Below are 225,932 nucleotides of genomic sequence, written 5' to 3'. Positions count from 1 at the left end.
ATATTTTTGGTAGTTGCTATTATTATAAATAATGCTTGGTTTAGTTCTTATTAAAAATAAAAAATAAAAACTCAGTCACTGATGAACACAAAAAATGAAGGGCATATTATATTTTATAATCTTAGTTTATCTTACCCAGTTTTATAGATACAACATACAGTTTCAGTCAGCTTTGTATTTAGTTCAAGTAACTAAAGTTTGTTTCAATTAACTCAAGTTTTCTCTATTTCAGTCCAGTCCAGTAATTCTGTTACGGTTCATTTAATCTTATGTTAAGTTTGAGTCTAATTCAATCATTTTGAACCTGACTGGAAAAAGTCTAAACGTCTGTTAAAATCTTTTTGTTTTACCATAGAGAACTGACTTAATATTATTATGGTAATGTTGAGGACTCTAATTTTTACATAACATGAAACAGACATTTATTTCACAAAAACAGAAAGTCAAATACAGACATTTGGCCACATGAAAGTTTAAATAACCTGTTTGTAAAAGAATTAGGAAAAATTGAAGACGGATCTATGAACTTTCTTATGGTTATCAGTATTTTCAATACAGGTAGAACCTTTGATATCTTTATATGATTTTTCGAAAAAGATTCTGGAAACCTTATTAAGATATAAATTTGGCAAAGATCATCAGAACATCAGACCTTTATTAGCGCTTTTAAGGTCCCTCAAAGATGCATTACAATGAAATCAGTCATTCCCATTCACACACATTCACACACTACTTACTTATTTCTCTGTCAGAGTCATTTTATTTGCAAAAATTTGAACATAATTTGACTTCTATTATTCTTAAAATGCACATTGTTTCCTCATAACCCCTTTTGTTTCCACTAGGTCTGTTTTGAACGCTTCAATTCTTTTTTTTTTATTCACCAAGAATCAATAAGGTGGTCTTAGTGGGTCCACCTTAAAGGTGTTATCTGTTGGGTGTCATGTTATCATTGTCAGGTCAGTGAGGTTCATAAGTCAGTCAGAACCTTGGTCATTTGTTCTGTGCTCATAATGTTTCATAGATCCAGCCTATGATTAGTCAGCAAAACTTTCACCTATAGGAGAAAAATTGATTGTTAATGAATGAGCTGCATTTCCTAGGAACACTGTCTTCCTCCTGGATGAGCATCACCTGTTGAAAAACTTTCATCATTGTTTGTTTCACATATTCAATCAGATCTTTATATTATATCAGTAGGTGAAGTTGTTAGTATCTCATGTAGACTGACATATACTGTTGCATTTGGAGAGGATCTCAGATTAAATAAACTTAGTTAGAGCTTCAATCCAGGTTCATTTTGTGTCTGCAGACTTTAGCCAATTTTTCTTTTTCTTTTTTTTTTTTATACATAAAGAGCAAGATTCAAAACATTTTCAAAAGGCAGATTGTGGCAGAATGTAAACAAAACTGCTTATTGATTGACAAAATAACATTCAAGCACACAATCACCATATTAAAAGGCTCAACTTCTAAAGAATCACTAAACTTCTGGGGTCCGGTTTTGGCCCGCGGACCTTGAGTTTGACACATGCAGGGTAGAGTTACAATTTTATTTTCAGACCTTTCAGCAGAGACAGACTTCTGCTGTTTGCTGAAGTTTTATCTTTGTTTTCAGGCAGCTGCATCTCTTTGTCAAGGTCGTTTCACAGAGCTGAAATTTAACTTCTCTCAAAGAGGAAAAATCAAGAATGCACACAATCTGAGCCAAATATGGAATTATTTCCCTGTAAAATGAATCTTTTGCATTTTATCATGATATTGTTGGTAGTATAACACCATAGAATGATTTTTAAAGCACTTGTTTCTCACTAATGCTTGCCTACAAAATCTTTTACTTTCAGATTACTTCTTTAACAACTCTAGTCATTGTTCACTGGGTTGTCCAGTTGGACAGTTTCCATGTTGTCCACATTGTCACCTCCTCTTTTAACTTATTTTACCACGTCCTCTAAAACCATCTCTTAGTCTTTATAATTTGGGGCTACCTTGGTATTCTAACCTGGGATGGGTGGCAGTCCGCCCCCCTTTATTTGTTTTCAGTTAAGCTGAAAGTTTTTTTCTGTGCTTTTCTTAAGGCATCAGTATTATGTCTATGTCAGTTAAAAGCTGCTCTTATTGTTTTTTTTTTTTAATTCATCTTTTTGTTTTAATCTGTTTATCAACTGTGTACTTTCAGGGACTGAAAGGTCCGCTTTGAAATTATAATCTGGCAAGGTTTTTTATTGTCTCTTGAATCTTTTGAATGCATAATCTCCAGTTTAAGATCCCCGTGTAGTTTTAGGATTTCAGTGATAATTAAGTTACCTGAAAATCCGTATTTTTATGCCATCGTGTACATATTTCTGTTAAATCAGAGATTTTTCTCTGTTCTTTCCCCATTGTTCTTTGTTATTTTTCTCTTTTTAGTTTTCATTATTTCTAATTTTAGATCCCCTTGTAATTTTAAGACATCCTTTGTATCTAATTTGCCCAAAAACCCATGTTTTTTATTTTTTATTCCATCTATGACAGATCATACCTGCTCCTTTTACATAGTTCTCCATAAACTTTACCTCCCCTTCTAAGTCAATTAGTTTACTTAGTTTCTTCCCCATTATGATTTATGTTAGTTTAATTATAGTATAAATGTCCCAGATAAAAGGTCACTGGCATGAGACTTTAAGGAGAGGACATTAACACGGCCTTCTACTGCGACTAATTCGCAGCGGTGTTAATTTTCTGGAATGAAATCCGACCTGAATGTCCAAAGTCACCAGTACGTAGTTTTAATCTGGGCAAAAGAAAACACAGGACTAGCAGAATCCTGCTATGATTCTATTAAAATGCTTAGTCCTCCATACACACACAACACAGTCACACAGTTAGTTTCAGGTACCTTGTAATTTTTCTAAGTTAACTTGGTGTTATTTTATGAGCTCAATTTACTCCGTTCTTTTTACTTTTATAGTGCTTATTCTATTCCCTCACAGGGGAATAACCCTTAGTCGTTTTATTTGGCCCCCTTCTTGGCGGGGCCCTACCTTAATTTGTCACTATTCCTTTCATGGTGGAATAAAACCATCCCAATGCAGCGTCCTTACCGGCGACGCACTACCAACGACTTTTAAGTACTTTTCTTCTTTTATTTATATAGCGCTTACTCTATTCCCTCTCAGGAGAATAATCCTTAGTCGTTTTATTTGGCCCCCTTCTTGGCGGGGCCCTACCTTAATTTGTCACTATTCCTTTCATGGTGGAATAAAACCATCCCAATGCAGCGTCCTTACCGGCGACGCACTACCAACGACTTTTAAGTACTTTTCTTCTTTTATTTATATAGCGCTTACTCTATTCCCTCTCAGGAGAATAACCCTTAGTCGTTTTATTTGGCCCCCTTCTTGGCGGGGCCCTACCTTAATTTGTCACTATTCCTTTCATGGTGGAATAAAACCATCCCAATGCAGCGTCCTTACCGGCGACGCACTACCAACGACTTTTAAGTACTTTTCTTCTTTTATTTATATAGCGCTTACTCTATTCCCTCGCAGGGGAATAATCCTCAGTCGTTTTCTTTAATCCCCTTCACGGCGGGATTGTACCAAATTTGTCACTATTCCTTTCATGGTGGAATAAAACCATCCTAATGCAGCGTCCTTACCGGCGACGCACTACCAATGACTGTTAAGTACTTTTCCTATGAACTGTATTTTAAAACTGTCTCACCTCGGAGTTGACTTCTTGGTGACTCTCTGGACCCTGTGAGAGTCACCCCGCGCCGAGGAAGGCGATAACCCACTGGCCAGGTGTGAATTCACACACACCGGGACTTTCAGCCACTCCGGCTAATGGAGGCTGTGCAGCGGTGCTTCGCTCGACGTCAGGCTTCCCCCACGGATCCCAGAGTCACTGTTAAAGCAAAGAGAAATAAGGTTATTGAATTAATCCGGCTTCGAAGGACCAATAAATGTTAGGTATTATTTAGTCAACTCAGAGGTAAGAACGATACAGTCAGAGTTACTTGCAGCAAGGGTAGCCCACTTTGCAGTGAAACTAAAAAGTTTTTGGGCTGGAAAATAGGTTCCAAGTGGGTTTGTCCGTGGGTTTCATGGAGGCCCCCACATGTATTGCCCATGTGGGCCTCATGTGGGATCTACCTGGGCTTAACATGGGACCTTTCTGGGCAATTCATTTGGGACCCATGTTGGCCTCAGCTCTGCCTGCAGAAATGGACCCACTGGATCTTGTATGGGGCCCAAGTGGGATCTACCCAGGCTTTACATGGTGCCTATCTGGGCAATTTGTCTAAGACCCACATAGACCCCATATTACTGCCTGGGAAAAATAAATCTCACTGAGCCTTAATAGGGCACCAACAGGACCTTAAAACAGCTTCCAAGTTGATTTGACAACAATTTCCCATATGGCTCTACATGTGGGTCTCTATGAAAGTCAAGTCTTAAAATGAAACACTGGCAAAAATATAAAATACTGCATTTTAAAATGTTGCTTAATTTACAACATAAAAAATACAAAACACAGCTGTAAATGAGACAAACAAGTTTAATATCCAATGTTTCCTCTATAAAAACTAACCATACCATGTTACTGTTTGAATATTGAACTGTGAATGTGTTATGGGCTGAATCCTCTGAGTTATGAAACTTTTACTTGCAGAATCAGTATTCGATTTGTGTTTGATCTTGGGACTGAAGGGCCAGTGTTTCACCCCGTTTAGTGAGCTCCCGCTGTGTTCGCAACGCCCATTTCCCTCCTCTGTCACGAGTACCAGTGAACCATTTTGAAAGAGCCTTCTCTGCATCCTTCTTGTTGATGTCCTTTGTTAGGATGTTCGTCTTCAGTGCTCCTGGAAATAAATGGAAGGGTCAACTTAGAATTTCTAAGTTGTTTTGTGGAATAAATTTCAAAAATAAATGTTGCATTGGTGCATTTTTTGACTGAAGCAATTTATACTCTGGAGTGACTTCATAGTCTGGAAAATATTGTACTTGACCAATAAATTATCTCTTCTCCTAAATAAACGGAGCAATAAACAAAATGCAACTGCACGGAATTCATTACATGAAAAGTTCCATGTAGGTTTTAATGAAAAAAGATACTTTTGACATGCATCATAAGATTGAATACCATAACTACCATTTGAAGTCACAGTAACAGTTTATGGTACCCTATCCAACTATTTTTGAACTTTCTAGGTTTAAGTAATTCAATACAAGTATTTTAATCCATGAAGAAAATACATTCAGATAAGATAAAAAAAAAAAAAATCTTTGGATAAAAACAAATATTCCACAACATTTAAAAGTAAATATTTAAATTTAAGGAATTTTCTTGGTAAAACTGTGGTATAATATATTTTTAGTTATACTGCAACTAGATAATGGTTAACAAGACTAGGTCAAAAGTATGGCTGACCCCATCTATCTGGGATTCTATTGAAATGTCTGAATTGTGTGATCTGGCAGAGTGAGTTTTTGTTTGGTAGTGTGATTGTGCTGTCCCAATGTCTGTGAAATTACCATAAATGAGGTCAAAAAGACGAAGCTCCCTGAAGGGCCTCTTCCCATGACGCCCGCAGAGGTTGTATTCCAGTGCCAGGTCAGGTGACATTATATATGACATCATTCTTCGGGTGGCATCGTCTACCGAAGCACCTCCTATTTCTTCAACCATGATGACCTAAGAATATATGGTGAAAAACAGAGAGGTCCATTGTCACTTAGATGATTACTACTATTACCATTTTGTATTTTAGAATTCGTCATTATGAAACATTTTTTGCTATGATTTAATTCTAGATTAAACTCTAAAATAGCCTCATTTAATTTCCTCCAAAGTAAACACTGAAAGATGTTTTTAATAGTTTACTGGTAAACGAGATCACTGGTATTGCTCGCAAAAATTTACCATCTCGAAATTTTAGAATGAGGACCATCAACACATTACAATTATAAATCCCAATTAATCTCAAAACTTTCATAGATTACTTGTGAATCTTGTCAGCACAATGTAAGAAGTGTTTAACGCTTTTTGGATCATTTTCAATCAATCATATTGAGTCTTCATTCATTATTTTTCCATGTGAAAAAATTTTACAAATTCTAAATACATTTTACTCATTGTAAAATTTATTTAGAATTTCTGCGTCGAACAACTTACTAAGGTTTTTCAAAGTAAATGTCTTTTGGTGGAATGACAGCATAGTGGGCCTTGACAGCAACTTTTTCCCAATGAAATAAACCGTCGAGAACACTGGCATGCTATGCTTTATCAACAGTTGTGTTCACATCTTTCATCTGATCATGGTGACATGTTTATTTCCATTAACATAAAATGTATCTTCAGTTGAAGCAGATTTAATTGCACACCACTGCTGTTTGTTACACTAACAGTGAACTGATAACTGGTGTTTTGTACAATGATAAATATGTAAATACTCTGTATTTCAGTGGCAAACTGGGAAAATTTCATTTTATTTGTTCACCAGTTTTGTACACTTGGGATAAAAAGATAAACTGTTAAATTTGGACTTGTTCCCTGAGTGTCTCTTCACCCCCCACCCTTTCAAGACTAGTTGACGAGTCTTAATTAAAAACTTGGTCTAGCTGGCAGGGAAATTAGTTGCCAGAAACATCATTATCAATGGCAACATTAAGCAATGTTTTTTGGCAACATTTACCGCTGCAATATATATGGGTCTGTTATGCTACATATGTGACGCTTCTGACTGATGATCCTTGCAGCCAGCAGCTGTTAAATAAGTGACTGACAGAGATCCTAAAAGCAAGTGCAAATGCAGAAAAAAAGCTAATAAGATTTGAACTTACAACTCCTGACATGAACTCTGAGTCTGACAGCTTCTCATTCATGGTCTGGACATCATCAACTGTTGTTAATGGAAACACTGCTCCCTGAGGCAGTTCGATCAACACTGAAGCTTCTCTTTGCTTAAGCAAAGTATTGAGCATTTTGCCATGCACTTTCTGTGTTTCCTTCACTCCCTCAATTAAAGTTATCAGTTTAATAAACATGGCTTCTCCAACGCTCCTGGCAGTGTTTGAGCATGATGAGGCTTGATGAGACGGGGTGGCACTCGGGCTTCTTAGAGTCGCCGTGGCACTCGGGCTCTTCACAGTCGCCGTGGCATTATAGTCATTAGATGGATTACTGGTGCTTCTTGGGTAAGCATGAAGGTTGGTTACTCTTACAGCTGGCTTATATGGTTTTAAATTGCTGCTAAAATCAAGGGGTGGAGAAGGTGGCAGCTCATCATCGCAACATGTGTCAGAGTCCTCTTCACTCGTTTCAAGGGCCTGGACTTGCCTATTTTCAGATAAAAAGCATGTTAGAAAAAAGTTGCTCAAATGTTATAAAGACAGCACTAGGTCTACAGACAATAATATATTGCTAATTAAACAACTTGAACAAGATTGTGCATTACCCAGCATTCCATCCTTCTGTTTTTGTTTCCATTTGTTGAAACAATAATACTAATTGCCTATGGGGCCATTATTGGTGCAAAATTATTTGTGTGTGCGTGTGAAGACCTGTGCATGTGTGTTTTGATCTGTGTGCGTCATAATATTTTAAAGTCATAGTGTCTCAATAACCTCCGTGATTTTCTAAGCATAATAGTTAAATGATTGTGTCAAAGAAACTTAAATTAGCAGTTATACGCCAGTAGCCTATGATGCAAAGATTTGCAAGCTTTTTATTTTTAAGCATTTACTGACTCATTAATGTTCACTAAAGTTCAAGTGTAATGCCACCCTGCGTGTATGTATATATGTAACATTCTTAAAAACTCGAAATGGACCTATTAGGTAACAGGATCAGTCTTGAAGCTGAAAAAGCTGGAGCTTCCTACTCCCAAAAATAAACAGGGCTAATGAACCTACAGTGGGTTGTAAAAGTATTCATATCCCTTGAACTTTTCCACATATTGCCACATTAAAACCACAAACATAATTAACTTTTATTGGAATTTTATTTGAAAGACCAACACAAAGTGGTATAGAGTTGAGAAGTGGAAAGAAAATTATACATGATTTTGTTTTTTACAAATAAAAAACTGAAACGTGCGGTGTGCAAAAGTATTCAGCCCCCTTTACTCTGAGTGCAAACAATTACCTTCAGAAGTTGCCTGATGATTGCTAATGACTAAATAGAACCCACCTGTATGTCATCTAATCTCAGTCCAAATACAGCTACTCCGTGACGGCCTCAGAAGTTGGTTAAGAGAATATTGGGGAGCAAACAGCATCATAAAGTCCAAGGAACACACCACAGGTCAGGGATAAAGTTATGGAGAAGTTTAAAGCAGGTTTAGGCTATGAAAAGATTTCCCAAGCTTTGAACATCTCACGGAGCACTGTTCAATCCATCATCTGGAAATGGAAAGAGTATGGAATAACTGGAAACCTACCAAGACAAGAAGGAGAGCACGGACCAGAGATGCAGTCAAGAGGCCCATGGTGACTTTGGACGAACTGCAGAGATCTACTGCTAAGGTGGGGGAATCTGTCCACAGGACAACTATTAGACGTGCACTGCACAAATGTGGTGGAAAGAAGAAAGACATTGTTAAAAGAAAACCATAAGAAGTCCCGTTTGCCAGAAGCCATGAGGGGGACACAGCAAACATGTGGAAGAAGGTGCTTTGGTCAGACGAGAGCAAAATTTAGCTTTTTGGCCAAAATGTAAAACACTGCTTCTCTTCAGGAGGGACAGGGAAGGTGGTCAGAGTTGATGGGAAGATGGTTGGAGCCACATACAGGGCAATCTTGGAAGAAACCCTGTTGGAGTCAGCAAAAGACTTGAGAGTGGGGCGGAGGTTCACTTTCCAGCAGGACAACGAGCCTAAACATAAAGCCAGGACTACAATGGAATGGTGTAAAACAAAACATATTCATGTGATAGAATGGCCCAGTCAAAGTCCAGACATAAACCCAATAGAGGATATTTGGCAAGATCTGAAAACTGCTGTTCACCAACACTCTCCATCTAATCTGACTGAGCTTGAGCTGTTTTGCAAAGAAGAATGGGCAAAAATTTCAGTCACTAGATTTGGAAAGCAGGGAGAGATATAACCTTAAAGACTTGCAACTGTAATGGCAGCAAAAGGTGGCTCCACAAAGTATTGACTCAGGGGGCCTGAATACTTTTGCACACCGCCATTTTAAGTTTTTTGTAAAAAAAAAAAATCCATGAACCATGTATAATTGTCTTTCCACTTCACAATTGTATACCACTTTGTATTGGTCTTTCACATTAAATTCCAATAAAATAAATTTATGTTTGAGGCCTACTGGCCAAAAACACTCAGTCTTGTCCTCATCAGTAAACCAACACGATAGGATGATATCCATTAGAGCCCTTCCTTCATTTGTCACTTCCTCTCTGAACTCCACAATGTTGAAGAGAGGCATGCTGCAAAGTTCATATGAGGTAAATCAGCAGCCATGTAACAGAGGAAAAGCCACATTTTTATCATGTCCAGGAAGCAGCACAACTTTTTTTGTCAAGTCAGTCACAGGCACACTATGAAGTCTTTCAGATAGTTTTGTCACTTTTCTGACCCCCAGGCAAGAAAAATCTATAGGATAATTGTAAAAGCATCCTTGTCTCTCATAAAACTGACACACAGCATACATTTCTCCTGATGCAAACTCCACAATGTTTCTCACAACAGCAACTTTTCCCCCCCAACATCAAAACAGTTGTCGCCTTGAGAGCAAGAAATTATGTTTCCCTCATATATATACTTTTTGTAATGTACACAAGGAGGATAGTTTGAGAGAGTTGGACCACAGACATGTGGTGGCTGAGGCTTGTTTCTCATTTTCTTGATCTGAGGAGGACAGCTAGTTTTTTCACCTAAGCGCCGTACAACTTGTTGGACAGGGTACTGTGGTCTTCTTACCAGCTGTTTTAATGTGCCCAGATAATTTTCGAAAGGGAAACATGAAATATTGTCCAGGGGACCAAACCTTCTTGCATCATCAGCCAGATGTATAAGACAGTGTGTGTTGTACACAAGGTGCTCTGTCCCATAAATCTTTTCAAAGTTAGTCACACAACATTTCAACAGTTTGTCTGCATAATCACAGTATTCAATGCACAAAGCTGGGCTGAGTAGAATTCTTATTGCTACAGACAGCAACATGAAGTTCTTATACAGTCTTGTAGGTAAACATCCTTTAAGAACCACAGGGCCAGTGTATAACAAAAATTGTCTGAATTCAGTGGCCTTCCACTGACTGTATTCCATAAGTGACCGTGGCTTTCGAGCAAAATTCCTTGGGAGATGTCCTCTAATTAGCTTCAAATGGCCGGAGATAACTGTGATGGTGGTTGCAGAAATCCGACATCATAAAGGTCCTTTGATACACAGACTCACAAGTTTTTGAACGTTTCCTAAGAAAACTAAATGCATGTAGTCAAGAACAAAGCTTGACACCATTCCTATGCCTAGCTCTTGTAGGGGGAAACACCACGATGGTGCTCTTCATCTGCCATATTTTGAAAATCTAAATCTGTTCTAAGTGGTGCGGCCAGATTAGGAAATACAACCCTGTTGTCCATGTGAACCCCATGCTCTGTACAGTGTTCACAGGAACTGTAACCCGAATGACCCTTGATACATTTTAGGAAGGCACGGGCTGGGGCATCACATATGAAGGCATCTGGAAGTGCAATATTGTAATGCATTCCATTGTACTGTAAAACCTCCTGGGTTATATGCTTCAGGTCCTGGATGAAGTCCTTAAGATATTCCTCTACAGAATTGGGCTTTGTAGGACCTGCATACAGACCAATAATAATAACATTACATCCGGGAATTTCTTTGACTTTGGTCAAAATAGGCCATAACTGCATTTTAGAGCTTCGGAACAGGGGCAATCCATCAATGTTAACACCAAGAGTCAGAGTCTCAGCTGAAGGTTGATGTTGTGATAGCAGCAAAATCAGAGCATTTGATACCCCAAAATGATGATAACACCCATCTCCAATGTCTTTGAGGTCACATGTTTTTAAAGTTGATAATAGAGTCCTTGGATCTTTTGGTAAATCCAAGCCGCACTGCACCAACATTTGTAATAGTTCTGAAAGGGCACTGTGTGAAATGTTGCAACTTGCTGCCCAATCAGCCAACTTCTTTTTGACATCAGTGCAAGGCACAGTGTCGTCAGAATCAACTTCTTCATTGCTGTGACTGGAATGGATGTCACAATCAGATTCTTGGTCATCTTCATATTGGGTTGCCTGCAAATTCAACTCTTCCACATGAACCTGGCTTTCTGTTTCAGGGACATGGGCTGGATTTGAAGTCACACTATTTTTGAGACCATAATTTTCTAAAATGAGCAAGTGCTTTGCAACTCTCGCTTTAATTCGTCTCCGTTTGGTTCGCGGGCTACAACAGTAATCCATGTTTGGATCTGAAACAAAGATTTTAATAGTTTGACATTATTCGTGATCATAGTATACAAGTGCTGAACATGTTTGGAGTGAGTCTGAGTCCTAAACAGAACGGCACAAGCATAAAACTCTGAGCAGCAGCCACTCCCTGTTCTGCAAGTGTTTTTAATTATGTCTGTGCAATAAATGTGTATCTTTGGAGCCGGGTCTCAACACAATTTCATTATGGTCATACAATGACAATAAAGAATCGTGAATCTTTAGGCAAAAATCAACCAGAAACTCAGTGCGATACAGAGGGTTAATACTGACATGAAACAATTACTTTTTCAAGGTGTTCCGGAATCCTGCCATTTGTGTAAAATATTGGGATAGTTGCTGAAACTGGCTTAGGGGGGCTCAGCCCCACTTTGAATATTTTTCACCAGGGAAGTTACTGTAGAAGCCCATAGCGTGAGCCTGCAGATCAACTGGTGAGACCAGACCCGAAAGTACAGCCCAGAGGCGCTAAACGTGAAGCCTCTGGCTCTGCAGACACTATTTAGTGCCTGAAGGTACATGTCTACTGGACGCATATGTTCCATATCCATAGCAGCGCTTTCTGAATTCTGCACACTTGGTGAGCGAGCACTTGGAGTCTAGCAATCTATATAACGAGGCTGTCCTTTAATGGCAATTTAATACAAGACACCTATCCTCTACCTGGACCTGATCTGACAAAAGCGTAGACGACATGGCGGGCTGCTTTGGGCGCCAAAATGGCAGCAGAGTCAAACTTTCTTCTTCCTTACTAAAACAAATCAGTTTTATTGCTACACATTTCACACAGACAATGATAAGAAGCGGGCATTTCTCAGATTCTCTACGCTTCCAGTGGCCGCATACCTTCACTTGATTTTGCTTTGAAGACCAGGAGCAAAAGCCTCAGAACTAAAAAAAGACGGTACTGTTACTCTTTAGGAGGTGGATAACATGACAGTGTTTAAACAACGAACCACGCAAATATTCCGAAGATTGGAGAGAAATTCACATATTTTAACACAAGATGTTGTATATTAGCCACAGTGTAGGAAGTAAAAAAAAAAGTGGCGGCAGGATGTCAGGAAGAATGCTGATCCAGAAGGCATTGGAAACAGCACAAAGCTAAAAGGCAAAGCTATAAATTATTTATTTTTTTAAATCAGACTCCAGCCTCACCTCGACTTTCATGGATGTATCTCCTGCCTGCCCTATTTTAGGTGGTTTCAAATGTGAGCCTTCTACCGGGCTAACTACCGCTATCCGGCAAGGTCAAGTATGCTCAGTCAGCTAGCTAACTTTAAACTTTAAACCGCATAATCCTCCTAAACATTATAAGTCAATTTTACACGTAAAATTAACAACGACATTATGGACTCTAACACGGGGAAAGCTTCTGAACATAGTTTTAACAGTTAGTCTGACCTTAGCAAGGACATCTCAGTTCACCGTGGAAGATGGAAAGTGAAAAATTCGAGCTGAAGCTGCTTCTGTTAAAAATATCCATCCGCCAGGGTTGTCCGTGTGAGCATCCAGCACAATTTACCCAGGCACAAACCATTTTAAGCAGGTTTAATGTGCGAACTTTCCCCCCTTTTTTGCTTTCTCTCTCTACCTCTCTCATATCCTGAAGATACAGAATTATGACGCTGATTTTATCAAAAAAGATTTTGATCTGGAACTATTTTATGAAGCGGATGAATACTTTATAGTGCTTTTGTACAATTTTGGATATGGGTTAGATACGAGTTTATTGCTATTATTGTTTTTTTGTTGGTTTATTTTGTTTTTTTACCAATACTGATATCTTATATTGGAATGTCAATTCTTTAAAAGGAAGATATTTTAGGCAAATTATGTTTTAGGTATTTTAGAAATGTGTTTTCTTCCATTAAATAGGCCTAATCATAATTAGAAATTAAATACCTCAATTGAAAAACTTAATTACATTTATATGTCTGTGCAAGCAGATGTAAAATACCATCAATTGAATTTATGATTATGGTACAAAATCAAAATTAGAATATCTACAATGTATAAAATGCCCCTGCATTATTTTATTTTTTAAAAGAAAATCATATAGCGTAGATGAAAGAATTGAAGAACATTAAAGATTTTCAAATCAATATTTCTATTTTGATATTTCAATAATTTGGTCTTCATGTTCTTTGTGGTATTTGCACATGGCTTCAGAATATTTTTTTTTATTTTTCCAACAATTTCAGTGGATCAATGGAGTTCAATGGAACTGCCCCCATGTCCAGGTGGGTCCCATATGGGTTATGCACGGGCTGCACATATGGATCCTGTGGGAGTGGTGGCCTAGTGGTTAGAGAGAAGGGCGTTTGCATCCTGGAGAGGCCGCAAGTTCCCCAGTTCGAAACACAGCCTGCCACTCTGGGTCCCTGAGCAAGACCCTTAGACCCAACTACTCCCTGGGTGCCGCACAATGGCAGTCCACTGCTCCCTAAGGGATGGATTAAATGCAGAGGACAATTTTTGCTGTAATGTACAATTAACAAAATCAAGGTTATCATAATTATTATTATTTTGGCAGTTTATCACCTGCGTTTGGATAAATCGACCATTGTATTCTCAGCAACTGCCATCATCATAGGTTTTAAGGAGGTTATGGTAACCATTTCTTTTTTTTTTTTGCCTTCGCCTTTTGCCTACTTCTATTGAAGTAGTGACTATACCTTTACACTACTTTCTCAATCAGACTCTCAGACAGCACAAGATAGAACATCCAACAAGCTGTGTCTAATGGTTAAAGTCCAAAAGTGGGAGTTAAACAAATGCTAGAATCAACAAGTTCATTTAAGCCTGACTGGCTGTTGACTGGATGTTATTTTTCAGAATGATGTTGCTTTGTGAGCAAATTAGCTATAATGTAAAGCAGAGTTGTTGTTTTTTTTCATTAGTATAGATAAGTCCAGTGAGCTCTTACCACTGGTTGCCACATCGTTGTAGATCCCGAAAATTTGAAAGGCCTGTTCCTGTTGTCTGGCAAATGTCAACCAGCACATGTCCGCACATAGGCTCAACAGCAATCAGTATCTACAACGGCTCTTTGAAGAAACCTACATAATATGAGCTACAACAACATTTAATTTCCCTTTGGGATTAATAAAGTATTTTTGAATTTTCATTGAGTTTGAATTAAGCATGGAAAACAGAAAGAGAAGAAGAGAACTGAGAACTTGAGAACCCAAATTGTGGTAAAACATCAACAGCATCAAGGTTAGTCTATTTCCAGAGATCTCAGTGTTCCTTTGTCCACATTATGCAACATAATTAAGAAATTTACAACCCAAGGCACCACAGCTGACCTCCCTGGACGTGGACGGAAGAGAAAAACTGAAAGGTTGTAACGCAGGATAGTCTGAATGGTGGATATGCTGCCTACAACAACTTCTAAAGAAATTCAACCTCACAAAATGTCTTGTGGACAGATGAGACTAAGATAGTTTTTTGGTAAAGCACATCATTCTACTGTTTACTGAAAACAGATGAGGCCTACAAAGAAAAGAACACATTACAGTCAAATATGGTGGAGGTTCAAAGATATTTTGGGGTTGTTTTGCTGCCTCTGGCACTGGGTGCCTTGACTGTGTGCAAGGCAAAATGAAATCTGAAGATTACCCAAAGATTTTGGACTGCATTAGGACCCAGTGTCAGAAAGCTGGATTTTGCGTTACAGGTCATCGATCTTCCAGCAGGACAATGACCCCAAACATATCTCCAAAGCACCCATGGATGAAAAGAAAGTGCTGGCGAGTTTTGAAGTGTCCAGCAATGAGTCCAGATCTAAATCCCACTGAACATCTGTGGAGAGATCTTACAATTGCTGCTGGGAGAAAGCATCCCTCATATATGATATAGCTGGAGCAGTTAAGGAGTAGTCCAAAATTCCAGAGGAGAGGTGCAAGAAGATGGTTATAGAAAGCAACTGATTTCAATTATTTCCAAAGCAACCAAATATTAAAAGTTGAGGGTGCCAATCATTTTGCCCAGCTCTTTTTTATGAGTTTTGTAATGTCAAATTTGCCTGTTTTTTCTTTACATTTTGCCATAGGCTCCATTCCATGTAGGTCCTGTATGGGCTGCCCATGTGGGCTCCCCATGTGGAGACCATATAACAAAATCTATATGGGCCCCATATAATGATACCCAGTTCTGGCCCATGCCTATTGAACCCCCATAGGCTCCATGTAGGTCCTGTATGGGCTGCCCATGTGGGCTCCCCATGTGGGGACCATATAACTAAATCTATATGGGCCCCATATAATGATACCCAGTTCTGGCCCATGCCTTTTGAAGCCCCATAGGCTCCATGTAGGTCCTGTATGGGCTGCCCATGTGGGCTCCCCATGTGGGGACCATATAACTAAATCTATATGGGCCCCATATAGTGATACCCAGTTCTGGCCCATGCCTATTGAACCCCCATAGGCTCCATGTAGGTCCTGTATGGGCTGCCCATGTGGGTTCTCCATGTGGGGCTCATATAACCAAACATATATGGGTCCTATGTAATTCTGCCCACTTGTAACCTGTGCCCATACAACCTAAATGGGCTCCATATGGGTCCCACATGGACAGCCCTCATGGGCTTCCCACATGGGCCCTGTATTAAAAATTTTATGTGGTGCCCACACTGTTTGTCCAGTTGAAGCCCATGCCCACCCCTTACCCATGTAGCCCATCTGTAACCCACATGGGGCCCGCCACAACATGCTGGCTGGGACAGAACTTAATCAGTAGCTGTACATTTATACAGTATGTGTCTGTGTTCTTAGAATACCTTAAGTTGGTGACTGAGGTGTCTTGCCAGTCCCCAGCTGCCAGAGAGCGCTTTGCCACTACTCCCAATTCCTTAGCTTGATGCAAAGAAAGAGAAACATGAGGAACAGCTTCATCTGACATTAAATACCATTCTGCTTGGTCAGGTGTTAAATCAACTGTTGCAGCCACACCCCCAGGAGCCACATAAATATTTTTGAATGAAATAAACCATGTCTTACCTTCTACTGTTTCATTAAACAAATCTGGTACCATTCAGTGTGACAACGGTTGTAGAACAGAGTGACATGGGGCGGGTCAGGCGGAGAGGTGTAGGGGCAGAGACTTTGAATCCAGGGTTTCCACAGCTGACACACAGAGAAGATGCTGCTTGGAGAAGAAGGTGCGGTCAACAGTCCCCAGTAGATGTCAACATATTCCTCTGCAACTGGCTGTAAAAAATATTGTCCATGCTGAAGCATTTGTCCACATGCCAAAGAGGAACCATCTGGAAAAGTTACTGTTAACCCATCAGTACCACACAGCACTGATGCTCCCAGCTTCACTAATAAGTCTCTGCCCAGCAAATTAAAAGGTGTGCTGGGTGAACACACAAAAGGGTGAGTTACTCTCTGAGTCCCAATCTGAACAGGAAGTGGTACAGTCACAGGCAGAATTTATGCAACCCCTGAGAAGCCCATCACAGAAACAGTCTTAGTAGAGAGCAGTGGTTTAGGAAGTTGCTGTATTATGGTGGAATAAGTAGATCCAGTGTCCACTAAAAAATTCAGACAGTTCTCTCCCACCTTTGCAAGCAACATGGGGTCTGCTGTGCCCACGCTGCCTTGGTCCTCCTCAGGGGTGTCAGTATGGGCTGTAAGACGGGTGTCCACCCATCTGTGGATCAAATAGGTCTTAAGAGATGTTCAAAGCTTGAGTTGTTTTTTTGTATATCCTAACCTTTCTTTTAACCTTCTTACAACTTTCTCTGGTTTGTTTCTTGATCTTCCTGATGGCGCATGTTCCCTGATGTTCTCTAACATCTGAGGCATTTTGCTAATTGGGAACGTCTGAGGGCAATTGGTTGCATTGGATTTTATTAAAAAAATTAAATTAAATTAAATAATTACATTTTGGAACAATGCTTACTATCAGGTATGGTTTGTATTAGCAAAGGGGACTGTCACATAAAGTCACAGTAAAATACATTGAATTTTGTGGTTTCAAAGTGACAAAATATGGAAAGGTTCTAGGGGTGGGTGTACTTTTTCAAGCCACTGTAAACAATTGCTGATAAAGTTGCCTGCTGATTTGGAGAATCAGCCCACGAATGTTTTCATATGTATTCAGATGTATAAGCAGTATGTAACTTGCATCATTTTGTAGTTCTGGAATGAAAGTTTGATGTCACTTCACTTCTGTACCTGATCGTTTCTACATTTCCATATATATCCACTTGTTCAACATATGAGATTAGTTCTGTCGCTAAATATTAAATGCGCAGCAAATGTAATTTGGAAAATGACTTTTAGAAAATAATAGAACCTGAGGCAGATCATGTAAAACTTGGGTGTCATGAATAATGTTATGTATTAAAAGATAATGTCATACCATCTGTCTGAGATAATAACAGATTTTAACTTCAGTGCATTATGTCCAAATATCATGTCTACCTCACCACTGATTTTTGGATATTAATATACTATTGCATATGTTTTCTTACACTTATGAAGCAAATTAATAAAACTTTAACATATACAACAGGGTTTTTCATGGCTGTTTATAAACTATGCTCTCATTTTTCCTTATGAATCCAATCTTTTTAATTGCTTTTGTTCTAGTGACCAATGACACGCAGTTTAACAGTGAGTCAAAGCAAGTAGTTAATATATTGATAACCAGTGCAGTTCAGATGTATTTGCTCAGGCACTGAACTGTCCTAATAAAAAAGATCAAGATTCCTGCGGTGCTTATTTGGGTTGTCCGCTGGGTATACTTAACCTAAATGGAACCTTGGTGGGAATCCAATTGTGCTAATGGCTTGACAGCAGCATGGTATCTGAGGAAAGACTCTCTGGCTGCTTGGGTTGATGTGGCCTTTTTATCTTGTACTCACTGGGGAATTCACATTCATGAATTGGACTTCTTTGCAAATCATCTGTACAGAAAGTTTTCCTTGGAACCTGTATTTATTAAGAGTTTGTTTTTTAACAGCCTTTTCTTCTCTCATTACAGCTTTGCTTGTGCAGATTTTGCTAATAAATTATATCAACATGGCACTTAGAGATTGTCATGACTCATGACTTCCTTCAGTGCCCCTGTTGGTGTGCTTTAGGTCACCTTCTTAAGTAACAGATCTTGAAACACAAGCTGGATAAAATGATGAGAAACAACTCAAGAATCACCAAAACCCAAGCTTATTGTATACCTGATGCTGCTGGAACACCAGGGACATCAATCAATGTGAAGCTAAATTCACATCAGCATGTTCTGAGAGGGTGCTGGCCAAGTGTGAACCCTTTGCTCCAAAATCGACACATTTAAGCTTGAGGGGAGATTTGCAGCTGCCACAGCAAACAATTCTGGAGAAAGATTTGGCCTCATTGACAAGACTCAAACAGAAGATTGCTGTAACAACTGATTAGCCTGGTGGTGGCAGCATCATGCTGTGGGGCTGTTTTGCCTCTAGTGGTACTGGTGTACTGCACACAGCATATTCTATCTGCTTTGTGCAGTACACCAGTACCACTGGTGTACTACATTAACCTACAATTCTTTCAACTTTATCTCAACATAGCAGGTGGAGAGTTGAATCTTGGAGACGATTGGTTGTTCCAACAGGACAATGATACCAAACACACATCCAAACTAGTTTGGGAATGGATAAAAACTAAAATTAAACTTCTATAATAGCAGAAAATGAATGGGCTGTGCTTAAATACCAGGTAAACCACCCAACTGAAATTAACTTCAGTTTTGTCTGCAACTCGCTAAGGTCCAGTTATCCAAATATTAGTGAGGGTGTATGAACATATTAGAGGTTGTATGCATAATTTTGAACTTGTGTGAATTAGAATCTTTTTCACCCAAAAGTTGCTTTTAAAAATCTTTAAAGTTGCTTGTTCTGTCATTACTCCATTGTTGTGGAATTTTCTTATCAAAGTTGGTAGAGGTTGACTCATAACAAGAGAAAATCCGGACTTTGTCTTTATAAGTTTTATTCAAAGGCATTCAGCGTTTGAATGACTCTGTCACCGAGCAAGTCAGTTAAACAGAGCCACGAACAGAAATCACAAACAGTATTTATACCAAAAATGAGGGTGTTATCTCAACTTCAAAGAGTTTTAGAAATATGGCCCCTAGACCCTCCCCGGGTCAGAGTTAACAAAGTTATTTATGAGGGCACCCATCTACCTTCCCTTGAAATATACACTTCAGGAAGTGTTAACCATAAAACTCTCCAGCATTTGAATTTAGAGTCCATCTGCTCTAAATAACAGAACACTAATAAAACACAGAGGTCAGAGGAGAGAGGTGAAGGGAATATCAGAGCACTTTAAAATAATTTTCCATTACACTCCTTTCTTCTAATTACAAGATAATCACATAACTAAAAGAAAATTCTACAAAACCATCACCCAAGGAAAAACGACCTCCACCAACCGGTTATCTGGAAAGAAAGTAGCTAGAGCATAAGTAGTATCAATAGGAACTGGTACCAAAAATGGTTGATCATTAATAGCACGTGAAATCAAACAACAAACATAACAACAATCATTTCTTATCTTCCTCACAGTTTGATGCATCAGTTGCCACCAGACATTATCAGCATGTTCATAGTAGTCAGAAAAGTGATGAATCTCTCTTCGAATCTGCTGATGAATATTATTAGTCAGATTAACCACACATTGTCTTTGCTGTACCTTTCCCAAAATGAACACAAGAGTTATAAAAAATATTTGCAATACCAATCATTAGCATCAGAACAGACTATCTTCCATTTAACTGCATCGTGACCTTGAAGTGGAATGTCCTTTCTTCTGGTACTGAAAGCAAACAGTTTCTTTTTTTAAAGAAAACAAATTATAAACACAACTTAAAAAACAAAGAATCCTGCTGTCTCTCCTGAATGTCTTCAAGCTGCCCTGTTACCAGTCTGGTACAGGTGGGCGGTCGTAGGAAGCTCCTCTAGAAATATATTTAGAAACAGGAACTCTAACCTGCTGGAAGTTAGGCTTCCATAGTCCAACTAAACAACGGTGGAAATGAACACATTCAAATTTGTAATAATACCATAATGATAAATATCAAGCAATAAACATAAAAGTTAGATAAAAGCATCCGAGATATCCTCCTCAGAGTCAGTCTTGCTGTCAAAGTGGGAGGAAAGAATCTCTCACTGTGGTGTGTGTGCAGTGAGGCAAATGACCTTATGATTTCTAACTTTCAGGCAATGCGATGGCCTTAAGTAGATTCTGAAATAACGTTGCACTGCCCAAGGGATTATTGTGCCCTTGTAAGAACAGTGTTCTTCAACCACCTCTTCAATCACTCGCCAGTGATCAGCTTACAGTTCTTTGTCTTGTGGTGGTCCGCTGTCCTCACACCTTTCAGGCCGTGGATGATCCAGTTGGAAGATGACTTGTGTCCTGGAAGCCAGATGAAGCTGGAGGAGCTGGAGCTTTCCTGCAGCTTTCCTGCAGCTTTCCTGGGTGTCTAGTGGGATCTGATATGGGCCATTCCAGCCCTGGACTTCCAGTGTTTTCTCCTAAATTCTCTGACCAGAATCCAGTCGCCAGGAATAAAGGACTGGAGGGTGGAAGTGGCTGTTTCTGGTAATGCAGCCTTCACCGTCTGTGAAACTTGAGAAAACACAGTGGACAGGTTTTGACAGTAAAACAACATCCTATCTTCACACAAAGATGTGGAAGAAAATTATCTTGGCAATATCCCCATGTCCAAATTAGGAGACCTGCCACACAGCACTTCAAAAGGACTGAGATTTGCCTGTGTCCTTTGTCTCAATCTCATATAAGTGAGAACAATAGGTAGAGCCTTCACAACACTTGGCTAATTTTCAATTCAAAGTCCCATTCTCAAACCTAAGTGCTTAACTACATGAACTTCATCAAAACATCCAACAAAATCCAAATAATTGATCTTCTGACTTCACCTGATATACTAGCAGTGACCATCAGCTAAATATTCTGAATATCAAAAATGTGACATGATGTTTGAAGGTCTGATTACAGGTCAATATTTCATAGTTTCAGAAAACCCACAAAGAATTTCAAAAATGGTCTAATCTGTGGAGATATAAAATTTCACAAAACAATCAACACCATAATTTCAGAGAGGTTTTCAGAATGTGGTCTTAGGGAGCTATGCACCATTTATATAAACAAAGTACAACGTCTCTCTCGCATTGTCACTAAGTCCTCACTGGAGGTCTGAGCTACCCTTTTTCCCATGAGTGCTAAAACTTTTGGAACCCCATGTTACTTTATTCTGACATTCCCCTCTTCTGGCGCAGGGTCCAACCCATGCGACAATCCAGCAAAAAGTTTGTACAAAAATGTTCTAGTAACCAAGATCACATTACATAGAACCAAAGAGATGAATTCTGACATAACTATGTGTCTCTATGAATTTAACGAAAGCAACATAAAGAAAATCCAGATGTTTTTAACTGCAATTCAGTTCCATTAACAACAAAACACAAACTTTAATTATTCAGTTCATCAATGTCTCACTTAGAAATTAGTCACATATCATTCTGATTTGTCTTGTATGAAGATGAGTATTAGATTAATGGACATCTAATGTAATTTTGATGCATACACTCTACAAATTGAATCTCATAAATAATTCCCACCAAATATGAAATCATAACTCTGATTCTTTATCAAAAATATATTCCTTACTTTTGGCATATCTTGAACTGTCAGCTAGTTTAAGGGTACCAGGGAAACTTTCAATCTAATAAATCACCAATGATTCTGTATGCAAAACTAATTCTTCAAACTAGTTTAAACTATTTCATTAACCTTTTAGTAATAAAACACATAAATCTAAAAGTCATGCTACATCCTTAATCATTATACAAAAAAACATGTTTTTAAGGCAACAATCACTACAAGCATTTTGATTCTATTGACTCTTAAACAGTGTTAAAACTCAGGAAGGGAGGTGCTGAGCGTTACCATGACAACAAAGGCATGAACCAACCTGGTAGGTGGGCGGAGTCAGGCAGAACTAACCTCTGATTGACAGCCTATGGGCGGAACCACAGTTTCTTCATCCCATCCCACATTAGTGTAACTTAAACTGCTTAGCTATTAACATGCACCTACCTCAGAAACAAGCTGCTTCTTAACTCTCCTGAAAACTCAAAGTTTTAATCAATCTGGGATTTAGAAACATTATTCTAAACATGGATTATTGTTTCATGCAACAAATAAACAAACATTCATTCCAACAAAACAAAGACAAAACATCAAAGACAGACAAATGGCCAAATTTGAAGCTTCAAGAATTAAATTAAATTAATAATAGATTGTTAATAAATTATTAACAATCTCTTTTCAGAATATGTTTTCTCAACCATATCTTTTAATGCTATAATTGATAAATTTTGTTATGACAATTGCTTCAGGATCCTTTTAAAAAATGAGTGCACATAGTCCAAAGAGATCTCAAAGTATTTAGAAGCACAGCAACAGTTTTCTCTTATATGAATCCAAATTTACTGATGCTGAAACCTTTTGCTAATTCTTTGTACTGTAACTCTATAATAATAACTACAATCCTGAGAGTTATTGTTATAATTCTCTTTTTGTTTGGCTCAATTTGATTGCAGCTGCATTGCAAAATTTCAAGTTAAATGCAAAGAAGTATTTTTTATTTAATTCAATTCAAATTCAAAGATACTTTATTGATCCCCGAGGGGAAATTAGAAAAGTCAGCATTGACATTTTTATGGTATACCCAAACTAAACAAAACTGCAGTGTTTGACTTAATCAGAAATTAAGATAAGGAGCTTGTCTCCAAACTGGACTTTTTCCCACATAGTGTTTCAAAAAGAACAAACATCATTTTCTTTAATTTGGCTATTTAAATTTTGAGAGTTGGGGAGAACTTATTACTAGAACCCCTCTTTTACAATCCAAATGCTGATAAATGTTTCAATATTTTATCTCTTAGTAATCTGAAATCACCTTGTGTATCTTTGTACTCATATGTATTCTTTTAATCTTTAAACCTTAAGAAATTAAACAAGGAGACTTGAGTTTAAGCCGACCATCCTCTTACTGTTAAGAGAGCCTTTATTTCTTTTCTTTTCCTAAAATGAAGGATTTTACTTGTCTTGATTCTGTTATAAAAATCCTAACCTTGGTTCCAAAACTAAACTCTTCAACCCCAATCTGTGTCCCCAGAGTAAGAAAGTTTGAGTATTATTGCATTTCAAAGTCACCAAAATGACTGGAACTCATCATTGACTTAGATCTATTTTAATAAGTAATCAGCCTACCTTTAATTAAGTATTATAATTTTATGGACCCCAAAATCTATGGCTTACGGGCTTCAGGAGTCCAGGAACCACAAGTTGAGTACTACTGCATTGAACAATGGTGTTAACTTTCTGCAGAGATTGAAGGATTGGCTAAATATATTATTTCTGCTTGGACAATAATCAGATTTAAAATTATTAGTTCACAACTCCTAATTTACCTCAGATCATATTTGCTTCTAACCCAGTTCATAAGAAGCTTCAGACAAACATTATGCTAAAAAACCAAAAACAAAACAAACAAAAACACAGATCTGTTTTAAAATAAAGAAAAAGCATCCTTAAAAAACTTGTTACTGTGGTGGAAAATAACTCCACGGTTCTGAAGGCCTTTTCATGCAGAGTCTTTTAGGAAACATGAGATTAGTTTAATTTTTGTGTGGTACCACTGTCCAATCAGATTCTTACTAAATAACCCAATTTTTTCATACTCATTTTAAAGGTTTGTTTTACCAAGGAAAATGTGCTTAACAAAACCAATTACTCTCAAAGTTTTAAAAGTTTTTAGCTGGTGATATCTTAGAAAACAACAAGTGTTTTAATATTTCTATGCAACACAGAACTGATTAGGTGTCCTTTCCTTCTCCAAAGGGAGAAAAAAGAACCTGCAGAACCAAACCTTTCATAGCTTTTGTCAGGACCTGATATAAGGTACAGTATAAATCAACACGCTGCATGAATCAGAAGAGGGAAGAAAAAACCTAATATAACCTCATCCCAGCACCTGCTGTGAAAAACAATGAATTTGTACTTTCCATAAGCGTCAGTTAGCACTTGCGGACAAAAACTGCACCAAACTTTAAGTACTGTGTCAGAAACTGTATGAAGACCATCTGCAGTAAAACTAAGCCTGTTTTAATGAGGTCTCTACCCATTAGATTTATGGAATACAAACTCTGACAACAGAAAATAATATCTGAAGGAGAAACCCATCAAGTTTTACGCATGCGCTGAGTTTTAAAAATACTCCTTCATGAGATCTGTCCTGAGAATAACATAGAAACACATGGTTACTGCTGAGTTTTGGAGATGTTGTAACTTCCTCTGCATTTTCATAACTTTTAATAACTATAATAATTGACCATGAATATTCCACGACGAAAGAGAACTTGTTTCTCTGGAAGAATTAACTGGAAAGTATCAAATGAGCTAAGTTATCACCCTTTTAAAGATACTTTTCTAACCCTAAAATAATATTTTAACCTGCTATATCTGTCAACGTCAAGCAAGCGTGTCACATGAGCAGCGGTTAATAAGCGTTCTTCATTGCAGAAAATAGGAAAAGATTTATGCAAATGTGTGTGTGTTTGTACGTTACCCCCATCAGTTTCTAAATCGCTCCAGAGTCAAACTGTTATGGCACACAGTCCTCTATCAGTCCAAAAAACAACCAGGCCCTTCCCAGGTCTGTTGGTGAGACATTCAATCATTCTTTGTCCACTTTAACTTCTCCAGGAAGGAGAAAGAAGAAACTTTGCTCCGGCCTGTTTCTCTTCTACCCGCATAAGATGCTTTCAATATAAATCCAGTGTATCACTCTTCTGGCTCTTGCAAACAGCATGGATCTTTGTCCATCTCAGTGGGTCCAGATTTCTTCTGAGTTTCATTTTTTTTTTTTGTCCTTGTAGAAAGTCACACTGCGATTTTCAACATGCAGGAAGGCAGATCTCTCTCTTTCAGGCCGTGCTGGAGAAACGTCTCTGGTGTAGTAGCCATGGAGAAGGGCAGGTTTCTAAAATCCAGACTCAAAAACGCAGATGTTGAACTCAAATCCCATATGTGTGTGTATTTGTGTGTGAGAGAGGCAGAAGAAAAAGTTTAGTATACGTTCAGATTTTGTACAAATACATATTATCAGTCAGTCAGTCAGTTGTCCCCCTGCCTGTCACTTCCTTCCACAACATAAACTATACTCCTTTCTAAAACAACTTTCTTTTCGACTCTTTAATGTCCCTTTTCACTTTTACCTTCTTTACCGACTGATCGCAATATTTAAGACAAACAAAACTTCCTTCAGGAAAGTTTTAACTCTTTAACCCCTTAATTGATGCACTCTGTGCTTTTTAATCTTTTCTTATGTTTTTTTATTTATTTTTCCATCAACTGTTTTACTTGAAACTTTTTAAACTATTTAACTTATTTACACTCAAACTTCCACGCTGTGAAAAACCAAACTTATCTTCCAAATTAAACCACATTTAACACAATCATCCCCACTTTTTTCCTTTCATTATTTTATAAATCAGAGTATGAAGAAGGAGACACCCCCGATGCCTCAAGGTTCCGGAACCATTTTTTTTTTACCTGTTCAGCGGCACGTCTGCCGTCTGGCTTTTCTCCTTTATGAGGTGTAGAAAATTGCTAAAAACCACCCGCAAAACCCTGTGTTTTGCTTTATCCTATTGTTACCAATAAGAACCTCCCTGCCATTCCTTTTGCAGGGTAACCGGGCCCTCAGCTGATGTCCTCCCTCTCGCAACTCTGGAACCTAATTAATTAGTTAGGAGATGATGGTTAATGTGTAATAAAAATAATAATATACATTATATCATACAGAGCAACTTCTCACCCAGATATATTTGACGACAAATTGTTCGGATCTAATCAGCCAGAAGCCGCAGGCGGGCACCCGGACTCCACTACCGTAATATGGAGGTGGACTGAGGACAACGTCTCCAGGCTGGCCAGGCGTCCGTGTCCCATCCTGCGGTCTCCTCTGGCACGTTAGATCCTGTTCGTGACGCTAAAATTGTTGTGGACTTTTCTTATCAAAGTGGGTAGAAGTTGACTCATAACAAGAGAAAATCCGGACTTTGTCTTATAAGTTTTATTCAAAGGCATTCAGCGTTTGAATGACTCGGTCACCGAGCAAGTCAGTGAAACAGAGCCACGAACAGAAATCACAAACAGTATTTATACCAAAAATGAGGGTGTTATCTCAACTTCAAAGAGTTTTAGAAATATGGCCCCTAGACCCTCCCCGGGTCAGAGTTAACAAAGTTATTTATGAGGGCACCCATCTACCTTCCCTTGAAATATACACTTCAGGAAGTGTTAACCATAAAACTCTCCAGCATTTGAATTTAGAGTCCATCTGCTCTAAATAACAGAACACTAATAAAACACAGAGGTCAGAGGAGAGAGGTGAAGGGAATATCAGAGTACTTTAAAAGAATTTTCCATTACACCATGCTTAGAAAACAACCCTCCCAACTGATCAAATCTAATATAATGTTCTTGCCCATCATGAGTAAATGTTAAGATTGATGATTGAAAGTAAACAAAATAAATAAACAGAAGAATAATAAAATAATCAGAAGACTCGTCCAGGCTTTGTAATTTATTGTTTTATTTCAATCTTTCACAGCTTGGCTGCTGTCATTGTTGTTTTTTACAATAGCTCATTATCAGAGGATAAAGTGATAGATAGATAGATAGCAGATGGGTGGATGGGATGATGGTGTAAGAAAGGGCAAAGGGGAAAAGGTACAGGAAGGTTCACTGAGCCAGAAGTGACGTCGACAAACAGAAGAGAAGACAAAATAGGAAAGAAAAGTCAGAGGAAGACCAGGCTGAGAATAACGAAGAGGTTAGAGAGACGGAAAGGTCAGAAAAGGTCAGGAAATGTTCTCAGTAAATATCTACATGTTCTTTAAAATGCAAAGTTTATTCCTGCAGGAGTGTTTTATATCTATACATAAACATAAACATGAACAGTTTGTATAAAAAGGCTAAATTAAACTAGCTGCATACTGCTATAGGGATGGACGGGGGCTGCGTCAGCCTACTTCACTGCAGTGTTGCTCATTGTAAAGACAGCAGTGAGGCTGAGGTTAAAGGGAAGGAGCACTTAAAGCAGAATTTGGCCTCAGTCAGGGGGAGGTGGTGAGGTGCACGTCGCAGTGAGGTGTAGGGAAGGGTGTGAGCGTGGAGTCAGGATGGTGAGGGCTGGGAGGCGATTCTTCATGGTGATGGGTAGCTGTTTATTCTTTCACAAGGGCAGCAAATTCTGAAAAAGGAGAAGAAGACCAGAAAGCAGTCAGGACCATTGAGGTATATACCCACATCCCACAACATTTGTCAATCCAGAACAGGAAGTACATGTTTACTATTTTAGGGTTCCGCTAAAAATTTCTGATAAGCTGCCCAAGAGGCATTTAAGCTATGACCTTGTGATGGATTAGCTGACTGACGGGATGCAGAAATGTTCACATGTCGGCTTTTCTTTGTTCAAGACACATTTCAGGTCTCTAATGACTGAAGTGAATGCTTTTTCATCAAACACATGTTACATAACATGGCATTGCTTTGGGTTAGAAGTTTGAATCTTGTACAAATCCTGTTTAAATCATTGGTTGTCATTTAAAAGGGGGTTGGGGGGGGGGGGGGGGAATTTCAAACTTCTGAATGAACACAATAAGTGCTTTTATATTTATAAGCAGAAACTATCTTTTTGGTGACGGGAGAAGCTTAACAGGTATTTTTTAAGGTAAGTTAAGTTAAATTTGTTACAAAAAGATCCAAAGTCATTTTGTCAAATGGAGAGACTCTCTTATGGTCATTATTATAGAGCTACGGCTAAACATGAATCAAATCTAATGAACCATTAACAGCCCTCGGTCCGTGAACGCACTGGCTAATAATGTGTTGCACTCTTTCACTCCAAAATATGCATGGCAGCACAGCAACTGTGAGAGCAGTTGGTCTGTTGCCTATAAAAAGACTTTCCTTGACTACTGATTAAGAGAGATAAAGATTGTTTATAGGACTTGAGTCTTTAGAGCATGTATCTCAGTCAAATATCGAGTCTTTGTTTTTGTGACTTAAGTGTGACTAATTTCTGCACTCGATTTTCCATATCTGCCAGGATTCACCCAATGTGTACTCTTTACAAGCCACTAGCTATGTACATCCCTTAATTTTGACCTATCACCTCCACTTCGGCAGCTGAATTTTATTATATAGCCAAAATGAACCCTTAGTCTAGCCTCTTTCAAATTGTTGTAATGTTTTCCTTATTTAAAAACCATTATTGTGACTTTGATTCTAATTTATACATATTTGGTAATATATAATTTTTCCCAAAATCCCACTTCTGATTGGCCGATCAGTTCCGTGTGGCAACTCCTCTTCCATAAAATTAGGTGGCCAAAAGGCTGTGCTATGTTTGAAGACACAACAACAGAAGAAAAAACTTTTGGCCATCAAGAGAGTCAGACTCAACAGATTAGGAACCAAGACTCCCTGTTTGGTTTGTTACAATTCAAACAGGGAGATCTTGATTCAGATAAGGGGTTGCATGTCACAGTTTTTTAAAATAAATTTAATTAATTCTGAGACTATACAACAAATATATTTTCTTCTTTTTAAATGAAACTATTAACTCAGTGGAGAAGTAGAAAAATTCATTGAAATATTATTGCCTCCTAGATGCAGAAAGGAGCGTTATCGCAAACCCTTTCTCCCAGCAGATGTTGGTCCTTATAACCATCACTGCTCCTAACAAGCTCAATAAATGTTTACATCCCTGCTGTTATTTGCGGTTTTTTATTTTTATTTTCAAGTCACCCTACTGCGTTGAACATTTATTTAATCTGAGTATGCCATGTTTAAAAACGGCAGTTTTTCTTTTTCCTATGTTGTAATTTTGTTTCCTCTATTGTACGGTCTACTCCTAATTTTTGACTTTTTAGTTTTTTAGGTTTGTGAGTACCTGTATGCTTCCATTTGCATTTTATATTACTGCTGCTGATACACATGAATTTCCCAACTGTGGGACAATTTCTTATTATTTCCATTCTATTCTATTAAATACTATTCTACTCTATTTAAGCTTCAGATAAAATACTTCCTTGACAGCCGATCAGACAGATTTAGTTATAAACACTAATATATTTTGAAAGTAGTTGATATTCACAACATTACAATTCTATATTTGATGTTTTTTAAAGTGTTTGGTGGGTTCCCTCCAAGGAGCTTTAGTGGAGCAATGGATTCATTACGTATTCAAGTTATATGAGAAAAGCTTATCTTGAATATTTGTTATTTGGTAAAAATCTCACAAACTATACTTACGTTGTTTTCCAAAGTCAGAAGCTACTACAGCCAATTACGTATTCAGTGGTCTTTATGTATTTGATATTGCAAATGTGTCAAACAACAAAATGTGTTAGGGCCATTTTCTCAAATGGGTTTAGGACTAAACACATTAATTTTGATTGCTTATGGTATCTAAGAATTGGAAAAAAGCCAAAGGCAAAGAGAGATTGGTGATTTTTTCAAACTGTGTTGTGTGTGTTCAAATCACATGCTAGCATCAAAGAGTGAGCTGGTTTACAACAGCGCTGTTCAGCATGCTACTTGTACTACCTCTGTACTTTTACTTTTGACACTCATAGACAACAAAGGCAAGTGAAGCTTGGCATAAGAAAGTAAGTAAGAGAAAGGGTATTAAAAATATTTTCTCTGGAATATTTATGAAGATCTTTTCCAAGCCAAAAGACAGCAGTTTCCAAAGGGGCTGCTGTATGTTCTTTTGACTCAAGGTACCTCTTAGTGGTTCTGTGGTGTTTGAACATGTGTTTCTCTAGAGTGGCACTTGGACATTCACAGCTGGATTTAGATGTTTATATATACCATCAATTCCAATCTTCCCATCTCCATCCTTGTCAGCTGCTTTTAAAAACGCTTTGGTTTCTTTGTCTGTCAGGTCTCTGCCATCCTTGGCAAAACCCTTCAGGACAAATCTGGGCAAAAAGAAAAAAGATTCAGTCAGAAAACATGTTTCCGACATCAGCAGGCTTGAGCTTTTCTCTGAGTTTGTGTTTGTCTCACTTCAGCTCTTCTTCCTCTATAAAGCCACTGTTGTCAGCATCCAGCACTGTGAAGACCTTCTTCACATCATCAGAGGACTTGGACTTCAGGCCAACAATCTCGAAAAACCTCTTATAGTCAAAAGAGTCAGCCACTTCATATTGACAGAAAGACAGACAGAAAATGCTACAACATCAGAACTGTGGAAATGCTTTCGAACTCCAAATGTTATCTCAACATCATACTGTATATCTTCTGCTGCACCAAACTTTTCTGGAAATAAAGATGAAAACAAAAATGGAACATGTGGTCCACAGAGATAAGGTGATTTATTCAGAAATAAGGAAAATAAAAATAAAAAACCTGAACATAATGCCATGATAGTAGAGAACCTGCAACCAGAGCAGGTTAAATATATATATAAAAATATTTAAAATCTAAAAAAAGAAGATAAAGCAGATAAAAAAATTACCAAAGTATTAAACTTTTCAGTATGTAATTTAAAAAGCAATGTCAGCAAATGCAAATTAATGTGATTTCACCTTTGATACATCCTTACTGTGAGTAGGCAAGCATACAATGTTAATTTGTTCTGCATAAATTTTATATAATTCTTCTAGACCACTGCAAAGACTAAACTTTGCAAACCCTACATTTATGCAGGAAGCCTGTGCTACAAATTAAATTGATAAAAAGAATCAATATTTAAATTAAACATGTAAAAAATATACAGTTAATACTAAAATTGTTCTTATCCTGAGAAGATTTAGGTTTAAACTAATGCTTTAATTTTACCAACATGTTTCTTCTGACTGGAGGTAATATGAATGTTTTCGAGTAGCTCAGCCACAGTACTAACATGAATTTGATAGAGAATCTGTGGAGTGAAAGATTAGGGCGATGGCAATGAGGCCTTCCAACCTCAAAAACTTCTCACCAAAGATAAATAATTAAAACAGCAGTGGAAATATGCAAAAAGCTGGTCAGCAGTTATGAGAAGGTTTTGATTTCTGTAATGCTAAAGATTTGTTCATTGATTATTGAGGAGGATATAAACAACTCTTGATGTGTCAATTTTATTTAAGTAAAATGATGATAATAAAAATGAACAGCTGAGTCTGGGTGCTTCACGAGATATTGCTATGAACATGTCAAGTGTTTTACCTGCAAACGCATCAAGAGCTTTCTTGATGTCATCGGCGTTGAGGATGCTGCTCATTGCCATCTTGGCTAATGGAGATAACAGATGAAGGGGGGAAAAGCAAAGACAAGAAAGAAAAGAAAACAGAGCGGACAAGGTTAAAAACAAGGTTGCAGGGGAGCAGAGAGAGAACTCTGAGACATTCCCGTATTACATAGGTGACGGTCCGGAAATAGAGCAGGAAATCAGGACATGTGAGAAGGAAGTGATGTGTGAAAAATGAATTAGAAACAGTCTAGAAAAAAATATGAAAAAAGCAGAGTAGTTATAGGAGAAATTATACTGTGAATAGTTTGCAAACTAAGGATTCTTACTCTTTGAACTTTCCCACATTTTATTACTTCACAACCACTAAAATCAATGACACATTAATTTTCTAATGTTTTCCAAAACACAGAACAACTGTATACATAATAGGATTAAACTAAACACAGATACTCTGTCTACCTATGTGTTTTCGTCTTGAACCAATTGGTTGCATTTTATTTTGGGGTAAAAGCATGTACCTTTTTCCTTTCACTTCACAAGTAGACACAACTTTGTGTTTGTCCATCACATAAAATCCCAATAAAACTCTTTGAGGTTGTAATCTGACAAAATGTAGGAAAAAATGAAGAGATTTAAAGATTTATGCAATGCTTTATATTAAACAAAAGAGATGAGGGTGAGGTGTTTCCTGTTTTAATTGTGTAATGTGATTGAGTTGACACACATGCTCAAGATAAACATATGCACCCCTCACACCACCTTCACCGTTCCCAGCATGATGTTGTTTTGTAAACTTGTTGCTTCTTTGTGCTGAGGTTTTTTACAATCTCAAACTGTATCCTGCTAAGGATAAAGTGTGAAATATGATTTTTTTCCCTCTACTTACCTAATGTGGCCTCTTTTCTCATCTAGCAAGGGCAGCGCCTGTGAGTGGGCAGCAAAGCCTCGGTGACCCGTCCCCCCTTGTCTTGTGTCATGATGTATGTTTGGATGGGTTGTACTGGAATTCTAATTTCCCCTCGGGGATAAATAAAGTATCTTTGAATTGAATTGAATTAAAAAACAAGACACAAGACCAGATACAAAGCCAGTGGGGGTTTAACAGGCCATCTGAGACTTCTGCTGTCTCTAAAATACTGCAGCAGAGTTTAATTTGTCAGCCCAGTCCATATGCAGAGTCTCTGTGTGAAAGGTGAGCTTAGCACCTAACAGCACTTTGGCTCTTTACTCTGTGTGTAATTAAACCTGAACCTGATGCTTATGAAGTTGTCGCCCCTTCTTGATGCCCTTTTTACCTGTTCATATGCTTTATTTAGAGTGTGGATATACGAGAAGGTGGACACAAAAGCAAGCTGGGGTGGAAGTCAGGACTGTAGAGAGGAGCTGAGAGAAGGAGCAACGTATCCATAAATTGTTCAGAAGAAACAATTTCACATGACCCATTCAAATTTGACATGTCCAAATTGACTTTTAATGAAATTATTTAAGTTAATATTTCAGCCAATTTTAAAAATGTGTCCAAATCACTGTAAGTCCAGATCAATCAACCAAACTGTCGTCAAATGGGTGATAACACTGACTTAACTAAACTAACATGCACTATATTGCCAAAAGTATTTGTCTATTTTTGCATGTACGTGAGCTATGGTGGCATCCTATTCTTAAGCTATAATGTCCAATTTATTGATAAAAGCTTCCACTCTTATTCACCCCAAAGGTGTTCAAAAAGGTTGAGTTCAGGTCCTTACCAGAATTCTTTGATTTGGTGGTGTGATACAGTAATTTTGACAATATAGCTTATTTATTGAGAAAACTGTTCAAGCAAGGTCATGAAACAGCATATTAATTATATACCAGGTCATTTCCGACACCATCATTTGTGAAGACACTGTGTCCTGTAAAGTAATGACACCTTATCTTGTACTATCATGCTGATTGCGGCCAGCTAGATCAATCTGATCTAGTAGTGTAAAAAGACATGCAAAAGCTCAAATATGTAGTGAGATGCTATATTTGCTACATTAATTTATGTGCAATGCCATGGGAATATGTAATATACATAAATTGTACAAAATAAATAATTGTTTTCTGCAGATACGTAGACTGGTAACTTTGTTCCGACTATGCGCTGCTAAATCCTATAAATCCACGAACTCCAGTATGATTAACGATTAGTTCAGATACTTGACTGACTTTTTTTTTAATGCAAAGCCAACTGAGTTAAGGAAAGCGGGGATTTCAAGTCTACACTGAGTGTGACACTTTTACACTCTCATCAGACATCCATTTGGTCAAGCAGTGAAAAACCCATTAACAACAGATTCTGGGGAGGCATAAAAATGTTGACTGATGCAGGCAGGTGGGGCAGAGCAGCACTGAGCAGAAAGAGTAGGGTCTGCAGACTAGTTAGAAGGAAAGTGAAAATTATTCATCTGTTAATGCCTGGCTTTACATACACACAATGGACAGCTTTTTGCACTTGAAAAACATGTTACACAGAAAAAAAAAATATATATATTTTTTTTTAGTTGCTTAAGCATACAAACAGAGGACTGGCAAATGCAGCCTTAACATTTAACACAATAAAGACTACCCTAGTACAACCATAACACCATACTGTGATGCATAATGCACAATGTTACTTCTGTGTCCATTTGACCTGAAACAAAAAAATGCTTAGTGAAAAGTGTAAATTAGTAATAGGACAAAAATGTATAACTGTAGCACAGTTAAGTGCAATGGCGTTACACGATCCGAATGCTAGCTTCCAAGAAAATCTTTATATAAAATACTATTTTAATGACTCGCTGTCATGGGACTCAGCTGTCAAGTTTAAAGCAACCTTCTTGACAATATCAATAGTAAATACATTCCCTGCAATAATTTTCTGCCTAAATAACTCCCACATGATAAAAAAGTAATGGAAGTAATGGAAGTTTTAAACCGCTACTTTTCTACATTTCTGTTGTAACTAGCTGTGCTACTCCTGTAGACAAATTCTTCAGCCGTTTATCTGTTTCTACTCTGTTTTAAGTAAATGCGCCAAACAAACACAACAGAAATAGTAAATTACATTTTTATGCCCATGTTTTAAAAAAAAGTAGATTACAAACAATCCATGTGGATGGTCCAGTGTGTCAGACTACAAAGAACTAAGTTAGCTGTTAACTACTACATGGAGTAGTTTATAGATTTCATCCTCCGGTGTCAAACTGAGCTCAAGTGATGTATGTGCTTCTGGAGAGGCATGGTGTTTTCTACTTCAGTAACACCCTGCTGCACACACAGATCAATATTGAACAGTGCTTTACTTGTGTGGCCACAAATTCAATCCTGTGTCACTGTAAAAGCTCAGTCTTCTTCTCTGACCTTAAGCACAAAGTTATTCCAGAAGAAAACAAACAATTCAAGATGAAATGAGAAGGATAAGGTAAATTTACTGGAATATCACATTCAGTGTTCTGTGAGTTGAACCATACAAAGTAAGTACAATAATCCAATTTGAGGCAAAATATTATAGGTGTGGTTTTGCTAATGTTCGCTGCATGTGAATAATTAGTGAACATGTAAAAACAAATTTACATTTGATGGTTTGGGTCCCCCTTCACACCGGAAGATCACCCTACGGTATCTTTGACCTTCAAGATCATCCAAACATCAATAGATCACAACAAATGTGGAAAACTTCAATACAGTGAGAAGACAGTCAAGAAGCTACTCTACTCATGGTACTTGCCAAACAGCTTTTCTCCTGTCTTTTTCCTAGTCATCCTACCCCAATGCTACTGCATCTGCACAAGGAGGTTTCCTCACAAACTGCAGAATTTACGAATTGATTAGCTGCTGCTACGAATTGAGGTTTGAGGATTCTGCATCCCCATCATCAGTTTAAGCCTTACTGTGCAGGAAGAAAAAAACATCAGTGTTTTCTTTATCTTATCAAACCTTGGCAGGATTCAAGTGTGCAGGTTTTCAGCACAGAACATTGCAAATCTTGTGCCCTTTTTCTCCTCCTCTTAATTACTAAACACAACCAAGAATGATAATAAATTATTTGGAGTGCTCCCGGTGCTGTTTGGAGATGATTGGGCTGCAGCCTTGGCACAAGGTTATCCTGGATTATTTGTGCTTTAAATTGCCTGATGACCAATGCACATTGACGTGCATGGCTGCTGCTAATGTAGGCAGCTCCATGCCACACCCTACATCTATATATGCTACCATGACCACAAAAAACGTTTTGTGCATACTTGAAGCAACCAGCGAACTTGCACATTCAATTATCTGCAATGTGAAGTGCACAGGGTCCTTGATGCATTTCTGCTCACCTGATGTTACTGTAACGGTGAGGTTTTGGAGTGGACCGAAGCGCAGACAAGAGCTTGGAAGCAGCATTTCAAAAAGCAGTCTGTCAGCTTTAATCAAAAAAAGTCAAAACATAACAAAACACTGCAGGTACTGAACAGGGTCGAGATCCAAACACTTACATTACAGACACTGCAGGAACATGGAGACTCAAGGCAAGGACGAGGATAAAGGGTTGAGTTGTAACACAAGGAACCCACAAAAACATAATGAAACAAACCAACTAATATACAGAGAGAAAACAAAGGCAGGTAATCAAAGGAACTAAGGACAGGTGAGGCAAGGAGGCAGGAAGGCAGAGGGAACAGGTGAACCTAATACAAGTAATTAACAAGACATGGAGCAGACCTAAAACAAAACTATAAACAAAGATAAAAATAAAGCATAAGAATCAGGGATAAACATGAACTGAAGGAAACTGAGAAACTGAAGGGAACATAAGAAACACCAAACCTAAGAACGAACAAGGAACCCATAAAGCAAACCAGATTACAGAGTAATGAAACCTAACCACACAGACTGAACTGACAGGAAGGGAAGCAGAGAACACAAGGACTAGGATGTAAACAAACAAAATGTAAACAAGTAAACACAACCTAACCAGAGGGGCTGGAGAAATATGATAAATCAGTAAACAAAACAAAACACAAAGTCCAAAATGTCACATTCTGACAGTTACAAGCCATTCAAACCACTAAAACCAAGAAACTAACTTGTGGCGTAATTTAAGCTGCCATTTTATATTCACTCAACCAGCAGCAATGGAAGACCAGAAGTATAACTCCCATTTCAAAAACATAATTATTAACTTGATTATTAAAAAAAAGAGTTTGTTATCTCTGAGAAAAAGTCAGATTGGGGCATGTTATTTCAAGCACAAACTTCACAAAACCAATTGGGACTTAAGATATTTTAAAGGGGAAGGTGCCTATCTTCAGTGTTAATTTGGCAAGAGGCCAGGTACATCCTGGACAGGTCCCCATCCTTCACAAGGCAACACAGAGACACAAAGGACAAACAACCATGCACGCACACATTCATACCAAAGGGTGGTTTAAAACCAGTTAACCTAACGCTCATGGACTGTGGGAGGAAGCCAGGGTACCCAGAGAAACCCCATGCATACACAGGGAGAGCATGCAAACTCTATTCAGGAACACACCAGGCCGGGACTTGAACCCAGCACCTTCTTGCTGCAAGGCAACGGGTCTACAAACTGCTCCACCATGCAGCCTTCCTTTAAATACATTGAGTAGATATTTTCCAACAAGTCCCTCAGGTTAGAAGTATTTGTCCTGGATGCCTTTGTTTTCTTTTTCTTTTAAGTCTACAGCATCAACTTATCCTTTTGGTTAGAAATCTAATTCTACTTTAAGAATCAGTAATTTGCATGCTGAAGCAAAATTCAGCAAAATCATGCATCATACACGAGATATTTTTTTTTAAACGTTTGATAATAGCAGTAATATTTTTCCCCAAAGAAAGTCAAGATGTGCACTTTTAAATGTGGAAGTCTATCGGATAAACACTATTTGACATACGTGTCATGATTTAATAGGATTTTCAACTGTTTTGCCAATGAAAACACCAAATGTCTGCTTCAGATAGGAAAAATAAGCTGATGATAAACCTTAATTGTGAATAAAATGTCATCCATGCCTTTCTCCCCAACAGTACTGGAGTTTGACCTTTATGCTCTTTGAAGCAAAAAACATTTTCCCTCTTGGGGATCTAAATGACCCTAATGCTCTCAGAAGGTGTGGGAAACCCAACCGTCCTGCACAACCACCAGCTCCCCAGTCCACTATAACAGCTGCAAGAGTGTGTGTGTGTGTGTGTGTGTGTGTGTGTGTGTGCGCGCATGTGTGTGTGTGTGCACCTGTTTTCTTTCTCCATTTCACCAGCAAAGTGGGGACCGTTTGTTGTAAAGTGAGGACATTTTCATGGTCCTTACTTGCCATTTTGCTAGGGGTTAGGTTTAGGACTAAGGTGTGAATTGAGTTAAGGTTAGGCTTAAGGTTAGGTATGTACTGGTAATGGTTAGATTTGGTGGTAGGGTCAGGGATAGGCCATAGGGCTAAAAATGAATGGAAATCAAAGAAAGTCCATGAGAGTCACTACAAGGTCCTAACAAAATATAGTAAGACAAGTGTGAGTGTGTGAGAGAGTATTTATATTGAAGCCCCAAGATTTACAGGAGGCTTAGAGAGTAACTTGCCTGCATTTAAGAAATCCAAGCTCTTTTATGTTTGTTTCAGTGTATATTTGCTAAGGAGGCTGCAAAACACAGAGAGAGTATGTGGATGTACATAACACAAGATGAGTTAGGAGGGAAAGGATGTAGACAGTGCATAGTGGAGCGGAGAAACATGCCTCTGCAGTGATGTTGCTGTTCAGGCAGAAAAAGACCTACAGGAATTAGATTTCATTTTAGAGTATTTTAGGTTTTCTTTTTGTAACTGTGACCAAATATAGGACAACTTTAAGCATTGTTTTGTAGGATTATGCGACTCAGTAACACATCTTTGTCCCATTTAAAGATTTTTCTAAGGTCATGAGATTGTGTGCCTTGCAAGGTCAACTGTGCCTTGCAGAGGCATTTACCTGCTCCTTGAACTTTTTACATTTTGTCATGTAACAGCCACACATTTCAAGTATCTTATCGGTATTAACACCATCAATGTGAATAATTGTGAAGTGAAGGGAATTTATACTTTTTACAATAAAAATAAGAAAATTGTGGCATGCATTTCTGTTCAGTTCCATTTAATTTGATATCTCTAAATTAATTCCAGTGCATCCAGCTGCCCTCAAAAGTCACTTAATTAGTAGGTTTAGTCCCACTCTGTGTAATTTACTCACAGTATAAATCAATCTGTTTTGTGAAGGCCTTAGAGGTTAGTCAGAGAACATTAGGGAATAAACATCATCATCAAGAGCAAGGAACACAGCAGACAGGACCAGGAGACAGCTGTAAACTTTAAGGCAAAGCTAGGTTATAAAGCATCATAAACCTTTTGCATCACACAAAGCAGTGTTCAAACCATCAAGAGAAAAGGAAAAAATATGGCCAAATTGCCAACCTACCAAGACATTTCCTTGCACCTAAACTAAAAAGGAGAGCATTAATCAGAGGAGCAGGCGAGGGGATCGTTGTAACTGTGGAGCAGCTTCAGAAACCACAGCTCAGGTGGGGGTATTGATCAAAAGAGCAACTATTAGCCATGCATACCAGAAATTTCACTTCCATGAGACAGAGACAAGTGGGAAGCCACTTTTATGAATGAGAAGAAGTCAAACAGTCAGTCAGTCAGTCATTTTCTACCGCTTATTCCATAGTGGGTCGCGGGAGAGCTGGTGCCGATCTCCAGCAGTGTATGGGCGAGAGGCAGGGTTCACCCTGGACAGGTCGCCAGTCCATCGCAGGGCAACACACAAACAACCATGCACACACTCATTCATACACCTAAGGGCAATTTAGAGTTACCAATTAACCTAACAGGCATGTCTTTGGACTGTGTGAGGAAGCCGGAGTACCCGGTGAAAACCCACGCATGCACGGGGAGAACATGCAAACTCCATGCAGAAAGACCCCCGGCCGGGAATCGAACCCAGGACCTTCTTGCTGCAAGGCAACAGTGCTACCAACTGCACCACCGTCAAACAATTAGACCAAAATGTTACAGTTTGATCTACAATCCAAATACCATGCATGTCAGGAAACTAACACCTTGAACATGCTATGTGCGATTTTTTTTCATCATCATCAGCTCCTTCGTCCCTAATGATGATGAGAGTTGATGGGAGAATGAATAAAGCTAAATACAGGATAATCTTGAAAAAACTGCTAGAAGCTGCAAAAGACATATTCATGTTTTAGAATGGCTCAGTCAAAGTCCAGACTTAAATCCAACTGAGAATTGCATTTGAATTATTAATGTGGACCACACAAACTGCTTCAACAGGCCATTTACTAAATGAAAAGGAAGCCCCATTAATTTTTTGTGAAGGACATTTATCTGAACTGAGTTTTATTTTCAAAATCAGGTCAGTTGGTTAATTGGAACAAACTATCTGTCAGCGCCTTTTTATTGATTTTTAAACTGTATGGCTAGGAAGAGAAAGATCTGTACAGAAACAAATTCCTATGTGCAAGCATGCAGCTATGCACCACTGCACAAGGAGACAGTGGATGTAAGAGCCGCTCTCTCCTTGTGCAAACCTGGGGATCATCTGGGTGTTATCACCGCCGCCCACTGCTTAATCCTCTGGCAGGTACAGGGCAGGAATGCAGCTTTGCCAACAAAAGCAGTCAAGCATATGAGGATGAGTAGCAAGAGGAAACTACAGACAGATGTAAGATACAAACATGCTTTCAGATTATTCTACCAGTTACCTTTATAGTACTAAATAAAGAAATTAAAAGTTCCTTCCTTCACTGTATATGGAGGATATCGGCTAATTCAATACTTTTCAAACCAACAAAGCAGAGTTACAAAAAGCTAATGCTCCAGAGCAAAAAACCTCCAGAACAAAAAAGGAAGGAGCCTTTTTTTTTTTTTTTTACATCAAACTCACATGTATTTTACATAAAGCAAGTCCTAAAGCAAGTTTAAAAAGCTTTACAAACAATTTCACAAATAACTTGGCTTTGTAGCCAATAAATTAAATCATCAAGCTCTCTAAATATGGGTGAACGCTCCCCTGAATGCATACAGAATCACATTTGCATAAAATAAACACCAAATATCCCCTCCTTGAACCGCCACCTTAATGTGGTGGAGAGGTTTGAGTGCTTGAATGATCCTAGAGGCTATGGTGTCTGGGGCTTAAATGCCCCTGGTAGGGTCTCTCATGGCAAACAGGCTCTAGGTGACGGGTCAGACAAAGAGTGGTTCAAGAACCCCTCAAGATGACTACTAAATCGAGGCAGGTGACGTCGCCCCGTACGGCGGAGCCGGGGTCCCACTCTGGAGCCAGGCCTGGGGTCAGGACTCATCAGAGAGTGCCTGGTGGCTGGGTTGCGCCTCGTGGGACCCGGCCGGGCCAAGCCCAAATGAGAGACCCGAGGCCATCCCCCAGAACCGTGAGAGACCCGGTGCAAAGAGGATTGGGCGGCGGACGAAGGTGGAGACCTCGGCGGCCCGATCCCCGGATGCTTAGGCTGGCTCTAGGGACGTGGAATGTCACCTCACTGGGGGGGAAGGAGCCTGAGCTTGTGCGGGAGGTCGAGAGATATCGACTAGAAATAGTCGGGCTCGCCTCCACGCACAGCGATGGCTCTGGAACCCATCTCCTTGAGAGGGGCTGTACTCTCTTCAACTCTGGAGTGGCCCATGGGGAGAAGCGGTGGGCTGGGGTGGATTTGCCTGTTGCCCCCCAGCTCAGCCGTCTCGTGTTGGGGTTTACCCCAGTGGATGAGTCGTATCCCTGCGCTTTCGGGTTGGCGACAGGTCTCTGACTGTCATTTCGGCCTACGGGCCGAGTGGTAGTGCGGAGTAACCGGCCTTCTTGGCATCCCTGTTGGGGGTGCTGGATAGTGTCCCTCCCGGGGACTCCATTATTCTGCTGGGGGACTTCAACGCCCACGTGGGAAACGACAGTGACACCTGGAGAGGCGTGATTAGAAGGAATGGCCTCCCCAATCTGAATCCGAGTGGTGTTTTGTCACGGATTGTCCATAATGAACACCATGTTCAAACATAAGGGTGTCCATCAGTGCACTTGGCAGCAGGACACCCTAGGCAGGAGGTCGATGATCGACTTTGTTGTTGTATCATCAGACTTTCGGCCACATGTTTTGGACATCGGGTGAAGAGAGGGGTTGAGCTGTCCATTGATCACCACGTGGTGGTGAGTTGGATCTGCTGGAGGAGGAAAAAGCCGGACAGTGCATAGTGAGGGTCTGCTGGGAACATCTGGTGGACCCCTTGGCCAGGGATGTATTCAACTCTCACCTCCGGGAGAGCTTTGACCAGATTCCGAGGGATGTTGGAGACATAGAGTCCGAGTGGACCATGTTCTCCGCATCTATTGTCGATGCTGCTGCCCGTAGCTGTGGCCGTAAGGTCTGCTGTGCCTGTCGCGGCGGCAATCCCAGAACCCGGTGGTGGACACCGGCAGTAAGGGATGCTGTTAAGCTGAAGAAGGAGTCCTATCGGCTGTGGTTGGCTTGTGGGACTCCTGAGGCGGCTGACGGGTACCGTGGGGCCAAACATGCCGCGGCCCGGGCTGTGGCAGAGGCAAAAACTGGCAGGAGTTCGGTGAGGCCATGGAGAAGGACTACCAGTTGGCCTCGAAGCGATTCTGGCAAACTGTCCGGCACCTCAGGAGGGGGAAGCAGTGCTTCGCCAACACTACAGTGGGGGTGGGGAGCTGCTGACCTCGACTGGTGACATTATCGGGCGGTGGACGGAGTACTTCGAGGATCTCCTCAATCCTGCCATTACGCATTCTCTGGTGGAAACAGAGGAGTGGTTTACATCCCAGCAGTGGAACACTGGACCAGCTCTATACCCTCTACAGGGTACTCGAGGGTTCATGGGAGTTTGCCCAACCGGTCCACATATGTTTTGTGGACCTGGAGAAAGCATTCGACTGTGTCCCTTGTGATGCCCTGTGGGGGGTGCTCCAGGAGTATGGAATTGGGGGCCCTTTAATAGGGGCCCTCCGGTCTCTGTACAAGCGGAGCAGGAGTTTGGTTCGCATTGCTGGCATTAAGTCGGACCTGTTCCCGGTGCATGTTGGACTCCGACAGGGCTGCCCTTTGTCACCTGTCCCGTTCATAACTTTTATGGACAGGATTTCTAGGCGCACCCAAGGATCGGAGGGGGTCTGGTTTGGGAACCAGTGGATTTTGTCTCTTCTTTTTGCAGATGACGTGGTCCTGCTGGCCCCCTCTGGCCAAGACCTACAGCATGCGCTGGGGCAGTTCTCAGCCGAGTGTGAAGCGGCTGGGGATGAGGATCAGCTTCTCCAAGTCCGAGGCCATGGTTCTCGACCTGAAAAGGGTGGCTTGTCCTCTTCAGGTTGGAGGGGAGTTCCTGCCTCAAGTGCAGGATTTAAGTATCTTGGGGTCTTGTTCACGAGTGAGAGAAGAATGGAGCAGGAGATCGACAGATGAATCGGTGCGGCTGCTGCAGTAATGGGGGCGCTGTGCCGGTCCGTTGTGGTGAAGAGAGAGCTGAGCTGAAAAGCGAAGCTCTCGATTTACTGGTCGATCACGAGATCCCGGATACAAGCGGCTGAAATGAGCTTCCTCTGCAGAGTGGCTGAGCACTCCCTTAGAGATAGAATGGGAGCTTGGCCATCTGGGAGGGGCTCGGAGTAGAGTCACTGCTCCTCCACATCGAGAGGAGCCAGTTGAGGTGGCTCGGGCATCTATACCGGATGCCTCCTGGACGAATTCCTCGGTAGGTGTTCCAGGCACGTCCCACCGGGAGGAGGCCCAGGGGATGACCCAGGACACACTGGAAGGACTATGTCTCTCGGCTGACCTGGGAACGCCTTGGGCTCCCCCCCCAAGTGTCTGGGGAGAGGGACGTCTGGGCGTCTCTGCTGAGTCTGCTGCCCCCGCAATCCGGTCCTGGTTAAAGCGGAAGATGACGTGTACGAGTACGACGAGTAAACACCAAATAATAAATACAATATTACTAAACAAATTAAAGATTCTGTTAAGTTCATACACAAACAAGTGGAACAAACGTAGCATTCAAACACTAATGATGCTCCTCTATGCATCAAGTGAGACTGCGTGTTATTCTGACCATGAATGTTCAAGGTTTACTCTACTGTGTGAATTAAATGCATTAAATCATTGAAACAACCATGGTTATTTATTGTTTTATCTCTATCAGCATTTAAACACAGGAGATGTGATGTGAGACTCTTTTTCAATCAAAAAAGGTGTGATTAAATTATGTCCTTGAAAATAATACCACACAAACTTTTACTATCAGACTGCTGTTATCACAAAGTAATTATTTTGTTGATATACTGTCGCTGTATCTTAATCTGATCTGCTTTAATGAAGGAGCGTGTAAAAGAGGCTAAATTGCATTTTTAGACATCTCTCTAAAGACTTTTATGTTAATCACTTGCTACACTCTCTTAAAACCTCTTTAATATGTAAATATAAGCCTTCTATATGAGCACCTGGATTTTCCTATACTTCTTTATAGTTAAAAATATTACCTGCTTTAGTTTAATATTATAAAACTTAAAACAAATTCTTCTATCCAGGACATTACATTTTAACACAAATATCATGCTCTTTGATTCTTACCTTGCTACTGGTTGGTGATGGTTTTTGGATGTGGGACAGGGGTTGGGTCAGTGCAGCTGGGGCATCCAGTGAAAGATCAGAGGCTCTGCCTTTTGTGTTTTATACATGTTCCGTCAAACTATTTTGGGATGAAAAATGGGCTCCCTGTCGTGATGTTACAATGCCAGGCCTAGCCGTGTCACATTCTATCCTGACTCATGCTAATCAAATATTACTATTAATAATCGTCTAACCCAACCCCTCATTCCAGACAGATTTATTTTGCCCCTCCTCCTCTGCTTGTAGCTACTTGATTTCTCTTTTTATTTTCTCACGCCACCCACCCATGGGACCTTGCTTTGTCCTCTGTTCTTCCTCGGTTCTGATCTCCCCTATTTTCTTCTCCATTCTCTCACACCATGTTCTCCTTAACTTTTAATTTTCACTTTTAATTTCCATCAAACATTTTTCCTTTAAGGCACTTTGTAATATGAGTAAAAAATGATGAGACCTTGCTATCTATCTTCTTTTTTATGTCCCCTCAAATTCAAAGTAAAAAAAAGGAATGTTAAGATGAGCTGAATGTTTGAACTAAAACTGCTGATGGTCTCTGGAATAAAATTTTTAAATCAATTGTTGTGAAAGGTGTTTGCATATAACAAGAGGACAAAGCAAAATTTCTTCAGTCAGCCATTTAGCAGTGAAATATTGTGAGATTCCCACATTATGACAACCTTATGTTATTGGGTATTATGGTGTTAACACAAAAATGTAAAAGAGATATAAATAATATTATCTAATTGCTTTTATTTAGAGAAATAACCAAATACAGGGGTTGGACAATGAAACTGAAACACCTGGTTTTAGACCACAATAATTTATTAGTATGGTGTAGGGCCTCCTTTTGCGGCCAATACAGCGTCAATTCGTCTTGGGAATGACATATACAAGTCCTGCACAGTGGTCAGAGGGATTTTAAGCCATTCTTCTTGCAGGATAGTGGCCAGGTCACTACATGATACTGGTGGAGGAAAACGTTTCCTGACTCGCTCCTCCAAAACACCCCAAAGTGGCTCAGTAATATTTAGATCTGGTGACTGTGCAGGCCATGGGAGATGTTCAACTTCACTTTCATGTTCATCAAACCAATCTTTCACCAGTCTTGCTGTGTGTATTGGTGCATTGTCATCCTGATACACGGCACCGCCTTCAGGATGCAATGTTTGAACCATTGGATGCACATGGTCCTCAAGAATGGTTCAGTAGTCCTTGGCAATGACGTGCCCATCTAGCACAAGTATTGGGCCAAGGAAATGCCATGATATGGCAGCCCAAACCATCACTGATCCACCCCCATGCTTCACTCTGGGCATGCAACAGTCTGGGTAGTACGCTTCTTTGGGGCTTCTCCACACTGTAAGTCTCTCGGATTTGGGGAAAACAATAAAGGTGGACTCATCAGAGAACAATACATGTTTCACATTGTCCACAGCCCAAGATTTGCGTTCCTTGCACCATTGAAACCGACGTTTGGCATTGGCATGAGTGACCAAATGTTTGGCCATAGCAGCCCGGCCGTGTATATTGACCCTGTGGAGCTCCCGACGGACAGTTCTGGTGGAAACAGGAGAGTTGAGGTGCACATTTAATTCTGCCATGATTTGGGCAGCCGTGGTTTTATGTTTTTTGGATACAATCCGGGTTAGCACCCGAACATCCATTTCAGACAGCTTCCTCTTGCGTCCACAGTTAATCCTGTTGGATGTGGTTCGTTCTTCTTGGTGGTATGCTGACATTACCCTGAATATTGTGGCTCTTGATACATCAAGACTTGCTGTCTTGGTCACAGATGCGCCAGAAAGACGTGCACCAACAATTTGTCCTCTTTTGAACTCTGTTATGTCACCCATAATGTTGCGTGCATTACAATATTTTGAGCAAAACTGTGCTCTTACCCTGCTAATTGAACCTTCACACTCTGTTCTTACTGGTGCAATGTGCAATCAATGAAGACTGGCTACCAGGCTGGTCCAATTTAGCCATGAAACCTCCCACACTAAAATGACAGGTGTTTCAGTTTCATTGTCCAACCCCAGTATATTATTTACTACAATAATATTAATGTTTTCAATATCATACACTTTGTTGCCAACAGTATTGGGTCACACCACCAAATCAATGAATTCAAGTATCACTTCCATGGCTGTGGGTGTATAACGTTTGGTGTGGAGAAGCTTGACTGGCCAGCTCAGAGTTCTGACCTTCAACCTTCTTGAGGACCTTTGGGATGAATTAGAGTGGAGGCTGCTATTCTACTTTTCTCATTTAACCATGAACACACTCCTAAACCTAGTGGAAGTTGTTTATAGAATAGTTAAAGTTGGTTTTGCTGGCAATGGTGTGTCCATCAACTTGAACCTTATTCCTCAGGAATAGGATGTCATCAAAATTTATGTATATGTGAAAATAGACAGAAAAACACTTTTGCCAATATAGTGTATACTACTTGTTATTTTGATACATAGAATTAAGCACAAATTTGGTATAAATATCCAACAAATTATTTAATAGTTGCAAGTAAGTCATATTTTTCTGTAAAATGAAAAGTGTAATAACTTATTTGAGCCAGCTGACCGGCAGTGCTCAGCAACAGATGGAGGAGGGACAACACTATTTTACTACAAGCGTCATACATCTAAAAAAAACACACCAGACATTCTAACTCCTTCTCTAACATCCAATTACAAGATATTAGATGCTAGGAAGGAAGAGACTACAGAGTCTTTGGGCCAGGACCAGGACCAGCAGACTGAGGGACACATTCATTCACCAGGCTGTCAGGATGCTCAACACTATCCTTGCCTAACCTCAGGAACCAAATGGACATTATCACTTTAACACATCAATGGACTATATGGTTTTTCATTTTGTAATAATAGACATCAGATTGCATAATTGTTGCAGAATTGTACTGAGGTAGCCTGCATGTGCCTTCAAACACACTTGATTACACAGTTTTATGTTCTTTTTACTTAATGTAACATGTTTTTTAACAAAGGTTGATTTGTATAATGTTTTGCTTTTAGTTACTATCTGTTTTCACTATATCTTGAGTACTATTATGCTGCATGCTCTATGTCACCATGGTGAGAGAGAAACTACATTTCAGTTCCTCTGTATGTACTGCACACATATATGGCAAAATGACAATAAAAAGTCTTTAATCTTAAGAAGGTGAAATACATTTAAAATTTTTTGGGCTGTATCAAGCGCAGCCTGCTAGCTATTAAAATGTTGCGCACAATGCACCTTATGTTTTGCTTGATGCCTTAATGCCTGCTTTATGCTGCATCAAAGAATTGTATACACAGTTTTATTTTAGAAAAGAAGACTTTAAAATTCCAACCCTGTAGTACATTCAAAAGTATTTGTTCTCATTGAGATCATACACCAAAACTGTGCCAGATTTTGTCTGTAAAAGGATGTTTTTTTTTAATTATTTCATTTATCATTGAAAAAGAAAGCTATCCAAACTATCTATCCATTTTCTATACCCACTTCTTTTGTACAGTATGGGGGACAGCTGGTGTATCTCCAGCAGTCTACACCCTGGACAGGTCACCAGTCCATCGCAAGGCAACACACAGGAGAAACAACCATGCACACAGCTAAGTGCATTTTAGAGAAACCAATTAACCTAACAGTCATGTTTTTGGACTGTGGGAGGAAGCCAGAGTACCCGGAGGAAACCCACGCACTGCCCTGCAGAACCAGATGATGAATGCCACTCAACTCCAGGTACATTTAAGGGTGGCGAGAGGCACCCAAGTGTCACCTCAAACTATTTCAAACCTTTTGCATCAGTGTGGTCTGTAATGTAGATGACCTGCAAGGGTACCTGACCACACCACCAGGAATAGACATCAGCGTCTTGCATGGGCCAGGGAGCAATTACGCTGGACGAGGGACCAGTGGGCCTCAGTACTATTCTCTGATGAAAGAAGATTCATGTTGGGCTTAAATGATGGCCGCCAACAATGTTAGAGACATATAAAAGAGTGTGAGCAGGTGTGTCTAGTCTATAAAGAACTTCTCTGCACTTTGTGAATGGTACAGTGACAAGCCCATACCACCTAAATAACATCATTAAGCTAATCGACGTTGCTTCATCAGGGAATGGTTGCTGGAGACTGGGGTAGTTCGAATGGAGTGGCTTGCACTTTCTTCAGATCTGAATCCCATAGAGAACCTCTGGGATCAACTGGTTCACGGTCTAGAGGCTCATTACTCTGTACCCAGAACCTCAATGACCTCAGGGCCACCCTTCAAGAACAGTGGGATGGCATGACATGTTAGACGTTTACATTTTATGTTGAGGTATACCCACCTCTGTTGGGATTTGTTTTAATAAAGAGCAACGATATTTTGGATATTTTCCAGTCTGATTTTCATGAAATGCATTAAACGGAAACCACTTTAAGAGTCACGTGACATTCTGATGGCAGTTGACCCAGGAGAGTTCACAGTTTTGGTTTTGTTGGATCTTATCTCTGCTTTCAACAGAGTTGGTCATGTTATCCTGATTACCAAACGCAAAGATTTTAGATTTACTAGTGTTGCTCTACAATGGTTTACCTCCTTACCTTCAGAGAGATCCTTTAGTGATTCTTTACAATCAAGTGTCTGATTCGTCAGATCTACCATGTGATATACCCAGGGACCTGTTCTTGGCCCAACCCGGTTTTAACTGTATATCACTCCCTTAGGCCAAATCATACACCAATTTAATTATGTTTCTTATAATCTCTATGCTGATGACATACAGTTTTATTGTCCTTTTAAACCCTCTGAGTTTTTTAAGTTGTCAAGTGACAACTCTACCTAGAGATTAAGAAATGGTTAAATGAAAACTGCTTACAACTGAGAACTAACAAAACAGAAACATTACTTAATGTGTGTGAAGCAGCGCAGAAATCTGGATGTGATCTTTGACAGTTCCATGTCTCTTGATCATCACTCCAAGCAATTGGCTCACTGATGCTTTAACCATTTAACAAATATTTCTAAACTCTCTCATGTGGACAATTGTACTGGCCTCTTTAGTTGTTTTAACAAATCTGCTGTGCATCACCTTCAGACCATACAGAATGCTGTTGAAAGACCTTTAACAGGCAAAAACAGGAGAGCACATATCACTCATGTCTTATTGCTTCACTGTTTACCAGTTAATTTTAGATATCATTTTAAAATACTTGTTATAACTTGTAGGGCACTGCATGGCCAGGCACCCAATACTTTATTGACATGTCCTAGTCTGCTGCCAGAGCTCTAAGGTCTGCAGATTGGAGACTAACATTAGCACAATGTACATGGTTTAAAACCCATGGGGATTCGTCATTTTATCTGTGAAAGGTGCAATACAAATAACATTGTACTTACTTTTTTTGTTTGCGTCTTGTGACAATTGTCTCCACACACACCAGCACCCTGACACATTGCCCTCTACTCAGTCTCTATCTAGCTGCATCTCAGTCTTTATTCTACTCCTTTATGAATGTAACCCCAGGACTCTTCTTGCACACCTGACAGATACACACTAGACTGAAACTAAAAGCCTGAATAAGTTGCAACTTCCTTTGGTCAAGCAATAATCCCCTTATATAGACAAACCATTCTCCAGCAGTGAGTGCAGTGCATTCCTCTATGTTCAAAGGGAATGAGGCACATGAAGACTGGGCTTGTTAGAACAGCATGATGATTACTTTGGTTGTCTTGAGATTGGAGGCAGTGTGCAATTAACGTCGCAGTCTTGCTGCAAACTATGCTAAAGCTCAGCAATTGTTTCTTTGAACATTAGAAACTTGATAGAACTTCTTTGTTTTTTTATAATGGCCTTGGAATGTTTTAGCTGGTATAGTTCATCTCTCTAGTTCCTGATGGGAATGCTTGTTTGATCTAGAGTCAACTGGCCAGTATTGCAAACGGAATGGGAGAAAGAAGGGGACTGAATATTCAAATGACAAGTTTTTAGGAAGACAAACAAACAATAAAGGTTAAAGAGAGAAGATAAAAGAACAAAAGGTGGGGGAAAAAAATGGACCAGGTACCTGTGAGTTATCTCAGTGGTGGATCTAGGGATTGATAAGGCACGTAGAAGCAGAAGGGAAAGAAAAGGCAACAAAGACTACAGTGAAGAAGAGGTGCCAGTAATCTTTACTTCATGTCTCCCCAAAGTGCGAAGTCTTGACATGATTTAAATTCAGATTTCAGTTGTCCCATCGCCAGAAGTTACTGGCCTGTCTTCACATTGCCGTCATTTGGTTTATAAGACCTCATTCATCAACATATTTTGGAGATCGGAGAGTTTAGATTTATATGTTGTTCTAAACAGTGCCTTGAATGTGACAAAGAAGACACTTCAAACATAATTCATTTGTAGACATTTGCTCTTGGACAGCTTTCTACAGTTATGCAAACCATCAACAGACCAGTGGTTAATTATGTCCTCTAGCTTTGAATATTTATTTAAGAGTGTTTGCATCTATTATTATTATTATTATTATTATTATTATTATTATTATTATTATTATTATTATAGGTATTACATGCATTTAATCATATTACATTATAACTAGCTAAATATTTCTTAAATTTAGAGAGGTTAACAAATACACATATCCATACTTTCCAGTCATAACTTCTCTTCTTTGTCCTATTTTGGATCAGCACACACATTTCTACCTTCTAACCTTTTTTAGCCTAGGATTTAAGTGAAACTTTCGGTTGCATGTCACATAATTTGGAAAAAAGGAAAATTATTCTTTGGATCAACCAGAAAGATAAAGTGGAGTTTGAGCTTGAATTTCCTGGAGGAAATGAAAGAGCAATGCTGACAAGACAAGGCATGGAAGCAGATGAGATAGAGTCTTTTGAACTGGAGTCCAGGTAAGCCAGCATACTGCAGACAAATTGCAAAGCTCTTTGAGGACCAAGAGGGACAGATAAAAACAGCAAGTTTTTTTCTTATCTCTCTGGTTTCCTGCTTAAGAAGATTATTTTATTCATTAGTCTACCATCTTAAGTCTACAGTAAAAAATAAATCTTTATAAAGATGGCTATACATAGAGGATTTAGATGTGATGTCATCACCCCCTTAGCAGGGTTTGCTTTGCCATAGAAGTTGTCACCAGGGGTGTTAATAGATCTACTCAGGTCCATTTTATTTTCCTGAAAAACGTTTAGTTTACCAATATTCCTCATCTGTATAAAATCTGTCTTGCAAAACAAAAACTCCATTACAGTCAGTGTGATTTAAACTTTCTGGATGTCTACGGAGGAAGCTTCTACAACTTTTGAATTTGCAGTATTTTAGTTATCTGATAAAAAAAAAAAAAAAAAAAAATGAAGTCACCACAGAGTAACAAAGCAAGTGTTTTTAAGCAATGTAGGAAATAATTTCCCTACACCACAGCTGCCTAACAATGCTGAAGCTGTCCTTTTAACTGGTTTTTCCTTATTAAAGATCACAATTTCTTCTCTGACAAAAAGGTACAGAATCTCTAAGTATTTTTTACAGTGTAGATTAAAAGAAATATCTAAAATGCAACATTTTTAGAAACCTTTAAGTTTCTACATACATAGGAAAGGGTAAGATGAGAAGTATGAGTTGCAATCTACATTTTTTTTTGTTAACCTTTATTTAACCAGGAATAGTCCCACTGCGATTAAAAACCTCTTTTTCAAAAGGAGTCCTGGCCAAGAGGCAGCAACAAATAAAACACAAAGTTATGTAGTTAAATGAAAAACAAATTATGAAAAACAGATACTTGTTATTGAATCAGCCTCTAGAACTTTTCGTTTTGAAGTAAAAGGTCTTAGTGAAATAAGTTCAGTTAATTTAAAAGTTTTCTGAGACAAGTTCCAGGAGGAGGGAGATGAGTGAACAAAGGCTTTCTTGCCCAAATCAGTCTGAGCAAAAGGGACAGAAAGAAGCAGAAAATTGTGTGAATGAATGGTATACAAATCGACAATTCTCAATGTAAGTGCAGGACAGATATAGGCCGGAAGCAGTCCAAGTAATGCCTTGTAAACAATAATTAACCAATGAGAATTCTTTCAAGCAGCCAAACCAGACCATCCCACCTGTGAATATAAATCACAATGGTGTGTTAACAGAGACAAGATATAGACTGAGTCTGAGACATTGTGAAGAAGTAGTCATGTACAAAAGATCTCCATAGTCCAAGACAGACATGAAAGTGGCACCAACCAGCCGCTTTCAAGCTGCATATGACAAATACAACTTGTTTCAAAAATTAAAAGCCAGCTTTTTTCAAGAATTTCCACATGGTGTTTAAAAGTGAGGGTGTCATCAATCAGAATGCCCAGAAAATGTATATGTATGAACCAGCTCCATTTCCTTTCCTCCACAAGACAATGGTGACGGGATCTTTTGAGGCCCCTTGGATCTGGAATAATACATCAATTTGGTTTTATCAGTATTAAGAACATGTTTCAAGTTTAATAAAGAGCAATGGATAGCAACAAAGGCTTTCTGCAAAAGTCAAATTGCCTCAGTAGGAGTCGCTCCAGTGCAATTGTGTCATTGTTTCCCTAAATCCTTAACACCTTTAGCTAATTGAGTAGGCCCTGTGTAAGTTTCAGGTACAATCTGCCACTGCTTTTCTATCCCAAACAACTGACATTTTATAATTTATACAGAAAATTGCATATTTTCCATTCACATCTTAGATCACAAAATGTCTTAAAAAATGCAGGGGAAGGAATGGGCAAAAATGTAAAACTGTGTGGTGAGGAAAAAAGACCAACTCAAATGTTCACCTGTTTGTGAATGGCAGTAATAGAGAAAAGAGCTCTAATGTTGAGTTTTCTTTGTCCTTGATGCCACTCTTGCATTACTTGAGTCAGTACATTTACAGGGTATGAAGTGGAAGAAGGACATTTGTTAAGAATAGCGAGAGAAAAGTCAATGTGATGTAGAAATAACTAGAGAAAATGAGAGAATGGAAATGTTATAGAAACTATACATGAAAGTGTATATCACAGAGATCAGACAGGGGTTAGTAACAGAGGAAGGACATCACACTAGACAGAAAAACAAATTCAACTAAAGAGAGAAATTACTTCCTCATTGACATAAATTCTAGTCTGGTCAATATTTCTCATCTGTTTTTGTTTGTGAATACATGTGCCTTTTCACCAAACTCTTGATATACATCACACACCTTCTTAATAACTGTTCATTGAGCCAAAATAAACATATTTGAACATTTGCTTCCACATCCTGAGAAGATATCAGGCCTCCTACATCTGGTGCATTTTGATGCAAGGCAACACATCTTAGGGCTGACTCTGCAGAAAATGGAACCAACAGGCTACTCCCTGAGAGTTCAATTGTACCAGGAGACGTAGAGGAGATAAAGAATGATTTACATGTCTTTGCAGCACATAGAGAATGATTGTTCTGATACAGGGAACAAGAAGAAGAAGGGACAGAAAAAAAACAACTAGATGTGATCAGGGAGGAAGATGTATGCATGTGGTCTCAGAGGGTGTAAGATATTGATTACTGTGTCTGTTCAATGATCTGAACAGTCTAGAAGACATGATCTCCCCTGCCATGAGTTGTCAAGGTTTTTCCACTCAACTGCATCTTTATCTCAGTTATCTGTTCAGAACCTTCAGAGTGGACACTGAAGGTGAGGAAGAAAAGTTTTTGGCGATGGAATTTCTTTTTGACTTATTTGTTTGCCTTATAAATCACCTTTTTGTACATTCATCCATCTGTAATAATAAATATCCAGTAACTATTTTCCGATTGGTTTAATTCTTTCCTGCCTTGAGATGTAATTACAGTTAAATTTTATATGGTCCAGATGGTGTGTGTGTGTGTGTGTGTGTGTGTGTGTGTGTGTGTGTGTGTGTGTGTGTGTGTGTGCATGTGCATGTGTACATGTGTTTGTGGGAATGTTGCAGATTTGTTAGTTTTACCATCTTGGTTTGTGTAAGAAACAAATGTGCGTTTTTGAATTTGCACTTTTTTTCATTGAAAGCACATCGTGTTGCTTTGTGTACGTCATGTGTTATACAAATAAACATTGACTTGACGGTTCTATAAAACAGCATAAATACAATCAAAGTTATATAAAATACATTACTGATGACGTGGTAACAACCTGGAAACCAGACAGGGGACCAAAACAGATCTCGAACTCCCGAACAGAGCTTGGCAATATGTATACCAGAAAGCAATCAACCATGGAGCACTGAGAAGAACGACAGCGTGTAAAGTTCAGCTTCAAGAGGTGAGACATGGGGTGATTGATTCACACAGTATCTATTGCTAGCCTTGGCTGGGAGAATGGTGTGAATTCAGGCAACAGGTGTCTGGGCATATTTGAGAGAGACTTAAGGAGCAATATGAGATCCAGCACCCAGAAATTATTGTGAACATCATAAGGCAGTACACCAACAACAGCCAGTAACTTTTGAAGGAAGTCCAATATTGACAAAAGCACCCTGGGGGTAAGTGTGGTCACTGGCATCTCTAGACATGGTATATGGTTTCTGTAAAACATCCTTTGAATGTAACACCAAGTAACTCAATCTCTGGCAAAAACCATGTTTGCTAATTTTACCTTTAGCATTTGATCTATGTCTTAGGAATAGACTTAATTTAGCTGGTTTATTTTTACATTGGCAACAAGGCAAGAAAACATAAGTTGTTATTTGGGTCAAACCCAGAAGTGAAAGCTTTGAGACTTCAACCAAGTCAAAACCTTAAATGTTATTGGTCATTTTAGCTTACTCCCAATAACACTAGAGGGAGGGCATCACTGTGTTTATAGTAAATGTATTTTCTTTCAAATTCTTTTCTTTTTTAACCATCTATTTAAAATACTTATACTGGAGCATACAGGCAACTACACCAGAAACAGAACATTCCACGTCTTTGTCATGAGATCAGAACATAAAATTGTTTACATAAGTGAACTACAGGTCCTTCTCAAAATATTAGCATATTGTGATAAAGTTCATTATTTTCCATAATGTAATGATGAAAATGTAACATTCATATATTTTAGATTCATTGCACACTAACTGAAATATTTCAGGTATTTTATTGTCTTAATACGGATGATTTTTGCATACAGCTCATGAAAACCCAAAATTCCTATCTCACAAAATTTGCATATTTCATCCGACCAATAAAAGAAAAGTGTTTTTAATACAAAAAACGTCAACCTTCAAATAATCATGTACAGTTATGCACTCAATACTTGGTCGGGAATCCTTTTGCAGAAATGACTGCTTCAATGCGGCGTGGCATGGAGGCAATCAGCCTGTGGCACTGCTGAGGTCTTATGGAGGCCCAGGATGCTTCGATAGCGGCCTTTAGCTCATCCAGAGTGTTGGGTCTTGAGTCTCTCAACGTTCTCTTCACAATATCCCACAGATTCTCTATGGGGTTCAGGTCAGGAGAGTTGGCAGGGCAATTGAGCACAGTGATACCATGGTCAGTAAACCATTTACCAGTGGTTTTGGCACTGTGAGCAGGTGCCAGGTCATGCTGAAAAATGAAATCTTCATCTCCATAAAGCTTTTCAGCAGATGGAAGCATGAAGTGCTCCAAAATCTCCTGATAGCTAGCTGCATTGACCCTGCCCTTGATAAAACACAGTGGACCAACACAAGCAGCTGACACGGCACCCCAGACCATCACTGACTGTGGGTACTTGACACTGGACTTCTGGCATTTTGGCATTTCCTTCTCCCCAGTCTTCCTCCAGACTCTGGCACCTTGATTTCCGAATGACATGCAGAATTTGCTTTCATCTGAAAAAAGTACTTTGGACGACTGAGCAACAGTCCAGTGCTGCTTCTCTGTAGCCCAGGTCAGGTGCTTCTGCCGCTGTTTCTGGTTCAAAAGTGGCTTGACCTGGGGAATGCGGCACCTGTAGCCCATTTCCTGCACACGCCTGTACACGGTGGCTCTGGATGTTTCTACTCCAGACTCAGTCCACTGCTTCCGCAGGTCCCCCAAGGTCTGGAATCGGCCCTTCTCCACAATCTTCCTCAGGGTCCGGTCACCTCTTCTTGTTGTGCAGCGTTTTCTGCCACACTTTTTCCTTCCCACAGACTTCCCACTGAGGTGCCTTGATACAGCACTCTGGGAACAGCCTATTCGTTCAGAAATGTCTTTCTGTGTCTTACCCTCTTGCTTGAGGGTGTCAATAGTGGCCTTCTGGACAGCAGTCAGGTCGGCAGTCTTACCCATGATTGGGGTTTTGAGTGATGAACCAGGCTGGGAGTTTTAAAGGCCTCAGGAATCTTTTGCAGGTGTTTAGAGTTAACTCGTTGATTCAGATGATTAGGTTCATAGCTCGTTTAGAGACCCTTTTAATTATATGCTAATTTTGTGAGATAGAAATTTTGGGTTTTCATGAGCTGTATGCCAAAATCATCCGTATTAAGACAATAAAAGACCTGAAATATTTCAGTTAGTGTGCAATGAATCTAAAATATATGAATGTTAAATTTTCATCATTACATTATGGAAAATAATGAACTTTATCACAATATGCTAATATTTTGAGAAGGACCTGTATACACATAAAAATACATTGGCAAATCTGTGAAGTGCCTTGCAATGGTATTCACACCCCTGTTTTCACATTTTGTCATGTTATAACCACACACTTCAGTGTATTTTCTTCGGATTTTATCTGATAGAGCAACACAGAATTTCTCAGAGTACATTAGTGAACAAAACACATTATGAAGATCAGGGAACACAGTCGGTAGGTCAAGGAGAAAGCTGTGTAGAAGTTTAAAGCTGGGTTAAGTTACAAAACAATATACTAAGATTTGAACATCTCACAGGGTGCTTAAATCTCCATGTAAAACTGAACTGCTAACCTTCTAACCTACATTGACAGACCAGACAAGAACAGCATAATCCATGGAAATGGCCAAATAACCTTTGGGAACTCTGGAGGAGCTGCAGAGATTCACAGCTTTGCTCAGGTCCAAAGGACAACTATTGCTTGTGCAACAAGCCACAAAGGGGACACAGCAAGCATGTGGAAGATGGTGCAGCATGCCATTGGTGAAACATGGTTCTGACCCATCATTCTGTGGGGAGGCTGTCTTTAAGCATTGACATGAAACTGGTCAGAATTTATGAAAGGACTGATGAAACTAAATACAGGACTGTGTTGGTTAAAATCTGTCGGAGTCTGCAAAGGCCTTAGGACCAGGGCAGAGGTTTACCTACCAGCAGGACAACAGCCTCAAAGACCCAACCAGATCTACAATGGAATGATTTAGATCAAAGCCATTTTGCAAGGAGAAAATGGCACAAAACAAATCAGTCTCTGACAGTGCAAATCCGTTGGAGACATACCCCCAGGACTTTCAACTGTGACTTCTTCAAAGTTTTGACTCAGTGAGCTGTATACAAATAAACAGCACACATTTCTGATTTCTACTTGGAAAAACTTTGAACATTATGCTTTAAGACTTTTGAAAGGCAGTGTAACTTTTCTGCTGACTACGAGAGAGGTAAACTCCTAGACTACTGGTTCTCCTCCCTGGTCCTCAGGGCCCACTGTCATGCACGTTTAAGTGTTTCCCTCCTGTCACACACCTGACTAAAATTAATGGGGGATTATCAGGCTTCTGCAGCACTTGATGGCAAAGAGAGGTAATGCAGTCATTGGAACTGGGTGTGCTGGAGCAGAAACACATGTGAAAGATGAAGGACAGTGGGCCCTGAGAACCAGTGCTGGGAACCACTAAGACAATAGTGTATGTGTGAATGAAACAATGTTTACATGATCTAAACTCATACTGCCCCTTTTCTGTTTCATGAAAGAAAGAAGATTATATTAGAACATTAGGTTGTTGTGGATTATATTGTGCTCTTCGACATATGTGTGGCATTTGTTCAAACTTTGATACCTCTAAAGCATAACCTGTATTTCAATTGCAATAAAAACCTTTATTGCATTTAGACTAAACTTGATGCTTACATCTTGATTTGTGTCTTAGTCTATATTGGTATCACAATGTTGCTAGAGTCTGCACATTATAAAAACATTACCTGTATCTAAAATAAAGATATTATTCTTATAAATAACACTGCACCACCTGCTTTGCTCTCTCATTCTGTTCATTTCTGTCTTCGTTTGTATAACCAGTCAATTTTCTAAAGAGTCACTCCTAAGTTATTAGTCCACAAACTCACAAACAGACATTATGTGGATCATAAATCGTTATGTACACAAAGCCACCCACAACACAATGAAAATGTTGTTGGAATTAGGAGTTCACTCATTTCAGTTTTTTAGAAAGAAATTAGCAAAAGCAAAACAAAGAAACCTTCAAACATTTGAAGGCATTAGTATGCATTAAGTGTGTAAGTTAATTAATGCTGTGTTAAATTTGAATTTCTTAAATCACAGGAAAAAATTACCTGGAATGCTGCAGGAAGTCTGAATTCATACTTTGAAACTTGAAAATTTCTCAATATCCCAAATTTCAAACTTCTGTGTGACTGCATAACAGGCAATATTATATGAACGAGCACTCCTGCAGCAGCGTATTTTGTGATTACCATATGCTTTTGGGGGATTTTCAATGGAGATACAATATGTATTTTGTTTTCAACATCTTCAAAGTAATATGTCTGAACCTAACAGGACTACCACCCATCTACCAGTACAATAGTTATTTACTAAAGAGAAACTGAACATGGACTGGTAGATGGAGATTAATGCCTACCATGTGAGTTTCCGAAGGAAATACACACATATGTTGTTTGACCCACTTCAAAATATGCGGCTCAATACATTCTGGTAAAAATGTCACACCAGTAGATTCTGTCCAGCAATATTTTTCAAACCTGATCTATTCAGGAGTGTCAATGTTCTTGATAAAACTATCCTCGGAGGAAGACCAGTAATATGTTCACTTTCAGTGAGAGAGAGAGTGAGAGAGTGAGTGAGTGAGTGAGTGAGTAAGTGAGTGAGTGAGTGAGTGAGTGAGTGAGTGAGTGAGTGAGTGAGTGAGTGAGTGAGTGAGTGAGTGAGTGAGTGAGTGAGTGAGTGAGAGAGAGTTGTTTCTATTATGCAGGTCGCACGGTGAAAAAATATCATCTTCTAAAAGCAAGCAGGAATTGGCTAAGGAGAAGAAAACAGGAAACTAGCAATGTACAGATGCAGTTAGGGAAGTGGCAAAAGTTTAACATGATTCTCTCTTCCGATGCGTGAATGATATTTTTGTAAACAACTTCATCACTCGTAGAAACAGAAATGTGTGTTTGAAGTGTTTACCATCTGAAATAATGCAATAAATACATTTTTACCAGCCTTTATTTCCAATTTTAGCTAGTTAGCCTCATCATTAAATACAAAGATTAGCGAAATCTTTGTATTTAACCCTATATATATATATATATATATATATATAAAAAAAAAATTATTTTTATTTTTTATTTTTTTTATACTGCATGTTCTGTAATAATAACAAATTCCCTTTTCTAATCAGCTAGCTGAAGTAAAAAAAATCTTTTTAAACTCTATGGACTGACAACATTAGCAGGTATTTATGCATTCATGTGTTGCACAGTAAAAAAAAAAAAAGGGTACCTGGGAACACATAGATATCGTAATTAAATCAAGTTCATACACTGGCATCTCATGTGCATTGATCCACTTCCTGCTAATGACCTATGGCGGCATGACTCATTAGACCTATGAAAAGAGCACCAACAACCACAATGCAATCTGATTAGATAGAAGAGGATGCATTCAGCCTACACACCGAGTCACTGACCCTGTCAGGAAACGCACCAGCAGTGACCAAAAGGAGGGTTTAATGAAGTCAAAAGAAGGATGGTGTCATGAGCGCATCTATATGCAGTAATACAGCAGCGTTCTTTCATTCCCATCTAAACAGCATTAGATTCCAAAGTCCTTATGAATTACACTTCATACTACACAACAAACACACATGTTTCATGGCTGGTTTATCACTGGATACAAATGCAGAGTGAACCAGAGTTTAAGAGGTGAAAAGTATCTTAAAACTTAAAACTTACAGAATAGCACGAGAGGAGCAGGACATGGCATATGATGGGGAACAACTGGCATGATATGGAACAGAACATCAGGTCGAACAACGGAAGAATCCAGCAGTGAGAACTCAAGGGCTTAAATACTGAGGTAGGAGTGGAAGTAGGCAAGGAAACCAGATGAGCTTGTCAGAGGGAATGAGGAACAGCTGAGGCCAAGAGGAAGCAGAGAAGCCAAAGGCAAGAGGTTAATTAATATGAGTGGAGCAGAACACAAGGAAATAAACTTGAAACCTGAAAATAAATAAATGAATAAGATAAAATAATAATGAACACTGAAAATGGCAAGGAGAGGAAATGCATAAATAAAAAACTAGGAAATAAGAACAAAACCATAACCTAACACCCCTGGTAATGTTGTAATATCACTTTGAGAGTTAAAAAAAAGCAACATATGTGGGATTATTAGAACCATTATGAGTAACAAATACTGCACGTTTTTATGTGACCTGTTTCACCTTCTCTCTTTTATACCATTAAACAAGTAGGAAATTGTTTTACATAAAAATGAGAGTGGCAACTCCAACTGTAATAAAATTTATTGATGTCAGATAATGTATGTATAATCTGTGGCTCTGGATGAGGTGCTGACCTTTGAACTGGGTGGGAAAGTAATGGCATAGAAATTTGTAACAATAGCTTTCTATCGCAATTACATGTGCAAAAATATAATAAAAGACCTGAAAAACAGACTCACCCCTATCATTTTGGAGTTTAGAATTGGATGTACCTAGTTATAGGTAAACGATAAGTAGTCAATATAGGTCATATTGTGCAGTCATTAAAAGGTTTAAAAGTTTATCTTCGAAAACAGATACATGTACAAATTGAGATTTTTAAAATGGACGCTTTTTGTTCATTTTTCTAAATTATACAAATCACTTGAAAAATGTGGATAAATACCATGGCTAGCTTCCTCCAAATGTGACTTTGCAGCTAATTTCTTGCTTTAAACCAATATTAATTCTACGAAGAGGCTTGTATTTCTAATAAAACATCTGTACCTGGATGGCTTTTCCAAAACCCCTGTGGGACTACATGATATAGTCTGGTGGACGAAAATATAAACAGTTACAAATATCATTTAGTATTGACCAAAACCTTTAGGTGTGCACTACAAAGCTTATTTTGCAGCAACCTTGCTAGACAGACCTATGCTGACAGAAAATATGTTGGGGTTTTCTCCTCAGATTTACAATACTTTTCAGTTGAATTGCACAGGATCCTTTGAAAAAAAGGCTTTCAGATTTATTGTATAGGCTTGATAATTATTTATATGAAGAAAATAGCATTTTAACTGTGGTGTGTAGACCTTTGAGGCCACCTTAAGGTACACAGAAGTACAAGAATATAAAGAAATCAGTACAGTTCAGAGAGAGCACCATGTGCTTTTCTTACATACTGTATTTGTTTACATGCCATAATTAACAATTAATATATCTTTATTTATATCATATAAACAAAACATCTGAACCAGCTTGAATTACTGGTATTATCCTCTAAAAGAATAGAGACAAAACAGAGAAGACACCCCATTTTCCCAAGCTTTTTTTACCTATTTAGCTAACAGTGCTGATGAATTAGAGGTTGAGAAGAAGATGGAATGAAGTGTTCATCACATTTGTTTAGGTGTTGTAAGGCAAACACACAATAAAATAATCTGATCAACACAGGCAGACAGGTCTTCATGAGTTATAACTACCATTCTTTTCTTTTTTTTCAATTCTTTGTGCTTTAGATAGTATCTCCATCTCTTCCATTTCTGTCATTCACAAACTGTGTTTTAAACATGACTTGTGGGGTGGTGATTGCCTTTGTCTAATGTGTCTGTACTGTAAAGGTTTAGTCCAAATACATACGTTTTTTGTTAAAGTTGGTTGATCATGTGTTGGACATGGCTTATGTTTTTTGTCTTGTAGAAAAAAATGGCTGCACAGTGGCGCAGTTGGTAGCACTGTTGCCTTGCAGCAAGAAGGTCCTGGGTTCGATTCCTGACCGGGGGTCTTTCTGCATGGAGTTTGCATGTTCTCCCTGTGCATGCGTGGGTTCTCACCGGGTACTCCGGCTTCCTCCCACAGTCCAAAGACATGCCTGTTAGGTTAATTGGTCACTCTAAATTGCCCTTAGGTGTATGAATGAGTGTGTGCATGGTTGTTTGTGTGTTGCCCTGTGATGGACTGGCGACTTGTCCAGGGTGTACCCTGCCTCTCGCCCATAGAATGCTGGAGATAGGCACCAGCTCCCCCGCAACCCATTATGGAATAAGCGGTAGAAAATGACTGACTGACCGAAAAAAATGGTTCAATAACTCATGGGGCTTCAACAGATGAACAACAATCAATACGTTGAACTTTTGTTGTTACTCTGTGATGGGAAACCAGGGGAGTCCATGCTCAGCACCCAAACCTAAACACTTTATTATTCAGTGAAACTGTGTGTGTGTGTGTGTGTGTGTGTATGTGTGTGCAGTGATTTTTAGGCTCTCATGACTGAAGAGAATACAAGGCAAATGAAAGGATAAATAGAAGAGTAAGGGAGGAGAACGCAAAATATCTGTCTTCCAGAAATAAAGAGAACTGTAGCATGAGTATGAAAAATAACCAGTGGAGAATAATGTTCCATTTATGCAAATTGAGCATACATATCAGGTTAAGCACTCACGTTTTTCATCTTTTTGTTTCTTTTCTAAATCACTGAGACACAAACACAGAGGAATTGGGTAAAAGTTGTGGTTTTCGCCTCTAGGTTTGCCAAGAAGAGCTCCTGATACGGAATGAAAGACAACAGATTAGGCAGGTGAGGAGAGGAGGAAGGAGATGAGGTGACAAGGAAACAGACAAGGGTGATAATAAGGAGAGGCATGTGATCTAGTAGAGAAGGATGCAGGGACGAGGTGTTTGAATGAAACAGAGCAAAGGGTTGAAAGCTTCAGATTAAAGTAAAAACATCAGTGAACACTAATGAAGTACTCAGTACTGACAGTTCAATGAAATTAACAATGACCCTCTTAAATTATCTTTTGTCCTTTGTCTGTCATGTTCAGACTTTGATGTGGCTTTGGTAATAGCTTTGTAAGTCACTCTGTTCATCAGTACAAAACAGGCCTGACCCACTGAAGCATGGACGCCACTAGACCACTGAAGTTGTGCTGTGGTTACTGGCAACAAGATGTTAGCAGCAAGTCCTGTAGATCACGAGATTGGACCTCCATGGATTGGACAGATACTCGAGTGAATTGATATCTGGGGAATTTGGATGCTGAGTGAACACATCAAATTCGTTGTTTTACTCCTCAAAATGTTTCAGAATAAGCTTGACTTTGTGGCTGGGTGCATTATCCGTCTAAAAGAGAACACAGCCCTCAGAGAACACTTGTTCCATGAAACGTGTCAAAGTAACATCCACATGGATGGCAGGAGCCAAGATTTTCCAGCAGAAACTGTCTCCACTGGGATCCTGGTGTCACATATTCCCAAGGTAAGCAATAAACAGGAACCCTACTGGACACATCGAGAAAAAAGATGTAATTCATCAGACCAGCTAACCTTCTTCCATTGTTCAATGGTCCAGTCATGATGCTCACATGCCTGTTGTTGGTGCTTTAAGCAGTGGACAGGGGTAACCATGGGTACACTGACCGGTCCTGTGGCTGAGTATTCCCACAAGCAGCAAACTCTGATGTGTTTTGTATTCTAACACCTTTCTATCCAAACCATAGTTCACTTCCTAGAAGCATAATTCAATTTAATCTACAGTAGCTCGACTGTTAGATCAGACCAACTGGGCAAGCCTTCACTCCCCATGTGCCTACAAGCAGTGTTGGCCACCCATGACCTCTTTCCTCTGAGTACTTTTAAAAAATACTGACCAATTCAGAGCAGGAAGATGCTCTGTCTCTGGGGTGAAGCCATTCCGATTTGGCCCGAGTCAAATTTGCTCAAATCCTTATGCTTGGCAATTTTCCTGCTTCCAACAAATCAGCTTTGTGAATTAATTGTTCACTTTCTGCCTAATACTTCCTTTGCACTTTTCTGTCTCTGGCTTATGTTTCAATTGCTTATTAGGTAATGATGCTATAGGGAAATCATGCTCAGGCATCACCTGTCATAATGCAGGTTTTAAGTAGGACCAGACAACTGAAAGTAAGTTGAGATTAATTCGCTCTCTCTCAGAACCCAGGCAGGGCAGCCAGGACCAGGGGAACAGAACCAGGCCAGGATACAATGTAGCAGACAAGACCAGACATATCCAAATGGTAGCTACAACACTGTATAACAAGACATAGAACATGATGAACCAGCCGGGGAACTATGGCAACAAAGGAACTTAAATACAAACAGGAAATGCAGGGAACGTTTTTTGAGCTCCACCACTCTCACATATATCGCACGTGTGCAAATGGTAAAGCGAAACACAACTGTGACAAAAGAATCACAGCAATAACACCATAATAACAATAACTATATCAACAATAACCTATTTTCACTCTAGGCTATGCTTTCTGCACTGATGAAGATTATGTGATCTCAGCAGGCCAGATACTTGAAACTAAAGGTGAAACTGATGGCCTGACACACTTTTATAAATATGCTATAAATATGTATCTGATTGCATTAGAGACACTCATAAAGCATTAAAATGTCATTACTCAGATGGTCACTTTATCCTTAGATATGAGAAAAAAAATAAAACAAAATGTGACATCATGATAAAAGTAATACCACTTCCTGACAGAGCACACCGCTCTAAATTCAACACCCTTAATCACTCACATTTAAACACATTTACTATTCAGAATCACGCACACCATAAGAAAAAAAACACATACCTCAAAGAAGTGACACAACTTGACAGGATAACACCTGCATAGTTTGCAAGAAATGAAACGGTGTGACAGCAGCTCACTATATCTTACCCACTAACCAGTGTCACCAAAGAAATATTCAGTATAATCCACACGTCAGTGGTCATAATGTGTGTGATCACTGATCACTTTCCATATTTTCCTGTCCTTTATGTCTTTACTCCAGTGTTTTCTGGTTTTTATCATTTTTTGCTAACCATCTTTACTTTTTCCATCAGTTGTCATTTCTTCTCCACATATACCATCTCATCTTGTCGTGTTTGCTTACATCCGTTGCCAAGTCATACTTTGCATCCTTTCGTCTTTGACAAATCTCGTTCAGATGGAAGCTGGCAGCTGTCATTCATGTCAGAGGCTATGATGATTTTCTAATTTTCCTCATTTCATCATAATGCCATTCTCTGCTCAGGCAAGACGGGATAAAATCAAAAGCTACGCCTCAGTGGGCAGGTGTTTCCTTGCATATCAAGTAGTTCCCAGTTTCTTTATGGCAACCAGAGCATATGACCTGGCAGAGCACTCTGCCAACTGTGTGAACAAAATTTAAAATGTGATGTTGGTGCTCTAACATAGTGGTTCCTGACCACCTATAATGAAAACTCCAGATCAATTTTCATTCCCTAAAAACTAATCAACACACGGAGCTTGGACATGCCAGGCCAGTGATTACAAGTCAGGGGTGATGCTTGTGTCAACCTGATACGGACTTATATTCTCATTTTTACAAGCGGGCTGAAGGCTATCAACAACACATACATGGTGCTGAAATAGAAATTGAGTTGAAATTGTGTGATTGATCAGCGTGTGCAACAGAGTGTTCTTTGACAGATATTTACATTCATCTTTTGGAAATATTTAATTTACTGTGAATCTACCTTTTCTTGGATACAGTATGACATAATTTGTTTCAGGTGCCTTTTTATATGTAGCAGAACAATTCCCACATAGAGTATCTCAACTGTTTCATTGGGTAGAGGAAACTGCTGTAGCTTCCAATAGCATGTTTGGTTTTTGTTTTTTTCAAATTCTGATTTATAGATAAAGAGGGCATTGGCATCATAACACAATCGAACAAAAAAATATACTGGCAAATTAATATTTTTACATGATTGTTTAAATAAAACTACATTAAATTTATATAAACAACATAAAAGTATTATTATTAATATATTGTTTGATTTATTAATAATACTTAAATTCAGTTCAATTCAATTCAATTCAGTTTTATTTATATAGCACCAATTCACAACACATGTTGTCTCAAGGCACTTCACAACAGTCAGCTACATACATTCCAATTAATCCTAACCATTGAACAGTGCAGTCAGAGTTAGTTATTTATTCAAATTGGATAAAATGTTTTTCTGTCTAAGGAAACCCAGCAGATTGCATCCAGTCAGTGACTTGCAGCATTCCCTCCTCCTGGATGAGCATGTAGAGACAGTGGAGAGGAAAAACTCCCTTTTAACAGGAAGAAACCTCCAGCAGAACCAGGCTCAGTGTGAGCGGCCATCTGCAACGACCGACTGGGGGTTTGAGAGAACAGAGCAGAGACACAAAAAGAACAAAGAAGCACTGATCCAGGAGTACTTTCTATGGGAAGGAAAAGTAAATGTTAATGGATGTAGCTCCTTTAGTCGTTTCACCTAGAAAGAAAGAACAGATAAACTCTGAGCCAGTTTTCAAGGTTAGAGTCTGAAAGAGAGCACATATAATTAGTTACAGTAAAGCTCAGTCAATCGCCATATCTAGGAGAGAGAAAGGGTTAAACATTAAAAGACGGGGCCATGTGGATCATCGGTAGAGGGTGAACATTAAGTTGTTGCCAGCAGAAGCTTGGACGATGCCCCTCTCCAGAAAGATGTCACAAGTAGAAAGAGAGTCAGGCCAGGTGTAGCTTCTAGGAAGAGAATAGAGAGAACAAGGTTAAAAACTGAAATAACAGCAAATAATGCAAAATTGGAGAGTAGTGTGAGAATGTAGCGAAGAGGGTGAAAGTGGTCATTATGTCCTCCAGCAGCCTAAGCCTATAGCAGCATATCTAGAGAGATAGTTTCAATTCAGATTATTTAGTTAAACGGCGCTTATTTACAACAATGTCGTCTCAAGACAAAGGGTCCCACTGATGGTCATTGTTATATTAAAAACCACAAGGATTGGGATACCTCTCTCTGTCAGACTGATTATAACCATTGGAAAAGAGAAGGGGTCATACTGGTAGCAGAAATGGAGGGTGTGTTTGCACCTCAACATAACTGAGCCGGTTGTAATGGAAAATTATTTTAAAGTGCTCTGATATTCCCTTCACCTCTCTCCTCTGACCTCTGTGTTTTAATAGCGTTCTGTTATTTAGAGCAGATGGACTCTAAATTCAAATGCTGGAGAGTTTTATGGTTAACACTTCCTGAAGTGTATATTTCAAGGGAAGGTAGATGGGTGCCCTCATAAATAACTTTGTTAACTCTAACCCGGGGAGGGTCTAGGGGCCATATTTCTAAAACTCTTTGCAGTTGAGATAACACTGTCATGTTCTGGTATAAATACTGTGTGTAAATGTTGATCGGGGCTCTGTTTCACTGACTAACCTCAGTGTCAGGGTCTTCAAACGCTGAATGCCTTTGAATAAAACTTATAAGACAAAGTCCGGATTTTCTCTTGTTATGAGTCAACTTCTACCCACTTTGATAAGAAAATTCCACAACACGGTTTAGGCTAAACCTGACTCCCCCTTACTCCACCCAACAGGGAGGGAGGAAGGCTCCCTCCCTGATAAACTAAGCCACTCTAACTATAAGCTTTATCAAAAAAGAAAGTTTTAAGCCTAGCCTTAAAAGTAGACAGGGTGTCTGCCTCACGGACTAAAACTGGGAGCTGGTTCCACAGGAGAGGAGCCTGATAACTAAAGGATCTGCCTCCCATTCTACTTCTAGAGACTCTAGGAACCACCAGTAAACCTGCAGTCTGAGAACAAAGTGCTCTGTTAGGAACATATGGAACAATCATATCTCTGATGTATGATGGACCTAGATCATTAAGGGCTTTATATGTGAGGAGGAGAATTTTTATTTCTATTCTGGATTTAACAGAGAGCCAATGAAGGGAAGCTAAAATAGGAGAAATATGATCTATTTTTTAAATTTTCATCAGAACTCTTGCTGCAGCATTTTGAATCAGCTGAAGGCTTTTAACTGCATTTTGTGGACATCCTGATAGTAAAGAATTACAATAGTCCAGCCTTGAAGTAACAAATGCATGGACTAGTTTTTCAGCGTCACTCCTGGACAGGATATTTCTAATTTTGGCAATGTTCCGGAGGTGAAAGAAGGAAATCCTAGAAACCTGTTTAATATGGGATTTAAATGACATGTCCTGGTCAAAAGTAACACCAAGGTTTTTTACTTTATTATCAGAGGTCAATTTAATGCCATCCAGGTTAAGTGATTGACTAAGCAGTTTCTTTTTTAAAGACTCCGGTCCAAAGACGACAACTTCTGTCTTGTCTGAATTTAGAAGCAGTAAATTTAAAGTCATCCAAGTTTTTATGTCTTCAAGACATGCTTGTAGTCTATCTAACTGGTTGGGCTCATCAGGATTTATGGATAAGTAAAGCGGAGTATCATCAGCGTAACAGTGAAAATTTATCCTATGCTGCCTGATAATTTGACCTATTGGAAGCATATATATAGTAAAGAGAATTGGCCCAAGTACTGAACCCTGTGGTACTCCACAATTAATCCTGGAGTTTAAAGATGATTTATCATTTACATGAACAAACTGGAATCTGTCAGACAGATAAGATTTAAACCAGCCTAGCGCTGTTCCCCTGATCCCTACAGCATATTCCAGGCTTTTTAAGAGAATATTATGGTCGACTGTATCAAATGCAGCACTGAGATCTAACAGAACCAGAACAGACACAAGTCCATTATCTGAGGCCATAAGAATATCATTAGTGACTTTCAGCAGAGCTTCTTTCAGTGCTATGATGAGCTCTGAAACCTGACTCTTTCCTATATGATAGATTGGTTGACATGCACTGCAGTTTAACTGCAGACCAATCACCTAGTCTTTGACATTATTAGCCGCCCACTGAATTTGACAGGTAAGGCTAACAGATCAACTATTTATTGGCTGTGGTCATTGTAGAAAGTGGGTATATCCACAATGCAGCTGTTAGTATAGATGTAATCGTCATCGGTGGTCACTTGATGTCAAGTATGGATGTCCTCCGTCTTCATCCTTGTGTGTCTTCAGGTGTGCGAAAAAGCCAATATATGTTTATGTTGTGTTGACATGGGTGACTGGTGGTAGGTTCAACTCTTGGCTTTTTGATGGTGGCTCTCTCCTTCCTGCACTTGTCAGCTGCAGCACATTGGAGGTCTTCGTTATACAGTGCAGTGCCTTCACAGACCAGTCTTCTCCAGGTCTCCCTGTTGGTGGCCATTTCTTCTCAGTTCTTAAGCTCAATATGGCACTTTTTAATGTTTGTCTTGATGTTGTCCTTATACCTTTTCTTTTGATCTCCCTGTCTTAATATGCGTCTTCTAGGTTTTGCCTGACTTCAATATATACCAAACAATTGAACAAGTGGAGAAACCACTGGAGTTTTAAAAGTGCTCCCCCATTTTTGGACCTCTGAAAATCTTATCTCTCACTGCAAAGAGACACATTTAGAAAACTCTTGGGTAATTATCCTTTTACCTAGCAAACTAAAAATGAATTATTGCTCAATTTAGTTCCATCCTCCTGAACCTCTGAGTTGGTTTGATTCAAATACCCTCTGAGCATCAATAAATGTATTATTTTAAAATGAAAATGGCAATGCAATAAACTTAGGCCACCAAAGCCTGTGTGAACCAGAGAAGAAAGGAGTTAATCAGAGGGGTTATATCTGCAACATTATACAGCAGGGATCAAAGTTTCTTTCAGAAACCTCTTTTAGACCTAAAGAACACCAGCCTACACAGTATAACATGGAAGTGACAGTATTGCTACAGAGAGATAAACCATTCACGTGATTTAGAAGAAAGTGTTGACCTTAAGAAGAATGAATTTGGAATAGGTTTATTGTCATAAATCCACATGCTTACCAGATATTTGTTTATGAAGGTGTTTTCATTTTATTTGATCAATATTACACAGTCTACATTGGTATTGTAATTGTACCTTTCTCATCTGGTTTACCAATGACATTACATGCACTCCAATCTGTTCTTTTAACTCCCATCCCATCCAGTCTTTCTGCAGGACAGCTTTGCATTTCTAAACAAGCATCTTTTTCCTGCTGACAAAGATCGGATGTGGATTTGCTGAGGTGCTATACTAAAGTTGACTTGTTAACTATTTCTAAAATGTTTCATTCCAGTTCCAGTTAATTAGAAAAATAACAGAAAAGGTTGTTGCCCTACTGCATTGAATTTTGTGAAGCTTATTTTACAACATTCAACACTCGGGGCACAGTGTGCAAAGCAGGTCACATGACACAACAGTACATTTACTAACTCACAGTTGGCAGGATTGTGAGTGTTGAAAAACTCTTAGGTTGTTCTGGAAAGTCCAAAGTTGTTAGACTAAGAAAATAATGTACAGTTTTACAAACCTTGCACAGGGTTAGGGTTAGGCCCAGATTGTTGAGAAATTGATTCTCACTTTCTCTGTTGGGGCTGTGGGTGACATAAAATCCCTGACGGTTCAACAACAGGTATTGGGATTTACACTTAGAAAGATTACAGGTACATAAAAAAAAATTAGAATATTGTGAAAAAGTTCAATATTTTTTGTCTCTCATTTGAGAAAGTTAAACGTATATAAATTCATTATAAATAGAGTGAAATATTTCAAGCCCTATTTTAATTATATTTAATTACAGATAATCAAAAACCAAAAATCTGTGGAAATTAGAATACTTTTAAACGTTAAATATTATAAACTCATGGTGCCACACCCTAAGCATCTAATTAACTCAAAATAATGCTTTCTTGTTCTCTTAGTCTGGGTCAGTGGGCTACACAATCATGGGCCATCTACCCATTTTACTGTGTAAATGATCTGCTCTGTATCAGATTCAAAAATTGTTTAAATTGAACCTCACTTGTAAAAAGCCATTCACCACATATGTTGTTGTTTAACAAACAAAGCAGAAGACAAAATAGAGATGTTTGTGAAAACCTAATAGGGCCAAAAAACTTTAGATCTGTGCAAAATGCACAAGACCATGGAATCTAAAGGAAAATGTTAGAGTTTATATGAGAGCTGTATTATGTTTCAGACTGCTGGTAAAAACCTGAAGAAAGGTTTTTGCAAACCCTTGTAATTTTCTTACTGTAGAATTATTCCACTTTGACACAGTGTCTCTTGCAGCTTAACTGGTTCAAAGATGACGTTTTGGTAGGATATTGTGATAAAGGAAGGTAGGGAGGGGTGTCTTTGAGATAAATTTTAAATTTTAGACAATTGGGATGTTTGAGAACCTTTAAGGTTTCTGCTGAAACAAAGTAGAAAAGCATTCAACAGCAACCCAATGAGGCTTGTTGTCAATCTTTCTTTTGTGATTGTTATATTTTACTTAAAATATGTCCTCGCTTTCATTCTTTGATTCTTTCTGCTGATTCACCTTTGTAGCCCCACTTCATCCTCTTGAAGATAAAGGAGCACTGTGTCCCAGCAACCTAAATGAATGCTCTCATCTATCTGTGTATCCCTCCATCCATTTCCTCCCTCTCATTTAGCCATCCTTCTCTCAGTCTCCTTCACTTGCTCTCTCTCTGCTTCCCATCAACCTCCATTAATTTTATGCTTTCATTTTATCTCAGCGGCACACATCTACAAGCCTGGGATCATCAGGCTGTCTTGGCAGATTTCGCCACCCCCACCCCTAAATCCCCCCTGTCTTTTTCTATTTCTCTCTTTCAGTTGTTCCAATCCCCCTCTCTAGATCATTTGGCCACAGCAGACAGGCTCTTAAACTCCAGGTGTGCTGCACTGAATGATGACCACTGGAGGACCAACATGTGGCTTACACACACACCTGTGAACACACACGGTGAGCAGCCAATGCCCCCTTTATTGCAGCAATCTTTCTATGCCAAGTGGTTTTTCCTTTTTCTTTTCTTGGCTCTCTTTCCATGAAGACAATCTTTTATGGTTAAAGCCTGAGTAATAATATCAGATTCAGATAGAAGCTACTGTCTGTAAGACCATATAATGATTTAAAAACTCCATTCTATGCATTTAAACAAAACAAGATTTAACTTGAGTCTATGTATGACAAATGTGCATTCGGTGCCATTTCCCCTTCCTCTGGGTTCTCTGCCAAGTGATTACTCTCCCAACCTCTTGTCTTTTTTATTCTAATTCTAATGGATAAATTCATCCAGCTGATTAAAAAGACAACATCATCAATACTGCGCTATCACAGTTTTGCCTCTTCAATGAGGTGTAAAACTGGCTATTATGCTTTGTAGGGGGATGCAGAAAAATTATGGTGTCTATAGAGGAGTTTATGAGAGGAATTATTTATTCATGGTTGAAAGCAATAAGATGTTTCACCTAGTGAAGATAATTTATAAATAAATCACTTTTTTTAGATGTATATCTAAAAAAAAGATTCAAATGTTGTTAAGGTTTATCATCGGCCTTTCTGGCAGAGATTGCGACTTGAGTTTCAGGCTCAGACTCCTGTTAAAGTTGCATAAAGAAGGACTCCAGACTCAACTTAGACTTGTGCTCTGAAGAAGGAAGACTTCACTTTGACTTGAGGTCCTGGACTTGCGTCACAGAAACGATCTTTATCTTATATAATCACAAGTGAAAATAGGTCAGTATGGAAGCTTCAGACTGCATTTCTAACAGATGATGTATGTCATGCACATCATTTCCTGTTAAAGGGTTTTCCTGTTTTATCACATGGTGTTTAAGGACTGTGGAGTGTTAATACTTGTCAAAGTATTGTCCTGTTCTGTTCATTCAGAAAGAAATTGTTTACATTTTCTGAGTCCACATTTATTTTTTGGAGGTTGACAAAAGGGTTTTAGATGTAGATTTGGAGCATGATTTCATAATAATCTTAAAAACAATCTGATTCCGAGCGAGAGGAACTAAAGGGTTAGGTATCTCAATAAAAGGCCCAAACAATGCATTTCCTTGGTTCCTTCAGAAGTTTGACAATAACAAGTGTTTTAACTCAAACAGAGTTTGAGGTTGGAAGCATTCTTCTCAAATACTTGGGAAGAATGAGTTGTGAATATCAATTATTGGAAGAAGGTTTGATTGATCTATAGACCTTGACTTTAAATATCGTTTCCTTGAGGCTGACTACAATCAATGAATCAAAAGAAACAATGTGATGGACTATTGTTGTAGATAAGACACTTTGTATTAACAAGGTTAGGAAAACCAACAATGTGTCATGACAATGGACATGGTTCATATTTCATGCAATATGCAGTTCACAAACAGCGCTGGTCTTTGAGGGTTTGACACTATTTGCTCTGGCAGTTATAATTTGAATATGCACAAAAATGGCCAGATTTTTACCTTAGACATTCGAATAATGCACTATTTAGGAGCATGTCTTCCTTTTGCTAAAATCTTAGAATCCCTTGTTTTGAACAGGGCTGATGTAACAGTTGCTATCACTGTTGCCTTCTAGCAAAAAGCCCTGCATGGAGTTTGCACATTCTCCCCTCCAAGTGCTCCACTTTCCTCCCACTATCCAAACACATGAATGCTAGGTTAAGTGGCAACTCTAAATATCACTTAGGTGTGTGTGTGTGTGTGTGTTCCTGTCTTGGCATCACAGTGAGAACCATTTTCCCAATTTCACCATCACATTGAGGACCGTTTGTACCAAAGTGAGGACATTTTGCTGGTCCTCAACCTATTTTGCTAATGGTTAGGTTTAGGACTAAGGTGTGAATTGACTTTATGTTAAGGTGAGGGTTAGGCATGCACTGGTAATAGTTAGGTTTAGGGTTATTGTCAGGGTTAGGTCATAGAAAGGGTTGAAAATGACAGAAAATCAATGGAAGTCAATGGGAGTCAACACATGGTCCTCACTACATATAGCAAAACAAGAGTGTGTGTGTGTGTGTATGCATGATTGGTTATCTGTCTTTGTATTGGCCTGTGATGGACTGGTGAGCTGATGAAAGTTGAAAGTTGTGATAGACAATGGATGGATGAGTTTCCACAAATTTAGCAGACAGAGATTTTTATAAATCTGTGCTCATGTATGAGTTGTGGAATTGTGTATTTGAGCTTTGAGCACAGATGACATATTAAGTGATGTTATGTTTACTGTTGTCAGTCATGAACTCATGCCTCTGTCATGTCCTGCAGACGCAGTCTCTACAATGCAAATCCATCCTTATAATGAACTTTGCCCATTAGGCACAGCAATTTGAGCCTAACAGTAGAAGTTCTATTTCTATGGAAATATATACAATATCTGGAAAAGGAAACTGTTCTAGTCTATTCTTCACCAATGTTTTGGTCGTGAAATTTCCATTTTACTTGTTTTGTGTGATTGGTGTCACCATGCTGAAGGCTGCATGTCTGACAGAGTGATTCCCTCCCTGCTATGTCCTGCTATGCCACTTTATTGTGATACCTCTTCCTTTTTGTTGTCTTGTTCACTTGTTTTAAATGTCAGCTTTAAAGGAAGGAATGCCCACAGGCCGCTAAACACACATTAATGCGAGAAACCAAGCATGCCTTCTTTCCCAGAGAGCAGGTATAACGCATGCATCCTTACATGGAACAAGGTCAATGAATAATATTACAACGAAGCATAAGATGTGCATACACACTGTTACACCACAAAGCTGACAGGCAAGGATTATCAACACCACAGTTGCTCTAAAGCAATTTTTCAAAGCTCAGGATTTATTTCTTTGGTCCCAGTGTTTTAGACACCCTCAATCAAATAAAGTCTGCTTTTTTGTTACACTCCTTTCACTGTAGTATTTATGCCTTTGTGCAAATTGAAACATTTCTGAAGTTAAAGCTGGCAGAGGAGCATGGAGTATGACCTTCATCTTAAAATTCAGTCTAAGAATTGATCTCTGCTTTAAGAGCTGCTAAATCCAGTTTATGGTCCCTTTAGAGAGGTTTGATTAGTTTACTTCTGAACCTTTTTTGTGTAGTTGTCTGCATACGTTTGTGTCTCCTCAGCTGAAAATACTGAAGTCTTCGTCATGCCTGACTGGCTCACAGCAGTGTGATGTAAGGGTCTCTTTTTTCTGTGGCTGCTGTAAAGGGATGCAGCTCAGATTCACTTTGTTTCAGGAGGGGAAAGCAATTAATCGAATAGGACAGATGTTGATTGTGTTGCAGAGTATGCATGTGTATTAACTTACTGGTGTAGCACTTGGGGCAATGGGACACAAATATGGTTTGGGCCCAGAGTAAATGGGGTCAGAGAGAGTAATGGATGTTTCTTTTATAGACACAAACATCCTGGGGGCAATTGGTCTACATGGACCAATATACAAAATACTTCATATCATATATGTTCGTATATGATTGCATAATGTATAAAAGATAATCTGTATCAAAACAGTTCAATTATCTATTCTCTAATCCAGCACACAGAGAGCTCCTGGGGGTTGAATTTTAATAAGACCTATTTTTGATGATTTTAATGAGGGTTGTTGGATTTCGGAGACACACAGTATGCTGCCTATGAGCAAAATAAAACAGCTTTGGCTTGTTAATACCTGTGACGTAATTAATTGTAACTTTCTTAATCAGTATCATGCTCAGAATATCACAGATATTGTCTTTTCTACAAAAGTACTACAAAATACTGAACCCCTGCATTTAAAAGTTGATGTACTACATGTGTATATGTAATGGTTGTTCGTCCTCTGGTCAAACACAGGACAATTTTACATTTTTGAGAATGAGATGAGATGAGGTTTTAGTAGGTACTTTTTGGGGAAATTTCATTATCTCTATTTTTTCACAAAGTCCAGTTTAAAAAATCCCAAACTTTGTTTTAAAGAATTTAATATCAGTGTAGAATAATTTGGTCTGGATTTCACCTGACCATATATCCTTTCAAATGTTAATTTTATGATGACCCTAATGCCAAAAAGGATTAAAAATGTTCCCTTTGTGTGTTACATAAAATAAACATTTCTTTAAATAATGAATCTCATCTATATGCAGTCCCAGTTTGATCTACCTAAGTAATTTATATTTTGAACATGATTAAAATGCTGTCCAGAATCATTTAAAAAAGCCCTAGACAGCTCTTTGATTTAGTGCTAACTGGAAGTTATGAAGTAAATGACATCTTAAATGTTTATGGTTTCTACCAGTTAGCTAGTCATGGTATTCTAACAATGTTTACAAAGCTCAATAAGGCCAGATCCTACCCAAGCATAAGAAGCTAAAACTCAAAGAGAATCTTGTTGGTTAATATGGGCTAGTTCTGGCGACTCTGGGCCACACAATATTGCGTGTTAACTTAACCTAAAACTTACGTTGTGTGTGGGATTCATGTGGCCAGTTTTAATTTAGTCATGTTTGGAACAGAGGCAGAAATGCCATGGTACCACTTGGGTCATACAAGACCTAAATCTCTCTGCTGTCTTGGAGCATAACCAAAATGCTACCAGACCAACAGTTAAGATGTGATGGAGATTGGAAATCAAATAGTGCAGATGACAGGTGCAAACACACAATATACTCAATTGAATTTAGAGCTGCCGTCACACTGTCTTCTGTCTTACCACGTGTGTTTGCAAAATGAGTTCTACAAGATTCTATATGCAAAGAGACCAAGAACATTTTATGAAATAAATCCTGTTACATGTATGAATTAAGGGAGTAAGTAAAGTTCAGTGTTTTCATCTGCAGTTTAATGCTTTAGACACAGTATGAGACCAAATAATTACTAGGTAAGCTAATCAGTGAGTAGATGGTATGCCAGGCGGTGTCTCTTCGAGCATTAAGCATACAGATGTGAATGAATCTTTATCAGCACAAAGAGCCTTTGTGTAACGTAGCATGGGATTACCTAAACTCATTATTAGATAATTCGTTGGACATTTAAGTTGGTTAATTCTGCACCAGTGGCATCTGGATGTGGCATATGCATTCCTGAGTTGTGACTCTCAGGTCTAGACATTTTTTAACATGAAGTGATAAAATGGCCTCACTTTTGAATGTCTGAGAACTAATTATCTTTAGCTTCAAAAAACCGAGAAAACAACCGAGCTTAAATCAGAATGAATTTCTCAACAAAAAGGTGAAAACTGAATTTGAAGCAAATAGATTTATTCTGTCATTGTGGAAATGATAAAACCAAACTAATCCCTTTCTCATGAAAAAAAAAACTGAATTTTTCCACTGACAAAGTTTATTTGTAATTGAGGTTAGTGCTGTCAATAGATTAAAAAAATTGAGAGATTAATTAACTATGATCTGTAATTAATTGATCTAATTAATCTCCTTTTTAATCTCACCTAAAAATTGCTGAGAAAGGCCCTTAAGTTGGTTGAGATATTTCAATTTCAATTTGTTACATTATTGTGGTAGATCAAAAGATTGATATATAACAAAAAAGTGGTTTTATGAAGTAATTTATTGTTTTGAACAGATGCAGTTCTAGCCATTTACATTCCGCTGTATTTGAGACTAGTCCCAAGTGCTGCTTTCAACTTGTAGTTTCTGTCACTAGGGCAGAAATATTGCTGAGCTCTTTTTTTTTTTATTTCCAAATAATTTTAAAATGAAAACATCAGGTCTGTATAAAATGCTGTAAGTTGAACATATAAAATGGCAAGAACACTTTTATGAACAATAAAATTATTGAACACCGAACTTGTTGCTTTTCGTCGGTTTTAAATAACAAAATTAATAAAACAGACCTATCAATCACAATGCTGTAAGCAAGCACACCAAAAATAATTGTTCATCATAACAAAAATAAAGTGCTGAAACAATCCCTTCTAGTAGGCAGAGGACATAGCAGCTTTGCTGACCTCATGCCTCTTATTTCTTCTTCTTCAGCCAGTCGCTGAGACAGACCAACTTGGTCACATTTTCTGGGAGCAAGGCTGCCCTTTTCTTTTGTACTATGTGGCCTGCAAGGCTAAACAGTCTTTCACAAGGTATGGAGGTTGCCGGGGAGGCCAGGTACTTGCGTGCTATGGCTGACAGCTTTCCATAGGCTCCTGAGTGAGCATACCACCACTGCAGGGGACAGTCATCAATACTGATCCTGGGCTCTCCTCTGTAGCGCTGCAGCTCTCCAGACATCATTCCATCTTCTTCTGAGTCAGAGTCAGACCCCAGCAGGAGAACGCTCCTCTTCTTCTTCTGAGCTGGTTCATCATACTCTGTGGAGGGCTGGAGAGTAGCTTCTCTTCTGGGCTCTGCTGCTTGGAGCATGTTCTCCAGACTGGTCCACACCTAAATGAATGAATGAATTAATAGATGGTTGAGTGAGTGATTATCATTAACACTAAGTGCAGTAGATGTTTTTTTATTTTATGAAGCACTTTGTGTTGCATTTCTTATGTGTGAAAAGTGCTATATAAATAAAAAATTTTTTGATAAATTGGACTCTTTCATCCAGCTTATCCTTATAGTCTTTACCTGTTCCCTATTTTCTCTTGGAAGACATTTCAAATCCTTAAAACGTGGATCCAGTGCTGTGGCCAACTTGAACCATGTCTCATTGGCATCAACTCGCCGTGCTGCCAGGTCCCTCTGGAACGCGTTCTTGAACTTTACCACATAGGCTGGATCATCATCAGTGATGTCCACGACACGGTCCAGATGGCAAAAAGCAGGCAACACTACAGAGCAAGAGATGTAGGCCTCACCACCAGCTCAATCAAATACCTGCAGAGGTGGATAAGTTTGCAAAAATAAACTTAGCTGGATATTTAAACTAAAGTGTCACTGATTTCCAATTTAATTGTTCTGAAATGTAACTACCTAACATGTGACAATAGTTTTTGATTATAATGGACGTGTTTATTTGGGCTTACCTGCATGGTTCAAGCAGGACCTCCAGCCTCTGCAGTTTCCCCCACTCAGCTTCGTTTGGCATGACCAATCTGTGGTTCTGTTGGTCCAATGTAGCCTGGACCGCCTCTCGGTTGCATAGGAGGTGTGAGACCATTTCTAGTGTCGAATTCCACCTGGTCGGTACATCTTGTACAAGTTGCTCGCTCATTTTTCCAAGTGCTACTTGTTGCTGGTTAAGTTCTGTGGTACTCGCAGGGCTTTGTTTAAAATGGCCAACAATCTTGCGGCACTTTGCCAGTACAGCGGCAAACCCAGTACTATCGAGGCAGACCGTGATGGTCCTCTGGAGAAGGTGAGCATTGCAGGCGATGTGCTCGTATGGAAGGGCTCTCATAGCAGCCAGCATGTTTGCTGCATTGTCTGTACCAATGGTGGATATCTTCTTTTCAATTCCCCAGTCATGTACCACCTTGAGGAACTGTTCGGCACATTTATCAGCAAAGTGCCTGGTTTCTGTTTTCATGACGGTCAGTGCAAATGAGTTGAGGTTCCACTCACCATCAATAAAGTGTCCGGTCACTCCCAAATAGCTGTGATTGCCAGCTGAGGTCCAATGATCTCCGGTTATAGCAACATAGTTGGGCGAGTCCTTCACCAAAATCTCAAGTTTGTTTTTCTTTTCGCCATCGTACATCTTGCCGATTTTGGTCGCCAGTGTCGACCTGGACGGTGGCTTGTATGATGGGTCATTGGATGCATTTTGCAACACCTGTTAATCCCTCGTCTTCCACTATATTAATCGGCCTGCAGTTCAACGCTAAACACTTGGCAAGAACATTTGTCAGCCTGTCGGTTGCAGACTTGCTCATACGTGGGGTGTTCTCTTCAAGTTTATATTGGCGAAGAGCTTTGCTGTGGCTTGCTAAATTGCTAATGTCTTCGCTGCTAACATTAACTGTGGCGGCGGAACTCGCGACTGGGTGCTTTGCGTTGATGTGGTAGGCAAACTCCTTCTTACAAAGAAGGCATATCACTCTGCCTTTATCAATGGTGCCGTCGGGGTGTTTTTGGAATGTAAATTTCCCATTCATTGGACCGACAACTCTCATATGCTCCTCCATTTTCGCGTCTCTTCTCCGCTACTGATTTGAGCCTATCAGCTCATACAAACCCATGACAGCCAATCAATGTCCACTTCAGGGTGTGACTGACCATTGTTTTCCACCCTCAATAACTCAAGTGCAAGAAGAAGCCCAATGCATAAAAAAACAGATTTCATAAAAAGGGGACTCTCATAAAGAAATAGTAGAGTTGGAGATTAAAAATTAGATTAACACGATTAAAAAACATAACGCGCTAAGCATGACTGTAATTAATTAATCGCAATTAACGCGGTAATTTGACACTCCTAATTGAGGTAAGACAAAAACAGACCTTCCCAACATGTGTACTTAAAATGTGCAAAGTCTTTACTATTTATGATTTAGGGTTAACCTCTTTTATTTATTTTATTTTATTTTATTTATTCATGTGTCATTTAGAAACTATGCTTCTGAGAGCTGTATTACTGAAACAAATTCCTACTTCATCCTGTTAATGGTGACATTAATTAGTACTTTATCAATTGCTCATTCAACACCTATAAAATCCATGGTAGTCTGTCAAAGCTTGTCATACACTATCATCAAGACAATGCTGGTGCATTTTTTTACCTAAAGAGCCAGATATTCTTACACAACTGATATGCAAGGCTGAAAAACAATGGATTTATAAAAAGGACTGAGGCATGTTTACAGCTGCGTTAGTTCTTTTTTATATGTTCAAGAATATTTATTCTCAATTGAAAATTGCTTTCGCTAATACTTAGGCTCCCAAACAAGAATGTGGCAGTATTTACCAGTACTGTATATATACAGGGGTTGGATAATGAAACTGAAACACCTGGTTTTAGATCACAATAATTTATTAGTATGGTGTAGGGCCTCCTTTTGCGGCCAATACAGCGTCAATTCGTCTTGGGAATGACTTATACAAGTCCTGCATAGTGGTCAGAGGGATTGCAAGCCATTCTTCTTGCAGGATAGTGGCCAGGTCACTACGTGATCATCCTGATACACAGCACCGCCTTCAGGATACAATGTTTGAACCAATGGATGCACATGGTCCTCAAGAATGGTTCGGTAGTCCTTGGCAGTGACGCGCCCATCTAGCACAAGTATTGGGCCAAGGGAATGCCATGATATGGCAGCCCAAACCATCACTGATCCACCCCCATGCTTCACTCTGGGCATGCAACAATCTGGGTGGTACGCTTCTTTGGGGGTTCTCCACACCGTAACTCTCCTGGATGTGGGGAAAACACTAAAGGTGGACTCATCAGAGAACAATACATGTTTCACATTGTCCAAAGCCCAAGATTTGCGCTCCTTGCTCCATTAAAACCGACATTTGTCATTGGCATGAGTGACAAAGGTTTGGCTATAGCAGCCCGGCCGTGTATATTGACCCTGTGGAGCTCCAGACGGACAGTTCTGGTGGAAACAGGAGAGTTGAGGTGCACATTTAATTCTGCCGTGATCTGGGCAGCCGTGGTTTTATGTTTTTTGGATACAATCCGGGTTAGCACCCGAACATCCCTTTCAGACAGCTTCCTCTTGCGTCCACAGTTAATCCTGTTGGATGTGGTTCGTCCTTCTTGGTGGTATGCTGACATTACCCTGGATACCGTGGCTCTTGATACATCACAAAGTCTTGCTGTCTTGGTCACAGATGCGCCAGCAAGATGTGCACCAACAATTTGTCCTCTTTTGAACTCTGGTATGTCACCCATAATGTTGTGTGCATTTCAATATTTTGAGCAAAACTGTGCTCTTACCCTGCTAATTGAACCTTCACACTCTGCTCTTACTGGTGCAATGTGCAATCAATGAAGACTGGCTTTAACTGGCTCTCCATCAATCCCTATTTATCATCTTTCTATCTCTATCACATCTTGTATCTGTTTCTGTCTCTTCTCATCTTTTAATCTTTATAAATTGTCTTTCTTTATCGATCGATCAATCGGTCTGTCTGTCTGTATGATTGATTGACTGATTGATTACCACTTTTATAGATCCAGGGGGATTATTTCACCTCCAACAGCCAAGCCAGGTCAGAATCTTTATTCTGCGTTGACTGGACTTCAGCTGCAAGTCAGAGGCAGGGAATTAAACACTTTGGCTATTTTGTGTACTTCTACCTTCGTACCAGAAGTAGGAGAGTTAGCCCTGCTGCCACTCGCAGGAGAGGAAGTGCTGCCATCTAAATGAAATTTGCCACTTCTCAAAACCACTGATATCCTTGCCTGCCTGTTTTGCAGGTTTTTAGGTTGATAAAAGGTACATTTCCACAAACCCCCTGCAATGTGCTTACATACCACTAGGAGTACGAGTACCCCCAGTTGGGAATTACTGCTGAACATTATTAGAATGTGTGCAGTTATGGAGCAGCGGTTTTGCTGTTGACGTACAGTCAGGCAAGACTTCTGCCAGATGTTACAGATGTTTAAAATGCATGAAAACAGATATACAATCATGCAATTTTGGGGGACTTATGTTTCTTTCCAAAATTATAAGTAAGAAATCTGAAGCCTTTTTTAGGCTGCTATAGTCCCTAAGGTTCGCTTGATTGGACCTTGTACAGGATGTACTTGTCAGAACCATGATTACGATGGGAGATGGAACCATGTATTATCTTTCTGAATGAAAACTAAAGCACTATTCAACTCTTTTAGAACAAAATAACTTGACTCAACGCCCTCTTTGCAATCCTGTGGAACTGTAAGACACTTTCATTAACTGAGTAACTCCGGATTATTGTTAGAGAAAACAATAAACCTTGTAGAAGTCCATTCTGTTTTCCGTGGAGGTACTTTATGCTTGGCTTCTTTTTATCTTTATTCGTCACTTCTTCCCCCTTGTCTTTCCCTTTTCGTGGATCCCTCCTTTATCTCCATTTTCCATCAATCACTGCGGCTGTCTGTATTTCTTCTTTGTCTTCCTCTCTTTTGTTTGTTGAGGAGCCTTACTTTGCTGTTGTGGTATGGATTATCTTTCAGTGGGACACATTAACTCCCATGTCCTACTGTCCTCGGTCCTACAGCATTATAGGCAACAGAAAAAAGAATGCAAAGCACAATTTGTATTCCAGACCATGTCTGCAATGCAAGTGGAAAAGGGGGGAGGCTAGGTAGTCAGTGAGGAGGTGAGGAGATGTTAAAGTCACAGTTAGAAGACTGGTTAAATTCAGTGGACAAAAGGGCAAGTGTTATAGGGTTTCATCACACTGTCAACAAATTTGCTTCTTCAGAGAGTTGACCTTCAGCATGCTCAATGTACTGCTAACAATCTCTTGATGCTATCATGAGGATATGTGCAGGAACCTGAAACTATGAATTAATCTTGTATTTTGCATCTTGACTATCATCCATCCGAATTTCTGCGTGACTACCAAAGTAGTTCCATGTTGACACATGACTTGTCTTCGTCTTGCACTGCACTTGAGGTTGTTCTTGTTTTTTAGGATCGCCTAAAAATACACTTGCAGTGTATTCCCAAACATAATGTCTGCAGGATGAGAGAGTGAGTGGGATCTACCAATGGAATTGAGAATGCTCATCATTTTGAATTGTGCATGAGTGAGCAGTGCTCATCGCAACCACAGATGTGCACACAGATGCCAATTTGACCTGACATTTAATTTATGTTGTGAATACAAATCGGCCCTGCTAGACCCAACGACAGAAAAAATATGTCTCTTTGGAATTAACAAGCCACCATAGCCGGTAGCTAAGGTGTACTTTGTGCTGAAATCATACATGATCAGCTGTATGTTGCTTAGCAACGCTTTTACTAGCATGTTGTGGGACAGGGCACGCAGAGCACACAAAATCTGTGTTCAATGAGCTGCTTTTCACCCTCACGATGATATTGCAGCTGTAATAACGACACAAATATGCAGGAGAGAGGTGCTGCACGCCACAGTTGCTTTCATCCATTTCTGGGTCTGTCCTCTGCCACGCCCCCATCATTTCTGATCATCACCTGTGTGGCTTTGTTTACAAGTAATAGTTCACTTGCAAAGAGTATAGTATCCGGACCAAATAAGCAGACCAAAGGACTTTCCTGGTGTTAATACACCCTAAAACTCTAGCCTTTTTCACAAAACAGAGTTGTCATGGAAACACAAAGGAAAGCCCCTCTTTAAGATGGCTCTGGTCAATCATAAATCATCATTCAAACCGGCCATGTCCCACACAGATGTAAACTTTCATAAAAGAAGCCAACTTTGAGGAAGTAGAGTGTGGTTCAACTGGATTGATGTTCAGTGTTAACTGGAAGCGTTATCACAGACTCGAGCTGAACTGTGCTGAAACAACAACTAACTAGACTTCAACTGTATATTGTCTAATTAAGACTATTATTGTGTCCTAACTGAACAGGCACAGTAAAGTTAGCTTGGTGCAGTTCCTTAGAGCGTTAGCAATTGACCTGAAGCTGCTGGTGTCGGTAGTTTAACAGAAAACTGATGGGCTAGATTTAATAACACACACCATGTGCCATGGGCATGTATAGTTCTTCAGACATTTCCCATTCTAAATGGTGAAACATACTGAAGATGTAAAATGGGCATCATATATTACCCAACGCTGAAAATTTAAAACCACCTACAGCAGAGGCATCTGACAGCTGATCACTTGTATTGGCTGAATTTAAGTGATCTGTTTCTGGACACTTTAGTCCAACCCATCCAATATGTGGCAATGGCAAGAACTGACAAAAACCACCAGGAAATCCTGTGTCATGTTCATCTTATTGAAGACCTGTTCTCACTACATCCTACTTTGAAAAGTCTGCTTGCCCATACTCACTTAAACCTTAATCTGCACTGTCCCATCCTCAAGTGAAGGTCAGATTAAAGTGGACTACCGAAAAAGGAAAATATCCTCACCATTAGAATCAATGCCTCTCATCCCGAGGCGCTAGATGTGGCCTTGAATATGACAGTCTTGGGAGCATTGATGAAGAATTCTCAATAAATGCTTCTTTGCAAGGCTGCACCAAAGGCCTTGTCATTCATTTCATGGACAACACATTGAGCACAGCTGAATGGTGGTACACTTAAATTGTAAAACAATGTCTGCTTTGTAGCTAGAATGCTTTTCAGCATACTGCTCACTGCAGAGCTCCATGCACTCTTAGGAAACCTATCTTGAAAACAATAAATGCAAAATAAAAGAAGCAACTCAAATAAATAACTTTTTTCAACGCTGCATAAACCAGCTATAAGTTTTATGCTTTTTTATGTAGGTACATTAAAGCCTTGATTTTTCATCTGACCCAAAGTCACCAAAAGAAGTTTAAAAGAAATAACGGTTCAATGCAAGGTCTTCTTGTCACATTATGTTCACACAGTGAACAGCAATGACATTGTTGGATGGGTGCAAAAACTTGTTATCACTCATGTAAAAACCTTGGGTTGCAAGGCACCTGCACTATGCCTTCCTCCCTGTGTGTGTGAGATCATTGTTATCTTTGTGAGAACCAGCCTCCTTTCCGTCTCACACACACACACCCTGTCTGAACTGTATAAATAAAGAGATAGGGTGTCAAAACTTTGTAGTTTCACTGCAAAGTGGGCTACCCTTGTCACAAGTAACTCTGACTGTATCGTTCTTACCTCTGAGTTGACTAAATAATACCTAACATTTATTGGTCCTTCGAAGCCGGATTAATTCAATAACCTTATTTCTCTTTGCTTTAACAGTGACTCTGGGATCCGTGGGGGAAGCCTGACGTCGAGCGAAGCACCGCTGCACAGCCTCCTTTAGCCGGAGTGGCTGAAAGTCCCGGTGTGTGTGAATTCACACCTGGCCAGTGGGTTATTGCCTTCCTCTGCGCGGGGTGACTCTCACAGGGTCCAAAGAGTCACCAAGAAGTCAACTCCGAGGTGAGACAGTTTTAAAATACAGTTCATAGGAAAAGTACTTAACAGTCGTTGGTAGTGCGTCGCCGGTAAGGACGCTGCATTCGAATGGTTTTATTCCACCGTGAAAGGAATAGTGACAAATTTGGTACAATCCCGCCGTGAAGGGGATTAAAGAAAACGACTGAGGATTATTCCCCTGTGAGGGAATAGAGTAAGCGCTATATAAATAAAAGAAGAAAAGTACTTAAAAGTCGTTGGTAGTGCGTCGCCGGTAAGGACGCTGCATTGGGATGGTTTTATTCCACCGTGAAAGGAATAGTGACAAATTAAGGTAGGGCCCCGCCAAGAAGGGGGCCAAATAAAACGACTAAGGGTTATTCCCCTGCGAGGGAATAGAATAAGCGCTATAAAAGTAAAAAAAACGGAGTAAATTGAGCTCATAAAATAACACCAAGTTAACTTAGAAAAATTACAAGGTACCTGAAACTAACTGTGTGACTGTGTTGTGTGTGTATGGAGGACTAAGCATTTTAATAGAATCATAGCAGGATTCTGCTAGTCCTGTGTTTTCTTTTGCCCAGATTAAAACTACGTACTGGTGACTTTGGAGATTCAGGTCGGATTTCATTCCAGAAAATTAACACCGCTGCGAATTAGTCGCAGTAGAAGGCCGTGTTAATGTCCTCTCCATAAGTCTCATGCCAGTGACCTTTTATCTGGGACATTTATACTATAATTAAACTAACATAAAACATAATGGAGAAGAAACAAAGTAAACTAATTGACTTAGAAGGGGAGGTAAAGTTTATGGAGAACTATGTAAAAGGAGCAGGTATGATCTGTCATAGATGGAATAAAAAATAAAAAACATGGGTTTTTGGGCAAATTAGATACAAAGGATGTCTTAAAATTACAAGGGGATCTAAAATTAGCAATAATGAAAACTAAAAAGAGAAAAATAACAAAGAACAATGGGGGAAGAACAGAGAAAAAGCTCTGATTTAACAGAAATATGTGCACGATGGCATAAAAATACGGATTTTCAGGTAACTTAATTATCACTGAAATCCTAAAACTACACGGGGATCTTAAACTGGAGATTAGGCATTCAAAAGATTCAAGAGACAATAAAAAACCTTGCCAGATTATAATTTCAAAGGGGACTTTTCAGTCCCTGAGTGCAGACAGTTGATAAACAGATTAAAACAAAAAGATGAATTAAAAAAACAACAATAAGAGCAGCTTTTAACTGACATAGCCATAATACTGAGGCCTTAAGAAAAGCACAGAAAAAAACTTTCAGCTTAACTGAAAACAAATAAAGGGGGGGGCGGACTGCCACCCATCCCAGTTTAGAATACCAAGGTAGCCCCAAATTATAAAGACTAAGAGGTGGTTTTAGAGGACGTGGTAAAATAAGTTAAAAGAGGAGGTGACAATGTAGACAACATGGAAACTGTCCAACTGGACAACCCAGTGAACAATGACTAGAGAAGAGAGAACAGAATGTTGTTAAAGAAGTAATCTGAGAGTAAAAGATTTTGTAGGCAAGCATTAGTGAGAAACAGGTGCTTTAAAAATCATTCTATGGTGTTATACTACTAACAATATCATGATAAAATGCAAAAGATTCATTTTACAGGGAAATAATTCCATATTTGGCTCAGATTGTGTGCATTCTTGATTTTTCCTCTTTGAGAGAAGTTAAATTTCAGCTCTGTGAAACGACCTTGACAAAGAGATGCAGCTGCCTGAAAACAAAGATAAAACTTCTGCAAACAGCAGAAGTCTGTCTCTGCTGAAAGGTCTAAAAAAAAAATTGTAACTACCTCTGCATGTGTCAAACTCAAGGTCCGCGGGCCAAAACCGGACCTCAGAAGTTTAGTGATTCTCTAGAAGTAGAGCCTTTTAATATGGTGATTGTGTGCTTGAATGTTATTTTGTCAATCAATAAGCAGTTTTGTCTACATTCTGCCACAATCTGCCTTTTGAAAATGTTTTGAATCTTGCTCTTTATGTATAAAAAAAAAAGAAAGAAAAGAAAAATTGGCTAAAGTCTGCAGACACAAAATGAACCTGGATTGACGCTCTAACTAAGTTTATTTAATCTGAGATCTTCTCCAAATGCAACAGTATATGTCAGTCTACATGAGATACTAACAACTTCACCTACTGGTATAATATAAAGATCTGAGTGAATATGTGAAACAAACAATGATGAAAGTTTTTCAACAGGTGATGCTCATCCAGGAGGAAGACAGTGTTCCTAGGAAATGCAGCTCATTCATTAACAATCAATTTTTCTCCTATAGGTGGAAGTTTTGCTGACTAATCATAGGCTGAATCTATGAAACATTATGTGCACAGAACAAATGACCAAGGTTCTGACTGACTTATGAACCTCACTGACCTGACAATAACATGACACCCAACAGATAACACCTTTAAGGTGGACCCACTAAGAACACCTTATTGATTCTTGGTGAATAAAAAAAAGAATTGAAGCGTTCAAAACAGACCTTGTGGAAACAAAAGGGGTTATGAGGAAACAATGTGCATTTTAAGAATAATAGAAGTCAAATTATGTTCAAATTTTTGCAAATAAAATTACTCTGACAGAGAAGTAAGTAAGTAGTGTGTGAATGTGTGTGAATGGGAATGACTGATTTCATTGTAATGCATCTTTGAGGGACATTAAAAGCGCTAATAAAGGTCTGATGTTCTGATGATCTTTGCCAAATTTATATCTTAATAAGGTTTCCAGAATCTTTTTCAAAAAATCATTTAAAGATGGCAAAGGTTCTACCTCTACTGAAAATACTGATAACCATAAGAAAGTTCATAGACCCGTCTTGAATTTTTCCTAATTATTTTACAAACAGGTTATTTAAACTTTCATGTGGCCAAATGTCTGTGTTTGACTTTCTGTTTTTGTGAAATAAATGTCTGTTTCATGTTATGTAAAAATTAGAGTCCTCAACATTACCATAATAATATTAGGTCAGTTCTCTATGGTAAAACAAAAAGATTTTAACAGATGTTTAGACTTTTTCCAGTCAGGTTCAAAATGATTGAATTAGACTCAAACTTAACATAAGATGAAATAAACCTTAACAGAATTACTGGACTGGACTGAAATAGAGAAAACTTGAGTTAATTGAAACAAACTTTAGTTACTTGAACTAAATACAAAGCTGACTGAAACTGTATGTTGTATCTATAAAACTGGGTAAAACAAACTAAGATTATAAGATATAATATGCCCTTCATTTTTTGTGTTCATCAGTGAGTGAGTTTTTATTTTTATTTTTAATAAGAACTAAACCAAGCATTATTTATAATAATAGCAATTACCAAAAATAGTGATCTCATTTTTAAATGTAATAAGGACTTACTTTATAATATATGATAAAAAAGAATAATAAGAATTTGGAAAAACAGAGGCTTTAAACCTCTGCAGGAACAGCACTGACACTGTCAAAAGTGGATCCTAATACAGGAATCTGGAAGCTCATTCTGGCGTGGACAGTCAAAGTCCATCCAAGGACACATTTAGATGAGGCAGAGGGACAAATACAGGGCTTAGCTGAGAGCAAAGAGAGCAACATGCATCCTGCCCTAGCTGCTGTCCCACCTGAACTATGGTCCCAATCATCAACTGATGTAGGGCTTATAAAGGGGTTCCCACCATACAAGGTTAAACTAATATCTGAAAAAAGGCCATTAGTCCGTCAATACCCCTTAAAGCCAGAAGCTGAAGAAGGTACTAAGCCAGTAATACAAGATATGTTGAAGTCAGGAATATTAAGAGAAGCACCTGACGCTACATGCAAGGCATATCACACTGACATCACTATTATTATCACAGCCAAACATAACTCTAAAAAGATGTGCCCTTTAAATCCAAGTACTCTAATACCTACTGCAGAAGATGGAAAACCACATTCTTATAAAGCAAAAGTTGAAGAAGACACCAAACCCAGACAAGACATTTCTCAAACCCTTATACCAGATTCATGTGTTGTGTTTGTAGATGGCTCAGCATCTAAAGATGAATATGGAAAGAATAGAGTTGGTTATGCAGTAACAACCATCGATAGGATAATATAAGCTAAATCTCTACCCAATACATGCTCAGCCCAAACAGCAGAATTATATGCTGTAGTAAGAGCATGTGAATTACATGAGGGACAAATACTTACTATATACACAGACAGCCAATACGTTTTCGGATCAGTACATCACCATGCTAAGATTTGGCAAAATAGAGGTTTTAAAACATCATCAGGGACAGAACTAACTCATTTCAACCTATTAAAGAGAAAATGTCAGATCTGCTATTTATAGACACAGATGTGCTGAAAGACGCCCAACAGTCAGCAACCAAGACAGAAATAAAGGCCTGGCTAAAGAGAGGAGCACAGAAAAAAGATGACATCTATCAGATAGAAGATAAACCAATCCTCCCAAAAAAGTTATACAACACAGCGGCTACAGTGACACATTGGGAAGACCCACGTGTCAAGGGGGGAATATGTCACATCTGGTAAAGCATTAATGCTACACTATAAATTTTTCTGACTATGCAAATCATTTTTGCAGATCATGCATAATTTGTTGCAAACACGGGGGAAGAAATTTTGCCTAGTTGTAATAGATGAACCTAGTGACACATTTCTTCCCCACATATGGTATCCCACAGATTATAAGGTCAGATAATGGAACTCATTTTGTAAATAAATTAATAGATCTAAGTTCTAATGCATTAGGGTTTCAGTTAAAGATTAAGGAAAACAATGGAAGAAACAGGGAGGCCATGGCCCGAATGCCTATCCCTGGTTAATTATGGATGAGAATAACTCCAAATCAAACTGGTCTTACTCCATTTGCCACCTACTGTACATCATTGTATGGCTCCACCCACTATATTCTGAGTCTGAGATCACGTGACACCAAGTTGCTGATGTGAATTTGTATTCTCAAAGAAATAGTACATGGCAGACCGTTTTCTCTGCCCTCTGACATGAATGAAATAGAGAAAGCACAACAGGAACCTTCATTAGCTGAGTGGATGAATAAAATGTTGCAGACAAAAGAAGAACAAATGTCCAGTGGTCTGCCGATAATCTCTGCTCCTATCCCACAGAATGAGGCCTGGAGACCTGGTCCTGATTAAGACACTCCACCGGAAGGATTGGAGCACTCCTTGGTGGAAAGGGCCGTTTCAAATACTCCTAACAACGCCCACAGCTCTGAAAATAGCAGAGAGGCCTTCCTGGATCCATAAAAGCCACTGTAAGCCAGTTTTGCCGTTACAGGAGTCAAACCAACCGACGGGGTAGCAGAGGAAGTCCGGGTTCAAAGATGGCCCAGCGTCTCAAACCGGTGAAGAAAACAGCTGATCTGCGCCCAATTATAAAATGGCTCTCTGTAACTTGTGGACAGGACTGATAAGCCTGAGCTTAATTCTGGTAGCAGGACTCTTTCTCTATCTAAAGCAGGATCCACAGGAGGTGATACCGAACCAGAAGAGATGGACATCAGACGGGACCCATCTCAGAACACTGACGGAAGAACATGACGCACATCCATTCCTACAGAATTTCTGGTATTGTTCATGGTGGCATATGCAACACTGAACCAGGTAGAAATGCACGAAAATGAAGGGGACGATTATGATGACATGTTGTAAATAAATCACATCAAAAGCCTGAGTGTACTCATACATTGTATTTCATAAAATGACCTTACAGCAGAAAATCGGAAGAAGTTGTTGCTTAAGTGAAATGAGAAAAAGTACAATGATGACATAAACAGGGCAGATTTTTTAATTCTTTTATTTTTATGATTTCAAGTATTATTCTTTTATTTTTATGATTTCAAGTATTATTCTTTTATTTTTATGATTTCAAGTATCATTCTTTTATTTTTATGATTTCAAGTATCATTATTTTATTTTTATGATTTCAAGTATCATTATTTTATTTTTATGATTTCAAGTATTAATCAACATTTAACTTTTAATGGTCGCCGAGGGCGGCGGGGCCGTATGAGTATTTCCCACAAAATATAATCTGTTTACCGTCCGTGGGTTTTCGCTCATACAAAGTATTTTTCTTACTCGTTTTTATATTAAATGTTTTTACTTGTGATAAAAGGAGGGACTGTTGGATGGGTGCAAAAACTTGTTATCACTCATGTAAAAACCTTGGGTTGCAAGGCACCTGCACTATGCCTTCCTCCCTGTGTGTGTGAGATCATTGTTATCTTTGTGAGAACCAGCCTCCTTTCCGTCTCACACACACACACCCTGTCTGAACTGTATAAATAAAGAGATAGGGTGTCAAAACTTTGTAGTTTCACTGCAAAGTGGGCTACCCTTGTCACAAGTAACTCTGACTGTATCGTTCTTACCTCTGAGTTGACTAAATAATACCTAACAGACATATTTCAAGATCATACTGCCTTGCGAAAGTATTCGCCCCCCTTGAACTTTTCAACCTTTTGCCACATTCCAGGCTTCAAACATAAAGATATAAAATTCTAATTTTTTGTGAAGAATCAACAACAAATGGGACACAATCGTGAAGTGGAATGAAATTTATTGGATGTGTCAAACGTTTTTAACTGAAAAGTGGGGCGTGCAATATTATTCGGCCCCTTTACTTTCAGTGCAGCAAACTCACTCCAGAAGTTCAATGAGGATCTCTGAATGATCCAATGTTGTCCCAAATGACTGATGATGATAAATAGAATCCACCTGTGTGTAATCAAGTCTCCGTATAAAAGCACCTGCTCTGTGATAGTCTCAGGGTTCTGTTCAAAGCACAGAGAGCATCATGAAGACCAAGGAACACAACAGGCAGGTCCGAGATACTGTTGTGGAGAAGTTTAAAGCCAGATTTGGATACAAAAAGATTTCCCAAGCTTTAAACATCCCAAGGAGCACTGTGCAAGTAATCATATTGAAATGGAAGGAGTATCAGACCACTGCAAATCTACCAAGACCCGGCCGTCCCTCTAAACTTTCATCTCGAACAAGGAGAAGACTGATCAGAGATGCAGCCAAGAGGCCCATGATCACTCTGGATGAACTGCAGAGATCTACAGCTGAGGTGGGAGAGTCTGTCCATAGGACAACAATCAGTCGTACACTGCACAAATCTGGCCTTTACGGAAGACTGGCAAGAAGAAAGCCATTTCTCAAAGATATCCATAAAAAGTCTCGTTTAAAGTTTGCCACAAGCCACCTGGGAGACACACCAAATATGTGGAAGAAGGTGCTCTGGTCAGATGAAACCAAAATCAAACTGTTTGGCCACAATGCAAAATGATATGTTTGGTGTAAAAGCAACACAGCTCAACACCCTGAACACACCATCCCCACTGTCAAACATGGTGGTGGCAGCATCATGGTTTGGGCCTGCTTTTCGTCAGCAGGGACCGGGAAGATGGAAGAAAACCTGCTGAAGTCTGCGAGAGACCTGAGATGGAGACAGAGATTTATCTTCCAACAAGACAATGATCCAAAACATAAAGCCAAATCTACAATGGAATGGTTCACAAATAAACGTATCCAGGTGTTGGAATGGCCAAGTCAAAGTCCAGACCTGAATCCAATCGAGAATCTGTGGAAAGAGCTGAAGACTGCTGTTCATGAATGCTCTCCATCCAACCTCACTGAGCTTGAACTGTTTTGCAAGGAAGAATGGGCAAGAATTTCAGTCTCTTGATGTGCAAAACTGATAGAGACAAACCCCAAGAGACTTGCAGCTGTAATTACAGCAAAGGGTGGCGCTACAAAGTATTAATGCAAGGGGGCCGAATAATATTGCACGCCCAACCTTTCAGTTTTTTTATTTGTTAAACAAGTTTGACACATCCAATAAATTTCATCCCACTTCATGATTGTGTCCCACTTGTTGTTGATTCTTCACAAAAAATGAGAATTTTATATCTTTATGTTTGAAGCCTGAAATGTGACAAGAGGTTGAAAAGTTCAAGGGGGCCGAATACTTTCACAAGGCATTGTATATATATATATGTGTGTGTGTATGTGTGTGTGTGTGTGTGTGTGTGTGTGTGTGTGTGTGTGTGTTTGTGTGTGTGTGTGTGTTTAATGGAGTGTGACATATCACCAATTTCAATGTGTGTTCTGTCCTCAGGTTATCAATAAAGTTGACATATTATCCTCTTAAGTACAAAAACAGTCAACAGACATGTAAGGATTCTAAGTTGCAATCTATGTTTTTTCTTCTTTAAATGTGAGTCAAGAATGCAGATATGTAACAACAAATGCAGAATATTTCATATGGGTAAAAATAAAAAGTAACAGATTGTTTGAGAGCATTAGTGCAGGAAGTGCAGGCCTGGCTGGACTGCAGAAGATTTTTTTATTTATATAGAGAATTCCAGGTATCTATACATCCTTTGCCCGCTTATCTGAGATCTAGGCAGAAAATTCTGGAATTCCTCTCTCCAGCAATACTTTCAAACCTTTTCTGTTGTCCTACTACTCCTGGGTCTGCCCCATGGTCTCCACCCAGTGCCCAAAAAACCTCCAAAAGGAGGAATCTAGGGGGAATCTTGACAAAATGCAAACACTACCCCTACACCAATCCCTTGCACCTAACACTGTTCTCCAAAAAATGTTCTCCAGGACCCTTCCCCTCAGCAAGACTATGAGGAAACAGATCTGGTCCACTGTTATCCAGGATAAAAGTTTTACAACTCCTTATGAATCTGAGGTTTGGCAACTCTGTCAAAACTTTCTCAGGAAGGCTAAACCTCAACAGTTGGAACATGCCAAATAGTCTCCATTTTTCAAAGTTGAGACTGCCACTTTGGATAATCAACATGTGACATTAAAGAGGGTTGGGTTAGGTCAACAAAAGAAGCCCCACGATGTCTGGAGCAAAATCTCCAGGCAAATCTCATCCTCCCATTCCACTGGAAAGCTCCTAACTACCTAGCCATGTTTTGAAACAGTGAGAAAATCATCTTTCCCCAAGTCTTCAGATTCTGCCTCCTCCCCAGTGGACAAGGTGACCATATTAAGGAAATCTTTCAAATACGTCACCCACCTCTTAAGAATATCCTACAGAACTCCCCCTAAACTAAACAGCCTGGGTTAGGGTAAGGGTCTGATTGCCCTTTCTGAGTTGTTAGACAGTTTTTCACAACTTCCTTGAGGCCAAAAGAATGTTCTCCTCCATAAACTTCACAGATTCCTTCCATCCCCAAGTTTTTGCATTTGTAACCACAAAAGCAATCCACCTGTCTGCTGTCTCAGGAGTAGCCAAAGACAACCAAGCCTCCTTTTTCAGCTTAAAGCCTTTAGATTCAAGGAAACATTATTTTAGTTCAATTTGGTCTGATGTAAGTTGTTTTACTTGAAGGACCATACATATATATATATATATATATATATATATATATATATATATATATATATATATATATATATATATATATGTATACTGAGATGTTGCTCCCCAAAGATGGCTACTTTAAGTGGCTTTGACAAAATAGGTCACATCATCATCCAATTAATTTTCTTTTCCTAAAAAAAGGGAAAAGAAAAAGAGACCAGGCTGAAATAACAAGAGACCTCACTATCCGTTTTTCTCGCTCTCTGTCCCATCTGACCACAGGTTTGTTAATGATCTCATTTAAGGGGTCATGGGTTTTTTAATTGGAAATGGGCGGACTCCTGTTGCTCTGGAGTGACCCCAGTGACAGTCTAAAGTTAGCAGCGACTTTTTGTCCTCATTGAATATACTCAAACTCCTGTCACACTCTGTGCCCACAAACACGGACAGTCATTTAAATTAATCAAATAACCTTTGGACCTCCCCTGATAGTAAGTGCTTTCCATTCAGAACATTATGGACAGATATACTCACAAGAGTAACCTGCATGTTGGTCTTATACAGGAATAGTTTTGTAGAGAGACACATACACATAAATGACATAGAGAAGATATAACACGATGTAGTGGTAAAACTAAGAATGTGACCTTATATCCAAAGGTATTTGATGTCCATTGCAAGTCAGCACAACACCAAAGTCCCTTCTGCTTATTTCAGGACTGTTCAGCACCTTCATATGACCTGACAAAGTCCAGCTGAGCGCTGGCCAGCAAAATACTAAGCACTGCTGCAGTCAGCATTTAAACAGATTCTGTGCACTTCACACTCATGATTCCTTATTAAATGCTCAACTCAAGCTCTGTTGCCATGTGGTGTTTCTCTAATGTCTACAGATGCATAATGCCAATATTAAGCCCCGAACAGGCAGCCCAGATCACGTTTTACACTGATCAACCTGTTTATCAGCCAGCTCATCAAGCTCTCTGAAGCTGGCCGCATCGCGCAACATCTGTCCTTGACCTTGGCAGTGATGACGGGCAGAGAAAACTCTGGGGAGTGAGTATGGTTATCACAGCCTTCTGTCAGGGACCATTAAGATAACAGGGGCCTTTATTAATGTGTGTGCGTGCTGTGTAATTGTGATAGGTAGAAGACTGCACGTCATCTGCAACCTGGCTTGCCTCAATGAACATAGCATATTCTTTTTCATATCAGTTTGCTGAGTTTTTTGTGCATTGTACAAAAGCTTGTTGCATGCTAACTAATGTGGTTTTCTTTTCTTACTCACGTCGGCCCATAACAACCATGCAACTCTCTCCTCTCTTTTTTTTTTTTTTTAATCAAAATCTGCTTTAATTAATGCCATTAAAATAAGGCCTCTGAACAGGGGGTTAATTGTGCTTTTCCTGAAATCAGCGCAAATGCAAATTCTCTGTGAGCAACCTCCGTTTTACAGAGAGGAGTGATGGAGTTTTAATTATCCAGGCAGCTTCTTAAGTTGCTGAGGCACCCTGGTGACAAGGCAGCCATATTTTTAAAAGAGGTGAAATAAGAGAAATATTGGAAGAAACTTTAAGAAGATTGTAAACAGAAAAAAGTAGAGACTGAAAGAAAAGAAACCAAGATAATACCAAATGCTGGATTTTAGTAAATAAAGGTCAAGAAATTGAAAAACAAGCTGAATCCCTGTGCTCCTCCCTCACTGTTCAAGACTGACTGACCTCTTCCTGGCATCTCTCACTTTCAATCACATTCCCACGCAAACAGCTCCTCCTATATGTTCCTCTATTGCGTCCTTCTACCTGCACACATTCTCAACCACCTCTCCATACACATTCCACAAGTCCGTACAAAAGAGAAAGGGAACCAGAGGGAACCAGAGGGCAATTGGCAAAGTAGGACAAAGGATAGCCGCGTCAGAGAATTTAAGTGCACCCTTTCATCAAACATTTTGACAGGTGGGCGGGACTTCCGGTGAGGGCGGGACTTCCGGTGGGGGCCATGTGGGCGCCATGTGGTTGCCATGTGGGCAGGAGGTCACGTGGTCAAGCTGGGGGGGTGTCCAAGGGGGGCGTAACAGTGGATGTTGATTGGTTGTCGTCATTAGGAGCGATACCTTAAATGAGTCAATTAAAACACAGGGGTGTGTTTAAGGGTGTTACGGGGAAGGCCTTAAATGAGCCAATTAAAACACACAGGGGTGTGTTTAAGGGTGTTATTAATAATCTGTATGTTTTTTCAGGCGTTAATACATCTAAAAAACAAAAAAAAATAAAAGACATGCATCCTTTTATATTTTAAAGGTATAATCAACTTAATGTTGACCTATCACATGAAATCCTAATAAAGGAACTGTGTAACCTGACAGAATTGTAAGTTAATTTTGCTTTACAGCAGGACCTATTTGTTGAATATATGAGCCAGTCTAAATCCGTTCAAAATAGAAAAGACCTAAAAAAGTAAATAAAAAAATTGTGCTTCACTACATCGATGGAACGAGGAAAAACCTTCAGCTTCTGCGTCAACATACTGGAAAAGCAGCTGAAAGAGGTAAGACGAATATGAGATTAACAGAAAAAAAAAAAGAACATCAGTATACTGTTTCCAAGTTACAAATTGACTAGCAATGATGTGTTTGTTTTTGAATCATGAGAGACTCCATTTTAGGAAAAAGGAATGATAATTTTAGTTACCTGTAGCTTTTCTAAAACATTTACTTTTTCATCTTAGAGTTACAGGGTTACAACTGTTAGGGGCGATGTCAGGAAGGGGCAGTTACGTCTGTTTCTTAGATAACATATCACCTTTGAACTCAAGAAGGGTTTTGGTCTTAAAAACATAGTCTTTGCAGTTGAGATAACACTGTCATGTTCTGGTATAAATACTGTGTGTAAATGTTGGGGCTCTGTTTCATTGGTTAACCTCAGTGTCAGGGTCTTCAAATGCTGAATGTCTTTGAACCATAACACTTGTTACATTGAAAAATACCAGTACTGACAAGAAAAAATGTCGGTAAATATTTCAGGAAACCCGGAAATTGTGGCTTCTTCTTCTGATAATTCACAAAAGCACAATGACATCTTTAAACGTAAGTAAGTAAGTAAGTATTCATTTTTAAGAAATCATTAAATGCATGTGAATGTTCTCAAATTTTGTTTATATATATTGTTTATATATATATATATATATATGGGGCTGCACGGTGGCGCAGTTGGTAGCACTGTTGCCTTGCAGCAAGAAGGTCCTGGGTTCAATTCCTGGCCTGGGGTCTTTCTGCATGGAGTTTGCATGTTCTCCCCGTGCATGCGTGGGTTCTCACCGGGTACTCCGGCTTCCTCCCACAGTCCAAAGACATGCCTGTTAGGTTAATTGGTCTCTAAATTGACCTTAGGTGTATGAATGAGTGTGTGCTTGGTTGTTTGTGTGTTGCCCTGCGATGGACTGGCGATCTGTCCAGGGTGTACCCTGCCTCTCGCCCATAGACTGCTGGAGATAGGCACCAGCTCCCCCATGACCCACTATGGAATAAGCGGTAGAAAATGACTGACTGACTGACTATATATATGTATATATATATATATTTGTTTCTTTGTCATAGAACCCACCGCTGATGACCTTGATGATTTCATCTTGACACAATCAGATTATGGTAAGTAAATGTTAAATGCAATAAAATATATATATATATATATATATATATATATATATATATATATATATATATATATATATATTATAGTTAACCCTTGACAATGTTTCAATTTATAGATTTGATGAGAGAGGTAAACCCGAATGATCAAGTTGGAGGGTTCAGCGGCTGGAATCGACAGTCAAAATTAAGAAGGCGAATTATCTCCAAACAAGAAAAAACCGCAACAACTGAACTTTCTTTTAACACAGAAATTAAAACTGTTTCTTTGAATACCCCCCCGTCAATTATCATCATTTCCCCTGAAGACACACCGGACAAGTTACCGGCACCACCAGAAAGTAAGTCCTAAGAACTATCTATTTTTTCTTTGAGAGTGAATGTATTTTAAACCTCAGATAAAAAACTGTTTACAGATTCGACTGAGAGCTCTGTGGAAGACATAGTTGTCGAGCAGGAGCAAGGTAAGGAAATAAAAATTTAATAAAAACAATATATAAATATATATATATATATATATATGTATTTTAAGCATAGTTCAATAAAATGTCATATAAACCTGTTTACAGATACATCCAAAGATGCCACATTGAATCCGCCCACCAGAAGGTCGCTTTTCAAAGATCAAGACAGCTTTCAGCAGAAAGGCACCGTTTCAGTTCAACAAGAAGTGAAATCTGGAGGTTTTACTGCAAAGAATCGGAGTAAGATAAAAAAAAAAAAAAACTTGTGTATTTTAAAAACTATTTTTCGTTTTATTTATGAACGCTGTGCTGCGCAGCGTAAGATAACTTTTATTGTCTTCTGTTTTTACAGAATATTTAACCCCGGCCAAAAGACAGCGACTCTCTGCGCTACAAAGCAGAGCAACGCTAGTGAGTGGATTGATGAACGGTACGTTTTAATTCATACATACATACTGAATTAATTTGAATTCCTTTATTTTTTTTTCCAGCTTTAATGTGATTATTTCAATATATATATATATATATTTATTATGTATTTATTTATTTTTTGTTCATTCTCCTTACAGAGGTAACGTTGATGGTAGGACAGATTGGTCACAGAAACGGACAACGCAGGAAGACAGTCTCTACAGCCTCACGGGATCTTCGTAATAAGGCCTCATCGTTAACGCTTCTGGCTGCATGTCAGATTCTGTTAAAGAAGCATTTTGGTGACATCAAGGTGATTTTAAACTGAACTGATCACTGTGTTTTGTTTTTTGTTTTTTTTTTTGTTTTTTCTGTAGGTTAGTTTTATTTTTATTTTGTTTCTTATGTTCATAGAAATGGATAACCGAATCAGACTTGCCCTGGATGAAATAAGAAATTTAGTTAATGAACTTAACGAAATTCCCGTTAATGCAGAAGTAAATAGCGCACCGTCTCCACACAGCATTGAGCAAAATTATCATAATCCTTCTACGTCACACTCCGCAGATCGGCACGGGGGTCATTTTAATACGGATGTAGCAGTTAGTTCTGATCAAGTAATCAGACTTGCCCTGGATGAAATAAGAAATTTAGTTAATGAACTTAACGAAATCCTTGTTAATGCAGAAGTAGCAGATAACATCGTTTTAAATGCATCTCCTGCTAACAGTGAAAATGTAATAAATGAACATCAGCACGGTGACGTTTTAAACGTAATCAATCAGGCTCTTTCCGATTTAAACAGCGCACCGTCTCCACACAGCAGCATTGAGGAAAATGATTCACCTGACACTCATCAGAATCTTTCTACGTCACACGCCGCAGATCAGCACGGGGGTCATTTCAATACGGACGTAGCGGTTAGTTCTGATCAAATAGAGCGACATCCTCCAGCTGTGGTTGAACGTGAACATTTTAATAACCATGAAATAAGGAGACCTTTTACCATACCGCCGCCCTGTCCAAGTAACGTTCCAGATTTAGCAGCATTCTATACAGACATCATGCGTATTATAATTGAATTAGCCGATGCTGCGAGATCGTTAACCAGACGTAACGACGTTGTGCAGCTGGAATTAGTGGATGAAAATCTCAATCGTCACATCACATTTACTGTTACAGATGATGGAAATATGATCCTGCCTGCTTTCGAAAACTTCCTCGACGATTTAGTACAATCGAATGCAAATATACCTGTAGATAATAACATGGAATTTGTTCTTCAGGTTGTTAATGACCCAGCAGGAGGTTCTAAGCGTAAAGCTGCAGGAACGTTAGACTGTGATCTGTTTAATAAGAAAATGCGTCATTTGTATATTATAAACAATACCGGTAATCAGTTATGTTTTGCAATCAGCCTCGCACACGTCTCTGATCCTGAGCTCACGGATCACCGTGCTGTAGAACTGGGGAGGAGATGGCAGCATCAGGCAGGCCTCGACGAGCAAACAGCAGTTACTTTTAGTGATATTGGTAAATTTGAAACCATTCTGAAGAGAAAAATTGTAGTGTTTCACAGAACCACGGGCTCTACTGCTCTGTGTAAATTTGAGACCAGTTTCCCTGATCGTTCAAACCCTCTGTTTTTGCTGTTATTTCAAGGTCATTACTATGGGATAAAAAATCTCAAAGGTTTTATGGGGTGCAGATATATTTATCATTACTGTTACGCCAGCTATCAGAATGCCAATACACACCATTGTGAAGGTTATTGTCCAGTGTGTCGAACATATAAATGTATGCAAGAGATTAGCAATCCTGTAAGCTGTGCAGGCTGTCAAAGAATCTGTCGTAATTCTTCATGTTTCAGCAGACACAGGGAACCGCGCATCAGAAATAGTGCTGAAAGGCCTATCAGTGACTGTGAGTTGGTAAAACTGTGTAAAGTATGCAAACGGATATACGTTATTCCAATCAGTAAACCGAATAAACCACACGTGTGTAATGTAAAATGCAGTATTTGCGGTGAAAATGTACCTCCCAGCCTAGACATTACATGCGATGATCATAAGTGTTACATTCAGCCTTGCAGTGCAATTAATCAGCTTGATGATAAACTGATTTTTTATGATTTCGAATGCCTCGTCAATGAGAGCGGCATGCATACCCCCTTTCTGGTCTGTGCTAAAACGTTGAAAGGTGATGAATGGTACGCTTATGGACTGAATTGCACCCAAAAATTTCTCCTGCATTTCAGGAGGCCAATGTACAAAGGTTACACCTTAATAGCGCACAATGCGCGGGGGTACGATGGTTACCTGATTCTCACAGCAATGCTGCAGTTAGGCATTAAACCACATATCGTCATGGTAGGGAGTAAAGTTCTCTGTTTAACCGACCCTGATTACAGGTTAAAATACATTGATAGCCTGTCCTTCATGTGCATGAAGCTTAGTGCCATGCCGAAAGCGTTAGGCTTTACCGATCAAAGCAAGGGTTTTTTTCCCCACCTATTTTCCTCTGAACAACATCTCCAGTATGTAGGGGCTTTTCCTCCTCCATCCTGCTACGCTGTAGAACGCATGAGTCTTCAAGAACAACAGGTGTTTAGCAGCTGGTACAGAGAAGCAAGCAAAGAGGTCTTTGACTTTAAGAAAGAAGCTATTCGTTATTGTAAAAATGACGTTGAAATTCTTTTTCAAGAATGCTTAAAATTCAGAGACGAGTTCTTTAAGGAGACAAGTGTGGATCCGTTTAAAAGTATCACAATAGCATCAGCCTGCATGAAGGTTTTTGTAACCAATTTCCTTCCTCCTCAAACCTTAGCCATTCCATCACCTCTGGACTACAGACGTAGCAGTAAAACGTTCTCTAGCGCGTCCATTCAATGGCTCGGCTGGATTGCAGACAGCAGAGCCATATTTATCGAGCATGCATTAAATAGGGGTGAAAAGAAAATCGACCCATATTCAGTGGATGGGTATGCAGAGATTAACGGTGTCAAAGTTGCGTTTGAATTTTATGGCTGTTTTTTCCACGGCTGTAAAAAGTGTTACATGCCTCATGACAAGTGTCCGTTGAGAGGGGTCGCATTTGAACAGTTTTACGCAGCCACTGTTGAGAGAAGCAAGGTGTTACAAACTATGTACGGCCTTCGTCTCGAGGTCATATGGGAGCATGAGTGGATTGAAATGAAAAAATCAGACCCAGGGGTGATCAGCTTTCTTGAGAAAGTTAATGCACCCGAACCGCTATCCCCCCGGGATGCGCTGTATGGTGGATGCACCTGTCCTATGAAGTTGAGGTACACAGCGGAACCGGATGAAACTGTACACTATGTGGATTACACATCTCTGTACCCTTATGTAAACGCCAACTGCGTTTTTCCCCTTGGACACCCCACCATCATTTACAAAGATTTTGATGACCCCAGCAGCTACTTCGGTATAATCAAAGCTGTGGTCTACCCACCACGTAACCTGTTGTTCCCTGTTTTACCTTACAGAACATCCCAAGGTAAACTTGTGTTCACTCTCTGCCGCTCATGCGCTGAATTAAATAACCAGTCAGGTCCTTGCACGCATAATGATCAAGAAAGAGCTTTGATGGGAGTCCGTATTGAAATGACCCCCGTGCTGATCTGCGGCGTGTGACGTAGAAAGATTCTGATGACTGTCAGGTGAATCATTTTCCTCAATGCTGCTGTGTGGAGACGGTGCGCTGTTCAAATCGGAAAGAGCCTGATTGATTACGTTTAAAACGTCACCGTGCTGATGTTCATTTATTACATTTTCACTGTTAGCAGGAGATGCATTTAAAACGATGTTATCTGCTACTTCTGCATTAACAAGGATTTCGTTAAGTTCATTAACTAAATTTCTTATTTCATCCAGGGCAAGTCTGATTACTTGATCAGAACTAACTGCTACGTCTGTATTAAAATGACCCCCGTGCCGATCTGCGGAGTGTGACGTAGAAGGATTATGATAATTTTGCTCAATGCTGTGTGGAGACGGTGCGCTATTTACTTCTGCATTAACGGGAATTTCGTTAAGTTCATTAACTAAATTTCTTATTTCATCCAGGGCAAGTCTGATTCGGTTATCCATTTCTATGAACATAAGAAACAAAATAAAAATAAAACTAACCTACAGAAAAAACAAAAAAAAACAAAAAACAAAACACAGTGATCAGTTCAGTTTAAAATCACCTTGATGTCACCAAAATGCTTCTTTAACAGAATCTGACATGCTGCCAGAAGCGTTAACGATGAGGCCTTATTACGAAGATCCCGTGAGGCTGTAGAGACTGTCTTCCTGCGCTGTCCGTTTCTGTAGCCAATCTGTCCTACCATCAACGTTACCTCTGTAAGGAGAATGAACAAAAAATAAATAAATACATAATAAATATATATATATATATTGAAATAATCACATTAAAGCTGAAAAAATAAAGCAATTCAAATTAATTCAGTATGTATGTATGAATTAAAACGTACCGTTCATTAATCCACTCACTAGTGTTGCTCAGCTTTGTAGCGCAGAGAGTCGCTGTCTTTTGGCCGGGGTTAAATATTCTGTAAAAACAGAAGACAATAAAAGTTATCTTACGCTGTGCAGCACAGCGTTCATAAATAAAACGAAAAATAGTTTTTAAAATACACAAGTTTTTTTTTTTTTTTTATCTTACTCCGATTCTTTGCGGTAAAACCTCCAGATTTCACTTCTTGTTGAACTGAAACGGTGCCTCTCTGCTGAAAGCTGTCTTGATCTTTGAAAAGCGACCTTCTGGTGGGCGGATTCAATGTGGCATCTTTGGATGTATCTGTAAACAGGTTTATATGACATTTTATTGAACTATGCTTAAAATACATATATATATATATATATATATTTATATATTGTTTTTATTAAATTTTTATTTCCTTACCTTGCTCCTGCTCGACAACTATGTCTTCCACAGAGCTCTCAGTCGAATCTGTAAACAGTTTTTTATCTGAGGTTTAAAATACATTCACTCTCAAAGAAAAAATAGATAGTTCTTAGGACTTACTTTCTGGTGGTGCCGGTAACTTATCCGGTGTGTCTTCAGGGGAAATGATGATAATTGACGGGGGGGGTATTCAAAGAATCAGTTTTAATTTCTGTGTTAAAAGAAAGTTCAGTTGTTGCGAGTTTTTCTTGTTTGGAAATAATTCGCCTTCTTAATTTAGAGTGTCGATTCCAGCCGCTGAACCCTCCAACTTGATCATTCGGGTTTACCTCTCTCATCAAATCTATAAATTGAAACATTGTCAAGGGTTAACTATAATATATATATATATATATATATATTTTTTTTTTTTTTATTGCATTTAACATTTACTTACCATAATCTGATTGTGTCAAGATGAAATCATCAAGGTCATCAGCGGTGGGTTCTATGACAAAGAAACAAATATATATATATATATATATATATATATATATATATAAACAATATATATAAACAAAATTTGAGAACATTCACATGCATTTAATGATTTCTTAAAAATGAATACTTACTTACTTACTTACGTTTAAAGATGTCATTGTGCTTTTGTGAATTATCAGAAGAAGAAGCCACAATTTCCGGGTTTCCTGAAATATTTACCGACATTTTTTCTTGTCAGTACTGGTATTTTTCAATGTAACAAGTGTTATGGTTCAAAGACATTCAGCATTTGAAGACCCTGACACTGAGGTTAGCCAATGAAACAGAGCCCCAACATTTACACACAGTATTTATACCAGAACATGACAGTGTTATCTCAACTGCAAAGACTATGTTTTTAAGACCAAAACCCTTCTTGAGTTCAAAGGTGATATGTTATCTAAGAAACAGACGTAACTGCCCCTTCCTGACATCGCCCCTAACAGTTGGATATAGAATAACTGTAACCCTGTAACTCTAAGATGAAAAAGTAAATGTTTTAGAAAAGCTACAGGTAACTAAAATTATCATTCCTTTTTCCTAAAATGGAGTCTCTCATGATTCAAAAACAAACACATCATTGCTAGAGTCAATTTGTAACTTGGAAACAGTATACTGATGTTCTTTTTTTTTCTGTTAATCTCATATTCGTCTTACCTATTTCAGCTGCTTTTCCAGTATGTTGACGCAGAAGCTGAAGGTTTTTCTCGTTCCATCGATGTAGTGAAGCACAATTTTTTTATTTACTTTTTAGGTCTTTTCTATTTTGAACGGATTTAGACTGGCTCATATATTCAACAAATAGGTCCTGCTGTAAAGCAAAATTAACTTACAATTCTGTCAGGTTACACAGTTCCTTTATTAGGATTTCATGTGATAGGTCAACATTAAGTTGATTATACCTTTAAAATATAAAAGGATGCATGTCTTTTATTTATTTTTGTTTTTTAGATGTATTAACGCCTGAAAAAACATACAGATTATTAATAACACCCTTAAACACACCCCTGTGTGTTTTAATTGGCTCATTTAAGGCCTTCCCCGTAACACCCTTAAACACACCCCTGTGTTTTAATTGACTCATTTAAGGTATCGCCCCTAATGACGACAACCAATCAACATCCACTGTTACGCCCCCCTTGGACACCCCCCCAGCTTGACCACGTGACCTCCTGCCCACATGGCAACCACATGGCGCCCACATGGCCCCCACCGGAAGTCCCGCCCTCACCGGAAGTCCCGCCCACCTGTCAAAATGTTTGATGAAAGGGTGCACAAATTCTCTCGCGTCCAGGAATAAACATACATATGTATGACACCATCAGTAGTGTTCCTTTCATTGCATATTATTTAATCTGCAGTACAAATACATACATAGACCATAAACTTTTTCCAATGTATCACGTTACAACCACATACTTTTATGCAAAGTGAAACATGGAGGTCCACGAAAGTGGATTTCGTCTCTTCTTTTTGCGGATGACGTGGTCCTGCTGGCCCCCTCTAGCCAAGACCTACAGCATGCGCTGTGGCGGTTCGCAGCCGAGTGTGAAGCGGCTGGGATGAGGATCAGCTCCTCCAAGTCCGAGGCCATGGTACTCGACCGGAAAAGGGTGGCTTGTCCTCTTCAGGTTGGAGGGGAGTTCCTGCCTCAAGTGGAGGAGTTTAAGTATCTCGGGGTCTTGTTCACGAGTGAGGGAAGAATGGAGCGGGAGATCGACAGACGGATCGGTGCAGCTGCCACAGTAATGGGGGCGCTGTGCCGGTCCATTGTGGTGAAGAGAGAGCTGAGCCGAAAAGCAAAGCTCTCAATTTACTGGTCGGTCTACGTTCCTACCCTCACCTATGGCCATGAACTTTGGGTCATGACCGAAAGAACGAGATCCCGGATACAAGCGGCTGAAATGAGCTTCCTCCGTAGGGTGGCCGGGCACTCCCTTAGAGATAGGGTGAGGAGCTCGGCCATCCGGGAGGGGCTCGGAGTAGAGCCGCTGCTCCTCCACATCGAGAGGAGCCAGTTGAGGTGGCTCGGGCATCTATACCGGATGCCTCCTGGACGCCTTCCTCGGGAGGTGTTCCAGGCACGTCCCACCGGGAGGAGGCCCAGGGGACGGCCCAGGACACGCTGGAGGGACTATGTCTCTCGGCTGGCCTGGGAACGCCTTGGGCTCCCCCTGGAGGAACTGGAGGAGGTGTCTGGAGAGAGGGACGTCTGGGCGTCTCTGCTGAGTCTGCTGCCCCCGCGACCCGGTCCTGGATAAGCGGAAGACGACGAACGAACGAAACATGGAGGTAGTAGCATGATGCTGTGGGGATGTATTTTTCACCAGTGTCAAGAAAGATGATCTAAATTTGATGAGAAGATGAATACAGCTAAATCATGGCATCAAGCTTCAATTCCTAAGCTAAACAAATAAAAGTTACACATATATGGTACCATATAAAATGTTGTTTCAGGTAGCAAATGACATGCACTGCATTTGTATAGCTCTTTGCCAAGTCCAAGGACTCCAATGTACTTTACACTACAATCAGTCAACCACCCATTCACACATTCATAGTAGGGTACATTGTAGCAACAGCTGCCCTGGAGCACACTGACAGATGTAAGGCTGCTATATATTCGGTGCCACCGGGCCCTCTGACCACCATCAGCAAGTACAACAAAATCATGGAAAGGAATCTCTTACAGTGAATAAATATTTATACATGGAAACTGTTTGTAGTTGTCGGGTTCTGAAGTTTAGAGTGACCAAAGCACAGACAAGAGCTCAGCAGCTGCATGTTTAAAGGAGTCTTCTTCTTTTATTCAAAGATAAGTTCAAAAAGGTTTTCCAAATGTAGCAGGAATGTAGCAAAATCACTGCAGATACAAGAAATCCAAAAACTTGCAAAGTTGATACTGCAGGAACATAGTAGGCAAAGTACATAGACGAAGGTAGGTGAACAGAGATATGAACGGGGATTCGAACGGAAGGAACCAGCGAGGAACAAACAAGAACAGAGAGCTTATGAACAGAAGGAAGTGGAGTATGGACCAATGAGAATGAGAGATAGGAAATCAGGGGAGATGGAATTTGGGTGTGGACCAGGCTGTAGAGAACTGAGGGAATGTGAATAGTTGCCAAGGTGACAAGGCTAGAAACAAAACGAAACACGAGAGCTAAACCATAACATAAATCCAGAGGGGAAAACATGAGGGAAGCTAGACAATAACATAACCAAAGGAATGTGACTACAAAAACAAAACTATAAATAACAAGACTCAGGGAAACAGAACTAAGAAAAACTATAGATGGAGATAATAAACCAAAAGAGACATAAGAACCTAGAATAATCATTAACTAAAGTAAACTGAGAAACTAGAGGGAATACAAGAAACACCAAAACCTAATAATTAACAAAGAACACATAAAGAAACCCTGACTGTAAAAAAACAAAACCTAAACCACAGAAAGGGAACCAGGACGAGGAGCAACAGAGAAAATAAACTAGTAAACAAAGAGCGCAGGGAACAAATACCAAAACATAAATAAACACAGATATAATACATGGGAAACTAAACTAGAAACTACAAGGAAAACAAGGAAACTAGAAAAACAAACATAAAAATAGTCCTAATCATAAGAAAACCATAACAAGTAATAGAAAAGAAACCACTAAAGGAACTAGGAGATAAAACAACAAACACTAGGAGGCAGGAAATAAACAAACAACCATGACTACAAAACCAAACTAAAGTCAAAACATAAAACCACAAAAAAGTCCAAAGATGTCACCTCACGACAGTAGTGTTACAACCACAAACTTAAATGCATTTTATAGGGATTTTGTGCAGTAGACCAACACGAAAAGGTGCATAATAGTGAATTGGAAGAAAAATTACACACTATTGTCAAAATTTCTTAAAAGTGAAAATTGGAAAAGTGTAATAGATGATTAAATGAGTCATAGCAAGAACCACATCATAAGGAATTTTTCTTCAGGACTTCTCCACTTTTAATCTTCACTTAGGCCCTGGATTGACACCATATCTTTCTTTTGACTTTTTCTTACCTTTGTCCTAAAATGAGCATTTAACTTCGCTGCACTAGCAAAAACACTCTTTTTTGCAGAAAACTCTACAGATTTTCTGTAGTCACAAGTGGAGTTTTGTCTTTAGTCTTTTGGAGCATTAACTGTAAAATAAATTCAGGTCGAATTGCCCCGACATTCTCCAAGCATTCTCAGGTGTTAAAGGGGAAAAACATCTTCACAAACACCAGTCCACACTCTTTTACTTTGACCTTTTAGTAGCTCCCATTAGCACAGCTCACACCTGGCACTGGCTGGAGTTCCATGTGATCTTTTTACAAGTAGGACAGTTCTTTGGATGCAATAATGACACATTTTACTCTTTTACGACCAACACTGACCCTCTGTTAATTTAAAAGCCAACATCTATCTTAAAATTGCTTTAAAGGTTAATGTTTCCCTGATTCATGAGAGAACAAATAAAAACTTTGGTTAAACCTAGATAGGTAATTAGAGCTGCACTAGCTTTAGATTTGGTTGTATCTCTCAGTTTGTCTACAGCCTTGTAGTGATGCATGGATTTAAAACCAGAGTGATTCAGACCACTGTGGATCTCCCTTGTATTTCGTGGCACATGAAGACACGTAGCCTTAAGTAAATAATGCCCAAACATCACCTCTGTACACTTTAGAAATTGGGTTTATTATTTATTTGGTAGGGACAGATACAATAAACATAGATCATTATATGCAAAATAATCTGATGCCTGTATCATAGTGCTTATAGCCATAGCTAATTTGCAGCACCTGTCCCTTGAAGGGCTTTTAACAGTTAAAATAAATAAAAAGTAAAAACAGTGGCAATGAATGCAATCAGAAATGTCCAGAAACCAGTTAGTACTATTAAAATCACTGTAATAAAATTAACACATCCACTCAAGATCAAATAAATGTACGCCTCATATATACAGTTATGCATTTCATATGACATGGCCACACTGCTGCTGCTGTGTGAGACAGGATTTTGCTTGTTTTTTGAAAGTGGACAGGCTAGTCAAAGTCTTAATATTAACAGGAAGACCATTCCATAGGTTGGTTCCTTTAACAGAAAAGAAATGTTTCGCAAAAGATGTTTTACAAAATGGAACTTTACAGTTTCCACTTGTAGCAGCTTTCATTGACCTGGAGGTGTCCAGTCTGTTAACAAATTTACAAAGTGGCTCAGGTGCAAGTCTAATCAAACATTTAAAAATCAACTTTATATAGCTAAGATTAACAAAATTCACAAAATTTAAGATTTTATATTTACGTAAGATGTGACCGTGATGAAATCGAATGGGCTTTTTATCAAAAGTCTTTAAAGTCTGATTATATAGCCTTTCGATTCACTTTAAGGTTGTTTGACTGGTCTGAGACCAAACAGCAGTGCAGTAGGACAGATGTGACAGGATCATTGTATTCAAAAAGACATGAGCACATTCTAATGTCAGACAGCTCCTGATCATTTTGAAACAGTTCATACTCGCCTTCATTGTTCTTACAATGCTTTTAATGTGACTTTTGAAATTTAATTGAGGATCTAATATTACTACTAAATATTTTTCTTGTTCTACCTATTCAATTAGTTCTCCATTTATTTTGAAGTTTAGATCGTTGGTTGTCCGAGTTCTTTGTACATTGTTTTAAAAACTTATCTAAAACATTACTCATTATAGAAGTAAATATATTGCAACAGTCATACGTTTGACTATGTTTTACTACTTCATCCCACTTAATGTTTGTTAACTTGTTCTCAAAAATGATGAGGTCCTTGTGGGGAATTGTTAACTTTGTTACCTGTTGATCATTTTTATATCCAGTTACCTGCTTTTTTGAGAGTTTTCTGGAAATCAATATCATGTTATGATCTGATAGGCCACACACCAGATTGTATATTTTTGAAATTCTTTCAGTTTTATTGGAAAAAACTAAATCTATTGCTGTCTTTGATGTTTTTGTTAGACGAGTGGGTCCCTTTATAAAATGATGAAAATCATATTTTGATGTTAATTCTTTAAGGTGTTTCCTATTGGATTTATCCAACCAGTTAACATTGAAATTCCCGTAACAGATCACTTCACTATTGTATTTAAAAGTTTTGATTTGTTTTTCTAAATTTTGAAAAAAGGTTTGTGGGCAACTAGATGGTGGCTTATACAATACAAGGATGTTAAACATCATGCGTGGAGATAAAGTCACATTTACACATATATTTTCAAGTGATAAAGTTTTATCTAGTTGGGTCTCCTTGGTCTTAAAAGAGTCTTTAATATAAATGTTTAGTTAATCATAAGTTAATCTCCAGCCAAGCCCCAAGTTTTTCTGTAAATTCTGTGGCATGAGCACGACAATCCATGATGCTATATATACTGCCGCACAATAAGCAATTGCTACACAATTATATATATTGTATATACTATACACTGTAATGTCAACCAAACGTAATAGCATTGACCAGATTACAGTCTTATGCTAAGTTAAGCAGATGCTTTTTCTGCACTGATAAAGAATTCATTCACCTAAGCATTGAACCTGATCTGAATGCTTGCAGTGGTTGCTACAGTGAGGTAGCTGGACTTATCTTCTAAATAATTCAGCTACCTGACCACCTGGTGGCAATCTTAGATTAACATTTAGCCCACGATAGTCAGGCGATCGGGAAGTGTTTGTTAGTATTTTTCTGCAATTCAGTGTTAGTTTTACATCAAATGTAACAGGACACACACCTTCCAAAAAGTTTTGTTTTTATGTCTTTAGTCCACAGAATATTTTCCCAAAAGTCTTGAGAATCAAGATGACTTTTGGGTCATGTCGGATCAGTAGTTATTCTGCCCTTAGAAGTCTTAAATGGATACCATTTTCCCAATCTCTTTGTTATTGTTGAATATTGAACACAGACGTTTTGGCAGTCTTATAGTAATATTTGTTGGCTGGCCATTTCTGGAAAATTTCACCAGTGTTTGATGCTTTCTTCATTTGTGAATAAGGACTGCCTCAATGCTTCGCTGGAGTCCCAAAGCCCTGGAAATTGCTTTGTAAGACTTTCCAGACTAGATGTCGGTGAGTTTCATTTTCATTGATTCTCAAACTAAATCAGGGAATGACATGCTTTTTGCGATCTTTTGGCCTGCTTCATGTCAGACAAGTAATTTTTTGATTTTCCAGCTCTGGCAGCAATCAGGCCTGAGTGTGTCTTCTGAAACTGAACCATACAAATTTGGTTAATCACAATTAATTGATGATAGGGCCATGATTGTGATTATGATTGTAATTATAATTGGATAGATTTTTCCTTTTCAAAAGAATTTATTTAAAAACTGCATTTTGTATTTTCATGTTATCTTTGATGATAAAAAATTTTTAATTATCTGAAACATTTATGAGTAAAGTGTGGCAGCAGCATTAGTCTTTAAAACGTTATTCATGACCATTTATGTTTTAACAAATCTAAGTCTAAAACAACTCCCCTCTTTCTTGCCTGTCAAGAAACATCTCCTTCTCCGTGATTTCTATAACAACCATGGTACTATGAGCTTAAACCTGACCCAACCAAGTTACCACTCAGAACCATCAAGGAATCTAGAGTCAAGTTTGCATGTAGGTGTAAAGTGGGAGACAGATGTGCTCCATTATAAACATCAGTGCTTCTGACACTGCAGTTTCTGATGATCATACTTCACTTATATAACCACACACTGATGTAGTACTTGGCCAGGTACTGGTTAATTTGTGATGGGCTTTAGGAGATCCCAAAGAAAAAACACTTAACATATAGATGCCTTGTGGACCAGCACAGCGTTTGCAAGTGATAAAACTTGTTTATAAAGGTTAGTTAAGATTAACATTTAAATCACAATATTCACCTGGGTCACACTGGAGGATCATCTACCTAATCGATTTGCCATCCATCTGCACAACAAACCCCCAAAACCTTGGCACATTTCTGTGTCTAATGTGGTTATGAAAGCTAATGCAAGCTAACTAGATTGTTTGCAGACGTTGTCTGTGTGCACACCTAAAAATAAAAGTGCTCCAAGGTAAGAGAGTATTAGTGTGTGTGTTAAATCATGGCCTGGGGGGGGGGACTGGAATCAGTGGGTTATATACAACCTGGTTTTAACTTCAGGATATTTACAGATTTTTCAAGGTGCAGCGTTTGGATTTGAAATATAAAGCAAGGCAAGATTTTGTGATTTAAAAAGATAAAATAAAAACTAAATTGGATGTTGGTTACATTTATTTATATTTGGACACAGAGAGGGGAAGGTAATATTTTATTATAAGAGGTCATAGACAGATTACCTTCAATGTATGTTAATACCAGGTTTAACCAAAACCTTTTAAACACATAGACATGCATAACTATTGAGTCTGCCTCCTTGACCTTGATTTTCTCAGTCACACCCAGCAGCTAAATTGCAAGGTCTCCTCCCACAGGAGAGTTGTTTCACACCTGGGTATTTCACACTTCACCGAGCTTCATCCTCGTGAAATCAACAAATTCCCAAGAAATAGGGTGGAAACATTTAACCATGTATCAAGCTCAACGTTTTTGGTTAATAGAAAAGTGGTGATTGAGTTTATAAATATGTGTGATGGGATGAGAGGAGAGGAGAAACCATAAGAGGTAGAAGAAAAATGGAATAGACTGTAAAATATACTGAGTGTCCCCTTGTTTAAGAAAAATGTATTGCATTAGTTCAAGGGGATTAAGGAATCTGGAAAATAGATTTTTTAGGTGCCGTACCTGCAGAAATTAACTTCTGGTTATGAGTTGACTGCTTCATTGAACCTTCCCATTTTTGTCATACTGAACAGTCAAACATCACCATATTTTACCTAACAGTGCATGTTTTTAGCCCAATGAGAAAATATTTTGTAGAACCACCTTTTGCTCCAAGTACAGCTCCATGTCTTTTGGGCTATGTCTCTATCCTTTGCATATCTAGAGACTAAAGTGTTTGTCCCATTCATTGCAGAGGCTCACTCAGTGGTACTCATTCAGTACCACAGGTTCATTCAGATTGAATTGATGATTCACTGTTCAAGTCTTACCACAGATTCTCACTTGGATTTAAGCCTGGATTTTGTCTGGTCCAGTTTAACAAATGAATTTGCTTCAATCTGAGCCATTTGACTGTAGCTCTGGCTGGATATTTAGGGCTGTTGTCATTTTAGCCTCAAATAGGTTTACTTCCAGCATTGCTCTGTATTTAGTACCATTTATCTTGACACCAGGTCTAACCAGCGTACATCCCCATTAGATAGTGCTGCCACCACCATTTTTCACCATAGGGATGGTATGTTGGTGAAGCGCACTGTAGGTTTACCACCACAAAGAGTGTGTAGCATGTAGGCCAAAAGGTTCAATTTTCCATCTGAACTGAGCACCTTCTTTCAGATGTTTTTTGGTGACCTCTACATTCAATTCAATTCAATTCAATTCAAAGATACTTTACTGATCCCCGAGGGGAAATGGTTTCTGGTAAACACCACACAGGACGTCCAATAGATTTATTTCAACAATGACTTTCTACTTCTCACTCTTCCATAAAGGCCAACTAAAATATGTCTTTTTAACAAATGTTGCTCCCTTAGCTGTGAATCTTTGCAGCTCCTCCAGAGCTATTGTGTGCCTCTTGGCTGCTCCTCTGAATAATCTTCCCTGATCAGTTTCGGTGGACAGCCATAACTGGGAAAGTTTGAAGTTGTGCCATGCTCTTTTCATGTTTGGATGATGGATTGAACAGTGTGTTCAATCTCTGTCAGGTTTTCAAAGCTCGGGATATTATTTCTGTTCCTTGGTCTTCAGGATGCCGTTTGTTCACTTATGTTTGGATTCATAGAGCTGTTGTATTTTTACTGAAATGAAATTACTTCTGACGACTGAAGGCCATTGTTCAAACAGGATTTTATTGAGGAGCACAGGAGTAAAGGGGTCTATATGTAAACACTTCACACCCTTCAAATTTGTATTCCTTCTACTCAACCTTCACCTCCTTTTCAGTTTCTTCATCACCCACCAGCACATTAAGTCTAACACATCCACAGCAGCCTCTGGTTCTACTACTAAAACCAATATTACTTTTAGGTGGCCAGCTAAATGAGCAGACTGGTGAGCCTCGCTGAGTGGAATGAATGATGCAAAAAGAAATATTTTTTCTAAGAGTTTAAATCTTTGAAGTTTTTAAAGCACCAGTTATATGTGTTTATATCTCTCTGTCAGTGTGCTGTAATAGTCTGCCACGCGTCGACCCCACAAATCCATAAAGGACATCCCTCGCCATCACTGCAGCACTGTGCCATATGGACAGCAGTGTTATAGATAATGTTAATGTACCAGAGCGCCAGCTGCAGCTTCATTCAGCCGTTCTCTCCCAAGCTTCACCTGTAGTGCCCTTTCTTATGTCTTTTGCCCCCCTTTCATATCTTCCTCTCTGTCTTTCTCATGCACACACACATGCATGCACACACACATGCATGCACACACAAACACAGCGCTCAGGAAACCAATTACCACAGCCTGGTTGCTGGTCCTGTTTGTGAATGGGATGCTTACGGGAGAGGAGGAGGAGGAGGGGGCGGGCTCTGATGCATTTGTAGCATGTAGAAAAACATCAGCAACCAATTTTGTGATTTTTTTTCTTTCTTTTAAAATGTTTCTTTACTGGTTTCCAGCTCATTCTCATCTTTTCCAGCTCTTCATCCATTCTGTCTTCTTTGTGCTACCACTGATCGTCCGTGTCTTTTTTGATTCTGCTGGGGTTTTTTTGGGCCAATGCTGCATTGAAGCTGCCTTTATCAAAAGGTTTTCCCTCACTTTCCTCTTCACACATCATTACTATCATGATCTCTCTTGTTCATGTTCTCCACTTTTCTCCTCTACTACAGACATCCCATCATCTTCACACCTGTGCCATAAAGCAGGTGCCAGCGCTGGTATAGTGAACAACCACCACAAATACACCCAGAGACACTTACCTTCTGTGACAAGGTCTTTGTCCAGGGTGCTTCTGATTTATCAGTGGTTGGATGAGGGGCTCCGAGCCTGCGAGCTTCTGGCAGCTGAAGAGGAATGAAGGGCAGGAAGAAAGAGATAGAAAGGGTGAGGAGGAGAGACAAGAGGGTGCAGAGAGAGAGTAAGAGGGAGGAAAAGAGAGAGAGAAACAAAGTGAACTAGAACGATCCAAGAGGAGGAGGAGGGGTGCTCCGGCTTGCTGGAGGTGAGATGAAGGGGAGAAAGAGAGAGGTAGGAGAGGAGATGAAGAGATAAAGAAAAGGAGAGAGAGAACACTGGGTTGGGATAGGAGGGATTCCAGTGGATTGTGGGATGGGGAACTGAACTGATGACATAAGGGAAGGAATAAGAAGAAGATAAGAGAGAATGAAAGAATGCACACTACAACATGCATGAGGTTCAATGAAAAAAAGAGGCAGATTAAAATTAAAGAGGAGCAGCAAAAAGGCATTGCGGTGGAGAGTTTTTCAGAAAGCCTTGAAAGAAGTATAATCACAGTGTAATTCATGGAAAAGTAAATGTTTGGTTCCAGCTGAGCACTCCTTTATTACAACTGTAACCTTTAACGGGCTGTTACAACTCATGTCAAGCCATCAGATGCTGGCAGTCACTTGAGACAATCAATTCTAGAGCGCAGAACATGTCCTTCCATCCATTAAATCACAGCGTAATCCAATCTTGAGTTGGTGCGGCGCAGACCAGATTCTGCAATTAACTTTGGAGCAATAACTTGGCGGAGCCGCGGCTGCTCTACGAGAAAAGGGGAAAACAGGGTGAGGAAAAGGAAGAGCACAGATCTTTGTGAAATGTGAGTGACATATGGAAACCAGAGAAGACAGCATCTTCAGGAAAAAAAGGAGTTTGTGCTGAAGGTTTATGTCGTTGGACATGACATGGGAAAGAAGAGGAAGATGAGCAGTTTAGCCTTCAGCTCAGGGATAAAGGACAGTGGACTGGGGGTTATAGGACAAAGGAGATTGAAAAAAAGGTTAAATGGAGGGTGTGTCTCACACAACAGCAGCCTAAAAGCACTTCACAGCTGTGGGTCATAGATTAGAAAACTCCTGGCCTCTGAGCAAACACAATTCCAACAGAAAGACCCCTGGACTAAAACACTGGTGATTGTAGGTCTCAGTAGTCGCTTTGTGTCTAGTGCCAGCTTAGTTTAAGTTTATATTTGGCTGTGTCTTTTTTAGAATTAGTTATCATACTTTTAACTTTGTGGCTTATGACTTTCTTTAGCTCCATTTTTATGTCTTGTCTTGTTTGTAGTTTGTGCAGCTCTATAATTTATTTTTGTAAAAGTTACCTTGTTTATTATCACCTGCTTTTTTGTGGTTTTGGCTGCATTCACACTGCAGGTCTTGATACTCAATTCCAATCTAAGCTTAAAACCAATTTTCTTGCGTGATTGTTGAAACTACTAATTAAATGTGATCTCCATCAGACTTCAGTCCACGGACCAAAGCAACCCTCTTGTGCAGATGAAGAATGTTGTTTAAGGAAGTAATAACGAATGTTGGCGTCGCTGTGTTATTATTAAGTTGTTGAGCAATGGGAGCCAACAATATTATGACCACATCATAAAAAGACAAAGAAAGGTGATGAAAGAGACACAGCTGTTAACAATAGCCTTTAGTGGTGCAGTGACTGCTACTTCTGTAGAGAAGTCTGTCTGGATGTGTAGTTGGAGCCGGGACAATGACTTAAGGTTGGATGAAATGCGATGTGACCGTTCAGACTGCGGAAGCTTTGAAAAACATCGGATACGTCAGGGCATGAAATGTAAGTAGAGTGGGACAAAATGGCTACATGTGTGTACAAAACAGGGGTATGAATTGGTGAAGTGGCAAATTCACCCAGAGTTGATTTATCTCTTTAAAACTATCTCATACCCATGTACATGTCATGATCTTTTGACTTTGGTTTTATGTTTTGCTTTATTTTGATTCTGCTCCCCTGTTTCAATTGTGCCCTATCAGCCATTTGTCCCATGTCCTCAGTTCTACCCTAGTTACTTGCTTCCTTCACAGCTGCACCCAGTTTCTATTCAACCTCCTTGTTATGTATCATTTGGGAATCCCCTCTGGACTTTAGTTTTTGTAAGTTTGTGGATTTCGTTTTTATGTAAAACTGTTTATTTTCACCTGCCTGCCTCCTCCTTGCATTTGGGTCCTGCACTAATTCATGGTAAAACATGACATATCAGTGTGTTTTTATTAATTTACAAATTACCGGAATAAATAGCCTATAATTTCATTTGTGTATTAGTAGTTTGAATGGATGAATAGTTTGACTTACACTGTCTTTACATTTATTCTAGCTCTGATTCCTGTTTGAGCCAGCTAAGTCTTTTGAAAAATGACAGACCCAATAAAATGAAAATACATCAAAGCAAACTTTAAGTGGTTATTATATTTTTAACTCACAGTGTCATCAGCTGTTAAGGCAAATACACCCTTTCTGACAGGTACAAATGAATGCATGGCTTGTGATAGAGAAAGGCCCTAGGACTTTATAAAAAGATCTTGAAGATCAGTTCCTTTCAAGAAGCTGTTCAAACAATCCGGCTCAAACAAATATTAGCTACTCTCTTAGACGGCTGTATGGTAGGCCCTACAGTAAAGGTAGTGTGGACCATTCAGATGACATAATGCAATATTTGTATACAAAATACCACATAAGTATACTATCCTACGCGTCTTCCCTTTTGCCTGTTCTCTGTCTCAATGAGTGGAGTAGGAAAAGAGGACCTCACGTGTTCAACACAGCAAACAAAACAACAAAAGAAAAGTTACCATCGTTTGTATTAAAGAGACAGTCAATAGACTCAGTTCATTCACAAATGTCACAACTTCAGCCAGTATAAAACGTCCAGCAGTAGAAGGTTTCATATTTTCCTCTATATGGCCGGTATTAACTTTTTTACATATGAACTCCTTGCGATTGTTGTTGTGGACTTTGGGTCAATTAAGCCATTCTTGGCGAGTATTTAAATGAGAAGAATTATTTTAAAAACGCTCACCTATAGTTTTATTTAAATGCATGTTACTTTCAGAATGCTTTACATGAAACCTTATTTCTATTGATGGAGTTTCTGATCTCCATTGCGTCATTTGACTTTTACAAACTATGAGTGACTGTGATCCCTGAGCAAATCAAAAGAAACAAGGATGACCTCCTGCTAGGAGGTATTTTTTGGAAATCAATATTTCCCTACAGTTGATTATTGGTAGAATATAGAAAAAGAATTGAAATAATCAATTGCCAAAGTGGTTACCAAACATCTCAAAGGTGGGTGTTAAACCCTAATTTTAATTAAGGGTTTTAGTTTTGTACCTATTGTGTTCTTTAAGGTTTCATAACTTTTTCTTAATAACTGACTATTTAACTCAGTTCAAATTAGAGACCAGATGGCTCATGTTGTAATGCATTAGTCAACCTCTGTTGGTGTTTCATTGCAGACATGGTAATCTCTGTGAATGTTGTTTATTTACACTTCTGGAACTGATTTGACAAAGGTGCAGATTTCCAATTAACTCTCATTCATTCTAATATGATACAACAGCCATTAAAGGCTTGTAGAGAATAAAAATGCAATGTGATTTTCTTTTTTGTATTCTGAAGCAGAGACTTCGGTCAGCTTTAATACTCTTTAGCTAGTGAGAATTCAGTTTTGCCAAGGTGACTATTTATTTACTCAAGGACACTTCAGTTAAGTGAAACCTGCTGCTCGGCAGAGGTTCTCGTCTCCTCTAGAGGAATATCTGTATTCAGTTGCTTAAATACATTACGGATGGTGGCAGTCCGTTTTCACAGTAAATCATACATGCAGATAAAAAATATTTGTGCCCACATTTTTTCTATTATGTGTTCATTTTCCCAGGAATGTGCTTTATCCTTCTGAGGCGGTATTACAAAAAGCGTTTAGTCTGGGTATGGACATTTTGGGAGATAGATGGACAATGGCAGGTAAAGGATTTTGCTTTATAAGCTCCTGAGTTTGCTCTGACCATGAAGCTGCAACATCCAAGGAAAGGCATAGGGTAAACAAGCATCGCAAGGGCCAATAAAATGTAACTTATTTGAAATCAATTGTAATATTTAATTCTAAAACTGATTAAACTGTTTATTTAGATGAAAGTCATAAGTTTAAATTATGGACATTATTTTAAGGAGAATTCCTGTATACTTAGCTAGATTCCAGACTGTCATTGCATAAAAGTTTTCTTTTGTATTTTTTAATTCTAACATATTTTCAGTTGTTGAGTAAATTGCTGTTAAGACATGCTGCAGAAAATGTCAACTTTTGCTTTCCTTTTAACTGTGCATCAGTTATAGAAATGGTTGCGGAATATTCTTGGCTTTGACCCAAGAGAACGTGCAACTGTGTTTTTGTGTTTAGGAGATAAGAGAGATAAAGAAAGAGAATAGCTGTTCTACAACATCTCCCTCTGCTTACAATCCTTTTAATGTGCTTTTATGGTTTAAATACTCATAAAAAATACTCATAAAAAGTCCACATATTGACAGTCTGTCATACCCCACACACACAAACACACCAGCCATTGATCCAATTAACTCAAGTTACCTTCTCATCAGCCTGACTGATTATTTTATTTTGCACATGCAGACTGTGCATCAAGCAGTAGCAGGAGCAGACTGGTGTAATCTTGCTAGTCATAAGGCAGGAAACAGGAGGACAGGCGAGCATAAAGAGCTGACACAGAAAACTAACCAGCTTCTAATTGCCGAAGAGGTGATCAGTGTTATTGGAAACAGGTGAGAACAATGAACAGAAAACAGTACAGCTGACTGAACACAGAAATGATTAAACAGGGATCTAAACAGGCAAAAAAATTATCTACTTCATTAAAAGCTGACAAATTGCTAAAATTTGAACATGATGACCAATATGCACAATATTTCTAAAATCTGGAGTAAAAATTCCACAATTTCATTGTACCACAAATATCTAAACCCAAAACGTAAAGTATAACACACTATAATTACTTTAATTTTATGCCAAAAAGCAATACTATATATACAGCTGAAACCAATTTGTATACAATTTGTATAAAACAACACATTTTCTTCACTGGCCAATATTAAATGAGAGTAGAACTTTACTATTTTAGGTCATTTTGGTTTACAAAATCAGTCCTGTTTGACATACGTGAAAATAATGATTGATATTTTTTGTAACTCAATCAGATGATATAGTTGGTGATGCCATAGCTTTCGAAGCTTCTGATTCACAATATTAATAACTGCCATTGGCACTTAATAGTTCATAGCCAAACCAAAACTATTTTTGCAAAACAGCTCTATGATTATATGTTCTAGATGGCATAAGAAAAGAATATTACATAGAAATATTGAAGCAACATCTGAAGACATCAGCCAGTCATTTAAACCTTAGGCACAAACAGGTCTTCCAAATGGACAAGCCTACCACAAATTGATAACAGAGCACCTTGAGAAAAAAAAAAAAAAAAGTCAGTGATTTGGAGTTACTATGGAAAAGCCTTGATCTCAAAAAGGAGACAAAGAAGAAAAGACGTGTGTGAAAAAGGTGACCTTTAAACCTAACTTAGATACACCAGTTGTGTCAGGAGGAATGGGCTGAAAATTCAAGCGCATAATAAGTGCATAAATCATTTGTTTAATTTAACCAACCCAAAATGTGGTGTTTAGATGTAATGTTTGTTTTTAAAGCATTTGTGTTAATATCTGGTTCTAATTGTATATCATTTTTTGCTAATAAATTTATCTATGCATCAAACCCAATCCTGACACTGCCACCTTACATTTACTTTCACACCCTCCAAACAAGGGAAAATTTTGTTGAAAATATAGGTTTTTGTAAGCTGCTTTTGTCATAATGTTAACTGCCGACCTGACCCACATGCAGAGAACAACAAGAGACAGATGAGATTAGTGAATGTTTATTTAAACAAATGATCCTGGGAACGGGAGTTCTTTGTAGACTGAATCTAATGCATTGTGTCCATATCAGCATTACTGGATATTTGTGGTATGACTGGTTTTAGATCTGTTTCTTTAAGATCGCCATGAGAGAATCTTTTCAATCTGTGCCAATCAGCTGTTTGGCAAAATGTTAGGAAGTACAGCAGTTGTGATTGATAACCACTAGGGAGCGCAGTTGAGCCTTAGAATAGCAGAATAACGCTTCAAACGTCTTAGACAAAATTAGTGTGCAGTTTAATTATTTTAATGTGCACTAAAAACAACGGATAGAAAAATAAGGCCTCTTAAAGTAAATTTCAAAAATTGTTTTATGGCTGGATTTACTGACCCATGTTTGGGACACATTTTACACACCATAAAAAATAGACAAAACTCAAATCTGCTATCAGAATTGCAAATAGACTGGTATTACATTCATGTGAGCTAAATCTTAAGCTCTATGGTAATATATCAACTTTTACATTTGGCATTTTCTCAGTCACACATTGCTTAAGAGCATGAAGTCATGAGATTTTGAGTTCCTCATTAATTCTGAGAACCAGTTACTTTTTTACTTTCTGAACCCTCTTCAGAAAGTAGCTGTTCCAGTGTTTCCAGCAAGCCTGGACTTCCACTAAACTACATTGTGAAGCACTCAAACCCACTGTTCTGCATGAACAGTTAGACTAGTTGATTGTTTTGTGCTACAGTGACCACAATCTACAAAACTGGGTTGCTTATACAGTATATAAATTAGCTTTTAGTCACTTATAAATGTGGCATTCAATAACATGTGTTACATCTGCTTTCTTTCACTAAATGGCTTCATTTTGGAAAAACAAACAAGAATCGAAAACAAACAAGTAGAGAGAAGAATTGAGGAATTGGTCAGGCTGTGTCTTCACTTATCAACTTCTTTCATACAGAGGTGTGAAACATATTTGCTGACAGGAAATGGCAGGGCTAAAAAAGAAAACCAGTAAAGAGTCAGCTGAACATTTAGATAAGACGCAAATCAAGCTGCAATGCTGATCATCTTAGTGAACACTGGAGTGATTTTAATTTTGATATTTTTTGAGAGCTAATGATATTATTGCATAAAGTTTTGATTTGCTATACATTCTTATTGTCCTTCACATTTTAAAACTGTAACTTTAGTTGCCATCTTTGTTGTAATGATGTTCATGCCCAATGAGATTCTTGAAATTCTATTTCTTATGTGAACGTCAACGTTAACAAAGCCTATTTAAAACCATGCAAGTTGGGCAAAAGTGCCGTACAGCAAAGTGAAGCAAACCAAGCAACAACTATCTCTTAAAACAATAGGAAGACAAAAAATAAGATAGGAATAAAAGAAGTCTAAAATTTATTTTAAAAACTTGCAATTTAAAGGAGAGAATGAACACTCTAGTGAAAGGCATTGAAAATAGACAAAAAAACATACCATGAAAACTTTTAATTAATAAAAATATCAAGCATTAAGGCCATTAACTGAGTAGAAGTAAAGACTTTCTTTCACCCAGATGCCAAGTTATTCTTTTGGGACAGCATTTAGTGAAACATTGTGATCCAGACACAAGAAGAGTCTAGCACAATTCTCACCATTCTTCACAGACCGCCATTTTTAACTTCACCACAACTTCACTAGGACTTTACTGAACCTCTTCCACAGGATCAAATAAGAAACACTATGCTCGTAAAATGTCTTAATTTCAAACTAGAAAATCACTTTGTTCAGGTAAGATAACATTGGCCTTTTAATTGCTAAGCAGTTAGTGCAACCTACATTCAACATTCACACTTTGACCAAAGAACTGGTTATAAAGTCAGCATGGACTTGTGACATTTAAACAGAGTTATAAAGAGAGTAAGAATTTTGCTGTCCTTATTCATCTGTTAGTCAGTGAACATCTTTTTAGACATTATGAAGTTGTTGCATATACTGTTTTATTTTTAATCTAAAGCTGCTATCTCACTGTTACTTATCAAGCCATGTATGTTGTTGTATCTAAAACCATATTTTATGTGATTCTAAACTTACAGAAATGATGCCAGTTATGTGGAGCATTAGGTTATGTCGTGCTTGTAAAGTAAATCTGTTGCTTTCCATGTAGCCCTGACTTATATAGTGCATGTGTACTGGAATGAAGGGTGTACAAAAATACACTCTTCTAGAGTATACAGTAAAAAATAATAAAAATTATGCCTTCTAATTTGAATATTTCTTGTTTTGTAATCTATGTCATGGTTTACTTTTTTCAGCCAGATCTTTTTTTGTTGTAGCAATATTAGATATTTTAAACCTTTTTTTGGGTTGAAGACCTAATCACGCTCCACCGAAATTAAGAAAAACTGCATTGTTTTAACACATATAGCTTTATATGTATCACAGCATGTGCTTATATTTACATATTTTCAAAACATTATTTTAGCTTTGCATTTTCATCTTGTTCTCCTTGTAAAATAAAAGATCTAGTTTTACCCTTTTTCACTAGCTGAAACTGTCTTGCTAAATTGTGCCAAAAATATCCTCGAGCCTGTGTTAGATAACCAGAAAACTCTTTCAAAACTAAAAAACCTTAACAGTGACATTAGTAGAGCACAGAGTAAGCTGCTACTGAAATGTGACGCATTGACAAGAGTGAAAACGGTGCCGTGCGAGACACTGGCCCTGAAAGACTGCGCCAGTTTTCTAGAAAACATGAATACATCTGTGAAAGCAGATCTGAATAACTTCCAGTAGTCACATTGCAGTTCCTAATTTTATTTTGAGGAATTTGGATTTCTGCAAAGATTGCTTAAATCGCTGTTGCAATCTCAATAAAGGTTTTATTAAAACCCATTTAAAAACTAATATATGAAGGCTTTTTGTTTTCACTTATAAAGAGTGTGTAAGCATTCATATCTCGTTTTACGGTATCTGTTGTTAGAGGGTGTATGTGTGAATAATGTGAGCTTGTTATGAGAGTGACTGTCCAGTAATTAAAAGTTTGACACCACTGATAAAAGAACCAAAAGTGTGAGAAGCTGAATGATTTGACTCAGCGCTGCGGGCTGGCTAGAAAGAGTCACACCACATAAGAGAAGCATCTCTGTCTTGTATAACATCCATTTACAATAATGGGATTATAATGAACATTAAGATTTAACTTAGCCTGTTTTGTTTAAGAGTTATGTGAACAAGTATATTATTTATTTCCAATTAAAATTTTAGGTGTTCTCTAAGGAAAGGAGAAATAATGCTAATCAATTAGGCTCTGCATTGACCTGAAGACACTGTAAAGGCAACATCATAGATCTTGAACTGAAATCTAAACTGAAAATAAGTTTAAAAAGGAAAATAGAGATCTTAATCATCAACCAAATCTTTCCTCAACTTGATCAGACCCTAACGAGGATGGGTCTTAACTGTGATTAAATGTGTGTTTCCAGGTATGAGTTGCATTTGTGAAGAAAAGTTTCACCTAACTGTCTTTGAAGGCAGGCATCTATCATAAGAAATCATTTTTCTCTTTTTATTTTGGTTTTATGCCTTTTTTCTTGCACGCAGAAGTTTCTATAGTAAAATGCATAAATTCCAACATATGCTGTAAGTAAGAAAGATTTGGCCGTCTTAATATCTTTATAGAATGTGAGCAAAGTTCAAACTTCTTGATGTTGAGATATCTGTTGACCCCACAAGTATAGTCATGTTAGAAGCCCTTAAACAAATTAATCTTGAGCCATCCAGGTTTTTGTTTCAAGTAATGTTTTCAACAGATTGGCATGTTGATCGCGTCTAATGGTTGCCGTGGAAAATTGGTTGCACCCGTTGCTGCAGTTCTTTAACAGTGAGCTTTAGAGATTTCTTTACGTCTCTTATCATCCTGTTAACAGTGTGTGGAGGCTCTGTCCAGCCTAGGGGCCACTGGCTAAAAATGGGGGTCATCTTAGTTTTAAAGTGTCTTTGGCAGGGGTGCCTTTCAATGTTGCAGTTTGGATTTTGTTAAAAAAAATAATTGCTTCTCCTATGGATAAATGTATTCAAATTACAGCTTATTTCAGAGTAAGATCATGCTACTGCAATAAAATATTAATCTAATTTAAGATTTTTCTAGATACCAGGGGTGCCAACAGATTTGTTTGTGCCTGTTTATCTGTTAAGGATCTGTTGCAAAGTAACATTATTGTTTTTTGCTAAAATAAATTCAAAGAAAATTTGAAACTCTCCCTTTTTATTTCTAGCTTTTATTTTTCAGTCCCAGCATCATATTTATATTCTAAGCGGCATTGTTTCTGCCTTGATCTTGAATCAGTTAAAAGAAACGTTCCTATTACCATCAGAAAAGATGTGAAACCAACCTGAGAACTAGTGGGCGTAACACACTCTTTAACACTGAATGAAAACACTTTGAAGCCACCTTCATTACACCTACCTTCTGCTACAGCAGTGTGCTCAGGCCGGTTTTGTCGAGCATTTAGAGTCACAGGTAGGAACATTTCAAATATCTGAAGTAGTTTTGGTAAAACATACACTGTAAATGGAAAATAGCTACGCATGAGGATGTTATTTGGCGCAGCTGGTAAGATCTCCAAAATGTCAACATATTTTATATCCTGGCATGGCCAGAGGTTTCAGTTGCATGTGGGTGAGCCACATAAAGGATGATATGTTGTTATCTCAAAGTAATGCGGTTGGTGGTTGTTCGATTTTACTCGCAATTATCTTGAAAATCTTGAATAGGGCCTGAAAGCAAAATCTGGTTTTCTTAACCCTGGTTGTGATTTTATAATCTATAATCAAGTTATTTATGTTCACGCAACAACAAACGAGTAACTACAAATGCAATTTTTCCAGAATAATACATCAGATGTTGATTTCTTTTAATGTACTCAGCAATTTGACCTTTTTGGTGTGTCTTCGCACAAAAACAAAACAACTGATTGTGTATTAAAGACAAGCTAACATTAAGAGCGAGCCTGGACAGAAAGGGGAAACTGAAGCCGTCACACAGGAAACTCCCACAGACTTCTCATCAGTGTTTGTTAGGAGCTGTCAGACAAGAAAGAAGCAGTGACGACTGACGGACAAAGGAAAGGTATTCTTCACCAATGAAAAGAAGATTAACTGGGTGAGTTTTAATCAGATTTTTCACTATCGCAAGAAGTCTGTGTATCAATGCACTCAGATCATATATGATAATAATAAACCAGACTATGATAATAACCATTATATGAATAAGTCAAACTAGACTAGACTTAATGTTTATCTTCATTAGGACTGATAAAAACAATATACTGTATATAAATATAAGACTGAAATGTTCATATTTAGATATGCCCATAATAATGGATCAAGCTCACACATGATGAAACATTCAGAAATATAACTCATAGTCACAGCATCTATGTGGTTTTCTGTGTGTAAACCATTGCAACTTTTATTTGTCTCTGCCTGAAGGTTTCACGTCAGCCCTGGTGTCAAACACCACAAACATCAACAGATTGACTTTCTGACTTTTTTGCTGGATTCCTGATATTCTCTTTGTGGGGTTTTCCCAACCTGCTACTGTAAAACAGCAACTAAAAATGTAAACGTCAAGCCCGAGAGACCCTTAAAAACCCCCTTATTTGCAAAAGAGGCACTGATATTGTGACCTTTCCTCTTTAAATATTAACCGAAACTTTATTTGTTGTTTCCCCAGTTTTGAAGTTGCACATTTCAAACTAATGTTTAAAGCATATTTCAGAATTCTAAAAAGTAATTTACATATCTAATCTTAAAATATTTTTGCAGGAATTTATGGGATTTTTACATCACGTTTCGCTAAATTAAAGGGATTACGTTTTTATTAGGAGGCTATATTAAAAAACCTTAAAGGTGAATGAGAGATTTATTTGTTTATTTTTGTTTTTAATTATTTAAAGCTGAAGAAGGATTCTGTTTATTTTTTTATTTATTTTGTAAGTAAATAAAATAATTTCTAAATGAAACTGTGCAGATATGAGATATATGTAAAAATAATTTTAAAAATGTTTTATTTTTTATTTTGTGGAAAATTATTTTTATTTATTTTTTTCAGCACTAGTGGCCTTTATTTTACTTTTTTGACAGTAGGCAGACATGAAAGTGGGGTAGAGAGAGGGGGAGACATTCAGCAAATGGCGCCAGGTCCGGGACCTGAACCCGGGACGGTCGCTTTGAGGACTGTAGCCACCCTATATGGTCGCACGCATAACCCCTACACCATCAGCGCTACGCCTGGAAAATTATTTTTAAAATACCTCTATGTCTTTAAAATGAGAAGGTCTTGTCTGTCTTGTGTGGGTGGCTGAAACGGCTCGAGGTTTTCTGTTGTCCTTTCTAATTTGATGGTTAAGCCATCCTTTCATGCATTAATGTCTGCAAAAGTAAACTTTAAATTCATGCCATGTATTTTTTTTTTCATGCCAATGTGTGTGCTCCTCCTAGATTATGTTTTTTTTTCTATATCACATCTGAGAGCGAGAGATAAGAGGAAGGCGGATGTGTGGTGACATCCCACAAAAAGCATACACTCAAAGCGGAAGTCTGATGGTGAAGTGGTCATGACTCATTTCTACGTTATTTCTAGTAAATGAGCTGTTTCTCTCTCACTCTGTCTCTGTCAATCACATGTTGGCTACATAGAAAACAGCCTCACCTCTGAGGCATGAGTGTCTTGAAGATGTAAAGATAAGCAGCTGATCTGGATCTGAGAAAAAGAAAAAAAAAGAAACGGGACTCTGTGAACCCTTGCTGTCAGGGGAAGGAATGGCTCTCCTCTGGTTCTTGGTGTGGTTGGTACTCCCGAATCGGGCTCTCCTTTCTGGTCTCGATCATTGTGACATTCACGAGACCAACAGCTTACACAACAGTGAGTATTGACTTAAAAAAAAACCTTTAAAAACACCAATCAGAATCAGCACATATTTTATGTTTCTTTCATGCATAATTGTGACACTTGTGAGACCTTGGTTTACAGTAATTACAACTGATGCACAGTAACTGCAAGGGTTGTTTTTTTTAGAATTAATCATTCGACATTTCAGTTTATCTGTATCGTGGCAAATTATAACAAATAATATTGTATGGTTTTACAAGACAAATTGGGTTATTTAATAACCAGTTACTGTGCTGTTTTTTCTTTTGTTTTGTCATATCCTCAAACAAAATTGGAGGATATGAAAAAGATAACCTGATTAAATACCAAGTGATTATTGAATGGCCTGCAGCATCAAGAAATCAAATAAATAGAGTATACCTGAAGTAGTCCAAAAGATGTCAAACATTGAAAAAGATTGAAGAACAAATCAAAAATAAATCGCTATCAGTCAGGAAAGGGTTTAAAAGCCATTTCTAAGGCGTTGGGAATACATCAAAACACACTGAAAATAATTATCAAAAAAGACAAAAAAGAAAAAACAAGAAAATCTGCCGAGGGGCAAATACATTGTCTCAGCCCTGTGTATCGAATCTAAATTGGTCTAAATTAAATTTAAAGTAATTAATTCCATTACAATCCAATTTTATAGTGACATTCAGAACCAACATGACTATAATTCCATCTACAAGGGTTGGACGATGAAACTGAAACACCTGGTTTTAGACCACAATAATTTATTAGTATGATGTAGGGCCTCCTTTTGTGGCCAATACAGCATCAATTCATCTTGGGAATGACATATACAAGTCCTGCACAGTGGTCAGAGGGATTTTAAGCCATTCTTCTTGCAGGATAGTGGCCAGGTCACTACGTGATACTGGTGGAGGAAAACGTTTCCTGACTCGCTCCTCCAAAACACCCCAAAGTGGCTCAATAATATTTAGATCTGGTGACTGTGCAGGCCATGGGAGATGTTCAACTTCACTTTCATGTTCATCAAACCAATCTTTCACCAGTCTTGCTGTGTGTATTGGTGCATTGTCATCCTGATACACGGCACCACCTTCAGGATACAATGTTTGAACCATTGGATGCACATGGTCCTCAAGAATGGTTCAGTAGTCCTTGGCAGTGACGCGCCCATCTAGCACAAGTATTGGGCCAAGGGAATGCCATGATATGGCAGCCCAAACCATCACTGATCCACCCCCATGCTTCACTCTGGGCATGCAACAGTCTGGGTGGTACACTTCTTTGGGGCTTCTCCTCACCGTAACTCTCCTGGATGTGGGGAAAATAGTAAAGGTGGACTCATCAGAGAACAATACATGTTTCACATTGTCCACAGCCCAAGATTTGCACTCCTTGCACCATTGAAACCTACGTTTGGCATTGGCATGAGTGACCAAAGGTTTGGCTATAGCAGCCCGGCCGTGTATATTGACCCTGTGGAGCTCCTGACGGACAGTTCTGGTGGAAACAGGAGAGTTAAGGTACACATTTAATTCTGCCGTGATTTGGGCAGCCGTGGTTTTATGTTTTCTGGATACAATCCGGGTTAGAACCCGAACATCCCTTTCAGACAGCTTCCTCTTGCGTCCACAGTTAATCCTGTTGGATGTGGTTCGTCCTTCTTGGTGGTATGCTGACATTACCATGGATACCGTGGCTCTTGATACATCACAAAGACTTGCTGTCTTGGTCACAGATGCGCCAGCAAGATGTGCACCAACAATTTGTCCTCTTTTGAACTCTGGTATGTCACCCATAATGTTGTGTGCATTTCAATATTTTGAGCAAAACTGTGCTCTTACCCTGCTAATTGAACCTTCACACTCTGCTCTTACTGGTGCAATGTGCAATCAATGAAGACTGGTTACCAGGCTGGTCCAATTTAGCCATGAAACCTCCCACACTAACATGACAGGTGTTTCAGATTCATTGTCCAACCCCTGTATGTCATCACATAAGCATCAATTAAGCCATGCAAAACGGATAGCTTTCCTTGAAGAAAGAACAACTTTAATCTGGGATGTTACTTTCTATGAAAGTTAAAGTTGGAGATCAATCTGCTTTTTTGAACATGATTTAAATTAAACAACAAATTTAAATTAAAAAAAATACTCAACATAATTGACAAGGTTTTATGCCTGCATATGCTTCTGTATTAAATTTTCAAGCATGCCGAGAGGCACGTAGAAATGAACGTCTGGCCTTTAAGTGGAAATATCTTTTCTTTACAAGGAAGGTGAAATATGTTGTAAACCCTTATTGGTTTTAAAAGGCTTCACTCTTGAGTGAATTTAAAATGTCAACAGAGAGCTAAGCTCAAGAACTCAAGGTCAAGTTCATTGTGTAAAAAACAGCGTTGTGAAGTTTAACTTAATTTCAAAACAATGTTAACCCCGAAGGAAGATGGTATAAATGTATACAGAGATTGTAGAAATCCGCTTTGGAACTGAGAAGCTGAAATCTTAACTATCCAGTGGGAGCTAAAGTGTTTCTCTAAACTGAGCTTGTCTAGAGAGGTAAGATACTGACGGCTGATAAAACCTCTACAGAAGCTTCTTTCAAAAAATTCTGACCTGTTCCTTTAATTCCCTGATATACCAATTGGAGAATTATGATAGGAAATGTTATGCTAAATTATTATTTACAGTTCTTTAGCATTGAATTTACAGGTATTTCTCTTTCTACAGTGTCCCCTTGGCTGCAGTCCTTACAATGCTATAATGACTACAGTTCCCATGTGGATTGCAAGTGGAAGCCACCAACAAACATGACAATACAGGTCTGGTTCAAGAAAGATATTGAAGATAACAGCAGGTAAATGGAGCTGAAGGGACAGGAGAAGGACAGGAGCAACATTTATAGAAGTTAACTTCTTTAGAGATGATTTTCAGTCTAACTGATTCATGTCTATTTCTACACAGTGAGCTGTGTGTGCCTTTTGAAGCTGAAAATGCAACCGAGGATGGAGTTGTCCACTGCAGATTTAAAACTTTTGTATTTGCTATTGGCACCCGCCATACTGTTTTCTTCATGAACAACCAGACAGCAAGCCTCTGCTCACCTTCCCAGCATACAGCTCAAGATCTTGTTCAGCACAGTGAGCACAGATAGCAGTAAAATGAACTGTAGTAGCTTATATAGCGTAAAACTGAATTTTACAGTGATGGCGTTGTTGTTTGATGGTGTTGCACAGTGAGAGCACGTCCGCCTGGGAATCTGTCTGTGTCAGAGCAAAATGATGGAAGCCAAATGCTGCAGTGGTCCAGCCCATATCCTCCATCTTCTTCCCTGAACAAAAACCTCACATTTCAGCTCAGCTTCAGGCACCAGGCTGAGGACACGTGGACTGTGAGTCCCAAATACTTTAAATCAACATTTGACTAAATTTCTGTACAGCTCATTAGAAACAATAAGTCTAAGACATAGTGAATCAGTGCCTTTTAGAGCTCACTGTTTCTGGTTTTGATGTTAATTGCGCCTCTCTACCCAGATCAAGACTGTCGCAACCACCAGAATGACAATTAAGAGGCAGTGGCTGCTTCCAGGCCATAGATACGAAGCCAAGGTGAGAACCAAGGCCAGTCTGGGCCGGTGGAGCGAATGGAGTCCTGTGGTGATTTGGAAAACTAGAGATGGTGAGTGAAATAAGGAGGCATGCAACAGGTTTATACCTCTTAAACTTTTTTTTCACTTTTCGTCACATTACAACCACAGACTTTAATGTACATTATTGGGATTTAATGTGAATGACCAACACAAAGTAGCATACAACTGTGAAGTGGTAGAAGGCATTTTTATTCATACCCCTTTACTCTGACACCTCTAAATAAAATCTAGGGCAACCAATGGCCTCTGGAATTTGCCTAACAAGCTGGACAAAAAGAGCATACAGCTTTATAAATCTGGAGGGGCTGGAAAGATCCATGACTCAGGTGGTTGAACCTCTTGTAAGGAAATCTGTTAGTTTTGCACTCTAGAAAAGTGGGAAGAAAGAGAGTTCTCAGATGAGCCCGAAAATTGATATTTTTGGTCAACATGCAATACTATATATGTTACAGAAACTACTACTGCACATCAACCTGAAAACATTCCTCCAGTGTAAAAACCTGGTGATGGCAGCATCATGCCATGGGAAGGCTTTTTTTTTCAGCTGGTAAGAGCTGCTAGAGATTTACCCCAAAATACTTGCAGCTGTAATTGCACCGTTAGTTCTAGTAATACCACATAGGGGCTAACCATAAATGCAAGCTACACTTTTGCTACAGATTTTGATTTATGAAAACTTTACAAAACCACGAACATGTTTCCTACCACTTCACAAACATTATCTGTTGATCTGTCACATAAAACCCCAGTAAGTAATAAAATGTGTGTTTGTAAAATGATAAGATGTAAAAGGTTCAGGAGGTATGAACAGTTTTGCCAGACACTGTAGATCAAATTGTTGCTTTCTTTAGGAACATCAATCTTCTGGGCCTTTTCAGTTTTATAGGAACTACGTCTGGTGATTTCCAGCAGTGATACTAACTTTCCTTTCCTGTCACTTTGGCATCAGAGTCTGGGCAGCTTCCCTCTTTGCACTGTGTTCTGGATGGAGAAAAGGAAGTGATGTGTAGCTGGGAAGTGAGCAGAGAGCTGGCCTATCTCATCGCCTACCAGCTGACCTGTCGACACACCCAGACTGCACAGTAAGTCAAACACAGCGCTTGTTGATGTTATGTGTTTGAAGCTGAAAATGCACCTGCCATCTTACTTCTGAAGTAACGGAAGTGTCGATGCTCTTAGGTATGAGAGATGTTGCTTGAACCCAGCAGTGAGATCTACCAGAGGGACTGAAATGAGATACAGCTGCCTTCTCACTAATGTGGACCCTGAAACTCTGCAGCTGAAGCTCCTGCTGACACACAATGCTAAGACTTTTGCTGCCCACAAATACAGTGAGTGCACAGAATATGGAGGCAATCATTTTAGGGGAGAAGGTGAAAAGGCGAGGCGGAAGTCTCTCTGTGCCTATCTGAGCATATCAGCTAAATTAAAAACACACAAGGGGCAGTTAAAACCACAGGAAGCAGTGCAAACAAACAGTGGTTAACCAGGTTCCTGTCATTGTTGTACAGCATCACCTAGTGTTTGCTTTGTGTTATTAAATCTAAATAAGTACCACCTCTGATCAGCTCTTTCACTTGGGATGTAGGCACTGATATGACTATCTTGTTAAATACTGGCTCCTTGTGGACGTATTTAGCCATTATATTCCTGTGATCAAGAAAATGTTTTGAATTTTTCTTAAAATGTACCTACATTAGGTCATGTTGGGTATTATTTAGTCAACTCAGAGGTAAGAACGATACAGTCAGAGTTACTTGCAGCAAGGGTAGCCCACTTTGCAGTGAAACTACAAAGTTTTTGACACCCTATCTCTTTATTTATATGCACAGTTCAACAGACAGTTCAGACAGGGTGTGTGTGAGAAAGAAAGGAGGCTGGTTCTCACGAAGATAACAATGATCTCACACACACAGGGAGGAAGGCATAGTGCAGGTGCCTTGCAACCCAAGGTTTTTACATGAGTGATAACAAGTTTTTGCACCCATCCAACAGTCCCTCCTTTTATCACAAGTAAAAACATTTAATATAAAAACGAGTAAGAAAAATACTTTGTATGAGCGAAAACCCACGGACGGTAAACAGATTATATTTTGTGGGAAATACTCATACGGCCCCGCCGCCCTCGGCGACCATTAAAAGTTAAATGTTGATTAATACTTGAAATCATAAAAATAAAAGAATAATACTTGAAATCATAAAAATAAAAGAATAATACTTGAAATCATAAAATAAAAGAATGATACTTGAAATCATAAAAATAAAAGAATAATACTTGAAATCATAAAAATAAAAGAATAATACTTGAAATCATAAAATAAAAGAATGATACTTGAAATCATAAAAATAAAAGAATAATACTTGAAATCATAAAAATAAAAGAATAATACTTGAAATCATAAAAATAAAAGAATAATACTTGAAATCATAAAAATAAAAGAATAATACTTGAAATCATAAAAATAAAAGAATAATACTTGAAATCATAAAAATAAAAGAATAATACTTGAAATCATAAAATAAAAGAATGATACTTGAAATCATAAAAATAAAAGAATAATACTTGAAATCATAAAAATAAAAGAATAATACTTGAAATCATAAAATAAAAGAATGATACTTGAAATCATAAAAATAAAAGAATAATACTTGAAATCATAAAAATAAAAGAATAATACTTGAAATCATAAAAATAAAAGAATAATACTTGAAATCATAAAAATAAAAGAATAATACTTGAAATCATAAAAATAAAAGAATAATACTTGAAATCATAAAAATAAAAGAATAATACTTGAAATCATAAAATAAAAGAATGATACTTGAAATCATAAAAATAAAAGAATTAAAAAATCTGCCCTGTTTATGTCATCATTGTACTTTTTCTCATTTCACTTAAGCAACAACTTCTTTCGATTTTCTGCTGTAAGGTCATTTTATGAAATACAATGTATGAGTACACTCAGGCTTTTGATGTGATTTATTTACAACATGTCATCATAATCGTCCCCTTCATTTTCGTGCATTTCTACCTGGTTCAGTGTTGCATATGCCACCGTGAACAATACCAGAAATTCTGTAGGAATGGATGTGCGTCATGTTCTTCTGTCAGTGGTCTGAGATGGGTCCCGTCTGATGTCCATCTCTTCTGGTTCGGTATCACCTCCTGTGGATCCTGCTTTAGATAGAGAAAGAGTCCTGCTACCAGAATTAAGCTCAGGCTTATCAGTCCTGTCCACATGTTACAGAGAGCCATTTTATAATTGGGCGCAGATCAGCTGTTTTCTTCACCGGTTTGAGACGCTGGGCCCTATGGGTCCTCCAACTCCTTTGAACCCGGACTTCCTTCTGCTTACCCCGTCGGTTGGTTTGGCTCCTGTAACGGCAAAACTGGCTTACAGTGGCTTTTATGGATCCAGGAAGGCCTCTCTGCTATTTTCAGAGCTGTGGGCGTTGTCAGGAGTATTTGAAACGGCCCTTTCCACCGAGGAGTGCTCCAATCCTTCCTGTGGAGTGTCTTAATCAGGACCAGGTCTCCAGGCCTCAGGTCATTCTGTGGGATAGGAGCAGAGATTATCGGCAGACCACTGGACATTTGTTCTTCTTTTGTCTGCAACATTTTATTCATCCACTCAGCTAATGAAGTTTCCTGTTGTGCTTTCTATATTTCATTCATGTCAGAGGGTAGAGAAAACGGTCTGCCGTGTACTATTTCTTTGAGAATACAAATTTACATCAGCAACTTGGTGTCACGTGATCTCAGACTCAGAATATAGTGGGTGGAGTTATACAATGATGTACAGTAGGTGGCAAATGGAGTAAGACCAGTTTGATTTGGAGTTATTCTCATCCATAATTTAACCAGGGATAGGCATCCGGGCCATGGCCTCCCTGTTTCTTCCATTGTTTTCCTTAATCTTTAACTGAAATCCTAATGCATTAGAACTTAGTTCTATTAATTTATTTACAAAATGATTTCCATTATCTGACCTTATAATCTATGGGATACCATATGTGGGGAAGAAATGTGTCACTAGGTTCATCTATTACAACTAGGCAATATTTCTTCCCCCGTGTTTGCAACAAATTATGCATGATCTGCAAAAATTCTTTGCATAGTCAGAAATATTTATAGTGTAGCATTAATGCTTTACCAGATGTGACATATTCCCCCCTTGACACGTGGGTCTTCCCAATGTGTCACTGTAGCCGCTGTGTTGTATAAATGTTTTGGGAGGATTGGTTTATCTTCTATCTGATAGATGTCATCTTTTTTCTGTGCTCCTCTCTTTAGCCAGGCCTTTATTTCTGTCTTGGGTGCTGACTGTTGGGCATCTTTCAGCACGTCTGTGTCTATAAATAGCAGATCTGACATTTTCTCTTTAATAGGTTGAAATGAGTTAGTTCTGTCCCTGATGATGTTTTAAAACCTCTATTTTGCCAAATCTGAGCATGGTGATGTACTGATCCGAAAACATATTGGCTGTCTGTGTATATAGTAAGTATTTGTCCCTCATGTAATTCACATGCTCTTACTACAGCATATAATTCTGCTGTTTGGGCTGAGCATGTATTGGGTAGAGATTTAGCTTCTATTATCCTATCGATGGTTGTTACTGCATAACCAACTCTATTCTTTCCATATTCATCTTTAGATGCTGAGCCATCTACAAACACAACACATGAATCTGGTATAAGGATTTGAGAAATGTCTTGTCTGGGTTTGGTGTCTTCTTCAACTTTTGCTTTATAAGAATGTGGTTTTCCATCTTCTGCAGTAGGTATTAGAGTACTTGGATTTAAAGAGCACATCTTTTTAGAGTTATGTTTGGCTGTGATAATAATAGCGATGTCAGTGTGATATGTCTTGCATGTAGCGTCAGGTGCTTCTCTTAATATTCCTGACTTCAACATATCTTGTATTATTGGCTTAATACCTTCTTCAGCTTCTGGCTTTAAGGGGTATTGACGGACTAATGGCCTTTTTTCAGATATTAGTTTAACCTTGTATGGTGGGAACCCCTTTATAAGTCCTACATCAGTTGATGATTGGGACCACAGTTCAGGTGGGACAGCAGCTAGGGCAGGATGCATGTTGCTCTCTTTGCTCTCAGCTAATCCCTGTATTTGTCCCTCTGCCTCATCTAAATGTGTCCTTGGATGGACTTTGACTGTCCACGCCAGAATGAGCTTCCAGATTCCTGTATTAGGATCCACTTTTGACAGTGTCAGTGCTGTTCCTGCAGAGGTTTAAAGCCTCTGTTTTTCCAAATTCTTCTTATTATTTTTTATCATATTTTATAAAGTAAGTCCTTATTACATTTAAAAATGAGATCAATATTTTTGGTAGTTGCTATTATTATAAATAATGTTTGGTTTAGTGCTTATTAAAAATAAAAAATAAAAACTCACTCACTGATTAACACAAAAAATGAAGGGCATATTATATCTTATAATCTTAGTTTGTCTTACCCAGTTTTATAGATACAACATACACTTTCAGTCAGCTTTGTATTTAGTTCAAGTAACTAAAGTTTGTTTCAATTAACTCAAGTTTTCTCTATTTCAGTCCAGTCCAGTAATTCTGTTAAGGTTCATTTCATCTTATGTTAAGTTTGAGTCTAATTCAATCATTTTGAACCTGACTGGAAAAAGTCTAAACATCTGTTAAAATCTTTTTGTTTTACCATAGAGAACTGACCTAATATTATTATGGTAATGTTGAAGACTCTAATTTTTACATAACATGAAAGACATTTATTTCACAAAAACAGAAAGTCAAATACAGACATTTGGCCACATGAAAGTTTAAATAACCTGTTTGTAAAAGAATTAGGAAAAATTGAAGACGGATCTATGAACTTTCTTATGGTTATCAGTATTTTCAATACAGGTAGAACCTTTGATATCTTTATATAATTTTTCGAAAAAGATTCTGGAAACCTTATTAAGATATAAATTTGGCAAAGATCATCAGAACATCAGACCTTTATTAGCGCTTTTAAGGTCCCTCAAAGATGCATTACAATGAAATCAGTCATTCCCATTCACACACATTCACACACTACTTACTTATTTCTCTGTCAGAGTCATTTTATTTGCAAAAATTTGAACATAATTTGACTTCTATTATTCTTAAAATGCACATTGTTTCCTCATAACCCCTTTTGTTTCCACTAGGTCTGTTTTGAACGCTTCAATTCTTTTTTTTTATTCACCAAGAATCAATAAGGTGGTCTTAGTGGGTCCACCTTAAAGGTGTTATCTGTTGGGTGTCATGTTATCATTGTCAGGTCAGTGAGGTTCATAAGTCAGTCAGAACCTTGGTCATTTGTTCTGTGCTCATAATGTTTCATAGATCCAGCCTATGATTAGTCAGCAAAACTTTCACCTATAGGAGAAAAATTGATTGTTAATGAATGAGCTGCATTTCCTAGGAACACTGTCTTCCTCCTGGATGAGCATCACCTGTTGAAAAACTTTCATCATTGTTTGTTTCACATATTAAATCAGATCTTTATATTATACCAGTAGGTGAAGTTGTTAGTATCTCATGTAGACTGACATATACTGTTGCATTTGGAGAGGATCTCAGATTAAATAAACTTAGTTAGAGCTTCAATCCAGGTTCATTTTGTGTCTGCAGACTTTAGCCAATTTTTCTTTTCTTTTTTTTTTTTTTTTATACATAAAGCGCAAGATTCAAAACATTTTCAAAAGGCAGATTGTGGCAGAATGTAAACAAAACTGCTTATTGATTGACAAAATAACATTCAAGCACACAATCACCATATTAAAAGGCTCTACTTCTAGAGAATCACTAAACTTCTGGGGTCCGGTTTTGGCCCGCGGACCTTGAGTTTGACACATGCAGGGTAGAGTTACAATTTTATTTTCAGACCTTTCAGCAGAGACAGGCTTCTACTGTTTGCTGAAGTTTTATCTTTGTTTTCAGGCAGCTGCATCTCTTTGTCAAGGTGGTTTCACAGAGCTGAAATTTAACTTCTCTCAAAGAGGAAAAATCAAGAATGCACACAATCTGAGCCAAATATGGAATTATTTCCCTGTAAAATGAATCTTTTGCATTTTATCATGATATTGTTGGTAGTATAACACCATAGAATGATTTTTAAAGCACCTGTTTCTCACTAATGCTTGCCTACAAAATATTTTACTCTCAGATTACTTCTTTAACAACATTCTGTTCTCTCTTCTCTAGTCATTGTTCACTGGGTTGTCCAGTTGGACAGTTTCCATGTTGTCCACATTGTCACCTCCTCTTTTAACTTATTTTACCACGTCCTCTAAAACCATCTCTTAGTCTTTATAATTTGGGGCTACCTTGGTATTCTAACCTGGGATGGGTGGCAGTCCGCCCCCCTTTATTTGTTTTCAGTTAAGCTGAAAGTTTTTTCCTGTGCTTTTCTTAAGGCATCAGTATTATGGCTATGTCAGTTAAAAGCTGCTCTTATTGTTGTTTTTTTAATTAAACTTTTTGTTTTAATCTGTTTATCAACTGTGAGCACTCAGGGACTGAAAAGTCCCCTTTGAAATTATAATCTGGCAAGGTTTTTTATTGTCTCTTGAATCATTTGAATGCATAATCTCCAGTTTAAGATCCCCGTGTAGTTTTAGGATTTCAGTGATAATTAAGTTACCTGAAAATCCGTATTTTTATGCCATCGTGTACATATTTCTGTTAAATCAGAGATTTTTCTCTGTTCTTTCCCCATTGTTCTTTGTTATTTTTCTCTTTTTAGTTTTCATTATTTCTAATTTTAGATCCCCTTGTAATTTTAAGACATCCTTTGTATCTAATTTGCCCAAAAACCCATGTTTTTTATTTTTTATTCCATCTATGACAGATCATACCTGCTCCTTTTACATAGTTCTCCATAAACTTTACCTCCCCTTCTAAGTCAATTAGTTTACTTAGTTTCTTCCCCATTATGATTTATGTTAGTTTAATTATAGTATAAATGTCCCAGATAAAAGGTCACTGGCATGAGACTTTAAGGAGAGGACATTAACACGGCCTTCTACTGCGACTAATTCGCAGCGGTGTTAATTTTCTGGAATGAAATCCGACCTGAATGTCCAAAGTCACCAGTACGTAGTTTTAATCTGGGCAAAAGAAAACACAGGACTAGCAGAATCCTGCTATGATTCTATTAAAATGCTTAGTCCTCCAAACACACACAACACAGTCACACAGTTAGTTTCAGGTACCTTGTAATTTTTTTTAAGTTAACTTGGTGTTATTTTATGAGCTCAATTTACTCCGTTCTTTTTACTTTTATAGCGCTTATTCTATTCCCTCACAGGGGAATAACCCTTAGTCGTTTTATTTGGCCCCCTTCTTGGCGGGGCCCTACCTTAATTTGTCACTATTCCTTTCACGGTGGAATAAAACCATCCCAATGCAGCGTCCTTACCGGCGACGCACTACCAACGACTGTTAAGTACTTTTCTTCTTTTATTTATATAGCGCTTATTCTATTCCCTCACAGGGGAATAATCCTCAGTCGTTTTCTTTAATCCCCTTCACGGCGGGATTGTACCAAATTTGTCACTATTCCTTTCACGGTGGAATAAAACCATCCCAATGCAGCGTCCTTACCGGCGACGCACTACCAACGACTGTTAAGTACTTTTCCTATGAACTGTATTTTAAAACTGTCTCACCTCGGAGTTGACTTCTTGGTGACTCTCTGGACCCTGTGAGAGTCACCCCGCGCCGAGGAAGGCGATAACCCACTGGCCAGGTGTGAATTCACACACACCGGGACTTTCAGCCACTCCGGCTAAAGGAGGCTGTGCAGCGGTGCTTCGCTCGACGTCAGGCTTCCCCCACGGATCCCAGAGTCACTGTTAAAGCAAAGAGAAATAAGGTTATTGAATTAATCCGGCTACGAAGGACCAATAAATGTTAGGTATTATTTAGTCAACTCAGAGGTAAGAACGATACAGTCAGAGTTACTTGCAGCAAGGGTAGCCCACTTTGCAGTGAAACTACAAAGTTTTTGACACCCTATCTCTTTATTTATATACACAATTCAACAGACAGTTCAGACAGGGTGTTTGTGTGTGAGAAAGAAAGGAGGCTGGTTCACACAGAGATAACAATGATCTCACACACACAGGGAGGAAGGCATAGTGCAGGTGCCTTGCAACACAAGGTTTTTACATGAGTGATAGCAAGTTTTTGCACCCATCCAACAGGTCATATATTATGCACATAAAGAAAGTTAATAATGATGAGTGGGAAAAGGGTTTCAGTGAACAGACTAATTGAACTGATTTTTCAAAACATACAACTACAGAACTTGTTTATACCCCTTGAGCTATTTTCTAATTTGTCACGTCACAGTCCCAAGTTCTTACACATTCAGGTCCCTAGAGCCAGTGCATCATAGAAGAACCAGCAGTTATAGCTGTAAGCTTGGGGGCAGGGTCTTCACCAGCTTTACATGTCTAGAGACAGAATTTTGCCCATTCGTCTTTACAAAATGACTCAAGCTCAGTCAGATTTGATGGAGAGTGCAACTTTTCAACTGAATATGAATACAATTTGATTTGAACCATTCCATTGTGGTTCTGGTTGTATTTTTGGGGTTGTTGTCCTGCTGAAAGGTGAACCTTTACCTAAGTCTCAGGTTTTTAGCAGATTCTGACGGGTTTTCTTCCAGGACTGACCTGTACTTACCTTCATCCATCTTCCCATCAACACTGACCAACTACCCGGTCCTTGTTGAGGAAAGGCATCCCCACGATATACATGGTGTTTTCAAGGTGCAGTGTTAGTTTTCCTCCAAACTTAGCATTTTTCAGGTCAAAACTATCAGTTTGATACATCCCCTACATGTCGTGCAGTGTGGTTGAGGAGCAGGACCAAGGCACAGACTAGAGCGTTGGATGATCATGATAATTTATTGGATGATGATAAGAAAACTTACAATGAGCACAAGGAAACAGGATGAGGAAAACGGTGGAGTCACAGGCAAAACAGCAGGAAAATAGGCTTACAGGGAGAGTAATGTGATGGACACAAGAATAGACTAGAAAACAAATACACAATGGAAGAGCTAAAATAGCAGTGACTAGAGAACATATTGAACAGGCAAATAATAAAAACAGAGACATAACAAAAACCCCAAAACTCAAACACCTAAGGATCATGACACTTAATAGCGTGGGGCAGACTGTAAATGGGATGTCTTTCAGCAACAGCTTTTTACTTGCTTCACTTCCATAAAGACCAGAAGTGTAGTGTCTGACTAATAGTTGTCCTGTAAACTGCTTCTCTCACCGAGCTGTGGATCTCACCCAAAATTATCAAAAGGTCTCTTGGAAGTTGATCGGATTAATGCTGTCCTCGTTCAGGCTGTAGAATTAGATGGACTGCCATCTTACTAGGTTTGCAGTTGTACCGTCTCCATTTGGAGCTAATGGATTAACCTGTGCTTGGTGAAATTTTCAGCTTGGGATATTGTTTTATTATACAAAAATGTATACCCCAGTTTGCAGATTTCTAAAAGTGAAAAATGTTTTGAAAAGTATGCTTCTATTTCAAAATTAGAAATGACTTTATACTTTTGCACAACTCTGTATGCAGCATGAATGCAAGCATTATTCAATGTATGTTTTCAAAGTTGCAATAAAAAAAGTGAACAATTGTATGATAAATGTAGAAAAAAAACCATTATTTCTCAAGCTAAGAACAATTATTTCTTTAAACAGTCCGTTCCAAACCGCCGGAGCAGGTGAAAGTGAGAGAGACAAACGGTGACTGGGATGTTGAGTGGTCTGCACCATCTACAGCACCTTCAGAGCTCTTTTATCAGGTCTCATATTACAGGACAAAAGATCAGGTAAAATGATTTTAGGTAATTTAGCTTCTAATCACTTCACTAGCTCCTGAAAACACTCCCGAATGTTCATGGATTGTTTTTTTTCTGTCGTCAGGGGTCTTCTTTGCTGCTGAACAGTTCCAAGGGGTCCACATGCGTGACCATCCTGGGAACATCTCTTATCCCACTCCAGGACTACGAGGTGAAAGTGAGGTCACTGGTCGTCCCTGGAAGCGGTTCCACCTACGAAGGAATCCCCTCAGAATGGTCTGATCCTGCGAAGTGGACCTCAAATAAAGGTCTTTACAGTTTGAGCGTGCACAATGTTGATTCTTTCCTGCTGTTTTTGGTTTTTGTTTTCTCTGAAAGACCCAAAAAAAAACTTAAATTATGATGATGCTGTGAACAGGGACCTTTAAGGATCATCTCTTTAATCTGGTTTCTGTTCCCTGACAGCCACCTGGTCAGTCCTTAAACTGATATATCTCTTCAGTGCTTTGATTGCAGCCGCAGCCTTTCTGACTCTGTACCACACCATTCCAGCTTGCCAGAAGTAAGCCCTGCTTTTAGTGACTACAACATTTAAAATACACTGAAAACAGAAGTCAAAATTGCCATTTTATATTTTTTTAACATGCATGTTTTGTTTTAAATTAAAGTACATTTACTTTTCTTTTCATCATTTAGGAAAGTCGTGTTGTGGGTGGATTCAGTTCCCTCTCCAAGCAAAAGCAAGACCCTGTCTGAGATCAAGGTGAGACTGGATTATTTACTTCGAGTGACAAAAATGCTTTAAACATTTTAGAGATTTCTTCTAAATTAGCTTTTTTGTCACACTTTAATGTTTTGGATATGAATTTTAATATTGAAAAAAGAGAACCTGAGTACATGCCAAATGCAGTTTTCAAATGATGATTCCATTCATTAAGGGAAAAAAGCTATCCAAACCAACTTTAAACTGTGTGAAAAAGTAAGTGCGCCCTAAACCTAATAACTAGTTGCACGGCCCTCAAAAGCAACACGTGACATCAGGAGTTTGTAATAACTAGCAATAAGTCTTTAACATCACCACTGATGATTTTGACCCACTCTGCTTTGTAGAAATCTTTTAATTCAACCACCTCGGAGGGTTCAAGCATAAACGGCGAGTTTAAGGTCATCATCTCAATTGGCTTTAAGTCCAGAACTTGGCTAAGCCACTCCAAAACTCCTTATTTTGGTCTTTTTGAGTCAGGGGTGGCCTTGCTACTGTGTTTTGGGTCATTTTCCTGCTGCAGAACCAAAGTGTGACTGGGCTTAAGGTCCTGTAGTGATGGCGGGACCTTCTCCTGCAAGGTTTTATGGTAGAGAACAGAATTCTGTTGGGATTATGATTATTGATTGAATAATCTTGATCAATAATTATAATTACAAATCATAATCTGACAAAATCAATTTCTTAACCATAAATCCTCATTTACAAATCGAGACCAGAGAGGTTTCTGGTGTTGTAATTGTGGCTCAACGCCTCTGACAATTACAACCGTTAAATACTCCGTAATAGTTAATAACTATTGCCGGAGATGTCACTGTTTAATCGACCGTTTCTGCCGAAACGTGTGGAACTTGAACCTTATTTTGACTGACACATCACTTTTTGCACACAATCAAACACCAAACGCTCTCTCTTTATCTATGTGAATATTTATTAATTTTCACCTACTCAACATGCAAAATTCTACATACACAGAGGTAACACATCTAAATAAGCAAAATCAACAAACGGTAGTGGGAATGTATTGAGTCAACCAGCAGTTTATGGCACAACAGAGGAAAGGAGAGGATATGAAGAGGGGGGGTGTGGTGATGATTGGTGGGGGGTTGGAGCGCAGCTTAGAGTGTCTTTTATGATCTTCTGATCATAAAACTTCCCCCCTTTACTCCTGAAACAAAGGATTGATAACTTTTGGCGGCACATTAGCACAGTGAGATTGAAGACAAAGGTAAAATGGAGAATTTTACCATGAGGTTGTTTTAACAGTCCAGTTTTGCAACGCACTCGCGTTCAGATAGTAAACACAGACAGCTCTGGGGAACACGGTGGATCCCGATATTACATAACACATCAAAGTTTCAACAAGCAAGGTTACATGCACATATTATTCAGAACACATGAGATCCTAACCAGCGATTCTGATCGCTTCTACAACCTCTGACCCTGCCCAGGCCTTCTAATAAAGAAATAAAAGATAAAATAAAAAGGGTTGGTTTTACTTGGTGTCGTCTTCTTCCAGGCGAGAAAAAGTGGGGTTGAGTTAATTGTGCGTCCACAATTAACTTCAGGGGAGCGGTCAGTCTTTGTCCTTTGGTCTTCTTGACAAAAAGGAAAAATATGATCTGACCATCAAAGTCGACTTGAAAATGAAACACGGTAGCGGTTCGTCTCTCCGAAGCTCCATGTTCTCAGTTACGTGTTAACTCACGTCTTCGATCGGCAAAGTGAAATCTCTGGCCTTCTTAGTCCACAGACTTCAGTTATGAATAGTTCGTTGTCCAACGAGAGAGAATGAATGAAACTCTTCACAGAGTTCTTCTCTTAAAGTGGTGCGCTTCAATCACCAGACCGGTTTCTAGCAGAAGGCGAGTTTTCAAACATGAGCTCCTCCTATATAGCACCCTGTGACGTCAGACTGGGGACGCCCAGTCATATCAGTCGCAATGCTTGATGGGATATGTAGGAGCGGGCTGTCCTGGGTACAAAATGGCCGATGCCATTGGAGGGGCACAGTGACGTCCAACAACGGGCAGATAATCCAATACTCAGCAAACAAGTGGTCCAACAATTCATTATGGCAAGTGATCCAGGTCCTGAGGAAGCAAAGCAGTACCAAAGCCTCACACTACCACCACGGTGTTTGACTGTCAGTGTGCTGGTGTGTTTCTGAAATGCTTTCAGTTTCAGGTCAGATGTAACATGAACCACACCTTCCTTAAATAATATTTCCCTAAATTCTTGAAGATCATCAAGATGATTTTGGTAAATGTGAGACAGGGTTTGGTTTTCCTTTTGGTCAGCGGTGATTTTGGACAAGGAACTGTGGAAGCCACTTTGTCCAATCTCTCTTTTTGAATGTTGAACTATAAACTCTGACCTTAACCGAGGCACGTAAAATCTGCGATGCATTAGATGTCATGCTGGGTATGTTTTTATAATTGGTGCTGTGCTCTTGGAGTAATTTTGGTTGACTGGCCTCTCCTGTAAAGGTTCACCACTGCTTCATGTCATCTCCAGTTGTGGATAATGGTTCTCACTTTGGTAACGAATGTCTTTGTAATCCTTTCCAGAATAACAGATGTCTAACACTGTTTTTCTACAGTTTTTGAATTATGTTTTGATGATGTGTTGCTTTGTGAAATCTTTCAGCTGTCAATGAGGTTCTATTTAAATTATTTATTTAATTTGCAGGCCAGGTAATATTAGGCCTAGGTTTGATTTGGGGACTTGAGCTCATCTTTTTTTTAATTTTATTAGTTTTATTACAGTTAATTCATCATTTAACATAGGAGGAAATAACTTTTTCACACAGGACCAGAAATCATAATTTGAAAACTGCTTTATGTATTTATTGGAGTTATCTTTATGCAATGTCCAAATTAGTTTGATCTGAAACATTTAAATGTAACAAAAAGCAAAACAAAAGAAATACGTAAGAGGGTAAACAGTTTTTCACACCACTATGTATTGGATTAAGTTTTGCTTAATTTCCGCATGTTTTCTTTTGATTCAGTCTTCCCCTTCACCATTCTTCATGCAAAGTGAGAAGACCTCTATTTGTAACGTGCAGCAGTTCGACAGCATATCAACCTGGTACTAAATTTCACATTTCACTCACATAACTCCACAGCAGTCAGATAATGCGACAATTCTTCAGGAAAAACTCTTCTGTTGAAGCGGATGTTGGCAGTCTGACGAAATACATGATTAAATGATGCACTGTCTCCCCCTGCAGGTCCTCAGACACTTTGCTGTGGCCGACCAAGGGCACTGAGAAAAGTTGTGCTGATCAGAACTGGAAATGCAGGAACTGCGATAAACTCCCCTCTACAACTGATAGCGTTAATGGTTTAGACACGTCAGCTATAAGCTTCAGTGGGCCTTACATCTTCTGTCAGGTCAGCTACCTTGAACAAGAACAATGGAGTAGAACAATAAATGAATATTTGACATTTCTTTAAAGAATCAGATGAAAAATAAACTGACATTTAATCCTAAAGATGTTATATACACTAACCAGCTACTTTATTGGGCAGTCTTTGCTAGTATCAGATTAAATCCCATTTTGGCTTCAGAACTGCCAGATTTCTTCTTAGCATAGATTCAACAATGTTTCTGGCACATTTCTCAGATATATTGGTCCAAACTGGCATGGCGGCATCATTCAGTTGCGGCAGATTTTTTGGCTGTTGATCCAGGACGTAATATTTCCATTCCATCCCATCCCAAAGGTTCTTTGTTGAACTGAAATCTGGTGACTGCGGTGTCCCTTAGAGTGCAGTGAGGTCATTGTCATGTTTAGGAAACCAGGTTGCGATGATTTGACCTTTGTGACATGGTGCATTATCCTTATGAAGGTAGCTTTGAAAAGATGGATACATTGAGGACATCGAGGTCAGAAACAGTACTCACATAGGCTCAGGTATTTAAAAGTTGGTACTCAGGAGACTGAAGTGTGGCAAGAACAAAGAAACTCTTAGCAGGAACATCCTAGACTTGTTAGTAATAAAAGTGTAAAATTCTAGGACTTTTATCACTAACTAGATATTGAAATGCAAGCTTTTCACAGCCTTGCATATTACTAATACCTGTCACCCTTTTTCATCACCAACTGTCTGATTAATATGGCTAATGATTATAGGACCACTTGGGGGAACCCGGAGTATAAAAATGCCCCTCCCAGTTGGTCTGTTACCCTTGCTTATGAAAAAAGACATAATATAAGACGGTGATTTTACAGAAAAGTAACATACCCTGTCATAAAGCAGCAGGACACTGAATTCCACCCCATTGATCGCATCAAAAGCCTCACATGCATTAACAAATGCTTTCTAATTTCTAGCTTTCTAGCTTTTCTACAGTGTTAAAGCTAGCTTGTATGTATGAGTACAAGACTGAGTTTGAACTTTAGTTCTGTTATTTTGGTGTCTGTTGTGTCAACAGTCCTATTGCCACAAGCTCTTTTGTTAGCATTTTTTCTTCTGACTTTAGTTTCAGAGTAAAGTTTTAGTTTTTTTTAATGCTAAATCTTTCAGCTAGCACATAAAGGGGCTGCAGTCCAAGCAGGTTAACATTAAATAACAGACTGAAAATAACACTGAAAATGTTTAAATTCGTTTTCTGCTCATGAAAAATACATCATTCTTTCCTGATGTGTTAGGTTTTAAGAGATGCTTTTATCTTCAGATGATTTTGAATCCTTATTTTTTATCCTCAGCATAAAACTTAGCAGGAAACTTATACCTTAACAGAATGTAGCTTTTTACACCCACTGCTAACAATGAAAGCACATAATGATTTATGGCTGACCTTCAAAAATATACTTAATGAAGGAGTAGGACACTTCACAAAAGCAAATACTGTGTGTTGGTTTCTTTGTTTGATTTTGCACCTGTTTAATGCATGTCCATCTGTCACAGGAATCAGGAGCCATGTCAGCGAAGGTCCAGCAAAAAGAGCTCAATAAAACATCATCAGATGGAGCCACACCTCTTTTTGTGGCACCATGCCCCCTTAATGATAAAGATTACGTGTGCCTTCCCAGCCACACTCTCTCAAGGTCCACAGAGGATCTCACATCCAACAGCAACTCAGGCCCAAAATGGTACGACAGTCCTGAGCAGGACCAGCACCACCCGCACACCACACTGCGGCCCATTCAGTCTGAGAGTCGATCCAGCTTTGGAGAGCCCACTATGAAAAATCAACCTTCTGAGTACACATCAGGACCTCTCCCCTCGTGGCCACAAGAGGGCAGTAGATCTGGATACTGCCAGCTCCCATCTGCCTTAATGGCAGCATCAAAATGAACAGCAGCATGCAAGAGCTAATTTCATGAGGACACAGCAGGATTTATAAACAGATACAATTAAGCAGTTATGGACGTTTTGATAAGCTTTCTACTTTATTTCAGGATGCTTAAGCTTTTATAAGAAAAACACAATTTAATCTTGTTGCACAAAGTGTTTTAAGTTGCCTATAGTGATTGTATTTCAGTAATATGTAACTATCTGTAATCTGTGAACAAACTGCCACCCAGAAAACGGGCTAATACAGAGTCAGAAGGCGAAGTATCACAAGTTCAGAAAAACTAATGCTGCAATGCTGTTTTCAGCATTTTTTTCATGTCTAGAGCATTTCAATTTCAATAAAAGTTAAATACACAAGCTAATAAGACAAACTGGCTAAATTACTGGTCATCATTTGGATCATATACATGTAAACAGAAAGATATCGGACTTCATTTCTATATCAGAAGTGGAACCATTGCTTTCCTATTGTCATCTTTTATGCTGCTAACCATGTTAATGGCTGGAGTTGTTCGATGATCTCTCTGGAGGCGTCAAAAAATGAAAGCCATAAAGCTCAGAATATTTTAGGGTCTGGCATAGAAGTTTCAAATGGTAAACGTTTAATGTAAATTACTCTAAGAGAAGTCTCTGATCACAGGCTGTGATAGTTATTCATGTCCTGTTACTTTCAGCCAGAGGGTTAGCCTGTCCTGAAGTTCAACTGGAGGAAATTCTTGACTAAAATCATTAAGTCAAATAGTGCAATTTGATTTTATTTGTACTAACCCTGCCCCTTTAGTAGCAACCTACGAACTGTATTCCATTTCTTAATCTTGAAACAATTTGCAAATGAAACATTTGCAGTAAACCACTGTACTGATCGGATACCACGTATGCCGGAAATTTTAAGAACCACAGTGTAACAACGGCACATTAATTTTGGTAGCATTTAGATACGAAACACCTGCGTAGCCAATTTCCAGTGGTTAGACAGCGGGGTGGTCCTTGGCGGACCATGGACAGGTTGCCAGTCCATTACAGGCACCTACAGAGACACACACAGGACAAATAACCATGCATGCACACAACTGTGAAAATGTAGAGTGAACATTCAGATTTTAGGATCGACCCAAATGCTAGGATTCTGAAGTTGAATGAAATCGTTGCCGTTTTCTACACTTTTTCACAAATAATCCAAAAATCTGGTGTGCATGCATTTCCTACATGCACGTTGCTAAGTGTAGGTAAAACTAAAAATGGGTTCACTATAAATACTATATTCATTTTGAAACACACCTTCACTACATTAACACGTGGTGGTGGCAGCATCATGCTGTGTGAATGTTTTTATCATACTAGGAGCAGGGAAGCTGGAGGTAAAGGGAAGATGGAGAGAGCTGAGAGGCTGCAAAGAACTTGAAAGCGAGATTGAGGTTCACCTTCCAGCTGAAGAATGACCCTAAACTTACAGCACCGAATGGTATAGATCAAAACACATTTATGTGCATTGAAGACAAATGCCTACATGCATACAACACCACATATTATTTTCTTTCCACTTCTCAATTGTGCACTGTAAGTTTTGGTCTGCCACATACATTTTCAATGAAATACATTCTATTTTGTAGTTTTAGCATGAAGAAATGTGGAAAAGATCAAAGGGAATCATTGCTTTTGTAAAGCACTGTTTGAAATTATTACACAAGGAATACATAATTTATATCATTGGTTGTAAGGCTTGATGTTTAATAGTCTTGTGTTCATAAAAAGAGCAAAATGCTGGAATTCCAGGCATCTTTATGTGAACTTCCTGTGTTCGAGCCCATTCAAAGGTAGAACTTCCTGTCTGTTGGGACTGAGGGACACTTTGAAACAGGCTATCCTGAGTCATCATGCCCACAATGATGGTTAATATATTTTACCTATACTGTAGCAGTGGAATGTGAAGGGGAGATAACTGGATATTTTCCTAGCAATTCAGGCTTTTCCAAATTCTCTGAACAAATATGATTCCTTTATCTTAAGCTCACTTCAAAGGGCTATTGTTTCTAACAATAGTTTAGGGATGAATCAATTTTTTCTTAGCTACTAGTAAACTTAGTGTGTTAAAACACAAAGGCTAGATCTATGGACCAACATTCATTCTCTGGTGAAGAATCTCTGCTTAATGAGAAGGTAATTGTGTGGTTGTGTGTGTACAGCATGTCTCATCCGATGGTCAAACAAAAAAGAAAACAGGGGAAAAACTGCTGGAGGTGTAGGGAGCGTGTTGAGCAAAACAGATTCTTGTGTAACCTCCTGTTTCCTCACAGCTGAACGTCAGGGGACCCAGCCATAATCAGGGTCATGGAAAAGAAAAATTCTTTCAGGTAGACTGGACCATCATTGATATTATGATTGCATTTAAGTTTCCAAGTTTTTCTGATCAGGCAAATTACAGTGGCAGTGGTGTATTTAAATGACACACTTATGGCATCCATTGTATCTGCAGTGTGTTTATTTTCTAATCTTTTGTGTTTCTTCTTTCATTGTAACACCATGCCGTTTAGGTACTGCTTGGCTGCACATTTACTGCGGCACACCACATGTTTCAATGCCCTTTTTTCAGACAAACAAGCTACCACTTAGACATTTTGTTTTTTTCATTGAATTTGTGTAGATTTAAAGAATCATGACTACATTTATTTGCCATGTGTTTATCAATACATATATCAGCTAAATAGGATTTTGCCATCATGATCATGTTAGGCTCATGCCTGAACAAACATCAATACAGAAAGTAAAAGGTGTACTGGAAATTTTAACCTTGTAATTCATCATATGTTGCTTCTCTATATGCTAACAGTAAAATAAGTAATTGCCCCAAACAGCCATAGTTATCCTAAGTGCACAATTGGAAGAAAGAAAGAAATTGGCATTTCCTTTCTTGTTCTTGACGAAATTATACCTTTTGTCTGAATCGCTTTACCAATAAATTTGTGAGACACTAATAGGGCACTCCAGAGCCACCTGAGACATATTTGACTCACTGGGTCTTCATCCTATCTCATGGCTTGGTTGGGATGTTGTGGTGGCGTACCTCAGGGATTAGTTCTTGTTTCCTCTTTTTTTCTATTTGGTTTTTTTCCTCTTTGCCGGCTTTTTCAGAATGATGATATAAGCCAGTTAGCATATGGAAGCACCCCTGTTACAAATTTAAAACACTTAGACTGATCAAACCTGAACTGGATTATTCTATTTGTTTCTTTATTTGTAAAAGGTTTATTTCATTTGTGCAAAAAGGGAGCATTTCAATGCAATTTGTCTGGCATTAGATTCACCGTAGAATTAGACACGCACAAAAACAGTGATGTATAGATTGTTCAAACCAAGAGTGGATAATTTTGGACTGCTTACTGAGTCTTAAAAAAACAGTTTGTGAAACTCTAACACCCAGAAAATGGAGAATCTTAGTTTTGACAAAAATAATGCTAAAATCTTGTCTCGCCTTATTCTTGTAAACTATCATTTCATCTCATGAGCTGGACGCATCAGTATACCCATAAGTCTCAGTAAAGTAAGAAGCCTTTTAAGTAAGAGCTGAAAGACCAGTTACCTTCTATAAAGCGTCCCAGGGAAAGCATGACCTGGGTAGAAACTAAATAGACATTTGCATGAGCCTACATTTTTCTAACCATACCTTTACACCCAGGAGCTGTTCTGTTCCTATTCAAAATCTGTTACAGGAGTAACAAACAAGCCTTTATGATGTTATACAACCTTATTAAAAGTAATCCATGAAAATGATAACATTTGTATAATTATCAATGTATTATTCCATTGGCTGTTTGCTGTCTAGGTAACAGTGTTGCTGAGACCAAACAAGGCATATGTTCTTTTAAGGTCTGTCATCCATGAACCGTCCCGTGTCTTTTGTCACGGTCTCTGCTTCCTCAGAGGCACTCTCACACCACTGCAGTGGCTGATCCCTGTTTGTGTTTGAATAAGGCTGTGTGTTGGTCGCAGTCAACAAGCCCCCGTGCACGTCTCCACACTGTTTTTGTTTGAAGTCAGCAGTTGGCGGGGAGCCGGATCGACACCCATGGAAAAACAGGCATCCCACCTCAATGCAAAATTTAGAGATAGTCTGGTGTTTAGAAGTATTATGAATGTGTGAATTTGACAGTAGGGCAGCTGCTTGAGTACCTGCGTGGTGTAAAAAGCAGTAATGAAAAAAAAAAGACAGGAAGAACAACTACATATTATGACAGACACAACAATATAAGAAAAATATTTGAATACACAGCACACACCAGTTTGTAGTCTTTATTTTAGCCTATGCATTTTGCATTTGAGCAGTGGGAATTATGGGTTTTCAAGTCATACCTCGTATGATTTCACTTAGACAGAAGACGTATGACTTCTTGGCACAATGGCTCACATGCAAAGCTCACTGCTGACTGGGAAGCTTTTCTAGCCAAAAAAGTCAAGTAGGTAATTGTGAAAAACAAACTACAATGAGAGTGTTTGCCAAAGTTCACCAACAGTTTTTCAATCTCAACTTTTCTTTTCTTGTTTTTTTCACACTAGGCACATAATCCTTGAACCCACTTGCAACTAAACACTCAGTTCAAGTAGGGGGGAATTCAATTTGAGTGCATTATTCAATGTGGTGCTTCTGGATGCAATAAGTGTTTGCAAATAAATATGCTGTTTGCATATTGAATTGCAAGTGACTGCATTAACTACAAGTTTAAGGTGCTTATGTCATTAGCTCTAACAAACAGAAAACCTAAAAATCTTTATCACTATAACAAAATTGTCCTTTCCATTGTTTTTCAAAGCAAAAACATGCTTTTCTAAAACAAAGGATCTATTGAATCATAACCATTAAGTATGGAAGTCACCACCATTAAACAATCATATTTAATTAATTACATTATGCGTTCTCCATGAGGGTCGTTTGTCAGAGTAAAAATACCTTTTGACAATAACCTTTAAGCAGGTATTAAACATATCTTTAGCTAAGCACATATTTCTGGAGTAATTAGAAAATCATCATAATGAACAGAAGTAAGGGCTTAAAAACATCAGTCTTAGTGTAAATAATCTATATAATTAAATTCGCTTAGTCAATTAAGTTACTAAAACAACTTTTCAATAATTTACTGAATGGGTCTATGGATGACGTAGCATCTCTAGCTGCACTGTCTGGATATTTCCCTTGGTAATCACAGAATTGACTGTTTTCTTAGCATAAAATACCTTTTCTATGGGAACATGCTGAATTTTTATGTGGCTGCTTATTGGCAGCACAGCAAATGGATATAGAAAGGACATTTGCTCCAAATAACATCTATGTAGAAAACCAGTGGAATGAAACCTCTGAAGTGGTTGGATTTCTTCTTACCCACAAAAACAGTTTCTCTTTTGGAACATTTTTGGCTGTTGATTTATAAACAAATGTACTTCTCTCCCGTTTTAGTTTTTTTTTTTTACATATTTCTTGGTCAGTCAGTCATTTTCTACCGCTTCTTCCATAGTGGGTCGCGGCGAAGCTGGTGCCTATCTCCAGCAGTCTATGGGCGAGAGGCAGGGTACACCCTGGACAGATCGCCAGTCCATCGCAGGACAAAACACAAACAACCATACACACACTCATTCATACACCTAAGGGCAATTTAGAGTGACCAATTAACCTACCAGGCATGTCTTTGGACTGTGGGAGGAAGCCGGAGTACCCGGTGAGAACCCACGCATGCACGGGGAGAACATGCAAACTCCATGCAGAAAGACCCAGGACCTTCTTGCTGCAAGGCAACAGTGCTACCAACTGCGCCACCGTGCAGCCCCATATTTCTTGGTTTTAGACATAAAAATGAACCTAACCCTCTTGAGCTACCTGTCTGAAAACAATGGAAAATTAAAGTTGTAAGAATGATGAAATATGTCACAAGTTACATAAGGAAACTAAAGTTACTGATGCAGATTTAACTTAACTTTATTTGCAGGTAAAGTTTCGGATCACGTTTGGTTATGTGGGTAAGATTGGATTGAAAGGTGCAAAATTCTACATGACTATCTGCTTCCCCAGAACAATGAGATCTGGTCAATCCAAAAACAAGAGACATACACTATATTGTCAAACGTATTGGGTCACGGCACCAAATCAGTGAATTCTAGTGTTCCAATCACTTCTGGGGCTACAGGTGTATAACGTTCAGTGTGGGAAAACATGACAGACCTGAGTCCTGACCTCAACCTTCTTGAACACCTTTGGGATGAATTAGAGCAGACGATGCAAATCTGGTTTTGTCATCTAACTATTAATACACTCCTAAACCTTTTTGGGAGATGTTTGCAGAAGAGTTAAAGTTTCTATAGCAGGAAACAGTGGGTCCATCAACAAACTGGACCTTAGAGATTAAGAATAGGATTTCATCAAAGTTTATGTACATGTAAAAGTATACTAAAAAAAACTTTTGGCAATATAGTGCATACAGGTCCTTCTCAAAATATTAGCATATTGTGATAAAGTTCATTATTTTCCATAATGTAATGATGAAAATTTAACATTCATATATTTTAGATTCATTGCACACTAACTGAAATATTTCAGGTCTTTTATTGTCTTAATACGGATGATTTTGGCATACAGCTCATGAAAACCCAAAATTCCTATCTCACAAAATTAGCATATTTCATCTGACCAATAAAAGAAAAGCGTTTTTAATACAAAAAACGTCAACCTTCAAATAATCATGTACAGTTATGCACTCAATACTTGGTCGGGAATCCTTTTGCAGAAATGACTGCTTCAATGCGGCGTGGCATGGAGGCAATCAGCCTGTGGCACTGCTGAGGTCTTATGGAGGCCCAGGATGCTTCGATAGCGGCCTTTAGCTCATCCAGAGTGTTGGGTCTTGAGTCTCTCAACGTTCTCTTCACAATATCCCACAGATTCTCTATGGGGTTCAGGTCAGGAGAGTTGGCAGGCCAATTGAGCACAGTGATACCATGGTCAGTAAACCATTTACCAGTGGTTTTGGCACTGTGAGCAGGTGCCAGGTCATGCTGAAAAATGAAATCTTCATCTCCATAAAGCTTTTCAGCAGATGGAAGCATGAAGTGCTCCAAAATCTCCTGATAGCTAGCTGCATTGACCCTGCCCTTGATAAAACACAGTGGACCAACACCATCAGCTGACACGGCACCCCGGACCATCACTGACTGTGAGTACTTGACACTGGACTTCTGGCATTTTGGCATTTCCTTCTCCCCAGTCTTCCTCCAGACTCTGGCACCTTGATTTCCGAATGACATGCAGAATTTGCTTTCATCCGAAAAAAGTACTTTGGACCACTGAGCAACAGTCCAGTGCTGCTTCTCTGTAGCCCAGGTCAGGTGCTTCTGCTGCTGTTTCTGGTTCAAAAGTGGCTTGACCTGGGGAATGCGGCACCTGTAGCCCATTTCCTGCATACGCCTGTGCACGGTGGCTCTGAATGTTTCTACTCCAGACTCAGTCCACTGCTTCCGCAGGTCCCCCAAGGTCTGGAATCGGCCCTTCTCCACAATCTTCCTCAGGGTCCGGTCACCTCTTCTCGTTGTGCAGCGTTTTCTGCCACACTTTTTCCTTCCCATAGACTTCCCACTGAGGTGCCTTGATACAGCACTCTGGGAACAGCCTATTCGTTCAGAAATTTCTTTCTGTGTCTTACCCTCTTGCTTGAGGGTGTCAATAGTGGCCTTCTGGACAGCAGTCAGGTCGGCAGTCTTACCCATGATTGGGGTTTTGAGTGATGAACCAGGCTGGGAGTTTTAAAGGCCTCAGGAATCTTTTGCAGGTGTTTAGAGTTAACTCGTTGATTCAGATGATTAGGTTCATAGCTCGTTTAGAGACCCTTTTAATGATATGCTAATTTTGTGAGATAGGAATTTTGGGTTTTCATGAGCTGTATGCCAAAATCATCCGTATTAAGACAATAAAAGACCTGAAATATTTCAGTTAGTGTACAATGAATCTAAAATATATGAATGTTAAATTTTCATCATGACATTATGAAAAATAATAAACTTTATCACAATATGCTAATATTTTTAGAAGGACCTGTATGTTTAACTGAACAAGCTGTGATCCCATCCACACATGTATTCTGCTGTAGAAGGTGACGGGATGAGGAGCTTCGTCATCCGGTGGGAACGACATAGAGCAGCTGCTCACTCAGAACGAAAGGAGGCATTTGAGATGATTCAGCATCTAATTTGGATGCCTCCTAAGATTTTCAAATTTTGATGGTATGTGTAAACTCACTGGAGGTACTATAAATCCCTCCTAGCCTCAGACAGCCTTGGAATCCCTCAGAATGAGTTGGTGAGTGTCGCCTGGGAAAGGGGTGTCTGGGTTTTACAGGACTTGTTGCCCAATTTCCCAAAGACAATGGGTGGATGGATTGATGGATGACATTTTTTAAATAATCCAGTTGCATGTTTTTTTATGGTTAAAATGATATAACATTATTCTTTGGTGTGGTGTGGGATAATTATCAGTAAGGTTAACAGGGGAGTCAAGCCAAATGCTCCTCAGAGCAGGATTATTCCAGAGTAGTTTTCTTACCATCTAGGATAACTTTGCCTTAAAAAAAAAGAGATCTAAGGGAATGCTATTAAGCATTTTTACACATTGTCATTTTTGCTATTTTTCAACCAATTAATATCAGTGTTGCTAGGCCAAATGTGTGCAGTGAGACTGCTCAAATTATTGGCAAAAACTGGCTGTGAGTTACATTCCCTTTGTTCTAATCCTGTCACCAAAAAACAACCTCGCAGGCAGTTGTTTAGAAAAGTTTAAATATTGTGCCTCATTCTGGAAAGTTCTGTGTGATCCAGTAAAAGAGAGAAAAAATCTTTTTGGTGAATTTAGTTATATTGTGGTACAATATTTAAGCATTCAATAGCATGCAGTTAGCATAAAGATGTGAAGATTTTTTTAGTTGAGAAAACAGAGATAAAGCTGAAAACAACTTCATTTAATCATGACAGTTGTAAAAATACTTAAGAGACCAAATCAGGATTTCAAAATTGAGGCTCCGTTAGAAGATTATAGGCAGTTTATTCTGCAATAGATAACCGTTCTTGGTGATTAGTCCCTGAGGCTGTAGATGATGGATAGTTTGAAAGTTGCTAAAATCTAAATTGTCTGCCATCTTAAAATAGGTCCTATCTGATCAGTTTATGCAAATGATATTCTAGGAATGTTTAAGCTCTCAAAACATTATTGTTAATAAACCAGACACTGATGCTTGTGTACACTGGAAATTAAGGTAGCAGATTGTTCGCCAACAGCAAGTATTGAGAATGAAACATTTAGAGCATTTCCAGTCAGAGTAACTTCTTCATTGAAAAGTAGGGCAGAGTGAAAGTCAATCAATTACATTCACTTAGATGGCTAAAATACTTTGGTTTTTCCTACTTCTGACTGGAAATGCTCTAAATGTTCAATTCTCACTACTGTGCTGCCTTCGATCTAATTTAATCATTGACTGATATGTAAATAACCACAAAACGCCAACAGGTTGATAGTTTAAAGTCTCATAAAATAATGTAAGCATAAATTACATAATAGTGATGAGAGTTGTTTTTTTTAAAGCAGTAGAAGTCTGCTTTGGTGTTGGCCCTCTAGGCATTACCTTTCACCTTCTGGGACTAGTCTAAAATACTACTCTTATACTAAATGACGATTCCAAGAGTGTCATTTACTGCAGGTAGGATATTTAAAGCTAAAAACATTTTAAAAACCTCACTTCAAAAATCCTGAACTATCCCTTGAAAACATTGCTCTCTAAAAATTGCCTTCAGTGTTTTGAGTTTCTGTTGTTTTAGATGGTCCCTCTTTTTTGACAGTTCTCCTGTTAGATGCCTGCTCTGATTAGTTATCGTAACTCCCTCAAACTGAGATTATTCAAATAGCTATTTGATACAAGCTAAGATATCAACTGCTCATGTGTACTCCAGGGGACCACAGTATGCAAAAAGTAAAATAAAACAAACTTCATCGTAATTGAGCTGGTAGGATCATTAGGTTGACTAATGCTTGCATGTTAAATTAAGATTATCCCACTTCAATGGAATTACAAATGGTGAAAGGAGAATGAAAAAACAAATACAATTTCAAGCTCTTTAAATTCTTATGCTCATATGAAAATAGGCAAACATTCTCTTTTCACAATTTCATATATTAAAACAGACAGAAATAAGTAACAGTTGTAAATTGGCATAAAGAACACATAAGACACGCTTGTCAATAATTTAAGATGTTTGTCTCATAGTGGATTATTGGACACATCACTGTTTATACAAGTCATTAAAAATAAGAAATATTCACAAAAATAACATCAATCTTTTTTTTATTATTTCAAAAGTAAAAATGTGCGGCCATTCAGGATTCTTGTCGAAGAAATTTAAACCTATATGTTGCAATCTAACAGAACAGCTGGGGTTCTTATTGGCAGCAGATGAATTCTACGAGGTTCAATTCAACAAGAAAGGATGAAAAAACATTAAAAAGGGCCAGAGAAATACCTTTGAGATAAATAACAGAGGTGTAGGTGTGGGCACAAGACCGCAAATGCTCACAACACCACAATAGACATAGAAAACAACCATTAACACAGTTTCTGGAAAAAGCACTGCATTTGACTGTGAGGTCATGGAGAGTTTGGACACTTTGTACACATATTTCTTCAGATGTTATTCCTGTTTAAACCACCCAGCTACAAAGATTAATCAAATCTTTTAGAAATGCTCAGCCTCAGCACATCTTCCAGGCAGTATTTCTATAGACCAATAATCCACAGCAACAGTAAAGACAAATAAATAAGAAACATAGCACACAGGAAGCTTACAGGTGTATTTTTGCCATTGATCCTGCAACACAAATTATATTTGAACACAGTTGTACGAAAGTATTCATACACCGAAACGTTTTTACTTTTTGTCACATTACAACCACAAGCTTTGATGAATTTCTGTGTGATTTTATGTGACAGGCCAATGCAAAGCAGTACACAGTTGTGAAGTGGAAGGAAAGAAGTACATGCTTTTGATTTATTTTTACAAATAAATTAATTTCCCTTCACTTTAAATTAAATCCAGTAGAATCAACTTCCTCCAGAAATCACCTTGTTAGTAAATATGGTCCACCTGTGTAATTTGATCTCAGTGTAATTACATCTGTTCAGTGAAGGCCTCAGATGTTTCTTGGAAAGCATTAGTCAACAAACAACATTATGAAGACCAAGGAGTACAGCAGACAGGTCAGGGAGAAAGTTGTGGAGACGTTTAAAGCAGGGTTAGATAATATAACGATTACCAAAGCTTTAGGTATCTCATAAAGGTCTGCTCAATACGTCGTCTGAAATGAAAGGTGTGTGGCATAAATGCAAACCTACCAAGACATGGCAATCTATAGTAGCAGCAAAAGGTGGTTCTAAAAGGATTGAATTTATATGCATGTTACACTTTTTTTTTTTTTTTTTTTGGAAAATAATTTAAATCATACTTCACTTTCTGTCCACTTCAAAATGATGCACTACTTTGTGTTTGTCTATCACAAAATTCAAATAAATTACACTGAAGTTTGTGATTGTAATATTACAACAACAAAAAAACTTGCAGAAGTAGAAATACTTTTGCAAGGCATCTAAACTGCTGTTTTTGCTTGCTAAGCATATCTTTGCTATTCCAGTGTTTGCAATGAGTTACATTTTATGAAATATGGTTAAAAAGAAACCATCATTGTTTCTTTGACCTGATGATCATTATTAAACTGAAAATTCAGGGTTGATGATTGTCTCAAACATTATGTAATTTGCCATTTTTAGCGTAACAGTTAAATCCAATTTTGTTACGTTTTCACCAAAAGTAGTCTGTATTTTAATTTGCTAGTGGTATTACATCTACCAAAAACTCCCATACAGTCTTGGCTGTTGACATTTAAGTGCAGTGTCACTCTTTAATGATATCTAAGCATGGATCCACAGACATTGCACTATTTTCCACATGCTTCTTCAGTCCCACACAGTCACTGAGCTTGTGCACCTTGTGCACACTTTGTCTGTCTTTGGGTGCCATTTGGTACTTCACAATATCAAATTTTCAGAGTAGGAAGCATGTTCCAGAGAAGGTCCATCCTTTGTTCATATTCCCTTTTTCCCTCTTAATCTGTGTTGTAGTCCATCCAGAGACAGTTACAGGTTCAGCAGACAGTCATTAGTAGTGTTACCAAGGAGATCTCACTGGACAACCAGGTTACTGACAAATAAATACTTAAACCAAAGGAGTCATCTGGCTTTATCGTTGGATATTTCCCACCTTGCAACATATTCTCCATGTGTCCCTGGAGGTAAAATACATGATGATAGGTTGAACACTTGCAATTCTTCCTACAGTTTTACATAATTTTCTGTTTACAAGGTTATTATATGGATTGGGGTTAAACTAAGACATGGGCTGATTAAAACAATATAACTCTGCATTATCACAGTATTTAAGTCAAAATGTAAAACAAAAACTACAACTTTATCAATTTACTTTAATTGAAAACTGAATAGCAACAATCATCCCTACTGCTGGCAAAATAACATAGCTTATGGTAGTTGTATTATAATAAATTTTTTTACTTTGATACACAGACTGAAACAAACACATAAAATAACCTCTAAATATAGTAAAGTTGAGGTGATTATTGCACAGAATATTATAGCATTTTGTTGTTCTGCCCTTTATAACAAAAGACTAGGAGTCTAATAGGCTGATATTGACTAGGTATATACTCAGGCTATTTGCTCAACCAATCAAAGCTTATCAATTGTAGTTTTAAAACAACATTACACTAATAGAAGAACTGAGTGGCACCACTTAGGTTTCTACACAATGTCAGTCAGGACATACTGTATTTCCAATAGCTGGATATGCCTGTCTTGTTAACCTTTCCTTCAGCCAACTGAGCAGCAGTGTGCACAGGGGCAGGACTAGTCTAGGCTCCATACTGTCGGAGACAATCGTTTCTCTGGCATATCATTAAAAGGACTTTAAATAGTATGAAGGAACATTTCTGTAAAACCTTTGAAATCTTGATACCAGTTACTGGCCTATGCCTATTTAGGATATGTATCTATCTTTATTTTGCACTTATCTGTGAGCTCACCTGGTTTAATTCCAGTCCTACATGAGCATTGCTCTCATTGCTGCCTTGCTGATCCGTATGCGATTCTTCCTCATTCTTCGTTTTGGAGGGTTTGGACGAACTGGGCGTCTGGGTTCTGTTGAAGCCGATGCTTTCTGTGTAGTAGCTGTGGTTGTTGTTGTCTCTGTGAGAGTGGAAGTAAAGAGAAAATGCAAAAACCCTTCTGATTACTTTTACTCTTCTGGTCATTTAAATATTAGTTATTACTAGTAGGTTAAACTAGCATTTAGTTTAACTTTGTGTTTTAGTCACTGAACAGTTTACTTCACACCTCTTTTGTTGTTTTACCTGTTTTTGATGTTGTATGCAGATGATGATGTTTCCTATGTTGGAGATGTTGACTGTGTGTCTCCTTTTCTTTCAGCCTTTCCTCCTCCTCCTGCTTCATTTTCTGCTGTCGCAGTAATTCCTTCTCTTCATTCAACCTTTTGTGGAGAAGGAGAAGCTCTTTTCTCTCAGCCTCTAATTTTTCCTCCTCGGTTTGTAACATCCTTTCCACATCCGGAGTCTCATTTTCTCTCCTTCCTGCCAGTTGTCGAGGCTCTGGATTTGGTTCTTTGGTCGGTCGGAACATGCTTTTTACTTCAATGAGGGTTTCCTCACTAGGATTGAACATGGCTTGAGGCTTCTCAGCAACACCATTATGGCTTCTAAAAGGTTTGGATTTGTCATCTTGCCCTAGAGGGTTATGCGTTTGTGTGTCTTTGTGTCCTGTTTTAGTATTGCCTTCAGTGCTGTTTAACCCGTCTTCTCCCAACCTTGTCTTTGCTTCCACACCCACATCACCCATAGAGGGTCCTGATTTGTCTTTAGAAACCTCAACATTCCTGCTCCCCACATTCTCCTGTGCCTCCATTTGATCTTCCGTCCCAAGAACCCTGGTAAAGTTATGAGCCCAGTGCGGAGGAAAGAAAACAGTCTCCTCAGACAGAGACACGTCTTCTCCAGCAACACTGTACCCATCTCCAGGATGATGAATGGTGTCTCCTCTGGGGTCCCATTGCTGTTCCAGGAAATCCTCCAGATCAGCCCTCTGATTTTGTTTCAGCTCATCCAACTGATGGAGTTTATTCTTGGAGTGCACCTTCACCTTGACAGCAAAATAAAATATTTAATATGCTGTTTCCTCAAGTTCAAACTATAGAAGCATTTCGCATATAAGTCATAAAATATGTAGATGGTAAATAGTAAATATTCTATTTTCTTTGCACTTATCCAGCATTTGTCTATCTTACAAGATACCCATACTCCGACAAGTCATGGCCTCAATGAGCTCGCTAACATTTTGACACATTGACACAGTGTCTGGTTAGAAAACCTGCACGCTCCCATTTACATGACACTTTGAGACTTGTCGTCAGAGATGTAGAGAAATCAGCTGGTGATCAGGACTGGCTGTTTCTGCACTTGACCAGATCTCAACAGGGGTTGTCATGGTCAGAAATTAAAAATAAAATCTTTTCTTCTGATCAATAAATGCACCATACGTGAGCGCTACCTGACAATAACAGTCTACATTAATGAAACTGTTACTAAGTGAAGTAAACTCAGTTAGCTATTTTCAGTATCAGGCATCAGAAGAAGCATAAAACCTGTCTATGTTTTCTACGGAGGAATGTCGACTGTTCAGGCAATTAGATGTCAGCAGATGACAGGAAGCTGAATGTATTACAGCAGTTTTTTAATTTCATCCTTTCAAGTATTACTAGCTATTTTGAATACTGCTGGATTAGGAAATGGTTGCAGCCTTTCAAAGTTATAGAGTTAATGTAAGGATCTACTAACTCTACAGGCATTACACATTGAAAATGTGAGTTATTATACTAGCCATACTAATTTTGCTAAATGATAATATAATAGCTAAACACAATTCTCAATATCAAGTCTGTAATCATTTTGTCTTTGTTTTCATATAAGAGAAAAATCATTTTAAGCTGCAGAGCTGTGTAATACTGACTGCTCTCTCCCACACAGTGAGACACTTCCTCAGCTTCTAACATAAAAAACACATTTAACAATCTAACACATCTAACTGCAATTTAGTTTTATTCTTTCTTCATTGTTAACTTGGTCACTACCTGTATTTTATGTAGATGTTGTAGAAAGAAATTACTATTTTGTGATAAAGTGCCTGTTACATTTTCAGATGCAAAACAATAACAGATATGCAAATAAAAGCACCAAGCTTGAATCTGTCTTGTAAATGAGATATGCTCTAATTGTTTTCAGTTAGGTTTTATTTACAATGTTTGTGTCATAACCTAGATGATTTTAATGGTTTTGGAGAGTTTTGATGAGAAAGACAGACAGCTATGTTTTATTGTTAAAATTTGCTATAAATAATTTTAGATAGATACATTTTCAGTTTATCCAGAAAGTGAAAAACTATTTTGTTGTTATTTAGAGTTCTTCAAGACAAACCAGAATTGGCTAAAATCAATATGCGCAGGTTAGAGCTTTACAAAATCGATGATTGGAAATCGGCCAGAAAATCTCTGATCATTCTATTTGCCTGCCACTCAAACATTTTGCAGACGGATCCCACCGAGCACATAGTAACAGCAGTCTCCAACAGTAGCAACTTGCTCTACCAACAACAGTGTTGCGGATTCTACAAAATCTGTTAAGGAATGGCCACAGGAATGCAACAAAAGGCCTTTTTTACATTACAGTACCACAATATGGCCTCTAAGACTAGTCCTTCTTTAAGCTACCTTTGTTAATGTGTTCTTACAAAATAAAGCTGGCAATGCAGAACCAATAAGTGACGGTAACACTGTTGAGTATAATGGACCATTGCCCACATCAACCCCCACTACACGGCTACTCACCAACGCATCTTTGCATCAACCATTTTAGCCGGCTCAAGGGCATAAAAGTCAAATTCCACCCACTATGCTGCCTCTGTCTTCTCATAAATCACACAGACACAGGAGGAGGAGTAAACTCAGTGGATAAGAATTTGATTAGGTTTGATAGTATCTGTTGGAATCAAGACCAATCTACTAAGACCACCCACCACATGGTAAAGTAGCTAAATTGATCTCATGCCAACACCAGATGTTTGTCAGTGCCCTGAAGTGTTAAGAGATGGTTTAGCAATACAGTATAACATATGGCTTATTATGTATAATGTACAGCAGGTATTAAGATTAAAGCCTTTATCCAGCAAACAGATAACTCGCAGAGTAAAAGCTGTACCTGTCCTTGCACAGATCCTGGGCTGTGTGTCTGATTTTGATGCAGGTGACTGTGCAGTCTGTGAGAGGATTTCTTCTTGAGTACAGCAGCACGCTGAGCAGACTGACATCTGCACTCCACATGATCCACGACTGACACTATAGCTTTACCATAAGTGGGTCTTTTGTTGATGTACTCAATCTTCATGACCTGGAGAGGTTGAAAAGTGGATGGGAGTTACTGGGAGGTACTCTGAGTTGAACAAAAGCACATTGCGTGGGGGTATTTAGGAATGGGTATATAAAGATATGCCTGTTTTATGTGCTCAAAAATTAAATGCTGCAAGACAACAAATGGAGGTAACTTTTTAATTTGTAAAATAACCTAAGCTACAATTTTGTTGTTTCTCATTGTGAGCTACGAGAAATCCACAGAGAAATCAGACGCTGACCAGCATTGGTCAATTTTATGCTTACCTGGCCTAATCAGTGATAGGCTGGCTAGAAACTAAAAATCCAGTTGTTTTTGCCCATTAGTAATTTTGAATTCATTAATTATAGCTAATACCAAAACTATTACTACTCCAGGGAGATTTAGATTTGACGTGATCTTTTAATTTGTCCAACAAGTTTCTTTTAGCTGGAATTTATAACAAATATTTTTGGAGCGGCCGAGCCAGATTACAGAACCTGCGGAGGGAGTTAAAGATTATGGTGATGGCTAGAGGGCCTTCCAATATCACAAGACAAATCATCAGACAATATGATGAAATGCAAAAAGCTGGTAAGCAATTATAAGAAGGCTTTGATTGCTGCAATGCTACCAAAGATTTCTCTAGGTTTACAAAACCCTTGAAATGTATCAATCAAAATGTTTTGTTACAACACTTTTGAGTCTCCAAGCACATATCTTGATGGTGTAAGTGTGTGTTTGTGTGTGTGTGTATGCTCATTTACCTGCAAGTATCTGGTGTGCGTGACAACGGGAACGCACTGCAGGCTCTTGGTGTTGCAGCAGCCAGAGCAGCGCTGAACTTCCACACACGGAGGCCACAGCAGAAAGTTGGCATTGCTGCGGTCTAACATGGCTCTGGTGACCTCGACCACTTCTGTGCGAACTTTACACTGAGCCTGCTGGGCGGGCTGAGCGTCTGAAGGAACAAGTGCAACACACTAAAGCTTCAGTGGCAACGTTGATATAAGCCCTGTCTGAAGTTTGATTAATGGACAATACGTTTTGAGAGTTAGAATTTTTTTATTGTTAATACACAAGGACTTGTATTTAAAAGAACACTCAAAGATCAACAAAGACCTGTTATAGATCACTGTTTGGAAATTGAGACTTCTGCTTTATAAAAACAATGACAAAAGGCTAATGGGAAAAGATTTTCTCCTGTCACTAAAATCATACCCATTAATCACCTTCCAGGCAGACTGGCAAAGCACTTCTTAGCCAACATAACTAATGAGAGTCCCTTTAGCAGAAATGATGCACTAAGATGTGGCAACGAACCTCATGGAATGCAAAATAATTGACAATTTGGAGTACAACCGAATTACCACCCCACAACCAAATAAAACGAGAGATTTGGCTTACCGAGGCTCCGTGGTAATCTGTGACCTCCATTGGCTGCAGAGTTACCTTCCTCCTCATCTGAGACAAAAACATAAACATCGTTTATCCCACTAGAGCAAGCTAAATACTTTTTGCTGTGTGGATAGAGACTGGGGTTGGAGTAGTACTATGGTCTTAAGGTGTCACAGTTTATACCTGCAGAAATATAATAGTTTCTACAGTTGAAAGTTCTCCTAATGAGATGGCAGAGGAAGGGCATGAGCTTTGTAGTTCTTCAAGCTGTGTAGAGCATAGAGTTAATGCCGTGCTGGCCCTTCTCCACTCATTGCTGTGCACTGCCAGTAAGCTGGCTATATGAAGGCTACTACACTTATTCCCAGCTGACAAGAAAGAAAAAGATTGCCTGTTCTGTAATATTTCCAGTAAAGAAAAACATGGCAATGCATATTAAGGAGACACTTTTTAAAATCCACAGTTGTAAGGCTAGGCTGTTAAGCAGCTTATTATTGACTACCTAAGCAGATAACCCAACTAATTAGCCAGCTGACATCAGTTTACTATAATTTCATTCCTCTACTGTTTTAAAATCCTCCACAACACGTACACGGAAACTGCTGCATTATTTTATGCATTTTTATTTTAAGTCAGTGTTTAAATACTATGAAACTGTGGTTTTTTTGTATTCATGGTTATCATGCTGTGAGAATCTCATTCCTAATAGAAACCAATGTAAAGTTGTTTTCTGAATCTGTTTCAATATAATTAGAACAACCGCAAAGCAAGTAAAAAACAAATCTAAGGTGGAGTTTATTGCTTATTAGAAATGTGTTGTTAAATTATTTGCACTTTATGGTGTTTGGTTTATCACTGGGAATGTTTTCTTCTTGCAGTTAGGGTAGAAACAGAGCAACTTGTCAAACATTTGTGTAACAAGATCTTGTGTCACGCAATATTAAAGTCCACTATATTTCTGAACCCATGGTATGAAGGTCAGTGTTTTGGACTTGAAACCTTGTCTGTTATTTTGCTTTGTAGCTATGAATCAGGTGCCTATCTCATACTTTTTAGGGAATCTGGACAGCATTTGATCAAATCTAGTTAAAAATCAAACATTTTTTTGAGTGCTCACGCCTAACCAGATAAGTCTACACTAAGACTGTGCATTTAATTAAAAATATTGTTCAATTTTAACTTACAAATTGACCAATAACAAAACATTCACAAATCTTTTTGTGATCACTTTGTTATAAATGCTGCACTGTTGCCCTGCGATGGACTGGCGATCTGTCCAGGGTGTACCCTGCCTCCCACCCATAGACTCCTGGAGATAGGCACCAGCTTCCCTGCGACCCACTATGGAAGTGGTAGAAAATTACTGACTGACTGATCACAAAAACTACATAATTCTAAAAAAGAAAAGATAATACTATTGTTCTGGCATATACCATTGTGCAAGTTTGGTCTTATTTTGTTCTGTCTCTTGTCTGATGTAGGCTTCTGTCCCTTTCCAAGGCCGAACAATTATGCTTTGGACGGTCATGTTCTGAAAAGTCAGTGCAAGTAAAGAAAGACGACAAGAGGAGCAGCAGCAGCATCACTGTGGATTGACACATGCTGCATATGGCAATATTTTGTACCTGAAAAAGTCAGAAAAGCAACAACAAAATCTGGAAAGATACTTAATATTAGAGAGGTGAAATGACCAGCACCCAGTGGTGACACCAGCAGCATTTAGCAAGCAAAAAAAGGTAGTCATTTGTGTGATAACATTAACATGCAAAGTGCTAGGGATGTGTGAATACTTCTCTTGTAAAACATATTTTTTACAAGAAAATAAGAAAAAAAGAGACAAATTTTAAAAAAGGGGCATCCAGAGAATGAATTTAGATGCCAGATTACAAAAGATTTTTGGTTTAAACTTTCATCACAATATCATTAAAACTGATTCTATGTGTCTGTAAAGTTAAAAAAGCTTTGGGTCTTTACCTACGGAGTCAGTGAGCAGCAGCAGCTGGAGGTCCTCTATGGAAGTGATAGGGCTGTTTCTAACCAGCTCCACCAGGGCTGCAGGCAGAGCGTCCTCCTAAAATACAACAATAATATCAGCCATAATAAAAAAACACTCTGAACTCGCAATGCAAACACGCAAAACAGAGATAATGTATGTTGTACATCATTCAGAAGCTCACATGAGCATATTAATCAGTATGAGACGGAATAAAACTGCAGCACTTCTGTAATTTTGGTCGTCTTTAAAAGCATCTGACCAAATATTTCCAAAGTATCTAAATAAAAACCTCAGAACAGATCAACTTTGTGATTCTAGAGATCTGACTGTGGGTTTAACCCCCTCCTTGGTCATTAACAGGCAAGAGACAGCCTGCAAGGGAGGGGGGAATTAACCAAAGTAGACACACAATGGTCACTAAGAGCAGGGTGAATGACTATTGGCGTTGTGTCTTCTCATCTGCTAACATTTAGGGGTCAAAGGAGCAAGAAAGCAGTCAGGAAGTGGGGGAAGGAGTGATATAGAGAGGATGAGAGAAGGGGTGCATCTGGATAAAAAAGGGGGAATAATAGATGAATAAGAGTGAGGCTGAAATGGATAGGGATTAGACGTGGGTTGAGGCTCTTCCTAATTTTGGTTTAAACTCTGTGAATTGGGTTCACTTGATTTGTTGTCTTATCTGGAGAACAGACGCCAATACAAATATTTTAAACAAGTTATGTTGCAAACAGCAATTAAATGTTTAATGAATGCAGTCCCGTAAATGTAACTGGGTAATTTCATTCAGCTTCTGGAGAACATACTGAATCCAAGCAGCTAGCAGGCATCCGTGCATGAACATGCACTCTAACCCTACGCACACCATTCTACAGAGTCAGATAATACAACAGGGAAATGCCCGCTGTATTACACTCACATCCCTTTCCACTAGCTCCACCGATGCCCCTGAGGACTCATCATGATTATTTCCTCTCTTTGCCAATGGAGCGAGCCAGCCGACTTGGCTAATTGTGTCTGATGGTAATTATAGGGTGTGTGCCTTTGTTCGCAGTGGTGCCTGCTGACACGGCAATTTCTGTCTAAGCAGGAAATATTAAATAAACACCTCGACTCGGGCAAACAAACAGATGCAGAGTGGTCTGCCAGAAATGGTAAACATGCGATTACATGAATTTGACAGAAAATCTGGATTTTATAAGATATTTTCACATCAAACGTCATACTCCTTGAACTTTCTGTCAGGTTGCAAACACAAACTTATTTTATTGGGATTTTATTTGATAGAGATAAATTGTTAAATAGAGCGTAACCGTAGCGTAGAATTAGTGGAATTAAAATGACCCATTGTTATGAACATTTTGAAATGTATGAAACATGTGGTTGTATTTGTTCAGACCTCCTGAGTCAACTCTTTGTGAAACAACCTTTCACTGCAGTTACAGCTGTATATTTTTCTAGGTCTGTCTCTACAAGCTTTGCACGTCTATAGACTGAAATGTTCTTTATTGCAAAATTGCCCAGACTTCATCAGATTGGATGGAGAGGGGCTTTGAACGTCAATTTTTCTAGTTTCACCACTAATTCTCAATTGTACTTATGTCTGAACTTTGACTGGACCATTCTTGCACATGAACATGCTTTAATCTAACCCAGAGATGGCCAACCTCAGTCCTCAAGAGCTGGTGTCTCTGCGTGTAATATATGTGCCCTGCTGAGATGATGACTTACTTCTCTGTTTGATCAAGTTCTGCAGAGGCCTACTAAAATCATTTGATTCAGGTGTTTAACCAGGGAACATCTAAAACATGCAGAATATTGGTTCTTAAGGACTGGAGTTGGACACCCTAGCTCTGAGCAATTCAGCTGTAGCTGGGGTTGTATACATAGAGTTGTTGTCTTGCTGGATATTGAACCTCAACCAAAGTCTCAGGTCTTAGCTTCTTCAGAGAAACCCATTTCCTGCTTCTCTTTATAAAAATGCCCATCACACTTTTGTGGTTGTAACAGGCCAAAATGTGAAAAAGTTCCAGTGGTTAAATATACTTCCACAAGGTGTATACAATTAACCTGCTTCTAATAAGGGTTGTCTCATGGCAGTCTCGAAATTGGCATGGCTTCCCCCAAAACAAACTATATTCTGCTGCAGATCTAAGAAAACGTAAGTCATCTCGCTCTTGTTATTTTAAACAGTTTAAAAAACACCAATTTTGTCATAAACCAGTCGTTAGCACCTGAGGCAATATCTCATCTCCCTGAAGAGCCTGCAGACACCCTGAGGAGTCCCAGGTACAGGCAGCGGCTGCATCCCGAAGGGGAAGGAGAAGGAGGGAGAACATCTAATCGTACATAATTAGAGGGTCGAATTTGCTGGCGGCAGTGCAGCAGCAGACACAGCACATGTAGGAGGTTTCACATCCAGGCTCAGAGAGCATGCCAGCACGTGCGCAACATAGCAGCGAGTGAACAACTGGGAGTTTAATTAATTCCACAGTCATAGTTTACCTTTTAGCCAGGAAAAGGGGTGCTTTGCGCAAAAGTATATTTTTGACATTTCAAATTTTTTTCTCATATATGGCAAGATGTTCATTATTTTTTTCTTTTAACAAGTAACAGAACGTACAGCTGTGATGATTTCCCAGCTGCGAATCCTTGATCTTTAAAATTAGACCTGGGGAATTCCTGGTTGTGTACCTCAAAGCTTAAACAACTTTCCCCTATAAAGTACAGTCAAATTTAAAATGTCCTTTCTATGTGGTAACTGCTAACGATAGAAGATGAGAAGACACGTTGATGACAGCAAGCTAAAGCCATCCCTCACAGATCAAATATCTACCTTTATGTGAGGATCTCAAAATCATGGCAGACTACATGGACTACATAAGCTTACAGTCTTGTAGGAATGCCACTCTAACAGCATGATAAAACAGATCCCTTTTATTTTCTGTGTATATAACACCACTTCCCATGACCAACTAGGCTGATTTGTACTTCAACCCAGTTTAGTTTTAAAGGTCAGTGGCACAGACTAATCATTGTTGAGATGACTTGCCTGGTTCAGGCACACAGAAGAAATCAGTGGAAGCAGAACAGCTGATAAAATCCAACCTGATATCAGCTTCAGATTCTTTCAGGAATAAATTTGCTGTTTTTCTTTTTTTGTGGTCAAGTCTCATTTGACCTACATAGGACCCTTGGTGAGGTTTAGATTTCCTGTTTGAACAGAGCTGATGGTCAGACTTCATCCAACTCTAGCGCTGCGTTCTAGTTTTATTGCTGCTTGGTTTTGGAACAAGCTTCATCAGCAGATATGCACTGTAATGAAGCAAAGACTCAAAAGTGTTGACCAGAAGTAAAAACACAAATGTAAGGGAATCGATGGTATTTAGAGCTAGATGTTGCAGCTTGATGGTGCTCTACATCTTGATTAGCACATACACTCTAAAAAATTGTGATTTATTCCTTTAACACAAATTTTAGGTTTATGCTGTTGGGACATACAAGTTGGGTAGCCTTAACCAAACATATGATCATGTATGTGTTTTATAACCATTTATGTGCATGGATATAAGCATGGATATAAAACTGAGATCCAGTTTGTTGGATTAGACAAGAGACATAAAGAAGCCTCATTACATGACCTGTATGTTGGGCTAGCAACCTAAATCACCACAACAGATTGAAATAAGAGATTAAAAAGAAATATTTTGCTGCGTGAGTAACATTAATGTCAGTGGGTTGAGTTAATAACTTTAGTTCAAACTAAAGAACTAGTTCAATTAAGATAACATTTTCTCTTGCGGAATAGCTAGTAGAAGCTAGTGCCAGCTTGGTTCAACATTTACACTTTAACTAAAGCATTAGCCATGAAGTCAGTATAGACAGGATATATTTTAAACAGTGTTATATGGTGATATTGCAGGAATTTTGCTATCCAAATGTAATTGTTTTCCTACAAGTCTTGTTAGACATTATGATATTGTCATCTATATTTTCAGATTTCTATTTAACTTTAATGCAGTTTGGTAAGAAAAACTAAAATAAAAACCATTCTTTGTAAGCTGCATGGTGGTGCAGTTGGCACAATGTCATTGTCTGCTTTTTCTTTTTGGCATGTGGTGGGTCCGTTTGCATTGCAGGGTCAGTGGCACACTTGCTCTACAAAATGGGAACAGAGAGATATTCCTCCTGTTGCACAGTTGACTTTATTGAATCAATGGGACGGCAGTTAGCTTTGTTACTTCGAAGCCTGACAAGTGGATTTCTGTGTGGCCATTGCATGTCCTCCCAAACACTGCGTGGTTCTGTTCTGGGTACTGCAGTTTCCCCCGACCTTCCAAAAACATGCATGTGAGTTTAATTGGTCTCTCTTTTTACTCTCAGGCATGTATGTGGATGGTTATTTGTCCTGTGTGATGTTAGGGTGCATTCACCCCCACAACCATGCGAGGTAAAAACACATATAAAAAAGTAGATTGATTAAAATCATTCATTTTTCCTTATATATAAATAATTAATATTACTATTCCTAAATATTTCCCTAAGTATTACGAGTAGTATTATTGCTTAGTGATTCAAGTTATGGTAGTCTTAATGCTAGACATCAGTCACCATTTTTTGGGTTATAAACCAGGAAAATCCATTAATGAATTGTGTTAAATCAGGGGATCGGTGTTCCATGTTGGACCGAACTTGGGTACTTTGTAACCCATCAGTTTATTCAGTTTATTAGAGTGTATGAAAGCATCACTTCTAAATTAACGTCGCCCTCTTCCTGGTTACATTAACCACTGGCTCTTCATTTTTCTGGTCCCACAGCCTCTATTGTGGGAAATAATGGGTGTTCTCTGTAACAACTAACCACCTCACAGGAAAACCTTTAGTGTATGCCGAAGCAGGTGCACTAAATCTTGTGTTTCATGGAAAAATACATTTTACATCAAAACATGATCAAACTAAATAGTTAAGGCACAGAAACCTCAAAAATTCTCACCTAGTGATAGGTTGTTGTTACGATCATTGGCAAATTAAACGCCAATAAATATACTTTAATATTAGCCTAAGTTATTTATAAGTGTTTATTTTTCAATACAGCCTTAATAGTCATCTAAATGTCTAACAGAGTGTAAGCTCGAGGTTTTCTGTGATATTTCTAAGGTGGTGCGGCAGGTTTATTAGGTGTCGCAGTAAACTTCGTGATTCCTTTATTTTATTTTTAACTCACCTCGGCCACGCCAAACTCCGCACACGCCGCCAGCAACGCGAGCAGCAGCAGCTGTACCCACGAGCTCATCTTGCTGCCCAGCCTCGAGCCTCTCCAACGGACCGGGCATTTATGGAAGCGCGAGCGAGCCTCTCTCCTCAGCACGGCGCGCGGGCAGGAGGGGGAGGAGGAGGCAGCGGCTCCCCTCGCGGAACTACGCGCGCCTGTGAGCTCTGTCCTGCTGCGTGACCCCCTTAGCAGAGTCCGCGGAGGAAAAAGGTGCTCCAAACTCGTTCAGTCCCACTCAAAACGTAAACCCGTTGCGATAATACAGCTCCAGCTTTTACTTCTTGGCTTTTTTTTTCTTTCTAAAACCCAATATGTTTTTCTTAAACTTGTTTATAAAACCACTCAGTGTTCAATTTTCCTTGTGTAGCTTCAGGGGAAAAAAGAGAGCTCAAAATTCAATAAATAAAAAAATAAATGAAAATATTAAGAGACATTCCTATGCAAAAAGGTTCAAACTTCACGAAGAGACACGAACGAATAGGAGCAGAGCTACGAAACGTTTTTTTTAAGCATTCCGATGTTAACATGAACTTTTAAAAACAGTCCAAAACAAACAAAAAAAAAATTTAAAATCGACTTCTCTTTCCATCAGTCTAATGTCCATCCTCCATTAACCGTGAAGCGTCTCAGAAACCAGCTCCACTGCTGAAATGTACTGCGGCAGCTCAGGATGGTGGTTTGCTCTCTTCTTCTTCCAAGGAGTCTTATCAGCGAGCAAAGTGCTGTGTGGCTTATGCCCTGGACCAGCCTGATTACGCTGTGGTGATGCTGGTGCTGTTAGGAAGGGCTGGTTTCCAATAGACTCTATTGCTCGGCTCCTTCCCTCTCCCGCCCCCTGTCTGAAGAATAAGTCATAATCTGCGTGCAACTGAGCGACATCATTGTTGGTGTGCAGCACTAAATTCTCAGTCTTGATTTATGCAGATAATTGTGAGCCAATAACAAGTTGTTTTTGTCTATTTGTGTGTTTGTATGGGTTGTCCAGCTGACTTTGGAGTCTGCTACCTAAGATACAAATAAATTGTGTTTGTAATATTTTTACATGTTATGAGCGATAGATGGTGAGGGAAAAATCTTATATTTATTGAGTAATTCCACTATTTGGAGGAAAATGTAAAGTTGCTTTAAACTTAGTTATTTAAAATAAAAAAAACGTTAACAGAACATACCCACAGCATTATGCTGTCACTACCATGCTTGTGAATTCATACAGTGTTCCAAAGTTTCAAAATCTGATTTTGATTCCTCCAAACGTATGTTTTGTTACTGAACAAAAAGCTAGAGTGCTAAAAAAGTACTTTATCTAAGGTGGACCATCTGGATCAGATGGTTCGAACTTGGAAACAACTGGATGTTTTAACAAGACACACAACCAAATATTAATTGGGGTGTATGTACATTTCTGAGCTTGTAGAAATAATTTCGATCTTACAAAAGTAAATCAGGAAATAAGTCATAAAGCATAATTCTAGATAAAAGTAAGTAAATCTTTGCTGCATTACCAAGTCACCAAACACAGCCCCCTGTTGACCTCAGACTCTGTGAGCTCTACATACCTCCCCAGGACATTCAAATTCATCTACAACATTCTCCTCCTCTCTGAAAACCTTCATATCATCATCATAACACATCTAACATGAGCTGTCTGTGTATTCCTTACGGATGTTATCCATCCTCGTAACAACCAAATGGAACCTCAACATCTTCATCTCTGCTACCCATGCCTCTGCCTCTTGTCTGACCCTCAGTGCCACTGTCTCCAAGCTGTACAACATCACTGGTCTCACCTCTGTCTTGTACAGTTTTCCATTCATTCTCGTTGACACTATTATCACACAATACACCTGACACTTTTCTCCCCCTGTTCCAACTTGCTTGGACGTATTTCTTCACCTCTTTTTCACACTCACCATCGCTCTGGACAGTTGATTCTAAGTATTTAAAATCCTCCACCTACTTTATCTCTGTTCCATGGAACATCACAGCTCCACTTGAGTCCTTCTCATCCACACACATATATTCTGTCTTGCTCTAGCTAACCTTCATTCCTTCAAACCTCCGTTTCTCTTTATTTTCCTGTACCTGTCCCCAATCTCACCACAGTTTACAATGTTAATGTAAACATCATAGTTTATGGAGATTCCTGTCTAACCTTATCTGTCAACCTATCATCTATCAACCTCTTCATTACCACAGCAAATCTGACAACTGTAACTGTGCGAGCAGAAAGCCATTGTTAAAGAAAGCTATAAAAAGTGCCGCAACATGTTTGCCAAACGCCACCCTGAACAACCCATTTCCATGGTGAAATAGAGCAGTGGCAGCATCTTGCTGTGGGAATGCTTTCATTCAGTGGGTACAGGGAAGCTGGTTAGAGTAATTAAGATGGCTAGAGGACGCAAAAGACTAGAGTAGAATTTCAGACTCTTCCAGGACAACCGCCCTGAAAATATAGTCAGTATTGTGTGGTCAATGTGATGGTTTAGAGCAGGGCCTCCAACTCCATTTCTGGATAGCTTACTGTACCCCAACTTCTAGATGCATCCCTCTTCTAACAAAGTAGAATCAAATGGCTTAATTACCTACTACCAACGTGCCATCAAGTTCTCCAGAGGTCTGGTAACGAGATATTGGTTTGGTTCAAGTGTGTTTGAACAGGTATGCATCTAATATGATTGTCGCTCTGAAGGACTGAAGTTGGACACCACCGGTTTAGATCGAAACATATGTATGTTTGAATGGCCCAGTCAAACTCCAGACCAAAAATCCAATTGAGAATATGTTACATGATTTGAAAAATGATGCTAACAGATGATCTCTAACCAATCTTATTGGACATGAGCTACACTGCCTGGCCAAAAAAAAGTTGTCACCTGGATTTAACTAAGCAAATAGGTACGAGCCTCCCATTGGATAATTATTGCATGGGCAAATATTTTTCAGCTGGCAACAAGTTATTTAACCCCAACTGGCGCAATGAGTTGTTTCTCATTTTATAAAAACTACCAAAATTGGCAGAAACTACCAAAATTGGGTTAAGAACTGTCCAACGCATTAGTAAAAACTGAAAGTATAGTGGGGACCCATCGTCTTCGAGGAAGAAATGTGGCTGGAAAAAATCCTGAATGATCATGATCGGCAATGATTTAAACGTTTGGTGAAATCAAATCAAAGAAAAACAACAGTAGAACTCCAGGTTATAGTGAAAGTAAGAGCATTTCCACAATGTGAAGGGAACTCAAGAGATTAGGAATGAGCAGCGGTGTAGCCTTAAGAAAACCACTAATTAGTGAGGCTAACTGGAAATAATGGTTTCAATTTGCTAGGGAGCATAAAGATTGGACTCTGGTGCAATGGAAGAAGGTCATATGGTCTGATAAGTCTAGATTTACCCTGTTCCAGAGTGATGGGCGCATCAGGGTAAGAAGAGAGGCAGGTGAAGTGATGCACCCATCATACTTAGTGTCTACTGTACAAGCCTGTGGGGGCAGTGATATGATCTGGGGTTGCTGTAGTTGGTCAGGTCTGGGTTCAGCAACAGTATGTGTTCAAAGAATGAGGTCAGCTGACTACCTGAATATGCTGAATGACCAGGTTATTCCACCAAGGGATTTTTTCTTCCCTGATGGCACCGACATATCTTTTATTGTCTTAATACGGATGATTTTGGCATACAGCTCATGAAAACCCAAAATTCCTATCTCACAAAATTAGCATATTTCATCCGACCAATAAAAGAAAAGTGTTTTTAATACAAAAAACGTCAACCTTCAAATAATCATGTACAGTTATGCACTCAATACTTGGTCGGGAATCCTTTTGCAGAAATGACTGCTTCAATGCGGCGTGGCATGGAGGCAATCAGCCTGTGGCACTGCTGAGGTCTTATGGAGGCCCAGGATGCTTCGATAGCGGCCTTTAGCTCATCCAGAGTGTTGGGTCTTGAGTCTCTCAACGTTCTCTTCACAATATCCCACAGATTCTCTATGGGGTTCAGGTCAGGAGAGTTGGCAGGCCAATTGAGCACAGTGATACCATGGTCAGTAAACCATTTACCAGTGGTTTTGGCACTGTGAGCAGGTGCCAGGTCGTGCTGAAAAATGAAATCTTCATCTCCATAAAGCTTTTCAGCAGATGGAAGCATGAAGTGCTCCAAAATCTCCTGATAGCTAGCTGCATTGACCCTGCCCTTGATAAAACACAGTGGACCAACACCAGCAGCTGACACGGCACCCCAGACCATCACTGACTGTGGGTACTTGACACTGGACTTCTGGCATTTTGGCATTTCCTTCTCCCCAGTCTTCCTCCAGACTCTGGCACCTTGATTTCCGAATGACATGCAGAATTTGCTTTCATCCGAAAAAAGTACTTTGGACCACTGAGCAACAGTCCAGTGCTGCTTCTCTGTAGCCCAGGTCTGGGGAATGCGGCACCTGTAGCCCATTTCCTGCACACGCCTGTGCACGGTGGCTCTGGATGTTTCTACTCCAGACTCAGTCCACTGCTTCCGCAAGTCCCCCAAGGTCTGGAATCGGCCCTTCTCCACAATCTTCCTCAGGGTCCGGTCACCTCTTCTCGTTGTGCAGCGTTTTCTGCCACACTTTTTCCTTCCCACAGACTTCCCACCGAGGTGCCTTCAAGATGACAATGCCAGGATTCATCAGGCTCGAATTGTGAAAGAGTGGTTCAGGGAGCATGAGACATCATTCTGACATGGATTGGCCACCACAGAGTCCAGACCTTAACCCCATTGAGAATCTTTGGGATGTGCTGGAGAAGGCTTTGCACAGCAGTCAGACTGTATCATCATCACTGCAAGATCTTGGTGAAAAATTAATGCAACACTGGGTGGAAATAAATCACGTGACAATGCAGAAGCTTATTGAAACAATGCCACAGCGAATGCAGGCCATAATCAAAGATAAAGGCGGTCCAACAAAATATTAGAGAGTGTGACCTTTTTTTTTGGCCAGACAGTGTATTTTACAGAGAACAATGGTAAAAAATGTCAGTCTCTGGATGTTTAAAACTATTAGAGACATACCCCTAAAGACCTGCAGTTGTCATTTCAGCAAAAGGTGGTTCTATAAAGTCTTGACTTAGAGGGACAGAGACCATTTTTTGTGTCGATTGATCACATAAAATGAAATTTAAAAAAATTTGCAAAAACAAGTGCAAAGTGACAAAAGGGTTCAAGGGGTACATTACTTTTTGCAAGGCACTGTAGCTCTAAATTCATAAGCCCTTAAGAAAAAAAAATTTCAGAGGTCACCAGGAGAGTTGCTAAGCCAACTTACTCTTTTTCTCCATTTGCATCACCTCCAGCCAACCTATCAGGACAGAGAAAGGTGTATCTAAATATCACAGGAGTTATTCTAAAAGTCCTGACCTTTGACGGTGGTTCATGTTTGGGGAACATTTCTGAACAATACCCACTGGCAGCTCTGCTTGATCGCGTAACGAAGGCCCAAAAATAGCAAATCAGCCAGCCAACTTTTTTAACTTTATAAGACAGGTGGAAAAGAGCAAGAATGTATTTTCTTATTAAAAACTGTGTGAACTAAGTTTCTAACTGAAGGCACAAATGCAGCTACAGAAGCAGTCAGAACTTGACTTGCATTCATCATGGCCCTATGTCTCATATTTATTTGAGGCTTTTAATGTTACATATTTAATGTTACAATGTGTCATGTAACACACAGCTCAAAGTTATGCATGGACTGGCACTAATATTTGGTTAAAAGACCTTTAGTATTTTACACCTTGACCATAAGCTTAAAGCCAGGATCTAGCTTCCAGGAAGATTCTGCTGGACCACTCTTCTTGGTGGGTTTGATGTAAATTGGTTGGTTTCCCAGCATAGACCCAGCTTCTTAGCCAGTTGGCAAATTTTCATTACTGTTTAGTTTAGGGCTTTGGGAAAGCTTAATGTTAGCCACCTTCATCCATTCCTAAACTAGTTTTGATTTTTGTTTGGGATCATTGTCCTGATAAAACACCCAGTGTCCAAGTTTCAACCATCTAGGTATTTAAGTAAAACTTCTGTTCTTTGCACAGCACCACTGGCAAAACAACCCACAAAGCATGATGCTACCACCACCAGGTTTAAAAGCCTTTAAAAGCCCTGTAAATTACACAATATGAGTAAAGAAGTTAGAATTTTCTCTAATCCACACAAAATTGTAGATAGGCTCAAATACATAAGTACATCTGGGTCCTAGCATAATTCTGGCTAAATATATATATATGTCCATTTTTCTCATCAGAAATAGTAGAGCTTGTTTAAATTGGTTGGTTTTCGGCCATGAACCATGTTTTTAGTCACATTATTTAAATCTCTAATAGGATTGAGGTTCGAACCTTGAGTGTCCTGATGGAAAATCCAACTGTGTCCATCTCACTCAAATCGCCATTTTGATGAAAAGACATTGGTTAAAATATTCTACAACAAGCCAAGACCTAATATGCTGATCATACACTGGAAGATGCTGGGATATCAGTGTAACAGTTTATTCAGAAGCAAGTCTTACATCAACTTAAGCTGAGAAGATGTCGAACAAGAAACAAAAAAGAAGCAACCTGCTCGAAAATAATTCCCTTCAAGCCCGATTGACATTAATATCAGCCCACATGCACAAGTTAAACACCTTCAGTACAAAGCTAGATTTTGTAGTCGGTGAAGACAATGTTGGCCACATGAAAAGATTGTTTGGTGGAATTAAAGTGATACTTCCAAACCAAAGAAGGCTGTACCAATTTTGAAGCATTATCATGCCAAGGCTCCATTTTCAGCCAGTGGTACTGATGCATTGCACAAAGTTGATAGAAAACCCAAGGAGGATGAATGCATCTCCAACTTCACCTTAAATTAAGAGCAAGAAGGTTAACAGTTGGACATTAGTAGATGTTCCAACAGAACAATGATCCCAATAAACACACATCCAAACAAACTGGAATAGATAAAACAGGTTAAAATTAAGCTTTTGGAAAGCCCTTTATCCAAATTGTCTACCATTTATGCCAATCCTGGTTGCAAAATAACTGTGGTTGAAGTGCAGAATAACCAAATATCAGTGGGGATGCATGAATATGAGACTGTATGTATAGTTTTTACTCTGTGTGACTAAGAGAAAATCCACAAAAAAGTGAAACAGGTGCACTTAATTCTTGCTGTTAGAATTAAAACTATTTGTTGTATAAAAATTACATTTTGTAAAATGTCCTAAATCAAAAATTAAAAACTCAAATACAGTAAAAGATTGATACCCATGATCAGTGTATGTAAACGTCTGACCTGCACTGTGTAAGGAATGTTTCTGCATGCCTTTCTTCCAGTTTTGCCACAGTCCTGTGAATAATAGGATGCCATTGTTTTTCAAACAAGAGTGAATGGAGGAAACAGCATGAGCTATGAAGCTATATTTACACAGGGTTTCACATTTGTATGTTTCGCCAAGGCCACTAGCAGTTTAGTGGCTTAGGATACTATAGTGCAGCACAACACAAAGGAAAAGTGGTGACGTTAAGGGAAACCATGGCTGTAACTGCTCCTGAATATGTATAAGTGGACCTAATTGCTAACACACATTTTGAAGATAAAACTTACAGGGATAAAACTTTAAATTTAAAACCTTCATGTAAGTTTTGACGATTATTATTTTTACAGAATGGAAGTTTTTAAGCTTCTAAACATGTAAAATTAGACCAAATTAAGTGTGTAATCTGAAAAGTAGACAGATGATGACACTGAATAATGCATTTTTGTGTTTATGTTGAAACTATTACTGAAATTTGACTGTGTGTGGTTTCTAAGAAGAGGAGAAAGGAAGAGGCAGAGTGAAGAAGGTGTTGAGGAGGAGGGGATAATAGGTTCCCAACTAGAGGCAGGGATTTTCCCACCAGGACCTGCATTCATATCTCACTGACGTGGACTTTTTCCCACATACACACCTGCGACTGTAACATCTCCCCACCATCTTGCTGAGGGAAAGCCATCCATCAACTGTTTTTTACTGGTGACAACTTAACAAGAAACAGAGAAACATGGTGGAGGCACCTGTACCTTGAGCAAAAACCTACATTTTATCTTCAATTCTGCTTGTATTTGCATACAGTGCATGCAACATTCAATGACTGAACTGCTTTGATTAAAAGCTCACATGTTAAATTCAAAGAAAGTAATGAGATCTCGCCCTCAAATATTGTCTATCTGACTCACAGACAGAAGCACACACTCTGTCCTGCGCCAGCCATCGTATTAACCATGGAAGCAGGGACAGAAGGCCTTCTATTAAACAACTGAGTGAGAAATGACAGCACTCGCTCAAATATTTAAGACCTTTTCAGAAGATCCGGTGAAGGTCACAGCACCCTGAACCAATCTTCCATTAAACAATGATGGCATTTGATTTCATCCTTCTTTCTCCTCTTTCACTGAAAAGCTTCAGTGGTTAATTTGACGCAGCGATCACATAGCTGAAGTCAACCCCCTCCACCTCCTTCTCCACCTCCACCCGTCTGGTCATTTTCCATCTGAAGAACAGGAATCTACTCTGTTTGTGTTGCCAGATCTTGGCTGAGATGCCGCTTACAAAGAGCGTTGGGACACACATCTTGGTCAGGAGGGGGCTGGAGGTCGGCAGTTGACCCTTCGATTATTTGCAGGGATAGTCTGACTCCGAAGCGTGTCTCTGGGATAAGACAGGATCATGGAAAAGTCATTGACCAACTCCCTAGAGCCCTCCAGAATGACCATTCACTCAGGTTTTCAGGTTGTTCTGAAACCAGAAACAAGAATGTGACAAAACCAGGTGAAATAGAGTAGAATAATATGCAAATATATGTGGAGAGTTCAAATGCATGAGTACAGTAATACATTTGAGATCAAGCTTTTTTTCACTTAATCAAACAACACATGAATCCACTTTAGTCTAAATTATTTTACTGGAGGTCTGGCTGTGTTTATGTTTCAGGTGGGATTTGCAGTGTTATCCTGATCACCTTGTTCCACATGTTTGCTGTGTCTTAAACTGGACTTCGTCTAGTTCTCTTTCAACAATGACCGCCTTCTTGCAACTCCTCCATAAGAGCTAGCTTTGAGTACTGCACTAATATATATCCTATCAACCTAAGCCTGCAGCTCGTCCAGAGTAATGTCTTGGTAAGTAGTAGTTGTTCCTGCTTTTAGAAGTTTGATTTAACAGTTTTTTCAGATTTGTATTTGTAAATTATTGAAAAGAGTACATAATTTTTTCTCCACTTCACAATTATGAGCTACGTACATTGAGTTGCTCTATCTGTCGGGGTGCGACATTTTGGACTTTGTGGCTTTGTGTTTGTTTACCTTTTGCTTAGATGTTTCTATTTTGGTTTTTGTATCATGTTTGTTTAGTTATCTTGCTCTCTTTACTGCCTCCTAGTGTTTTGTTGTTTTTTCCCCTCGCTCCTAGTCTCCTTTAGAGGTTGCTTTTCTATAATTTATTATGGTTTTCTTATGATTATTATTATGTTTGTTGTTATTCTAGTCCCCTTGTCTTCCTTGTATTCTCTAGTTTAATTTCTCATTTAGTATGTTTGTGTTTATTTATGGTTTGGTATTTGTTCACTTTGCACTCTTCTTGTTTACTAGTTTATGTTCTGTTCCTCCTCGTCTTGGTTCCCTTTCTGTGTTTTATTCTATACTGTGTTAGTTCCTTTATTCTGTTCTTTCTAGCTTTTTTCCTTATGTTTAGTTTCTATAGTTCTAGTTCTCCCTCCTGTTAGGTCAGCTTTAGTTATTGTCTACATCTTAATTTGTATTTATTTTAGTCTTCTCTTCCTTTGCTTCATTCCCTGTTTGGTTCTGTCAGTGTTTAGTTTTGTTTACTTTTGTACTTAGGGTTTCTTCATGCTTTCTTTGGATAGATCTTAGGTTATGTTGTTCTTTTGTTCCCTCTAGTTTCTCTGTTTATTTTAGTTAATCATTATTCTAGGTTCTTATGTTTCTTTGGTTTTTTATCTATGTCCTTAGCTTCCTTTAGTTCTGGTTCCCTGATTCTTGTTTTTGCAGTACTTACTTATAGTTTTGTTTTTATAGTCAGTTCCCTTTAGGTTATGTCTTAGTCCAGTTCCTCTTATGTCCCCTTTGTTTTCTAGTTATGTCTCCTCAGCAACTATCCATACTCCCTCAGTTCTCTGCAGCCTGGTTCACACCTGTTTTCTATTCTGCTCTGATTTCCAGCCTCTGTGTCTCATTGGTTCATACCTCCCTCCCATCTGCTTATAAGTTCTCTTGTTCTCTTTGTTCTTCGCTGGTTCCTTCTGTCTTGTCACCCTCGTTCTTGTCCGTTCCGTCCACTATTATGCTTATGCCTAAGTTTTGTGCTATGTTCCTGCAGTGACTTCATGTAAGTTTTGGCTCAGCTCCTGTTTACCCCTGCAGTGATTATTGCTACGTTTTTGCTATGTTTTTGGAAACATTTAGAATGTGGACTATGCAACGTTTTGCAACGTTTTCAGAAGAAGCCTTTGAATAAAAACTTTGGACTTTTACAACATGCTGCTACCCAGCTCTTGTCTGCACCAGAAAACTCGTCCGTGACACTATCACATTAAAACCAAATAAAAAGTTCAAGTTATTAATTAAAATATGACAAACTATGAAAATATTTGTACTGAAAACCCAAGGACATTTGCAAGGCACTGTGTTAGTTTGAATCCAACAGTTTCACATCTATTAAAAATCAATTATGCTGAAATTGTATTTAAGGTGCTTTTTAAGCAAAACTGAGCTGAGTGTTAAATCATCTCAAAGAAGTTCTTGCCTCAGTAAGTGTCTGTCAGCAGCAGCTAACCAAGGAGCCTGAAAGACAGAGTGGGGCAACTGACTGCAGAGAATTGTTGGAATGCACTCCACTCAGACAAAGGTGTAACAAAACAGCAAATGGAGGGGAGGAGTGGAAGATATTAAGAAGCATAGAGAAAAGACATGGAAATTTGAGTTGCTGATGACATGGGGGATCAGAACATGTGGTGATTGTTTTATAGAGTAGAAAGAATTCCTTACCTTTAATGAAGACACAGTCAGGCATTTATTGCGTTACCAAAGGTTTAGAGAGCCTCTGGATCAGACCCAACTCCTGTTCTTCTGATATATGAAATCTCAGTGTTGTGAGGCTAATTTAGATGCTTAATTGCTCCCAAAGCTGAGATTCAAGTGACCTTCTCAGTTCCAGTTTGAGTCTAAAAGTTTGAAAACTTTGAAATTTGCATTAAAAAATAATTTGGTCTTCCATTGGTGTACGATCATTCTGTAAGAACAGTAAACACAAAGTTTGTGTAGGATTTCAAAATTTCTTTATAAAATAGTTTTATCAAACTCGTTAACATATGAACCTGAAACTGTGATGGAACCATCTAATTATATTTCTGCCATTTCTATTTATCAAAAGAGTGTGATAAATTGCCCACAATCTTACCACACAATTACTTTATTTGTTCTTGTTTTCCAAGTGGCTCCTTGAATATCTTTTCCACTTAGAATAAAACAAAGCTAATCACAATCTTATCTCTCTGTATTTGCTTTACAGACTTGTTTAAATTCTGCTGGATGACCATTTGCTGGCCATGACATTGTGATGACACCACCAGATCGTGTGAGGATGGACCACACCACACTGCAGAGTGTAAACACCTCTGTGAGGAATGCCTGGTTTTGTTCAGCTCCAAGAATCTGTATACAGCAGCATTCCTCTACCAGCCTCCCCTCCCTATCCTGCTTCACAAGGGATTGTTCTGAAGGGGCTCTAATGAAAACCACAGGTTTACTGTACTGATCGATGCTTTATAATTAATACCACTGCATGAGCTATAAAATGTGCTATCTAAGCTCTAGGGTTTTTTTGCTTGTTTTTCTTATTTCTAATTGTTTGTGCTAGCTAAATGACATCAAAGCTTAATGATTTTATCCAGGCATTTGCAAAAATGTTTGATGCTTGTTATATGGTGAAATTGAAATAAAGATATTAACTAAATTTGAATGTTCACTTGTAGTTTCTGCCTCTGGAGAGGCTAGCATTAGCCCTGCAGCACAGCTAGCTGCTACAGGAAGTTAGAAAAGTAAAAATTTTAAACTTCTATGAACAATTACTTAAAAAGTCACGGGATTATTTATAAACCGTTTAAAGAGTTTTGCCCCTTGACAAACATTTCAACAACCATTCAGCACTTTGGTTGCAACAAAGTGTACTCGTTCTCATAAGTCAATGACTTATTATTGACCATACAGCGGCTTTCAGTAAAAATACCCCCTTAACTTTTCATGTTTTTCATGTTACAGCCACATACTTAATGTATTTTATTTTTGTTTTTATGACAGGCCTACACAAATTAGTGCATAACTTTGAAGTGGACTGAATCTTTACGTATAAAAATGCAAACTACAAGTCTTTTAGTTAATGTGTCTACCAGCTTTGTGCATCTTATTTTTGCAAAATAGCTCACAGTCAGACTGGATGGAGAGCATCTGTGAAAATTAATTTTAAAGTTTTGTCTGAAATTTTCTGCGGTGACCAACAGTGTTTTTAACTCCATCCATTTTCCCATCAACTGACCAGCCTTCCTGTCTCTGCTGAAGAAAACCATCACCACAGCATGATGCTGCTTCAACTGTGCTTCTCAGTAGGAATGGTGCATTCAGTGTGATGTGTAGTATTAAGTAACAGATAGCCTTTTACATGCAGGCTAAATAGTTCCATTTTGATCTCCTGTGACCTGAGCACCTTTTTGTAAAAATTTTCACCTATTTTCAAGTTTGCTGTTACCTTTAAATGGCTTGTTGCAAACCTTAAAGTCCTGTTATGGCTTTTTAACAACAATGGTTTGCTTTGTTTCACCTTCTATGAGCTGTGGATCTCTGCAGCTCCTCCAGAGTTGCCTCTGGGCTGCTTGTCATTAAATCTCTCGTTGCCCAGCCTGACAGTTTGGGTGGATGTTTGTAGCTGAGCCTTCCTTAATCTGTTTCAGGGTGATGGATTGAACAGTGCTCAGTTTATTTAGGTGTATGATTTTAAGGGTCTGCTGGGAACTTCTGGCAGAGCCCTCGGCCAGGGATGTATTCAACTCTCACCTCCGGGAGAGCTTTGACCAGATTCCAAGGGATGTTGGAGACATAGAGTCCGAATGGACCATGTTCTCCACATCTATTGTCGATGCTGCTGTCTGTAACTGCGGCCGTAAGGTCTGCGGTGCCTGTCGCGGCGGCAATCCCCGAACCTGGTGGTGGACACCGGCAGTAAGGGAAGTAAGCTGAAGAAGGAGTCCTATCGGCTGTGGTTGGCTTGTGGGACTCCTGAGGCGGCTGACGGGTACCGTGGGGCCAAGCGTGCCGCGGCCCGGGCAGTGGCAGAGGCAAAAACTCGAACCTGGGAAGAGTTCGGTGAGGCCATGGAGAAGGACTACCAGTTGGCCCCGAAGCAATTCTGGCAAACCGTCCGGCACCTCAGGAGGGGGAAACAGTGCTCCGCCAACATTGTTTACAGTGGGGGTGGGGAGCTGCTGACCTCGACTGGGGACATTATCGACCGGTGGAAAGAGTACTTCGAGGATCTCCTCAATCTTGCCATCACGCATTCCCTAGGCTGGGGACTCGGGGTTGGACTCTTTCATCACCCAGGCTGAAGTCACCGAGGTGGTTAAAAAGCTCCGCGGTGGCAAGGCTTCGGGGTTGGATGAGATCCGCCCTGAGTACCTCAAGTCTTTAGATGTTGTGGGGCTGTCATGGTTGACACGCCTCTTCAACATTGCGTGGCGGACGGGGACAGTGCCTTCGGATTGGCAGACTGGGGTTGTCCCCAGGTCCACGAAAATGGACCTGGGGTGTACTCCAACTACAGGGGGATCACACTCCTCACCCTCCCTGGTAAGGCCTACGCCAGGGTATTGGAGAGTCCGGCCGACAGTCGAACCCCGGCTTCAGGAAGAGCAGTGTGGTTTTCGTCCCGGCCGTGGGACACTGGACCAGCTCTATACCCTCTACAGGGTCCTCGAGGGTTCATGGGAGTTTGCCCAACCGGTCCACATGTGTTTCGTGGACCTGGAGAAAGCATTCGACTGTGTCCCTCGTGATGCCCTGTGGGGGATGCTCCAGGAGTATGGAATCAGTGGCTCTTTATTAGGGGCCATCCGGTCTCTGTACAAGCGGAGCAGGAGTTTGGTTCGCATTGCCGGCACTAAGTCAGACCTGTTCCCGGTGCATGTTGGACTCCGACAGGGCTGCCCTTTGTCACCGGTCCTGTTCATAACTTTTATGGACAGGATTTCTAGGCGCAGCCAAGGGCCGGAGGGGGTCTGGTTTGGGGACCAGAGGATTTCGTCTCTTCTTTTTGCAGATGACGTGGTCCTGCTGCCCCCATCTAGCCAAGACCTACAGCATGCACTGGGGCGGTTCGCAGCCGAGTGTGAAGCGGCTGGGATGAAGATCAGCTTCTCCAAGTCCGAGGCCATGGTTCTCGACCGGAAAAGGGTGGCTTGTCCTCTTCAGGTTGGAGGGGAGTTCCTGCCTCAAGTGGAGGAGTTTAAGTATCTCGGGGTCTTGTTCACGAGTGAGGGGAGAATGGAGCGGGAGATTGACAGACGGATCGGTGCTGCTGCCACAGTAATGGGGGCGCTGTGCCGGTCCGTTGTGGTGAAGAGAGAGCTGAGCTGAAAAGCGAAGCTCTCGATTTACCGGTCGGTCTACGTTCCTACCCTCACCTATGGCCATGAACTTTGGGTCATGACCGCAAGAACGAGATCCTGGATACAAGCGGCTGAAATGAGCTTCCTCCGTAGGGTGGCCGGGCACTCCCTTAGAGATAGGGTGAGGAGCTCGGCCATCCGGGAGGGGCTCGGAGTAGAGCCGCTGTTCCTCCACATTGAGAGGAGCCAGTTGAGGTGGCTCGGGCATCGATACCGGATGCCTCCTGGACGCCTTCCTCGGGAGGTGTTCCAGGCACGTCCCACCGGGAGGAGGCCCAGGGGACGGCCCAGGACACGCTGGAGGGACTATGTCTCTCGGCTGGTCTGGGAACGCCTTGGGCTCCCCCCAGAGGAGCTGGAGGAGGTGTCTGGAGAGAGGGACGTCTGGGCGTCTCTGCTGAGTCTGCTGCCCCCGCGACCCGGTCCCGGATAAAGCGGAAGACGATGAGTACGAGTACGGGTACGAGTACGATATTAAAGGGTGCTGAACACAAATGTATGCACACTTTCAGTTTTTCTTTTGGAAAATGTAAAGCCATGTATTATTTTTCATCCTCTTCACAATGTTGCATTACTTTGTGTTGGTTCAACACATAAAGTCCTAAACTTGCTAAATTCAAGGTTGTGCTTGTATCGTGACAAAATCTGAATAAGTTCAAAAAGTGTTGTTGTTTTCAATGTAAGATCAGAAGCCAAGTCATGAACACCTAAAAAGAAAAACAAAGTAGAGTTTGTAAGTAAAACCACTGAGTCTTTTCAGAACAACTGTGGCTAAGATCCACCTTATTACAGAAATAGAAAGAGGAAACAGAAAGGACGGCAGGGCTGGAATACAGGTGTATTTGTAACAGTCAGTCTAAAATTGAATGCAGTCTGTGTTTTCATGGCGCAGAGCACACTGAACCTCCTCCCAGTTATTCCTGTTTACAAGGTTACTTCCTGAAGATGTTGTGCATGTGACACAGTCCATCATCTGTTATTCCTTTCAAATTCAGGATCCCAGTGTGTGCTCCAAGGATGTGTAATGATTCACTTACAATGTGGGAATACAAAGTGAAATTGTGAGACCCCAGGTCCCTTTTTAACACGGTTTAAGTCCTTTTAGGTTAAAGACCTGTTTTAAATTATGTTTTATATTATATTTTAGATGGCATAAGTTGCATTATGTAGGTATTATTCAGTGTATGTGCAAATTTAATTATTTCATGACAGAACAAACTTACACAACTAAATATCTTAATTAAGATTTCGAACAGACTCCAATGGAATATTCCTATCACACTATGTAATAAGTGCTCTTTTCTCCATCTCCGGGCCACAGCTGCCCATTGTGTGTATGTTCACATCCTGACACAGAGAACAGGACATTGTTTCTGAAAGGAGCAAATTGAAATAGTTCATATGTTGTCATAAAATTGGCCCACGAGGCCATTACAAAAATCAGTGTGGGAACAGGCACATTTTCCTCTTTGAAGTAATTCAAAGTGCTTACAAAAAATTAAGAAAATAGGAAAATATATGATTGTCATTTTCAGCAGTGGTGCACATTAGCACATTGAAGCGATGCAAAGAAGAAAAATCCATGTAGTTTTTTTTATGGTTCAGTAGTGTGCAAATTCATCAGTTAATCAAACTGGTGCCACTGGTAACGACATTTCAAAAGTCTGAAAATAAATTCATCTGTTATTGCAGTAGCATCATCGCAAGTTTTATATCAGTACATTTATTACTTGAGAAGAAAAATCCCAGGCTATACTGTGCATACTGTGGGCCTGTTTCTCTTGGCCAATCTTCAAAACTGGAAAAACAAAAGTACATGCACTTTCATAAAACAGGGAACATCTACCCCCTTAAAGATGTTAGATCTACAGTCAGAGCAATAATTTCAAAAGGTTTATAGTAACTGCAATAGTGACAAACAAGGATGGATGAGTGAGGAGGATGGTAAAGGAGGGAAAGCAATGCCTAAAGCAGATTGTTTAGGACTGCTACACATGCAAAATGGGGGAGCTGCTGTCTCTTTACCTGCGATGCCCAAAGAGAATTTTTCCCAAACTGCTCCATTTTGATTTGGTTTAATAATGTAAAAATAAAAATAAACAAATATGGAAGGTGTTATACTTGTAACTGTTCTACTGTTATCCATTAAGTTAAATGGTTTCCAACCTTCTTGAACCAACACATTAAACGTATCTGCATGTCCCTGAAGATGATTACATGGAAAAGCAACTCTTACCTACTTTTAGCTAGTCTGAGAGTGTATGTGTGTGTGTGCGTGTGTGTTTTGTATACTTGTTTAACTAACCACTCAGTGTTCCAGTTGGTGCTGGAGTTCTCAGGTGCGCTGGACGACAGGTGTTTCCTATCTGCTGATTGCTTGGAGGAGTACTTAAGCCGGAGGCTGCCAGCACTTCGATGCCAGAGTGTTTGCCTTAGTGGTTTCTACCTGAGGCTTTGTTTACCTTGCTGAGTTCCAGCTTCGTTTCCAGAGTATCTCTGAGCTTCTGGATTATTAACTACTGAGTTGAGGAACTACCTTCTTGTGGATTTCTCTCACTTCCATCTGAACCTTTCGGACACGGACCAAGCTGGCGGCTTCCCGTTTCCTTTGACTCCAGGACCCAGGCATCAGCACATCCTGCTTCTTCCTCCTTCTCGAATATCGGCACCTGAGCTCCCTTTTGCTGTCACCAAGCTCACAACAGAAAAGACAATTGGACAATCCCCCTTCGCAAGTTAAGACTCTGAATCTCTCTACCCCTGGCAGTTCTTGCTACAACAATTTAATAAGTCATTTCTCAAATCTAAGTGATCAGTTGCTTCATATCATTCGCTTGTTCACCTATACATTCCTTCTTCCTTCCCTTACAGTTGGTGTTCCCAGTTCTTGTCCTAAATTACTTTATTGACAATAAAAACCATAAAACACTTCCTTCTGAGTGTTCTCTGTATGTGGGTCAAATCTATACCGAAAATGACATGGTGGAGGGTCCTTGACGCTGTGGACTCGTTTCTCTCGGATAAGCCTGGAAACTTTGTTAGACTGCTTGGCATCAAAAAACTTTTGAAATACCAGATTTTAAAAAAAATCTGGTGACTTGTACCAATAAACTGAAAATGGGTCGTGATTGAGTCCTCTCAATCCCAGGCCTAAATCCTATAGAAAACCTGTGGGGTGAGCTGAAGAGAAGAAAGCATAAAGAAAGAACCAGGATTCTGTATTTACAGAGACTTTGCAAAGAGGAATGGTCAAAGATCCTTGGTTCTGAATCCTCCAAACTTGTAAAATATTGGAGAAGATGAAGTTCTGGCCAAACTGGCCAAAGAGGTTCGTGCAAAGCTTTAACCCTACAGGTTTATTGTTAAATTTGCTTTAACTTGTGGTCTTTTTTTTTTTTTTTTTTTGAAAGAGTAGTTCAATAATTATTGAATGGAAAGTCTGTCTTAGCTGTCAGGACAAAATATAGTCAAATAATTCAATGTAAAGTCAGGATGTCGCAGGTAATTTAACAAACCCCCACCTGACTGCTGTGTAATTTGGTAGCTCTCCTCTTTGTTGCCTTGTCATGCAGCTGCTCAGTAAAAGTTTGAAGTCCAATAAAATACACAGATGTCAACTTCTCTGCACAGAATCACGGAGATTTCGAAAGAAGTCCCACCCCAACATTCTGGGATCATTCTGCACATGCAAAGATGTGTGTATGTTTTAACAACCTGCAGTGTATGCACACAAACACACATGCAGCTTCAATCAACCATCACTGCATCAGTTTTAGCTATTCTACACCAAATGCATGTATTCATTTAGTGCACCCTGTACTCTAAATGAAGAATAAGGCTGGTCCAGGCTGCACAAAAGTGATGCAAAGGAAACTCTCAGCTATGCTACAAAATGCTTTATATCTGCACCTATACAGACATAACTATGCTTTGTTATTACATTATTGGGAATTTTTCTAAGATTTGTTTTTATTTATTGAGCACAATTAAAAAATAACAAAAAAATGGTTGATAAAATAAAAATATTGCATGTTCTATGGAGTCAGGTTGTGGCACAGGTAGAGGAAAAGGGAAGAAGCATGTTGAAATGGGGCCTAATAGTTTTACAGGAGAAGGAGAGGAAATGAGAGGAGTGGTGTTAAATGAGAGGGTGAGAGCAAGGCGTTAGCTATTAAAGAGCTAGAGAGAGTGGAAAGGGGGAAATCCAGGATTTACCTCCCAGAAGACGAGAGTGGGAGGGGTTGGGGATGGGGTAGGAGGACGAGAAGGCTGGCATGCAAGCAAGAAGACCTGCAGCTGATTTTCAGCTGCTGCTTCTGAGGGTTGCTGAGGACAAAACTGCTTGGCGTCTGTGGCACTAGTGATTTCCATCACCTCCTACTCTAGATACAATGAAAATTGTGTCTGGAAACAATGCCATCTGTAGAGACACAGTGGGTAAAAACTTTGGATTGGCCCAGTTCTGTGTCGGTGATGTTTTGTCTGAGCAGCTGCTGCAGCTCAGGCCTTCCATGCCTTGAGGAAGGGGCATTCACAGTGTGAATGAAATTGTGAAAAAACTTTCTTAATGGTATTCACCCATTTAAACTACAGTTCAGTACACCTTCCTGGAGGGGTCATCAGCTGAGCTACTGCTTCTAACATAATGTGCTTCGTCTATAGATGATACACTTGGCATTGTCTTTCAGTGTTTAATCCTGTCTTTCTTTTAGACATACAGTAGCTATTGGCTGATCTTCTACTCAAACTAGCTGCATGTGCTTTCTTTCATCTTATAGACTTGAAAACTGGCTCAGAGCCCACCTGTTTTGCTGTGTGTCTCTCCTAGATGAAGCCACTAAAGAAGCTACTTCTGCCATTAGCTATTAACTATTCTTCAATAAAGAATTACTGGGTCAATGTGTGTGTTTGTGTGTTTCTTTGTCTTGTGTGCATGCTCTGAATTTCATACCCCATAGAGGATCAATGCGTGGATGCTTTTGGGATCATTGGTCTGTTGGAAAATTCCATTATTTGTCCAACAAAGAGAAAGTTCAGTGTTACAGGAGTGGTAAAAAACAAATAAGATAAAATTTAGTTGCAGCCATACAGTTGGAGAATCTATTCAACATAAGACACGTTATCAATGCCTGTATTTCTTAGCAAGGTCAACCAGTCTATACTATACTATATTTATATCTGTGGGTCGTGGCAGATGGCCGCTCACACTGAGCCTGGTTCTGCTGGAGGTTTCTTCCTGTTAAAAGGGAGTTTTTCCTTTCCGCTGTCGCTACATGCATGCTCAGTATGAGGGATTGCTGTAAAGTCAACGCCAGTGACTGTCCACTGTCTCTACATGCTCATCCGGGAGGAGTGAATGCTGCAAGTCACTGACTGGATGCAATCTGCTGGGTTTCCTTAGATAGAAAAACTTTTTATCCAATTTGAATAAATAACTAACTCTGACTGCATTGTTCAATGGTTACGATTAATTGGAATGTATGTACCTGACTGTTGTGAAGTGCCTTGAGACAACATGTGTTGTGAATTGGCGCTATATAAATAAAACTGAATTGAATATATATACAAACAGGGGTTGGACAATGAAACTGAAACACCTGTCATTTTAGTGCGGGAGGTTTCATGGCTAAATTGGACCAGCCTGGTAGCCAGTCTTCATTGATTGCACATTGCACCAGTAAGAGCAGAGTGTGAAGGTTCAATTAGCAGGGTAAGAGCACAGTTTTGCTCAAAATATTGAAATGCACACAACTTTATGGGTGACATACCAGAGTTCAAAAGAGGACAAATTGTTGGTGCACGTCTTGCTGGCGCATCTGTGACCAAGACAGCAAATCTTTGTGATGTATCAAGAGCCACAGTATCCAGGGTAATGTCAGCATACCACCAAGAAGGACGAACCACATCCAACAGGATTAACTGTGGACGCAAGAGGAAGCTGTCTGAAAGGGATGTTCGGGTGCTAACCCGGATTGTATCCAAAAAACATAAAAGCACGGCTGCCCAAATCACGGCAGAATTAAATGTGCACCTCAACTCTCCTGTTTCCACCAGAACTGTCTGAAAGGAGCTCCACAGGGTCAATATACACGGCCGGGCTGCTATAGCCAAACCTTTGGTCATTCATGCCAATGGCAAACGTCGGTTTCAATGGTGCAAGGAGCGCAAATCTTGGGGCTGTGGACAATGTGAAACATATAGTGTTCTCTGATGAGTCCACCTTTACTGTTTTCCCCATATCCAGGAGAGTTACAGTGTGGAGAAGCCCCAAAGAAGCGTACCACCCAGACTGTTGCATGCCCAGAGTGCCCAGCCCAGTTTGGGCTGCCATATCATGGTATTCCTTTGGCCCAATACTTGTGCTAGATGGGCGCGTCACTGCCAAGGACTACCGAACCATTCTTAAGGACCATGTACATCCAATGGTTCAAACATTGTATCCTGAAGGCGGTGCCGTGTATCAGGATGACAATGCACCAATACACACAGCAAGACTGGTGAAAGTTTGGTTTGATGAACATGAAAGTGAAGTTGAACATCTCCCATGGCCTGCACAGTCACCAAATCTAAATATTATTGAGCCACTTTGGGGTGTTTTGGAGGAGCGAGTCAGGAAACGTTTTTCTCCACCAGTATCACGTAGTGACCTGGCCACTATCCTGCAAGAAGAATGGCTTAAAATCCCTCTGACCACTGTGCAGGACTTGTATATGTCATTCCCAAGATGAATTGATGCTGTATTGGCCGCAAAAGGAGGCCCTACACCATACTAATAAATTATTGAGGTCTAAAATCAGGTGTTTCAGTTTCATTGTCCAACTCCTGCATATAAACAGGAAAAGTGTTCACAGTTAATGACTATGTAGCCACAATGTAAGTATGGTGTCCTTGAGTTCTGCTGTTGTTAAACAGCATGACAGCTGCAGGGGGACAGGAGCAACGGAGGTGCTCCCTCACACACCTCCACATACACCTAAAACCCCAATTGTGTTGAAGTTCTGATCCCTGTAGCTGTTGTTTTGGGGTTAGGTTGATTGAGTCATAGTTTATTCCACTCATTTCTTTATTCCATTCACCAAAACCCATCAAGACAGGCCCACAGCATGATGCTGCCACCACCATTCTTGATAGCTGGTACAGTGTTCTTAGTTTTGAACACCTCGCCTTGGCTCCTCTAAACATACTTCTTTAAATAGTTTCATCTTTGTCTTTTTTGATTATAATATCTTCCCCAGAATGCACCTGGCTTGTCCATGTGGGCAACTGCAAATTTTAATCAAATTTGAAGATGTTGATTTTAAAGCGGGGGCTCTGTTCTTGGTAAACACCTCCTAAGTCCATTTTTATGTTAAACTTGCTTCACTAACCTGAGCTGTCTATAACACTCAAAAGTATCAACAAGAATTTGTTAATCCATTAATTCTTTACAAAATTTGGCAAAGCCTCCACCTTAATAAAGCACCACACCCAACAGAGTGCTGATAATCCAGAGTTTACTTTGACTATTTAAATTTGCCCTACAAAGAATAAAATCACAGAATTAAATCTTTACAGTTTCATGAAGCTTAAACATAAAATTGAGACCCAACAGCATATCAGGGGTTAGGAGAGTTGAAAAGATTAGTCACTACCTAATTTGTTACAGGATATTAATGATTGTACTAAAAAAATAGATAATAAACTTATATGCTTTTTCAAAACAACTCAGTTTTTACAAATGTTCTGCTAAACTGCAATGTTGTTACAATGATGTTAAACCGGATCTTTCCCCCGGCCTTCTTCCTGGACTCCACACGGCTTAAAACGTTTGGTGCTCTTCCTCTCTCTCTCTCCTTCTGTTTAACTCCCCTCCTCATCCTGCCTCTTCTTCCTCTTCCCTCCTCTGGATTTGTTTGTTCTCCTTCAGCTCCCAGGTGTTTTCCTGCTTTGCTCCATGTTTCACAGAGGACAGCGCGGCTTAAGCTCCTGTTCCGCTCTGACTCAGGTAGTGCTCACGCTGATGGCTTTTCCTCACTGCAACACACAGCGTGACGGTAACCTGTGACACACTTGAAGCACAGACAGCCATGATGCACACAGTCCAGTGAGTACACAGACATACAAACACTCCAAAAATTAGACACAAATAACCGAGGTTGATAGTACATCACAGTGCCTTGCACGACCATGGATGCACACTTACCGCCTTATTCCAGGTCCCTCCTTCTTTCTCCCACTTCCAACAATAACACAACAAACCTGGCTTCCTCTGCCTGAGGGAACAATGGTAGGATAGCTTTGATGGCCAGAGGTAGTTTGTTGTGGAAACTCCCTTATCAGTCCACATCAGCCATAGATCTTGGCAGTGTCCCACCGTAGGCAGCAGTTCTATCCCTAACAAGGTCCAGAATGTCAAGATTTGTGGAAAATATGTATGCAGGTATGGCTAATAGACAGAAAGCAAAGAAAAAGCATGCAACAGAACTCATCTGTTAAAACTAATACAGTGCTTATGAATATCCAGTTTTTTGGTTTTGAATAAGATGTATTAGCAACTCATTGCTCTTAATTTCACTCAAAAGTACCAAATTGCTTTTTTGAAGAAATCATCTGTAAACATGTGAGCTATTTAACTACCAAACCCTTATCGCTTATGGTCTATATATACTCCGTAAGAATAGAAAAATGTGTTCTTTCACTCCAGGTGGCACGAGCAAAGTTCCTTCATTTCATACTTCACAAGAACTTAAGTGCAGAACTCCTGGGAAGTCCTCGTTGGTCCCTCCCACTGCAGAATGTATAACTGTACTAAGCACGCCCTCTTCAAATTTCTGACCAATCACACAATATTTGTCGCCCAGAATATGTGTCAAGAACAAGCTGCAAGAACACCCAAACCAGGCCTTCAAGAACATTAATAGCAGTAATAATGTCATTTTCTTCCTGCCTCCCTGGGAAAGGGAACAAAAGTCTCAGTTCTTGCAAAATGTGCATTGGCCTTTATTAGAATCCCTGGTAAAGATGTGTATAAAGCCTTTACATTGACACTAGCCATTTGAAGGAGAATGTGGCCCACCAGGAGGGGTTGTTGCTGAAAATGTCAATTTAAGTCTCATCTGACCAAATTAGAGAGATTCCACTTAAGTTGAATTGCGATGGTTGGACTGGTATGCATCAACTAGTTGGCATGTAGACAGTATCTGATGGTTGCTGGGAACACTGGTGATCTCAAGATGCCACTCTTTGCTGCAGTTCTTTAGCACTGAGCTTTGGAGATTTGTCTTAACCCCCCCTTATCATCCCCTCAATATGTGTGGAGGCAAGATAAACATGAGCCAAAAACCCAGCCTTGTTCCTGACTAACTTCAGATTCCTAACTTTCTGATTCCTACATATTTCTGACTGTAGATATGAGCATTTTTAAACAAGTAGACATTTTTTAACTGATGAAGATCAACACACACCTGCTTATTTCAATGACATCTACTTTTGTCTTTCCTGTTTTGAAGAGTGGCTAAGATAAATTAGTGTCATGCCATATTTATGTCCTTTGGAAACAGAAAGCTATAGAGCACATATTAAAATGTTAGACACTCTGATCAACCTAAAATGTAGCTGAAGTATAAATTACAGAGATGCTTGAGTTTGTTTAATATGTACTGCTATGGGTGCTTTTAAATGTGGCAACTGGGATTTTGTTTCTTGCTGTTGGATTTTCTTCCCACTCACTAAACATGTTCAAATTAGGGGTTATGTGTCTTCTGAATTTTTCAACTGGGAGACTATGCCGCTTCAATAAAAGATACATTTTAACAAAGGATACCAATACCACGTGTGTGTGTGTGTGTGTGTGTGTGTGTGTGTGTGTGTGTGTGTGTGTGTGTGTGTGTGTGTGTGTGTGTGTGTGTGTGTGTGTGTGTGAGTGTGCTGCGTGGGCTAAAGAAGGGTATGAGTCACTTCACAAATGCCTCCAGAACACAACAGCACCCCCTGTTGCCAGGGCAGGGAAAGTCCCGGAGGTGTGGGTGCATTGTCCTAGAGAACAGAGCCTCCGGTGACATCATAAGGCTCCTTTCTCCTACCCCCATTCATTGAGGAGGGGGAGAGAGGCAGCAGGTGGAGACAGCAGGGTTTCTCATTCGGGGCTTTTTGGTTTTCTTCCTCTCTCCCTTTTCTTCTGCCTCTTTCATCTCTAGATGACAACTAGCGAGAGTCTAGGAGAAAGCAGAGACCATCACTCATTCCTGAGTTGTAGTAATACTTTTCAGCTATCGTCAGCTCTTAACTTCCATGAATGGGTCTCTGTGTTAAAAGTCTCTCATCCTCTGTGGTATTAAGCAGCAGTACTGACTGAGATGTAAAGTCAGAGAAATAAAATCCCTACCTTTGTGTAGCTGCATGGTAGAAATGTGCTTGTATGTGTGTCTTTGTGTAACTACATATAACGTATAAATAAGCCCCTTTTCACAATCTGTCACATCTTAAGACCAAACTGTTAACTACTTTGTTTTGATGCCATGGGATAGCTCAAGACACAGTAGTGCATCATCTAAAAATGGAGAGAGGATTATACATGGAAAATATACATGAAAAGTGTGGCATGCATTTGTGTCCAGTCCTCCTGAGCCTACAAAGACTACTTTGTGAAAATATTTTTTAACTTCAATTACATCTCCAACTTTTTGGGTCAGAAATGTTTGCTCATTCTCCTTTAATTGCTCTCTATTAAATAGTCAGATTTGATTGAGAGCTGTTTACATACAATTTAAGTTGTTCACAAATTCTCAATTAAATTTTGCTTTGGACTTTCACTGGGCCATTCTAATACATTCTAGCACATAAATATCTTATAATCTAAAGCCTTTCATTGTAGCTTTGGCTGTACATTTAGGCTTGTTGTCCTGCTGGAAGGCATAAAGTCCCAGTCTCTAATCTTTTGCAGCCTTTAACAAGTTTTTGACCAGGATTGTAATTAGCAACCATCCTGCCACCGCCATATTTCATTATGGCAATGGTGCATTCAGGGTGTCAGTATTCCGGTACTTTTATGCCACACACAGCATTTTGCTTGTAGGTCAAAAGTTAATTTGAATTCATTGAAGAAAGTCATCTCCGTCATTTTCCAAGATGACATTTTTCCACAGAGCTGTGTGTTGGTGTGCATCCAGAAAGTGTGAAGTGGCACACATCACTTCAAGCCTTTGTACCTTTGTAGTATGTTGGATCAGGCCACACATACTGTATTCATTTACACAGGACGGGATATGCGCGTAGACTCCAACACATGCACACGTACGCACATGCAGCAAAGAGAGGAAACTGCAACACAATGATAAGGTCTGGGAACACAATGGGCTCAGTGGTACACAGACAGAAGCCAGGACCAGTTTAGCTCAGAAAGGTCAACCAGCTTCTCCAGGCTTTTATTCAGTTCCTCCAGTTATTATTGTTCAGCGTTATAATGACTACTCTGATGGCCTTTATTTTGCAAATCTGGGAGCCATCCGGAAATACCAGCAAAATATGAAAATGCAAGCTCAAGACAAGAGAAGGGGGAGAAAGGTTATATTGGGAGGTAAACGTCTTTGACGTCAGGTTTCCCATGGATGGGTCCGGCTGTGGGTGGGACTGTACTGGAGGCTCATCAGAGATCTCTGTTGAGGTGCCAGACTAACAGACTTCTTACTGTGGCCACTTGACAGACAAAACAACTTCAAAATCACCATTAGACTAAATATTTTTGGAGTTTGAATACCATTTGTCATCGAATGTGCTCCATATGGAACAATGCAACGAACTAGCAAACAAGTACTCAAGCATCTACTCTTAGAGACTTTTACAGGAAAAATAAATGAAAACCTGATCTTATTATAAAAGGGTTTTGTGTTTTTGGTCCTCATAGATAATACATTTTGCCTCAGTGACTTGAGTTATCTCAATAATATTTTTAATAATGTCATGATAAAACACAACTCTCTAGAGAATGGCAGCCAATCTTGCTCCAGGAAAAGCATGTTTATTTTTGGCTCAATGTGCTATGATGCAGGGGGGGCTTTGGGGCTTTCATTGGAAATAAGGATAATCTTCAGTGATATATGGAAGATAATAAGATGGCTTCTCATGGAAGAGAAATCAAATGGCCATTTGCTGAGAAAGAAGCCAGCTGTGCATTTCTAAGCTATAACAAAAGATGCACAGAAAAATGATGTCCCCAATCATTTCTTCAATGGACTGGCTGGCTAACCTTTGTGCTGGGCCACATGTTCACTGCTCCCCGTCAGGTATGTAACCTTCATCGCACTGTCGAGCCAAACGGATGCTATCTGCTTTTCTAAATAAAATCACTGACACAGTATGATTGTCAGTACCACTGAAATTACAGAACTTGTTTTTTTTCTGCAGTCTTGTACTAAACAATCAGATTGTGATTATTGTAATGCAAAATCAGAAAAAAATTGTGAACATTGTTCTATAGCTTTATTAATCATAGTTCTTAACTAGAATTCTAAATCTGCCAAAATCAGTATAGTTAAGTCAAAAAGTTTAGAAAATGGCCACAAAAGTACCATGGAGACTGGAGGAAGGCTGGTGGAGAGACATATCATTTTTATATTTATGCATTTGGCAGACCCTTTTATCCAAAGTGATTTACAAACAGGGATGTAACAATCCAGAGTAACACCAAAGCTAACAATAAACTATTTAAAAGGAAGACCACTAGTGAGGTTCTGTCAGAGGTGACAGGTAGAATAGAGTAGAACTAAAGAGCAGGCATGAAGGGAGGTGCAGAAAGACATAGTTCAGTATAGGGGGCAGGGAAGTGCAGGGTAGTTGCTAGGGTAGAAAAATGCTATTTTGTTTATAACATATTTTTACCTTAATCAAAATTACAATTAGAAAAAGATAGCTTTTAAGCATTTCATGTAGTGATAATCAAGAATAGTATACTGATTGGAAAAATATTATCTTATTAAAGTGTAACACAATATTTTGTGCCGTCCACTCTGCTGTTTAAAGGTATACAGCTGAATGTTGAAGTTTGGTCAAAATGTCTGCTGCTGTAAACTAAAAACTTCTTATAATGTATGTTCAATAAGCAAAAAGCCAGAAACAATAAATATTTCCTGCTCACTTGACACTGTTATGGTTCAGGTGATTAAGCTAACTTTAAATTTCTCTGATGTTCTTTGGCCATCTTAGATGTCTTTAGGAGATGGTTTTGCTCAAATGTTTGATGCTGATGTTTGTGATGAGGAGCCCATAACATTCTCCATGATAATAACATTTCTAAATTAAATGAAGTAGAAAGATGCAAAAAAAAAGCCATGTGAGTTCAAATAGTGACAGACCTTTTTAACTGGGGTGTTTTTGACCAAACAAGCTGAATGTTAGGCTAGATTTCATATCCTTTTCTCTTTTGATAATAATCATAATGGTGTTCTCTTTCACTTACAATGTGCCCACAGCGAGCCTTCCCACTGATGTCACTTTAAGACATCAACTCAGGCCACTGGTGGCACCGACCTCAGAGATCCGTCTGAGGAAATGTCTCACTGATCCTCAAAGCAATAAAGAAAGAGCAAAGCAGGTCGCTGCCCACCACCAAATAGCAGTGTTCTTACATAATCCATCCAACTATTTTCTACAATACAACACCATCTTTCCCCTCTCCCTATACTGAAATCGTCCAATAGGATAAAAAGGTCAAGACATTCGAAAGCAGGGACTGGTGTTGGCAAGGTCATCAAGCATCAAGCAAAAAGTTCACCCAATGAAATAGGGTGTTTTTTCTTTCTTTTAGTCAGTTTGCAAGTAGCCTGTGATGTCTTAAATTGGTTTGTTACTCTATTATTGACCTTAATGGCCATAAAAGTCAGAATGCAAACTAACTATTAGAGTTTTAGTCTGCATTGAAATTAATGTGGCATTCCATTTATTTGATGGGAATTTCCTCCACCAAATCCAAAAATATAACCTCTGCAAGCATTTCTTTTTTTTTAAAGAAAATGATTAAGATTTAAAGCAATGCAAACCTCTGGAGACAAACAAAGCCTGGGATTTTGTTGCCAACATCTAAAAACTGCTGATGGCAGCCATTGCTAATGCTAGTATTTAGTTTCTCACCATCTTAAAAAAAACTAAAGCCATATTTAGAGTTGTGCATCAGGAACATATCTCCTGTGAGCTGAGTGAGAGTCTGTAATTGGAAAGAGTTGTTTTTGCAGCTATGAGGGTGATATTTTCTTCCATATGAAGTCTTTTAACTCTGCAAAAGCTGTAATCTCCCCATACAGACAGACAACTGGAGCCCTATAAGTGCTAATGACTGTTTGCTGATGTTTTATGCAAACACTCATCTCAATTCAGAAGAGACAATGAAATTCTTTTCAGGTTATTCATCAGGTTTTTTGATGTCAGAATAAGTCAGGCACTGTGCAAAAGTCTTGAATCAATGCTTTTCTTCAAACTCACCTTGGTTAATGTGATACTGGTTCAACAATTTACTGGGGGATGTGAGAACATCGATTTGTTTTCATTTTAAAAGGTGAAAATAATTTGTTGTTTCAAAGACCCTTTGGTAGGACCACCCTTTCTCTGAAATCTCTGAAGCAATGTTTCGCCTAAACTCAATTTTAGTTTCTAAAGGTTATAGAAGAACTTTCTTCTTCTTCTTCTTTCGATCACAGCTGACTTTTCTTCTATTTTTTGTCAACAAATCCATGACTTAACAAGTTATATCATGTGTTTTTCTTTGATCTTTTGGTTAGAAAGAAACAGTAACTTTTACAATAACCTTCAAAGTATCTGGCACAATAATATTATCAAGTAAATTTCAGCATCACTAACAGGTGAAGCTGTGAAAGACTCCACCTGAAATCACAGTGTTAATCTAATTAGCAGACTAATGGAAATAAACAGTTGGAATAAATGCCCCGAACAGTCTACCAGATCGTTAAAAGAGGCTTGGTTGAATTGAAGATGGCTTTAGGATCAAGAAGCTCCAGAATTGGAATGGTACCAGTGCAGAGTTTGATCAACATTGGCTTTAGGTGGGTGTGAGTGCATCTGCAAGCACAGTGAGGCAAAAACATGTTTACAAAGACCTAGTGAAAAATACAAGAAGTATGAACAGCACAAGACTGATGAATATCTGCCTTCTGAGATGAATCCTCCTCCTGATGGCTTTGGGCATTTGAGAATTTGTTTGTCTGAAGTTAAAATGAACAACAAACTGTGTTCATATCCAAACAATAAAAAGTACAAAAATAATAAGTCACCGTCAGTCAAGATTTACCCAAATAAGTCATTATCAGTGTAGTCAAGTGTAAACAGTGTGATCAAGTTATAAAGAAGGCTCACCACGCTCACACACTTACATACAGGTACATTACAGGTAGAGTTGTGCACAAACACATTCATGGGTAGAGCTCACATTTTTGAGAACTTTGAACTAAATGATGCCATTTTTTTAGGTGAGAGAGAAAATAGATAATTTTGAAGTCATTTCACAGTGCTCTGTTTGGGGGTGAATGAAAGATTGACACACTTTGTTTTTATGAGAAAACTTTGGATATTTTATGGAGAAAATGCTGCAGCATTTTTTCAACATTTGTACTCAGTGTCTGTATGCGCTGGCAGCAGAGGTAGTTCAGCTTTATCTGGACCTATATTAATAATTTAGGCTTTTGTTTCTCTGCTTGCTTTAAACTTGACTATGTCGCCTTCAACTTTGTTTATATGTAATGATGTTTCTGCCTGATTTATTTTGTTGTTGTTAATGGATGGGGGGATAGAACAAAGAAACACAGAGAAGCTGCAGCTTTAAACTCTTTTCTCCGACCATCCTGCTAATTAGTAATAACAACAGATCTGTTTTTTTTTTTTTCAGCACTAGTGGCCTTTATTTTATTGGTTTTTTTTTTTACAGTAGGCACACAGGAAAGAAGGGTAGAGAGAGGGGAAGACATTCGGCAAAGGTCACCGGGTCCGGGACTCGAACCCGGGACGGCTGCTTCGAGGACTGTAGCCTCCGCTTAACCCCTACACCATCAGCGCCATGCCCATATCAACAGATCTGTTTAATTTACTTAATTAAAGATTGTGTCAACCAGTATGCTTAAAGATAATCTAAATTTTGAGTGTGTGCTTTTGTCCAAGACAACTTCAGCTTTTAATTTTTGGCCATTTTTCAGTATTATTTTGGATTTTGGACTGCACTATAACAGTTTAAAGGGCCAAATAAAAAACTCATCTCAAATCTCATCTGCTCTGACTCGATTGTAATACGAGGGTTAAAGAGACTGCAGTTACAAATCTAATTGAATTGGAGAGCCTTACAATCAAAATGTTCTTTTCTATTGATGAACAATTAAAATATTTTAATGACAGCAGTTGTGCTATTATAAAATATAGATTATGAAAGCAAAGAAACAGAGAATAATTCAGATACTACAGGCAAAGGGTTAACCTATATGCTAATTAGTGATTGACATAATAACCTATATACATAAGTTTTAAATATTAATTCTCACAAATTATGATAAATGAACAATAACTAGATCAAGTTGGAGCCGTGTACTTAATTCATAATACAATTCAACACATAACTTTACAGTTAATGTTATGGCAAGCCAAAGATTTACCAGATAAAAGTGAGTTTGAACTACAGAATTAATAGACATAGTTTAATACTCTGTCTTACAGTAGGAGTTCAACTCAACTAATGATAGTTCAGTTATTTTCCGATTTACAAGTACAGCCTAAAGAATTAGAAAACTGTTAAAAACTTCTGTAGTTTTTGTCACATATTTTCCGAAAGCAAAACTAATATGTCATGACCATTTATTAAACATAGAGTGAAATATTTCAACCTTTTATTCTTGTGGCTTTGATCATTATGGCTTACAGATAATGGAAACCCAAAATGTTTTGTCTCGGAGAATTTGGAGATGGTTAAAAAGTTATAGCATATTCATAGAAAGTAGAGTGTAAGGAAAAAGTGGAGAGAAAAAGGGCACCAGTAACAGGGATAACCGCAGCCTTGAGAGGTTTGTCAAGCAAAATCCATTTGGAGAGCTTCACAAGGAGCGGACTGAACCCTGAGTCAATGCATCACTATAGACAGACGTATCCTACACAGGGGCTCCAAATGTTGCATTTCTCCTTTTAAGCCCGTCCTGGGTTAGGGAGAATAAGAACTAAAGAGTTGCACAGAGGACCAAAGTCCTCTTTCAGATAAAATAAAACGTTGCATTTTATTTGGAAACAAAGGTCCCAGATTCCAGATTCCATGTTGCTTGAAGTCCAGTGTGAAGTTACCACAGGCTGTGATGATTCGGCATGCCATGTCATCTCCTGGTGTTGGTCCACTGTGTTTTCTGAAGTCAACAGTCAATGCAGTCATCTACCAGGAAATTTTAGAGCACTTCATGCTTCCTTCTTCTAACAAGCTTTATCGAGATGCTTATTTTATTTTCCATCAGTACTTGGTACGTGCCCACAAGGCCAAAGGTACCAAAAGACGAAATGACAACCTCTTCAAAGCATTACACTGGATGTTTCTGTTGCATCTCAATAACTAGTTAAGGTAGGCAACCAGGAAGAAGATAAGGATTCAGTGCGGTCTGTTTAAAGGTAGTGCCTTACCAAAAGTAAGGCACTACCTTTAAACATTTTAACATTTTATTTTATTTTTTCTTGGATTCTCTGTGTCAGACCAACACAAAGATGCGTAGAATTGAAAAGTGAAAAGAATATAAGAGAAAAATCAGAAAAGTAGAACAGGACCCGAGCAGAACAGGACCATCTCTCATTAGCTGGTATCCAGGTCCTTTTAGGTGTTAACAAACTCTTGCAAAATAATTACCATGTCGATCCCAAAACACATAGCAAACCAGCAAAAGGCATTGCAAAGGAGATTGTGTGTGTGTGTGTGTGTGTGTGTGTGTGTGTGTGTGTGTGTGTGTGTGTGTGTGAGGGGATAAATATCCAGTGGTTCTGCAAAGGTGCACGCGTATGTGAACAGCTGAGGGAAAGCATGCTTTTTGCCCTGCTTGCTGAAAGCTTATTTCTCCTCTCGCCATGTTGAGTTCCCCACCATAAGAATCAGCACCTCTACTCCATCCCCCGTGCCCCTCTGTCTTGTGCGAGCAACAATAGTCTATTCTGTGTTGTCCCGTGCGACTGGAGGCACACCCAAAGCCAAGGCCATGGTGGGAGGGGAGACTGTTGGCCGAAGGCCAGCAAAGAGAGACACTGGCTCAATTCTCGTCTGGAGGAGCAGATCCATAGTCGACTGGGGAGCAGCAGGGGTCTTATCTGTTTAGCTACAAACTATAGCTGTCATTTGGTGCAGTGATTCCCTGACAGCTCTCCCTATGAGAAAATGTCAAGCTTTACAAATTTCTCAGTAATTTGTAAAACAAAAATAGAGAAATTCTTCCTTACTATCATATGTACAGAGTCAGCTATAACTGAACACCAGAAGCAGAGAGTTAAAGGGATCCTTTAGTTAATTTGAAGGTTCTGTAAAAAAGGTGGAAATATTTTACCTGCAGCAGAAAAGTCTCTCGCCATCTTCATTTGGTATAAATCCAGATTAATTGTCTTGGAGGCTGAAGCTAACAGCTAGCATAAGAGAGCCTAAGACCAAAGTGGACTTCTACTCTCTTTCAACAACCTGGATCTCAAAAGTGTCTAGGCGGATTATGAGAACGCTGTTAAATGAACATTTTCATGTTTACAATGGGCAGATATTTAATTAAGTGTCTATGATAACTTACATGAGAAATGGAAACTGGAGGCTGTGCACTACCAATGATCTTCCTGAGTGAAACACAAACTGAGAACGGACCATGTGAATTATTTCTGGTCGGAGTAACTGTGTGTTATGAAACTAAAGCTATGTAAAACTCAGAAATTCAAAATGAGGTTTAATAAAACACAACTCTTTTACAGCAATATATGGCCTATATTCTTCTAATTTTTTGACAGTAAGCAGGTGGAGAGAGGGGGAAGACAATTATAATAAGAGGAAGACTATTATTAAATTATGTTTGTTAAGCTTGTTGAAGCTACTTTAGTCATTTCATAATCTTTTTCATTTATTTATTTTCATTCATTTAAAATCAAAAGCAACAACAGCATTTGTCATGAATGAAAGGGAGCAGAAAGAAGCAATGGCGTATAATATCTGCCCCCTAACCAAACAAAATTATTTACAATTCCAGGTTTTGGAGCTGTTTAACGCAGCTGTACTATCAAATCATAATATCATAATAGCAACAATTGAAAACAAAAGTCGACCCGCTACTCTGCAGAATTATATTTTTGTAACATTGAAAATATACAAATTTTTTAAACATATAAAAAGACTGTTCCATAGACTGACCCCTCTGACTGAGATACATCTTTCCTTTAAAGTTGTTCTCAACATAGATTTGGTAAAAACTGCACTTCCTTTTAAGTCATATTTACTTTCTCTCTTATTGAAGCTGTTTCCCAGGTTATCAGGTACATTTTTCTGATGAGATGTATACATAGTTTTTAGAATGGTATATTCCACCAATTCATTTAATTTCAGAGTTTATAAATGTATAAAAATGGGATTTGTTGTGTCTCTGTGACCACCTCCACTAACAGTGCATTTTGTTTGTAGATGACAATACTATGTTGTGTGCTGGAGAAAATATAAAAGATTTTATGCTAATCATAGAAAATAAATTCCAAAAAAATGAAGGTTAATGCTATAGATGGTTCAACATTAGCAAAGCTAAATTTATAATCTTCTATAGAAAAAAGAAATGATGACAGTGTCATTAAATATTAGTGGAGTAACTGTGACACAAACAATAGCGTTTTATAAAAGCAAAAAGTACTGGTCAAGCTGACTTTGTGGTGCCCAACTCAACAAATGGTTTTCTATCTATTAATAGCTGGTTACCCACTGATGTGCCACACCTCTAATGCCATATTTGTGCAATTTATACAATAATATTTTGGTGCAGCGTGTCAAATGCTTTTTGAAGGTCTACAAAATAATGTTTCTTGTCAATTGAATCTGAAATCTTCTCTCCGCTCCATAATTGCTGTAGTACTAGAGTGATTAGAACAAAACCCATACTGACTATTGCTTAAAAGTCCACAGCCTTTATCTTTCATGCTAGGTACCTTAAATGGGGCGTTTGCATTTTAGTCCACAGACTTCAATCTTTTGCTTCATATTCATATTTAAAACAAAATAAATGGGAATAGGTGTCATACAAAGTTTTCAGTAATAATACACAATTTAATAAAATTATACATGAGATTTGAGTGTATTTATGATCATTCCTATATCCCATAGTTCATGAAAATATTTTATACAATGACTCTCCATATTTATGGTAAGTGGTTGTAGTATGTACATGGGTCCCCAAAATTATTTGTTTACAGGATCAAAAGGGTGACATGTGGGTATGAAATGGAAGTATGAATTTGCAAAGGGGCAAACTGACATGGAATTGATCCATACTTTGGTGTTGGCCCTTGTGTGACTCGATTTTACCGTCAGAATTATGATTTATATTAACTGAGTTATCTTATGCAGGTAAGATATTAACTGCTTATAACTTTTAACGACACCTAAATTCCAAAGTCATGAATCCATGAAGGTTGAATGTTGCTCCTATTTTAAGGTTCAACTTGCTTTATTGTCTGACAACATCAATGTGACCCACCAACACAGTGAGACTGCAGCAGGCAGCCTAATTATATAATTACCCCTTGTCTGATTGCCCTATGCTGCTGAGACGAGGGAGGGCCTTTGTGTGGCTGGAGGAATGTGGTGCACTTGGCATTTTTCAGCAAAAGGGCAGCTTTCAGGAAGGCAGTGCCAAAGAGAGGAACGGAGGGTGAGATCACGGCTGCTGGTGCCCACTCCTCTGTTTTTTTGTAGAGTTTTTTCTTCTCTGTGACTTTCTTGGAGGCAGCTGCTCCTGCTGCAGGATAGGAAGACATTGCTTTTGTTTCGGAGCTTGAGCCACTGCGTGGATAAGAAAGACCAGATCATGAGCAGGTGTTAGGAGAGATTACACTGCAGACTCCAACAGCATGCCTCCTATTGCCTTCACACTTGAGTCCAAGTCAAAAGCAACAAGGCTTGTGTCACACAAACCATGTTCTCTCACACTTCAATAGAAGATCCAGACCTTTTTCTGACATTTACATCAAGGGCCTCCCAAATCATTTCACATCGCTACTGGGGATTTTATGAAGCCTTTTCTTCTCACTAATGAAAACAGCAGGCTTAATGGTATTTTGGCGCCAAGCTCTCCTTCTGAATTCCTCTGCATAAGCTCCTGCTGAATTCAGCAGCATGTTTGTGTAGCATTGCTGATGCAAAGCAGCTATATACAGATTTGGATTTAAAAATTAGAGGGCTTTGCAAAAGTAATCATACAACCACAAAGTGCAATGTATTTTATAATGACTGTGTGTTACAAACAAAGTAACACATAATTGTAAAATGGGAGGAAAACTATAAAAAAACAAAAATCAAAAAAGTATGGTTTAAATTTGCAATTCAGCCTCGATTACTCTGATACCCAAACCATTAATCAGGGACGCAGCCAAGATGGTCATTAACCGTGCAGGTGGGAGAATCTGTTGACAGGAATCACCCCAAACCAACAGTGAAACACACACATTAGTGGTGGCAGCATCATTCTGTGGGGACCAATTTCTCCATCAAAGAAAGGAAAGCAGGTCAGAGTTAATTGAAAGATGGATTAACCTGAAAACTGGGCAAACCTGAAAGCTGCAAAAGACACCTTCCAGCAGAACAATGTACCTGAACATTCAGCCAGAGTCACAATGGAATGGTAGCTCTGGAAGATCTAGGTCCAGGTTCAGGAATCTGTGGCAAGACTTTTAAAATCACTGTTTTCTCTAGAGTTTCACGGAGCTTAATCTATTTAGCAAAGAACTGTTAAAAATTCTACAGCTATACAAAGCTCATACAGACATACCCCACCCACACTTGCAGCTGTGATTGCAGCAAAAGGTGGCTATGCAGCTAAATAGCTAGAGAGTTAAATGAAAGTGCTCACCACACTTTTCAGATTATTTATTTGTAAAACAATTTGGAAACCATCCACCTAACAAGCATGTAACACTAAGCGTTGGTCGATCACATACAAATTCTAAAATACGCAATGAGGGTTATGGTTGAAAAATGTTTGAAATAAAGTTCAAGTTCAAGTGGTTGACTAAGCTGCAGTTCAATATGAACCCCTGATAGCTGAAGGAGGATACAAGACGGGGTTCGAAACCCCCAGCTGAAAGGGTCAGGACTTGAGAAATTCCCATAGACTTCCAAGCTGCCTGTCTGGTCCATATGACCATGCATCAAAGCCTCCCTCTGGTCATCACACAGCATGAAGTATGTGAAAGAATGCTGTCAGGGCATAGGAGGACACCGAGGGCTCAGCATTCCCATCACCAGCACACACACAGCAAATTTTACTGATATAAATAAAACATAAAATCCAAGCTGAAATGCGGATTAGCACAAAGTGTCACTCAATTGTAACAACAGGTCCCAAGACATTATCTTTGGGTAAACAGAGATGTTGGATTGGAGAGAAAGTTTGTAGGTTTGAGCCAAGAGTGAAGCCTCTCCCACTGTCAGCCTATTGTGGGAGCTCCTTTGTTTTACTCGTCTTAAATAGCCCTGACAAATTTTTTCCTCAGTGTAAAACCTCTGACTAAACCGGAGGCGTCTTCCAACATGCTGGCTCAGGGACAGATCTTCATTTTCCCATCAGTGTATCCATCCTGAGCCAAAGTTGCCCCACAGCGCCCCTGCTGGCCAAAGTTGTCCTGAGAATCTCCATCAAAAACGATCTTTTTTCTCTTGCTCCGAGCCAGCATCTCTAGCTCCCATCCTTTATTGTATTAGCCAGCTGATGAAGATTAATGCAGAATCTGACCAGAGTTGTCCTGTTATAGAGAGTTATTCTGCAGCATGGATTTAAAGACCTGGCCGGGAAGGATATGACGGATTTCTAAAACTCTTAAATCCAAACTTTTAGTGGATTTAAAGAGTGAATTTTGATTTGAATTATAAAAAAGATAAATGGTGCCCCCGTGTGTTTCCAAGCACATACTGCTATATCATTTCAGAGGCCCTTTTTATGTTTTGGAACTACTGTGATTTACAGATTCTTCTTCATAAAATCTGCCAACTTTGTTAGTTTCATGAAAGTGTAGTTTATTGTTGATGACTGTCTACAACTGGCACAACAACAAAAAAATCAAACACATTTTCATGTTTCTAATGTAATTAAGTTTTTTATGTTGTTACTTTCAACTTGCCAAGTTTGGCCCGTTGTAAAAAGTTGGGACACCACTGATCTAAACCAATCCATTGTAGCTCTGGGGGTTTAGGATTGTTGTCCGGTTGCAAGGTTCACTTCCATCCAGCCTGAAATGTTTGGCCACCTCTTACAGGTATCCTTCCCATATTGCCCTGTATTTAGCTTCATCCATCTCCCCTGCCTGACCAAAAGAAAAGCATCTCCACAGCATGATGCTGCCTCCACCATGTTTCACTTTTGTGATTATGTGATCAGGTTTATGAGCAGTGTTAGGACAAATAGTTCAATTTTGGTCTCATCTGATCACCTACAGTACATAGCTTGTGAAAACCTGCAAACTGTACTTCTTGCTTTCATTAAACAAAATCAATATGTTGGAGTGTGACTTATAGTTGTCCTGTAGACAGGTTTTCCAACCTGAGCTGTGCATCTCAGCAGCTTCTCCAGAATTTCCTCTTGACTGCTTTCTGACTAATGCCTTCCTTGACCGGTCTTTCAATTTAGGTAAATATAAATGTAATTTTCAGTTGATAGCTAGGAAAATATGTATATTTTTAACAACCCTGCTTTCAATTTCTAACAACTTTGTGTCAGTCTGCCACAGACTCCCAATAAAACAAACTGAGATTTGTTGTAACATGACAAAACATGGGGTATGAGAACTTTTGCAGGTCACTGTACAAAGCAAAACTGATATTAAGTTAAAAGCCACAGGTCCAAAACATAAGTTGTTCAAGCAAATGAAAATGTTTTTTTACTTCAAACAGAAACAACTTGAAAGGACTGAAGCAGTGGAAAATATTTCAACTTGAGCTTGCAATCAGATGTCGGCAGCAAATGTCTATATTCCACATCAACTCATGTCAGAGGCATCTTTTGTTCTTTGACTGTTATAATAAAACAAACGAATGATATACTCCACAATACTTTGGGGTTTTTGTCTTTCAGTTTTTTTATTTAAATAAGCTTCTCTAATAGTTGTAACAACTATTTTCAGCCCTTACTGGTTAATAAACCATTCATCTGAACTAATCAGTTCTTAATACAACACTTAAAAGTGTCTTAGGCTTCCTCACGAAAACCATTTAATCTCCTAAACCTGGAGGCAAATATAACAGCAGCTGCAGTTAGAATTAGAAACACATTGATTTCACAGATCTCTTTATTGATGTATGCACAAATACAGTGATCAACTGTTTTTCTCCCATCTATAATTGTGCATGTTATTATTACAGCTCCAGTTCAATCTTAACGTCCATCTTGGACTTATAGGGCTCCAGCAGGGGGCGTATTTCTTCAGACAGGAACCTGGCTACCTGAAGGTGAGAATAAGAAGAAAATATTGTTGAATATGTTAAAAAGCAAAGTTTCTGGACCGTTAACATCCAAGACAAACCAGCAGAGCATCAAGTTTGATGTCTAACACACTTGCTGTGGAGCACGACCAATAAAGGTCTTGGGGTCCAGTAGGGCATCCAGCTGCCCCAGGATGGGGATGAAGTAGGGATCCCTCTGGACCCTGGCCAGCAGGTCGTTATCACCACCTTCTTGTTTAACTACAGCTGCTGCCTCCTGGGACAGAACCCGGATCTTCTCGTGGCAGTCCTAGAGGGCAATAATAAATGTTTGCATGGTAACCTATAAAGTCTCAAATACAGTGCTGTGAAAATATTCTGTCCCCATACTGATGTTTTCTATTTTTGCTTCTTTTAAAATTAAACTGATCTTATTAATCAGTAATAATAATCAAACAAAGATAACCTGAGAGTCTAAATCAGCCTCAGCCTATGGATAAAATATTATTGTCCTTGTAAATCATGTACTAACTGTGATTAACCACAACCGCCGAGTTCAGTTTCACCAGCCACACTCACTGACTAGTTCTACACCTGTAGAATGAAGAAATCAGTAAGAAAGAACCTTTATGAAAACGTGAAGTAGGCTAAAAGAGGTTACAAAGAAACACATGATGTCCTGATCTGAAGAAATTCAATGAAAGACTCAAAGTACACCAGCAAGCCCACTTCTGAATGCCTTGGGAAAAAAAACTGTTTGGAGTGGAGTGGCCTAGTCAAAGTCTGGGTGTAAATGCAATAGAAATCATGAGGCTACAATCTGGCTGAATTTCAACAATTCCACAAAAAGAGTAGGCCTAAATTCATCCACTGTGATGTAAAAGACTCGTTGCCAGTTATAGCAAAGGTTTGTCGCCAGTTTTTGCAGTCCAGGGTGGTAAAACAACGTAGTAGGTTTAGGGGGTGATTACTTTTCACATAAGGACATGTTGTTTTGAACCTATTTATCTTATTAAATAAAATCTAAATGTAAAAACTGCTTTCTGAATTTACTCAAGTTATCTCTGTCTGTTGTTAAAAATCTTTGAGGATCTAAAATATTTCCGTGTGACAAAAAAAAAAGAAGCAATCTGTCTACCTGTCTGTTCCCTCCAGCCTTAACCATCGCCATAATGATGTTTTCCGTGGCCATGAAGGGCAGCTCGTGGCGGATGTGCCTTTCGATGACGTTTGGGTAGACCACCAGACCCTCTGTGATGTTCTGCAGAGTGCTGAGGACGATGTCTGCTGTCAGGAAGGACTCTGGGAGGGAGATCCTCCTGCATATGAGCAAAATAGTGGATAAAGATATAGAGGCAATTATTATGTTTTAACTTGTCTAAAATCAATGGCTGATTAAATTTTAAATTGGAGTAAGCTAAATGTGAGATCTGTTGTATATGCTGGTATTGGCAGACCTGTTGGCGCTGTCGTCCAGCGTCCTCTCCAGCCACTGGACCGAAGCTGTCTGCAAGGGGTCGGCCATCAGCGCCACCAGGTGCCGAGCCAGGCTGCAGCAGCGCTCTGCACGCATTGGGTTCCTCTTGTACGGCATGGCACTGGAACCTGCAGGGGAAGTGTCAACTTCCTGCTGAGGCACTATTTACATTCTCACATCATCATGCATTTGCATTTCTGAATAGCAACCCACTGTCTGGGGGCCCCTAATGTGCTAACATACCAATCTGCTCCTTCTCAAAAGGCTCCTCTATTTCCTTTAGGTTGGCCAGCAGGCGGATGTCTGTACAAATCTAATGGGCAGTTTAAAGAAGAGCATCAACAGACTCATTTTCACATAATTTCCACTAGATGGTGACATATACAGGGGTTGGACAATGAAACTGAAACACCTGTTATTTAAGTGTGGGAGGTTTCATGGCTAAATTGGACCAGCCTGGTAGCCAGTCTTCATTGATTGCACATTGCACCAGTAAGAGCAGAGTGTGAAGGTTCAATTAGCAGGGTAAGAGCACAGTTTTGCTCAAAACATTGAAATGCACACAACATTATGGATGACATACCAGAGTTCAAAAGAGGACAAATTGTTGGTGCACGTCTTGCTGGCGCATCTGTGACCAAGACAGCAAGTCTTTGTGATGTATCAAGAGCCACGGTATCCAGGGTAATGTCAGCATACCACCAAGAAGGACGAACCACATCCAACACGATTAACTGTGGATGCAAGAGGAAGCTGTCTGAAAGGGATGTTCGGGTGCTAACCCGGATTGTATCCAAAAAACATAAAACCACGGCTGCCCAAATCACAGCAGAATTAAATGTGCACCTCAACTCTCCTGTTTCCACCAGAACTGTCCATCAGGAGCTCCACAGGGTCAATATACACGGCCGGGCTGCTATAGACAAACCTTTGGTCACTCATGCCAATGCCAACGTCAGTTTCAATGGTGCAAGGAGCGCAAATCTTGGGCTGTGGACAATGTGAAAACATGTTATGTTCTCTGATGAGTCCACCTTTACTGTTTTCCCCACATCCAGGAGGAGTACGGTGTGGAGAAGCCCCAAAGAAGCGTACCACCCAGACTGTTGCATGCCCAGAGTGAAGCATGGGGGGTGGATCAGTGATGGTTTGGGCTGCCATATCATGGCATTCCCTTGGCCCAATACTTGTGCTAGATGGGCGCGTCACTGCGAAGGACTACCGAACCATTCTTGAGGACCATGTGCATCCAATGGTTCAAACATTGTATCCTGAAGGCGGTGCCGTGTATCAGGATGACAATGCACCAATACACACAGCAGACTGGTGAAAGATTGGTTTGATGAACATGAAAGTGTAGTTGAACATCTCCCATGGCCTGCACAGTCACCAGATCTAAATATTATTGAGCCACTTTGGGGTGTTTTGGAGGAGCGAGTCAGGAAACTTTTCCTCCACCAGTATCACGTAGTGACCTGGCCACTATCCTGCAAGAAGAATGGCTTAAAATCCCTCTGACCACTGTGCAGGACTTGTATATGTCATTCCCAAGATGAATTGATGCTGTATTGGCCGCAAAAGGAGGCCCTACACCATACTAATAAATTATTGTGGTCTAAAACCAGGTGTTTCAGTTTCATTGTCCAACCGCTGTATATCCCGCATAATACCTTGTGAACAGTAGCTCCCAAACTGGCCAGGCTGGACAGAGAGTCGATGTCCACTTTACGACTATATGTCTGACCAGTCACCACGTAAGCTCTGAGAAAAATGACAGAGGGATGCATTATAGACTTCATCAGCTTTTCTGCATGTTTCCAGTTCTAGTTCAGAACTGGTAAATCCTGAAAAACCACACAGACAGTTTAAATGTACATTTTGAGTAATTATCTTAACATCCATGTAGCACTTTCTGGACATACATAGGACCAAAAAGCAGAGATGATTTATCTACTCAGATCAGCGTATCATGTTCCTGCCAGCTGCTGTTGTGATGTCACCAGTCCAGTTAATAAAAGCTGCAGAACAGCAGAAATGTAAAAAGCAAACAGCTGGAAGGATGAGCTAAACATTTGACCTTTGAATGTGGCCCAGTGAGCCCCAAACATACCTACATTTTATACACTGCAAAAATAAAAGGAAAATGTGCTGCCTCTCTGGCCAAATCATCACACCCTAAATGCACAAATACACTTCAGAGTGACTGCCATGTCTCAGTGGGTAGTCCTATAATTCCAGCTGCCTCTTGTGTCATGTCGATAAGCCCCGTGGCAAGGCACTCAACCCCAAGTTGTCTACCGATTGAAAATTATGGCATGCATTTGTATTCAGCCCCCTTACTCTTATACCCCTAAATAGAATCCAGTGCAAGTAATTGCCTTCAAAGGTCACCTAGATAGTATTTAATTAAATAAAAGAGCATCATGAAGACCAAGGAACACAACAGACAGGTCAGGGAGAAAGATGTGGGGACGTTAAAAGCAGAGTTAAGTTCTTAAACAATATCAGAATCTTTGAGCATCTCAAGGAGCAACATTTGATCCATCATCTAAAGTAGGAAAGAGCCTGGCACAACTGCAAACCTAAAACAGATCGATATTTACCTACAATAGGAGGTTGGCTCAGAAAAGCAGCCAAAGAGGCCTTTGGTGACTCTAAGGGGGCTGAAGAGATCCAAAGCTCAGGTGGGAAAATCTGCAGACACACGTCTCCCTAAACGCAACACCTGTGGGTTAAAACATGGTGGTGGCAGCATCATGTTGTGGGGATGCGTTTTTCAGTAGGGACAGGGAAGCTGGTCAGAGTTGATTAGAAGAGGGATGGAGCTAAATACAAGACATCCCGGAAGAAAACCTATAAGAAGCTTTTCACATACAGCATGAGGTACAATGGTTCGGTTTAGATTTAAGCCGAGTAATGTGTTAGAGTGGCCCAGTCAAATACCAGACCTAAATACAATGGAGGATCTGAGGAAAGACTTGAAAAAGTTATGTTTGTAGATGCTCTTCATTCAATCTGACTCAGCTTGAGCTATTTGCAAGGAAGAGGGGAAAAAAGGTGCAAAACTGGTAAAGACGTGACCCAGAAAACTTGCAGCATAATTGCAGTGAAAGGTGGTTCAACTCAAGCAGCAGAATACAGATGCACGCCACTTTCACTTGTAATATACAGGTCCTTCTCAAAATATTAGCATATTGTGATAAAGTTCATTATTTTCCATAATGTAATGATGAAAATTTAACATTCATATATTTTAGATTCATTGCACACTAACTGAAATATTTCAGGTCTTTTATTGTCTTAATACAGATGATTTTGGCATACAGCTCATGAAAACCCAAAATTCCTATCTCACAAAATTAGCATATCATTAAAAGGGTCTCTAAACGAGCTATGAACCTAATCATCTGAATCAACGAGTTAACTCTAAACACCTGCAAAAGATTCCTGAGGCCTTTAAAACTCCCAGCCTGGTTCATCACTCAAAACCCCAATCATGGGTAAGACTGCCGACCTGACTGCTGTCCAGAAGGCCACTATTGACACCCTCAAGCAAGAGGGTAAGACACAGAAAGACATTTCTGAACGAATAGGCTGTTCCCAGAGTGCTGTATCAAGGCACCTCAGTGGGAAGTCTGTGGGAAGGAAAAAGTGTGGCAGAAAACGCTGCACAACGAGAAGAGGTGACCGGACCCTGAGGAAGATTGTGGAGAAGGGCCGATTCCAGACCTTGGGGGACCTGCGGAAGCAGTGGACTGAGTCTGGAGTAGAAACATCCAGAGCCACCGTGCACAGGCGTGTGCAGGAAATGGGCTACAGGTGCCGCATTCCCCAGGTCAAGCCACTTTTGAACCAGAAACAGCGGCAGAAGCGCCTGACCTGGGCTACAGAGAAGCAGCACTGGACTGTTGCTCAGTGGTCCAAAGTACTTTTTTCGGATGAAAGCAAATTCTGCATGTCATTCGGAAATCACGGTGCCAGAGTCTGGAGGAAGACTGGGGAGAAGGAAATGCCAAAATGCCAGAAGTCCAGTGTCAAGTACCCACAGTCAGTGATGGTCTGGGGTGCCGTGTCAGCTGCTGGTGTTGGTTCACTGTGTTTTATCAAGGGCAGGGTCAATGCAGCTAGCTATCAGGAGATTTTGGAGCACTTCATGCTTCCATCTGCTGAAAAGCTTTATGGAGATGAAGATTTCATTTTTCAGCACGACCTGACACCTGCTCACAGTGCCAAAACCACTGGTAAATGGTTTACTGACCATGGTATCACTGTGCTCAATTGGCCTGCCAACTCTCCTGACCTGAACCCCATAGAGAATCTGTGGGATATTGTGAAGAGAACGTTGAGAGACTCAAGACCCAACACTCTGGATGAGCTAAAGGCCGCTATCGAAGCATCCTGGGCCTCCATAAGACCTCAGCAGTGTCACAGGCTGATTGCCTCCATGCCACGCCGCATTGAAGCAGTCATTTCTGCAAAAGGATTCCCGACCAAGTATTGAGTGCATAACTGTACATGATTATTTGAAGGTTGACATTTTTTGTATTAAAAACACTTTTCTTTTTTTGGTCGGATGAAATATGCTAATTTTGTGAGATAGGAATTTTGGGTTTTCATGAGCTGTATGCCACAATCATCCGTATTAAGACAATAAAAGACCTGAAATATTTCAGTTAGTGTGCAATGAATCTAAAATATATGAATGTTAAATTTTCATCATGACATTATGGAAAATAATTAACTTTATCACAATATGCTAATATTTTGAGAAGGACCTGTATGTTGCAAAACCATCACGCTACTTTATGTTGGCATGTCACCTTAAATCTTAATAGTTATATACTGAAATTGTAGTAGTAGCAGGACAAAATGTTATAAAAACTAAAGGGAGAGCACTGCTCCAAGTTCAGTATTTAACCCTTTAGCCCTGTGCTTTCACAGCTGCAAATATAATATATATAATTTACCTTATCATACTAATGCTAAATATCTTACTTTTTGAATCCAGCCATGTCTGTCACCATCCTGTCCAGATCCTCCACCTGTTTGCAGAAAACACCACAAGTATTATAATCTATGAAGCAGAACACATTTTCTAACATCACATGCCAGATTAATGATTCTCATCTATCCCACCTTGTCGTGGTCCCCCTGAAAAAGCTGCAGGAAGCTGGCCTGCGTCCCTGTCGTCCCCTTGACCCCCCGGAAACGCAGGTCGTCACGTGCTCGCTGCAGGTTCCGCATGTCCATCGCTAAGTCCTGCAGCCAAAGACATGCTCTCTTCCCTACGGTGGTCAGCTGGGCGGGCCTGTGCAGAGAGGCGAGTTGGGAAAAACAAGGTTTGCCACACAGAAACAGAGGAAAAGGTGAGGGAATACATATAAGACATGAAAGATTAAGCTGTGGACAGACTGACTGGTAGTGTGTGAAGCCGAGCGTAGGAAGGTCGGCATATTTCTCTGCAAAGTTTGCCAGCCTGTCGATGACTCTCGCCAGCTGGAGAAAGAGCAGTAACACAGAGTTATTATATAACACGCTGCCATGTCCCGGACAATTCATATCTGGCTTGGAGGCTACATGTAGCGTCAAAACTGTGCCAGTTAAATGACTGCAACTCTTCATTCCAGCTCGCTGATTTGTTACCGAACAGCTGAGGTTCACCACAGCTGAGTGGGTGCACTTGTTTTCTGACCAACGGCTGAGCCTCACCTTAGGCAGAAGGATGTCAAAGCCATCACGCAGCATGATGAGATCCTGAGGAAGAGATGCAAAACAAAAAGAGAGGTGGAAATGTAAACACTGCAGTATTTTCTCACTAATCAGGCAGCATTTTGGTAATCAAATAGTAAAGCGTATTTACAGTGTTGTCTCCGACATAACAAGACGTGGCTCCCAGGTGAATGATGGGAGCGGCAGTGGGGCAGTAGTGAGCAAAGGTGTGGACGTGAGCCATCACGTCATGCCTGAGCTTCCGCTCCTCTTCGGCCGCCATGGCGAAGTCGATGTCCTCGGCGTGGCTCTCCATCTCCTGGATCTGAGCGTCCGTAATCGGCAGACCTAAAGCCTGAGGGTGATGACAAAACAGAGTTTCCACAGCGGCCATCATCATGTCCTAGCAGTGAGATGTCCCAACGCAGGTTCCAGTGTGTAACTTTTAGATAGAACTGGTGCCATAAAAGCCAAAACACCATTCAGAGTTTCGTTCTCATCGGTTTTATGATTACAGGTGTTTTTTCAGGATTTAAAAAAAAAAAAAAAAAGGGAGGAGGGGGTAATCTGCAGCTTTGCAACTAGATGTCTCTGAATCCAGGGTTAACACTTTTTAAACTCATAGAACCATATTAAACACATGTTAAAAGTATGAAGCATTATCAAATCATAAAGCTGCCGTTTTTCAGATAAGTAACCTTTAAAGTACTTTTTAACATTGCAGCCATGCCTCTCTTACTGGCAATAAATGCGACATTTACCCACTTGCACTCACAAATTTGTACATTTTCATACACGTTTACACAGACTAGTAGGCAACTTGGGTTTAAACGCCTCAAACCAGGGGAACGTTGCTATGTGGCCGGATGAAGCTAGAATTAAATACACAACTGCTGTTCAACTGCAGTGAATAACATACGAACGATGACGTGTCATCTGAATCTGGAGTATGTGATGTACTACAGGCGTACACAAGGCAGAAACTGTTTTCTTCAGGAGAAAACAGACCACTCAGGCAAACACAGCCATCACTTGTAAGCATGAAGTATAACAGATATCTTTTTATGTCAATACAAACAATCTGCTGATATTTGCAGATGTCAATAAGCACTCTCCACAAATTAACTTTTCTGCATGTTTAGTTGTTTAATTGCAGCAGTTCTTTTCTCTGTGTCTGAGCCAAATGAAGGAGAAAGTGTTTGACTGCAGCTGCAGTCAGATTGTATATCAGATATGTAAGCTTCCTTTCTATCCACCAGCTGTGCAGCGTTAGCTTGAAGTGACTTTATAGACCCAAACAATTTCAAAATGAAAGAGTTTGAGTGGACACATTTAGACAGCTGCATGAAGGGCATTTAAAGCCTCAGAGTAAAACACAGAGATGGAAGATGGAGATGGAAAATAAGACGTGCACAACCACTGCATGGCTCGCTGATATTACGTTGACTGCTTTGGTGACAGAGTGGTTGGGAGGAACTTGCTGACAAATGCTTGTGCAAATCAGAAATAAAAGCTGATCAGAACCAGGGCAGAACTTAGACTTCCCACCAGACATATTTTCTCGATTTCGGACAACAACATAAAGACAACTATTATAAGCCTGAATGCAACTGAAAACAATAAGATGTAAAAAAAAAAAAAAATATGATAATCTGTAAGCTGGTTAAACACCCAGACCCTAAACCTTTACTATTAATGGAAATCAATGAAAGAAAATACATAAACTCTTTTTTCACAGTTTACATTCCTCCATTTAAATACATCTAGATATGTATACCAACTTTTAGCAGCTCTTTTAACTGTTTCATGTTTTCATTTTCACACCAGAAACACAAGCAGCTGTCGACAGTTCACTGAAGTTTGCACAAACACGTGCCGACCTCATGAGGTCTCCGAATGTCTTGATTAGAATGGAATGTGTCTTTTCATGGAGAGTCAGAGGGAATCTGGTAACTGCAGGAATACAGAGACGACTGAGGAACTTGGTCCCAAGAGCACACTGCTGTAACCAGTTTGGACCAAAGGTCAGAGGGTAGACAGGGCAGTTCTACACATATATTGACTGAGCAAAGTGGTTTAAAGTTAAAGGCCAAAAAACGTACAGTAAAGGAACTTAGACTGAGCTACAAGTTAAGCCTTTTGGAATACAAGCTCCTTGAGGGCTGTCTCTGGTTACAGGAAAATACTGTGCTATATTCAACCAGTGCCCACCCTAGCAACAGTACAGTAAGTTCAAATAGTGAATGTGAATAAGCACGTAGCATGTAATGCGAGGGTCTGCCATCAGTTAACTGTCACTTGTACTCCTTTGGCAGCTGGTAAAATTATAAGAAATAAGTTGCTGTCACACTATTTATGTTGTTAAATATTTTTTTACGTAGATCTCAATGTAAAGCAAAGAAGCGAGTTTTGTGAAACATCGAGTTGAGTTACATTAATGAAGTATGTCTATTGTTGATGTGCCCAACTATATTTTGTGCGTTTTGTGATGAAATGTGCAAAACTTACAGTCCATAAAAATAGAGTAAGTTACTTTGTGCCATTTTTTCCTACACTTTATGATTGCCTGACCATCATGGACTGAATGTTCAAGGCTTAATGCACAAACGTCAGTGGTGGCTGTGTGTGGTTTATGTGTTGTCTTCAAGATGTGACTTTCATGCTGAAGAATTTTTGAACAGGTCCAACAAAAAAAAACTTAAAATCAACGTGCTGCGCTTGAGATCAACTGTGGACCAATGTAGAGCAGCATATCTTCATGCACCACAGAAACGCAAGGATATCGGGGTTGGGGTCGTTACTGAGTGTCAGCACATGTTCAGGAAAAACTGGACCATGGTGTGTTGTTTCACACAAACCCTGCCATCATGTGACTGAACGCCTTAAAATGCAAGTGACATTCAAACCGAACAAACGTGTCATTGTGATTTGATGCATTTTTTTCTGTTATCTCTATATTAATAAAAGAATTGCAAAAATTTGAAGGACATTTTATGCACTGAAATTGATGCATTCAGGGCCAATAACATTTATGAATGGTTATCCTAGTTAAAAAAAACTACTGATATCAATGATGATTCAAATACTGGAAATACTGACATAAACACCTAGGGTCTGAGTTAAAAGTGACGTGTTGAATCAAATAAATGAATCGAATACAGTTCCATGAAGAAGTATTTGATTTGTCCTACCAACAAATTTTAAATATCAAAAGGTAACCTGAGCAAATACAAAACGCAGTTTACAAATAAATATTTCATAACTACTATCCAAACCAACCTCACCATTTTTGAAGTTATTAAACCTGAAACCTAATAACTGGTTGTGCCCCCCTCTGTGTTAGCAATAGATGGCAATGAGTCTTTTAAGTCACTGTGGAGGAATTTTGACCCATTGAAACATTGGAAGGTTTTTGAGCATGAGCGACCATTACAGCAGTTTAATAATCAGTTATTGTGGTCTTTTATTAAAATTTAATGTATGAACCCAAACCTTTTAGTGTGAAAGAAGTGTAAAAACAATAAAAAAAAAATATCTGTAAAGTTTTTCAAAGAGAATAATTTCTACTTTCTTATGAATAATCATAAATCATAAACTGGGAACTAATGGGCTATTTAACAGACAATAATTTGAAACTAGAAAATTTCTGAAGAAATTTAGATGGGGCCTGCCTCTTGGTTGCTATTTAAAAATCATTATGTATGCCATTATCAGCTCTAAAAATCACTAGGTATTATGAAAGATTCAGGCTTTTATTTTGAAAATTTCAGTAGGCTTTATTTTAAAAGAGCCAACATAATCCCATTTCCAACACTTGATGGACTCCAAAAAAAGTGTAAAGGCCAGTCTTGCAATGATCTATAGTTTAAAATGTAAAGGCTTTTATTTTGTAAAGCATGTTTTGTCTTATTTGGAAAGTCCAGCACGGTTGTACTTTCAAGTCTGGGTTAGTTCCATTAGTTA

General features: G+C 39.1%; 4 protein-coding genes across 8 annotated transcripts; 1 reads left to right on the top strand and 3 right to left on the bottom strand.

The window, feature by feature from the left end:
- Positions 1-27,127: 27,127 nt before the first annotated feature.
- On the bottom strand, positions 27,128-117,023 carry LOC124862447 (parvalbumin-7-like). Of its 4 annotated transcripts, none has more exons than XM_047356356.1 (5): positions 116,777-117,023; positions 31,773-31,838; positions 30,630-30,762; positions 30,432-30,541; positions 27,128-27,804 (listed from the first exon to the last, which is right to left on the bottom strand). In XM_047356356.1, exons 2-5 carry the CDS (start codon positions 31,831-31,833, stop codon positions 27,779-27,781), a joined length of 330 nt encoding a protein of 109 aa, XP_047212312.1. In that variant the 5' UTR covers positions 31,834-31,838; positions 116,777-117,023; the 3' UTR covers positions 27,128-27,778. The 4 variants fall into 4 exon arrangements, with proteins under 4 accessions (XP_047212312.1, XP_047212311.1, XP_047212313.1 ...); XM_047356355.1 differs by lacking the exon at positions 116,777-117,023 and adding an exon at positions 60,549-60,639; XM_047356357.1 differs by lacking the exon at positions 116,777-117,023 and adding an exon at positions 44,447-44,581.
- Positions 117,024-127,793: 10,770 nt separating this feature from the next.
- LOC124862375 (cytokine receptor common subunit beta-like) lies at positions 127,794-150,569 on the top strand. The gene is made up of 15 exons (XM_047356249.1): positions 127,794-127,894; positions 129,433-129,658; positions 132,367-132,493; positions 132,601-132,776; positions 132,873-133,027; positions 133,170-133,314; positions 134,235-134,367; positions 134,465-134,616; positions 144,026-144,156; positions 144,251-144,434; positions 144,592-144,688; positions 144,823-144,889; positions 147,903-147,982; positions 148,125-148,287; positions 149,809-150,569. The coding sequence occupies exons 2-15, from the start codon at positions 129,556-129,558 to the stop codon at positions 150,196-150,198; spliced, it is 2,103 nt and encodes a 700-aa protein (XP_047212205.1). The 5' UTR covers positions 127,794-127,894; positions 129,433-129,555; the 3' UTR covers positions 150,199-150,569.
- Positions 150,570-162,216: 11,647 nt separating this feature from the next.
- On the bottom strand, positions 162,217-176,179 carry LOC124863539. Of its 2 annotated transcripts, XM_047357951.1 has the most exons (8): positions 175,387-176,179; positions 170,144-170,240; positions 168,179-168,235; positions 167,539-167,732; positions 166,604-166,792; positions 163,691-164,492; positions 163,364-163,526; positions 162,217-162,553 (listed from the first exon to the last, which is right to left on the bottom strand). In XM_047357951.1, the coding sequence occupies exons 1-7, from the start codon at positions 175,453-175,455 to the stop codon at positions 163,381-163,383; spliced, it is 1,554 nt and encodes a 517-aa protein (XP_047213907.1). In that variant the 5' UTR covers positions 175,456-176,179; the 3' UTR covers positions 162,217-162,553; positions 163,364-163,380. The 2 variants fall into 2 exon arrangements, with proteins under 2 accessions (XP_047213907.1, XP_047213909.1); XM_047357953.1 differs by lacking the exon at positions 175,387-176,179 and having other exon boundaries at positions 170,148-170,228.
- A 38,453-nt stretch (positions 176,180-214,632) lies between these two features.
- On the bottom strand, positions 214,633-222,384 carry LOC124863131 (adenylosuccinate lyase-like). Its single transcript, XM_047357378.1, has 11 exons — positions 222,121-222,384; positions 221,970-222,014; positions 221,677-221,756; positions 221,397-221,568; positions 221,256-221,302; positions 217,931-218,021; positions 216,504-216,573; positions 216,241-216,388; positions 215,922-216,102; positions 214,917-215,093; positions 214,633-214,804 (listed from the first exon to the last, which is right to left on the bottom strand). The coding sequence occupies exons 1-11, from the start codon at positions 222,367-222,369 to the stop codon at positions 214,718-214,720; spliced, it is 1,347 nt and encodes a 448-aa protein (XP_047213334.1). The 5' UTR covers positions 222,370-222,384; the 3' UTR covers positions 214,633-214,717.
- Positions 222,385-225,932: the final 3,548 nt, after the last annotated feature.

Source organism: Girardinichthys multiradiatus, chromosome X (assembly GCF_021462225.1).
Source record: "Girardinichthys multiradiatus isolate DD_20200921_A chromosome X, DD_fGirMul_XY1, whole genome shotgun sequence".
Classification (NCBI taxonomy): Eukaryota; Metazoa; Chordata; class Actinopteri; order Cyprinodontiformes; family Goodeidae; genus Girardinichthys; species Girardinichthys multiradiatus.
Note: the sequence above shows the minus strand (reverse complement) of the source record. Positions and strands in the feature narration are given on the sequence as shown.

Coding starts and splice junctions, on each gene's coding strand:
- LOC124863539 (XM_047357951.1), bottom strand. CDS start 175,455: ATGAGCTCGTGGGTACAGCTGCTGCTGCTCGCGTTGCTGGCGGCGTGT. Junction 166,793..167,538: donor CGCACACCAGATACTTGCAG/GTAAATGAGCAT, acceptor CAACCTCTCCAG/GTCATGAAGATTGAGTACAT. Junction 163,527..163,690: donor GCATACAACATCAAAAACAG/GTAAAACAACAA, acceptor CCACTCTCACAG/AGACAACAACAACCACAGCT.
- LOC124863131 (XM_047357378.1), bottom strand. CDS start 222,369: ATGATGATGGCCGCTGTGGAAACTCTGTTTTGTCATCACCCTCAGGCT. Junction 218,022..221,255: donor GACATGGCTGGATTCAAAAA/GTAAGATATTTA, acceptor CATTTTTCTCAG/AGCTTACGTGGTGACTGGTC. Junction 216,103..216,240: donor CTGGACGACAGCGCCAACAG/GTCTGCCAATAC, acceptor GCTCATATGCAG/GAGGATCTCCCTCCCAGAGT.
- LOC124862447 (XM_047356355.1), bottom strand. CDS start 60,600: ATGCCAGTTGTTCCCCATCATATGCCATGTCCTGCTCCTCTCGTGCTA. Junction 31,839..60,548: donor TGCTCCTCTCGTGCTATTCT/GTAAGTTTTAAG, acceptor TATCTCCATTAG/CCAAGATGGCAATGAGCAGC. Junction 30,542..30,629: donor ATAGAGGAAGAAGAGCTGAA/GTGAGACAAACA, acceptor CTTTTTGCCCAG/ATTTGTCCTGAAGGGTTTTG.
- LOC124862375 (XM_047356249.1), top strand. CDS start 129,556: ATGGCTCTCCTCTGGTTCTTGGTGTGGTTGGTACTCCCGAATCGGGCT. Junction 129,659..132,366: donor GACCAACAGCTTACACAACA/GTGAGTATTGAC, acceptor CTCTTTCTACAG/TGTCCCCTTGGCTGCAGTCC. Junction 133,028..133,169: donor AGGCTGAGGACACGTGGACT/GTGAGTCCCAAA, acceptor CTCTCTACCCAG/ATCAAGACTGTCGCAACCAC.